The sequence below is a fragment of the Desmodus rotundus genome, chromosome 1 (assembly GCF_022682495.2).
Source record: "Desmodus rotundus isolate HL8 chromosome 1, HLdesRot8A.1, whole genome shotgun sequence".
Lineage (NCBI taxonomy): Eukaryota > Metazoa > Chordata > Mammalia > Chiroptera > Phyllostomidae > Desmodus > Desmodus rotundus.
Window position 1 is genome coordinate 7,200,204 of NC_071387.1, and position 288,358 is coordinate 7,488,561.

General features: G+C 50.0%; 1 protein-coding gene and 1 pseudogene across 3 annotated transcripts; one reads left to right on the forward strand and one right to left on the reverse strand.

The window, feature by feature from the left end:
* Positions 1-303: 303 nt before the first annotated feature.
* On the reverse strand, positions 304-152,750 carry MVB12B (multivesicular body subunit 12B). Of its 3 annotated transcripts, none has more exons than XM_053920626.2 (10): positions 152,313-152,730; positions 139,472-139,594; positions 111,555-111,662; positions 106,181-106,277; positions 99,087-99,216; positions 95,684-95,806; positions 71,165-71,259; positions 23,464-23,519; positions 20,856-20,915; positions 304-4,169 (listed from the first exon to the last, which is right to left on the reverse strand). In XM_053920626.2, exons 1-10 carry the CDS (start codon positions 152,385-152,387, stop codon positions 4,083-4,085), a joined length of 954 nt encoding a protein of 317 aa, XP_053776601.1. In that variant the 5' UTR covers positions 152,388-152,730; the 3' UTR covers positions 304-4,082. The 3 variants fall into 3 exon arrangements, with proteins under 3 accessions (XP_053776601.1, XP_053776609.1, XP_053776606.1); XM_053920634.2 differs by lacking the exon at positions 152,313-152,730 and adding an exon at positions 145,055-145,445; XM_053920631.2 differs by lacking the exons at positions 304-4,169; positions 20,856-20,915; positions 23,464-23,519 and adding an exon at positions 63,897-64,830 and having other exon boundaries at positions 152,313-152,750.
* A 135,023-nt stretch (positions 152,751-287,773) lies between these two features.
* On the forward strand, positions 287,774-288,250 carry LOC112306605 (large ribosomal subunit protein uL23 pseudogene; annotated as a pseudogene).
* The last annotated feature ends 108 nt before the right edge of the window (positions 288,251-288,358 follow it).

The following is a 288,358-nucleotide window of genomic DNA, read 5'->3' on the forward strand; positions in this document are numbered from 1 at the left end:
GCGTGCGCTTCACAGGCTTTTACCGCAACTGGGGCTTTTCTCTTTCAGGAGCATTCCTGAGGGCTGGTGCCGGAGAAGGGCAGGGCTTTGCGGGCCCCTCCCGACCCCTGCTGGCTTGTGACCAGGCCGTCTACCCTCAGTGGGGCGCAGCAGCCCACCGGCGCTCTCAAGAAGGCTGGCAGGTCAGGGGGTGGCAGCCATCTGCTCCTTAAGCCCACGGCTGGCCTGGCCAGTGTCTGGGACAAGCTGGAGGCCTTGAGGGACACTATCCTGGTTGGCTTCAGAGACAGCAGCAAGCCAGGGAAAGGTTAAAACAAACATTTATTTAACAAATTATATTAAGAAGACAGACAATCACACAGTGAAACTTCCCTTTGCCAAGTACAAGAGTCACCTCAAATAAATACCCGCAGGAAGGACGTCGTTCCCGCGGCCAGTGCACAGTGGCTGTCAGAGGCCCCAGGCGGCCGCACGGCAGCGTGCGCCCTTTGCTGGGGGAACAGACCCCCGTCTCGCAGTGGTGACAGTGGCAGCTGCCGCAGGGCCACGTCTACAACACGTGAAGAAAGCTGGGCTGACCCAGGGGCGCCAGGTGGCGCAGGGGGTGGGAGCGCGGGCGCTGGCCACCTCCTCCAGGCCCCTGGGGGACAGCAGACAGTGAACTGAGTCAGGGGGGCTCAGCTTTTGTGCACCCTGCATGCACGTGGCTTCTTTGTCAAGGGCTCTCTCTGCCCTCATCCGCAGACTCCCCGGTTCTCAGAGGAGCTACAGGCTGGGATGCCCCACAAACAGCCAGTGGCAGGGCAGCTGGCAGCCCCGGGAGCCCTGGTTGGGTGGAGCAAGCGGGTAAGTGGGCAGGCAGGCTCCTGCCCCATGCTCAGCGCCCATGTCACGGTGCTCCGGTGACACCAGCGTGACTGGGGGCAGCTGGGATGCCCATTCCTGGACCAGAAACTAAAAGGTCGTCACGAGGCATGTGCTTATGTTGGGATGGCTGGCACCATGGGCTCTGGGGCCACACAAGACTCGGGTCCAAAACCTGCCTCTCCACTCACCAGCCTTGTGCCCTTGGACAAGCCTCAGCTTCTCCATCCGTAACGAGGAGCAAATCACATCCACTTCTGGGCGTGTTTGGTTTGGGGGGAATGACAGGAGAAAGATGTGCTTAAGGTGCCGGCCTCATGCCCGGCACGGAGTGTGGGCATAGGGTGCGCTGGTTCTTCTTGTCCCGCCCCCCGCCTTTCTGAAGGACATGGGGCGGTTGGAAAACAGTCCCCAACCAACCTCAGCGGCTTCTCACCACCAACTGCCTGTCACCAGCGAGGTGGGCAGACAGGCGGCAACCCTCCTGATAGGTGGGGCTCGGGCAGCCTGGGGGGCTAACCTGCTATTTCTTCCCACCAGCAGGGTGCTCCCCTCTCCAAGTGGAGGAGGTTACAGCTGAGATCAGTTCGTGGACTGGGGGTGGGGAAAAGCCTTGTCATAAACTTGCAGGTGAGCCTGGAGCAGAGTACTTACTCCTGGTCACTGCTGTGCCACTTCCAAGGCCTTTGGAGGGAGCTTTTGACTTCAGAGGGAAGAGAAGGCAAGGGGGCACTGTGCTCTGCTTAGAGTATTTTGGGGGGACAGAGGGCACCGGGGGGCTGAGGGCAAGCCGCTGCCCTTCACTTTTCCACAAAAACCCTTTCTTCCCTCCCCTCCTGGCCAGACGGTTTGCAAAGTACCCTCCCAGAAAGGAACAGGTCACGCAGTTTGTAGGTGTGAGCCAGAGCCCTGCACCCTAATCTGCTGCCACCCACACACTGGCTCAACCTCACCCGCCTCTCACAAGGCAAAGAGATGGGGTCAGGAGCAGCCTAACCTCCACCACACAGCCAACTTGCGACACCGCGCTGCTGGCTTGTCTTAGGCTGCGGTGCGGTGCGGAGCTCACAGCCAGCGCTGTTACCTAGACTAAGTCTGTGAGGTTGTGGAGGCCTCCCGGCTCACCCAAGATCCCCGGGGGCGTGAATGGGGAGCTGTGGACACCCTCCTCCTCTCACCGACGTCTGCCCTCACCGCGGGGCCCACATCGTCCTATTTGAAGCTTTTCTGGCCCAGCAGAGCTGCCGAAGGGCCTGGTTGTTAGTCGAGGGAGAAGGGCTGCTGGGCGTTACTGGTCAGAGATAATCTCACAGCCAGGGTGTGAACACGAGCTACTGACGTGGACAGAGTGCACGGTCCGAAGAGCTAGACAGGAATCAGGGCCCCGCCCCGCGCTGGACGGCCCCTCTGGCTGTTGGGCTTCTAGTCACACAGGTCACTTGGCTTTGAACCAGCCACGCGTCCAAAAAGCAGCAGCAGACACGTGTTCTGGGCCCCAGGGGGTTCCCCCAGCTCCCCAGAAACAACTAGCTTATTTCAGTGGGTACGTCTGAGACCAGTCGGCCCTCTGCTGGTTAAGCACCAATCCCAAAGGCCCCAGGAGACTGCCATCTCCACCCCGACGTCTCCCGGGCCCTGGTGGGTTCCACAAGCTGTCTTTTCCTGCCACCTTGCTGCGTGGGAGGCACGGGGAGGCCAGTCTCACCAGGGATGTCCTCAGGTTTTGGGGAAGGGGAGGCGAGGCAACCACTTCCCTATTGCGCGGGAAATCAGGAGGTATCAACATGAACACCAAGGGGGTGACCAGGGGTGAGAGCTGAGGGGCCTGCAGGGGGCAGGGCTGACAGGTACATGAGGTATTTTTTGCCCTGCCCTGCTTCTTAGCCAGCGGCCACTCCACTGACTGTTGGCTGTTCCTACTGCACCCCAGTCACCCAGCTGACCACATGCCATCCCGGGGGCTGCAGGCGGGAGGGGCCTGTCCCTGGCTGTGGCTCTACTGCACCACCTTCCTGGTGGGGGGAACCTCACTACTCTCCACAGTGCCCCCCCTGCCAAACCTCCTGTGCATAGCTCCAACCATCTGGTGACCCCCCGAGTTGGGAGACACCAACAGCCAGACACAGCAGGCCACTGGGGTGAGGGCCCAAGCCTCCAGACATGGCGGCAACCCCTGTTCTCATGGCAAACGTGTGGAGTTGAACTTGGCAGCTGGCACTGTGTCTACTGGCCGTTAGTAGCAGAAATGTCGGTGCTGGCCCCGGTCAGTGACCTGGATTGGACGGGCTTGTCAGAACCACCATCTCTAAGAGCAGAGGCCGTCAGGACATGGCCTGGCTCTGAGAAACCAGGTGAGCATGTGCCCCGGTCCTTCCGGCCGGGCACTGGCTCACAGCACCGGGCAGAGCCGTGGGCACTGCTGATGGCACCTGGGTGCTGCGGAGACGAGCCCTTTGGGGGAAGTGGGTGCGAAGTGGGTGGGCCCAGAGTCCTGGGCAGCAGGCGCCAGGCACTCGGCCGTCCTGCCCAGAAAGCAAGTCCTGTCTGCCGGCAGCTGGGGCCCGCTGCTCCCTGACCCCAGGACGTCCAGTGTGTGAGTCTGCTCACAAGTCCGAGCACAGGACATCCACAGTGGGGCAGGGGCCGGGCACAGGTCCACTCAGGCTGCCGGCTTCCTCTTCCTGTGTTCATTCCCCAGGGCTGTTGTGAAATGCTGGGGGCACTTGACGCCGTCGGTGTGAGGGGCTTGTTCCATGGCAGCCCGGGTCTGGGTGATCAGGGGTTCCTGGAGGGTCTTGTGCAAAGCTGCCCACCATCAGGATCTTCCAGGAGGACAGCGATGGCTTAGTGGCAGGTGACGGGAGTGAAGGGAGCTGGTGGTGTCACTGGGCATCCCAAGCAACTGTCCAGGCCCTCGGGTGACTCCCGTGGCGGGTGGGGTTGTTCGGAGCATGGCCGCTCATCAACAAACATGTTAGGAGCTGCTGGTCACTACAGCACACGGATTAGTCGAGGTTATGAACCACAGCCCCGGGAAGGTGGGGGTCACTTCAGGCAAGCCGATGACTGCAGTTGGAGGTGCTCAGCTGCCCACAGTCTCCCAGACGAGCCCCACGGGGCAGTGTGAAGGGCGGGCAGGAGGGAGCAGGAGAGGGCGGGGCGCTCAGTAGTCTGGGCCGAGGTGTCTTCTCCCCGCAGGTGCAGGCAGCGGCTGGCCCTCAGGACTGGGGCGCCTGCTGGCAGCGCGTGGGGCTGGGCGGGAGCCGGGCGGCGGCGCTCTGCTCGGTGCGGAAGCTGTACTCGTACTGCGGGGGGCGGGGCAGAGAAGCACAGTCAGCGGGCGGGTCACCGAGTGGGGGTTGGGGCGCACAGAGGCCCTGACCTCACCTCGCTGAGCCCTCGCTGTGCCCGCAGATGGGGCGTGTGAATTGTACAAGTGCACGAGCGCGCATGTGCACACACCCCTGGTGCTGCAGGTGCCTGGCTGGTTTGTGATGACTGGGACCTTTCGCGGTCCCCACCCCACTCTCCACAGGGTGAGACCTCAGCACCGGCAGCGCCCAAAGCCAGGATGCCAGCGGCAAACACGTGCAGGCTGCACACCCAGCACCCTCCTGCCTCCCACAACCCCGCAGACGGTCCTCGTCCTACTGGGGAAGGAGTCACACACTGCTGAGGGGCAGATCTGGGACCTCCTCCCAAACCTGACCGAAGGCTGGCCACAGCCACCAGGCCCAGGGGACCCCTGGCCTGCTGCTCCGTTCAAGTGCCTCCTGAGCATGCAGATGCCACTTGCTCTGGGTGACACTCCTGCCCACGCTTCCCTCGCGGAGGCCCACAGCCACCTCCTGCAGGGTGTGCAGATGTCGTCACTAACCGGTGGGGACCCGAGGCTCCTTGAGGGCAGCACCCCACGGGCCACCCCGCCTGAGCTACCCTCACGCTTCATAGCCTGGCTTACCTGAACGACCCTGGGTCACGGAAACACACAGAGGCAGGTTCTGAGTGTGATGGGAGCTCAGAGAAGGAGCAGTACCTCTAAGGTGGGGGCAGGGGACCTGAGGTTCACCTTGAAGGCCAGGTGGGATCTCAACATCTCCATGCCGGGCAGAAAGGGGGACAGGTAAGCAGTGCCCGCCGGGCAGAGATGGGGCGGCAGGGGCTGGGCTGGGGGAACAGCCTGGAACACGACGCTGAGGCCGCCATGTGGTCCCACGGGTTTTGGGAATGAGGATCTTAGATCACTGGTTGTCAAACATTTAAAATATTTGAAACCTTTTTAGCAGTTAGAATTGTCATAAAAAGGGCCCCCCTACTTAAATCAGCCAAGTGGAGCTGCCTAGTTGGACTTGGCCACCTCCTGAAGCCACCTCCTCCAGGACACGGCAGGGGGGCTGGCAGGAAGACTCAGGGAGCCACAGCAGCAGGGGGGCATCTGCCGCAGAGAGGGCTGCAGACCCCCATTGCGGTAGCCAAATGCTCCGCCTCCCCACCTCCACCACCCCTGGCATGCCCAGCACCCCCCCCCCCCAACATGTGCTGCCTGTGGCCAGGAGGCACTTCTGGGGGGCCACGCTGAGCAAGGAGAATGGCTAAAAGTTGAGGGTTTCAGGTTTAATTGTGTCCCTAACTCCCCTGCCTGACAGTCCCACAGGGGCAATACAGGATAGACAGACAGACACAGATCTGAGCTGGGGATTTGTGAGGCCAGGGCGGACCCTGTCCCTGTGTGAACAGCGGAGGTGAGCAGCCTTGAGTGGCCCCTGGAGCCACAGGCCCCAGTGATGCTGAAGACAGGACTGTGGTCCCTGCAAACGGCCTCTGTCTCCAGAAGGGGTGGGAAGAGGAGGAGTTGCTGCTGCAGGGTGAACCTCAGTGAACCCACCTTAGAAGAAGCAGGGTCACGTCAACAAGCGACAGGTGTTGGCAAGGATGTGAGAGAAGGGGACCCACGCACACTGCTGGTGGGGCTGTAAATGGGCGCCGCCGCTGAGAGAGGCAGCACCGACCCCTTAAACCACCCACACTGGAACTGCCACGTGATGCAGCAACTCCACTTCTGAGTTTTTCCCCAAGGGAAAGGCAAACAGGGGCTGGAAGAGACATGTGCACCCCTGTGCTCACGGCAGCATCATTCACAATGGCCCAGAGAGAAACCACTGACCGCCCCCCAGCAGGTAAACAGATAAAGAAAGAGTGGGACCATACATGGTGGAATATTACTCAGCCATAAGACGAACAAAATCCTGCCGTTTGTGGCAGCATTATGCTGAGGAAAATAAGTCAGAGAAAGAAAAGAACCATATGATCTCACTTATATGTGGGATCTAAAAAAAAAAAAAAAAAGACACAGAAAGCCCCCAACCAAGCTCACAGAAACAGAGAACAGGTTGGTGGTCAATAGAGGCAGGGGTGGGGGCTGGGTGGGTCAGTGGGTGATGAGGGGCAAAAGGCTAAAACTCCAGTTAAAGTAAGTCGTGGGGAAGCAATGCAGAACTCACTACGGGTAATAAGACCGTACTGCATATTTGAAAGTTGCTAACAGTAAATCTTAAAACTTCTCATTGCAAGAAAAAAAAAATTGTAAACTGTAGTGACATATGTTAACTAGACTGATAACTTTGTAATGTATACAAATGCTGAATATATTGTATCTCTGAAGTGAAAATGTTAATTACACCTCAATTAAAAAAGGGGGTCACAACAAGCTTTGGTGGGTCAAGGGCCCGCCCAGCCCTGACCCCAGGCAAACACTCACTGCACATCTGCTGGCCGCTTGGGAGAATCAAAGCAGCACCCAGCCAATCCCTCTTCTGCTCTCTGGCAAGCAGGGCCCAGGCCAGTGCCTGGGGATTTCTGCTCCCAGGCGGCTGGCAGACCAGTGTGGCTTGGAGGTGGCAGACTTGGGGCAAAGCCTGGGACAATACCGCCACCTCGTGGCTGCTTGGGTGCATCACAGCAGGAAGCAGTCCCTCATTGGCTCCCTCAGCACCCACTATAGCCACCCTGCGCTGGGTGCTGGGACCAGATGAGAGCTGCACGAGGGTGGCAAGGGAGAGACATGGGCCCGACCCATTAACCCAATGAACAACACAGGAGGCAGAGAAGGTTGGGTGGGAGAACATGAAAGTGTTTCTGCCAGTGGCTGAGGGTGGTCCCCAAGGAGCACTTTGGGTGGGGGGAGCCACTCAGCTGGGAGACACGGAACCAGAGATAAAGGGATGGTAATTGGAAGCACTTGGGGTCAGGGTGTCTGGCCTTACAGACATGGCGATGTTTCAAGAAATGCACACAAGGCGTGTCAGGCCTGGCCCTTGCAATGAGTACCCAGAGACTGGGGGTATGGGGGCGGGAGGAGGCTGGCGGCTTCCCTCCAGCTGCTCTGAGACCAGCCTGGGAGACCCTGCCTGGGGCAGTGGAGAGGCAAGGCTCCTTTCAAACGAGGGAGCAACTTGTGCCAGGCACCCAGACCCCCCACCCCTGCCCTGGGCTGTGGCCCCTGCTCTGGAAGGCTTTGGGGGACCCGCCATGCAGGCTCTGTGCCAGGCTCTGGGGCGGTGGGGCAAACATGGGTAGTCGGGCCACCCTGAGTTGCTAGGGGCTGGTCTGCAGGGAGAGTCCATGAAAGGAGCTGGAGGCAGCAGCTCCCAGCTGTCCTCAGCCAGGGGCCTGGGCTCTCTGCGGCCCCAGCAAAGGGTGCAACAGCTTTCTGGATGACAGGGTGGGTGGTGGTGGTGGGGAGGGACAGGACATTTCCCAGCCTGGGCACACAAGTGCTGACCAGGGCTTAGTGGGGTGTCCTGAGGCCAGTCTTTGTGGCAGAGCAGAGACAGGGTCACTAGGAAGGGGGTCACAGACGAGCCTTCTAGGACAAATGGCTGAATTCCTGTTTCTCGCTGTCTGGGGCCGGGGGTGGGGTGGGGGGAGGCAGGGAGAAGAGCACACACTGCCTTTTCCTGACTCACAGCCCAAGTACTTGGCTGCCCCCCCCCCCTCCCCCCGCAGAGCTCCAGGGATCTGGGCACAGAGCACAGACTGCTGTCCCTGCCCCCACCCCTGCCCTTGAGATTTCCCCCTTTTTAGGTTGCACTGGCTGGAGAAAAGGGTGGCCCCCCCTCTTGTTTTCACTAACTCCCCAAATGAAATTTCAACATATGTCCCCTGACATAATCCCCCTTAGGCTGCGGATAACCTTCCCACAGACGCTGTCCTCTGCCAGGGATTGCTGGCCCCCAAGTGTTTGCCCAAGAGACTAGGGCCGCTTCTGGAAGCCCTTTCACTCCCTTGGGCAAACAGTGAGTACCTTTGAAGGCGGATTTGGGCCCAGATCTGTTTACGCAAGACATTAGTCTCCCGCATAAGGAAAACCTGCACTCGCGTACAAACAGCAAATCCTTTTTGAATTAAAAAAATTTTCAATTAAAAAGAATTTGGGTTCGCAGAGCCGAGCCCAGCTGAGCGGTGCCAGGCCTTGGCGCCCTCTGGTGGGCACAGGCCGTCATCACAGCAGCATCAGAAGCCGGCCTGGGAGGCCTCACCGGGAAAGAGACATCACTGTCAGGGGCTCCGTCTGGGCTTTCCCCGGGGCCTGGAGGCTGGTGCTCTGGCTTGGAGAGCCTGCAGCCGACACCCTGAAACTGATCCCCGAACTCTCGAGCCACGGTGCACAGGTCCCAACTTCCAAAAGCCTTTTGTCACAGCAAGGCCAGAGTCCTGGCCATGGGAGGTGCTGACCACAGCTTCCACCTGCACCTTGGGGGCCGAGTGGCTTTATTGCCCAGCCTCACTGGCTAAATGGTGGCAATCAATCCCCCCACAACCTGCCACCGGGCCCACGCACAAAGGTGTCGTGAGGCTCACCTAAGACAACTCACGTGAAAGCACCTGAGAGTGAAAACACCAGTCCTCCTGAGCATCGGACCCGGGGGTTTTAACCGAAGCCAGGGGTGCCCAGGCCCTGCCCGAGGTGGGACAGGCGTCAGCACTCGCCTGCAAGTGTTTACCGGACACAACGGAAAGAGGCAAGCACTGATGCCCCCCCCGCCCCCCCACCGGGCCCAGTGGTGATCAAAGCAATCAGCTCCCTGTGACAAAGTAAGGGTTGTTTCCAGCACCCGTTTTCAGACGTGGAGGCTGAGGTCTGGGGAGGCCTCACGTGTCACAAGGTCACAGGCTGAGGCAGGCCTGGGTCCCCAGGGGCAGCGGGGGATGGGGCAGCTCTAGCCCAGCAACTGGCGTTGGTACGCGCCTGCGTCCACTTCTCCATATGGGCGTGCGTGGGGTAGAAGAGATGCGCGCCAACACAGATGGGCGTTTCGGTGAGTGACAGAGGGCCCTGGGAGGCCGCAGCCAGGTGAGGACCGGTGAGGGGAAGCGAAGGGGCAAGACTCAGGTCAAAGAGAGGAGTCTGATTCAGAGGTCGGCCCCGCTGAAGGGTGGGCTCTGGCAGGCTGGGAGGGTCCCAGCACAGAGGGAGGTGGGTGAGGCCCTGCACAGCGGTCTGCCTCACCCACAGCCCGCCCTGCCCTGCACCTGCCTTGGCCCCACAGCCCGGACCATGACTCCTGCCAGTCTGGGCCCCCCGCCCCCCCATGGGTCAGCCCCTCTGGGCGTTTCAGATATGGGCAGCTCCCTCGCCTCACTCCTGGCCGCATCCTGCCACCTGTCTTCAGAAGCCTGGCTGCTGGGACTCAGCCCCCAGGCAGGGAAGAGGCAGGTGGCATCGGGAGGAGCCGGCTCAGCAGGGCCCTGGGCCCCACAGTGCAGCGCCCTCTGGTCTGCCTGCTCGTTTTCCCGTGGGAGTCCTGTGCATACTGGATTGTGGCTCCAGAGAGACACCTGAAAAACTGGGAAAGGGGGACGCATCAGGGCCTGGACACCCGCAGAGGAGGACCTAGAATTCCCCAGAGCTGGGGAGAACACCTTCTTCAACTTCCTCACTTGGTGAGAATGGGCCTGGAGCTCAGGGCTCATGGATTATTACATTCCATGACCCAGGGGTCACTAATAAGGTGACGGGGTGGCAGGAGCTGCCAGGTCCCGAGTGAGAGGGTCAGGGCCAATTCCTAACGCCCCTGAGGCTGGTACTATTCTTCCCATGCAGGTGAGCAAACTGGGGCTCAGAGAGGCTGAGAGACCTGACCAAGGCCACCAGCGCTCCAGACACAGCTGGGAGGCACCTCTAACCACCACAGTCAGCAAGGATGCTCTGGACAGCCCCACAACCACCCCACATGGGGACCCACTTCTGTTTCTGAGCTGGCTCTCCCCTTTGGGTTCACGAGCTCTAATGTCAGAGCAGCAAACCCGGAGTCAGGAGCCCAGGGCTCCACTGTGTCCCACTGGGCTGCCCTAAGTGAGGGGGGACAAGGGCACCTCCAAGGCCCACCTGCTCAAGGACCAGGATCCATGTCTTTTGGGGCCCAGCACCGACCCCGGGAGGGGCTGCTGCTCCAATGCCCCGCCACCTGCTGGTGCAGCCCTGCCTCCTCCTACTCCATCCAGGGCATCCAGGTCACCTCCTGCATCCTCCCCAGTCACCCCCTTCCTTACCCCAAGCCTGGGACTCCCCAGAGGGACAGTGACACATGCTGCCCTGCTCTCAGGGTACCCTCAGCTCACAAAGCACTTCCACCTGGCATTCAGACGGAGCGTGGGGGAGCGGGGAAGTGACTCCTCTGTCTCCACCCTGTGTCCAAGCCCCAGCCTCTCCTTATCCCAGAGTGAGGTGGGAATGACTCTGGCAGAAACCTTGTCCCATGCGTGGTTTCTAAGATCTCCCTGCCAAGCACTCTTTCCTCAACGTGCTGGGGCCAGGCCCACCTTTGTGCCTCCCCTCATGTTGTCCCCTAGAGGACACTCTTCCTCCCTCAAGCGGCTCAGCTCTGCTTGTCCTCTGAGGCCCACCTAAAGGGGCATTTGTTCTGGGAAGTGGTCTCCTCTCCCCCACAGCACCTTCCACATGCACCTTAGGTAGAGTGTGGAGAAAGGGTCGGCCATTTCTGCCGTTCCACAGCCTGGTAGAGGTTGTGGCCCAGAAGAGATGGATGGATGAACCAACGAGTAAGTAGATGAACGGATGGATGGACGGACGGACGGATGGGTGAGTGAAGGGAAAGGTCAAACTCAATGCGAAGGGCAGCAGGCAGCTAAGGCAGGGAGTCTGCACGTGGGCAGGCAGGCGGCCAGTCTCGATTCCAGTCTCTGTGGGGGCGGCAGTGAGTCGGTGCGGCCCTGGGTGCCCTAAACTCCACAGCCCTGGGAGTGTGACGGTGTGCCGCCCCCATCCTGTGCCACTTAAGTCATGCAGGCAGCGCTGGGCCCAGGGCTCGTCCACATCACGCCTGTGAACGGTGAGCTTGTGAGTCCAGGTGTGCTTTGTGTTTGTAACTCTACACACAGACCACATGCAAGCGGGAGGTTCGCACTTTGTTGGCATGTGTGGTGTTGAAAAACCACCACACAGTTACAAATACTGAAAAGTTTAGGGACTTTGTATGGAAACATAGGAGCCGCTGCCTTTGCAGACGCATGTGCTCTCTGCTTTGCCACAGTCCCCACCGCTCCCTATAACCTGCCCGATGGCGGGGTGTCAGCTGCCACTTTACCACTGTGACTATATTTGTTATCACTGGGAGCATGTGGGGTGGTGGAGACAAAGTAAATGAGAAAGTGAAAGATGTTGTGTGCCCATGACCCCGGGAAGTAGGAAAATGAGACTGACAAGACCAGCTCTTTAAGGAAAACCGGGAAGGCACATTTTGTGGGGGAATTGAAGACTGTTGCGTGATTAACTAGGGCCTGAAAGGCGTCTTGCTGCTCCTGGTCCCTCCCTCGGGGCGGGGCTGGCAGGCCCGGCAGGCACCTGGGCGCGTAGCCTGTCTGCTCTGTGTGAGGATCTGGGGGGGCTGGGGACCCGCAGTACCGTTTCTGTGTCCCCCAACAGCTGCGCGGCTCACCCCTCACTGAGTCAGCACTTCAGAATTCACCTGCCTATCACCTAAAAATAGAATTGTATTTTTCCTCTCCTAGGTTATTTGCGGAAAAAATTTAATACAATACTGCTTCCTGGCACTGATTTCCGGGTGGAAGAGGAGGCGCTGAGGGGCCTCGCAGGGAAGGCCCCATCTTCCTCTCATGTGCAGCCACATTTTTTACCTACGAGCCAGGTCTCCTTCTAAGAGTTCAATTTGGGGGGTGGGGTATGACTTTAAGACTTGGGAGATGAAAGGCCCCCAAATGATAAGAATGCGAATATCCTCTTGGGAAAGACTTGTATAAGACCAGATATTCACCTTGACTTCAGTTTTGCACGAGCAGACACACAACTCGGGACGGTGTCCAGGCAGGCAGTCCTGTCTGCCCAACCTCAGCTCTGCCTCAGCCCCACCCCCAGCAGCCCAGCCCGGTTCCCGCATTTCTGTGATGAGTGGCCTGGGCTGCAGGGGTAGGGGCTGCCACACTGCTGACCACAGGACCAAAAAGGCAGGTCGGGCGGGGGCAAGTCTGAGACTCCCCAAATTAGGAAGACTATTAATATAATCTACCATATTAATATACCCACATAGAAAAAAATATCATCTCAATAGGTGGATAAAATACGCTTATCAAAAGCCACCATTCATTTCTGATAAAAACATTTACAAAAATGAAAATAGATGCTAATTCCTTAACGTGATAAAAAAAAAAAAGACACATCCAGATACTTGGCAAACCACAACGTGCCAGTATGGATTAATACTGAAATTAGAAACTTCCACGAAACCGGACCCGGAGGCCCAGTGACCTGAACTGAGGGCAGGGAAGCCACCAGAACGAGGGACAGACACTCGGAAGGGGCGGCTGGGGCCAGGGTTTGCAGGTGATGGAACTGTCTGCCTGCGGCACCGAGGAAAAGCAACTGAAAAACCATCAGAAACAGTCAGTGAGAGAGCCGACTCCAGAAACACAGCGCAAAAGCCAACAGCTTCTTGCTCTAAATGACAGAAAATATAACGGAAGAAAAGATCCCACTTCCAAGAGCCACAAAAACACAAAACACCGAGGAGCAACCTAAAAGAAATGTGCAGGACCTCTGCAGAGAACCCCATGCTGCTCTGCGGAGGGGTGCGAGCAAAGCCCCGAACAGACTTCATCGAAACTGCCAGCCCGTCCCCCGCTGTCTCTGTGCTGCTCCAGACAGTTACAATAAACACCGAAAGTGGGGCTTTGGGAACCCCTTCACCCTCAAACGATCCTGAAGTTAGCCGGAAGAATAGTCATGTGAATATAACTAGGAAAAATTGGGGGAGGGGGGGAGAATGAGCCCTATCATGTGTTAAGGCTTATTATAAAGCTGTAAGGTTCAAAACAGTGTGGCAACAGATAAAAAGACGTGTCAGGAAAAATGCGCATCAATCTACTTACACGTGGAACTACACAGTCGTGCACCACCGAACAACCGCCACCGCTCCGAGAGCCCCGCGCGCGCGCGGTGACCCTGCTGAGCGAACGCAGTGCCCTGAGACAAACCTGGAGGGTGCGGTCGGTGCAGCCTACTGTGCTCCCACCGCACAGCACGGCGCTGTGCACTCCACGGGAGAGCAAATCCAGCACAAGAGGAAACGACTCGGTAGACAGGAGAGGCTGCTGCCACGAGAACACGGCACACTGTTTTACAGAAAACGGTCTTTTTTGAGTAGGAAGAATGCACTTTAAAATAATAAAAAACTGTATGTAAATACATAAACTAGCAACACAGGTATTTATTATTAAGTCCTATGTATTCTACGTAGTTATATCTGCTATATGTGTGTACCACTGGCAGCGCAGTAGGTGTGTTTGCACCAGCATCATTGTAAACACATGGGTAGCGCGCTGCTCAATGATGTCAGGACAGCTATGACGTCACTACGTGACGGGGGTTTTCAGCCCCACTACAATCTATGGGAGCCCTGTGGTACGCATGGTCCAACGTTGCCTCAAACGTTGTTACGTGGCGCGTGACTGTATTTGATAAAGGTAGTACGTAAAATTTACTGAAGAAAGTAATGTTAAGAAAACATTTTAGAATAAAATATGGTTCTACTTCTCACCTTCTAATAAACTTCACATGGATTAAGTAGTTGAAAAGCATTTAATACTTTAATATGTTAAAATACAAAAGGGCAGGAGAAAATAAAAGTATTTTTATAATCTTCTAAGTATGATCCGAAGCCAAACATAAAGAAAACTGCCGATGAAAAAGCCAAGAAAAAAAAGAGAGAAGAAGAAGAAGCCAAGAGAAAAAATTAGGCAAAGGGTACAAATAGAAGACACTCATGAAAGAAATACAAACAGCCAATAAACACATGGAAACATGTTCACCTTTAAATCCCAGGGAAGCTTAGCCAACGGGAGGGTGCAGGAAACAGGCGCTCTCCCATGCTGAAGGTGCGGTGTTATGGGGGCGCACCTTTTTTAAAAAAAAAAAAAGGCAAAATGGTAACATGTATTTTTCTAAAGAAAGGCCCAGGGGAGCAAAGACACATGTAACAAGGAAATATATTGCAGCCGCGTAATAGCGAATAATTGGAACAACTGAAAAGCCAATCAATAGTGGATTGCTTGAATAAATCACGGCAGGATCATCAAAGGAAACACCGTGTAGTCACCGACAGGAAGGAGGCAGATCTGTGCGAAGTGACGAGGAAGGGCGCGTGCGACATGCTCTAAGTATGAACGCAAGGCATGCACGGTATGTATACTGTGAGCCTGTGCGATGTTCAAATGTGTGTGTGTGTGTGTGTGTGTGTGTCCCCCAGGAGGGGACTGTGGGGAATGTCGAGTGTCTGCAATGTCTTCATTTTCATCACCGTGCACACCTTTGAACTCGGGGAAAACACTAAATACTAAAAATTGATTTTGATTGGCAGGGTAGCTGCTTAAGATGATAAACTGCCCGAGAGATCTACCAGAATTTATGGGCAGAGAGCTAATCCTGCCTGGGCATTAAAGCAGTGGCTCCTAAGCTGTGGGCAGGCTCCTGGAGCGGTGGTCCCCAGGCTACTGCCGCTTTTCAAAGGAAGGCTAACACTTCTGTTGTGCTTTCAGAAAGGCTACCCATTAAACAAATCCATTAGGTTTCTTTGTTGTGGGCTGGAATGGTCTCCACTCAGTGTGATAGCTCTGCAGAATCTGCTGGCAGCTCTGGGTCTTTGAGCAAAAACATAAAAATGGGGAGCAGAATAGGTTAACTCTATTTATTTAACTAATTTTCACTGAGTAAATAAAGTAGCTAGATTCTCCCCCACCCCCACGCAAAATACTAGCTTTCTTACTGAAATATAAATAGAGAAAAAAAGATTCTGGGTGGTGAAAATGTTCCATCTCACAGGTAGAGAGAAGGCGGCTTATTTTTTTGTTGCAGTTTAAGACCTGACCACTAGGTGGTGCAAAGGGACCACACATTTTGCAACATCTCCTTGCACAAAATTCTTTCCCCTTAACGAGCACAATGAAAGCTTTCCAAAAGTCGAGAGAATGAACAATTGTGCTGGGATATGAACATTTTGCTTTTATAAAATTGGGACTCTGCCATTTCATTACTGATACGAAAATCTTCTGTCTCCCTTTCTTCCCACCATATGCAGGTCCCCAATTCACTCTTAAATCTCATGGGGCCAGCAGAAAGCCAGGGCAAGTGGACGTCCAAAAGTTGAATTCGAAAATTCCTTTTACCTCGAGCTGCCAAATGTATTTCCATTAATTTCACCTCAGTGTCGTGACGTAAATGCGAGTGGAATCGGCCCCAAGCTAAATAAGCAATAAGCCCCATTTTTCAACATGCAAACACATAAAGACGTCAGCTCAAACTGTTTACTAATTAACACTTAAAAAGACACAAATTAGATATGCGTGGCTAAGAGCAATTATAATCAAGACGAATTTCTCTAGTCATTTGGGAACTGAAAAAAATGCCTAATTGCTGGAACCAATGTTTTAAAAACTGAAATCATGCCAGTTAGCAAATATGTTCATTTAAAGAACATTCCACGTGACTACACTCTGGAGGATTGACTACAAACATGAGAACAAGGAAAATATTTAGGTATAAAATTAAAATTTTAAGCTCCCTTAGATTTATAACTTCTTCATTAAATACATCTGCAAACAGCAGCCCATAAAAACCTGTAGCAATTAAGTGGTTAAATGAACTGCCTCCCTTGTCAATTTTAAAGGAGTGATTAATATTAGATCGTCCCTTTACTAATTAGACTCTCCCTTGTCTTTCGGCTTCAGAATCGAGTGAAAATGGAGGCTGTCTGCTCCAGCAGGAAGCATGGCAGGCTAAGGACACTTCCCTCACCCCGTCTGAGCGTGGCACCCCCTGAAGGGAGGTGAGCTCCGTGGTGTTCCGTGGCGGTGGGCGGCAGGTGGGGAAGTGGCTGTGCGTGGAGCTGGAGGGCATGCGGGGGTGCCCGTCCATCACAGGAATTGCTGGCTCCTATTTTTAAAAGGCTTGCAGGTCGTTATGCACGCAGCGTGAAATCTACTACCATCAAGGCCACTGTCTCCTGGCCATCAGTCCTGGAGACGCGGGACAGATTGGTCTGTGAGAGAGGCAGGGTGGGGCAGTGGGCGGGGAGGAGCACAAACCGGTCCGGGAAAGGTACCTGGGACTCAGAAATTGTTGCAGAAGCTGCTGCCTGCTCTGCAGGGCCGGCCGGGCGCTCCTGCCACACCGGCGACGATGGGGAATCCATCAGATGGAGAAATGGGGCGACTGCTTACAAGGGAAATAAAGAGCGGCAGAGACAGAGAATATTTATACGCCCATCTCCGCACTCCGAGAGAAGATGCTTCATCACAGGGGTCAGCTGCAAAATCACACTTTCCCGACTCTGGACTAGAGAGAATCTTTTGTTCGGGCAGCAGGGAGGACAATAGGGCCCTCACCAGGTCCCGGCCCCCAGGGTCGCCCAGCTGCCACCCAGCCCCGCGGGGAGGGGCCAGGAGACCTCCCTTGTGCTGCCATAGCTGCCCCGCTGGTCGCCTCCCGGGGCTGAGGGGAAATGAACAAAATCTCACTTTCTCGAGCCTGGGACTAATTTACTCTCCGGCAAAGCCCCTGCTCTGAGCCGCGGATGGACACCGGCGGCCAGTCCAGGAGGAACCAAGGCTGCTACCACCGTCAAGGGCCAGGGGTAGTCAGATTTTAATTTTTTTATTAATCATGGCTTTGTTCATTTTCAACAAGCCACGCACACTGCCTGTGCGTATTTCTGTGTTGTGAGCAGTTTCGCCTTTATGATTTTTTTCCTTCGAAATCTGCTCGATAGCATGTACACGATTTTAATCATGACCTTAAAACATAACCTTTTGGGGTGTCTTTCATGAAACCTACCCGAGTGCTGCCTCGGCCACAACCACTGGGGAAACCCTAAAACCATGAACCAGGGCTGGGCCCTGGGGGCGGGGTCGCCAGGCCTGTAGGCCAACCTGAGGTGGAAACCAGGGGACCTGCCCTAGAGTCAAACCCCGGGGGGCAGATTTGGCATGCCGCCCCAGGCATCCAAACACTGGCCTCCCCACTGCCCCACGCTGCCCCCCACGGTCCACCAGCACCTCTGCAAACACCTGGTGTCTGAGTGCCCTCCGGGCAGGTGGCTCTGGGCCTCATCCCAGCTTCACCCTCTCCCTGGGGCTCCTCAGGACTCTGTGGGGCTGAGGTACCCTGCCCACCCACAATCGAGGTGACACCGCACCTCTTTCCACCTGGTACTCAACGACAGGAAATTCTTGGGCTGGCAGGCTGGGGTCCACAGTGGGTCCACGCTATGGTGGGGGACACCCAGGGACAGCTCTCCTGGGCAGGCTGCTGCAAGGTTCCCTTCGGTCCCTAACCACCAAGCTCAAGGGCTGACAGGCTAATGGGGCTCGTCCACGGAGTGACCTGCCCCAGGGCCAAATGGTGGTGACAGGCACAGGCTTGAATTCAGAAAACTCCCAGGCAGTGCAGGTAAGTAAAGTTCAAGTGGGCAGGAAAGCACACCTACCAGGGTCTGAATGTGAGCACCATGCTGCCCTTAGGGACAGGCCCTTCCATGTCCTCCCCTGCTGGGACCAGTGGCCCAGGTTTCCCTGTGAACAGAGCATGGGAGGCTTGGCAAAACAGTGTAAAATATGGTGAAATGATAGTTTACACTCAGGCAGGGGTGTCCGACCTGCAGCCCGCAGGCCACAGGCAGCCCAGGAGGGCTGTGAAAGTGGCCCAACACAAAATCGCAAATTTACTTAAAACATTGAGATTTATTTTTGTGATTATGTGTCACAATGTATTTAATGTGTGGCCCAAGACAACTCTTCTTCCTCCAGTGTGGCCCAGAGATGCCAAAAGGCTGGACACCCTGGTTTACAGAGCAAAGAAAACTGCCCAGCAGAGTTCTTCCTGCCCCAGGCCCATCCGTGCCCCACTAAGAGCAGCCAGACCTGCTGGGAATAAAAAGGAGCAAAACCCCCCTAGGTCTCCAGCTCCCCCAGCAAGGCTGAGTTCAGAGGCTAAAGGAGCAAGTTCAGGTTTATTTATGGAGAAAATCCTCTGACTTTGCAGAAGACGGAGCTGTTCGCCAACGTGTGTGGGTATCAACATACTAATCACCATTAAATGCACGCGGATGGCCGGTGTCAGTGACGTGTAAATCCTCGGATTAAATGCTAGACTCCACAGCATTCTGGACTGAGGGGCATTCACACCCTATTTAACATTTCTGGCCTTTCCCCATTTCCCCGCATTTTAAACGCCACTTTAACTTCCTTCAACAGAGAACACAGATTTGTGCTTTCAGCCCATCGCCAGAAACAAGAAATAAAGCTAGACTCAGCCAGCCAAGGTGCCACTGCTCAGCCACCAGCTCGGAGCAGCGTGCCATGCTGAAATGGGCTAGACTCACACAGGTTAACCGCCCCCATCTCTGCCCCCCCACCCCCCATGGACAGGGAGAACAGTGATGGCCATGACCGCGACCGTGACCACAGCAGCAGCGAACTGAATGGTAGCCAGGCAGGCGCTGTCCTAAGCCATTCACAAGACTCTCTCAGTCAAACCCCGTACATGCCACAGGGTAAGCATTCTTATTACTGTTCCGATTTTACAGAAGAGGCAACTGAGGCTCAGAAAGCTGAAATGGGAGAGCTGGGACTCATGCCCAGGGCGGCTGACTGCAGAGTGCATCTGCCCCACAGGCTCTGCGCAGAGCATCCGACCTCAACACAGGACAGTCTGACCGCACCGGCTTTGGGCTGGACTTCCGTCCTCAGAGCAGGGAGAGGGCTGAGGGTGGCAGTGGTTTCTGCCACATGCACAGGCCCTGCCCTGGGCCCCGCCTACCTCACTCCATCCTGAGACTCAAAGTCGCCCCATCCTGTGACTCGAAGGTCAGGGTCAGGACACAGGTCCACCAGCCCCCCGCCCCCCACTGTCCCCACCAGCCCATCAGAGCCACAGACGTTAATTCCTAACGGAGAGGATTTGGAGTTTGACACGCTGGGTCTCAAACTTGGCCTGGGCAACTCATTTCACCTCTCAGAGTCTCCATTTCTGCCCCATGAAATGGGGTGACCGTTGTGGCCCCGTGAGCGCTCAGAGGACCCAGGGCAGAGAAGGCAACACTCGGATGGGGGCCCCATCTCCAGCACGTGCCGCCTCACGACACCCCACCCACGGCGAGGGGCACGTGTGTGCCAGAGCTTTCGACATACATCCATGTGACATTCGTGAAGCCCCGGGAGATGGGTTCCACCAAGATCCGGGCCTCACACAGAGAGGAGGCGTGACTTGCCCCCGTCAGTGTGGAGCTGGGTTAGACCTCTATCCATATGAACCTGACCACGCTAAACAGGTCATAGGCTGTGCCCCCGCTTCACCGCCTGCAGCCAGAGCAGGCCGCCCTCGGAGGCCTTCTGACACGTTCACCGAGTGCCGCGGGCAGGCCATGCGCAGGGTCTCTTGATTTTGGGAAGGGCTAACAAGGAATTCTGTGTGTATGCGTATCTCTGACATGCTAGCCAGCCATCCTTTTTCCTAAGTTTACCCCGCACCCCAACCCCCCCCCAAATCTATAGATGACGATCAAGTTGGTTTTTATGATTTACTGAAAGTCAGAGACAAAGGGGACTTTTTTGTCTTGTTTTTGTTGTGACAGGTTTGGAAATTTGTTGTACCACATTGATGCAATTTTCCTTGATTTCAGCCGTCTTTCAATAATGCAGCCTGCTTCTGCTGGCGGGGTACACAGGAGAAAACCCAAAGGGGCCGGGGATATGGAAATGGCTTTACTGCTTCCATCTCTGAGACAAATGCCCGTCTCCGAGGAGAGCTGGCTGCAAGCATGTGACTGCTGAGCAGCCGTCCATACGTACAAGACTCATGCATGCCAGCGCTGTCTTAGGAAAGCGGGGGGCACGTGGGCGCGTGTGACCTCCAGCCTGACTCCTCTCTCTCGGCTCTCTTCCTTCCGGGTTGTCACACACGCCCTGTCTGGGGTTTCTTTTTTAGGAAAACATCCAGACTGTTTCAAACTGAGCTGCCAAATGGGGTGTGGCTTATCACACACCGTGGGGTGTATCCTGACCCTGTGAGCCACACAGGGGCTGGGACATGTCCCCAAACACCTACTGGTGGCGCGTCCTACAACCGGAGATGGTGGAAAAGTTGACTCCACGCCCATCCCCCAACTCCACCTTCTTTAAGCCGAGACATTTTTAAAAATAAAGCACAAGGGATTGTCCTGTCTGTCCCTTAAAACCTTCTGGCTTAGGACAAGGAGATGCTGGTCATCTTTGACTTGAAGTAATAACCACATTAAATAGGAGTTTCTTTTTCCAAGCAATAAATTTGAGTGGAACAGAAGTGCTTTTCTCAAAGTGGCGCCCCGCACCCAGGTCCTTCCTGTTCCTGGGACGGACCCCTAACGAGAGGAGAGACCCAGGAGTGATGGCTGGGCCCCCTCCCCCACCGTGGGCAGCTCGCTTACCTCTTTCTCAATTTCTGCCAGAGATTTGATGGTGATTCCCAGCAGGTCGAAGGGCTGCATCTGCGAAAGGAAAACACAGACGGAGTCCTCCTTTCAAAGGGCTGGAAAACGCTCCCTCACACGGACTCTGGCTGCACAACAGTGAAACCCACGCCACCCCGTGTGATCTCGTGTTTTCTCCACCCCTCCCCACGGAAACCCGTCAGTGTGGCCCTGTGGCGCTCAGTGAGGGTAAACGGCCCAGGAACGTATGTCCAGAAAACCTGTCAGTGGGGTCCGCCCCTTCCAGGAGAGACCCCTGCTTAGTCATCTGTCTGTCTTTAGCACCAAGGAGGGTCCCGGCCATCCTGGAAGACAGTGACTGTCACCAGTCCCTTCCACCTCTCTGCTCCCTGCCCATGTGAAAAGCCGGTTTGCTTTCTTTCGGCAGCTGTGGGGCTGGAGCTGCCCAAAGCTTCACCAGAGGCCGCCCTGACTGCTGAGTCCACGCTGTGGAATGTGCCTAAGGAATTCCAGGAGGCCGGTAGCAAATCTCTTGTCCGGGGCTCCAGGTGTCCAGGGAAGGAGCTGAGGGAATGCCAGGCCTTTGAAAAATGCAAGGTGAATGAAATAACTGCCCATCAGTTATCATTTGCAAAATCAATGGCGGTGAAAAACAGTATCGCATTTCCATGGGTGTTTCTCTAATTTCATGAATATGGGAGACCTTTTTTTTTTTTTTTTGTAGATGCTGGCTTTTCAAAACAGCATGAAAAATCAAAGACACATGGAAGCGAGAGTCAGCTGGAGGCCCAGAGAAGCCTGGGCTGAAATGCATGGTGGGGGCACAGGGGCCTGTCTCTGAGGCTCCCCCTGGTCCCCTTGGGGCACCTGGTGGCGTTCTGTAGTCCCAGGAGAGCACCGGCCCCACCTCCAGTAGCCCAGAGGGCAGCTGGCAGCAGGGGGTGGACAAGTGAAACCTGAGAGCCTCCTACAAACCCCAGGGCCTTCGTGGTTCTAAGCTGCAGCCCAGAGGAGGGGACAGAGCCTGAGCCGGGCCGGTGGGGTGGCCTGTGGGTCGAGGTTAGAGAAAGGCCAACTTCGGCTTTGGGACCAGGACCCAAAACCAGGCCCCACACCTCCTGGCGATGCAGCCTCAGGTTAAATCACTTCATCATTTCCTCTCCTATTAAAAAGCGGCGTGGGCGGCCCTCCTGGCCTGGCTGCTGGGAGGATTGAACGAGAGAAGCGCAGGGAAGCGCTTGGCACTGGGCTTGGCGCGAGTCCGTGCGCCTTGAGCACTTGCTGAGTCGGCAGTGCCCTGGCAGCAGCACATTAGTGAGGGCGATCTTGGGACAGGGCCACCGAATTAGGCACTCAGCTCCCGGGGCTGCGCTGCCAGTAGCCAGAAAGCAGTTTGGCTCTCACCTGCTGCCAGCCCAAGCGGTGTGAGTGCGGGGCCGCCTGCCCGCGCTGCCCGGGATCCAGCAGAGGTCCAGCTGTTGTATCATTAGGCTCTAACTGCCCCGCTAAACTTTCCCGACTGGAGCTGGTGCGCAGGACAGAACAGCCTCTCTGAGGGAGCAGGCAGGAGAGGCGCCAGCGTCTCCATGGCAACGCGGCCAAGTGGAGTCGGCTGAAGTTACTCATGCTCCGCATGTCACGTCAGGAGCATTTTTCAAGATTAAGCTGCTTACCAGAAGGGTTCAGAGGAGGCCTATTATATTTCATGAAAATGGAAACTACAGAGCAGGTCAAATCGCAAGCCGGGTGGTTTTAAGCTGGATCCAAGGAAAACACTGAAGGATTCTTTAGCTGGTGCCCAGACCAGGGCCTTCACGTCTATTAGCTGCTCAAAGCAAACTTCTTCAGAAGGGATAAAAAAACCAAACCACCACCCAGAAACAAGTCTATCGAGCCAGTGTGGGCCAGGCTGCAGGGCTGCGGGAGGGCCACTGCCATCCCTGGGGGCAGGCGCCCTTGGAGCGAGGGCTCCGGGGGTGCCCGGCGGGGCCTGCCGCCCAATGCCTGTGTGGTGACGCCTCTCAGCATCTGTGTTACAGCCCTCGGGCCCAGCCAGCTTCCTCTGTGCCTCGGTTGCCGAAGACAGCCTGGGGGCTGGCTGGGGCCTCTGCTTGCTCACGTGTGCCGTGGTGCCAGTGCTGGCCGGCAGTGGGGGGAAATCCACCGCTGCGAGTCCCTGCGTGGCAGGGCCAGCCCTCCAATTAAAGTGGAAAAAATGAGGCAGCCTCCCTTCTGTAGGACACCGTCGTTGTTAAATAAAAAGAGAACGAAAATTAAGCCGAACTTGGAACCAAGTGAAGTTCAGTTCAATTGACCATCACATTTAAAACAAAAGGCTCGGCTGCGCCCGAGTTTGCTGGTCTGTCTCGCTCCATCTTTCGTTCCTTCCCAAGTCCCTGCAATGGGCAGCCTTAGCTGAAGGGGCTCAGAGGGGCCTCAACCTGCCCCCAGCTCTCAGGCAGCCTGCGCAGGGCTGAACTGGGCCGGGAAGGACATGCCTGCAGAAGTGATTTTCACGGAGCGAGGGGCGTGGGGGCCACCAGGAGCCCTGCATGCCACTGGGCAGGGGCGGCGGGAGGGAAGGGGAATCATGCATAAAACTTACACTTTCTGGAACACAAGAGAACTTCTCTGAGATCATAAAAGGCACACCATCCATTGCTGCAAAAGAAGAATAAAAGAGAAAATGGCATTGTAGATACCATGTTCAGCAACTGAGACACCGACATCGACAGCACAAGCCAGTAGGTGGCTGGAGCAACGGACCTGCACTCAGGTGAGTGGGGCTTAGGGGGACCTGCACACAGGCACCATCCCTGCTCCTGGGACGCACCGTTGGTGTGGGAGGCAGACGCTCCGCACCTCCCCTGATGACCACAGAGCTGTGTGGACAGAGCCGTGGGAGCGGAGAAGGGCCCAGCGCCCACCCTAGGAGCCGGACCTCCAGTCTGCAATCAGCAGGCGCCACTGAGGGCTGCACAAGGGGCATGCCCAGGGCGAGGCTGGCAGCCCTGGCACGTCCGCGGGCCAGGCTTCTCTGTCAGAGCTGGGAACAGGCCAAAGCCAGTGCCCACCCCCCATGCTAGTTCCAGCCACTGGGCTGGGATCTGCGGCCCAGCAGTTGGCGTGGGGGCCTCGCCCCGAGGGCAGATTGGTTTCTGGTAAATCGTGGTTTTAGGAAGAAATGAAGTGACAGAACAAAAGCCACAGTGAGCCAGTTTCCCAGGAGATATGTTCTCTGTTTCCCCCAGAGAACATATCTGAAGTGGGGGCTCCTCTGGTACATGAGTAGTGGACAATTTTTCTCAGTCCTGAGAAAGAATCCCAGACGCAGAATGAAGAAAAGCAACAGAAGAGGAAATAAAAGAAAGGAAAATAAATTTGGGACAAATCCTCTCTGAGCAGCCAAAAGAACCAAATGGCTCACTTTAAACTACATTCATAATTTATTTCAGGGAAGGAAAAAAAAATGAAACTTTCTGTGGTAAGTCTGAGGAAGAAGAACAAGCTCAGCTAGTCCCAGCGGCTGCCTGGATGCCCCCGGCCCCCCGCGCCCCCATTTTCTGCAGAAGGCTGCTGTCCAAAACGTGGCTGCCGGCCGGGACAGAGACACCTGTGGTCTCCCGTCACAGCAGGCCTGCGACCTGCTCTGACAGCCAGAAGCAGACCGGCTGAGGGCTGTGAACAGAGCCACACTTCCCCCGAGGAGGGGAGAAGCCCCCAATAACCTTACACCGCAGGTCTCACTGAAACACGCAGCGAGAGCTGAGTGCCCAAGCGTGCGTGCTCATTCACAGCTGGGAAATCGGTGACCAGGCCACCACGCCTTCTAGGGAGGGGCAAGGCCAGGTCCCACCTGAGGTCCAAGAGGGGGGCATGCTCCCTCCTCAGCTCCCGCCACTGTCTGCCTAATGTGGACTTACCCCACGTGGCACCGATTGCCTGCCTCTTCCCTGTGCACAGAGAAAGGCGGGCACGTGGCATTTGCCTTTCCGGTCCTTCCACAGACCGGGGATCAGAAGCTCAGAGAGGTCGAGATCTGCCGAGGTCGCCCAGGTAGCAAGCAGGGACTCCCAAATCCATCAGGTAGAAATGGAATTTCTGAACACAAATCTCCTGCTTCGTCCACACCAGGCCCTTCAAGGTTTTGACGACCATTATCACACCCTCCCCAAGCCTCCTGGGGGCCCTTCTCTAAGTTCTTCTGATCAGGCCTGTGGGCCAGGAAGAGCCCATGTGCTCGAACGGTCCACATGCAGACCCACAATTGCTTTCTCCCCAAGCTCCTTTTCTTTGGCCTTCCCTCCCGCTGGTACTGCGCCACCCTCCTCCTAGCCATTCCAGGTCAAGCGCTAGAAGCCACAGCCTTCTTTACCGCCCCTTTAAAGTCCCAAAGCCCACTGCTGTCCCCTGCCACGGCCATGCCACTCTCTGCTCTCTGTACACCTCTCTGCACACACACAGCTCCCTCCCCACTGCGGGGCCAGGGCCAGCCCCTCACTCGCCCCAGGGCACCGTGCTCATGGGGCATGGCCACTGCCCGCCTGGCGGGCGGTTTTCTGACAGCACCTCTCAGCACCCATCACCACGCTGAGAACCCCCACCATTCCTTCACTAGGCATTCTGCCTCCGGTGTTTTAAAGACCTTATTAGTGTTTGGGGGTTTCTGTTAAGATACAGTGACAAACGCCCTCTCCCTGGTGACAGTTCTTTCTATCTAAATGTCAACACGTGTTTAGAGAACCTGTGTTCTGAAAAGGTGGTAAGGTGACCTGCAAAGGCCTGATTGCTCCCGGGGGAAATGAGCTGGGAGGCACTGGGGTGGGAGATGGGTGGGGGCGGGGGCGGGCTCCTCCCAGCCCCAGGCTCAGTCACACCTGCCCTCCAAAGGGAAGAGAATGGGGGAGTTTCCCAGGTGGGGGGTCCTCACTGGCATATGAGGCCCTGTACCCCACATTGTCCCTCTTCACAGAATGCCTCCTCCCTTCACCCCTTATGTTTTCACTGACCATCCTTCTGGGGTCTGGTCAGAGAGCCCCTCCTGCAGGAAGCCAACCCCCAACGGCCTCCCCCCATCCCATACATGTCCAGCAGCACACCTCCTCTCTCCTGGTGGCCCACATGCGAGTCTCCTCTGCACTCCTGTGTCCCTGGCACAGGACACAACCCAGAGGGGCTCATGCAGGGACAGTGATGGAAGCTGCTCCCTGTGGCTCCAGCCTGGGGCACGTACCAACCCCCCCCCCCCCCCCCCCCCCCCCGAAAGCCTGAGAGTTGCTGCCTGCCGCATACCCTGCTGGCGGGTAGGCACAAAGTCCTGGGTTTCACAAGTCTGGGAGTCGCCTCCAGGGGTGGGAAAGATCTAAGCAGGAAGGAGTGCTTTGTTTTGTCTTTGAATTTGGAAAATCGAGGTTGTGTTTGCCTAATATAAAGTTAACTATTTTAGCGTGAACAGTGCTGGTGCGTGGTACCCTCGCAATATCCAAGGAACCCCCCACCCAGGTCCTTAGCAGGCCCCCCAGGAGCGGGTTTTTACCGCTTTTCCGACCAACACGTGTGCCTTTGAAAAGAAAGGTCAAGGAGCCTAGCACTGGCTTTCTGGGTGGGCCGTGCTGGCCCCTGGCTGTTTGCCACTTGCCTGCCTCAGTAGTTACAAGGAGATGGGAAGAGTGGTCAGCTGATTGGCCTGGGAAGGCTGCAGGTCAAAATTGAGGAGAAAGATAGAAGGACCCAGAATAAAGGAACCTGTAAAACTTGGATATTAGCAATAATTTAGCATTTTATGTACGTATATCATACTGTACGTGAATGAACTTAGGTAGATAAATGTATAACGTATCACATGTCTGTTTAGTATGTCTATGGAATATGCAGTGCAGTTTTACACTCTACATCTACACCCGCACAGGTACAGCCACACGCACACGCCGCATTCTACCAGAGACCGAAGGGGGCGGGAACCCGTGCACAGCCATAGGGCCCAGCTGGCCTTCCGCTCCCGCCCTCCCAGGGCAATGTCCCGCTCCCCCACTGGGGACCCTGCCGGACGGTGGGGAGTGGCTGGGGCGGAGCAGGACTAATCCCCCCAGGGGGCAATCAAGGGGTTTGGGGAAGGCACAGCTTCCGGTCCTCAGGTGGGCTCCAAGGTGGTTTCTTCACAGACGCACCCTGAGGAGGCTGGAGCCCGGAGGCCAGGTGTGCTGTCATTGTGGCCCCCTCCCCCCAAAGGGAGCCGTGTGAAGAGAAGGGAGGGAATTTGGGACAAGACGCCACTGCATCTTGGAGTTTATGATAGAAATGCAGGCTCAGTTTGATGCTCTTCATATTCTTCTACAAAACAGAAGAAAAGGCGGCGAGGGGACAGCATCCCGTGGGCGGGGAAGCGGAATGGGGGCTCGCTCCGGAGGAACAAGACTCTTTCATCCCCGTGCGGAGTTCCTTACAAGGGGGCCAGGGTCCCCAGGAGCTGGTGCAAGTCTGCTAAACAGATAATCCGCCAGCCAAATTTCATTTATTTAAAAAATCAAATAAGTCAAAGATTATGGTAGGCTGAGAGGATGTGGACTTTGGCAAGGCATTTGACAAAATACCTCATGTTACCCAGGTGGATAAGACAGACACAGAGGGCTGGACAACGCTAAGGGCAGGCGAGTCCTAACCGGGTGGACTTGATGTACAAGTAGCTGATGAACAGACTGAGGCTGACCTTGAGCGACCCCTCTGGAGGTTGCCCTGGACGGTGTCAGTCCCTTCACTGAAGACGTGCACTGCACGCTCATCCAGCGTGCGGCCGGTGGGGAGTCAGGGAGGACAGCCTATCAACTGGTAGCACAGAAATCCAATGAAGATCTCAGAAAGTCGGGACCATGGGCTGAATTCAACAGGAGAAAGGTCAACGTTAAGTCCTGTACTTTAGGTCCAAGCGCCAACTGTGTTAGATGGAATGAAAGGGATGCGGAGGACACGAACACAGATTTGTTTGTGGTTGAACGATGTGAGTCCCCATTTAAAAAGTGGCGTGGGGGCGACGCCATCGTGAGGCACGGTGCTACTGTCCCGGTGCCAGGGAGCCAGGGAGTTGCTGCCTCAGCCTAGAGTTTGGTGCTGGGATCGAATTCTCAGAGGGTCGTCCGGCAGCTTCCCCGGAGGCCGAGGATGGGGAGGGGCCTGGAGCCAGCCCACAGGAGGAAAGGAGAGGAGGCCGTCAGGCCTGATGCTCCAGGAAGGCCCGACACTGTCCATTTCTGTTCATTGCTGCCCCACTGGGACCCCGGAGTCCAGTGCTGTGTCTGGCACAGGCGAAGCTCAGCCAGATGGGGACTCTAGTCCAGAAAGAGGAGACTCGAAGATGGCCGTAACCAGAGGTCTGCATGTACCCTCCGAGCTGCCACAGGAAGGGGCGCTAGAGAGGTGGGGTACGGTTCAGAGGGGACAGCTGCCCTCCTCTGGGGAAGACGTGGGGAAGGACCAGTGGAAGTGGATGACAAGGGCCCAGAAGGCAGCCAGTGTCGCGGAGCTGGGGAGGGACTTGTGTGCTGGGTACAAAGCTGATCTGGGGGACCGCTAAATCCCCTTCTAATCCCGCAACATGCATTTCTGCTCTCCTTATCTGGGCAGCCTCTCCGTACTTTAAAATATCTAGAGGTTTGCCAAACATAATTCTTAAAGTCAACGGCACACGTTTTTCATGTGTTCCAAAAGCACGTTCATAAATCACCTCCACCCTGGTGTCTCGGGGGGAGGCATGTTCCCTCCCTCCCTTCCCTAGCTGGAGCCAGTGTTTCATCTTCACTACTCAACCCCGAGACTGATCCTTGTTCCAGCATCATCAATGGCCGAGTCCTACTCCAAGTGACACACAGCAGGGGGGCTGGGGACAGGGCCAGGAGTGAGAGGTCCCTGCTCTCACGGAGCCGCCACTGGGCCATGGGGGCTCCGTTTTCATCCCCAACCTGCCCTCCCAGTCAGCCTGGGGCTTTTATTGGGTTCTCACACAGACGTGGCCTGACCAATCTGTGGTCGTGACCCAGAAGCAGGGACAGAGCCTGTCCTTCCCTCGTAGGTGCCTAAAGTGGCATTCCTGGGCACGCAGCAGTGACGTACAGTGCCCAGGAAACTCCCTGAGTGACATAACAAAGACTCCCCCAGGCTCAGGGGTAACACATCTCCTCCCCCCGCCCTGTTCTACCAAAGGGAAAAAAGGAACAGAAACCCACACATATGACCACAGACTAGGTAGTGAGCATGCCCCAAATAACCCTCAACATGATTGTTTGCAAGTTACACTTCGGGAAACTGAGGCTCAGAGCAGTTATGTAGCGTGAGGGAGCCAGGGTTCGAGCCCGGGGCCCAGCCTGAGGCGGCATGCCGTGTGTGTGGCGGGGCCCACTGACCTGGGCCTTTCCTCCAACTGAGCAGGTGGCAGAGGTGTGGCCGGCAGGCTGCCTCACCTCCCTGAACTTTAGTGACCCGGTCTGTCAAGTGGGGATAACAGATGCTCTCTCGGGGGGGCTGTTGTGGGGCGAAAGGGCAATGGGACAGGAGAGGCAAAGTGAGGGGCACGTGCCAGGCAGGCTTCCTTTCAGTACCAGGACAGTATTTCCTTCTTTTTCTTTTCCAGTTTTCTCTTCTGTGGCAGCTTTAACAGAATGCTGATCTGCGCACCCAGCGAGCAACCTACAGCCGCGGGAAGCGAGGCAGTGCCGCAGGCTCGGTAGCACAATTAGCATTCTCCTAAACAAACGAGCTTCAACAGAGCTGTAATTAAGCAGGCCTGTAATTAAGTATATGCCCTTTATCATAACGATCATGCTTAAAAATGGCATGATGCACGGGACTCCGTTATTAATGCTGTAATCCCGGACTGAAGTGCGGCTACATGGAAATCAGCGTGTCAGGGCTGTCACCGGAGTGTTTGTAAAATACAGGAGAGAAAAAAACCAGGAAACAATGAGCTCATTCAACTGTTCTCTTTACAGCCAGGCACCGCGAGTCAAGAGGATTGGGAGTGCTTACAGAATCTGCAAGGTTCAAACAAACAAGGCCCTAATCTGCCACTGTGTTAATCGCATCCCTCTTAAAAAAGGGAAAGGTGGGGGGGGCGGCGATCTTGTTTTTTCCAACTGACCCGGATACCTGCCTTTGCTGTTCTTGGGGAAGCAGTCCAGTTTGCACGCTGTATTGGTCGGACATAAACTTGGACTCTTGCTTGCACAGGCAACTCTGCCGTGCATCTGTGGGAACTTTGCTTGGCAACAGACAGGGTTACGGCTCCTGCGTCTTCCTCCGTATGAGAACTCTCATTTTATTTGCCAAAGCAGTCCCTCAGAAACACCCCTGGACTTTCTCCTATACACACACACACACACACACACACACACACACACACACACACACACCTTTGGACTTCTGTAGGCTCAACCCAAACCCAATGCTGACCAACTCCCAAGGGCTCCAGACCTAGGGCCACCCCATCGCCGTGGGCACCCACAGTGGCTCAGGGCTACCAATCCCTTCGAAAAAATGCTCCAATCAACACACGCATTAATTTCAACGTGCATGCCAGAGTCGCAAAATCATGTGGTAGAAAATGTAAAATTAAAAAAAGACTCTATTACCAGCATCTCAATTGTTATCTGCTTACGGTTGTCAAGCAGTATTAAGTGAACATGAGTCATGGCACCTCGGAAGTACTTGCAGAGATGGTGGCGAACAACGTGCTTCCTGGCAGGTAGTCATTCTCAGAATAAAATTAAACGCCACTGGAGTGGTGGGAGGCCTTTAATTCTGTGCCGGCTTGGCGCTCGGAGCCATAAATAATCAGCAACCCGGCCCTTTCCTCTCCCCTTTCCCGCGGTGGTTCAAAAGTCCTCCACAATTTGTATGGGACAAATGCCAACAACTCAAGATCTCAAGGCCATTTCTCAAAACTCATTTGCAAACCAAAACGCCGAGCCTCGTCTGTGCTCTCGGTGATCTCACTTTGGGGACATTCCTTGGGGGTAGACGCCTCCGGAGCTGTCTACTTGGTGACATTCCAACTGAACGTCCACAAGGCCAACAACTTCCGTCTGGATCCCCAAGGCAATTTGTTTTGCCACGTTATTCATAAGCCAAAAGGGGTGATTTGTCAGCCATGTCAAGACCCTTCTGAGTCCCACACAAGGGAGGTGGCCCCACAGGGAGGAAGGAGAGGGCGCTGGCGTCAGACAGGGTGAGCTCAGCCACTGGCTGGCCGTGGGGCTCCAGGCAAGTCACTCAGCCTCTGAGTTTCAGACTTCTGCCTGCGAAAGAAGGGCAATCATGCCCACTCCGCAGCACTGCTCAGGGGGTGAACCGGCACTCGAGGAGGGGCCAGCCCAGCCTGACCTGCAGCTGTTTCAGCCGAGTCTCCTAGAGCACGCAGCCAATGCTTCTTCCCAGGAATGAGTTTGGATCAGGTCCTCCGCCCCACCTCTGACTTAGGACTGACATTTCATCTTGGTGCCTCTCTTTGCTCCACAGTAGAAGGAAGGGGATAATAATACCTGCATTGCTGTGGCATTTCGATGAGATAAAAACCTAAAGCCCCAGGTACAAACAAGTGCTCAATAACTGTCATCATCATCGTCATCATCGCACTAGAGGACAACGCCTTTCTAAGGTAGGAGACCTTTTTCTACCCTCTTTTACGTACAAACATTAAATTATGGAGCTGGTGGGCTGTGAGCCCCAATCCAAAGGCTTCTGAAGGGGCGGAAGCAAGGCCTATCCTGGAGGACCTCATTGGGGGCCCTGGACCACGGCTCTCCCTGGCACCTGCCCTCTCTGGTGGTCCATGTCAAGCTCAATGGTAGGAGTCAGGCCCCAAGTGGGCCCAAGCTGCTTAATTTCCCCTGGAAAAGAGCCCCCAAAGAAAGGGAAGGAAACTGCCCCTGTCAGGAATTAACTCGCCACATCAGTAGGCAATGCCATACTCTTTACAATAGAGGTACCTGCACACCATGAATATTCTCTGAGCTTCTACTTGGCGTGGGTGATCAGGAAGCCCCCCTCTATACTTCTCAGTCCCCTCACCTCTACACAAAACGCCTGCCAGGAACTGCACTTTCATCATCGTGTGGGGCCACTCCACCATTCCACAGTCCCAGAGTCCTCCAGCCCTTCTTCAGAGTGGCCGGGGGTGGAGGGTGGGCTTTGAACAGGACCCCCACCTCCCTTAGGCTCCGGGGGTGGGGGGTCTCTGAGCTGTCCAGCCGGGGGTGGTGGGAGTCCAGAGTGCAGGGCTCCGAGTGGCTGCCCCACACTCTGCACCCACGAGAAACTCCGGGTACGGGAATAAGGACATTCTCACTCTGCTACAGAAACACTCTTTAAAACTTCCTAAGTACTTAACGGCTTGGGGCAGAGACCAACCGCATTTTGCTCCAAGTGAAGATAAAACCCATTGTGTTCCCACCATAAGAAGTGTGTGGTGGGAACACCTTCCCACAGGACACGAAGACATCAGCTGAAGGTGGGAGCAGAAAAGTATAAACAGGAAGGCGACTGGAAGCTGCATGGACCTGGAAGACGTTAAGGGGCCATCACTTGGCCACACCACTTGTGGCCGAGACCACGTGCCCACCGCAGAGACCTAGAGAGTCAGCTTTCAAAGGCAGGTCTCGCCCCTTCGTTCCTTTCCTTAAACACTTCAACTGTTTCCTGAAGTTCACAGGGTGACGTCCAAATGCCACCATCCAGGCCCTCACAGGTCCTAACCCACACGCCGCACTACGCACCCTTTTCTGACCGAGTCGCACATTCTATATGTGTTACGCCCCCCTCTGTGCTGTGGCGAGCCCATTCCTGCTCAGGGACCCCTGAAACTGGCTGAAAGGTTACCTCTCTGAGGTGCATCGAACTGGTGGTCTGTTTGCCTAATCACACGTCCCAACGTCCTTGCCTGACGACATGCTCTGTGCTGGCCTAGGGCCTGCAAGGAAGAGGTGAACGAAGGCCACTGCCTAGAAGAAAGCTGTGCTTTGTGATGAGAAGTCTTTAGGACCCTGTGAAGAAGGGACATCCCAATTCCACTTCTCTGATTCCAGGATCAACGAGTCAACTTCTCACGCCGTGGTTACTTGCCCAAGTACCTTAGTCACAGGGCAATAGGCTGAAGTGCCACACACACTGGAGAGGGACAAACTTGTCATAAGTTTCATTTAAAATTCAAAGAGAGACTGTCCACAGGTTAAAAATGACACCAAATGTGACGTTTCGTCACCACAGCACAGAGGTCCCCGACCTAGTTCACAGGATCACGCTCCCCAGGGCCTGGGCACCCCCAAGTGAGCACGAGGACTCAGGATGAGGGCTGGCGCTGAGGCCCAAGCCTGGGGTGGGGTGTGAGCCCTGGAGGGGCAGCCACTGCGGGAAGGGCTGCCTGAGCAGACCCCAAGCTTCATCCCGCCTGTAGCTGCCGGGGGATTCCCGAAGACCAGTCACAGCCACAGCCCGAAGGGCAAAGGGAGAGGGACCTGCAGGTAAAGACGGGAGGTCGGGCACTCTCAACCCGGCTTGTGTTAACGTGAGACTGTGTGCATTTGAACCAGGTCATAACTGAATAATAAAACTAATCATTCGAAGAGCCATTTCAATGCCTTACGTTTTCCTTGCTTCACAGAAAGCTCAAACACTGGACTTCCCAGTTCAAGATCAAAGGCCTGGCTGTTCTTCCCTGCGGGCAGCTAGACCAGGTGGAGCTTCCCCGCAGCGGGTGTGGGATGGCAGGCTTCCCGCTCGTAGTTGGGATGGGGCCCAAGAGGATGCACCCTGGACATACACAGGTGTGCTTCCAATGAGCAGAATTGTCATGAAACTTTTCCCTGTGCAAATGGCTTCTCTTGAAAGCAGTACACCACTTTCCGAAACTCGGCTCCAATGGACACACTCGATAAGAGCAAACGGGGGCAGCTCGAGACAGAGCTGGTGTCTGACCCGACGCCCACCCTGACCGGGAAACACCAGGGAGTGTGCGTCCTTCTATCCAGTGGCCGTGCGTATGAAGTACAATGCCATAAATTACCCAGATTTCAGATTTAATATTAACCTTTAAAGGGCATGTCACAAAAACATAGTCTCCAAATACTGGTTTTGAGTTCGCTCTGTGAGTCTATTATGGAAAATAGGTGCGAGGCTGCCACCATCTCTGGCTGCGCCTGTCACGGGCGTCTCCTGCCGCATGACAGCAACTCCAGCCGAACTCAGCAGTCCCACCAACGAGCAATTCAACTGTCCGCTCTTACCGCACTCTAGGCTCAACCTTAACACTTAATAACAGAGCCTGCTAATATCACTCTAATTTCTAGAGCCGATGAACTTTCAGAGGCAACATGAGCTTAAATAGCGAGCACAGAGATGACAAAGGATTTTAATCCCAGGCTCTTTGAACTATCCAGTATAATAAGCACTTGTTCCTTTCCACAATGGGCACATAAAGGAGAAATCTAAGTAATAATTGCTGTAATTATCTTGAAAAATATGCAAAGATTAATGGTGATTATGAAAATCTGTATAATCGTTCCCTGAAATCATCGCTGATCAAGTGTATCTGGAAGTGGCCGCTGCCGGGGAACTTTTAACCCCACCCTCCACGTGGGCACGGAAACGTGACACTTTGGCTTTCTCCCGGTAAAACACCACCCCGTGTCCGCGAAATTGTTTTTCCTCATTCCCAGTCCCCCGGCCTGCATTTTAACTCTTCGTCCCGGCGCCCTGGAAAGGTTCCGAGCCGCCCTTAATGGGATGCGTGTGTCATTGTGGTTCAAAGCCTCAAGTTCAACTTGTTATTTATTCAAATAATTAATTACTCTTGTATCCATCGAACAGTTTGTCATGACACATTAATGACTTGATAGACTTCCATGAACTGGTGAACACAGAACAGCAGAGCGTTTTTATCGTCATTTAATTTTAAAACGATCCTGTGTGAAATTATCTAGTCGTGAGTGATGGGAGCATAAAGAACAGACTCAGCAAAGCCCCTTTTGGATCATTGCTTTATTAATGGTAACGTCAGGGAAATGAAAAATGCTAACATTGTCATATTCCGCCGCTGGGTGCAGATGAATGGCTGGGGGCGTGGGCGGGTGCCCCTCGGGGCGGGCTCAGGCCGAGCGCCCCCCACGGGCTCCACAAAACCACACCTCTGCACCCGGCTCCCTTTTGAGTTTATGGCTCTCGACGCCTATTACTCTGTGTGTGTGGTCTTTTTTTTTTTTTTTTTAACTTGAATTTTCCACTAGTGATATAAAGCACCCTCACGAAAACATTTCGCTTTATTGCTTTGAACATTAAACGTTATTAATCCAATAGAAAAACGTTAAAGATATTGCTGTCACCTTTAAATGTGAAATGATATTAGGTGCTAAAAAACGCTGGGTTAGTAGAAAAGATGTCCCCTTAGTTTCTTTCAAGTCTTGAGATAACTGCACGGCTGATGACAAAATAGTATTTCTCCACGGCTCACAGCACAACATCTGCTTAAAAGAGACTTCCTGTTCAGCTATTCTTCTTTATACTTATATGGTGAAAATCGTTTCTCGATTGTTTTAATTACAAACTTGGGAATCTGTGTGAACTACTCCCCAGCAGTGTCATTCGCAGACAAAAGACGGCACTCCCTGAAGAGCCACAGCACCAGCCTGCGGGGGGGGGGGGGGGGGGGGGGGGGGGGAGTGACGGGCCGGTCAAGGGGGGCTCTGCTGCCAGAGCACCAGCCCATTTGGGACAATGGAAGAGGCAGCAAGGCCCTGTTCCCGCACTCTTCGGAGAGAGAAGGGAGGATTTCTCTTCCCTTACACACTTCCTGTTTGTTTTCCTGCCCCCAGAACACAGCTCTACCACACACTTAGCCGTTCTGTCCAGGGACCTGGAGCGACAGGGACTTGTCCCCACACCTCACTGGTCACCAGGCCTTTAAATCCCAAAGCGGGTGGTGGTGGTGGCCGGTCACACTTATCTGAACCCCTACTCAGTGCAGACGCTGCTGTAGGTACAGTCTGTATGTTGACTGGTTTCTCACGGTCACCCTGCGAGGGGAGGCATGCCTGTCTGCACTGTCGTCATCGTCACCCGTTTCACAGAGGACGCTCAGGCAAATCTCTCGGGCGCCTGGTCCTGCCCCCGCCGCACTGCCCTGGACACGATGGGGGATGTCCACCCCTCTGGCCCAGACATCAGCTGCCGGGCTGCTCCTGGCTCCACATCCCTCCGATCCCTCCATCCTACAGAAGTGGATTTGGAAAGAAATGGGGCACCAGCAGCTGCCTGCACGGGAAAGTGCAACAAAGTAGAACATTTGGGGCCTATGCTGGCACAACTGGAAACACATCTGCTGTGAATTAACACAGGGGTGTTAGAATTCCGAGGATAAACAAATCCAAGGACATGGGCAGGTCCCTGCCAGAAGTTTGGTGGCCTATTTTGTGGACTGCCTTCCTTTCTCAGGTGGAGACGGTTGGGCATGACTGCCCATGACCCTCACAGGGACATCTCCAGCAAGTGACAGCCAAATCAGAGCTCATTATGCAGTGAGGCCTGGCCCCTGCAGGGTGAGCAGAGCCTCAGCAAGCCTGCATGGCCAGGTGGGACTGTGCCAAGTTTAGAGGCTGTGGGGTGTGTGGCAGATTCATGTGGGAGAGGGCTAGGAGGCCCGTGGGGGAGACAGGAGGGCCCCCTCCAGAGCAGCTGGGGCTGAAGCACAGGAGTCTGCAGATGCCACAGGCTGGGAGAAGACAGTGGTTTTGTTACGTGGGCTGGGGAGCAAACTCAGGCAGGGAGTTGGTGGGAGACTCGTCTCCCCCGCTGACTCAGCAGTCCTGAGCCCGGTCTGATGAGACTGCTGGCCGTTCCAACCACCACAAGCAGGGACCGCGTGGGAGGAGGGGAGTCCTGCGACTCTGTGCTGGGAAAGGGGGCCTTTGCAGCAATTTCACTAAGATGAAGAGCCTTTACTAGCTGAGAAAGAAAGCCTTTGTCACTGGGCATTATTCCCAAGGTTTAGAAGGGGGAGAAGGAGGGGTACCTGGAAGCTGAGTGAAGTATTAACCCCAGAACCCCAGTAGTTGGTGCACTCAGACTAGCTGAGCGCCCACCTGCAGCCTTGGCTCAAGCGTATAGAACGAACTTACTAACAAACGTACCGACAACTTTATTTCCTCTGCACGTGGGGCATCAGACTAGCTGGGTGCCCGCGTGCAGCTTCATGCTCCTGTGTGTTTCATAAATAAACCTGCTATCTCATTGCCACTACAGGTGTTGTTTCCTACTTGAATTCATCTCTTGCGAGCGAGGCAAGAACCGAGGCACAAGCTTGGGGCGGCGGCCCTGACTCGAGTCTCTCCCTGGGAATGGTTTCAAGTGGGAGCCCCACGTGGAAAGCCCAGGCAGACCACTCAAATCACAGGGGACACCACTTCTCAGCCAGGGCAACCCCTCCCATGAAGCCAGCCCACGGAAAATCAACTCTGACCTCACAGCCCTCTCTCTGGAGGACAACGGCCACCCCTGTGGACAAGGTCAGCCCAGATGAGGAAGGGGGAAGGGCGGGCACTAGTAAACATGACCTTGGCTAGTGCTTTAAAGACGGATACTAGAAGCTGGCCCCCACACCCCTGGAGATGCACCCTTTCTCTCCAAACCACAGGTTCCCAAACCTCCAGCTGTGTCCAAAGGGCCTGGGATGCTCATTAAAAATGCAAACTCCTAGCCCCAAACCTCGGTGACTCGTGCTGAGGGATTCCAGGACAACAGCACCATGAGAACCTCCACTCTGTGCCTGGAGCCCAGGGCCTCACAGGTTTAGTTCTGTGATGCTCTTCTGCACCGACGGGACCCTCCATCACCCCCAGCACTGGCCACCACAGGGGCAGGCAGCACTGCAGCGCCCGTGACAGGTGCCACTGAGCCAAAGCCTTGGACTCTGTGCCAGGCACTGAGCTGGACCCTTCCCTGTGTCACAGCCCGGCGGGCCCATGGGACCAGCCTATCTCATGGCCGTGAGAGGCGAGGAGCAGGCGGCCAGGCCACGAGAGCGCCTACACTCTCTCAGACAAGATGTCAAGCGACACCGGGGCCAAGGCACAACTGGGCACTCGGCTCCCTGATTATTGACCATTTACTGTGGGACCTGACCCTGGGCGTCCCTTCGGCCCACACCGCCCGTGGACTGAGCCCCTGGACCTCACGAGAATAAAGGACCCCAGAAGGCTCTTGGTCTGTCTGTCTCTGTCTGCAGTGAGTCTCCTGGGTACTCAGGGCTTCTATGGCTTTTACCTTCAATGGCAGGAAAAAAGGTAATAAATCCAGATAGCTAGTGACTGTCTTTTCTGGAATCCAGACAGAGGCTTTCTCTTCAACAGCCTAACTCGAATCAAGCTCTTCATGCTTTGAAGCTGAGGAACGAACATATTTCTAAGTTGTACCGGATTCTTGACTTCCCTCCTTGAACCTTCCAGTGCTTCTCTGGGTAATGACTTCCAGCCACTTGAAAGTCCGCCCTGAATTTTTTAAAAGACGCTTTAGTCTGAACAAAGAGTGAAAGGACACATTCAGTGGAACCTAACGGCTTAAAAAGACACCATAAGTGGGTTCTCCACGGCGAGGCTTGCAGGGAGCAGCAAACCGTGGAATTAGGATGGAGGGACCATCGTGAAAGGCAAGGCCCAATAGGAAACCAGGTGCCTCTTCTTAAAACTACTTTCTTTAACGCTCCAGGGAGTATCCCATACATTTTTTAAAAACTAACCCCCCCCCCAAAACCCAGACCTCTCAGAGGAAACAAAGGTGTGTGTGTGTGGGAGTGGGGCAGGGGGCGGGGGCCAGGCAGGGAGCAGCTCAGAAGAGAGAGGAGACAGAGCTCAGGGCCCAAAGCTGTAAGAACCATGCGGCGGACACCTGGGTGCCTCGCAACTTTCCGATGTGGCTGAACACGCATTATCTCCTTTATCCCCGTTCCTACCCCGTGCCCGTGGGGCTGACCCTGTTCCAGTTTCAAAATGAAGACACCAGACTCAGAGGTTTACTGGCCTGCTCAAGGGGACCCGGCGGGCCACTAACAGACCCGGGTGTTGAATATGCGTCTCCCGGCTGCCATGTAATCATTTATTGGGTCAGTGGAAAAACTGTCTGCGTGGAGGCCTGGAAGGGACCCCAAAACCCGAAGTCGAAGGCGGCCCCTCGGTGGGGGGTGATCTGGGCCGCTGGTCTGGGTGCTCAGAGGACCTGGGTCATTACCAGGCAGCTCAGTCTCTACTGTGACAGACTCTCCAAACCGTCCTTTGACAGGCGCACTCCGAGAGCACACCTTTCTCGGCTTGTTTCCATTGTTGAGCTCTGGCGGGGAGTGGGCCCACCTGATGTTTGGGCTCTCAGCTCGATTCCACCCAGGTTGGACAAGAGCCAAATCGTGATTTCATTTTCGCCCAAGGCTGTGAAAACACAACGGGGCTTTAAACATTCTGCCTGGGAAACCCCAAATGGCCAGAAGGAGCTGAGGTGCTACTCCACCACCCCGCTTTTCTTCGCTCTGTTGCACGAGATGAGACACCTTCCCATTTCCATTAATTCTGCCCTGGGGGTGTCGGAGGGCAGATGAAAGGCAGAGAAGGCAGAAGTGGAGGGAGCTGTGTCCTTATGCCCAGAAGTGTCCATTACTGGTGGAAACCTGAAGGTCAGGACATGAAATAACTTGTCATCTATCAAACTGGGCTGCCATGAGTGGTCGTCTAGCCAGCCGGCAACCCCAACAGACACACAGCACCTGAATTTCAGCCCAAATGGGCTGCTCCCCACTTTCCTCCTACAAAAGCCATAACTTTCTCGAAGTGGTTGCTTCTTTAAGTAAACTGACCCCACCAAAGAGCCAACCACCTATGCTAGAAGGGAAGAGGGAGTCGCAAAGTTCTGAGAAAATGAAGGTGTAGCTGGGGAGGGGGTGCAGACAGAGTCTGGGATCGATTACAGAGTGGAATGTGGCGGGGCGCAGCTGGACGCTGCTCTGCGTGGGATGAGCCCCCTGCGCCGCCGGGTGGGATGGAGAGCGGGAGGGAGTGGACAGCGGGGACTCGCCAGCAAGGAGCAGCAGGGCTCTGACCTGGCTGAGCCCGTTAACTTGCAGCGCGAGGACGGAAGCAGGAAGCACAGGGTGCTGGACGATTCGGGAGAAGCAGGGGCCCCAGGAACACTTCCAGGGGTACAGGTGGTTTGAGAATTTTAAGAGGCCTTGTCCTCCCTAGCTCTGCCACCGTCTGTATGACTCAGCCGGGCTCCTGCCAATGTCTGGGGCACCCTAACGTGGAGAGTCAGAGGGGCCGCCATGAGGACCTCAGGCAAGCACACCGACAGCCTGGTTAGAGGAACCCTGGGTCTCGGCCCAATTCTTTTTCACATAAACAAACTCACTGTTAAAATTATTAATGGTGATGTAATACAGGGAGGAATTTATTTTAGTGACCAAATTTATTTAAATAACTTATAAATGATGTCGATTTTTATTTATAGAGCCGTTGGTTCCACGGGTTCATCAAAATGTTTCACTTTTAGTTACTACATTTTGTGGGAGAAATTATGGGTCTTTGGGGCTATCTTGGGAAATTATCCCACGAAAACATTTATGGCCTAATTACTGTATTGGGGAGAGATTTTTCAAGATGGCTTATCAAAGTTTATTGTTCTAAAATCACGCACAACAGCAAAGCCGTACCAGGGCGCGTTAGAGGGCTCCGCGGTGTGTGTGTGGGGGCAGGGAGTCAACCACGCCCACGCTGCCAGCCACTGCAAATGCGCCCCTACTCTTAAATCCCTTTGGTACACCTGAAATTAACACCAAAAAGCCCTGAATGCAAACTGTAATTGAGAAATAAAATAAATCCTTTGGACTATAACTGGGGCTACCAGTCCATTCACCAGCCCCAGGCCACTGTGGCTTTTGCAGTTACAGAGCCTGGGGTTCAGGGGAGCAGCTGCAGAGTTGTGAACAGTGCCAAACAGGGAAATTTTCTCCCAGCAATAAAAAATCCACTTCGCCCCACCAGGCTTTCGCTGAAGGAAAATCAGACGTGGGGGTGGAGGCAGAGGCCGCGGCACCGCGCTGCGCTGTGGTGAGCGAGCTGGTGTAACGTTTAAGAGAACAAAGCACAGGCGGGCGCAGAACCTTTGTAGTCAAGGGGACTGAGGGGCAGAGCAAACACGTTTTAACAGCCAAACTCCTCCTCTCACACATGTGTAAAACCTTTGGAATTTCATTGGAAAAACTCTATTTCAAAAGTAATCTTTGAAGTTTGAACATTAAAGCAGGAAGGCTATTTCTCGGTGCAGAGGGATGGTTTCAAACCGCCGCAGGGACCGACGGGAGGAGCGAGCGGGTGCTGAGTGGCGCCCACGCGGAGGCATGGACTCTGCACGCTTGTCTCTTTCGCTCTCGGATTTTCCTGATGAGACATGAGACACTCGCTTTCTCTCTCCGGGCTCTTTGGGCAGGGCCTGATAAACCTGAGCCCCAGGCCTGGACGGCAACTGGTTGGTAATGATGATTCACAGGGAAGGAAGCCATGTGTGTATATATGTGTGTGCGAGAGAGATGTGCATGCACGTGTGGGGTGTACACATGTGCACGTGATGTGCGCATAGTGCGTGATATGCACACATGTGGGGTGTGAACATGCATGCACGAGATGTGTGCACGTGTGGCACATGCACACGTGTGATGTGTGTATGCATGTGTGGGAGGTGCTGCGCGTGGCACACACGAGGCACACATGACAGGTGCGTACAGTGTGTGCACGTGTGGGTGACATGCATGTGTGGCTGCGTGCACATGTGACGTGTGCGCACACACACACAGGGGGTGTGATGTGTGCACATGTGCAACATGTGCACATGTGTGGGCAGCATGCATGTGGGGAGGTGCATGCACGTGTGTGTAGCACATCTATACGTGGTGTGTGAATAGGTGGCACAGCAACAAGAAAACAACTGTAAACAACTGTGTGAGCCTTGTAGGTGAGCAGAGGCCCAGCCTGTGTGACCAACCACCCCTTCCATGAAGTGCCAGGGGACATGAGGGCCAACATGGTTGGGAATGGGGTTCTTTCAAAGTCCCAGAGGGCAGAGAGAAAACAGTCACTGAAATTTGCAACCTCTAAGTTGAAAATAAAACTCCGAGCTTGAGACCATGGCAGGGGCAAGTGGTGACCCCACCGCCACACCTCTGAGCGCTCGAGTCCCTCTCCAGCCCTCACCAGGCCCAGCCCAGCACCTCTCCTGGCTTCCTGGCCCCATCATTTACTGGGCCTGTGGTCCTGGCCACCCTTGAGTGGCCAGGGACTGGGGAGGGCTTGTGGGGAGGCGGGGCCTTCTTGGGGTTTGTGTGTAGGACCCCAGCACAGGCAGAAAGAGATGCTCAATAAAAACCCGCGGAGCTGAAGAAATGGGACTTGGCCATCCTCGCGTGTCTCACAGCTGACAAGGCACGTTCAGTGTGTCTTTTCTTTAATGAGCCTTTCCCACAATCCCCACCTGATAGGAGGCGGACCTCGAAGCTCTTAGTGACACACCTGGGACTTGACTCCCGGGCATTTAAAATGAATCCACATTGTCCTACAGCTACCGCCACCCACCAGTATTAGCAGGTCACTTGGCCCAGATAGACGACTGTCCTGCAACTTGCAGAAATGGATGGAAAAGAAAGGTCTGTGAAGTTGCTAAGCATTTCACAGTTCTTTTATTTTTGGCATCAGTTAGCAATTACCCTTGAACTTCCCTCCCCCGCCACAACAAGATATTTCAATTACTATTCCAACTACTTCAGCCAAAAAGCTCACTCAAATCCAATTCACCCCCCGCCCTGCACCCCACACCCAAACACACTGTTGGGGAGCAGAGGCACGGGGAAAGAGGCTCTGACAACTCCTTCTTTCCTCTGCTGGTTGAAACACTTTCCACTTATTAACCCAGCACAGGGTGGCTGAACAGCGAGTGGCCTTGTTATTTCCAGCAATATTCGGAACGTAACCAATTTCCAGTTCAGCCAAACAACCTGGAGGCCCTACAGAGGCTTGCTGCCCCCAAATCGCCAGACGCGCTCCAATGGGGAACACGCTTCCCTGGCTCCCATGCCAACTCCCAGGGCCTGGTGGGCCCGCAGGCACGCAGCGGAGTGCTGGCTGGAGGAGATGCCCTGGAGGGACAGCCTGTCCCCGGCCACAGGCAGGGCCTGTCTTCTTTGCTGCTCCTGGTTCCGAACCAAGCAAAGTGACCAGCCAGGAGCAGGGCTCAGGGTTTAACAAATGACTGGCGGAAAGGCCCATGCCGAAAACCAGGGACTGTGCTGGCTTTATTTGCTACAATGCATATTCTACATGGGAGCCCATTGTGTGCGGCCACATGGGTGTGCATGCATCTACATGCGTGCGCACACCTAAATGTGCACACACATGAAATGAAGATCTTCCAGGGCACTTGGTAACATCCTTCCCTTTTTCAACTAACAAAGGAGGAACCTCTGCTGGTCAAACCTGAAGAGGCTTTGACAGGTTGAGCCCCCTGCCTCCCACTTGTATGGGGGGAGCTGCTGGGAATGGGGTCTTTTCCATATGAGTTCCGCATAACCCGTAAGAGGGGCTGAGGAATGAAACCGTGTGACTTTCGTAACCACCAAACCCACGACATTCCAGGTGTCCTCAATCAACCAACCTGCATGGAATTTACACACAGATTCAGCAAACAGCCCGGGATCAATCACACGACGCACCTAATCTGCTCTTTATACGCCACCTGGCTTTTCATTGCTTACCTGTGACCACAAGCTGTGAGTTCCTGCACATCTTTAAAGCTAAATCAGAAAGATAAATAAATCCTTTCAAAAGACATGTGTCTCGGGCTCCTGGCCCAGGAGCTCCAGTGCTCTCTCTTCCCACTTCTGGAAGGCCAGGGATGAGGCCAGTCCCACCCCGAGCTCCCTGGGGCCCTCGCTCCTTCCTCTGCCACCAGCCCCCAGAATGTCTGAGCTCCTACTGCCTGTGGGGCAGGGGGTACAGGCCTGATTGAATCGGCCTCTCAGGATCACCCCTCAGCAGCACCCTCCAGCGTCCACCCCTGCTCCCTTTAAGCGAGCCCCTCGGCACTGCTTCCCCAGCCCACGACTCTCGGCAGTGGAGCACCCTCTGGGGCCCAGGCCATTCTGCAAGTGTCGCCACATTGAATCCTCACCGTACTCTCAGCGGGGGCTTCCCCTGCCTCCGTTTCTGTTTCCACAATTGAGGAAACCAACGCCCAGATGTTAAAGGACCCAGCTCCTGATCAGTTCTGGGGTGAAAGGCTCAGCCTCCTAATCCTCTTGCTCCACTTTGAGCCCCAGTCCTTCCAAAGATGCCACCACTGAGGACCTGGGCTGCAGCCCAGGGTAGACTCAGGTGTTTCTGCCAGCAGTGCCCCAACCTGTTGCCATGGGGCCTTGTCACTGGCGGGAACGGGCCAGGCAGTTGAGACACCCCCGCCTCAGTGCTCCCCATTTCAGGCTGAGGGAAGCAGCTGGTCTTCACCCATAAGATGAGGGAAGATGTGGTCTTCACCCACACGGATGCCCCTGGGACTCCACAGCTGCACTAGTGGCCTTGATCCCAGGTGCCATTTCTCCTGCTCGGGTGCCAGCCCTGAGCACGGGACAAGTGCCCTTTCAGCCTTGACCACACACTGCACAACAGAGTGGAGGTTAGGAGTGTATGCTGGACCAGCCTGGCTGAGCTGTGTGACTGTGGGGAAAGCAACCGAGCTCTCTGTGCATTCATTTCTGCACCTGGAAGCTGGGCTTAGTGATACCTACACCTCCTGGGGATGTTATGAGAGTAGAAGAGATGGTTTGGGGAAAGGGCCCAGAGAGGGCTGGCACTCTATACATGCTAAGTGTTGGTTACTGTTGTTAGTGTTCACTTCTGACACATAATAGAGAATGACCGGTATGTGTTCTGGAAACCCTCTGTCTCTGTGCCCTCCCCCCAACCCTATACTCAGCAGTTTCCTGTAAATAATCCCCACCCAGGGGAGGGAGCAGGACTGGGAGGGAGGGTGTCCCTGATCCAGAAGACTGCTGTGACATGACAAATAAGCTGCAGGCTGACAATGTCTCCAAGACATATTGGAGTTTACTTTGTCATTTGGGTTTGCCATCTGTGCCACCATGAGGGGGGCTGGCTTCCCAGGCTGCTTGGGGACCAGGGGGCAGGCCACCAGTCCCCGGACAGATCTGCAAGCTCAGCCGGCCATAGGTTTGGCTGCCTAATGAGAGGAAGTGGAATTCATCCACCACCTCCTTGGGAGCCAGACCTCCCTTCTCAGGGAGGCTGAGGGTCTTTGCTCTGCACAGTGGGGGTGGTGAGTGGTGCTCACCACCCCACGAGCCCCTTGCCCGAGCTGCTCTGCAGCCGCCACAGGGGCCCTGGCTGTCCCAGAGGGGGGGGCAGACAGTGATATGAACTCTCTATGCCGAGGCCTTACAGCCACCTGTATCAGGAAGCTGGGTGTACAGACCGATGGGGCCAAGTGTGTCCCTCTGGGGTGCACAGTCTAGGAAGCGGGAAGGCACTTAAAAACGAGGGGCAGAAGAGTGTGAAAGGCCACGACAAGTTCTGTGGAAGGCGCAGTGGAGGCCCCGCGGGGGCACTGCCATCATTTACCTGTATGACCTGGGGAAACTCCCCGAACCTCTCTGAGCCTCACTTCCTCATTGATTATTATACCACATGCTTCCCAGGGTGGTTATGAGGATGACATCAGTTCATATGTGGAAGTGGTCTTGCTCAATAAGTATCTGCCATTATTCCTAAGACCAGACAGATGCAGGCGTCACTTGCTTCTTCAAGGCAAGGCTGGTCAAGATGGCAGAAACCAGTTTTTCCCTTTGCAGGGAATGACACACTGGTCACCCCCCGCCTGAGCGCAGCTGCGCAGGGGACTCAGGGCGTGCTGGGCCTGGGCCAGCCTTCCAGCCTCAGAATTACCCGTAGGTCTCTGAGCAGGAAGGGTAGGAAGTGGCTAAATTTGCCCAAATTGTAGGCTGTCCTTACTTCTAACCATGAAGAATGACTCTCTGCCTTCCTCTGGAAATGAGCCTTAGCAAGGAGGTGCTGTGGGCACATTCACTCGCACCCGGAACCACGCGAATGACAGGAAGCTGGGGAGGCTGGGCCTGTCTGTCAGACCGACAGCCCGAGCAGGAGTGGGCCGGCGGGTCTCGGTGGCCAGCCCCATCTGCCACGATCACACTGTGGACATCTGTGCCGTGTGTCTCGGCCACCGAGCCTTCTCCAATCACCCACCTCAGCAAACAGAAGAGCACGCCTGACTTCCACAGTTTGTATTTGAATTTTTATGGGGGCGGGTCACATCCAGCTGGGGGGGGGGGGCGGGCGCCCCTGGCTCTCCGCTCAAGCACCCACTGCCCCCAGGCTCTCTGCCCTGAAAAGCGGGTGTTACCAGCCAGACTTGTTCCCAGGGCTGGGCCCACAGTTAGTTCTGAGTCACTGTTTGCTGAATGTCCCTGTTGAATTCTCATAGTCCCCCCCTTGCCCCCTCCCCGCCCCATGAGAGGTACAAGGGGCCCTGCCACAGACAGGACGACAATGAGCCTGAATAAGGGCGCCTGCAAGTTACCGGACTGCACCCAGCCCGGCGCTGGAAGGCGGGGCTCTCCAAAGCCCCCGCCCCTTCTCCAGGCCTTGCTGCCTGTCCCTGCAGTGTCACCAGGGAATGTGGGAAAGCTTTCAAATAGCACTTCCAATGATCAAAGTCTTGGAATAAGGCTCTTGAGGTAATTTTTAAAAAATAAATGAACTAGCTGGTGCTTGATGATGAACTCTAAGAACAGGACAGTGGAGTAGCGGCAATGAGCCCCTCTGATCACCAGATAACTGTGTGGCAAAGAAAGACCGCACAGGGCTGGACTCAGGGGCACTGCGAACACCGAGCTCCTGTCCACTCGGAGAGGGCGGAGCTGAGGCAGGCAGCTCCCCTGCACGGGAGGGAGTGCCAGAGGTGTGTGCTTGTGCTCGGGTGCACGGGCAGGCTGCAGGCGCTCAGAGAAGGGCCCCCAGGAGAAGAGGAGTCAGCGGGGATGGCCGGGAGGCTGGTGAGGACGTGGGCGGGAACGAGGCGGGCTGGCTGGGCAGGGAGGAGAACCGAAGCACAGGCCTGAGGAGGAGCCCAACTTGGCCAGAGCTCACGGCCACGTGGCCCTGCAACATGCCTGACAGCCAGCGCAGACAAGGACGTTATGGAACGTAGGGCCAAAAACACAAACCGGAACAAAGAGGGGGGATTTTACTTCGATGAAGAGTAAAAAGTAAAACACACAGTCACAAACCTTCATGGCCTAACACTCCACTGAAACCAACACACCTCATGCTCAAAAAAGGCAACGACATAAGAAATTCACAAAGCAGTAAAAGCTGCCATTTTTCAGCCAGTGGGATGGAAGAATGTACACAGGATGTGGTACGCCCATCAGTCCTCCCGCCTGGCCCCTGACAGAAGGAAGACCCGTTTTCAGGGGTCGGCGGAACACTACTGATCCTGTAGTAGGTGACAGAGAAAGTCAAATACATTAAAAAAAAAAAAAAATCACCCAGAGAATACCCAATCTCTGACCGCCATGGAGTAAAATCAGAAATTAATAAGAAAAGGTTGAACAAAATCTCAACCACTCAGAAAAAGTATTTTCTAACATTTGAGTCAGTGAGGTAATCAAAACTAAACTTACTACATATTTATAAATGTGAGTACTACATATCAGAATACCAACGAAAATACAAAAACATATTACTTAGCTTTAAATAGTTGTATTAAAAATCAAAAGGAACTGAAAACAAATGAGGTGACCATTAAATCCAAGAAGATATAAAGAACAAAATAAGCAAAACCAAATTAGAAAAAGAAACTAAAGATACAATTAAATAATGAAATATAAAGCAAAAGCATAATGCCTTTATACATTAAAAAAAAAAACCCAGTTCCTTGAAAAGATAAATAAAACAAATAATAAATTCTTAGCAAAGATAGTCAAGGAAAAAGGAGAAAAAAATAACATTAGGTATATATTTGACCACAGGAATATTAATTTTAAAATTAAAAAACCGAGGCACAATTTTATGCCGCTGAAGTTTAAACATTTAAATGTAGGGGCTGACTTTTCTTTCAGAAAAAATATAAGTGACAAAATTGACTCAAGAAAAAACAGAAAGCCTGAAAAAAAATCAATCATTGCAAAAGAAAGGAAAGTACTGTTTCTCTCCACAAGCCCCCCAGGCCTCCCAGGGCTTCCAGGTCCACTTAGCTTTTACAGGGAAACTTTTTTCATTTTCTTTTCTTTCCCAAGGAATAGAAATGGCAATGCTTAAAAATATTCTTATTTGAAAGAAAAACTCTGATTCTCAGATCACTCAAAAATAATATCTTGCTAATAAGCATCAAGCTCAATTTCATGCATATAAAATACCAAAACCCTAAGTTAAAGAGCAGCAGCTCACATCTAGTATATATTTAAAGAATAATACACCGTAGTAAAGTAAGATTTATTTAATAAATACAAGAATAAGTTTCTAAATGCTAAATTATCGGAATAAATTGATTCGTATTAAACAAATAAAATGAGAAAGAATATATCGATAGGTTTTAAAGCTGTTTTTGTATGAAATTAAAATTAGTGCCTAAATTTAATTTCTAAAAAACTCCCAGGAAATAGCAATAGGAGAATCATTTCTTTGGCGTGATCAAACTCTCTATTCTAGATTACCAGCCAATCTCAGACTCAACTGCAGAACAGTAGAAACATCTCCTTTGAAGCCAGGAACCAGCTAAGAAAGAAGGCAGGCTACTGTTATTCCCATCTGCTGCTTTAGATGTTCTGGCCCATAACATAAAGCAAGAAAAAAAATGTCGTCAAAGAGCTAAAACTGCACTTGCCGATGATATTGTTGTCTGAGAAAACAAAAGTAAATTGATGGGAAGTTACTGGAAATAACAAGCATACAGAGAGGTGGCCACTTACAAAATGAATATTCAACAGTATTTTAAAATATATATAAACAATTCCCAGTTGTAACCAAAGGGGCTGAGAAAGAGGGAAACAAATGTAAACCTAGGATGAAGTGAACTGTAACACTGTACCGAGTGATATAGAAGGGTATTTGAATAAATGGAGTCATGTTGGATTTCTGGAAGGAAAGGTCAAGTACTTCAGAGATGATCTTTCTCCCCAAATTAAGTTATAATTCAATAATTTCTCAATCAGAATCTTGAAAGTATTTTCTGTGGGACTTAAAGTGATTCTAAATTTCAGCTGGGTAAAAAACTGAACTAGAATTACCAGAAACATCTTGAAAAACTACAAAGAATAATAAGGCAGGATATCAAAACACACACATTTATAATAATTAAAAATGATCCTCCCCTTAGAATATTCATTCAGGTCAAAGGAACAGGACACAGCCACAAAATATATCATAGTAGATAAGAGGCAGGTAATAAGATGGTTTTCAAATGTAAGATCATTCAGTAAGTGGTTCCAGGACAATGATCAATAATTTGGAAAAACATAGAGCCTTATGCCACACATCAAAACAACTTACAGATGAATTTTACATTTAAATGCTTAAAAAAAGGGAAAATAAGTTTCCAGAGTGTACCATGAAATAGAGAAGGCCTTTCTAAAATGTGATTGCAAAGGCACAAAACATGAAAAAAAGCAAAATTAAAGGTAAAACTACAAACTGGAAAAAAAAAGCGGCAGTAACATGAGAACAAAAAGAGGCCCTTTCCCTCAGCAGCTGCTGCAACTCCATAAAAAAGCCAGACCTCAGCAGGGAAGCAGCGAGGGAGCGAGCAGGACAGGAGACGGTCCAAGCGGCCAACAACACCGCCAGCAACTCCGGGACGTGGCCCCTCACTGGTCCTCAAGGAGATGTAAACTAACAGTAAGCTGCCATCTCATCTTCCCAGTGGATACAGCTTTTACAAAATGACAGTGAGTTGGAGAGGCTTCAGGGGAAAAACCCCTTTTGCATATGTGGAGGTTAAATGCATTCAACCATTTCGGTGGTCAGTTTGTTATTATATCAAAATGCTTAAAAATGCCCACTTACCCCAAGGAACAAGATTCATCTAAAGGAACGTTCACCGATGTGTCACTTTTAGAAGTGAAGGCAATGCAAGCATCCAGTCGTAGAGGACTGGTCAGATGAAGTACACTGCATCCACGAGGAAGGTTCCTACGACCACTACCCCCCTCTGCCCCCGGAAGACTTGAATGTCAAGGAGAAAGCAGTGTGACCGGGTCTCAAACAGAACGGACACTCTCAGGGACAAAAAGGAGCAAGCCACCCACGTGCACGACAACACGGACGAATCTCAAAACCATTGTGCCCAGTGGCGCCCAAAGCTGCGTGTCGTGGGAATGCATGCGTGAAGCAGGAACCACCACCGGCTGCCGGGGCTGGGGGAGGGTGGGGACCAACGGGGACCGGGAGAACTCTGGGGGGGCGGTGGGAAAATTCTACATCTTACTTCTGGTGGTGGGTACAGGGCATTTGTCATGTGATTAGGCTTGAGTCAAAATTCACTGGACTGTACACACTGAAAGGGTGCATCTGATTGTATGTAAGTTACACCTCAATAAGCCTGACAAAAAAAACCCAGAATGGACGATCAGGTAGAAATATACTTTTATATATAAATATATATATATGGTATACCTTAAAATATTGTTTCTCTAGGGTAATGAGATTATGAATATTCATGTTCTCCCTTATACTTTGATGCATTTTCCAACTTTTCTACAATGAACATGTTACTTTTATAATTCAGAAAAGTTTGTGTCTGTTTTTGATAATGAAAAATGTATCACTGTACTGTTCGGTCTAGCAAAAAATTTTTTTAAAGGTTCGTATAGGAACTGCTGAGCCCCACCAGCCCTGGGGCAGAACTTTCTAGAGCACCTGTGTTCCGGCCCCAGGGAGGTACCAGGCTCTCAGCAGGTGCTCAGAAGGGGTGGCCGGAGGGCAGAGCAGCAAGGAGGACTGCCTGGGCCAACGGCTTCATTCCGCAGCTGGGAAAACTAAATCCCAGAGAAAAGCAGTGACTTTCTCGGGGCTGGAGGTGGTCAGAATGAGCCGTAAGCCGCAGAACGCAGCGCTGCCTTCAGCACACCCCAACGCCTGCGAAAATCTCGGGGCGAACCCCTGACTGGCCCAGGGGAATTCAGCTTCCTGATGCCTGGAAGACCACCCTGCAGACGCTGTGACCAACGTTTCCCAAACTTTAGGGCACAGAGTCTTGTTCCAGATTCACCTTTTTATTTTGTCAGTATAATTGTTGACTTCATACTTTCCTTTACAGCTGAAGTCTCACTTAAAAAAATTTTTTTTATTCTTTAAATTTCAATTTTTTTTTAATTAAAAAAATTAAATGTTATTATTCTTAAGTTTTTTCTGAAACTCACTCTTTAAAACTCAAAATTGCCCTTCCTGGGTATGTGCTCCCCCTTCCCGTGAGCCTCTGACCACCCCATGCACGGCTGGGGACTGTGGGCTGCCTGGGGAACAGGCGACCCCCCACCCCCCACACTGGGCTGGGGCCTCGCGCTGTCTGACCAGAGGCTTCCAGGCCTCTTGTGCTTTCCCTCCGCTCTAAGAACAGCATGTTGCAGGTACGGGGCTGCTTCTTCAGCCTGCGTCCCAGACAAGAAGACACCCCAGACACCCCAGATGGAGCAAGAGCCCGCCAGTCTGTAGTCACCAACTTGGAACTTGAATGACACGCAAGATGGTGGTGGTGTCGCCACTGCAATCTAAGGGCTCGTGTGTCACGGCAGCAGAACCGGCCAAGACCGATGAACGGAACTACTTTGATCTTATTGGAATAAGGCTATCTGCTGGCATTCTACTATGCGGGAACTAAAAACATTAAACAGCCACCGCCACGTCACACTCCCTCCTGGGTACGTGCCCTGTGTTTGGGAAACGCTGCTCGGGCCGAAGCGGGGAGTCGGTGGGTAGCAGACCAGCTGTAGATAAAGCCGCGGCTCTGAAGGGTGCAGGCTCTGGCGCCGCATGATACAGTTCAGAAAGCTCTGGGTTTTCCCTCAAGAGCTGTAAGCTGCACCATCAATTTCGTAATTTGCTGTACTCACGTGTGTATATTACTGCTCTAAAAGTACACTTCAATTCGAAGACCCATTCACTACTCAGAAATGTTAGAGTGTGTAGGGAAACTGCATCTAAGACCCAGGGGATATTGGGAAACACGGGGAAATCAAGGTCAAGGAGATGACTGTGTGGCCAGCTGCTTCATTACTTAACCTACAGCTATTAGTTCTTAAAACAAATCCACTCTGACCACCTAAATATGAGAGATCTTACCTACTCCACTGCTTAATAATTCTGGTGCTTGGCATAAAATGGGTACCATTCAGCTCTCTAGAACTTTCAGCGAGTTCTACTGTGCTCTAATCATTAGTGGTCCACTTGTTTGGCTCAGGTAAATTACATTTGCATATGCAAATTATGCCTAAATACCCTGTACTATTAATGTTATCACTAATTACATAATAATAGTTACCAATTTCCACACGGATCAAACTTACAGTTTTGTAGCTATTAGGGAAATTGTGCTTTGTAATTAAGATAATCCTCATTTCCAGATGCTAATTAACTATATAATAATTAGTCTTGTTCACTAATGCAAATTAAGGATTTTCATCTTTATTGATAAAGGAGTCGCTTCTTATCAGTTAAGGAAAGATAGGCCCAGAAATCTTGCAGAGAAATACTTTTCCCCCTTTAAAGGTTAGAAGGTAAATCCATTTTTATCAGTCTCATTTGAGAATGCAAATTAGGTCTGATTAATCAAGTCAAAGACAAATGTCCTAGTCTCACTTCGGGACCGAATGTGCAGCTTACCCAGTCCATCCCTGTGCCCCTCGCAGACACTCAAATAGTTCACAGGGCAGGTGTCTTCCTAACGGGAGCGGCCCGACTGCGGGCAGAGCAGAGCCCTGCGACACTTGGGTCTCTCTCTCATCTCCCCTTTGTTTCCCCCTCACCCATCACGGGAGCGTTCTCAAACGGCTGTGGCTTCACGGCTCAGCCACGATGGGAATGAGCAGGAAGAGATTTTTGTGAGTAAACACAGAGGAAAAAGGGAAAGCCGCGTTCGCTCGGAGGATTATTAAGTTTTCTGTGCTCCAAACAGAATACGAACTGGCACCTCCCATCGTGACTAATGAGGGCTGCCTCGGCGAGCACAGAAGGGCTGACAGCCAGTGAGGCCTAGTTGGCAGGCCGCAGCCCGGGCCGGCCGCATTCATCATCCGCTAAACCAATCCACCAATTCCACACCACCATTTGTCATTAATTATGCTAATCAGCACACCATTACTCTCTGATGACACTGTAGCTGTTATTAGCCAGTTCTGGCTTTTCAAAAGCACAACTTATTGTGCATGCACGGGCCGTGCCTGCATTAGCCTACAGGGAAGAAATGTCCAATTATGAAAAGAAGAAATTTGCTATTATCTTTTTATAACAAACCAATTTAGTAATTAGAAAAGTCTCTGAACTCATAGATTCCACCCCCTCCTTCAAACAATTGAAACAGGAAAAAAAAAAAGCCTGCTTTTCAATATTTCTCTGAAAGCACAGGAAACACCAACACAGAGGTTTTTCGTTTTTTGCCACAGGTTTACAAGTGGGGCCCAGGGGCGTGCCTGAGTTCCAGCGAGGGGCTCACACACAGAGGTTCCTGCGGGGCTGGTTTTCCCCCTTCCAATTCTGATTAGCAGGGCCACGTTATTACCTGTGTTTCAGTCACTAGGAATGCCTGCAGGATAAAAGCACACCGTGTGACCTTTTGCCGCTCACTTGTGGCAGATCGAAGCTGTTCACCCAACGGTGCCAGCCTGCGCACACCTTCCTCCACAGATGCTTCCCCGGGTCGCGCGGCAACAGCCTGCTCTAACCTCCCGCGCCCCGTGCCCCCGCCAGGAGCGGCCACACCACTGAAATGACCTTGGAGATGTACAATTTGACCAAATTAACACATGTCCTGTGCACGGTTTCAGGCGAGAAAAAGGACCAGACTCAGTCTTGCAGAAAAATGGAATCCTCTGGGGTGAGCAGGCTGACCATGTCGGGGGAGCCCTCTTCCAAAAGTCGGGGCTCAGGGCCCAGCAGAGGGGGCCCGCGCTGACCCTGGGGTGTCAGCGGGGCTAACCTGCGAGCTCTTGTCCAAACCGGCCCTGATTCCAAGTTGTGGTGTTCAGGCTGGAGTCTTTACCACTAGTTTTAGCAGCTTAGTCTGTATTAAGAGCTCATTAATATCATCAGAGTAAATGGGCCTATTAAAACATCTTTAAGCAATATCTGAACATAAATCTCCCTAAACTATATTTAATGACTGTACTTAAGATACATTATATGCAAGTCTTAATGAGACATTAGATAGCATTTTGAAGATTAAAATGAGAGAATCCATATAAAGTCTGTCCACTTAATGCAGCCTTAAGCTATACTGATGAAAGTATTACTACCAAATTATTACTGCATTAGAACAAATATTTTTAATCATGTCTGATTTACACATTCTGCTTTTCACAGGATGTCTCTTTCCACAAAAATATATTTTGAGTTTACAAGAAAGAGTATGTGAAAGGTTTCAGGCTTCTGAAGTATTGGGAAGGTGAAGACAATACAGAATTTACTTGGTCCTGCTTCTAGAAAGTGCTCTGGCCTCCAAAGCACACATCGTCAGCTTTGGCGTGATCAGTCATTCTCGTGCTATAGGCAGCCAAACACGCTGAGCTCACTGTTAAACTTCCTTCAAGACAGGACTAGATGCAAAACAGAACGTAACCAAAACTACGCTGGGGAGCAGAATACGGCACAGTACAACCTGCGAGGCACCGGAGGCAGCCTCATCTGGGGACCTCACCGAACCGGTCCTTCTGGGTCCTGTGGAAGTCCCACCTCCCAGAAAGCAGCCGCCACCCTGCACCCCGACCCCCCCCCCCCCCCCCCCCCCCCCCCCCCCCCCCCCGTCCGCAGCAGACGGCGTCCTCTGAGCTCCCAGGCCTGCGACCTGTTTGTTTGCCTGTTTCCACGGAGGCCTCCGTGAGGTCATGCTTCCACCCCAGGGACCCTCTGTGAAGAGCAATCAGTGCTGCTGCTGGAAGGATATTAAAAAAAAAGTTTGCTTCCCCCAAGGGCTCAGGGAATTGAACCCTTTACACAGAACCAAATCCGCCTCCAGTCTGTTCAAACACGGGAGGCCCGAGGGACGGCGGGCGTGGGCGGGAAGCCGCCCTGCGCCACTTGAAGCCAGCAGGCTGGCCACAGAAAGAGCTGAGTCCTTCTGCACATAGGAACCTACTCTATTTAAAATGGAAATATATATCCCAGGTCTATAAAAATCCTGGTAAGACTTAGTACACAGCAGTCTTTTTTGAAAACAGGTCAAACCTCAGAATCTATACACAGACATATTTTTCTTTATATTTATTTTTGATGCAACAACAGCAACAACAAAAACACCCCCCTCCCCCTGGACCCCTGGAGACTGCATCTGCCCCACATCAACGTAACAGCCCCACAATGCCACTTCGGGGTGAATCTGCTGAGTCCTGCACGACCCCGGCCAGCTGACCGCAGAGAGAAGGTTATCTGAGAACCGGCGCAAGAGTGAGCCTGGGGAATCGGCACCTGGTGGCACACACAACCTGGACTCGCTCTGATGTCAGCGCGACATGCTTTGCACAAATCGACACTTTGGAAAATGTTAGAGACGAATCATCATGGAAGCTTTTTAGGCTTCTTTTGATACTTCACACCAAAGTGTAACCACCTTTTATAAACGCTATTCAATTATGAAAGACTTCGGGGATTATGTAAATCAAGATGACTCAACCGGTGACACCTCTCTTAATAGAATGAGATTAGCTAGCTCCCCACCTCTCCTTCAAAGGAGAAGAATATAGCACCATTTCAACACTGGCCATTAAAAGAAGACCCCTCCTTTAGCATGTAGAATTGGTAGCAACAAGCCCATTTCCATTTGCTTCTCCCAGACAGTCTCTCTCCAAAAGGAACTAGTTCAGAGTACAATTTCGCATTTTTAACTGCATGAATTAGGCATTCTTCATAAATAACAGCTATGTTCTATACACAGGAGCTCCTTTTTATTAGGGACACAGTAATGAACAATGAGCAATGTGTTCTATTATTCTTTGTCAAATCACAAAATGCTACATTAGAATAACTGTGCTGGTCAATGTAATATAGTAGATTAAATTCAACTTCTGTGGAAAAACCACTGTAAAACAGCATGATAAGAAGGCTATAAAAAATTTAATTTTACTCCAAACTCCATCACAAAAAAAATGGTGTGAAAAGTAATTTTGCATAATCAGTACACGCCATCTGGAACAATTAACCGATTTCTATAGAACTATGAGGATCAGTCATATCTGCTTATTAAAGATCAGAAATTATACAAGTAATAAATCCTTGAAAAAACTAAGCGTACTCCCGCCTGTCAACGCTATTTTAACTTCAAATACTGAAGAACGCCTGATAAGGCTGAAAAGAAGAGATTAATATATGCAAATTACATCCAGCATTTAAAATCCCCACAACTGTCTCCGGGTTTCTGTCCCTTATTGCTGCCTTTATGTTTTATTCATACACCAACTCACCTGTCACTTCATAAGCTATAATATTATGGGGGTATTATTAAACAGCATAAAGCCGTGCTTTAATTGGAAAGCTTCATTGCATTTTCCAATTATTTGGAGTAAATTAAAAGCAGATGCACATAGTTTAATAAGGAGTCTAATATCAGTTCCGGGAAATCAAAATTCATTGTCATTACTATGCCGTGATAGTTTTGCAAACTGTACTCAATTTCAGAGGTTTTCAAAAGAAAGTCTGTCTATGCAATCTGTTAATTGTCATTCGGTTAATAACTGTTTAAATATCCAAACTACACAGCAGCTTCCTATTAAAAAAAATAAACCAAGGGGTTCACGCAAGCAAACAAATACAGCGTGCCACTCCTGGGCTGGGCTGGGCTGCGCTGGGCTGGGCGTCAGACTTGCCCGCTCACCTTGAAACAATGGAGGCTGGGAGAAACCTCCCCATTCGGCTGCCGAGCCCAGAGGGGAGGACAAAGAACAGCAGTTCTTGACTTCTGCGAGCACCAGGGGTTGCCGCACGATCAGACAGCTCTCGGTGGAAAAGGGCAGAAGCCATGTTATAAATCGTGTTTTCAGAGGTCTGCGCCGCTCAGCAAAAAATTAGCTTCCAAAGTTTTAATTGGTCCACCTAAAATAAATCCTTTTAATGAGTAAATTAACTGGTTCAGGACACAAACGAGGAAAAATCAAAGAAAGCAAATGTCGTGAGCAATTTGTTTTTAAAAAATTGACCCCTGAAGGGCCATTTCTTTACTGGTTCATGACCTGGGAGTGGAGTGGCCCCCAGGCTCTGCGGGGGGCTGGCCACAGTGCCTACAAGTGGACTGATCTGCCAACGAAGGGCTTGACTCTAAGCCATTATGGAGTTAAAGAACGAAATCTTAAAGGTTATTCTTCATGAGGGATCTTGCTCACAGATGGAGTTGTATTATAGCGCTGCAGCTACAAGTTGCATACATACAAATACATGTAACTAAAGCATTTACAAATGGAAAGTCATAGGTATCCTCCAACTGGTACATGTAACCTTTTCATTTTTATACTCAGTGACAGACTTTTTCAAATCCTAGGTGTGTAAATTATAATAGGACAAGCAGTAATTGAATTTTAAACTCCACCCACTGTGAGGGCTACAATTAATCTGTTTTTAGCATAAGAACTGCAGCTCTGCAAAGTTCATAACTTGACTCTTCCCCAATCCAATTAAAACCGGAGAGTCTCTCTGAAAGGTAACAACAGCACAGAGTCGAGTCTTCACCTCCCCTTTCGGAGGGCGCAGCGGCGAACACCCCAATCATCCGAGGGCGAACCCCAGCGAGTGAAGAAGACACCGAAAGTTGAACACGAGAAAGCATTCTGGCAAAACAACCAGCAACTATGCTCAAAGATGCAAGATGAAAGCAATTCTTGTGCAGTGATCCAAAAGTCAGCATCTCTTTTTTTCAAAATTACCTGTTTTAATAAGTAGACACACTGTGCCAACTGAACCATTTAATTATCTGCAAAAATGATGAATCAAAACAATAGTTTGCAAAAATAAATGACTAACCTCTGATTAAAATGTCTGTCCTCATTAAATCCACATAAAATGTACAATATCTTTTTTAAAATCGTAGCCTGAAGAAAGGAGCAATCCCTCGGGATGGATACATAGCCTCACGTCCTCCCGTGAGACAGGGGCATCTAAGAAAGTTGTTTAATTTACTCTCTTAGACCCCGAGGAAGCACGCCTTCAATGCGTGGTGTGTCCTGGGGCTGCTGCGCCGGCCTCAGCACAGGCCTGAGAGCTGAGGACCTGTGGGCTGGCAGCAGCTCGGGAGCAGGGACCTCGTGATGTGCTCAGGGGGTGGTGTGACTTTCACGTACCCGTAAACCAAGCCCTGGCTCACAGCTATGCAAGGATTCTGGGGCAAGGAAAGGAGGTTTTTTTTTTTTTTTTTTTTTCCTCTTTTTTTCCCCTAAAAGTCCTGGGATGGGAGGGAAAGGAAAGAAAGAGCCACAAACCAAAAGGCAAAGGGGAAAGAAGTCAAATCATTGAAATCGTTGAGCACAGATAGACCCTTTCCCAACCAGAGCTGATTTGATGACAAGGGGGAAATTGGAGGCTGACTCGCACGTGGGGAAGTTCTCTTTAAACTTGAGCTGCCCAGGAGCACACTGGCATCTCAAGCAATCACTGACTTCTGAACTAGCATGGAGGGTTTGCTTTATATTATGTCAAAAGGTCCCCTGAGCTGGGCAGGGTCCCTCCAGGTGAGCTCCTCCTGGCTCTGCCTTAGAGGACCAGCCAGCTGCGCCCTCACCTGCCTGCATGTTTAGATGAGGCGGGTGGGCGGGGGCGGGGGGGGGTGCCCAACTGGACAGTGAGTAAGATCGGTGCCTCCTGGAATAACATACTATGACAGCCACACCAGTTACCACTTCTGGGGCGCCCACTCAGCACTTCACGTTCACTATCTCTAACCCTCAAAATTACAGAAGACACAATGGGCAGAAATGGTATCCTAAGTCACACAGCTGAAAAGGGCGGATCTCAAAAGTCAATGGCAAGCAAATATCACTGAGCGCCTCCTGTGGGCCAGATCCTGGGCTGGGCGTGAGGCACACACCTGCATCGCCGTCCTACCCTCCCCGAACTCCAGCAGAGAACTGGGCCCTGAGCAGGATGTTACAACCAGAGACAACTGACTTTCTTAGAAACGAAACACCAGTCAGACGGCCATTTCACGAACAGCAGCAATAGCCAAGAGGCTTATGGCCAAAGACACTGCCCACCCTGGGCCTGAAAAGCCACAGCCACCTTTGGCAGAAGAAGGATGAGTGACAACTGTGTAAGTCATGTGTGAGAGGACCTTCTGACAGGAGTGACACTGGCGTTTTGTCAGCGCGGGCGTAGTCGAGGTAAGCACCCCAGGCAACGGGACAGAAAGATGGGTGCATTTGCTGCTGCCAGGTAACAAGTGAGCCCCCAGAAGTGCGGCGTAGGGCCAGCAAGGCAAGCTTTCCTCGCTCACTCAAAATTATGCTTGTTGCCCGGCCAGTGGATCATGAGATCGCTCGTGCTGCAAAACACGCCGGGCAGGAGAAGCCGCTCTGAACAAAGGATCTCAACCTTGGGCGAGAGCTCCACATCACTCACTGTCTTACAGGCAATCGAAAGAGAAATCTGAGGAATGAGGAGCCTGGTTCTCTGGGGTGTGTGATACATATATTCCACCCAAAGTCTAGGCTGGAGCACTGAATTTTTTTTGAAACACAAACCGGTTAACACCATCACTGGCCATTAGTAAAAAGAGTGGGGGAAAGCACTGGGTGTTCGGGACACGAGCACCCAATGTACGACAACGGGTGGATTCAGGTGCTTTGTCCGCAGGAAGGGGGGCTGCACTGCTCTAGACCAGACCGGACTTCCTTCTGTCCCGATGGCGGCAGTTCGGTGCATTCATTCTGGCGCAAAAGGGAGGAGCTCATCTTGTGCGACGGACAAAGGACAACTTTTCATCTCATCTCTGGATCTTGGGTGGCCATCCCACCCACCTGCTGCCGGAGAGGAGGTTCCCTGAGGTTTCTGAAGGGGGTGGGAGGGAGGACCTGCGGAGCAGTTTCGGTCACAGTCACACATCTACAGCACCTCCCACGACCGGGCACAAGTCTAACCCTCACCACAAACCACTGCCGCCCATTTAGCAGACAAGGAAACTAAGGCACAGAAAGGTCAGGCTCCTTGCCTAAGGTCACTCTGCACTAAGTGAGGGGCTGTCTGCTTGCCCTTCGGTGTTCTGCCCAGCAGCAGCCTGGGAGCCACAGCCACTATTGGAGACACCCTACGGACTAGGGAGCTATCATCGGTGAAGCACCCAAGCCCTCACTCTGATGGGGTCCCAGAGATGATAGGCCAGGAATCAACAGAGATTTAAATAATGCTGAGACCTCACAGGCCAAGTGAGTCCCAGCAGAATTCACTCCAGGTGCGGGTACCATTTTCCACTTCCATTTGGCAAGTGCAGGGAAATGGTCATACACACCCTGAGGCGGCATCCTCAGTACAGTGACCTGGAGCTTAGGTCTGGAGACAGAGACCTGGGTTCAAATCCCAACCCTCCCACTTATTAGCAGTGTAACTTTGGGGGCAGATCACAATCCCTCAAAACCTCAGTTTTTTATTACCTGTCAAAGAAAAATACTTATAAAGATAAAATATATTTACAAGAGAATGTTTATTTTACAAGGCTTGAGCACAGAAGCTCAGCAACACTGCAGCTTGCTGTGTCTGTACAATACAGGTGATGAGAGTACTAGTGCAAAGCCTAAAGGCTTTTTGTCCGGGTGCCTTGCTAAGGGTTTATGGGGACTGGACAGATGATATAATGCACGGCAAGGGCTCACTACACAGTCTTGCACATGGTAAGTGCTAAAGGAAGGCTAGGTGTTATTAAAATAAATTAACATAATCCATTTTCATACAGGCAGAAACAACTTCAGCTCCCTAAATGTATTTAAATTAAAGAACTTGCCTTAATTATATCATTTTTTCCCTCTCAGCTGATAGTGTATTATTACGAGAGAGACAGAGATAGAAAAAGAAACAAAAGGCTAATTTGATACAAGCTGCCCGCCCCCCCCCCCCCCCCACAGGCGTGTTTGGTAAACCAGACTTCAGCCCCCGCCCCCAGCAAACCTCTGCAGGAGTGGGAAGAGCTGAGGAAGACCTGTGTGCTCGCTTTGTTTTTGGCGTTTCTCTGAAAGGACCCTGCTGCTCATCCCCGATCGTGTGGCCTGCCAGGATGGGGACGACGATGGGGACACGGGGGCGTGTTTCTGATGTAAAAGCTAGACACAGGGAGAATGGTGTCAGAAAGCTGGTTTTCTCTCCATGTTCTGTGCTCTTTACCATCAAGGTGATGTCTGTAGGGGACATCTGTGACGTCTGCAACATGCACAAGGCTCCTTCCCATGTATCCTCAGCCCTGGAGGGAGGTGTCATCCCTGCTACCTGAGATGCTGGCCAATGACTGATGCAAAGGAAGCTTCCAATGAACATCCGCTGAACTGTGTTTAAATGACTGATGTTGAGAGATGCGGGGATTCACATCCAGGAAGGCCTGGTGTTGTGCCCAACTTGAACCTGGCTCTTCGCGCTCCTGCCACAGGTCTTCCCTGCCTCCACCTGGGACCACTGCACTCTCGGATTGAAGAGCGGGGTGTGGCCCATTAAACCAGTGCAGCCTAAACTCCGCCGTGCTTAAACACCAGGAGAGGGGGAAAGCACAGCGGGAGGGTGCCCACCCTTTTAAAATCACTGAAGTATTTGTCACCTAATAATGTTCTTACTTTTCATGATGACGAAACTGGAAAAAGTCTTAATTTCTCCGACTGCGCAGCACCGAATGCAGAAACAAAGCCTGGGGCGGAAAGCAGCCCCTAACTAAGCACTCCCTCTACAAACGCAAAGCGAGGCACGCAGGGAGAGCTTATAGAACACTTGGCCCGTTCTGCCAGGCGCCCTCTTCTGCCTGCCGCCAAGCCACCATTCTGTCACCTTCCTGAGGAAGGGCTGCTTGCCATGGAAAACAGCCCACTTCTAAGTGACCACGCGTGACAGAACGTCTTGGTTTCCAGGGGCGCCGGGCTGGGCCAGCCGGAGAGCCCACTGCAAATTTCTCCGGTCCAAGGACGAAATTCCCTCTCAGTGCCCAAGGCATCTGCTTCCTGAGATGGAGCCTCACACTTGAAATTACAAAGGGGGTCCAGTCCCAAGAAGACAGAGGCCACGCTGGGCATGAGCCAGTGGCTCCCGAAGGACAGCTCCCGACAGAGCTTTGGGCCCCTGCTCTGGCCGCAGCCCAGCAGGGGAGGTGACTGTGGAGAGAAGTGACCTTCCTGCACTGCTCCCCATCATAAAATGTCCTTATGTGCCAGGTCTTCACAGCCATCCTGGGAAAGTGGTGGGACATCACTGCCTTAGTCTGCAGGTGCCAGTGACTAGCGTTGAGTGAGTTGCCTGACAAGGTGACACAGTGCAGGACCCTGGCAGGGTTCTAGCGGGTGCTGTTCACCTATGTGGCCCGTGTGGCCACGCACACAGTGGCTCCGTGGGATGGCCTCCCATGCTTCGAACCCTAAACACCCCATCAGTCACATGCCGAGTCTTCTACCGCAGGCTTCGGGCTGCCCTCGGGAGGAAACACGGGCCGGCCCCACCGCAGCTCTGTGTCTGCTGAGTGAGCGGAGGAGTAAACCACCTTCGTCTTCTCTCGCCTTCGCTTAGTTACACTGTCCCTGTTTCACAGGGGATGCAAGGCAGCCCCCTTCCTCTCTAAACATGGTCTCTGCCTTTCTCAAGCTGCTCACACTTGAAGTCTCTGCATCACAAAGTAGCAGGAGGGGAATGTCCCCAGCTACAGGGTGATCAGAGAAGCTTGGTGGGGAGGCAGTTTGGGAGCAGGCCTTCAGAGACGGGCCAACAGAGGAGAGGAGACAGTGGGGCAACCTCAGCCATCAGACTGGCGGGGGCAAGTGCACGGCAGCGCAAAGGCGAGACATAGGGGAGAACCCAGATGGCGGCAGGGGCACAGGTGAAGAGACGTAGTTGGAAGACATCAGACAGGTGGAGACGGTGCGGTCTGCATTAATGCAGCAGGCGGTGGGCTGGGACAGGACACGAAGGTTTGACCCGAGGGGCTGTGCTGCAGGGAGATAAGTCTGCCACCTGGGCAACTGGACTGAGGACAGGGAAGCCTGGCTAAGGAAGACAGCCAAGTAAGTGCGAGAGGCACCGACACCTGGTATCTGCCAGGCCTGAGCCCGGCCAGCCCGGTGGGCCCAGCCCTGAAAGTGGGAATGCAGCAGCGCAAAGACAGGATCGCTCGTGATGCGCAGCTCCAGAAGACTCGCTGGGGGAACTGGATGCAGCTACGGACTTAATCCGAAGTAATATGATCCAGAGCCCGGCTCAGGGGTTTCGGGGACCCTCTCTCTCTCTGAGAAATCCTAGAGGAGGTACCTGCAGGGAGGAACACCTCCAGAGAGGCGAGAGCTCGCCCAGCGCCCTGTGTGCCTGCCCGCACACGCTGTTCATTAACTTCAGTGACACAGCTACCACCGCGGATGTACAAAAGCACATCCAATTAGCCAGGCCTGCATGAATATTTGCACTCTTAAATCTTCTGCATTCCGAAAGGGTTAAAGCTTATTATTAGCATATAATTTACAGCCCTTTCTCCCAGGAAAGGAATAATGCACAGTAAATGCCACATTCATTTTAATAATACATGTTACAGTCTGTGCCCAACATCTGCACAAAGGTAACGGAGACAGATTTTTTTGACATGTCCCACTCTGCCATCTAAACACAGGCTTTTTGTTTCTTAAGTGACGGAAGGTTTAATCAAGAAAGCAGGCAATTCATCAATCGAAACAAGGCAGCGTGCGCGCGCCTGACAGCCCACACATGGCTGTGTGCGGAGCGGCCCGGCCACCTGTCAAGCCCACCTTTACATCGGGATATACAAACACTCTGTGCGATCAATTCCCCACGCGCTCCGACTCATTTCTTCTTTTCCTTATTATATTTTTCTTGGCGCTCGATTTTGTTGTCAGTCAGGGCAAGGATAGATGGATAGACAAGGGGCGCGATGGCTGCTGGAGGGGAAGATAAAAATTTATATGCCTTTCCAATGACTTATTTCCTCCTTGATTCGAGCTCCATTATTATAAATATTTCTTGCGCTTCATTCAGGAATTTCCCCCTTGTTGCTCTTACTATCTGTGGCTGCGTCAAATTGATGTCCCTCTCTCGGGTCCTTGCCACCCTCCCCCACGTTCACCCACCGCCTTTCCACCAGCCTTGGGCGATGCTGGAAATCCTCAGCGGGGAAGGGGAGGTTGGGGGGGGAAGGAAACAGGGGTCCGAAAGACAAGGCCACCTACGCCACGTGAATGTGTCTCTTACAGACGAAGGCCAGAGGGACCCCTGCGAATGCAGAGGTTGACCAAGACGCCTCGGGGGCTTCCACCGGAAGGAGCGGCTTCCCCTCATGCGAGGTTCTCAGTGACACAGCCACCTAACCCACAGGCACGCGCACACGGAACACGGGTGCAAACTCCGCAGCGACACGGTGCACAGGACACGCAGAGCAGCTGTTGGCGAGCACGCCTTCCAGAGAGAAGAGGAGCATTTCCCAGGCACTCGCCTGTGTTCGTCTGGTGGCCTGTGCTCTGTGAACGTTAACGTCTTAGGTTTATTTTCTTTTTTTAAAATTTATTTTTAATATTTCATTGTTGTTCAATTACAGTTGTCTGCATTTACTCCCCCACTGCTTCTCCCCCACCCCAGCCATCCCCATTAAATTTTTGATTTTCCAGGTGAGCTTTATTTTCCTTAATTAAAAGGTAGAAATAATGTAATCACCACAAGTGAAAGGAAAATATGTTTATAGTTGCTTGGCATGCTGCGGATGAGTTTTTAAAGGATCCTGTCTTAAAATATACCGATTTTTTTCATAATAAGATGAAGAGCTGGTGGCAGAAATTTTATCCAATTGGATGAAATATATAAATCATGAATTTCATAATACTGATAATTAAATGTCCATCTTCCAATCTAAATGAGGACTAGATTAAAACTGCATGGAGAAGGCTGATATTCAGAAATCATTAATTATTTTTAATTGCTTTGCGCTTTCCTGGCCTGATGTCAGTTACATGGCTCGTACATGGTTCTGTTTCAGATAAAACCCTCCTCTGCTCTGTAGAGGGTCTTGGGCCAAACCGCTGAGCTGGTGGACTCAGCCTTGTCCACACTCACAAGCTTCCTGGTATCAAACATCTTAAAAGGGGATTGGTTTTTAAGAGGGAATAGCTGTAGAAGGCAATAAGCTGGCTTTTCCAGCAGTCAAAAAGAAAACTGGGAAAACAAAATAAAACAAAAAAGCTAACGCCACAGTGACCGTCCCCCACCCCATCCACCAGCTCGGTTCCAGGTTTCGGCTTTTGTCCTGGTGCAACCGTGTGTCCCTTTCACTCTCAGATGTGAGGACGTAGCTTACAGAGGATGCAGTCAGCCCGACGCGGATGGGCAAATGAAGGTGTCAGCACGGCAGTCTGCCCGTGTCCCGGAGGGGAGGGAACCAAGACCCACTGCTCCCTCCTCTGTGAGGCCGCAGGGCACTTCTGCGTGGGGCTCGTCTGGAGTTCTGGCGCATTTGCTTTGGTTACATGCCTGTTTTAATATGCATTTTTATACAACCATGTCAGTTTTTTCAAAAGGGAGACGTTTGCTTTGGTAAAAATTCTTCACTCGGGGATATAAATCAGTTTATTACAACCATCACAAAAACAAAAGACTAGCACAGATTGCCTTCTCACACCACGGTCACCTGTTCACTAGGTAAAACCTGTCACAAGCTGACAAGAGACACTCCATGGTTAGAAGGAGCGATCCTGGGCGCCTCTTGGCTGAGGGCTCCTTACAGGGAGCTTCCGGTACGGTGTGTCCCTCAGGCTGGACAGGAGGTGGGGCGCTCCTCCTTCCTGACACCCCCACCGTCTCCAGTCCCGGAGGCACGTGACGTTCAGCACACGAACATCTCTTAACAAACGTCTCGCTCAACTCCCATACATTGTTGGGGTTCAAACATGAGCTGATTCCCCTGCATATGCAGTCATATAACTGGACCTTTTAAAACTCGCTAAAAAGTGGTTGTTTCATTGTTCACAGCACCCTCTTTAGGCGGAAGAATTCAGTAAAAGGAACAGTTAGGTTTCTTCCCGGGCGACTAGCTAGTTTTCACGTCGACCACACGGAAGCTGTCCTGGTCAGAGCCCAATCCGGGGTCCCCTTCACCCCCAGCAGCACCCTACTTTCCTGTCCCATTTTTTGTTCACTCTTACTTTTTCATCCCCATTTTTATTATGCTACACGTATTTTTGGAGCTACCTTAAATCTTTCTGGAACAGGTGAAATAGGAATGAATACATGGTCAGACATCTAAACATCTAAAAAAAAATCATACGGAAAAAAGGCAGAATGTCATCATTTGGGACTAAAATAGAAGGCTTTTCAGGAGGGTGAAGATTCTTAAAAAGGAAACCAACAGCCACTACGAGTCCCGACAAGGAAACTCAGGGGGCGGGCTTGGGGTAGAAACTAGAGAAGTCTCCACGGAGGGATGAGCTTAAAGGCACAGAGTGACGGGCCACAGAAGTCAGAGTACCACCAGGACAGCCGAGCCACCATGTACAAAAGGATGGACAATCGACAAAGGGGTTTGAAATCATGCGCAGGGAACGAAGAGTAAGAATGGGGGCGACCCTGGCATAGGACGAATGACAAAGACCAGGGGTCGGCAAGTGTTTTCTGTAAAGGGGCAGACGGTAAATATCCCAGCTGTCGTGGGCCTTACATGGCCTGTCACAGACGCCCGTCTCTGCCACCGCTGTGTGACAGGAGCTACAGACGGTTTGTAAAGGAACAAGCACGGTGTGTTCTAATAAAACTTTACTTATGAACACTGAAACCCAACTTTCATATAATCGTTGCATCACCAGATACTATTTTTACGTTTTTCCAACTATTTAAAAATATGAAACCATCCTTAGCTCACAGGACACACAGAGATGGGTGGTGGGGGACATCTGGCCACGGGCCACAGTTTGCCGGCCCTAAAACAGACGAAGTGAACCAAACCAGGCACCCACCATCTTACTTCTATCTCCTCTTTCAGGGAAAACCATCCTCACACCCCAAGCAGCAGGACCACATGGAGGCCCGGGGCATCAAGAGCAAGGTGAGGGGTGGCTGGAGTGCCAGGTGCTTCCCCACTCGGCCCGTGTCTACAAGGCCCGAGGCTGGAAGAGGCGCTGGTGGAATGGCCGCCCGTGGCCTTTGAGGAATGCCAGTGGACCGGAGATTCCAGGGGAGTGGACACCAGGAAGAACCATACTCTCAGGAAGGAGCAGCAAGAAGATCACTGATCTGGGGCGGAGAGCGATTTCCAGTCGAGTCTGAAAGTGCACTGTGAGTCGGGGGTGAGCAGGCAGAGAGGGGACAGTGACCGCTGGGGGCCGGCAAGCTGTACAAGATTGAGCCAAATTAACGTCAGGTGTATAGTTTTTCTTCCTACAAAAGCGGCACATGCCATCATAGAAAAACAAGGCACCGCAAAGAAGCAAGAAGAAGAGCAGGAAGGTCCGGGGACACCCCTGTGAACACCTTGGGAGGTGCCTTTGCAGACCTACAGATACGCATTTTTAAATGAGGTCACATGCTGCTTATATGACTTGTTAGGTACATTTATGCACACCTTTTCTTCAAAATCATCATTTTAAAAAACCCTTACCCGAGTGTATGTTTATTGACTTTTAGAGAGAGAGAGGAGAGGGTGGAGAGGAAAAAGTGGAACATCAGCTGCCTCCCGTATATACCCCGACCAGGGACCGAACCTGCGACCCAGGTGTGTGCCCTGACCCAGAGTCGAATCCACAACCTTCTGGGGTGCAGGACAACGCTCCAACAACTAAGCCACCTGGCTAGGGCATCTACATCATTTTCTGAGGCCCAAAAAGTTAAGGACATTGTATAGATGTTTCAGAACTTAACCGTTTGCCTCTGTTTTAGGCATTTAGGAAGCCCATCCCCCAACCCCTTTTTGGAAGATTATATTTGAAAAGCATCAGTGCTCATCTTTGTGGATAAATCTTTTTGCACATTGGTAATGTTTTCTAGAATAAATTCCCAGGAGAGGAAGCGTGAGGATCAATGGCATGCTCCATGCCATTTTGATTAGGGTGCCTAGTGGCAGAGCAAGGGGCATAGCTTCTCAGGATTTGGACACTGAGTCAGCAGAAGTTCCTCACCCAGTTCTGGGACAAGAGAAAACCACTGGCTGGACCATATAAAATTGCTGACACGTTTGGGCAAACAGTGCGTAGGACCCCAAAAGGCTGGATGGACGCGAACATATGGGAAGACAGAGCCCAGCCGAACAAGGGAGGACCGTGAAGACAGGGAATGGGCTCACGGGAAGTGGCTGAGCAGCCAGTCGGGATGATCGTCTTCCCCAAGGGTGACAGAGGACATTCCTGGGCGAGGTAGACTCTGGGCTAAACGCTCCCCTCCCTCCCTTCCTTCCCTAAACATTTCCTGGGCACCCCCGGTGCTGGGGACAGAGCTCCCTTCTCTGCTGGTTTCGCCAGCAGCTCTGAGCCACGTCTCCCCTTGCAGGTGTGGCATAGATGTCTCAGTGAAAGACGCAGGAGACGGGATATATTAACAGGTGTGCCCTTGGGAAAACATATGAAAGTAAACATTACTTTAATAACCATACAAATCAAATGTGAGCTGCTTTACCGAGTTCTGATTACACTGTTCGGAAATCTACTTATCTCAGGAAGGACTGCAAACTCAGTAATCAAACATTTCCAGGAATGAACCAGGGCACACCAGGAGTCTGCACCAAGGGCTTAGCCCCTGAAGTCTGCAGTGGGCATGTGCCGGCGCCGTTCGGAAGGAGAGCAGTTGGATGGTTCATTTCATTACCAGCAGAGCTCCAGCTACCATGGCATCGGGCACCGGGCAAGGGCTAGGGCCAGGGGCACGCTTTGCCCAGACTGTTTTTGGAGTAAACCATTGAAACTTTAACTTCACAAGACCAAACTGAGCTGTGCCACTCAGTGCCAAATACTGTTCGTACGGGGGAGGGGAGGTCTCTGCTCCCTTCCAGCCAGAACGACTCACAGGCAGGCTGCCGGTGGGTAGGCGGGCAGGCTTCCCAGCTGCACCATGGTTGCCCAATGCTGAGCTTGCAGGCCTTATGGAGCCAGCGGGTCCTGCGGGGTATTTCTGGCAGCATCACAATCAAGCAGTCCTGGGCCCTGGCAGAGCAATTTGGTGCCTGCAGCCGCCAAGGAGGCCCGAGCTGCCTGCTGCCGTGGGCTGCCGCCTCAACTACCACTGTTTGGAAGATAAAATCCAACCGACTGCCATTTACATAAATGTAACAGGAAGTTTCTGAATGGCTTCCCCTGTGTCTTGAGGCTGTTACCTCGGTATTGCTAAACTAACAGCTGAAATGAACCCAGACAACACCTCATCAAAGCCAGGGGGCGAGGAAGCAGTGGTCCAGAGGCAGACAGGCACATTCCTGCCAAACTCGAGGAGATTTCACTCTGTGGGCCCTTTTCTGCAGAAACGTCAACAGCTGGGAAAGCCATCAGAGAACCCAGGCAAGGGGGGGCAGCCGAACACTCCGGCTGGAGAAAGATTTGCAAGCTGGAGGAAAAAAAGTCATCTGCTTTGACTGAGCCTTCCTTATGTGCATTTGGAATGGGGTCGCCCTGCTCGATTTCACAGACTTGGTCTGCATCGCTCTGCCACTAAGCATCTGGGGAAATGGTCAGCTTTTCTACAAAATAGGTCATCTTTCCACACTTGTTATGTTCCTTGTCGACTCTGCTGAAAGAGCCACAGCACAAAAGCAGCTCTCACCGGGGCGCTTTTCTGAGACAGCATGTTCCCTCCGCCCTGTGGGAGTCTGGCTCCTGCAGGAAGGCCAGGGGCGTGGGCTCAGGGGACATCCCTGTCCTTCCCTTTCCCCAGCAGGTGTGCCATCCAGAAATGGAACAACTGGCTCTTGCTTTTACTTCCAAACCTATTAGGGAGTGATCATAACAAGAAAAACTAATACTGACACGAATTATACCACCGTTCTATTTCATCTATTTAGTAACCTGAAGTTGCAGTTTTTAGAACAAAGATTACCTTTTAAATAACTGATTCATTATGGTACATGAACGAATGCCATGTTTCCGTGTTCAAAATGTCACTCACCATTAAGGGCGTGCACTGGTAAGTGGCATCGATTTGCCACTTCCCCCTTAGATACAGACACCCCTGCTTGGAGGCCCAGTATAATCGGAGGCGAGTTTGTGGGTTTCCTCGGCTCTTAGCAAGTCACCTGCCCTGCCAGGCACCTAATGAATCTCAATTCTGTAATAAGGCTTGTAAGTTTCCCCTCCCTGGATGAAGGTGAAAAGGAAAACGAGGACTGATGAAGTTCCTGCCAAGGTAACACTATCAATTTCAAGGCCGAGTTCAGAAATCACAGACTCATAGGACGGGAGTGTGAGGGGGAGACCGCCAGTGCGACCTCCGGCCACAAACCTGGCTTTGAGAAATGAGAGGTGAGGACAGACCTGGGTCCGGGAGGGCGAGTGTTCCAGGCCCCGGCTCTGCTGCTCCCGGCCCCCCTGGGAAACCTGCCCTGGACCTGGCAGGTGAACAATGTGGGGACTATTCTCTGGAAACCTCCCTTCAAGCTCGTGAAATCCACACGTTGTTTTTCATCATTAGTTTCAAACCATGCTGAGTATTCGGCCCTCCTCTAGTGCCGCGGTGACACAAAGGGAAGGGGAGGCCTGGCCCCTGCTGGGAACAGGCCCCTGGCAGGGAGAAAAGAGGTAAGACAGATGCCAGCGGAGCCAGGGAGCACGTCGAGGGAGGTGACGCAGGGCAGTCGTGGTCGCCGGCCGCTATGGCAGGGGCCCCACGTACCTGATATGGCGTACAGGTTGGAGTGCTGGTACTCGTAGTCCGCCCGAGTGCTGTTCCTGCCCCGGAAGGTGGCGGGGAGAGTGAGAGAGATGTGCCTGAGAAAGAGACAGAGGAGAAAAATGAGGCTACAGGGTGCACGAAGCAACACCCCAAGGCCCCGAAAGCCCCAGTGTCCTGGCAGCCCACTGCAGTGTGAGCAGGAGTGGGCGCCCCGGCGAGCAGCACTTCTCCGCCAGCCCGAGTCCCTCCAAGGGGTTCAGAAGTGTCCAGACCTCGGCAGCCACCTTTGTCCACACTGGGAAGGGCTTCCCCAGCCTGTAGCACACCCAAGGTGCTTCAAAGAGGTGGACAACTTAGTCCAGATCTCTGCCCATCAGGCAAAATATACCAGAGGCGCCAGCACACTCGGGCTTTGCACATGAGCCTTGACTGGTTCTGCCGTACTGGTTCCATTATCCGTCCATCGGCTTCCATACCTTCCCTGCAGGGCCGCTGGGGATAACAGCACAGGAAGCACTTTGTGAGCGGAGTGGGTATGACTACCACGTGAGTCCAGAAACCGAACGACCGCTGAGAATGGGAAGGGCACACTCCTCTAAAATGCTTGTCTGCGTACTCCCCCTCTGGTGGGAGCACACAGTAGGTGCTCTGGAAAGCACCTCTGATTGACCAGCGTGTCTTCTCTGGCACAGGTGTTGGCATTAAAGCCAAGGCGCACACGGAACGTAAGGCAGCACTCGGTCAAACCAAATGATCTATCTGGTGTGGCTGTCAGCTGCCGTTAGCAAATGCGGAAAAGCAAGATCAGAATAATAGGAGAAATACTTAAAACCACAGGTCTGGGCGGGGGGCGGGAAACAACAACAAAAATACCTCTTCCTGGCATGACTGGGGGTTGGTTTGAAATAGCTCTGCACCCCGAGCTCTGGCCACACTCCGTTGTTTCCAAAAGGGAGGAAGCACTCACTACATGAAGAAAGCTTTACGTCTCACATGTTGCCTTCTCTGCGGACATGTGGGTGACAGCTGGAATGACTCTTGTGCATGGGGACCCCTGGGAGGAAAGGCTCTCCAGTCAGGGCCTGTTCCTGCAGAGCTGGGAGCCAGCAAGAGCCTCCCGGGACTTCGAGGGTGCTGAGGGCATTTGGTCTGCGGAGTGAGCACCGATGGCTGTGCCCCCAGCCAGCCCAGCTCACCAGGCTGGGAGCCTTCACAGAGCACCGACTGTGTGGCCCCCAGGCTGTAAGGAAGCAGCAGACAGAACCATGTGGATGCGGGCCGCACGTGAAGTGAATGCGCATGATGCTAACTAAGGGCACGGGGTGAGCTCCCTGAAGGGGCTCTCAGGCCACAGGGGATAGAGGTGCAGGGACAATCACCCTGCAGCACGACATGCTCAGAGGAGAATAAAGACTGGGTGCTGAGTGAGCGTGAAAGGAAGGAACAACACATTTGGACAAAGGGGACAAAGCTTTGTCCTGTTCTCAGAGGGGGACAAGGTGTTACAAGAGTAAAAGGGGCTCGCTGGGAGGTCAGGGGAAGCCGACACGCAGGGGCAGGGGCAGGGCACACTTGGGACATGAAACTGGAAAGACAGGCCAGGACCAGAGGGGAAAGAGGTCTTGGTTCTGACACCAAGCTGAAGGTTCCCAAGTCCACCCCGCCCCCATCAGGGCCGGGATGAAGAAGGCATTAGAGTTGCCTGGGAACTTGCTAACAATACAGATTCACAGCCCTGACCCGGGGGAGTCCGGTTCAGAGGGCCTGGGGTGCAGTCCAGAAATCTATTTTTAACAAGCTCCAGCAGCGACTCTGAAGACGGGCCAGGTTCGGGAAACCTGAGAGGGCGAGGAGCAGCTGCGGAAGGGCTGTAAGCAGTTGATCGATGCCTCTGACCACAGCACTTAGTCAATGAAGCTGAGCAAACATGAGAATGAATTATTGACTGTGGCTGTGGTTGAGCAGAGCTAAAATGATGACAGGTGACCCTGCAGAGAGTGCCTGCCATGTGCCAGGCCCTGGGGTACGCGGGTCTCACGAGTTCTCCTACGGCTCCTCACACTGCCTCCAAGGCAGATACAGGGCCAGCTACCCGGCGTACAGGGCTCAATGCAAAATAAAAATGTGGGGCTCGCGTTCAAATACTGTTAAGAATTTCAAGATGGTGACAGCAGAGCATTAAGCCAGCGTGGGGCCCTTGTGAGCATGGGGCGCCGTGGGACTGGCTGGCCGCACCGCTGTGCCGCTGGCCGGGGTAGGCGCTGTAACTGCACCCACTGTACCAACGAGGGGATTTCCAGCATTTCGGGGATGAACTGTGCTTCAGGGCTGCCACGCCCCAAGATTTCCAATCTTTGAAAGCTCTGAAAAGGTGCATTCAGGGAGGCTCATGGAGGAGGTGGGGCCAAGTAGGACTCACAGGAGAGAAGGGCAGCCCGGCCACGTGGTGGCCTAGCAAGTGCCTGGACACTCATCAACAGAGATGGGGGGAGGGGGAGCTCAGCAGTGGCCGGACAGGCAGAGCCCTGCTTTTGCAGAGCTCACCCTGCAGCAGGGGGCATGAAAACGCCCACAAGGTCACAGGACAGCTGCTCACAGATGCAATCACATGTGGAAAGCAGAAACACGAACTACTGCGCTGTGCAGGGCTTCCCCGGACCCAGGACAGGACCATGGTGGGCAGTGAGGATGGGCAGGGGGAGGGGTGCGGCAGGCAGGGAGGGGCAGAGTGCCTTCCAGGCCCCCTGAGTGGCTGCTGGGTGGTGGAGGGAAGCCCTGGAAGGAGGCTGGGATGGCTAGAGCCTGAAGGCTGGGGAGAGGCTATGGGACCAGGCAGGAGAGGGCTACAGGGCCACAGCACGCAGGACCCTGCACAACTTCTGACTTTATCCAGAAGGATTTGTACGCAGGGATGTGACAAGATCCGATTCGCAATTTAAAAAGCTTGCGGGCCTGTGGGACAGTGAGAAAAAAGATTGAGATCCCCTGAGTGATGGGAATGGAGCGGCAAGTTATGACGGAGATTACCATGACCCTGAAAACAGTTATTCAGCACCTACTGTGTCCGGACCATGACAATTCCTGCCAAAACGACCTGCTGCAACCCTCTAAGACGAGTGAAAACTGGGGGTAATCTGATGGCACGTGGGACTTAAAGAAGTATGCACAGAGCAGTCCAGGTGCCTGGCTGCTTCGCTGCCCCAGGCCCAGTGTGGTCTGAGCTTCCTGGCCATCAGATTTTGCCGGGTGGACCACACCCTGCAGCCTGCCTCCCTTGGCCCAGTTCTCTTTCTTCCGTGCGATGGTCCTTTCTGGCTCCTCCTCCAACCTTTTAGAGGTTGCTCTTTTCAAGGGTTCTGGTTTAGTTCCCGTTTCACTCCATCCACACGCTTGCCTTGGGCAATCGAATCCACACCCACACCCTGGTCTCTGCCGTTTCACACACCAGCCGGACTCTCCAGACTCTGCTTCCTGTCACTGCCCAGCTCTCCCCGTTTGGCTCATGCGCGCACACCCTCCAACCTTACTGGCTGTGTTTTGGTCTTCCTCACTCTCATCCCTGCCCCAGGGCCTTTGCACTTGCCGTTCCTGCTGCCTGAAACGCTCTTCCCCCAGCTCCCAGAAGCTGGCTCCCCGTCTTCAGCCAGGCCCCCCCCCACCCAGGAAGTGCCCAGCCTGGTCACTGTCTCACAGCTCTCTCTCCTTCCTGCAGAGCCTTTACAGTCTAGAGGCCTGTCTCATTTGTCTACGAGTCTCCAGGGCATGGTCTGCCATCTTCTTTCTCTTTCCACATCCCCAGGGCCTGGAACAGTGCCCTCCACCCTACGGGCACCTCCAAGAATATTAGGGAGACCCTATAATGTCACCTAACGCTTGTTAAGTGAATGAACAAATATGATTCTTCTAATCAGAGATATTCTCGGGGAACTTCAGGAAGGCTTCACACTTATCTCCTTCTCGCCACTGGAACTGGGCTGGTTAACGGTTTGGAAAATGCAATTATTTTTGATTCATGGATATTTTTACATAAACAGTAAATATATTCATCATGGCATTGCTTATAAAACCAAAAACTGGAATAAAATGAAGTATCAAATAATTGGGGACTGGTTAAAGATCACAGTACAACTGTCTGGGAAGATATTTTACACTCATTTAGAATATTGTAGCAGACGATAATGGCAGAACCCAGGCCTCTCACCAGAGCGTCTAATGAGAGAAGATACATTGTAAAACCCTTATTTTTACACCGGGAATTGCGACTGTTAACCCAATACTCCTTAGCCCCTTTCCCGGAACGTGACCGTCTGCTCAGATGAAAGGACACCCCGTTCATGACGCTGGGTGGTACAACAGGAGAGAGAAAGGGAAGCCGCCAGCAGGCTGGCTTCATCCAGCATGTCACCTAGAGATGCAGACCTCCTGGCACCACCCCCAGCAGGTCCTGGACCAATGGAATAAGGGACAGGCCACCAGGGGCCAACCATTTCTGCCACTTGACTCAAATGATGAATTGTTATTCCGAAATCTGTTGGGTAACTGGAGAATTCTAACCACAGCAGCCCCTAGATGCTTGGGGCACTTGACTGAGCTGTCCCCTCTGTCCCCCACCCACAGAGCTGCCCAGAGGAGACAGGGCGCACCCCGCTGAACGATCACCTCTCTCCGCAGGAGGGACGGGCGGTCCTGTAGCAAATCCCACAAGCTGCCAACAATGGCTCCGGCTAAACAGATGCTGAGGGGAATTTCATTTTTTCCTCCAAGTCAGTCTGGGCACCTGATTCAATTAACATGGCCACTACACCGCAGACAGCTCCATATAAAAGCCCTTCAGTTACGGAATCCATTTTATTATGTGACAATAGTTGCCAGCACGATTTATTTCCTTTGATGGGATTCTGCTTTTTCCTTGTTAATTTAAATCTGTATTTTCTCGTGCTGATTCCAGGTCTGTGTGAATTTTCAAAACGTGACCATTAATCTTCCGGACCCAGTGGCCACATGTAACGAAGACAGCACTGCCAGGGCGCCGGCGAAGCCTGCCGCCTCTCCAGCTGTCAGGGGGGGCGTCGAGGCACAGTCGCAGTTAGAGACCGGTGTCACTTTGATCTGCCACCTCCTACACACACACACACACACACACACACACACACACACCCCAAACAAACTATGTGACCTGAGATTACAACTCCCACTCAGTCTCTCGGGGCTGGCGGCTCCACTAAACCACCTCCCGGGGCAGGGGGTTGTGTGTGTGTCCCAGGGACCCCTGAGGGCTCCGAAGTCTCTTGCAGGGAGACCATAAGGCCACAACTATTTTCATAATAACACAAAGACGTCACTTGCCCTTTTCATTTTCATCCTCTTACAGGCAGATGGAAGAATTTTCCAGAATCTAGGGGGACACATTTCTCTGATGTCTGCTTGTGTATTCTGGTGTTTTCCATTTTTTTAAGATTTCTAATAAGGTAAATGTAGATAAACATAACCCACACAAACAAAAACTCCTTGGAATCCTTGAGTTCTGAGAATACAATGTCCTAGCCCGAAGAGTTTGAAGGCCATCGTTCTCGGACAGTGTGTTAAATGTAACTCTGCGAAAGACTGAGTTGGAAGTTCTAAGACATTTGAGGGTTTTGCTTTGACCTTCCGTCCATTTGCCTGAACCCATGCAAGGACGAACGGCAGAGCTATAAAATGTTTGTCCCCATACAGAAAGGAAAAAGGACCAGAGAGGGAATAAAAATATCAAATGACCCAAGAGATTCGTGGGGCCACTCTAGAGAAGAGGAAAGGGAAGGGGCGAAACCATTAAGTTCGGAGGCCCAGGGTTTGATACTTTTCGTTTAAATTCATCCCGGCTGAAAAAGCACAGGGCAGCAGGAGACTAGTCAGACACGCCCTCTAGCACAGACGTGGCCCTGACTCTGGTCATGATGTTCCTGGGACCCAGCCACCTCGGTTCCCTGAGCAGCCGGGGGCTCCCTTTTCTTACTGGCAGCGATGGGTCCCCTTAGAGGGCACACCCGTGTTTACGAGACAAAGTGAGCATGAATGGCGGACTCGCTGTTTAAACAGCGAGTAATGAAGAATTACATTGGTTTACTTACCCTCACAGGTATAAAAAAAAAAAAAAATCAATAGTTGAAAATATTTAAAAGATTGAAAAAATTCAAATGAGGAGGAGGAAGTGACACATGCCCTCACAAGAAACCAGGTCCCTATGGTTTGTATGGCCAGTGACGGCTCCAGCAGCCTCTTGTCACCGAGGTTCTGCAAAAACTAACGAGATCAGAGGAAGGTAACAAAGATTCCGAAGATCACCTACCCAGGGAGGTGAGGGGAGTGGAAGGGTAACTCACACGGCCCACCTTTTGGCCAATACCCCGTCTAGAAATTCATATCCTCATGAAGGCGTGTAAAAAATGTCACGTGGCGAGATGAAAAGAACACTGCCTCTGGGGCAAATAAATATTTACTGCAGGATGCAGAACAAGCTGTCTGCATTAGAGAGAACATAGAAATAAAATTCTAAAAAACTGACTCAGTGACATAGTAGATAAGCCCCCAAAGATTTTCCAGAATGCAAAGAACACAGAAATGATAACAATGACCAAGAGTATGGAGAAAAAAGACCAACCTAAATATTCTAGGTATTAGAAAGATGTCAGAACAATGAAGATAAGTAACAATAAAGAAAGTTTAAAACTTCCCTAATTAAAAATAAAACTAAATACAGAAGCTGATAGGGCTTTCAGCATTCCAAGCAAAATCAAAAAGTGACTCACAGGGAAACCAATCTTGACCTCAGGACTTAGTGTAAAGTTACAGTAATCAACACGGCGTGGCACTGGCAGGAGGGGAGACGCATGGGATCGACGGAACAGGACGGAGACTCCAGATACACAGCCTCACAGAAACGATCAATGGAATTTCAACAAAGGTGCCAAGACAACTCACTCATCTTTTTGATGCTCACCTCCCACCATATACACACACACATACAGAAAAAAGAACCCGGGAGACTCATGGGGCTATTTTAGAAAAAGGAAGAGGAGAGGAGTAAATTATGAAGTCCAGAAGGCTTAGGGTCTGATACTCTTTATTTAAATGCTTTTTGATTTAACAGGTATAGCATGACGTTTTCCAGAAGGAAACACAGGAGATAATCTTTGTGACCTTAGGCTTGGCAAAGATTTCTTAACTAGGACACGGAAAAGCACAAACTCTACGAGCTTATCGAACTGTACTTTAAACATGTGCAGTCTATCGTACTTTAGTAAATACTTTCCTGATCTAAAAAATTGTTCTAAAAACCCTAAGGAGAGAAGGCAGCAGGGTGCACGGTACTGCAGAGAGGCGAGGAGGAGAGCCCCACAGTGAGACGGGTCCGGAAGCACAGAACGGGAGGGGACGGGAAAGGAAGTCGTGAGTCAGAAAGGTTTTATTCCTCCCCGTTGTCTTTCATATGTGCAGACGACAACAAAAAAGATCACGTGTGTCCTTTTCTCTGAAGGAAATACGTTTAACAGGCTCCAGATGATTCAGAACTAAGACTTCAGAATGAGGAGGGGACGGGACCAAAGGACCGGCACTTACTCTTTCCCTCTGGAATCTAGCCTGAGGAAGTAACGACAAAATATCCTTAGCTGACGTTTTGGCAAGGTTTACCCTTCACACACAGCATGCACTCCCCACCTGGATCCTGCCGGGGGGCGCTGAGACCACCTCCTCTGACAGGTGGTCTCAGAGAGGGTCAGCAGCTTGCCTGAGGGGCACAGCTTGGATCTGTACCCCGATGGGGAAAATTACAAACCTCAGCTCTGGAGCATGATGCTCTCCTCAGAACCTGGCAATAACGGTATGTCTGACTCAGAATATCTGGCAAACATGTAATGATGTTTGTAGGTTTTCTGGGTGGGACTGAAGGACGGGGCTTGTGACGTGATTCTGGGTGAGGAACTCGGGACGCAGGCCGTGCGGGGAGAGTGACGTGGGCAGAAGAGGCAGGAACTGGATCCTTGGCCGGTGTTTATTCAGAGCAATGGATGGGCGAAATGTCCGTATAATACTAAGCTAGGGCAGAGCAGGGAGAAAGAATGAGCCAGACGTTTTTATATCAACACGGCCAAGTCTCAAGGAACAGCTGTCAGGTCAAGAAAGAAAAAAAAAACCCCAACCCCCAACCAGGTTGCAGAATGACATACGGGATTTAAATACCACACAAACAATACGTGTCCGTGGTTACACATAAACATACAGGCCACAGCACGAAAAAGGACCGAAGGCTCAGGCACCCCGCAGTGGTGCCCCGTGCTGAAGGTGGGGTGGGACTAGGAGTGGGGCTCACAGTGTGACCAGCAGACGTGTCTGAGACGACCGTGTGAATTTCCCACCCCTGCTTTTTCACGTTGCTGTATGTGTTCATCTTCTTTCAATGAGAACTTATTTTTCTGTTTATCAGGAAAAAGAGAACACGGCAACACCAGGATGAGAAGTCTCCAAGTTGCGGGGGGCGTCAGAGAGCTGGTACAGGAAAGCGTCCAGCTCTTGGTGCGAAAGGGACGTCTTGTTTTCCAGATAAACGTGTCTGCTGGTGGACAAGGGCCAGTGGTGATGTGCAAAGGAAAGTCACAGAACGGGGCTGGGGGCAGCAAGATGCAAAAGCCACGATGACTGAGTTAGGTGGTCAGGGGGAGAAAGAGCACAGCAAATGGCTAAATGAAATTCCACTTCATTCCTGCAAAACACCACTGGGAAGAAGTCATCTGTGACACACAGCTTCTGTGCCAGGTGTAAGGACGTGCTTAATGAGTGCTATTTAATGAAGAAAAAGGCTCTTATAAAACACCTGGCACAAGCAAGGTGAGGGAGTCACGGGCCAGGGGCCTCTGCTACACCTGCTGGCATTTTAATAAGCACCTTCTCCAGCCTCAGCTCTCCGAGGCTGGTCAGCGGTGTCAGGACGAGGTCCCTGACCATCGCCCGCACTCGCTGACAGTTTAGGGAAGCTTATTTCTCAAGGACCATATGCTCAGGTATTGGAGCACCCTGGAAGGTAATTACAATGAATCATTTTCCGCTGGAAGGGCCTGACTAGCACCCTCCACTAAGACTTCACAGCCAGGATTCCCGCTCCTGGCGCCTGCACTTCCCCACCGAGGCTCTGAGTTAGGACTCAGATCTCTGAAGACCTGGAGATGGGAGAAAATTTTGCCATTTTCGTCTCATAACTCGGTTCTACTAAAACAGAAACTCAGTGATTGTAATGACTCCGGGCCCTCAGATATTTTTAGGTGTGGCAATTTTTCTTTTCTCTTTGATTTTGGAGCCGACCTCAGACAGAAATCTCCATGTGCAAAGTTTGCCATCATTTCTCAGGGTGTGATGAGCTTTTTGTTTGTTTGTTTTGTAATCCAGACCAGCAAAATCAAGTGAGATTTTGTAAGACTTAAAACATACCTATTTCCTCTACAATGACATTCATTAGCTCACACACTTTCTAAGCCCAGTCCCGAAACTTAATTTACCCCATGGAACGAGGCCCTTCAAGGGGAGGCAGACCGTGGCACCTGCCAACAGGCATGCAAGGCTGCTGTAATGGGAGCCTGTGACTGGCTCAGTCCACCAGTTTCTCATGGAGCCCCGACTGTATGCCCAGCACTGTGGCTGGCACTGAGGTGGTTTTAAAAAGCCGAATGATGAATGTATTCGTAGTAGGGGGAAGGCGCCAACTGAAAGGCTACAGACTATGATTTCAACTACATGACATTCTGGAAAAGGCAAAACTACAGAGACAGTAAAAAGTTCAGTGGCTGCCCGAGGGCGGTGAGGAAGAGGGTGCACAGGCAGAACACAGAAAGTTGGGGGGCCGGGAGAATACTCTTCGTGATACTGTAACGACGGACGCACACCGTTGGACATCTGTCTAAACCCACAGGACGTACGACAGCGGGCATGGACCCAGAGGTGAGCTGCGGACTTCGGGTGATGATGATGTGTCAGTGCAGATTTAAAAACAAACCCGAAAAAAGTACCATTCTCGTGATTAAGGTTGATTAACGGGGCCCGGGGTACACGCGAAATCTCTGTACCTTCTTCCTCTCAATTTTGATGTGCTCCTAAAACTTCTCTAAGAATAAAACATGTAAACAAAAACCCCAGAAGAACATAAAAATCAAAACCAAAACCAAATGACACGCCTATCTTTCCCCCTTTAGAAAGGTTAAGTTGAAACATAAACATTATAAAGTAAAAAGCTCAAACTGTAGGGAGATGTGCCACAAAGGACTGTACGGCCACATGCTTTACTCTTAGCGCAGCGGCGATAAACCAAAGGAGACAACACGCGTCTGTGGAGAACGGACCGCACACACCGGACGCTCCACTGGCCCTGTGACGTGTCCAGAGACAAGGGGGCCGCGGTCCCACCTGCCCGGAGGAAAGAGTGCAGTGGGGGAGCAAAGCCCTGAGCAACGAAACAGTAACTCACAAGTCAAGACAGACGTAAGAGCCTCCACAACGTACGATACGGGCAACAGGGGCTCCCGGAGTCAGAAAGGAGAGGTGACTTCTGCCCTCCGACGGTGGCCGGGGGGTGCTTTCTGGGAGGAGGGGCGCTGAGGGCTCTGCTCCCACAGCCACCCATGACCACAACAGTTCCCACTTCCTGGGCACTCACACTATTCCTCATGCCTCACGCTCACCTCCCACCTTCACCAGCCAGCAAAATAAGCTTTATTCTACAGACCGGGGGGGGGGGGGGGGGGGGGGGGGCGGGGGGGGGCGGTAGGAAGGGGTCTCAGAGAGGTTAAGAAATGTGCGTGCCCAAGGCCGCAAAGCTAAGGAAACGAGCTGAGCTAGGATTTGGGTGTGGGCTTTTTCCGAGATGCCATGGTGCTCTGCCCAGACGAGGCAGGCTCGAAGTAAGTATAAATGCAGACTCGCTCATTTTCCATTCAGGCAACTCATTTGCCACGATCAATATAAGTTCAACCTGCCAACCTGACTGTATAATGAGTTTTCCTCATGGGCAACACAGACACACGCACCCCCCAAACGAACCACTCTGCGCTGGACGACTGAGGAAATCACAGTTCCAAACTCCCCAAGTTCCTAAACGCAGAGCTTTAAAGTGTGTGCAGCGCAGCGGCATATGGCAAATCAATTACTAGTTTAAATCTTAAAACGAAAACATGGCAAGTGCGGTGCAGAAATAATCAAGAACAACGGTTTGGGTTAGATTACAGTGAGCCGCCAGAGTTCTGAATACAATAAATCATCATTCCAGGAAATGGGAAGCCATATTGACACTTATTCCTAATTTGAATATTTAATTAGGGTGTAGTTCTTCATCAAATTATTGCAGAACTGGGAGAAAGCCTGGAAGACGTACACAATTACTACCTTAACCCCTTGCCAGCTGCTCACCTGTGAGTGCAGCGATTCTTGTCCCCACTCTGCAGGGAGAAGCGCCGGCGCCCACAGGCCCTCCGAGCGGTGCGTGGGGGACTGAAGCTACCGCTGGGGCGGAAAGGAGCCCACGGAGGGGGGGGCGGTAACAGAAAGGTCTGGGGCATGCGCTGCTCTGACATGAGCTCTGGACAGACAGCATGTACACGGGCGCCCGCTGAGTGCCTGGCGTGGCACTTCCACACGCCCCCCCACTCGGCTCTCACAACAATCCTGCAAAGGAGGGCTTCTCACCCGCGCTTTACAGAAGGGGAACCGGGGCTCAGCAGAGGGATACATGTTGCTCGAGGTAACAGTGACGGTGAGGTATACAGCTGGCCAGGTTACTCATCACTCACACACACGCACCCTTGTGCTCACCAAAAATAATGACAAGGAGAACACTTCAAGATCAGCAAAAACACAGCCAAAGCTGTATTTTGGATCTTCGGCCTTGTGCAGACAAATGGCAGGGACAGGCAACCAAACCCAGGCCTGCTCAACCAGCACCCTAAAATGTAACTCTCCGGCTCAAAATGCACCACTGAGCCCCCCGGGGCAGGGTGGGGGTAAGTCATGATGACGCTGTGGGCAGGTGGGAGGCAGCAGGCTCAGGGACACACGCAGCCACCCTGAGACAAGGCGCGGACGGGAGGGAGCTCAGCTGGTGTCCAAGGGGAGAGAAATGCCAGTAACAGGACGAGAAAATGTGAATTTATTTTTCTTCTTTCCAAATGGTAACAGCTCAACAGTAGCATTTATAACTACGTAACAGTTTGGACAAGAGATAAGATTTCCTTACAGCCCTCTTTCTCACTGTACGAAGAGTTTTACTGGCATCTCACTCACGCCATGCGATTCTGAGCGACCAAAAGGAACATGTTTTCCCTCGCAATCTCCCCCAAGGACCGGGGGCTGACTGTGCACGCTGCGCTTGGCCGTGGTGGGCCTAAAGACCTTTCTGCTCCCCGACGTCACTGAGGTGCTAAGAATGAGGGACATCCCGATAGCTTCAGATTAGCAATTTTCTCTCAAAAGCTTGAGATGGGTTCAATTACCCTGTTGTGAAAATTGTCGACGCTCCATTTGCAACGGCTACTTTCAGCAGGAGGCTGATCCCTGGACAGAAGGACAGAGTGGCCCACGCAGCCCCCGGCTCGGCCCCCTGCCTGCGCCGGGCTGGCAGAGCGAGACCCAGCATCCGTCAGCCGCGCTCCACGCCCGGCTCCTTGCAGGAGCAAATGGCGTCAGGAACTTCAGAACTTTTCCTTTGTATATTACATTAATCCATATAAGAAAATCTCTTTTAATGAGGAGTGATGTAGTTACAAACTCTCCAGAGCCATAATTAGAGCAAACTAATTGAAGTTGTGTTTTGACACACTTTCCAAATTCACGGGTGCCGGATGACATATTCACAACACCGCCGCCGCACAGCCGTGGCGACGACAAAATCATTAGGCTAATAACGCTTATTTGCATTCTTATCATGCCGGCAGCTCTCCCTTAAACACTGTTCCTACTATTGCTCCTTTGCTGTAAGTTTCCACAGAAAGATATTAACAGTAATTATTAGTGCTTTGGTGGAATTTTAATGTTAAAGAGTAACAACCTACATGAGCATATACACTGAATGCCGACTCTTTTTCTTAGCCACCGTCAGAAGGTTCGGGGGTTCTTCCTCTGTGCCCACCGCCAGCCCGGGGGTGGGGACAGGACTCCAGCTTCCTTTAGGACAGTGGCTCAGAGCCTGCTCCCAGCGGACACTGGACTCAGGGTTTCGGAACTATTCTGTCTCAAATGTTTGACAAGAAAAAAAAATCTTTTTCTTTTCTTTTTTTTTTAACGTACATTAAAATGAAACAGTTAAGGAGAAATTTTTTCCAAGCAGTTAAAAAAATCAACAGTTTACAACACGGTCTTTGGTAATAATGCTAACGAGCTCCAGGAGGACGGGCTGCAGCCAGCCCATGGCTCCTCGCGGTGATTGAAGACAGACTTGGAGTAACGAGTAAGGAAGGCCGGTGGGGGGAGAGGGGAGCGGTCCTGATCTGTCCCTACAGAGGTCCTGTTTGCCACCAAGAAGGTCAATTTTTTGGATGCTTAACTCCGACACTCACACCCAGAGAGGAAGCCTCGACAGTTCTAAATAATGGTTATTAATGACTCCCTCCTCCAAAGTGACAAATTACGCCTGAAACTCAGACTCGAAGAGGTATGAAGAGTGAACAGAACGTGACAGAAAATGCCAGTGGGCACACAGTTCCCACTTACTCTATGTGAGAGAAGGGCAGGGCCCAGGAGAATAGTCAGGGTCAAGGGCGGTGACCACAGCCACTCCTCCCCCGGGAGCCCAGGGCAGCAGCTTGCTCACCTTGGTGACCAAGGGCAGCAAAAATGCCCTGGTCTCGCCTCACAGCTGCAAGTGCAAATGCCAGGTGCACGGTGTCACGAGGCCAGACCGGGCCCAGCTCTGCCCTGTCCCACGCGCTGGGCATCAAGTCACTTCCCAGGGTCCCCCACTGGAGTCGTGAGACTGGGCTTCTACAAATATTTTGGGACCAAACAAAACCAAACCAAAAAACAACCACATCATTTCCCATTCACAATTCAGGAGAAAGTGGGGGCAAATGGTTGCTGTGTCTTAACTAAAAATGCACACTCGTGTTGAATTCCGACTATTCAAATTTCAGGGTGGATGTTTACTACCAACCCGGAGAGATCTGCCTGAGTAAAGGAAAACGCTTCCTCAGAAAAATGCCGAGGACTGTGCTCCATTAAAGCTTGGGAGTTTTTGGTTGCTTAAATTACCACCCTTGTACCAATATGCTATTTCTTAAGACGCTGATTACTTAAAAGAAAAAGAAAGGGAAACTAACTTTCACAGCTGCAGCAACACTCCAAATCATGGTATTTACTCACCACAGTTAGGTTTTATTACACTTGAACTCAGCAACGGCAACACGCCTACCTTCCATATAAAAGGAATGAAGGAAAAGCCGAGGCTGGGGCCGCGGGCACCGCACTTCCATTCCAGATGAGCCGGCCTAACCTTATAAACTGAAATATTTAAAGAGACTCTAAACCCCACTGACCCTACTTTTAAAAACAAGGAACATATGGGCACAGCCGGCTTTTCATCTTCTTCCAGCCTACTAAAATATCCTTTTCCTAAATCCGAGAGGAGGGAGGCTGCTAAACTCAGATTCACAAAAGGCCGCGTGCGTGAGCACTCGGGGCAGGCGGTGAGCGTCCAGACCCAAAGCGACAGACCCTGACAAGGAACCCGAGGCAACATTCTCCTCCTTGCCCACCCCCGAAGTCTGGGGAAGACGACTTGTTCCACGAAGTAAAGCGATGACTGACAGGTGAAATGCGGGCCACAGTCTGCAGTAGTTCGCGCCCACGTTTGGTGCGCCCCCTGGGAGCGGCACGCACTGAGGCAGAGTCCCCACATTCAGGAAGCCTTGAGGCTCCCTGACGGCGGGGAAGATGCGGAGGTGGGACGTGGGCTCCGATCCGGCCCCTCTACCTCCCAGCGCTCTGCCCTTGGGTGAGGCAGCCACCATCTCTCCGAGCCTCCGTCTCCCCATCTGTTAAGATGAGAACGCGGTGGGGCACCTCACCGCCGGGTCGGGAAGAGGAAAACAAGCACATGAAATGTCTACATGATGCCTGGCACACGATGCTCAAACAATTGTAGCTGAAATAATGATGATGGTGGTGATAACTGTATTTATTCTCATAATAGTACGTATTAATATTATTGCTCAACTGGAAATAAAACATCTGCTGCTCAAGTTCAACGCTGCCCTCCCCACAGGCAGAGGCCCGACCCAAATAAATCCAGAGGGCCTTTGGAAAGTTACTGCAAGCAGAGAATTTTGTTAAATATCCAAATTAATAATTGAAACCCTGCCTTGAAATAGAACAGCATGTGGGGAGGGGTTGGTGGTGGGTGGCCGAGTCTCGGGAAATATCACTTGTTTAACCCCCATTTCTACTCTGTTTGGCGGCTGGATTTACACTGAGAGACCCGGGTGAAATATTCCACAGAGCTGCCTGCAAATAGACTGTCAGCTTCCACTCTGATAAAAGGTAAAGTATCCTCCTCTAAATGGTCTGGCTCACAAAACCGACCCTGAAGTGAACTGATAAATCTGTTCTGACACCCAGAGAACTACTTTCATAATCCTGAAAAAGATCCTTCTCCAGACCCCGGAGCTAAGCCACTGCACACAGAACTCCCGGGCCCCGGGCCCCGGGCCTCAGGCCCCCGAGCAAGAGGGGATCCCCCCTCGTTTACCACCCTGCTCTCATGACAGCAGAAGGAGCCCACGCAACCCCCAGAGCCACCCCCAAGTCAGACACTCACAAAACCCCACACATTGCGAAGATGCCACATTTACAAGCAGCCAACGCCGTGTCGGCATCCGAGGTGTGCGGGTGAGAGCCCAGAAGGCCGCGCAGAGGTGGGAGCTGTATTGACGAATAGTCCATTCTTCATTAAACAGACGCTCTGACTTCCCAAGAAGCCACATTAAAAATTAATATCAAAAAGGGTATTGCTCAGCCTAAACTCATCATTCATATCTAACAATACCAAACTGCATTCTAATGAAATTTCGCCTTCAAAATTACCCTGACGCCAAAACGAAGTCTGATCCTGTTGCAGAGGCAGTCGCCGCTCTGTGACACGGGCATCTGAGAGACTCAAGTAACTGCACTTTGTCGGTCTCTTTCCACCACTCACTAATCACCGGAATAAATCAAACCGCTTGTAACCTTGCTTAATCGTGGGCTTGGAAGCCCTCTGAGGGCCCGTGGCGCTGGGACCCCGCCGTGCACGCCTGCACGTTCTCCTCGGTCATCCTCTGCAGCTCAGGTGGACTGGACCCCCGCCAACATTCGCAGGTCTCCCTAGAAGAGTGGGAACGCAGACAGCTCCAGCGGCTCCCGACCAGGGGAACCCAGCGAAGATGATGAGCTCCCCCACCCGCCCGTGGGACTCGGGAAAGCCCTCATCTCCTGGCTGCTGGGTGCGAGCCTGGAGACGCTGCCTGTGAGCGACTGCCCTGGCCACCAGCCCCATGCTCAGCAACCTGGCAAAGTGATTCATACCCAGTGACCACCCTGTGACGGTCTGTCATCCAAAGGTAGCTCACCTGCTTGGGTTCAAATCCTAGCCCTGACACTTAGCCATGTGCCCCTGGGAAAGGAATTTAACCTCCCTGATCTCCGCTTCCTCCTCTTAAAATGGAGGTGATAATAGTCCTTGACCCAAAGAGCTGTTACTAGAATTAAATGAGTTATTATTTCTAAAGCACTTGGAACAGTGTCTGACAGCTAGGAAATGCAATATAAGGATGGACAGATGGACAGATAGAATAGGCGAAAGGAGTGATGGACAGATACATAAGACCAGGTATAATGTATCTAAATCAGACCACTTTATACATCCAATAAATACTTCCCAGTGCCTAACATGTGCCAGGCACCTGGGACTCAAAGGTCCCAGCCATTCTGGTGCCACGCTTTTTGCTGGCTGCGTACTGTGCGTGTCAAGTGAGATGACACAGTTCAAAGTACTTGCTAAATTCTGACGCGCTATGACGCAGTAACACCGTTGCCGTTCTTTCTGTGTGACTGGCCTTCTCTCAGTCTTCACGGGAGAAAAAGGAACATGAGAACCCCTGTCCTCAGCAAACAGCCAATCCAGTCGTAAGACCACACACAGACACGCAGCACAGGGCACCTGGGACGCTGCACCGTCTGAGTAAGCGGCTGCTGGGGAGGGAGGGGCGAGCAGCGGGGCCAGGCTTTCTGAGAGAAGTGAGGGCTGCGCCAGGTGTGCAGGTGGCCAGGGCCACACCCTTCTGGAATGAGGATGACGTGCGCAGGGGACGAGAGGGGACTCGCCTGGCTGAGGAGGCCAGATGATGTGGGAGATGTGTCAGAAGGACGTGTGTGTATCTGAAACCCCAACAGGATGGCAGGACACCTGGGGCTTTAGACTTACAGGCAAAGGACTCAGATGTGGGTTGAGTGACACCCCAGCCCTCGGAGCCCAACGTGGAACTGACTTTAATCCCGCATTCAGGCCCCACCCCCTGGAGGGCTCTTCTCTGAGACGCCAGGCTGTGGGTGCCTCAGCTGGAGTCGCGGGAGGGAGCACCCCGGAGTGAGGAGCACTCAAACGCACAATGCCTGCTGGTGCCCCCTGTGGGGGGAACGCCCGCATCATGGTCTTGGTCTTACAGCAGGTGTCACATTGAGGAAGGACATGAAAATGTGTGTCCATATTCAGAGCGAGACCAAGAAGTAACAGTGTGTGTGGTTTTAGTGTGAAGAAAAGGCAGACGAATTATTCCGAGTGAAGCCAGGCCCAGCTGTGCCTGGACACGCCCTGCAGTCGCCCGAGGTTCCCAGGCTCTCCATTAATGGGACTGGGGTGGGGGGGTGCAGAGTGCCTCCTCCCCCTGGCTCCTCCACCCCCAAACCATTGCTTGCTACCGTGAAAGCGGAGCTCACAGGTTCACGTCATTATTTGTTTACTGTTAGGAAAAAAAATCATTGGCATCGGCCCTGGGCCTCGCCTTCCGATCTAACCTCGATGCAGGACACAGACGGCCTCCCTCGGACATGATGAACCTTATAGATAGCAGAGGACAGCTCTCAGCCTAAAATACGCTTTTCTCCAGCCCTCTGGGCTGGGCCTTCTCCTGTGAAACATACCAGGGGGGAAAGCCGGGGCTTCTCGTAGGCAAATGACACCTGTGCGAAACCTCCTGCCACTCAGGATGGGCAGCGTCACCTCGACGGGAAAGGGGGACTCGGCCTCCCTGATCTGTGCCACTCCGGGCCTCTCGTTCAAGCCCTGCAACAACAGCAGGTGACAGATGTCACCTGCGGTACAAAGACCATCTTATATCTGAACAGTGACAGAGGGCGGCCTGAGGGTTTCAGGGTGTCAGCTTGGACAACAGGACTCCAGCTGGTGAGTGAGGGCTCCATCCCGTCACTGGCTCATCATGCAGGTTGATCCAGTGGCAGAGTCGGCCCCACGTCACAGGAAGGTGGGGTCAGTGAGGCCAGGACAGAGCACAGTGGCTCACGGGCTTCTGACAATGGGCGTGACGGGGACGAGCCCAGGCGTGCGTGGCCTGAATTCTAGAGCGCAGCCTGGCTTTCTCCTCTCCGTTAGGAAGTGCCATTAACCTTTCAGATGACAGCCTGGGACCGGGATGACGGAACAATTTCTGAGGTCAGCAAGGATCTGTGCTCTCAAAACCTGACATCGACATGCAAAAGTTGTGACTGAATCCCGGTGTCCCTGAAAGGAAGACTAAATGCATGTGACAGATCTTCTGCAATCAAAATGCCCCATTTCCCAGAGTATCTGTCACAGATTGATAACATCCACGCAAAAAGTTAAGTACAATTATGTCTGTCACTGAGAAGCATACTTCGGAACCTGTGACTGACATCTTGCTGGAAGCTGACAAATCGCTGGAAGATTATGGAACAACTCGGAGCGGCGCTGCGCACCCTACGTGGGAAGCTCCCTGACCGACTCCTGGGAGAGGCTCCCGGGGGGCCGCACCGCGCAGGTGCAGGCTGCTGCGCAGGGCTCGACAGCTGGGGAAGGAGCTGCGTGCTCTGTGGCTCTGGGAGGGAAGGTGACACTTTCTCCCGGGGGAGGGACAGTGCCGGTGGAGGGTCACAGGATGTGTCCACAGCCTGAGGTGGGACCTGAGGCGGGACATGAGTGCTAGGACCGAGGAAGGCCATGGCTTCCAGATGGGGGAGAACTTGGGGACAGGTGCCCACCGCTCCGCACGCTCCTGCAACCTGGAGTTCCCCGGGGTCACCCTTGGCAAGGTGTCTGCAGCTCTAACCCGCAGGCCTCCTGACTCCGAACTTCTGAGGGTGGGGACAGGGACTACGACACATTTCTTCAAGTCTGAAGGATCCAAATGCTGTGTGACGTGCCGGCAGCTGGGAATGCGTGACCTCTGAAGTTGGTTTCTTCAAGGCCACAACTTTTTACTTTTGGGAAGTTTTCTTATTCATTTTTTAAAATGTTAAGCCCATATCTACCTCCTCATAACTTCAGCCCAGCTGATCTAATTTTGCCTCGGGGGCTTTCACTGACCCATCCCCACCTGGAAACGCTATTTAAGTCTCCTACTCACATGCAATGCTGGAGTCTGGCAACTTTTACAAGGTGGTGCGTGGCAGTGGACATGACCCTCTCAATAGAGCTCATGGGCTTGGGACGCCGCCTGAGGGGGGATGTGGCCTGCTGTGCACACCAAGCTGCATTCCACACAACCCAGGCCCACGTCTGGTCGTTTAGCACAAACCAGTGCTAAGTCAAGTCTTCTCACTCTGGTTTTTTGTGCAACTGATGTTCTGAACCTCAGGAGGCCCTGTCCCTTGCTGCCCAGCACCTTGCATCTCCTGGCTCCCGCAGGGCATGCCAGCTGTGGAGGAGCCAGGGAGGATCGATTCCGTCGCTCAGAACTCCAGCTCTCCCTAATGACTGTGTGTCATCTGCAAATTTGATAAGCATGCTTCTGATGTCTTTATCAAGCCACTGGTTCTACAGTGGAGCAGGCCAGTGGGGCATCTACTTCACATACGTCCCACCAGGGGACCCCGCCGGGACAACATGGGCCACCCGTTCATCCACAGGGCTACCGGCACACTGTCACTTGTGACTCCACCTGCCTCCCAGGACTCTTCCAAACCTTGCTGCTGGCAGCAGCGGAACCTTTTCTTCCCAGCAGACTCATCTGTGAGAGCCAGTGTGTGAGAGAGGAGTGAAGGGCTGATCTGGTTGGAGCTGGAAGGTGCTTCTGGTACCTGCACCCTGACCCAAGGCAGAGGCACAGAAGAGAATTGGAAAAGGCTGCACCAGCCCTGGCCGGTGTGGCTCAACCGAAAGGCTGTGGGTTTGATCCCCGATGTGGGAGCAACCAATCGGTGCTTCTTCCTCGCATCGATGTTTCTGTCCCTTCCCCTCTCTCTAAAAGCAATGAAAAAAATGCCCTCAGGTAAGGATTTAAAAATCGTTTTTTAAAAGAAAGAAAAGCTGAGGCCAGCCCAGAAGAGAAGGTGAGGGGACCGTGCCACAGCCCCGAGGCCAGCGCCATTCGCCGACCAAGCTGCATGCAGTGGATGGGCAGAGGGCAGAGCAGCGCTGACACCCAGAGAGAAGACAGAGGCTCCACACTCCTGGCAGAAGCGGCACGACCTTCTTCACTTGGAAACTCAGACGTGTGTGCGGAGCTGTCTGTGTGTGAGATAAAGATTCGCTGAGTGAGGAAGAGGAGCTCTGATCTAAATCTAATTCGATGTCTAAAGAGATATCTAATCCAGTCTTTTGCCACAAACGTCACCAAACACTGCATCCAATTCAATAGATACAGCCAGGGGGCAGCCTCAGCCTCTGGGGGCCTGCCAGCTTGTGAAGGCACACCACGGTCTCTGGCCCACAGCAAGCACTCTCTGCAGAGATAGGAGGGACACGGACAGGAAGCACTTGTCCGGAAAGAGAAGGCAGTTCTGCTGAGACCAGGAGGTCCTCAGGCGATGACCCATAATCTCTGAAAAGGCCTGCCAACTGCCCCTTTTGTCTGAGTGGAGCTGGGGGTCAGAGCTCTCCAAACACTGGCAGGGAATTTTTTGCAATGAGTGACAACACAGGAAATGGAGGCAGAGTGCACACTTTTAGGATTTGAGACGAAGGCTCATGTCCAAGAAAGCAATAAGGTCTGCTCCTGGCCCTGCACCCTCATTCCCTTGCAGTCCCCACAAGGGGTTTGCTGGGAGAAGGGCCTGCCGCCCCTTGCTCTGGAACCAGCCTGCCTATCCTCCCCATTGCTGCCCCCAGTTCGGTCAGTAGAGGGCGCTACATCACCACTCTCTCATTCTAGCCTTCACCCAGCAGCTTGATCCTTGAGTCCACACAAAGACCACGCTCGAAGAAGTATTTCTTATGCTTGTGGTTCAATACTACATGAGAAAGCAGCAGCAAAACACAAACTTGCTCTTACATGATATCACCTACGTAGAAAGTACACAGAAAAATGACTTGAAGGAAATAACATCCAAGGTTATGCACCTTAGCTCACTGGAAATGGGATTTCTGTGGGTCCATTGTTTTCTATTCCCTGTCGATTTTCTACAAGTTTGTATTACTCCCATAATCACAAAAATCCCCAGGATTGCTCAGGCGCTTGGGAGTCATGGGTGGGGGGAGCAACACGAGGTCCTAGGCTGTTGGAGAAGCATTTTTGCAAAACTGAATACATGCCTGGATCTGAGCTGAGTGCTGGGAAACAACAGGACCTGGTCCCCTCCCCCCGGCCCTCCCCACCCGTCCTCAGGAAGGTCACAACATGACCACAGCACAAAGTGAAGGCGTTAACAGCGGAGAGGTGCAGAAAAGAGAGCCCAGGCACAGGCTCAGCACTGTCGTGTTCAGGGAAGGCTTCCTGCAAGAGGAGGCATTTGAGCTGCTATCTAAGGCAGGTACGTGAGACAGCTGCCTGGGATGCACAGGTGTCCACCTGAGCAAAGACACAGAAGCATGAAACAGGAAGGGAAGAAGAGGCTACCAGTTCAGCTTGAAATAAGAGGCTCGGGGACGGGAGAGAAGTGCAGACGACATGGGAGCCTTCACCCTGCAGGGCTTGTCCAGCCACACTGGAAATGCAAGGACCGCCCGACCCACCGCCAGAGAAAGCTGGCAGATTCCCTGGCTGGAGAGATTACAAAGACCTGAAGCATCAAGGAATAAAGTAACATACTTATCATTTCATAAATCTTCGATGGAAAATTTGAATAAGTCAGCATTTCATTTTTTAAAAAATCAAAGATACCGCATAAGAAAACAATATAAAAACCAAAGGCACAAAACCCCCTGATAAATTAGGAGGCTCCGGTAGGTGCGCATGCCCCTGCAAATCACTGCACACAGAGAGGAGAGCTTGGGGCAGACAAGTGGTTTTTACTGGGAAACATTAATGTAACATTCAATTATCCTACTGCATACTGGCTGACTTAACTCAACCAAATTAGAATACATTTTATATTGACTATTTTGACATTTGTTTTATTTGGCAAGTAAAACAAAACTGATCCAATTTCCTTGCAACCATTGTAAACCATAAACTGTACAACAAGAAGTTATAAAATATATAAGCCTTATAAACGCTACCTCCAGTTCCGCCCAGAGCCCCACGGCCTGGGTTCTTGGGCCTTTCACTTCAGTGGCTCGTGACTGTGTGCACCACCGACCTGCCCGCTTCTGGGGGACCAGGCTCCTGCTTTAACTGGGGGAATCAGAGCTCTTTCTTCATCCAACAGAGAGGTAAAGCCTGCCCCGAGGTTGTGCCCATTTCTAGGCCCTTCCAAGCCATATAATGTCAACAGGGAGCAGCTGTTAACTACTCCAGGGAGGACCCTGACCACAGGTGATGGGCCTGAGCTGAACCCAAGTGCAGGTGATGGGCTTGAACTGACCCCGAGGCGCAGGTGAAGAGCCTGAGCAGACCCTGAGCACAGGTGACAGTGATTGCAGCTGCGACAGAGCTCTGGGTAGTGAGAAAGGACCAGACAAGCCTAAACCAGACACTCAGCTGCTCCACCTGCAACTCTGGGTAGCTCATTAGCTTTTCATGTCCTTCCCTATCACAGTGAACCGTGAAACGGCTTCTCAAGTTTTGGGCGATTCCAGGGGTAGCTAAGTTTAAGGATCTCTCTTGGTTTGTGAGGCCGTCAGGAGAAAGCCCAGGTTGTCTTTGTGGGGGTGTCCCTAACAGAGAGCCCTCTGAGCTGCTGGCTCACAACAGCGCCTTCTTCCGACAGAGGTGGGTGCTCAGAGAACAGTGCGGAGAGCTGGCAGCCACGCCACCCTCTGCACCTCCCGGAGGGCAAGGCGTGGGTCGTGGAAGTCAGCAGGGGGAACTCGCCAGTGACTGTTTTGTCCTGCTCCTGACAGACTGTGTTCCTCTCTAGTCACCCACGTGGAAGCTTCTAGATCCATTCTCATGTATGTGACATCAACCCCCAAATGATGCTGCCTCACCGATTCTTCCTTGTTTTATTTACTTTTGTAATCCCTTTCTCAAACTTAATCCATCACTGCTGTGTGTTCCTTGTCCTCAAGTAATTTACTGCTAGTGGTGTCAAAGTGTCTTCAGTTGACAGGATTCTTTTTCTCACCTGCCTCTTGCAGAAAGTATGGAGGCCACTTCTACCTCTGTGACGACTGAAATCAGTTGCAGAGAGCCCGTTTGCTGTCCCAAGTTTCTTTGTGGAAGCAATGGTTAAAATTAACATCCCCTGAGCCCTGGGCGGTGCGGCTCAGCTGCTTGAGTGTTATTCCATAGAGTGAACGGTCGCTGATTCGATCCCACTCAGGACTCCTGCCTGGGTTGCGGGCCAGGTCCCCATTTGGGGGCACGTGACAGGCAACTGATCGATGTTTCTCTCCCTCACCTTCTCCTTCCCTTCTCCTCTAAGAATAAATAAATAAAACCTTAAAAAAAAAAACCCAGAAACTAACATCCCCTGAAAAATTTCTCACTATTGTATCGCACCCAAACTACTCATTTCTTGGTTGAAGCTCACTGGGAAAAGAAACAATATAACAATGAACGTAATTACTTACCAACCCTCCTGGGTTTCACATGAGTTGCTGGCCAAGGAAGGGAAGGAATGCCACCCTCTTCCCGCCAGCGTCCCCAACCACGTGGCTGCAGGGCCTGTGTGTGTGCGGCGGGAGCTCCTTAGAGCAGTGAGCCAGTTTAAAGCTGCATATTCTGCTATTTTCAGAGCCTTCCGAATACACGCAGAATAGAACACAGAATGGCCTTTACGTTCAAGTAACGCAAAGACTTCTAATTGGATTTTTAAAACCCCCCTCCAGAGGTGCGTTGCCTCTGCACTACTTTAGCAGAAGCTCCGTGGAGTGCTCTGAAATGCTGTGTCACGGGACCCCGAACCACGTGACTGCAGCACGCACGGCAGCACAAGATGCCGCGGACAAGGCCTCACCTGGGAAGGCTGGGGGCCGGGGTGGAAGCAGCTGATGACTGGGATGGCGTTGTGGGTTGAGAGGAGTCGTGATTCCTTGGCACTCTGCCCATTCGGTACCAGATCCCCATGCTGTTCAGTTCCCTTTGGGAGAAGAGAGAAATCTTCACAGTGCTGTTCAGCACACTGCACTTACCCGAGCGACACAGCAAAGCAACTCCTTCAAAAGAATCGCAGCCTCGAACCCCAGGGAATCGGTTCTTGCCCGCAGATCGGTGACATCGCCTCCCTTTGTGCTCTGGGGGTCGCAGGTCAGAGCCGAGTGTGTGGGCAGCCGTGCCAGCGAGGCGGGCCTTTATGGCACCGCCCTCTCCTTCACCACCTGGGGCGGCCTTCCTCCTGTACTACTGCATTTCCCTGGGCTCTCAGTCTTGAACATTCTCTCTTATTTTGTCACTTAATTGGAGGGTTTACCAGACAAGCCACTTCAAGTCCCTTGTATGGTTTGGGTGAGACAGAGGGCAACGGTTCTTAGCTATGAGCAGAATGAGCGCCCCTGCCTCCTGGACCGGCCCCGGCTTCAGGGTGGAGCTCCCTACAGCCCGCGTGTTGCCTGCCGCCGGCCTCATTCTCAGGGCCAGCTTGGGAGACATCTCCCAACCTCGAGGTATGTGCCCCCTAAGCCTGGGCACAGAAGGGCCTGGGACTTGACGTGCCTGCCCAGCGCAGCCAGTTGCACACCACGGCCACAAGCATTTATGAGATGGGTTTGTTCTGAGGAATTATAAAGAGATTATTTCAGCCACATCCAACTCACAACTTCTCAACGGCCCCACGGAACTGCACCTGGGGATATACAAGAGTATCAGCTCTTAAAAAAACGAGAGCAGATGTATTCCAGGGGATAGTTCTAGCAGCTTCTCAGTACACTACAGAACGACTCGAAACCACAGTCACGTCTCATTAGACGGGTGGCTGGCTCCAGCCCGCTGCACCGACTCCGCCGCCGCTCGGTCGGGCTCCAGGGTCAGGCCGTGGCGGAGCCATTCTCGCTCTGAGGTTTCCGTCTCCCCCAACCGACCCCCCAACCCTTGCAGAGTAACGTGTGGAATTGTGCCTGTTTTTAAGAAAATGTGTCTTGAGAGTTCTGCACTGGATTCTCTTTCCTTACTTAAAAGTAACATTGAAATTGTCTGCCTCTAAAAAAGAATTTTTGCCCCAGGATGAAACAAAAAATACATGTTATTTTAGCAACCTTTTCAAAATGATATAAAAGAAGATTCTAGTTTCAATTATTAAGACATACATATATGGTAAGGGTCTATTCTTTAGAATTTTAAAAATTAGTTAATAATTGAATCTTTTAAAGTAGTATAGTAATTAAAAATACACATCGTTAACTGAAATTAAACTTTAAAAGTCCATCATTAAATTGTTGGCTTCTACGATTTGTATGTAAATGGTTGCTTCTAAGGTGACCGAATGTGGTTATTCTCGACCGTTTGCTATTCCTGTTTACACAATCGACTTCCATCATGTGGCAAAGAGGGTCTGGAGCGTGCAGGAAGGGCACGGCCACAGAGTCCTTCTTAAGGACACAAGACCTGAGACAGAGCTGAAGAGCCTGCACACACTCTGCACCAAGACGGAAACAGTCTGTCTGTGACGCTGGCTCCCCTCGCACTCGCGGCAAACGCCACAGCTCACCGGTCACCGAGCCCGTGTCAGGCCTGTGGGGACAGGCCCTGGCTTTCCGAGTGCAGAGGAGGGTTTGGATTAACATGAACAAGGAGCAAAACAGAACACAAACCAGATCTAGAAGGCCGACCTCAAAAGCCAAGCAGGAGAACTCATTCGTGGGACCCACAGGGTGGAGTGAGGTGCCTGCAAAACCAGCTGGGGAGAGAGGCCGGAAACCACCTCCCGCACGGATTCCCTGGGAAAACCTGAACTTCGGCTGACTGAGTAGAATGGACATACACTGTCTTCAGGACACCCATTCATTCCCCATTCTGACTTTTTACCTCCCCTCTGTATCTCGGGCACAGCTACCCTCTCATTCTTGGTCCCTGAGTGACAATGGCTCAGGCCTGGAAGAGAGAAGGGCACTTTCCACATAGCAGTGACGGGTTCAGGGTGCACAGCACCCCAGTGAGGTCAGTCAGGACCAATGAGACTGAATTCTAGAACTCCTGTTTGAGTTACCGAGAACACAGACTTGCTCTTTGCCTCGGGACTTGAACCTGGAGGAAAAGAGGGTAAATGGACCAGGCCACCATTCCTCCACTGGGGCGAATGTGTGCAGGAATGGGGCCACCCACCCCGGAATCAGAGCAAGGAGGAGCGAGGGGAAACCAGAGCCTAGTGACATCCTCTCAGCGCCTCCTTCCAGCCACATGTGAAGCCAACCTGTTCCCCAGACTCTGCTGTGATGTCAGCCAACAAATTCTTCCTTCTGCTTAAGCCAGCCTGGATTGGGTTTCCTGTCACTGACACTCAAAAGAGCCCAAAGTGGAGGCCCGAGATTCCTTGTACTTCGCATCTGTGATGCGGCTTCAGAGCCAGGCCTGTGCCCAGGCCCGAGGCCACCAGGAGAACGTGGCACAGTGGGCCCAGCCCTCTGCTCATCAGGGAGGAGGAACATCAGACCAAAACTCTGCACAAGGGACTGTCAGGTGGTCGTGTGCTAATACCACATCTTCCCCGACTCAGAGCCCTCCAACAGCACCTGGTGCGCCGGAGTAAGCCCACACTGCCACCGCATCCCACGGGGCCCTGCCAGCGCTCTCCTCGCCCACCCCAGCCTCGCTACTCCCCGGGCGTGCCACGCCCGTTCCCAGGGTACCCCTCTCCCTCTCCTCTGCCCACAAGGCCCTGTCTTCAACTCTCTGCGGGGCGGGTTTCTCCTTGAGCTGGAGGGCTCTGCTCAAACCTCACCTTCCTGACCCCCTAGGGAAGAGCCCCTGTCCGTTGCTGTTTCATTTTTGTCGCTCGCTAAAATGATCTGATTATTAATTCCATTTGTTGCCCCTCTTCCTGTTTGAACATAGACTCCGTGAGAGCAGACTCTTCGTTTGCCTCAGTCACCACCTGTCCAGGGTCTTTGGCCCGTGGAACCAACGTGGGGGTGAGTGAACAGTGTGGAGAGCTGAGGCCGATCGGTCGCCAAGGAGAGAACTCCTGGGCTTCTGCACATCTGGAAAGACCCACGGAGCCTCAAGGACAAACACACAGGGCAAGGGGACGGAGGGACCGTGGCCATAGCAGGCAGCACGAACAAACGCTCGGAGGGTCGCCAGCATGGTGACTGGGACTGGCTGAGGCCGAGCCTCGCGGGTCACGGATCCTCAGTGCTCTGTCCCCGGGGGCGGCCTGAGCACGCTCGGCAGAGAGAGGAGATGAGCTCTGGGGTATGGAGACTCACCCAATAAACGTGTACTGAGGAGGGGCCTGCTTGGTCCGGCCCATGATCCGAATGTCACAGATGGCAGCTTCCGTGGAATCTCGTGGGATAAATTTAATGCACAGCCTCTTCTTCCTAAAAGCCACTTCCTCTGAAGGAAAGGACAAGACAAGGCGTGAGTGAGTCTCTATTCAGAACACCATGCTTCCCATCACATTCCCTGCGTGGCTGTGGAAGTGAGCGGTCGTCCAAATGCCTGACAGAGGGGGTGGGCTGCACCCTTCCTGCCCTCCACAGGCCCACAGTGGACAGGCAGAGACTGCAGGACCTGACCACAGACCGTCCCTGCTGAGAAGGGAGGGGCTCCCAGGGGCCACCCACCTCTGCAAGGACGAGCCACCTGGAATGAACCCACCGGGCCGGCTTCCAAAAGCCACAACAACTTGCTCCCTGCTCCAGATCCATGTGCCTGCACACCCTGAGTATTAACACATTTTACCACACGGAGTCTTTTCCTTCTGACTTTTCACTGTAGAAAGTCTGAAACACTCCCCAAAGTGCAAGAACCCACACATTCCCATCACCTTGTTTCAACACTGCCAAAACCAGACGGGCTGCTTCCCCCTCCCCCGCCCGCCTCAGTCTGGCTGGAGCATGTGAAAGCGATCTCTAACCCTGTGTCTTGTCACCCATCCATGGCTCAGTGAGTATCCACGGCAGACAATTTTTTTTTTAACACAACCACCATGCCATTAGCATTCCAGCAAAATGAACAATGATTCCTTAATATCATCCGATAAATAGCCTACATTCGAGTTTCCTCCCGTATCTCAAAGACGTCATTTCATTGTTGGTCTGTCTGAATTTGGTTGTTAGGTCTCTTAAGTCCCTTTTATTCTGTAAGACCCTCTCCCCCATCCCTTTGTTTTCAGGGCAGTGGTGAGTTAGAGAAACTGAGTCATTCCCTGTTCCTCCTCGAAACTGGCAGTTTCAGCTAGAGGCTCAATGAGATTCAGGCTAGAATTTTTTAGGCAAAACGCCTCACAGGCAGTCCGGTGATGTCACATCATGAGGCATGGCGCCCAGCCCTGCCCCCTTGGCTTCCGGGGGTGTTGGCCCGCTGCCCCTGCGATAAAGTCCCCACACCCGTTCTCCGAGCAGAGTTCCCTTCCCCTGATGACTGTCTCCTAGACCCACCATTTCAGTACAGGTCCTAAAATGGTGATTCGGTAAATCTGTCCTTCCTTCTGCATTTATCAGCTGGAATTCTTGTAGATAAACAAACAACTTTTCTTCAACTACTTGGTGTCCCTGAAATATGCTTCGTATAGGAAAAAACAAATAAATACGTGATTCTGTTATTATCAAGTGTTAGAGTGATGGGTCGGTGCCTTCGCAACCGCCAGTGCCTACCGACCAGGGGTCCGTCTGCTCCTCTGTAGTTTTTAAACACAAGCTGCAGTCACCTGCAGTCACCCACTGCATGAATCAGAGGGATCGGCTGGAATCCCGGCTCGGCCGCTTTCCCGCGCCAGGGCCATTGGAGCTTCAGTTCTGTTATCTGTGAAGGGAGTTAACAGAACCCCGCCTCACAGGGGCTGGGACATAGGTTAGGCAAAATGGGGTGACGTTTGCCAGCCCAGTGCCCGGCACACGTAAGTGCTCAGTAAAGAGTGGCCATGAGTGACCATCACTGTTACGAGTGCATACAACGTAAGTCAGGGTCTGGCATTGATCTCCAAGACCTTCCAGTTCCAGGGCAGGAGATGAGCCCGTTCAAATCAGGGGGCAGAATGCGGGGGGAACCGGCAGGCCCGTGCTGGTCGTGACTTTCCTGGGGGGGAGACCAGAAACCGTGGTGCTGCTTTCCTGTTCTTGGGGGGCTGTTTTCACAAGAGCCAGGTGGGCATTTGGAAACTTTGTGGTTTCTCTTCCCGGGTGAGGAAACTGAGGGCTACATCAGACCTACAAGCTAGAGTGACAATGGCCTAAATCCAGACCCCGCACGTTGTCCTCAACGAGGCAGGGTGGTTTCCTGGGGGAAAACCATTCAGAGCGACCCTGCACCCTGGAAGACCATCAGCTGGTAAGATCAGACCTTTGACAGTGTGAGAAGGCCGGACCTGTCCAGGCTGCTCTGCTCCATTGCTCCCTCTACAGCAAACTCGGGGTAGGAGGCGGAGCCACTAACTGCACTAGTTGCCTAATCAGGCCTAAGGGCAAGCAAAGGCATCACACAGAGCCCACGGAAATGTGTTCAGTCACGCCAGTGAACGCAGAGAGAGACGACACGGCACTTGCCGAAAGCAACCAGTCTTCCAGTCTTCAAGTACTGTATGGATTGCCACAAGCTGTATTTTAAACTAATTACAGGAGTGTCATCTTTTTGGCTGACTTTGTAAAATCAGGGCCTTATGGGCGCTCACCTGCACAGAGCGGACCAGAGGTGTATGTAGTCAGCTTGGGCTCACCTGTGCCCTGGGTAAAGGCTCCAGGAAATGACCGTATGACCCAAAATGAAGAGGCTACCCTGAGCCCACCCTCCTTGTATGACAAGACACCTGTTGGAGATGCCACAACCACCCCTGGAAGTCCACGGCACAGCAACCTACATGCCGCAGTCAATCCCTGCCCAGGATCACCCCATAGCAGCTAGCCTGGACGGCCGTCTACTCCGGCCTTCCTTGCTTAACTGGTTCAACGAGAGGAAAATACAGAATGGGAAGCCCCTTGTGGCTCTACCATGTATCAAGATGTTATAAGTTGATTAGTTGTCAAAAACAAACACCAATGCAAATTTTAAAACTAAGAAAAACATGGGAGGGAAGTGGGAAATTAACACAAGCCTACAATTTCAGTTCTCCAGCAGACAAGCCACTTAAGAATAAGCAGTGGTATTTCTGGAAGCAGCGAGCCAACACTGTGAAACGTCCGGTCTTGCTAATAAATAACGAAGTGAAAGTTAAATAAAATTAGGAGAGCAAAAGTAAATTAAAAACTTAAAACCTACGCTGGTAGGTCTGTGGAAAACAGGCACAAGCCTGCATCATTAGTGGCACTGTGAACTGGCATTTCTGGAAGTTAATTTGGCAACAGAGTAATAAAGCTTATCTTTATGGAGCCCATCCCTTAGGTGGGCCAAGGATGAATTAGACGTGGACCTTGCCCTCAAAGGAAGAGATAAGTAGCAAAGACAGGAAGAAAACATGTACATGGCTGAAATGCAAGCTGCAAACATTATTATGAGGTAGGCAATATTCTCCCCATTTTACAGATGAGGAAACTGAGGCCCAGGAGGGTGAAGTCCTACAGCTGTAAGTGCAGAGCCTGACTCCAGAGCCCAAGTTCTCCACCTCACCAAGCCACACCCCGTCCTCACGGAGGTAAAGCCAGGACTTCAGAGGCAGAATCGATCACTCTCTTTGGCTTCCCACCACTGTCACCTGCACGGGCTTCCTTCCCTCCCTCCCTGCCACAAACGTGTGCTGTGCCAGGTGCGATGACTGTGCTGTAATGTGGTTCCCTGTGTTCAGGTCCAGGCCACTCACTAGACTAAGGTCCTGAGGGAAAGGACCAGTATCTCAGCCACCTTTGAATCGCAAAGCCCGCAGGCCCACTAGGCGCTCATCAGTCTTAGCTCGTCGTGGAGGGGAGAGAGGGCCTGCTTCACACCAGAGACTGTCTGACGCAGGTGGGAGAACGCAGGCTCACCCTCGACAGAGACGGGCGTGGACATTCAGAGTTGAGGGAAGGGGCACTGCAGGCAGGGAAAAGAGCAAGCAAGTACGTAGTCAGAAAAGAAAGGAGCCTGGAGAGCGCAAGTCGGTGGCTCCGTCCGGGTCCAGTACAGGTGTTGGCAGATAAGGGACACAGTTGCAGAGGACGGCTGGTGGCAGACCACAGGGGACCCAGGGCCCAGTGGCCTCAAGTGCTTGGGAACCTATCACAAGGAAGTTGTTCAAAATCTACACATACCCAACGTGACCTACTGATTCAACACCATTCCTGTCAAAATCCCAGTTGGCCTCTTTGCAGAAATGGACAAGTCCTAAAATTTATATGAAAAGTCAAGGGACCCAAAATGGCCAAATTATCTTGAAAAATTGGAGGACTAGTTTCAAACCCTGCTACAAAGCTACAGTAGTCAAGACTGGCACAAGTAAGACAGACAGATCAACGGAGGAGAACCCAGAGTCTAGAAACAAACTCTCACGTTTATGGTCACCTGGTTTTCAACAAGGATGCTGAGACCAGTCAGCTGGGGGAAGGAGCGGTTATGCAACTGGCTATTCACATGCAAAAGAATAAAGGTGGACTCGTATCTCACACCATTCACAAAAATTAACTCGAAATGGATTAAAGACACATATGCAAGAGCTGAAACTATAAACCTCTTAGAAGAAAACACAGACGTAAATCTTGACCGTGGATTAGGCAGTGGTTTCTTACGTGTATCACCAAAAAACATAAGCAAAAAAAGGAAAAAATAGATAAATGGACTCCATCAAAATTAAAAAAAACTTTTCAAAGGACACCAAGGAAGTGAAATGAAAACCCCTAAATGGGAGAAAATACTGCAGATCATACAATTGACAAAGTACTTATAGCTAGAACACAGTTAGCCCCTGAAAAATGCAGAAGTTAGGGGCACTGACCTTCCACACAGCCAAAAATCCAGGTAAAACTTTTGACTCCCCCAAAACTTAACTACTATTAGCCTACCGTTGACAGAAGCTTTGCCAATAGTGTAAGCTGTCAATTAACACAGTTTGTATGTTACATGTATTATGTACCGTATTCTTACAATAAAGTAAGACAGAGAAAAGAAAATGTTAAGAAAATCATCAAGGAGAGAAAATATAGTTACAGTATTTATTGGAAAAAATGTGGATATAACTGGACCCACACAGTCCAAACCCGTGTTCAAGGGCCACTGTATATTAAAATAGTCTTGTAACTCAATAATACAAAGACAACCCACTTTAAAATGGCAAAGGATCAGAAGAGACATTTCTCCAGGGAAGACACACAAATGGCCAACAAGCACCTGAAAAGGTGTTCGAAGTCATTGGCTAACAGGAAACACAAATCCAAACCACAACGAGGGGCCAATCATAGCCACCGAGACGACTGGGCTAAAAAGAACGTGAATAACGTGTGTTGGTGAGGATGTGAAGACAATGGACCCTCACACACTGCTGGTGAAAATGGGAGATGGCGCTGCTCCCTCGGTAAACAGTGTGGCAGTTCCTCAAAAAGTTACAGAGAGAGATGATGACCCAGCAATTCCGCGCCTAGGCATGTGCCGAGGAGCAATGAAAACACGTGTCCACACAAAACCTTGCACATGAATGCTCACAGCAGCCGGAAGCAGGAACAGCCCAAATGCCCACCACCTGGGTACAGAGAGTGCAGCACACGCCTAGAAATGGCACGTTGTTTGGCAATAAAAAGGAATGAAGTGCTGACACACGCCGCGACACGGACGAACCTTGAAAACATACGCCAAGTAAAAGCAGCCAGTCATGAAAGACCCCACACTGCATACTTCTGCTCAGTGAAATGTCGGAGTAGGCAAAGCTACATACAAAGCAGGCTGCTGCCTGCCTGCCTAGGGTTGGCAGGGGCAGGAGAGAAACGAAGAGTGATTGATAATGGGCATGGGGGTTTTTTTGGGGGGGGGATGAAATGTTCTGAAATTGATTGTGGTAATGGTTGCGAAACTCTGTGCATATACTAAAACCCTCTAATTTGCATACTTTAAATGGGTAAATTGTATGGTATGTGAATTATATCCAATAAAGCTGTTATCAAAGATCCCTGATTCAGAAGTATATAAAACCTTTCTGTAAAAGGGGCGTAAACACATGCTTTTACACAGTGACCCGGGTTAAAGGTGGGGCTGGTATCAGGCGTGTGTGTGTGTTCTAGTTACTCCCCCCTTCCCCAAGTGCATGCCCTTGGATAAATTCTTTAATCCCTAAGTAGGTACTGTGCCTCATTCACTGCATATATGAAATGGGTTTAATACTATCCATTTCCAAGGAGGGGGTCTTCTGAAGATTCAATGGTATCGGTTATGTAAAGCATTTATCACAAGGGGTAGCATATGGTAAATACATACTAAATATAAGCTATTGCAATTATTAGCTAATGCATATAATAACAAGTAAAAGCAAAATACCCAAAAGTAAGGAGATTGTTTTAAAGAATGAAAATACGCTGGGCAATGGAGTCCATTTGCTTCACTAAAATAAGAGGTATGTGGGGTCTTATACAGATGTGAAAAGTCTGGTCTACATGAAATGCTAGCAAAAAAAAACAAACCCAGCAAAAACAGTGGGTCCACAATGGGGCTAACTATGGAAAAATCAGGTAAGTGTGACACAGAATGAGACCGAACTTCACAAGGAAGTCATGAGTCACAAAGAAAGGAGACGCTGGGTTTGTTTTATTTACTCCTCCTGTGTGTACGCCCTAAGGTTAGCTGGTGAGAGTAGAAAAACAAAGCAAGTGCTTTTCCCTCAGAAGGAGGAGGCTCCAAAGCTCAGAGGTCCGCCAGCACTAGTTAGTACGTGACGTGCATGAGAGGACCCGGACGAAGTTCTGATTCATCAGCGCCTCTCAGTCTGCTCGGCTCTGTTCGGGGCTCAGGTTGAACCCTGTGCACTCTCACTGCAGTCTCTCTGGTTCCAGCCTTTCTCACGAGCTCTAGGAGCCCAAAACAGGGACATTATTGCACTTGTATCCCCTGGGCATCTTCTGATTTTTTCCCTTTTGCTTCTCAGTCGTGTGCCAAGCTTGGCTTCAGCAACACAGAGGATGTACTTAAGGGCAGACTACCGCCAGTTTCGCCACTCCCGAGTGACCGACTCAGCAGGGAGCCCCACTCTGGGAGAGAAGGACTTTGCTCACTGGCTTGGCGCTAGCCAGACCACCACAAACTCCTTGGAGAACCAAGTCAGACACGTGCCAAAAGCTGCAGGGTTTACTCATGGGCACGCAGTGAGGACTCCTAAAATGTTTCCAAAGAAAAATGCACATTAAAACGTCTAAAAATACGCCTGGAGGAAGGAAACTCTCACTGTGATGAGCGGCACTAAAGGGTGACTCACGCGTGTCCACCGTCTCCTGAATCGGGATGAAGCCCACAGGCAGAGTGTCCTTGATGTCAATGAGCTTCATGTCCACCAACACGTTCCCTAAATGGCTCTTGGGAAGAGAAAAAAAAGAGACACAGAGAATTAATCTGAACACGCCTGTGGTGGGCTTGCCATCTTGGCTTCAAGATACATATTTAACACAATGACTCTTGTAGCTTTACGACAGCAAATTAATTAGAGTAGGTGGCACTTAGTGCTCCCCAGCAGTTACACGGGGACTCGGTGGCCCCCGGGAAGTGGTTTTTCATCTGCAGAACTTCAAAGCCACTCGCTCAGACATGGCCTTAGTGGATGAGCAAGCCAGGAGACACTTGCAACATAACCCAGCAGAGGGCAGCTGAACGCATGTCCCGGGACCAGGCTGACCCTCTGCCTGGGGCAGCAGGGTGGGGAGAGAGCTGCATCTAAACCAAACAGAGAACCAATCACACTCCTAAATGATCGCCAGTCTGCATATCGACACACATCTTGGTTGCTAGATGCATTCCGTAAAGTCCCAAGAATCATAAAATACGGAGCGAAAGGCCCTGCTGCCTCCGTATTGCACATCTTCTAAAATGACACGCACCAGGGCCTCTTAAAGCTCCTATTTAGTGGTGGTGTACGGGGTCCACAGCGCGCAGTTCCCATAACCGGTGCAAAAATATCTTCCGAAGACGGCACGCAGCCTTCTGTAACTGCGAGAGAGAATTCTCTGCGAACACGTCGGCACTTGCAGCCCTCATTTCAGGCTGCAAATGAGCTCTAAAGATTTGTATTCTACAACTTAAATATGTGGGGCCACCCCAGAGAGTTCATTAAAATCTTCGGAGTCATTTGCAGCTTACTTCCCCCCCTTCTCCAGTTAGATCCAGTTAAGCAAAGACTTATGGCTCCTGATCCCAAACCTCTCCTGCTAGGGTACTAGCGGTGCCCTCTGCTCGCCCATTCCCCGGAAGCTCCGCATCCCCCGAAGCCCTGCATGAGCACACTCCTAGCTTCCTTGTTCTGTGCCCAGAGAAGCCTCCGGACGGCCAACCCATCACTGTGGCCTCCGCAGCCACGCCGCAGGCCTGGCTTCCGTCTAGCTCCGAGAAGGGATCTCGCCTCCGTCTCTGCGCACAGGCGGCCAGCCCCCCCTGCCCCCTGCCCAGTGCCAACCAGCACTCTCTCTGAAGGCCAACCAGGGAGTTCTTACCATCTGAACGCTCCATTCTATTCTCTCTTGGCACTGTCCATTTTCTTTCATATCGATTTATGATGGCACATTTGTGAGGTTATTTAACATCTGTCTCCCCACTAGAGTTTAAGAACCATGAGGACTTTAGGGGACTAAGTGGCAATGGGAAAAAAATACAATAAAGATTAAATTAAAAAAAAAAAAAAGAACCACGAGGACCAAAACTATCTGTCAGTACTGTAAATGCAAGCCTAGCACAGTTCTTGGCACACAGCTGGTGCTCGGTCATTATTTGCTGAATAAATTAATGTTTTCTGGTACATTTTCAACTGGGTGGTTCACTCAAAGTCAGAAATCAGATTGGATTTGCTGTGATGACAAACCTAAACCATGAGAATAAAAACACTAAACGTATATTTAATAACTACATCATAAATGAATACATACATTATACAAAAGCACACAAATGAAATGAATTCTTTCAAATGTAACCAAAGGTCGACGTGCCCAGTGTAAACTATGGCTGGTGCTTTGGTGGCCCCGCTGTCACAAAACCGTTTCTCTCCCTGCTTGCCATCCACTCCCCGTTAGTCCACCTCAGGCGCCGGGCCCCGGGAAAACATCGCACAGAGCGGCCCAGCGAGTGGAAGGTGGCCCCTTGCGGGCGCGGAATCCATCTGACCGTGTGGGCAGGGTTTGAACCGTGAACTGACTGCAGACGTCAGCCGCTTCCAGAGTCGCCTCATCCAATCTATCATAATTTTTTTTCACGGCACTTGCGTCTCCATGCCATCGCTGCTTTCTGCATTGAGAAATTAACAGCTGGGTATGTTTCCCTGCCCCGGAGATGGATGGGCATTCATCAATACCCTTCTCAAGTGTCTTCTGCTTGACAAGTTGGGTTTTACAGAAGTCAACTGCACACCACTTAGCACGGCCTCGCCGTCCGCACTCTACGATGTCCCTGGTCATTAAGCCAGAACGTTGGTGGTACGGCCATTTTTTAAAAAAGCATCAAAAAACCCTCCCATGCATACAAAATGGGAGGCTGCCCTGCCAGAGCCTCCCGCAGCCCGAGAGGGGCCCCTCTGCGCAGGGGGCTGCGCTGCACCGGGTGTAATACAGTAGGTCTGCGACACCATTAATTCTGCGTGTTCCTCTCCCCTCCCCCACCCCGTGCTCCCTTTCATTTCCTCCTCATAAATATGAAGAACGTATCCCCAATCCTTGTTGAGCAAATGATTCATGCCAAAAGCCCAATATGCACTGACTCAGGGTATTTATATTGCCTCTGGTAGCCAGTATTTGCTAGTATACTGTAATTATTTTTGACAACCTTGCATTTAAGGTAGCCACAGATAACCAACTTAATATTCAAATGTTCATAAATCCTTCTGTTTAATATCCTCCCTACCTAATCTATGTACATTATTATTACAGGTAATGCAGAAAGTACAGGGCATGAAAAGTGCAATTAATCTCGATCCTTCCCCAGGAAGCAACGTCACTCCACAGCCAGGTTTCTGTATTAACAGCATTATTGGGAGAAAGAAATTTAGGTGCCGAAGGAGTCTCCCAAAACTCCTACACTGGGAGTCTCAAGTCACCTAATTAAGAACCTGTCCAGTCTTGAGGCCCCACATCCCTCCTTTACGGCTGTAAAAAATCGCGCTCCGCCAAGTCTTGGCCCTGACAGCAGGCGGGCACAGGCTGGCTGCAGCCGATTAAAATACGCCTCACTCCCACCTACTCCTGGCCCGGCAAGTGGGCTCCGCCTTCCTCTTGAAATGGATCCCTTTGGATCTCGCTACAGGACCCATTCAATCTTTTTCTGAAAACAAAATGCACCTATGTCCTATACTGCTTCCAAAGACAGGCAGAGGTCTCTCCTGCTGCCCAGGTCCGCATCTGACAGCCCTTGTCACAGCCCACTGCCACCCTGGTCCCCGTGGAGGAAGAGAGGCAAAGGGGGCACGCAACCAACACGTCTCTAATGTCCAACAAATGTTGACTGAATCAGTGCATTTTCTATAATACGTTTACCTATGACACCCAAAATTAACAAGCTCCGGTGACTCCTCTGTCATTTTTAGACTCGTCACTGTCCCCACACCAAGGGATGGGGGACTCTTCTGGCCTAGAGTACCAACAACCCACAGCCTTCAGGGGAAATGCAACAAAAACAGAAATCAAAAACAATCAAAGAACCTTGGCTGGTGTGGCTCAGTGGACTGAGTGCTGGCCTGCGACCCAAACAGTCACTGGTTCGATTCCCAGTCAGGGCACAGGCCTGGGTTGCGGGCCAGGTCCCCAGTTAGGGGCACTTGGGAGGCAGCCACATATTGGTATTTCTCTCCCTCTCTTTCTCCCTCCCTCTCTCCAAAAATAAATAAATAAAATCTTAAAACAAGAACAAAAAAAGATCAGAGATTGTGGCTGGCCTGGGAGGCCAGGGCTTTAACCTGGAGCCTCTTCAGTCAGGACAGGTGATGCCTGAGCAGAGGTCAGTAACGACACCACGCAACCGCCGAGCAGAGTGAGCACGTGAACACGGGCTGTCAATCCCCGGGAGCGCGTCCTCACGGCCCTGAGCAGCAGTGAGCGCGCCGACATGCACGAGGGGGACAGGACAGAGGGGACAAAAGCTAAACGCATAAACGGTTTCTAAACAGGGCTCAGGTGAACTCCAGGGACAAAGGGGCGGGGAGTGGGCTGTGCGAACGCGGATGTGGGAGGGAAGCTGGGGCGATGGGGGACTACCCCTAACTTCATGAGCCCACGTCTGTGAAGGCAGCCCGACCTCCAGGCCTGCCCCTGAGTGGCCGCTCAGGCTGCACAGCGAGCCCCAGGGACCTGCTCAGCAGACTCATCAGAGGCGCAGCTGCCGCCGCCCGGCCTGCCTGGAGGACGGAGGAGATCCCCAGTGTCCACACCAGGACTCCCCCCACTCCCTGAGAAGCTGTACTTTACAACCAGCATGCGTCATGACTGGGGGAAGTTAAAGCATGGACTTCTCCCCAGCCCTGAATATGGTAGAAATAATTTTCCCACCTCAGGCTTAGCAATAAACACAGGAATGGCAAGTGGAAGAGAATGAGATGCAGAGAAGCGTGCGACGGTCCACATCCAGAAAACAAAGGCAGAAGGGACAGGCAAGGACCCTGTGACAGGACCATGGGGCCGTGGGGATGCATGACAGGGGGAGAAAGACCACTTCTTTTCCTTGTCACGCTTCTGAATGAAGATGTTCAAAGTTGTTGGTTTTAAAAATAATTTTAAACCATGAACATAAATTAATGAAAATATTTCCAAAAAACTTTGCGTTAGAAAGAGACAGTAACATTTAGGCCCAAAATGAAATGACATCCCTGAAAATCAAAATCTGCTCCCTATGTGGGGCCAGGAAAGACAGCCGACCTCGGAGAAGCCCCCACCCGTGATGTCAGGAAGGAGCTAATACTCAGGATGGGGTCCTGGGACGGGAGAGGCGCATCTGCAGGGCGGCTCAGGCAGGTCCCACGCAACGCAGGGGTTCAGGAAAGCTATTTCCCCCTGTTTTCAAGCGGCCCAGTAAAACACTATTGGAAAAGCTTTAGATATCTTTTGAAGTAGATATCTTCAAAAATGTCCTTCTTTATGGGCCTGACATGAAAAACAGCATAATAAAAAGAAATCTGCACTCGGTGGGTACCCACCTGCAGAAACAATGAAGCGTCCTCTGTCACACGGAGACTGGGAGGGAAAGAGTCACTTTGGTAACAGGGCTGTGTCTGCGCAGAGGGGTGACCAGGCAGTACCTTTCCAGCTATGCCTCCATTTGTGGGTCGGCTTTCAGTCCAGCTTCACTGGAAAGTTCTCACGTCCACACTACCTGCGATGTGCTACTTGGAAGCAAGGTGGGCAAACAAGAGCTGCGAGGGAAATTTCCTGGTTTCCTTGCGAGGACCCAGGCTGACGGAATTCACGGCGCACTTGGGTGCAGGGTTAATAATACTGCTAATAAATGAAGCGCAGCGCTAGCTGCCGATTCCACCCAGTTCGCTAAAAGCGCAGATGAATTAACATGGCGATGAAAATAAACCACAACAAAAAACACGAGGACATTTCAGACAGGAATGTAAGTGGCTTGTGCTCACTCAGCAAAAGGAAAAGCACTGCTGGACTTACATTTTCTTTGGAAAATGATCTTGTGAAACACAGGTATCTGGTAACCTTGGATTTAAATAAGCCGTCTTTCCAGAGGTCAGCATCCACACCATCTGCCGTCTGTGCAACCTACACCAGAGAGACAGAGAAGGACCGCAGGTAAGGCGGGATGGCACCGAAGGCGCGCGAGTGCGCGCTGCGTCGTACCTGTGCCAATTAACACCGGCCCGAACCCTCCTGGCATCTCATTAGTTCATCTCACTAGGCCCCGGGAAGAGATTTTCCAAAAGGGGAAAAGGGAGAGTGTGAAAAATACAACTTCTAAAAATATGGTCCCCGGGGAAGCCCTTGATTAAAGACACCCTGACAAAAATGGTTCTAATGAGAAAAGAGCAACTTTTGTTGTAACGGACCAAGGAGGGATCGGGGAAGTCAGCACATTAAGTCGCTCATTACCACTTACTTGGGGGGATGGGAGGGGAGCAGGAAAAAGTCCAATGGGGTGTGAAATACCACCTGAGGGGGGCGCTGCCGGTGGGGACCCTGACTGGCCCCCTGCTCCAGGACCCCGGGGCCAGCCACAGTGCTTCCGTCCATGGGAGTCTACTAGGGACAGGGGGATGGGGGCAGGAGGCAGGAAAATTTCCTCCTCACTGTGTCTTCTTGGTACAAGCTCTGCGAGGGGTATTCAAGGTCAGAAACTGAATCATCATAGAAAAATAAGGACGATCCAGGGCCTGGTGTATAGGCTCACCAGGAAGCCATTTCCTCGTGTGTTTTCCTCGAAGAAGAGTTCAAAGAGGCAGCTAGCCTTGATTTGGGCCTACAGGACCTGTGAACTGGACTACACTGCAGGGTGGGGGACTGGCGTGAAGGCCCCCGGTTGTGGGGGAGAGTTTACTCCAAGACTAGAGGAGGGCAGAAAAGGCCGGACGCGAAAGTGTTCCTGCTGGTTCTTCCAGACTGTGCTCAGTGGGGACTGTCAGGGCTGGGCCTGCTCTCGCACCGGCAGCCCCCCACATCAGCACTCCCAGCATCCTACCAGAGGATCCATCAGCCTCCAGCACCGTGGCCGGCACCCCGAGGGGCACTCCCGGAAGGCTCAGGCAGCAGCGTCTGTTCAGGGTGCACCCAGAGCCTCCCTGCCTGTCCCTGTGAGGTGCAGTTGGGATGCAGCCCTTGACCTGACAAGCCCCCCACCGTGCTGACAAACTGCTGAAAGCATCTCCATTCTCCACCCTCCAACACTGCCCGAGTCAGCCCCATCCCACGAACACGCTCACAGGCACAACAGCGGCCTCTGTCACATACACAGGCTGGGGGCGCGCGGGCGGGGTGGCTCCACAAGGCCATTCCCGGAGCCCCCACGGCCACATTCTCTGAGGCTGCCTGAGAACAGCCCACAGGCCACGAGGCAAAAGAAAAATGCTTTTCTTTTCCCAAACCCAGCGGTCGTAAATGAGCAAATGCTACAAAGGGAGAAGAAAGGCCCTTCTGCGAAATGTGCACGTACGCCTCACCTGAAATCTGCAGGAGGAGGGCATGGGGGCAATCTGAGGGCACTGGTCGCTCCAAGTCCATCACCCCCACAGAAGCAACTTGGGGGCACAGGGTGGGGCCGCATCAGCATTTTCCCCATGATGGTTGTACGTAAAGTTTCTTGGAAAACACGGCATTTTAGGCAGTGGCCCCAGCCCCCCACCGCCAAGGACCCCTGTCATTTGTCTTCTCCCTCGGGTCCCCTGTCTTAGAAGATTCTTTTGTTTCCGAAACTCTACTTTTACTGTCCTTCCTCAGTTCTAGGATGTAGTCACTTGGGAATCACCCGTGTATTTAATAAACACCCCTTTAAGAAAAAAAGAAATAGTATCATATCAAAATATACAAATCTCTTTTAAGGGGCATTGCAATTTCAGAACCACTAAAACAGGAAAATAAAAAATGCGTAGGGACAAAGAAATAAGGACACCTACTTGACTTCTCTATAATAAATGCATTATTTAAAAAATATTTTTAAAAATAAGTCTGCAGAACACTGGAAGTGTGTGGAACCGCAGGCTGGGACCTCGGGAGGAGGAAAGCTGTGTCCAACCTCCCACCGGAAAGGGAGGGAGGCCAGCGGGCTCTCCTGCGCATGTGGCGAGTCCACGGAGGGTGGGGTACGCCCTGCATCAAGGCGATTGTTTCCAAGGTTTGAAAAGCATGATTCCCGCCTCGCACCATTGCTAGAGTTTTTCTTTTTCTGAGTGAGAAGACACCTCGGCGTGATAAAGAGGAGAGTGCAGGCCTGTCGTGGGCGGCAGGCCCCCTTCTCCCTCCTGGGAGTTAGCATCTCCGACCCGAGCTGAGGAGCATTATACACGGACAACCAAACCGAAGGTCCAGTCTGAGCCCACAACTCACCTGCAGGGGAGTAAAAATGTGTGATGCCCTCCAACCCCCGTCAAGGGAAAGCAAGGAAGGGGGAGGAGAGAAGGAGGGAGGGAGAGAGAATATGTGTGTGGGGGGAGGAGGGGTCTGGGCAGAATGCAGAGACACTGGAATCCTGGGCCACTGAGCTGGACCCATGCAGGGGCCACGGCTCCACGAGCAGGAGCCGCAGTGAGAAGGTCCCAGGCCTGTCTCACCGGGAGCTCTAGCGAAGAAGCCTTGGGGTCAGGGGGCTGGACATTCCCAGCCTAGCCTTCTCTGCAGCAATCCAACGTACCGAGAAACTTCTGTCTAATCCAGTCATGTAAGGTGCTTCCTAGCCTAAATTCTTCCCACCCCTAGGTGGATGAGCTATGATGAGCTAACAACCTACGAGATAAATTACGGGGAAGGCAGGCATCGGCATGGGGTGCCCCTGTAGAAGTTCATGTCTAAAGTCTGACCCTGTGAACTGGGCAGCCAGTCTCTGGCTCCTGAGATGCGGACTGCGTGCGTTCGTGGGGAAGAGGGCTCCTCCTGAGCACGGAGGGGTTAGAGGAGCCCATGAGCGTGCAAAGTGCCTGCCTCGGTGCTCACCAGAGAGCGCCCACAAAGCCTGTGCTAACATGTCCAAACTAAAACTGAGGACAAACACCAAGCCAAATAATGAAAGCGATGTCGTGCTACACGGGGATTCGAAAAGTCCGGAACTGTCGCATCAGAGCTCAGCTCCAACCTCCGGTCGTCTGGGGGTCCTGCCCCACCTCTCGGAGATCAGTGTTCCGATACTAAGACGTACTTGTGCGGTAGCGCCCGCCCGCCCCACTGTGTGCAAGGACGCCGCCTGCTCGGGCCGCCACTCACCCTGTGCACTAGGCGGAGTGCCTGGTGCGTACTTGGGCGCAATCTGAATTTGCTGAAGGAATCTAAGTTTGGCTGAACAAGGCAGCCATTCAATCAGGGGCCAAGTGTGAAAAGCCCCAGGCCCTATCAGCCACCCAAGTAGGGGAAGAATCTGAAAACACGGAATATTCAGGGTTTACTCTCTGGCACTCACACATTTTAACAATCAGGCCGTGTATCTTCGTGGTTGCCTTGTCTGTGCCCTGCCTTGTCCCCCAAATGACTAGAGTGTGGTCAGTGATGCCGCTGACTGCAGTGCCTCCCCAGTGTCTGTTATAGGGTTTCACACACACGGACACACTCACACACACAGACACACACGGACATACTCACACACAGACACACACAGAGAGACACACATGCACGCACACACTCACATACAGAGACACACTCACACAGAGACACAGGCACTCACATGCACTCACACTCTCTTACACACACACACTCACACTCATACCCTCTCTCTCTCTCTCTCTCTCTCTCGTTCTAGCAACTGCCTGGGTACAGGAGCTGCCTCTGAGGAGGAGTAGGTTGAACACGTGGGTTTCTCTCTCTTCTCTGCTAAAGTGACAAGCAGGTGGAGAAAGTATGAACCTGCTGAAATAAGGAGCAAGAGAGGAGCACACACCAGAGAGATGCCAGTCAGCGCCTGCAGGGGTGGGAAGTGGAAGGCACGGACTGAGCAGAGTGGAGGGGTTAGCACCCAAGGGTCTGACGGGACCTCGCAGAGCTCCAGGGCTCGGAGCCACCAGACACCAGTGGGGATGACGGTGGAGGGCGTGGAGGTGGCGGGTGTGAGTTTAGGGCTGAAACAGGTCTTTAAACAAAGTAGTAATTAAGCTCCCAAAACCCTCATTTTGGATGTATTTTCTGCAGAAAAGAATCCAGTAAGACTCAGGACTCCAAAACACAGCTTGCTGGGTGAGGAAGGAGGTGAGGAGGAAGTAAGACTCCAGAGTGAAAACAGGGGGCCTAACAATGCACCCTGAACAGTGGGTCCCCCTCCCCTGCCGCCACCAGGCTCGCCTCGCCAGGCGTTGTACCCCCTACACGCTGGATAATGAGGGATTCGTCCCCGGAGAAACTAAGGAGTGCCAGCGAGTAGACCGTCACACGCAGACTCTGGGGGTCTCCTGTCACAGAAGCTCGTCCCTGCAGCATCCCCTGTGTCCCCCCACCCCACCCTCACCCGCACAGCTCCAACACCAGGAGGTAGCACCTCGCTCTTAAATATAAACTGACAAGGAAGGACCGGCAGGCGCTGAGGGGAAGTCAGGTGGCACAGGTGATGGGAGGAAACAATGAAAGCTACCAAACAAACAACGAAATCTATAATTAACATCCTCTGAGGGATGAGGGAGCATATGGCAGCCATGAAACCAGAGGGGAACGTTGTGGAAATGTCCTTAAAAGGAACAGTTTGAGAATATGAAGAGCCTAGAAATCAAAAAAGTTACAGGTAAAATGTAAACATTCAAAAATAAAATGCTGGAAGAGAAAATGGAGGAAATCTTCCAGAAAGTAAACTACAAAGATGAGAGAAACTGTAGGACCAATACAGCGTCCAACCAGCGACCTTTCCGGAAAGAGCAATAAAAAAAATGGAAGAGAACCGAGCCTCCACATTAAAGGGGGGCCTGAACGTTCTACTCCCTCAACCAAAAAGTCCTCCCCTGAAGCAAGACAACAGAGAATCCCACCAAACCGGGGCTTTAAAAAACCACCATTAACACTCCCAGAGAGAAATAACAGGTCACACACAAAGGAAATAACAGGTCACAGACAATGCTGTACATTACATGCCCTTGACCTAATTATTTTATAACTGGGAGTTTGTACCTTCCGACTCTATATAACTTTTATATTAAGGAAAACAGCCATTTAAAAGACTCCACTTGATGGGGTGAGAAGTAAGGATGTGCCCGAGAGACACTTTGTAAATCAGCTGTCCAATCGAGCTGCCCGGGCAGGCGCTGTGCAGTTAACCCTTCGAACTGCCGGAGGTTCCCCAACGTCAGACTCCAGCGCTCTTTGCCCAAAGGGAAGCTCTTGAACGTACCACCCCACTAACCACCAGATTCGTCAACCTGTTCACACCCTGGTGTTTTAAGAGAGCCCGCCCACAGTTCAAAGATGTATTTGGCAGACAGAAAGCAATCAAAGGGGCCAGGAAACTCTGCAGACATTCCAAAGGAAATATCTGGCTGACACTATGAATACGAATGAAGTTCAAAGGGCCCTGGCTGTGTTAGATCATGCACCGTGGAAGCATACACTTGGCCCGGGTCAGACAGTGGCCAACCGTGCAGCCACTTAAACTCTTCATCACAGCAGTGTGGACACAGCCAGGAGGCAGGGAGCCGAAGTTACCAGCTTCTAGGACCCTACCAGGAGGTATGCCCGAAATGCTTTCCAAAAACTATAAAGTGAAAAGAGCCATTCCACTCATCTGGTGCCAAGTCGAAGAACTCTGGGCTGTTTTCTTTTTGTTCTCATTTCATTTGCATTCCATCATTTTGTATCCTGAATGCAGAGCTCAAGTCGGCCACAGAGCTTCAGCTGAAAATCTCTAATAGTTTTTAAGCAAAAAAAACCCACACAGGTGTCTCTGTCCCTGAGACTGCTGCCTGTCCCTTGGCCCTGGGCTGCTCCCTCTGCCCCATCACAGAGCACAAGACATGACCGGCCACTCCTCTCCCGCCTCCGTGACACTGCACCATCCCGGTTGGCCCTCTACCTCTCCCTCTTCAAGCCTATCTTTCCTACATCTGCCAGTGATTTCCTGCCTCCCAGGCTTTGCTCCAGTTCCCTCTCAGACCCCATCACAAGGAAGCTTCTCATCACTCAGGACCTGTGAAAGAACACTGACCCTGCATAGCCTCCCCGATGACATCGGCCAGAAGCATACTCTGTCCTCCCAGGACCTACCCTTCCCTTCGGCTTCTTGCATCAAACCTTGTCTAATTTGGAAGAAAGCATGTCACTCTTTTGTAATACAAGTTTTAATTAAAAAATATCAGATAGTAGAGACCTAGGAAAAAAAGGGGGGTGGGGTTTCAAATGCTTGCGCATGTGTACAAGGAGGGGCGCTGCCAGAGAAAGCACGGGGCCTCCCAGTCAACTCAGAATCTCAGATGAACAATGAATGACTTTTCAAACTGAAGGAACTTCAAAACTTTCAGATGTAAGTGGGCATCCTGTATTTTTAGGTGCTAAATCTGGCCCGGACACAAAGGATACACCTAGCTAAGTGAAAAACCAGAACCAAACAGGGAGTGGGGTGGCACCTCCAGCCCGCCGCACAGCCCCACGTCTGGACGGGACACACTCACCTGGAAAGGTCTAAGGAACACGTGCATCATCCGGGAAAGATCAGCAAGAGCTACTGCACAGTCTAACTGATAGTAAAAGCACAGTTATGATTTGTTTCTATGACATTTACACATGCAAATGCAGCGGGAAAGGCAGGCCAAAGAGCAAACCAATGACAGGGGCTACTGGAAACTAGGGGTGTGGTCAAAAGGAATTTGAGCTTTGGTTGTATTATTTGTTAAAATAAGAAGACTTTTGTATTCCTTACTTAATCAAAAGTAAATACAATTTTTTGCAAAACGAAAAGAACAAGTCTAGAAGGATAGCACCAAACTGTGTAGGGTCAGAGAGAAGGAAAGGTAATGTTTCACTCTTTAGTTTATATAATTCTACAGGATTTGAAAATGAGCTTTCATAACTTAAAAATGTCATGAGGCTATTTTAAATGAAGTTTTACAAGGCAGGGCTCACTGACCCTCTCTCCATAGATCCTGGGAGTAAGAGAAAGTTCCGTCATGGGAAATGCGTCTGGTGAGCCCAGAAGGGAAAGAGAGGCTGGTGCGTGAGGCTGGTTCCTGCAGACCTCCCTCGGTCTGCTGACCACGCCCACTGATCCAAAGTCCTTCTCTGGCTGGACTCTGATAACAATTTGTGCCTTGTAGCACCCAATACCTACTCTCCTGGGCCAGGGAAGGAGGGAACACAGCACATTAAAACATGGGCTTTTCCTGGCTGGTGTGGCTCAGTGGATTGAGTACCAGCCTGCAAACCAAAGGGTTGCCAGTTCGATTCCCAGTCAGGGCACATGCCTGGGATGCGGGCTGGGTCCCCAGTAGGGGATGTGCGAGGCAACCGCACACTAATGTTTCTCTCCCTCTTTCTCTTTTCCTTCTCCTCTCTCTAAAAATAAATACATAAAATCTTAAAAAACAAACAAAGAAACAAGGGCTTTGGTATCAGAAATATGTGAATCCAAATCCTGGCTTCACCACTCAGTAGCTGTGGACCTTGCTGAGCTCCTCGACCTCTCTGAGCCTCAGCCTTGGACCTCTGTACATGGAGACGACAGGTTCTACCTGCTGCAGCTGCAGCAGTTACAGAGCGAGATGATGCAAATGAAGTGCGCTGCCCAGCAGCACCCGGCCCCAGTAACCTCTTGATAGGCGGTAAATATTGGTGTTGGCATTCCATGGAAAGTAGTGCCCCCCTCCCACACCCGGCGGGCGGGCTGACCTGGCTGTGAACAGAGACCTCTCCCTGCATGGGCTGTCATCACTAGGGTGCAGTTCATCTCCTCAAGCCACAGGTCCTTACTTTCTTTCAGCAAATATTTACTAAGCACTCCCGACGTGGGAGGCACTGGCACCATGCCCTTCTGCACGTACAAATACGAGTGGCGCGGCCCCTCCCTCAGAGGGAAGCCGGCAGGCACAGCGAGTTGCACAGAGGGCACAGAGCCGAGGAGGGACACTAGGTTTGACCTTAGCTCATCCACACCTGTTGTGTGACCTAAGAAGTGCGCTCCAGCTCCCTGAGGCTTCATTTTCTTATTTGCAAAATGAAATTATAAATGGTAATTCCGCAGGGTCATTGTGTGAAGTACAGAGCACAGAGCAGCTGGCACGGGGACAGATGGACGCAGCACAGACATCCAGTGTGACTGGAAGTGCAAGGCAGAATAGCAGGAGCGCTAAAAGGAACGAACGAGAGGAATAACAAAGCACATCGGGGTGCGGGAAGGGGTTAGGGCGGGGCAGAGAGAGGAGACTCGAGGCGGTGAGCGGAGGAAGGGGGCAGGCGTGCCCCCTGACCTGCTGGATCAGAGTAGCACTTGTGGGAAGAGCAGGCTGGCTGGACTGTGGCCAGCGCAGCATGGGAGAAGAGCCAGGGGCAGAGGTGGACAGAGCGGGGCAGGTGTGGGAGGCGGGGCTGCCCTTGTACAAGGGGCGTGTCTCTGCAGGACAGGCAGCAGGAGGAGGAATTCCAAGTGATGCTTCAGGAGACACCTGGAGCTGAGAGGCGAGGACTGGAGTCTCTTGGAAGAGGCTATGTGGGACAAGGATGGTGTGGACTGAGCTGCGGCGGGAGGAGAGGCAGGAAAGGCTGAGGCAAAAATGAAGCAGAGATAGACATAAAACTGCCTGCTGGGGGTGGGGGGTGGGGTTGCGGAATAGGCGGAGGAGCCCCAGGATGATTCTGGCCTCGGTCTCGCAGGAACAGTTCAGGGGCAGTTGTGGGTTGGGGTACTGGGTCGGGGGTGGGAAGGAAACAGAAGACAGCTGAGTTCCAGAACATTCAGGTTTAGGGTAAGACAGCTATGCTATGTGGGCTTGTCTACCAGGCAGGTGGAAACATGGGCTGGTGAAGACCTGAGGCCTGAGCACAGGTCATCTGGGGGAGGGTGGAAGCCACCCCCCCCCCATGTGGCTGGGACCCCAGCTGGAGGAGACCAACTTCCTCGCAGGACATGATTAAGAAAATAGTAAAAACTCGTGATCCCGGGATGAGCAGAACATCCAGTGACCCTTCCTGGCTTCCCCAGCTTTGAGTAAGGACTCCGTCTGTGCACTGGCCCAGGCTCCCCGCCACACTGCCGGCTCCACCTGTGTCCTGGCTCTCGGCAAAGACCGCCTGCCTGGAGTGGTGGCACAGGTTCCTGCTGGAGCAGAGCCAAGCTACTCAGACCCCACGGCCAGGCTCTGGGCTCTGGGCTGGCTTTAACAAAGGGGCCCTGAAAGAGACCCAGCGAGACAGGGAGGACAGGAAGAGTTAAAGTGATGGGATTTAAGAGGAGACAAGCTGAACTTGTGAGCTCATGAGTCACACTCAATGACAGGAGCAAGAAAGCAAAGGAGATGAACTGGCACTTGTGGCTAAGTCACCCCTCCTATTTACTCTATTACTCAGCTCTCAAACCACACTGCCAGCTCTAATTGCATTTCAATTCATGTTTAACACAAACATAACTTAGTTGGATGTTAGCATCCAATACTCCGAACACAGAAAGGCAAAACAGAAAGGAGCCTGCTAATTCAATTCAATAAACGCCCTTTGCTTGCTCGGTGGTGCATGCGTGCACCCAGGCACGGGGCTGAGGACTGGGGGTGCAGCTCTGGGAAAGGAACCATTCCACAGCCTCCAGGGGGCCTACGATGCAGACAGAGACACACACAGGCTGACAACTGCAGTTAAAGAGTGGTAAGAGCTGCAAGAGAGGAAAGTGAACACAGCATCAAAAGGCAAAGAGTTAGAACATCATGCCATGTGGAGAGGCACAGAGGCAGGAATGGGGACAGCACATTTGAGGCACCACATAGAGTTCAAGGGGATAGGATGAGGGCTGCAAGGTAGGGACAAGCAAATTTAAGTCTTAGGTTCCAGGGAAGTCCATCTGTTTGATAAACACCTTCTGAGTGCTAACTGCTGAACATCCAGTAGTAAATACAACAATGAACTCGCCTTTGAATCTAAAAACAAGGTGAATAAACTGATCTTTTAGACAGTTTCGAGGCTGGGATGGGGTTGGAGAGATGTACTGGAGACAGTTCCACTGGCTGTAACGAAGGAGAGTGGAGAGTGATTACTGGATATTTGCTTAGTCAACAGATCAATCCCTTCTTAAGCTCCTGCCCTCTCCTCTGGCCCTCTCTACAAACACAGTGGAATCTGCAATCACGCAATTCCCTGTAACATCAACCTCACACACCAGTCAGCCTAAACCATGACCAAAAGGGTCATGGAACAGCTAAGAAACTCGGCGTGGGCGGGGGTGAGGACAGAGTCGGAATTAGGAACAGTAACAGAATTTGATGAGATTGTTTGACACAAGAAAAGTCCGTATTAAAAAAATTAGCTTTTCTCTCTAAAAAATAAGAAACTTCCCATATCTTTTTCAAAGCTTTAAGATAGTTTGCAGAATGTGGGAATTACCGGTTCCTTGACAATTTTAGAGAATGCTACATTAAAACAATTTGGGCTTAGTACTTTTGTCAGAAATAATTCTCTGATGACTTCTCCAGTTTCTTCCTGTGATACAGGTTTGTTATTGGAGTTCTTCTTAAGCAGCTGTGCACTGATCTAGCTCGTCAAGATTTTCAATCTTAGTCACATCAAGCTGCACACAGGAGCGATTCATCATATTCTCTTACAAATTTCCAGTCTCCTTAGGTTCCTACTTCCCTCTCCTTAATCTAAATTCTGCTTATATTTCTTTTTACTATCATACCGGGCAAAAAAGTTTATCTATTATGCTTCTTACAAAGAATCAATTCTCAATTAACAACTCTCCCTCCTCTCTTACTTCTGATTTCTCATTCAATCTCTATTATTTCCTTCCATGTGTTTTTCTAGCTACCTCAGCTGGGGGAAAATACTGATCAGTCTAATATACATGTAATTGGAGCCCCCGAAAAAGGAGGGGTTAGGAGAACCATTTTAATAATGCCCAACATTTTCCGACTGCAACAGCAGCAGCATATCCGTTCTTTTCGGGCGTCTGCAGAACATTCACCAAGACAGATCCAGGCTGGGTCGAAACTGCAGCCCACAGGCCAAGTCCAGCCGGTGGCCTCTTTGTGTACCGCCTATGAATTACAAATGGTTTTTATGTTTTTATGGGTCAAAAAAATAAATATGCAGCAGGGAACACATGTGGCCCACAAAGCTTAAAATATTAACTATCTGGACCTTTCCAGAAAAAGTTTGCTCACTCCTATTCTAAGCCATAAAACTGAGTTTGTTCTCTGATGACATGGAATTAAATAAGATGTTAATAACAGAAATATACCTAGAAAGCCCCCAAGTACATGGAATTGAGACAACACACATCTAAATAACACATGAGTCAAAGAACTCAAAGGGGAAATTACATAGTATTGTAAATGGCACTGAAATTAAATACAAAATAACAAAATTCAGGGATGCAGTTAAGGCAGAGTTTAAAGGGAAATTCATAGCATTAAAATGCTTATATTAGAAATGAAGAGAGTTCTGAAATCAATAACTAAAATTTCTGCCCTGGCTGGTGTGGCTCAGTGGATTGAGTGCTGGCCTGTGAACCAAAGGGTTGCTGGTTGGATTCCCAGTCTAGGGCACATGCCTGGGTTGCGGGCCAGCCCCAGCAGGGGCACGCGAGAGGCAACTACATATTGATGTTTCTCTCCCTCTCTTTCTCCCTCCCTTCCCCTCTCTAAAAAATAAATAAATCAAATATTTTTTAAAATTACCAAAACTTCTATCTTAAAAAAACTAGAACATTAAACCCAAAGTAAACAGAAGAAAGGAAATAATAAACAGAAAACAATACAACAGAAAACATAAAATTAATAAAGAAAATAAGTAAAATCAATTGCTGGTTCTTTGACAAGATCAATGAAATTGATCAAAGTCTAGGCAGCCTGAGGAGGAAAAACGAGAGGCAACACCTGTGAGCATTATTAGGCATGGATAAGAGCACGCCCGGCAGGTCCTTGATACATTCAAAGGATAAGAAAATACTGTGAACAACTGTATGCCCAGGCGCTGGGAAACTTAAATTGAAAAATTCCTTGACAGACAGAAATTACCAAAGCTCATTCAAAAATATCTCATTTGAATAGCACTGTATCTATGTAAAAACTTGAACTGTGGTTAAAAACCTACCTAGATCCAGGCCCAGACAGCTTCACTAGCAAACTTTACAAACATTTAAAGAAATATAATTCCAATTCTACATGAAGTAGTCCAGAAAACAAATGAGGAAGGAACCCTTCCCAACTCCTTATATGAGACCAACACTAACCTAATTCCAAAACCAGACAAAGATGTTGTAAGAAAACCACAAGTCAATCAATATTTGTCATGAACATAAAATGTCTTAGCAAACCTTAGCAAATCGAATGTAACAATAAATGAAAAGGCAATGTAGTGTGTGCATGCGGGGTTTGTCCCAGAAACCCAAGTTCGGTTCAACATCGAAGGTCAATCGGTGTATTTCATCATATTAAAAGACGACAAGGGGAAAGTGATATGATTATCACAGAAGATATACAGGTAAGGCATTTGACAAAATTCAGTACCCATGTATGATGAAAACTCTGTGGAAGCATACTTCCTAAGCTTGTTAAGTACTATCCACAAAGAAACAAAAAAAGCTACAGCCAACACTACGTTTAAGTGGTGAGACACTGAGGGTGTCTCCCCTGGGATCTGGAAGAAGGCAAAGCTGTCTGCTCTCCCCAGTTCACCCGTGTTCTGGGGGTTCTGGTCAGTGCCGCAGGGCGAGAGAAATGAATCAAAAGGCATACAGAGTGCGCAGCTGAAAGGAAAACTGAATACAACTTACAAATAGCACCAAAAATATGAAATGCTTAAGAATAAATTTGGCCAAATATCTGCATGACTTACACGCTGAAAACTGAAAAAGACTGATGAGAAAAACTGAGGAGGACTTAAATAAATGAAAGGCTATAACGTGTTATTTGGGAATAATGTAAGATTTAGGGGTAAGCTACAAAAATAACATAAAAAATTCCTGTGCTCTACTCTTTACCCAGAGTCTCTAAAATGTTAACATTTTACCACATTTCCTTTCTCTCTCTTCCTTTCTCCCTCTATGGAATATATATATATATTCGCACATTTATTTATATGCTATATTCTCCACACAGATCAAGAGGCACATGATGTCCATTTGTCTCATTACTGGTAATGTTAACCAGTAACTTGCTTAAGGTGGTATGTGTTTGATTCCCCACTTTTACTCTTTGCAACTGACAGGTATTTTGTGAGAGAGACTGTGAGACTATGTAAATATACTACTTCTCATACAATTTTCAGCTGGTGGTTCTGACATCTCCATGTATCTTTTAAGACCAAGATGAAATTGACAGATGTGACTAAATCAAAACTTCATAAGATGAACAATAATCAACAAACTTTGATACTATAAACAAAGTGGAAAGACAATGACAGACTGAGAGAAAAATACCTATAATGTATACGACAGTCAAAGAATGAACAGAACAAAGGGAACCCTACAAATCAGTAAGAAAAAGCCAACCAAGTGAGTCAACTTTGAAAACAGAAAATTAATAGAAAAAATACAAATGGCCAATAAACATGAAAACATTACCGATAACAGAACTGCAAATTCACACAATGTGCTCCTACTTTGGAAAAATAAAAATAAGAAGACAGATGTACAGAGTGGCGGTAAGAATGAGGGTAAATAGAAACTTCTGTATACCATCTACTGGGGGGCATATATAAACTGGTAAAGCATTTTTGAAAAGCTAGTGGTGGTAACTACTAAAATGTACCAGGAGCACACACCCAGAGATGTATGTGCGGGAATACTTATCACAGCACCGCTTTTCAAAAACCAAAGAAAAAATTAAATTTCCAATAGTGGGGCAGTGGCTAACAAGTTACAGAGGAAAAAGAGCCATTAAAAAGAAGGAGGTCGATACGGAAAGATTTCCTACATACACTGTTCAGGAAAAGAGGAAAGACGGAACATCATGTAGAGCACATGCATTAATAATAACAGAAGTGATACAATAATAGCTACATAGCTCAAGGTATTGCCAGTTAAACTGTTTGAAGCACTTTGTGAACATGAGTTCATTTAACCCTCTCCACCATTCTAGGAGGACAGTTCTGTGAATAATCCCCACTTCAGAGACAAGGAAACTGACACTCTACTAAGGGGTAAAGTACCTCAACCAAGGTCACACAGCTCGTAAGTGGCAGAGCCAAGATATGAACTGAGGTAAGAGGGTTCTGCTTTTGATCACTAAACCATACAGCCTCTCTCTATGCATATATATAAAGGTATTTGCAAAATTACAGAAAAGGGACTGGAGGGGTATAGACCAAACTTTTAACAATAGCTATGTTACTAAAACAAAACACTACTTCACAATAACCAACTAATTAATGAATGGAACTGATTACCAGATCCTCTGGAGGTCTGACTACTTTAGGAACCAGAACAGATTCTTCCTTCTAGTCTCTTGTCCCTTACCTGGAGGTCTCTCGCAGGCTCTTTGTCCCCTGCAGTGACCCTGATCTCTCGATAATACAGCTCACCCCCCCACAATTCTCAGCTCTAGCCACACCCCTCTTCCCCATACACACCATCTCTCATGCAAACAATCTCTGAATACTTACTTAAACGTGGACCACAAAAATTGAAAAAGGTGGCCTGAAGCATGAGCCGTGTAGAAATTAAGGAGTAACTGGCAAGTATTTTACAAGCATGCAGTAGCATATTTCTTCCCTATATAGATAAGGCTGAAACACAAATATTTAGGAAAGATTTCTGACAGGCTTAAAGATAAACGGATTCTCTTGTTAACCCTGAGTTAACATAAAATTAAAGCAAGCCAGGGCTTCCCCTTCTAGGAATATGGAATAAGATACACTTTTTCCTAGTCTTTCCACTGAAAACAACAAAAAGTCCTGGACAGTATATGAAAGAAACGTAAGTGGACTCTGAAAGGTAAGAGAAGAAGGCAGGCAGCTGGAGACCTCAGGACCCAAAGAACAACAATGTGGTGAGCTCTCTGGTTTCCTCTCTCACCACATATCCCAGACCTGGAGCTAAAGAAGTCAGCAACCCAGAAACAGCAGCAGACACAGACCCCCCCAAAAAGCCCTAACAAAAGGTTGCTTTCTCTAGACAATAGCAGATCATTTAGCCAATAACAGTTCATGCCAACCAAACACCATAAAAACATTGTGGCCCCACCCCCACTATGCCAGTATAACCAGAGTAGGGGGGCTAGGTGTCCATCCTCACAAGGCTGTAACAAGGCATCCCAACACTTCTGAAAAGATGGTGTCAGGGAAGGCCAACGGCATAGCCAGGCCACTCACCCCCACCAGGCAGTTATGAGGCTTCCCTGCCTCTGCCCCTCCCTCTCTCCGGGGGAGTGATAATGGAGAGACCTTGGGAGAGTCGGGACTTTCATCACGCTCTCCAACAAGGCCACCTCCCCTACCCGGTAACGTCAGTAGGGTCCACGAGGGGAGCTGGAAAGAGGCATTCTCGCTACGGAGCTGGGAGTCAGAACTCCCATCACCACCCAGCAGGAACACAGAGCCCCATCTCCTTGGGTGTCAACAGAAGCTAAGTGGGAAACTGAATTCCTACTCCTGCCTGGCAGTAAAGAGATGGCGCCCTCCTTTTCCTGCCAGAGCAATGTCATAAGAGCCGACTAAAATAAAAGGTTTAAATAAGACCCAGAGTCTCGTAATACAATATGTACCCACAATTTCCAGGTTTCAATCAAAACCCACTCATCAAGGAAAAGCACCAAGAAACAGAACAGTCTCAGACTGAATAATAAGGCGGCAATCTACAGAGGCAAAATCAGGATGACAGAAAGGTTAGAATTATCGGGGGGCAGGGGGGGACTTTAAAGCAGCCATCATGAAAATGCTTCACTGAGCAACTACGAACATGCTTGAAACAAAAGAAAGTCTCAGCAAAGAAACAGAAAATATAAAGAAGAACCAAACTGAAATTTTAGAAATGAAAACTACAGTAACTGAAATAAACTTAATGGATGGACTCGGCAGCAGAATGGAAAAGAGAGAAGAAAGAATCAGTGAACTGGGAGATGGAATAGAAATGACCTAATGTGAACCACAGAGAGAAAATAGACTGAACAAAAAATGAATAGAGCCTCGGGGAACTGTGGGCTGTAACAAAAGACCTGAGACGCCTTTCATCAGACTTCCAGGAGAGGAGGAACAGGGTGAGGCTGAAAGGTACCTGAAGAAATAATGGCTAAAAAGTTCCTAAATTTAACAACAGACATAAATCTACAAAGTGAGGAAGGTAAGCAAACCTCAAACTTGATAAATCCAAATAAACCCTCACCAGGACACATCATAATCAAACTCCTGGAAAAAACGGGACAAAGAAAAATTTGTGAAGAATTGAGAGTGGAACAACACTTTACTTATAGGGAACAACAATTCGAACGATGGCAGATTTCTCGTTAGAAATCACAGCGGCCAGAAGGAAATAACACAACATTTTTCAAGTGCTAAAAGAACTGTCAACCCAGAGTCCTATATTCAGTGAAATATCCTTCAGAAATGAACAGGAAATAAAGACATTCTCAGACAGAGGAAAACTAGGAGAATTTGTCACCAGCAGACATACTCTAAAAGAACTGTTAAGAAGTTCTCTAAATAGAAAAGAAATGATTAAAAAAAAAAAAGGAACTGTGAAACATCAGGAAGGAAGAAAAAAACATGTTATATAAAAATATGAGTAAACCGACTTCTCCTTTTGAATTTTTCTAAATTATGTTTTATGGTAGAAGCAGACATTGTAACACCGATATGGAAATATTTAAGAAAATTATATTATGAGTGAGGGAGGGGAAAGGGGCCCAAGGGTGAGGGTTCCACACTTCAGTCTAACTGGTGAAGTGAGGTCACCAGATACACACGTGCGTGCTCGCTCACACACGATGTAATACCTGAAACAACCACTGAACATGCTACACCAAGAATTACACTCCAAGAACGCTTCGACAAGCCACAGTGAAATTCTAACAAATGTTTAGGTGACCCACAGGAGGGCCAGGAAAAGGATACTGAAAAATAAAACAATGAAGACAGCACAGAATAAACAGAAAATAAATAAAATGGCAGGTTTAAGTCCCAACATATCAATAATTACATTAAATATAAGAGATCTAAATATATCAGTCAGAAGAGAGAGAGTTGCAGGTTTAACCATGTGATCTAACTACATGCTGTCTACAAGAAACTTATTTCCAGGAGAATGGTATAAGCAGGTCGAAAGGAAAAGCATGGCAAAAGGTATACCATGAAAACATTAATCTAAAAAGGAAGCAGGAGTAGCTACACTGACTTCAGAGCCAAGACAATCACAAGACAGAAAGGGACAGTAAATAGTGATAAAATGGTCAATAGGCCAAAAAGACACAGCCATCCTAAGTCTGCATGGTCCAGACAACGGTGCTGAAATCCATGGGAAGCAAAAATGGGTAAAACGAAAGGAACGAAAGATAATACCAAAATTACTGTTGGAAACGTCACTGCTCTATAAAACTGATAGAATAACGATACAGAAAATCAGCAAGGACACAAAAGAGCACAGTGACTCTATCTACCAAGGGGATCTAGTCTGTATTTTTACAAAATCTCACTCAATAACAGCTGAGGGCACAGTCTTTTCAAGTGACCGTGGAAAATACGCCAAAATAGACCGTTTCATGGACCATAAGACAAACCTCAACACATTTTTAAAGACTGAAACCGTACAGAGTGTGTTCTGCAATCACAATCAAACTAGAAAACAATGACAAAGAGATTGCTGGAAAATGTCTAAATGCTCAGAACCTAAACAACACAATTCTAAACAACCCACAGGTCAGAGAAGTGTAAAGAAAAATTAAAAATCCACGGAACAGAGCAAAAATGAAAATAAAGCATATGGAAACTTGTTGGGAATAGCTAAGGCAGTGCCGACAGAGAAATTTACAGCACTACAAGTATACATTAGAAATCAGGGAAAATCTGAAATAAATAATCTAAACTCCTACCTCAATAACCCAGAAATGGAGCAAAATGAACCCAAAACCAGTAGAAGGAAGTAAATAACAAAGATAAAAGCAGAAATCAATGAAATTGAAAACAGAAAAATACAAAAGAATCAACAAAACAAAGAGCTGGTTGTTTTGAAATGGTTAATAAAACTGACAAACTTCTAGAAAGATTGACCAAGAAAGAGAGAGAGAAGACACCAATGACCAGTATCAGAAACAGAGAATATTGGAGACTACGCAGACGTCAAAAGAATAAGGAGGGAATGCTACAAATAATTCTGCACAGAAATTTGGAACTTTTAGTCCAACCCTTTCCTTGAGTTCCAGGGAGGGAAGAGGACTGGTATTTAAACCAATCACCAGTGACTGATACTTTAATCAACCATGCCTATGTAATGGAGCCACGCAAAAGCCCCAAAGTGGTAAGAGTTCGGAGAGCGTCCAGGGTGGGGAACGCGTGGAGATTTAGGGGACAGTGGCATGCTGGGACAGATGGCCTGGCAGCTCTGGTGCTTTCCACACACCTTGCCCTATGCATCTCTTCCAGCTGGCTGTCTCAGAGTTATATTCTTGTATAATAAATCGGTGACCGAGTAAGTAAAAGGTTTCAGTGAGTCCTATGGGCCACTCAAATTAATCGAACCTCAGAAGGGGGTCATTGGAATTCCTGATCTACGGCCAATCAGAAGCACAGGTGACAAGCTGGTCTTGCAACTGTCGTCTGAAGTGAGGTGTTGGGAGTTTTATGGGGCTGAGCCCTTGGTCTGTGGACTCTGATGCTGTCCCCAGGGAGACAGTGTCAGAATTGCTGACCTGTCAGACACCTGCAACGTGTTCGTGGGGGCGCCACCCCTATGTCAGAATTGGGTCTAGAACCCTTTTAAATATGAATTATCATCTAAATTCCAGCAACAACTTTTATAGATATAGATGAGATTACTCTAAAGTTTATATGGAAAGATAAATGAGCCTGAATAGCTAAAATAATTTTTAAAAAGTGGGAGGTATCATCCTACCCAATTTCAAGACTTACTGTGAAGCCCCAGTAATCAATACTGTGTGGTATTGGCAAAAGGCTAGACACACAGAATGGAGCTGAGGAGAGATCCACCCAAATATGCCCAATTAATTTCTTATAAGGGTTCGGAAGCAAGTCAGAAGGAAAGACTATGTTTTCAATGAATGGTACCAAGCAGCTGTTCATCCAAGGGGTGAAAAAAGAACTCTGACCTAAATCCACACCTCATGTAAAATTAAATCAAAATGTACCAGCCTTAAATGTTAAATGCAAGACCATCAAACTTGTAGAAAAAAAAAAACAGGAGAGTCTTCAGGATCTAGGACTAGGCTTGGATTCGACCCCAAAAACATGATTGATAAATGGAAACATTGATACTTGGACTTCATGAAAACTTTAAACATTGGCTCTGAAAAGGGCCCTGTTAAGATAAAAAGTACAGACTAGAGAAAAAAAATATTTGCAAATCACAAAATCAACAAAACACTCATACCAAAATATATTAAAAAAAACTCTTAAAGCTCGATAGTACAAAACCAAACAATTCAATTAGAAAATGAGTATGACATGAAGTGACATTTTATCGAAGATACAGAGATGGCAAATAAGCACATGAAGAGATGCTCAACATCATCACCCACTTGAGGAACACAAATTAAAACCAAATGAGTTCTCACTGCATACCCATTGGCGTGGCTAACAGAAAACACTGACAGTAACAAATGCTGGAAAGGATGCGGAGAAGCTGGATCGTTCATACATTACTGGTGGAAACATAAAAGTTTAGAGCCGCACAGGAAAGCAGTTGAGCATTCTCATTAAAGAGCCAAATATGCGGCTGCCACATGACCAGCAATTACTCCTGGACATTCATCCCAGAGGAATGAAGACTCAGGTCAATGCAAACCTGTCCGCGAGCACTTATAGAGCCTTATTCACGGTAGCACCAAATAAAACCACCGAGATGCCCGTCAGCGGGTAAATGGTTAAGCAAATCATGGTACAGGCTAATTGATGAACACTGCACGGCAATGAAAAGGGGAAAACTATTGATGCGCACAACAGATTCTCCAGATGACTCTCCAGAGAATAATGCTGAGTTTTTGGAAAAAAAAAAACCAATCCCAAAAGGCTACATGCTGTATGTATGATTCCATGTCTATAACATTTCTGAAATGACAAAATTATAGAAATGGAGAACAAATTACTCGTTGTTAGTGGTTAAAAAAGAGTTAGCTAATCCCTACAGACAATAAAAAATTTACCTGTGAGCACTTTTGAATATAAACCAATCAATCCTGAGTGCCTATCTCCACCCGCCTCCTTGCATCGGGCTCCTTCCGTCCAGGACACTCTCCCGCTTTCCGAAATCAGCCCAGGGCCGGGTATCTGACCACTAGAGACCATCTGCGTAGCCCAGAGCCCACTGAAATGATTTCAACCAGACAGTTGGCTTCACCTGCCTTGCCCTTCCTTTCCTGCAGAGGCCACAGTGCGGGCTGCTGCCTCTGCCTTCCCCTCGCCCCCGTGGCCCTGAGTGGAGAGCTGTGCCCCTCCTCCAGGGATCCATGACAACAAACTCTCTTCCCAAAGAACTTGTGTCCTGATCTGCCGGCCTCACCATACCTGAGTAAAAACAAAATCCCGGGGACATTTAAAAACAGAAATGTTCTGTATCTTCGCCATGTGCACGTCCATGTCCAGGCTGCAATCTTGTACTAGAGTTTGCAAGTTGTTACATCGGGGGGGGGGGGGGGGGGGGAATGGGTAAAAAAGTAAACAAGATCTCTCCACATTACTTCCTAAAACTCCATGTGAATTCTACAATGATCTCCAAATAGAAAATTTATCTGAAAAGAAATGAAAGTAAAATGAAAGCAGGCCCCTCTTTTCCATTAATCCAACTAATCGAGGTTTCATTGCAAGCAGCTTTTCCCAATAATGAACAGGAAGTTGCAGGGAACAGGAGGAAATACTGGAACACGGCATTGTTCCCCAAGGGTCCTCTCCACTTTCCAAATAAACCAACTGTGGATTAAGTCCTTACTGCTGTCTATGGGGCAAAACCAGGATTCCTGGCTGGTAGAGGAGAAAAGCCAAGAAGGAGGCAACTTTTGCCACCATTTCTGATGGAACAGCCCTAACGACAGCCAGTGTTTGCTCCTCGCCTGCCTCCTGGATGCCAGGCACTGTGCTAAGCACAGGCAGTCACGTGCATCCGCCCTGGCACGCTCCACTCCCCGAGCCGGGGCTCTGCAGGGCACAGCGGAATGGGCCGGGAGGGGAAGACACAAGACTTACACAAAGGCTGGTCCTAAAACCGCTTTCTGTGTTTTCAGTAAATCTCAGCTTAATGTGTTTCCTCACAAAACTAAAGGGAAGAGCACCTGGTACCTTTTATCAAAACAAGCTCTGGTTCTGAAAATAAACCACTGTGTGAGGCCGGATTTAGTCCGCAGTTATTTCTGAACTGGGAGTCGGCCCTGGACGGCAGAGCTTCAGGAGGGGCAGCTGCCTGTGTCCTCTCTGGCCGTGAGGAAGAAGGGTGGTCTTCCTGCCCTGCTCACCCCCTTCCCCAGCATCAGCTTTCTGGACATCCAAGTGGCAGCTGTGATCAGATTGGACATATGAATATGTCCCCCATTTCCCACTTGCTATCTACCCTATTTTTTGAAAATAAGATGTCGTTTCCATCTTTATATGCTTTTCATGTGATCTTTAAAATACCTTGATCACTACTGAAAAATACCAGCTTGCTTGAATCTGCATTTAGAAGATTTGTTTCTTTTACTGTCTCGGTGAGTAAAATACAGGGCCTCACTTCCAGGTTTGGGATTTTAAAGGTATCTGTCTCTATGTCCTCTGGACCCAGCCCACGGGTCCAGAGGGGGCCGATCTCCTCTAGCACCCCCAAAGCCCTCCCATGTAACAGTTCAAGCACTGGAAACTTCCAATTATTTAGAAACTCCCAAATATATTTAGGGCCTATATAACGTATACAGCTCCAGCAGTCTTTAAGAAATGTCTTCTTGCCTAACCAGTTTCAGAAATAAACAAGTATTGAGAGAAAGAGAGATGGAGGGTGAAAGAGAGAAGAAAGGAAGAAATGCCAGTGGAGACTTCCGGGATGACTGGCCCATGTGCTGCCCGGGGGGCTTGGTCAGGGGTCCGAGGCGGTGAGCAGAGCTGGCTTCCCAGCGGCGCATCGAGCGGAAGGATGGGAACTAAACAAACACGACTCCCTGGCTTCTCTCTGCAGGCTCGGATGCTGAGTCGTCTGCCCCCCTCAGGGGCTGTGCTTCATCAGACAGCCGCTCTCTCCTATATTGCCAGGCCCCCCTCACCCTGCCCCTGGTTCCTTCCCATGAGCAACTAAATGTGCTCATCACTTTCCACCTTTAAACAAAGGAACAGGGGTCTGTGACCCCATGTCATCCTCTAGGTGCCACTTGCCTCGCGCCTCCATCCTTCAAAGGCCGCCCGCACTGCCTCCCATTTCTACTGGACTCTTCAAGTCCACTCCAATCTTGCTTCTGAGCCTGCCAGGTTCACAGCCACCTCCACCTTTTGGTCTCATTTCACTTGCCCTTTAGGCAACTTTGAATACAAAGGACCATCTCTTCTTCCAGAAATAATATTTTCCCTTCAGTTTCTTAGTAATTTTCCACCTGCCCCTCTGGATACTTGGCCCTGGTCACTTCTGAGCGCCTTCTTCACGCCCACCCCTCATCAGTGACACTCAAGGGCACTCGGACCTGGAGTCAGACGTGGCACCTCGTCTCTGCCGGTTCCACACCCTCTCCCTGGACCAAGTCAGTGTTGCCTGGTCTCTGCTATGCAAGGACGATGCCCACACCTCTCCCCAGACCACTGAGCTAGGGCTCCTCAACATCTCCACCTAGACGTCTCATAAACGCCTCGACCTCGGCGAGTCCAAACCTGGCCCAACTGCCCTCTTCCACCCCCAACACCCTGGTGGCCTCTGTTCCTGTCTTGACTGACAGCACCCATACCCACCCAGCTTCCCAGCAAGACACACTGGTGTCATGCTGGTCCTTCCCTTCCCTCACCTCTGCACCCATCCCCCAACACTGAATCTATTTTTCTCTGTGAAAGAGTGAGTTCGGCCCCTCAGATCCGGCCACTCCTCTCCACGTCCCCTGCTAAGGGGCTAGGCCACTGCCCTCTCGCCCTACTCTGGCAGAGCCCCCAAACTCACGCACTTGCCGCGGTGCCTGCACCCTCTGATTACTGCCCGTGCTGCACGCGACGAGCAAACTCTGGAAAGCAGGAGCCGCAGAACCGCTTCCCCTTCATGTCCTTTGGTGACTCCCACCGCCCTCCTAGTAACGAACAGACTCCTTCGGGTGGCTCGCAGGGCTCGACTGTGGCCTGGCCCCGTCCTCCTGTCCATCTGCATCTCTCACCTTTCACCTCATGGGGCCCGACCTTCCAGAACACTGGGACTCTCAGTGCCTTGCACAAAAGTAGGTAGTCAATAAATATTTGTGTCACAAATGCACGAATGAATGAATGAGTAATGTCAGGAAAAGTGGGCTATGAAGCTATCTGAACTGGGTTTTGAAGGGTGAGTAGAACTTTACCAAAACAAGAGGAGTATAGGAACCTTGGGAGTATGGAAAAATATGGAAAGCTCGAGAATCCCCCACCTGGATGTCTGGGAACAGTCACTGACCTAGGGATGATCTGTCAGAAAGACTCTGATGTGTGGGGTGGGGTGTCTCAGCAAGGGAACGGAGGACTCTTACACTGGCATGAGGAAGGAGAAAAAGTCTCCTAGTCCACTGGAGGCCAGGACTCTCTGGGCTGCAGTTCTGAACTCGGCTCTGGGGTAGAGGGATGAGGGCAGCCAATAGCGTGGCAGAGGCTGGGCAAGGCGGGGATCAGGGGCCAGCCTGGGCCTCAGCAGCAGGCATCAAAGCTCTCCGGTTTTACTCCCTCATGCCCATCATCCTCAAAGCTCCAGCAAAGCCTCATTAAAAGTAACTCTGGTCTCAGCTATTGTAGGGAAACCACGAAAGGTCACGGAAGAAGGGAAAGCAGTGTCTGTCCCCTCTCAGGCCAGGTGAGCAGGGGTGCTGTGCCCGGCCAAGGGTGACCTTATAGATGTCACCAGTGAAAACAGTGCAGCTGGAAAAGCCTGAGCCCACGTGAGGCGGTGCCCAGGAAAGGCTCAGGGAAGCTGGAGGACAGACACCTGGGCGGTCTCCAGGTACAGAAGGGAGCCGTGTCTGGAAGTAAGCTGGAGGGGGCTCAGGCTGTCGTAATCTGGGGTTCAGCAAGGGAAAAGGACAGATCTGCAAAGCCAGGTGTGAAAGAAAAAATGGTCTGTTAGGACCTCCCTTCGAGGGACGCATCACAGGTTTATGTTACATTTATTTGGGACCCATTCCATTGCCCTTGTCCCCTTCTAGACTGCGAGCGTCTCACGGGCAGGGCTGGTGCGCCTTCACTCGCCACTGCCGCCCCGGCGTCCAGCTGGGGTGTGATAGGTGCTCGAACGTAGGTTGGATATGTTAAAAATTTTAAATTACACCACTCTGCAGTGCGTGATCATTCTTTCTCTGTATTGTTGACTTTTTGTTTTGTTCTTCCCCCCCAAAAGTATATTAGGATGCATGGGTATATTCCCAAAAAGCGCATTATCAAAGAAGAAAACTCCCTGTCTGGAAAGAGAGTCACCTCACAAATACAGAATTGTGGCGCTGGTCTCAGAGCTGTGAAGGGACAGAAGAAATTTTAGAAAGGCAAAGGAACTGTTAAAGGTAGGACGTACTTCACTGGAAAGACAAAGGAGTGCACCCACAATGGTCCTCGGTGAAGTCCACCGTGATGCCCTTGGACGCTGCAGCTTCCCGGCGTGACACCGGAATCACAGGTTCATTCTGTGCGGAGGAGTTTTAGAGCGAACTGCTGCTGTGGCATTACGAGTCACCGGAAACTGACCCTCCACACGTGGCGGAAGAACACGTATGACCTTGGGCAACCACCAGGCATCTGCGACAGTCATTGTACCAGGTACTGTGGCGTTACCAGGACACTCGAGACCCACCCACCCTGGCGGCAGGGAGCTTCGCCGCCAGCCACTCCGAGGCCTGACAGCCTGGCCACGGAGCAGAAGGGGAGGCCATTTCAGAGAGGACTGCAGACGTCGGGACAATAAATGGAGGAGTTGTTTCGCCAATAACCCTCAGCCTCGAGCCTAAGACGCTGTCCCTGACCTACAGAGAAGCTGCAAAATTACATTTTTGCAAACAAACGTTTGGCATCTTTTACTTTCAGCAGCAATGGGGCCTTTGCTCATTTGGAAACTGCCGCGCTGGCTAGGGTTGGCCGGCCACCTGGTGCCTGCCTCACAGGGCTCACAGTGCTTACTGTGGCTGCACACAGGGACAGGTCCCTCCCACAGCAGATGTGACAGAGAGGGGTCTCACCGCAATCCGCAGCAGGGCGTCCTTGGCCACAGCAGCTCTGCCTGAGCACCTCCCGCCCAGCCACCGTAAGACACCTTACATTTCAGTGTGAAGATGACTTCACACGAAACTCCAGATAAAGGGAACGGGGAGCTCTTCTCCCCCCGCTCCCCGCCCCAACTCAGGGTCAGACCTCTGGGGAACCAGACGCTTATCTAGAAGAGTCCAGCGGTCAATACGACGAGATGTCCCCAGCGCTCTCCCTGGAAGGGCTTCCGAAGGGAGCTCGGCCACGCTCCAGCCCGGCACAAAGGCTGGGTAATTGCCAGGCTGACCCCTGCAGCCTCTTGCCCTGCTCACCTTTCGCTATAATGCACGGCCCAGCGCAATCATGAGATGTGCTTATTAATTTTACGCGTTTGACACTGTGCTCTTCTGCCCTGAGCGAGATGTGAGGAGAAAATGATAGGGATAGATTCTGCTCCTGTCAGGCCTGCCGAGACTTCCGGAAAACCAGACTGTCGAAGGCCGTCTGCCGCCCACTGGCCAAGCGTTCGAGATGACCCCAAAGGTACAGGCAGAAGTGAGAGACACAGATCGACCGAGGAGCAGCACAGCACGAAGGCGTGAGACCCAGGCCCTGGTACGGGCCCCCACAGGGCACCCCCTCCAGGCTCACCCCCCCCCACCCCCCGGCCTAGGGGCCGGTCCTCAAAGCGAGCGCCTGGCCGCCCCATGCACAGGCAGTGCCGTTTCCTGTCCAATTCATCAAAAGACACTTTGGCCTCTCCAATCGCAACACTTTTATTAGCTTCCCCAAGAGTTTTATGGCACAAAGCCATACCTAACGATTCTATTTTACAGCAAGTTATACATTCAAGCAGTACTTTGAAGTCAGGCAGCAGGTAAGACTCAAACCTTTGTCAAAAAAGATTCCCGCATTCTTTCACTCTTAAAATGTTTATAAGCTTTCAAACAGTTAGGAAAGTGATGGGGAGCATTTGAACAGGCCTCCCCCTCCTCACGCAGGACCCAGTGCTGGGCGGGCCTGAGACATGTGGCACTTTTCCCAATGGGGCTGATTTTGCCCACTCACACCCGTCCTCGGCCTGGGGACAGTTGGCAATTTCTGGACAGTTTTTGGTGGTCTGTCTTGGGGGCTTGGTGCCATTGGCATCTAGGAGGTAGACGCCAGGGATGCTGCTAGGCAGCCTGCGAGCACAGAGCAACCCCACAGCACAGAAGTATCTGATCATCCGCCCCCAAACGTGCCCAGGCTGAGAAGCACTGCCTCGGGGGTCCCCCTGGACCAGGCCTTGTCCCCCCGCCCCCGCCATGCCTGGGACATCAAACACTAATCTAATCACTGCAGCGGGTCCTCAGTGCTGGCCACGAAGGCTCTCATTCTTTTACTCTCAACGTGTTCTCGGTACACACACACTTGCAAGGAACAAGAACAAACTGCGGCCGTAAACAAAACGAGGAAAGTGAAAATAGGACCACTTCAGAATCTCTGAACGCTGTACTAGACCCTCCGAATGTTCCTCTGCATTTTTTTAAAGCTCCAGCCAAATGGGAATTTATCTACTGAAACAACAAAACCAGTCCCAGCCACGGGTACCACCTAACACCACAGGCGTCTGCTGAAAAGCAAGGCGAGGTCTCTGCTAAGCAGTGGTGGTGTGGTCAGTCCCAGCAGGGACTTGGGAGGGGGTGTGGTCCTGACTCACCACCCCCAAGGAGAGGCAGGGGCTCTGCCACTTCACTTCCCAGAGCGTGGGTTCTCCACGTCAGCAAAGTGGAAACAAAGCCGCTTGCCCACCCCCCACGCTGGCCGTGAGAGCTCTGTGAGCTCCTGGGTGGGAGTCGGCTTTGCGAGCCACGGGGAGCTGTGCGATTGCAGGGCAACACATTCGGACACTTGTACACGGGGGGCAACCGATGACAAACGCCAGGGTCTTCCAGCCTCTTGAATCCTTTTCACGAAATGTCACAACTAGAAGTGACTGGAAACCAACTAGCCCAACCCCTGAATTCTGCAAAAGGTGACAATGAGCATCACAGAGGTCAAGCGACTGGGATCTGGGCACAGCCTGGATAGGCTCAGGTCTCCTGACTCCCAGCCCAGGACACTCCCAGGGCCTGCCCAACTGGGGCTTCTCCCTCCCTGCTTCCATTCCCAGAGGGAAGGAACACATCTTACACGCGAGGTTCGGAGGGCCTGGGGCACAGGAGGTAAATTTCTGGGGAACCCGGGAACAAAAGGTACAAAGCAGCACCCTGACTTACTACGTCATAGCCTGTCGGGGCTCGGTTCCGAGAAGCCACCACCCCCACTCCCGTGATGGGGTCCATTGACGTCTCTGGCAAGGCTTCCGAAAGGTCTTTGACTTCAGGCATGGTGGATGGGTCCTGGTTCCGAAAAGGAAAAAGAAAGCACAAAATTCAAACTGAGCGTTTAACATGAACAATGCAAAGTCTCAAACAGATAGGACCAGACTCTCGGCGAATGCCCTGAGCTCGGCTCCACCTGCCTGAACTGGCGAAAGGAGCCCTGACCTCACCCGGCTCGTTCCTCAGACCAAGAATTCAAAGCATGCCTGGCCCCTACTCGTCTGGAGTCAGCTTTGAAGCTGAGCTAACACAGCTACTGAGGGCTTGTCCCTTCCCTGAGTAGGTCATTTTAACTCAAAACCAAAAGCAAACCATTCTCGGATCTCCCATCCAGCTGCCCAACTTCTGAACAGATACCAGAGGATTCTCTGAGGATAAATCAGACCCACCTCGCCTTTCTGTCCCTTACACTATCTCCTTATGGAGGGGCAGACTTCCAAACCCTTGGTCTCCACCACAACCCAGGGTGGACTGCTCAGTAGGCAGAGCTTTGTGAACAAATGCAGGGGAGAGTGTCTTCTGGGCGTGGAGGCGAGGGAACGGAGCTCAGCCCAGGCTCCAGGGCTTTGAGCAAACAGGGACCACGGCACTGACAGTCGCAGAGTTGCTGTGAGAACTAAGAGTCACGTGAAGGAAGGGCCTGGAGGCACACAGTAGGCCCCCTACAAAAAGCACATGAGGCTGGCGGGGTCTGGGGCACACAGGTCTGGTATAACTGACCAGAAACGTGGCAGGTGCCCCTCCAGAGAGGACGGGCAGGCGCCTACGTGTGTTTAATCCCACAGGCCGTGGGCATTTACTCAAAGCTGAACACTAACAATGACCATAATTCTTGCTGGGCACTTTGGGAAAATGGGAGGGAAATGGAATTATTATTCTGCAGCTCACTGCCTCCTGATGTGACCAGAGGAGACAAGCAGTATATAGAGAGCACCGGGTCTGGGCAGTGCGAGTGGCAGTGCACCAGAAAGCAAATAAAGGTAACACCTTATGTAAATGACTTTTAGTACTCGTAAAAGGACAAGCCTTGGAAAAGAGCAAGTTAAATTCCACCTCCTTCTGCAGCAATTAAATTCCACTGGCGGTAGGTCTGCCAGAACTCTCAAGGCTGGTTACTGCTTCTACAGCAAACCGAACACCCTGCCTAACCAGGCAGGCAGGAGGAATATTCTCGGTTCTCAGCCCAGAATCAGAAAAGGCAGAGGCTATTAAAAATGACTGTGCCTCCTAAATAGGAACAAGCAAAATGCTCTATGCAAGTCACCCCACAGAAGGTGTAATCGGCCTTCCCCGGACCCCACAGAAGGCTCCGGAGCAGACTTAATGCAATGGAGCCAAGCCTCCAACCCAGGTGCTCCTTAGCCTGACAGCGGCCGCACTCTCAGCACCTGCTTATGACAAAAGCCAAACTAAGTATTGCTTTACTTAGTTCTACTGAAAATAAGCTTCTGGAAGCCCAGGGTAGAGCCCAGGAAACCACGCTGCATCACTGCATCGTCTTCTGTTTTCAAATTTCATTTACCAGCTGGGGTTTATCTGCATTAAAGCACAGGGGTTAGGGCTTCTTGCACACAGTAGGCATAAAGAAAACATTTAATGAGTGGACACCCACGCACGCCCCCAATAAAGGAGGTTTAGAATTAAATAGCAGCACCCGCCCAATCCAAAGCACACACTGATCTAAAAAGTATCTTCGCATGGAAAACCCTATTGGTAACAAAACAATAACAATGCTGCAGTTTGCAAAATATTGGTACCTGCTGTTGGTTACCAAAATGCTTTGCAATTAACAACTCATTAACAGAATGTATGAATTCTGCCTGTGCTGAAATATCATGCTGTGAATTTAATAAAGAACATGCGAGGTAAGTTTTTTTTTTATTATTTTTATTAAGATAGCACTGCCTCTACTATCTAAGAGAGAGGGAGGGGGAGGTAAGCATGGAAATAAATAAGACATATTTTATTTGCTGATAGATTCACGTCCTTGGGTTACAATATCCTCCACGAGGCACCGATGACAAAGGCTCTCTTTCGCTCCGAAGCATGCTCTCAAGTGCAGTAGGAGAAATTTGCTCCGAAAGCAAGGATGCTGCTCCCAGAATGCACCAGAGAGGCAGCCCAGCTGCAGGTTCCAAGATGGCTGCAGGCTGCCTCCAGCCCAGGCAGACAAAGGACCGGCGGCCTGTGCCCGCTCTCAGTCGCGTCGCAGCCTAGCCTGCAGGATGGAGGACGCTCTGAGCAGAGCGGTACACAGAGCATCTCGCATGCCTTCTTCTTTCCTTTCCCCCCCAGTTGCCGTACCCTGGGGATCAAGGCAGCCTTTGTGAAATACAGACAAATGACTCCTCGCTGCTGCACGGGGCTGAGGCCAGCGCAGCAGTGGAGGGAGCACCACCACCACCAGCAAAGGAAGCTTTTAATGAGAAACGCCCAAGATATCCATGGCAGAGGCAATCACTCAAAGCAGCTTGCCCTGAATTACATATTTTCTGACTGCAAATTACTTTTAACAGCGTCTCTACCGTCAGTTCAATTGACCTTCCTAACAAAAGGCCATTTATTAACTAGCACTCCACGTTTCCTGGGCTGTGTGGAGCCTCGAGCCAGGCGGGATGGCACTGCCTCCGAGTACTCAGCTGCCCAGGGTCACAGGCCAGGCCTCTGTGAGGGGGAGAAGAGGCCATTAACGCTGGCCTGCAGAGCAAATCTGCCGGGGAGGGGAGGAGAGCAGGGGCAGGGTGTTTAAAACCGACATTAACCTGTCTGGCAAGAGGCGATGCTGGTCGGAAACATGAAATTCCAGGGCCTACTTGCACAACTCCTGGCTTCACCCTCAGCAGCTCCTCACCAGCATCCACCTCTCTCAAAACCCTAACTGTGCACAGATACACTAACACACCTCTGCTGCACGGGTGCGGAGCTTTACAAGTCTCAGAAAGCTTTCGCAGGCCCTGGCTGGTATGGCCCAGTTGTTGGGAGCGTCGTCCTGTAGACAGAAAGGTCACGGGTTCGATTCTCGGTCAGGGCGCATACCCAGGTGGCAGGTTTGATCCCTGGTCAATGTACATAAGAGAAGGCAACTAATTGGTGTTTCTTTCTAACATCGATGTTGCTCTCTCTCTCTCTTTCTCTCTCTTCCTTCCTCTTTCTCTAAAAAGCAATGGAAAAAAATGTCCTCTAAGATTAAAAAAAAAAAAGCTTCCTTAAGCTCTATCTCAATCAACACTCACTCTAAACCTGGGAGGTGGCGGGGTTGTATTATCTCTGTGTTAGAGGGGAAAAAAACACAAAAAACCTGAGGCCTGGAGTTCTCAGACACCGTGCAGCTGGCAGACAAAGAGGACCTCTGGCCCCCCTTTCCCAGTCTGGTCTGCTTTCCGCGACACTGTGCAGAGAGAGGCCAACACCCGATCCGATATCGGATTGAGAAAGCAGTTTCAACACTAATTCTATTCAAAATGTCACGGCGCTTCTTTCTGTCGTCGTAGCCCAGTAAGTTCAGCAAGGGGAAGAAAAGTACAGAAAGATAAAAGTAACATGGGATTAATTTCCCTCACACCTCAGTTTCAAGATTCAACATTTCCCTCATAAATAATTTACAACAATAAAAATGAGCTAAGGCCATGTTTGTGTAGGACGGAGGTAAATTTAGGCCTAATGAGGGAGATCGGAGCACTGCGCAGGAGGGAATAGGTTGATGCATGGTGCGAGCGAGCCCATCGACAGCACACAGGGGCTCCATTACCGACTGCAAGTCGCAGGGCCAGCTAGGGGAGGGAGCAATTTGCAAAACTTCCACCGTGCTCACTGTCGCTGCGCGTCTATAGTGAAAACCAAAAGTTGACCCAGTATTTTAGATGACAAGATAACGGATGCTGAAATTACTCAGAACTATAGGATGGAGCCAACTCAAACTAAGTGGGCTCTCAGCAAGTGCCAGGTAAGGAACGAAGGTGGTGGCAGCACCGGGAGTCCGTCTGCTCTTGGGTGTGGGGAGAGCACAGTGACCTTGAGCTGGTTCTCTTAATGGAACCTCGGAGGTCATCTGGTCCCAATCCCCATCCTAATCTCTAACCCTGGTGCTGGGCAACCTCTGCTAGATCATTTGCAGGTCTGGGGGCTGCAGAGCCTGGCTCTGTTTCTGTGCCCTCCCCAGGAGGGTTTCTCTGCAAGGTGGGAGGGCGTGGGTGCACGCATGTGAGTGCAGTGTGGGGTAAGGTGTGTTCTCCAAGCCAGGAGGATTTTTCCTATGTCATGCTGGATGGATACTATGCAACAACACTGGGTGGAAGAAAACCACTTCCTGCCTCTGCCTGCAATGCCGCAAACAGTGCCTGGGGTGGGGCGGGGGGGCCGGGGGGGGGGGGCGGTGGCGGGCGGCTCAGGCACTGCAGCAAGGCACCAACACTGTCAGAGCCGGTTCACAGAGAAATGAACTTTAACTATAAAGCCCCTTCATACAGACAGCACACTGCTCCCTTGTAGCTGATCAAAGAATTACTACAACAGTTTGCTTAATCCCTAAAAGTCAGCAGTGCCGGGCTTAACTGATGCTGAGCATTGTTTCAGAATCAAAGGCGTGCCTCCTGGCCCCAGTCTGGGAGAAAACTAAGCTACTGTATCAGAGTTGAAAACTCAGGGGAACTTTGATATCATCTCTGTTTAATTTCCCCAGCCCTGTGAGCCTGGGGTTTATCTCATTTTATCAACTCCTTTACTGAAATCAAAACCCAACTAACACAGCTCAGACCTCTCCTCACCGAGGCCCCTTCAGCGGGGGTGAGGTGCGGGCTGAGGAGTTTAAAGATGGAGTGGGGGGGCAACAACTGCAGGGGGCAGGGGGTGCTGCCTTCAAAGGAGGCACAGCAGGAACCCCAGCTCAACTCGGCCTCCCTGCCGGCTCAGAAGCCACAGCAGCCAGCACTGCTCACCAGGGCCGAAGGCATGACTCTCGCACAACTTTTCAGCAGAGTAATTTCAAAGTATTGCGGGAGGGGCCTGTTAAATTGGGCTACTGTAATTGAAACAGCAAAAACAGTGGGTTAATTAAATCCCCACAGAAGAGCAACATTGCGATCAGCTCGTTTGAAATCCAAAGTCAAAGGCACAGAAGACATAAAGTGTCTGCCCACAGCTCCCAGTGTGCAGGACTGGGAAGAAGCAGTGGATGATATTTCACTCTGTGGGAAACGGCCCAAGAGCAGGGTCTCGGCTTAAAATGGCTGTGCCCCAGGAAATGCTGCTGCTGTGGCTGACAGCCCTGCCTGTTTCCCAGGGGTGGCGGTGGTCTGCAGGAGTCCACACCCCTCTCTGTTGCCCCATGACTATTGGCAACAGGACTTAAGCCGGGGACAGAAGGACACTGCCCCATCCCCAAGGGAGGGAGCCCGCAGCCAGGCTTCGCCAGTGCACGCCGCAACACACACAAACCCACAAACCGGGCCCCCTCCGTGCAGCGGAGGTGCAGAGACCTACCTCCTCGGGAGACTGCGAGCTGAGCCCAGGGTCCATGCAGCACCCTGGCGAATGGCTAGCTGGCTCTCAGAGGACAGTGCGCAGGCTGCGGCGTCACTGTGGACCGCAGGATAGCATCGGAGAGCATCCTGGCGCCTCCTGCACTTCGGCCCAGGCCACTTATCTAGCGAGCAGTCGGAAGCCAAACCTCTCTGACAAATGCTGTGGAGTGCGCCCGGTGGCAACGGGCCACAGGCTACTGGGGCGGCTGCTAAGATGCTGGGAAATGCAGGCAAGCATCTCTCCAAGCACACCTAGATCACCAGGGATTTTCCAGCCCGGGGACTAACAATGGCGAGCATTTCCTTTTCCCCAGTAAAGGTTTGTGGCTTCTAATAGAAGAAACTGGTGTACAAATGCATCCACTCCATCTGACCTAAGATTACATTTATAGTAACCATTTGATTACCAAATTTCCCAAAAAGCACGTGAGGCAGGCCTGGGGTTCAGGTGGCTGCAGTCCAGTACGGTGCAAAGCTAGATCCGGGAATTCACTCTCCAAAAATAAATCCAGGGTCAAGTTCTACAGCGCCGCAATGGCCAAAGTCCTGTCCCTTGCAAGCCTGACTCTGCAAAACCAGGGCTCCTGGTGCTGGTGGGGTCGGGAGGAGGGGTGGCAGTGTTCTCCAGTGCACTGTGGGCCCTGTACCCACTTGCCCACAATTACTGTAAATGAGGTCGTCCCTACCCACCCCCTTCAGGTCTTGGTGCCATATTGGCCCCTGGAGAGAAGGAAGAAGGACGACCCCAACAAAATGCAGATGCCCTACAAATGAAACCATCCCAGGAGGCCCCAAGAGCAATGCTTTCTGGATATTAAGTGACACAGATGAGTCACACCCTTGCCCTGATGGCCCCAGTGTCTGCAGAGAAAAAAAAAGCCAATGTCATCTCAACACTGGACAAACGGGCTCCCGGGCCAGAATCATCAGAACACACAGCTTCAGGTGAGCCAGGCGCGCCCCATCACCACCCCCCTCTGACTTTCACATGGGTGTTAAGAGCTTCTTTTCAGACATTTGGGCATCTATTCCTTCTACCTGTATGCTGATGACTTCCAAAACACCTCCACAGCCCGGAGTTTCCTCCTGAGGCTCAGGTGTGTATCTCGTGTCTCTCATCACCTGCACGTCCCATTCACACCTCAAGCACGCTGACCTTGCCATCCTCCCCCTGAAGCACCTCCCACATTCCCAGAGCCTAACAGGACCTGGCACAAAGCGGTCAGTCCACAGGCATTTACGGGGAGCCTCTGAGCTGGGCACTGAGGGAGGGTGTGCACCGATGAGGACGGAAAACCCGCCGCGCTGGAGCAGGAGTTCCCGGGTTCTGGCAGGAATAAGAGCCATCTGGAGAGCTAGTTAAAACAGAGATTCTTGAACCCACCCCCAGGGAACAATTCAGTGGGTCTAGGATGGAGCCTGAGAAGCTGCGTTTCTCACAAGCTCCAGCGATGCTCAGACAGCTGGGCCACTGCGCAAACTTGGAATACGAGGCAGCCGTGACTCATTAGATGTTTGATGCCTGACCGAATGAATGAACGAAGGAATGGAAAGAACCTGAAGGCGATCACCCAGGAGGGACAGCCTCAGGGTAAGTCCCCCAGTCTCCTCTCCCTCCGCAGCACAGCTCACCTAGTTCCTTCCCTATGACTCTCACCACCCCTGCTTCCAAATCTGGGTCCTGTCTTCCATTCTCCCCAAAACTTCCCCAACTGCCCAGCCAGGCAGGTAGGTGCTTTTCCCTGAGAATCCTGATGTTGTCTAAGGACACGGTCTTAGCACACACGTGTACACACACAGCCTTATCTTTCGGGTCAGAACACGCCTCCCCTAGAAGAACATAAGTTGCCCGAAGGGGTTATGCCCACCAGTGCCTTGCTCACAGGGGTACTCGACAAGTAGCCGTCGATAGATGGATGGAAGGACGAATGCATGAAGTTCCTATCATCCTCTCAAAATGGCCCATGTTTCATTGGATTCAGGAGGGCGCATAACTCAGCCCCACGCAGGACAAGCAGCACCGCTCCGGGGATGGCCCTCTGCAGGGGGGGGAAGGTGGCCGCAGCGCTCCAGGCTGGCTGCACAGAAGCACGCCTAAGGAGTGTGTAAGAACCACACTGCCCACTCCAGCCCTGGGTTCTGATTTAACTGGTCTGAGGCCGACACTGGGTAATGCCACCATGCAGGGTGACACGGCCACCAAAAGGACATGGCTGCCACTCGTGGAGCTCAGCAGCTGGAGGACATATCCCAAAAGAAAGGGACTACAGATGAGGGCATTCTTCCTTCTGCTTGGTGAGTCACTGAGACTAAGAGAGCCTGAGAGAGGAGCCGCGCCTGGAGCTGGCCTCCAGGAAAGACGGAGGGTGCAGAGCGGTGAGGGGGTCGCAGGCAGAAGACACAGCATCCATGGCAGCGCGGACGACACAGACGGTGGGGAGAGGCGTGAGTGGTAGATGGGCTCTGAAACAAGCTTATGAAATGTTTCAACGAACAAGCAAATAAACAAGAGTGCACTTCTCTGCTCTTTCTAAGGTCTGAGCAACAACGCAGGTCTACAGGGAGGGGTGCCCCACTGGTCAGAAGGGAGAGATTCCCAAGTCATCTGTTCACAGTTCCTCTCCTGTAACTGAATGCTTCTCAATCCAATGCCACTCGCTGCAGACCCCGATGGGGCCTCCTTATGCCATCAGCTCAGCGGGGTGGGTGGGGGGAAGTAAAGCAGAGGGACTGAAATGCTGCAAGCTTTGGAGTCAGAGGGACCCAAGCTTGAATGCCAGCCCTGACACTTACTAGCTGTGTGACCTCAGGCAAGTTGCCTAAACTGGCCCTAAGTCTCCACCCCTAAAACACTGGAATGAGAGATACTACTACTTTTTCTACAGGGTTATCATGTGTGTAAAGAACTTGTAGAACCTGCCTCAAAAGATACAATCCACAGAGTGGAAAAGACAACCTACGGAATGGGGGAAAACATTTGCAAATGACAGACAGCATCTGGACAGTATAGGGGATTAAAATCCAGATCTGCTAAGAACTCCTATTACTCAACCCCAAAAGGCACTGAAATGATTAAATGACAAACGGGCAAAGGGCTTGACTAAACGTTTCTCCAGAGATGGCACACGAATGGCCAACCAGCACAGGAAAGAAAGGACGTCATTAGGGAAATGCAGACCAAGACCACGATGCGGTACCAACTCATACCCGTGAGGATGGCTACGATCCAAAAACGAAAAACAGGTGTTGGCAAGGATGTGGAGAAGGCGGCACCCTGGTGCACTGTTGGTGGAAATGAAAACGCAGCCATCATGGAAAACAGTACGGCAATTCCTCAAAAAATTTAAAATAAAGTTTCTGTATGATCTGGCAGATTACACTGGGTACATATCCGAAAGAACTGAAAACAGGGTCTCGAGGAGACACTTGTACATCCACATTCACAGTGGCATTATTCACAATGGCCAGAAGGGGGAAGCAACCCAGGTACCCACAAATGAGTGAATGGGTCAGCAAAATGTGGCACGTCCATACAATGGAGTATTATTCAGCCGTAAAAAGCCAGGAAACTCGAGCGCATACTTCAATATGAGTGACCCTGACGACATCATGCTAAGTGAAATAAACCAGTCACGACAGGTCAACTACTGCATGATTCCACTTATATGAGGTACCTAGAGGACCAGCCAAACTCACAGAAACAGAAAGGAGAATGGTAGTTGCCAGGGACTGGGGGAGGAGGAAACGAGAGTTATTTAAAGGGTACAGAGTTTCAGTTTCTCAGGATGAAGAAGTTCTGGAGATCACTCGTTCAACAAGAACGCACTTAGTGCCACCGCTCCGCACAGTTAAAAATGGATAAAATGGTAAATGTTATGTTTGGTGTATTATACAACTGTTTGGCTTTTTTTCTAAAGCATCTACCATTGCGGTTCTCCTGTGTCAATAAGCACAGGGACAACCCGAGATTGGTCTTAAACACGCAGATGTGGGGCCCCTTCCTCAGATATTCTGAATCTCGGCCTGGGTTTGAGGTCCTGGCATCTGCATTTTCATAAATATCGTAGGGAAGTGTGTATTCATTTACATATCTCTCCTAAAGGATCGGGGGATACTCTTTTGAATGGTCTGCTTTGCTGATAAGTATCCGTTTTTTAAAAAATACGTGTGTGGAACAACCTCACACTGTTGACTCTGGCCGCGGGCTCGACAAGATGGTCATCGGGTCCGCAGGGACGTGCGAGCTACGAAGCTCCAATACGGGGCCCCTGGGCTCCAGGCCCATGGGCCTCTCGCGTTTCAGCCTGGACAAGCTCTGCCTCTCGCCAGCAGTGTGTCAAGTAAACCACACACATGCCCACAGGATGTCCCCAGCAAGGAGGTAATGTCAAACACACCCTGCAGTGTCTCTGCCTCCCAAGCAGCCAGGGAGAGGAGATCCGACACGGGCAACCCCACTGCAAACAGAGCAGACAAGGCAGGGAAACCGCAATCCTCCAGGGCAGCCCAGCAGCAGGAGACCAAGGAGAGCCAGGGAGGGCCTCCGAGCGAGGCAAGAACAGCCTGGGGGAGAGGCGGCTCGCTCAAGGAACCCAGGCCTCCCCTCCCACAGCCTAACAAGCAAAGGAGACTCTGCTCACTCAACCGCAGCCCACTAAGTACAGAGTTCTCAGCCCACCACATCCAGCCATGTAGTCATTTGTTATCTTCATCATCATAATAGCACCTTTGACATCTCCCCTGTTGACTCCAACGCCATCATTACTTTCCAGTGTGGCGAGGGTGTCGCTCTTTGACCATGAGGCATGGAGCACTTCCAACCTGCTAGGGCAGAGGGGCCCAGGACACCTGCATTCGGATGCTCCCAGAAGCAGATCTCCTGCGAAACTGACAGAGACCAACTTTCAGCCCCCACCCCCACCCCTTCCAAGGCCCTGAGAAGGGATCCAGGAATGTATTCAGACATTCAGTTTTGGCAAATGTACTAAAGCGAGATATTCTTATATTTCTTTTTCTTATAGCTGCTCCCCACTCCCCACCCCCACCACATATTGTCTAAATGGCAGACCCACAAAATTGGGGTTTGTCCCTGAATCCCATTGAAGCTTAGTGAGGACCCCCATCCTCCACAATGTCACATGCATTCCCATACATCGGCTCATTCAGACTCACAGGGTAGGATTTATTCTTAAGCCACTTTAGCAGATAAGGAAATAGGGATTCAGAAAGGTTCCCTGAGGTTCCATGTCTTGCCTAGAGAGACCTGAGTTCCAGGAGGTAGAATGGGATTCAAATCCAAGCCCCTAAGCTCGAACCCAGTGTTCTTCCTGCTCCAGCATCCCTTCCTGTTTGCCCCGAAGAAGAGCTAAATAATAACCACAGAAAGGCTTTCTAAAAAAAAAAAAAAAGATGGAGCTATTCTCCTGATTACTCAGTTAACAAGCCTTAATAACCACTAACTTTTATTGAACACTCCTGGCCCCCCCACCCCCCCCACCCCGTGGCAGGAACAGAACTAAGCGCTTCTCCTGCAATAATAGTTCATCGAATTCCCACCACAATTCCATTCGAGCGAGTTCATCATTGGCCTCTCTCTACAGGTGAGGCAACTGAGGCTCAGAAAAGTTAATTAATTTGCCTAAGAACACACAATGGGTAGGTAATCCACGGCTTAAGATGAAGTCTAATTCCAGAGCCCTTGCATTCCATTAACCACAGTGCACTACTCCAACTACAATGGGGAAAGCCCACCAGCAGGACGGCGGCAGGGCAGGGAAAACGCCTTCCGCATAAATCAGGAGTGCGGCCAGAAATGCTAGAAGGAAGGGATGAAAACAGTGCATGAGTGAAGATGATTCTAGGCTCAGATGAACCCGTAACTGCCATGTCAACTGCTTCACGTCAGTCTGGGTGCCCCAGCCCGGGCCCCAGCAGAGGCCCTCTCTCTCAGAGGCCCCATTTAAATAGTCTACATAAGGCACAATATCCCAAAGTACCCTGCACATTTTCTGGAGAGCAAGAACGGTGTCACCCACCTCCTGTAACTACCCTTCCGAGGACACTGAGTTTTCCAGTTAGCCTAGGCTTCCACAGAGCTTATCTCCTAACTTTTCTAAGGCTTTTCTGGTGCCACTGATAAGATTTTCTAGCCCTGTTAAAATGAGATGAGACCCAGCCAGCTGTCGAGAAATGTACAATGAGATTATGTTGAGGAGGAACCACCAGAGACAAAGGCCGAGGAAGAGGCACGGCCTGCTGTCTGCTTTTGTGGCAGAAATCTGAGGGGCGCTGCTTGTTGGGTGGGGGCAGGGAGCAGAGAAGGGGCAACAGTCACTTGCTTTTTGCCCTGGTGTGGCCTTCCTCTGCACCTTGCTGAAAAGGCTGCTGAGAAGCCGGGAACGGAAGAGGCACATTTTTTATGGTGAGAAAGGCTGATAATTTAGGAAGAGTTATGCGTTGGTAACAAAGAGGACAAAGATGCTCACGAGCCTGTCTTCTTCACCTGGGCCTGGCTCTCGGGATTTCATGTCCCCTGGCACTAGGCCATAGCTCTTGTCCCAACCACTGCCCTTGAGCCCCACTTGAGCTGGAGTCCCTGTGGGGTGCTCATCAACACAGCCACCATCCTTCCAGGATGAGTATCCTGAGTCTCAGGTGCCCAGGTCAGGCGCCTCATCTTGCAGACAGGCGCCCTGGCTACTGGGTTTCCTCTCGGCTGCACCCAGGTCACAGATGAGGCCACACCCCAGATGATGCCGGAGGCTCAGGTGCACGCTGGTCTGCACCCACGTGATTACAGAGAGCTGGACCCCAGGCCAGGCCAGTCAAATGTCTGTCCTAAGTCTGTTCCCCGGGCGGCCTGGGCACTGGTGAGCTGCCTCGCCTCTCAGGCAGGCAGAGGGGGCTCTCGGGAGGCCATCACCTGTCCCAGCCCTGGGGGCGCTGCTTGCACTCGAGTCCCCAAACTCCCTACCTCCTGCCCGCCGCAAGGCCAAGCCGGGACGGGAAGCCGCGGCGCGCAGGGCCGGGCAGAGGCCGCCGGGCCTGTCCCCGCGGCGGGCCGGGCACGGAGCCCGCAGGCCTCGGCGCGCTCGGCTCCGCCCGCCCGCCCGCCCCTCGGCCCCGGGCCCGCGCCCGCCCGCCCGCCCGCCCGCCGGGGCAGCAGGGCCGGCTCGGCCAAGCCTCCACGGCGCCCGGCCCGCGCGGCCTCACTTAACTGTTCCCCGCTGGGGCGGCGGCGGCTGCGGCGGCGGCGGGTCCCGGCTCCGTCTCACGCAGAAGCAGCTTCTCATCGCCCGGGCGGCGCGGGAGGGGCCGGGCCCGGGGCCCAGGCGGCGGGGCCGGCGCCGCAGCTCGAGCGCGAGCCTCACCGGGAGCGGCGGCGGCGGGGGCGGGGCGCGGCCTGGCGGCGGCGACAACAGCGGCGGCGCTCCCGACGCGGGCCGGGCTCCGGGCCTCCTGGCTCTGGCGTGGGCTCGGGCGGCGGCAGCCGGCGCCCCAGGCTGGCTCGGGCGAGAGGATGGAGCGGGAACCCTGAGACCCCGGCGTCCGGAGCCCGTGCTGCCACCTAACCCTAACCTGCCTGCCCCCAACCCCGGCCTCACCCACGGCTGCGCCGCCGACCCGGGCCTCGCTCCGGAGCCTGCAGGCGGCCTCAGTGCGAGCCTCAGACCCCCGGGATCCCCGGGCCTCTTGGAGCCTGGGACACCAGTATCCCCTCCCCTAAGTTGGTCTCTTCCAGGGACCAGCAGCCCACTCTGCTTGCCTAGGCCTCACTGCATCCTTGACCAGTCATAACGCACTGCCTCCGATCCCTGGAAGCCCCCAGGCCGCTTGGAGCCTCGGCTAACCGTTACACGTGTACACACACGCCTCCAACACGCCTCTTGCAGGGACACTGGCCCACACAGCCCTTCTAGGCTTTACTGAAGCCCAGGCCAATTCCTCTGCTCGTCTCCAGTTCAGGGGACCCCACTGCCCCACCTGACTCAACACAAGTTTAGTCAGACCCTAGAACACACGATTAGTTGCAGGCCTCTGAAACTGACCCCAATCTCCTAGCAAATTTCCACTTCCCCATATGCTGCGCCCACAGAGGCCTAGAGCCAAGGTTACAGGCCGGCCTCAGGGAAGCATCTAGAGGAAAAGGTTTAAGCAGAGGTGCTACCCTACAATGTTTAGGGAAAGGAACAAGCCACATATGCCCTACACCGCCCCAGCAAGGCACCCCCAAGCAGACGCCAGCATGCTATTTGAAAGGATTCTTTTCACAAGGCTGGAGCATTTGGAGCTGAGAACCACGTAGGAGTGGATATGCATCAATTTGCTAATGCATCAAGTCTCATTTTCACACATTCCAGGCTTTTCCAAAATAGCTGTCTGTTCCTAAAGAAAAAAGGCGGCCAAGCAGAGCTGGCTGTTGAAGAAAAGGTCTTGTGGGGAAGCCGGGCCAGTGTGTCCATTCCAAGTACATGTGTCACTCAAATGCCACTGTTTTGAAAGGTCTCACAGGCAAGTTCTAGCAAACCATTAAGGGACAGACAACCCCTGTGTTATTTAAACTGTTACACAGGAAAAAAAAAAAAAAGACAAAAAGTTTTTAATTTCACTTCCCAAGTTTAGCCTAACCAGATACCAAAATCCAACAGAGATAACACCAAAAAGAGAAGTGCAGACTTCTGCAGAACACTAGATCAGATATTATCTGCAGCCAGATAATTTGAGGAGATGCTGCACGCCATTTATAACCTAACTTTTAGAGAATCACAATAAGTGTTAGTATATTAAGACCCGCGTGAAGCCCAGGAGTAAAGAAACCTGTTTAACTTGGCATTCCTCAAACTCATCTGAGCCAGGACCAGAAGTTCACTAATTAATCTCCAATATGTAAATCACTGCTATAGACCAACCTACTTAAGTATATAGTAGTTGTAAAACTACTACATAAAATTTTAGCAATTTAAACCCGGATTGCTGTAAAGCAAATCAAAACCCACCATGAACAAGCAAGATTCATTCCTAAAGTACAAGGATAATTCAACATTAGGGAATCTGTAAATTCACCACACTGTTAAAGGAAAATAAATCACAGGATCTTATCAACAGGTGCTTTAAACAGATGCTTTAAAAGCATTTAATAAACTTCAGCCAGTTATAAAATCTTAAAAAACTCTTAGTAAACTAGGAAGAAAATTTAAACTTCTTAACGTGACAAAGCTTACCAAAAGCCATCAACAAACTTTCTAATGGTGAAACACTAAAGTTTTTCTCATTTAAGTAAAAAACAAAACAAGGATGCCTGCTATAATTGCTAAAAACTGAAGCCAATGCAATATAATAAGAAAAGTAAATAAGAAATGCAAATATTGGAAAAGAAGAGACAAATGTGTCATTATTTATTCATGTGCATACCTAAAAATAAAAATTGAAGAGAATTAACTGAGAATTTTAGAGGTTCTGGTAAAGGCCAGTTTGAGGTAAACATTAAACTCAATGGCTTTCCTAAATGCTAAGGGGAAAAACGTCTCCATACAGAAGGACTTCCATTAGAATAAGACTCTTGGCTTCTCTCGGGCTGGATACATGGAACAGACTGACAGCTATCGCGGTGCAGGGGGACTGGATGAGAGAAGGTGAAGGGATTAGTCAAAGAACACATATGAGTGACCCACAGACACAGACAACAGTGTGGTGATGGCCTGAGGGAAGGGGGAGTGAGGGCTGGGTGGAGATGGGCAAAGGGGGAGAAATGGGGACTACTGTAATAGTGTAAACAATAAAAATAAAGTTCAAAGAAAGGCTCTTGGTCTCTCTCCACTCTTGGTGGGGGAGGAGGGATGAGTGACTTCGCTGACTAGTGAGTTTGGGAGAAGGAGGTAGAGATGAATAGATGCTTCGGAGTTCTCTTTTTGGCTTTGGGGTGATGGCAGGGAGCACATATTTTCACGTACTCTCCACCGTGTGGTAAGTGGACCTAGTTCTGGGCAGAAAGATAGTACTGTCCAGTGCTGCCTGATACTATAGCGGAAAATCTATCCAATTCAAGGGGAAATATAGGAAGCCCACTTGGCTACAGAACTAAAGCTACATTTTCCAGTCAACTTTATTAGTAGTAAAAGAAGTATGTTTATTTCTTATGTCTCTTTCCTATATCTATGCCTCAGTTTCTTCCAAACGGAGAATAGGGAGCAAGGTACTACTTACAGGGGTCCCTAAATAAACCACTAAATACCAGTAATTTCCATTTTAAAAGTATATATATATATATATATATATATATATATATATATTTAATTTGTATTCACATTAGCAAAGTACACACTAAAATACCTAGGCATAAACTTAACGAGAAATGGCAAGGCACACAGAAAGAAACTGAAAAACCTTACATAAGGACATGCAAGAGGTCCTCAGTCAATGGAAAGGCACACAAATCCCTGGGCAGGAAGTCTCAGGGTGGCAAAGATGTCGTATCTCCCCAACTCAATTTATAAACTGAGTATAATCCCAATCAAAGAACCGACACGATCGGGGGTGGGATACTATGGAATGTGACAAAGTTATCTTACAATTTATCTTGATAAATAAATATAGGGAAAAATCCAGGAAATTTTTGAAATTGAATAATTATATTAATATTATAATAAGATTACAATAATAATGAATACAAAACATAATGTAAGCTTCACATTATATTTAAATATCTGTTACAGCAGTATTGCGTGTAGGAATACACACTTTGATCATATATTAAATTCCCTGTTTATAAATGCTTTGTTTCTATCCACTGATCTATTTGTGTGTTCTTTGTTTTAAAGATGCTATTTATTTATTTATTTATTTAGACGGGGGGAAGGGAGGAAGAAAGAGAGGGGGAGAAAGATCAATGTGCCAGAGAGACATTAATGTGTAGTTTTCTCTCATGCGCCCCCTACTGGGGGCCTGGCCCACAACCCAGGCATGTGCACTGACCAGGAGTTGAACTGGTGACCCTTTGGTTCTCAGGCTGGCACTCAACCCACTGAGCCACACTGGCCAGAGCATATTTGTATATTTTTAATACCCCACTCCAAACTATATTCTCTTGCCTCAACCACTTCAATTTCTTTACTAGTCTCCTGGCTTTGCCTTCATCCAAACAATGGAAAGCAACAACCAGAATGATCATTAAAAAATAATGAAATGCAGCAAGTCACTCACGTGCTTAAAGCCCTCCAATGACCTTCCATAAAATTAAGTAAAATTCAAATGCTCCCGCATGACCTACAAGATCTCGCGTTACCTGGACCTTGCCTGCCACTCCACCCTCATCTCAGCTACGCTAGCCCCACCGGTTTCCCTTTAGATCCTTAAGTATCAACGCGCTTTCTTCACTGGGGATTTTATCCAGAGGGGTAAAATTTTACCTCCTCTCTATCCTTACAGGCTGGGTCCTCTCACCCTTAAACTCTCCGCTTCAATGTCACCTCCTTGGAAGCCATCACTGGTCATCCACCTAAGTAGGTCCCTGATGTTTTCATACCACAACAGTTCGTTTCCCGCTTATCACTCATCACAATTTGTAACTGCCTACTATTTGTTCACCTGTTCGACTGTCAGTCTCCCCACCAGACTAAAAGCTCTGCCAAGGTATCTGCTCATCAAGCGTAAATGGGCAACACATACTAGCCCCTCAGTAAACATTTGCTTAACAGACAGATATGTCAACACTTAATATGTGCATACCTTTTGCCCATGTCTAATAATTATCCAGAGTAAACAATCAGGCAAGTGCACACAGATGTATGTTCAAGGATAATTATTTCAGCATTGCTGATAATGAGAAAATATTGGATATATCCTAAATGTCTAGCAATAGAAGATCAAGTCATTAAAAAAAAAAGGCTGTATTAGCATAGAGCTATACCACATATTTTGTTAAGTGAAAAAGCAGGCTATAGAACAGAATGTATTTATTATACCAGCCTGTTAATTTTATATTTAATTGTGATTATTTATATGTATTAATATATGCTTATTGATTTCAGAGGGAGAGGAAAGGAGGGAGGGAGAGAGAGAGAGAGAAACATCAATAAGTTGCCTCTCACTGGAGCCCAGAACAAGGACTGACCCCACAACCCAGGCATGTGCCCTGACTGGGAATCAAACCTGTGGCCCTTCAGTTAATGGGCCAAAGCTGCAACCAACTGAGCCACACCAGCCAGGGTGAGGGTAGAGACTTTTATCTTCTGTTTCAACATATCTATATCTACATTTTAATGTATCTTAGAAATTTCGATGCAAGTAACAGAACACCCAACAGCAGTGGCTTGTCCCACAGACACTGGTTGGACAGGCCAGCATCCATCTGCCTCAGTCTCTTCTTACAGGAGAATGAAGACATTAAGAACACACATCCTCCCATCCTTTGCTGACATCCTCAGACGGTTCCGTCTTTCCTGCTTCTGTTTGTTGCCTCATGGGACAGGTGACTCCTCCAGCTTCAGAGTCATGGGAGGGGGTGGGAGCAAAATCTTTCCCAGAAACTCCCCGCAGACCTGCTAACATCCCATGGGCCAGAAATGGGTAACATGGAGCTCCTAACTGCAGGGGAGGCTGGAAAATTGGCTTTGTCAATTATGGTCACCTCCTAAGTCTGGCCATATTGCCAATCCAAAAAAAAAAACCCCACCATTCCCTTGGAAAACAATGTGGAGGATCCTCAAAAAAAAATTAAAAATAAAACTACCATTTGATCCAGCAACTCTTCTTCTGGGTATCTCTCTGAAGGAAAGGAAAGCAGGATAGCGAAGAGATGTCCGCACTCCCGTGTTCACCGAAGCATTACTTACAGGAGCCGAGACATGGAGACAACCTGGTGTCGGTGATGGGTGAATGGATAGAGAAAACGTAGGGGGGAGACACAACGGAACATCACTCGGCCATAAAAGTAAAAGAAATCCTGCCATTTGTAACAACATGCACGAACCTTGAGGACATTATGTTAAGTGGAACAAGCCAGACAAGGAAAGGCAACCACTATATGAGCTCACTTACACGTGGAATCTGAAAACCCACACTCATAGAAGCGGAGAGTAGGCTGCTGGTCGCCAGGGGTGGAGGTGGCGGGAGTGCGGGGAGAAGCATGAAGGCAGTCAAAGGTCTGTACTTCTTGGTACAAGGTGTGTGGGATCCAGGGACCTAATGTACAGAATGGCGACTACAGTTAATAATCCTGCACTGTATGTGTGGACATTGCCCAGACAATAGGTCTTAAAAGTTGTTGCCACAAAAAAATTTAAAAATGTACCTAAGTAAGGTGACAGTTGTGTTAGCTGACCTTATTGTGGCCATCACTTTACAGTGGTTAATATTAAATCATCACGTTGTACACCTTCAACTTACACAATGCCATGTGTCAATTATATTTCAGGAAGCTGAAAAAAACAAAATAAAGTAAGTCACTGTTTTGTTATCAGGAAGGAAGGCAGTTAAGACTTAAAAATTTTTTTACAGTGCTTGTTCCGAAAAAAGTGGATGAGGGTGGCCAACAGTTTGGAGAGCAGGTCCTTGCTGCTTACCAGGCCTCGCCCACGCGGGTCAAGGACCACCTCGGGCAGCTTCCTGAACCGGAGATCTCCATGGCTCACTTCTGTCCTCTCTGGCCCTCCATTCAGGGTCCTCTCAGTTAATAAATACATCCTTACTTCTAGGGCTGCATTCTGGTATTGATCCGTGGGAACCGAAATGGATTGATTCTGCCTCGAGAGAGCGAGGGTAAAATTCCATCAGTTGTCAGCCTTGCTGGCAAAATAGAACTTTTCCCTGGTCTGAAGCCTTGCCGATCCGATCTGTGCTCTCAGATTGAACCCAGATGCCTGTGGGAGCAGGAGGGAAGGAGGTGGGATTAGCATGTTTGTGGGGCAGGTGTGCAAATGTAGCTGGCTCTTTTTCACAAGAGTGTGACTGGAAGGATGTGAAAAATAAACACAGAATAACCACAAACAGTGCTGTTGAAACTAAGAAACCATAACCACGTGCAGAATTGCTTTTCTGACAAGGAGACGCCACATAATGACAGACCCAGAATGTAATTCTTTCCATACCCTCCCTAATCAAGAGGAGCTTGACCTGGAGAGCTGGCAGAAAGAAGGCAATGGAGATATACACATCCACATACCCACTGCACCCTTACTTACAGTAGCCAAGATATGGCAGCAACCTAAGTGTCCACCAATAGATGAGCGGATAAAGAAGAAGTGGTGTGTATATACAACAGACTATGACTTGGACATAAAGAGAAACAAAACTTGCCATCAGCATCGACGTGGATGGACCTAGAAGGTATTGTGCTGAGTGAAGTTAAGTCAGACAGAGGAAGACAAATGCCAAATGATTTCACTTATATGTGGAATCTAAAAACCCAAATAAATGAACAGGCAGAAACAGAAACAGACTCGTAGATACAGAGAATAGTTTGATGGTTGCCAGATGAGAGGGCGTTGGGCGATGGGTGTAAAAGGCAAAGGGATTAAGAAGTACAAATTGGCAGTCACAGAACAGTCACAGGGATGTAAAATACAGCACAGGGAATATAGCCGTAACATTGTAATAACTATGTGTGGTGTCAGATATGTACTAGATTCATAGGGGCGATCACTTAATAAGTTATATAATGTCGCATCCCTGGGCTGTACACCTGAAACTAATGTAATACTGTGTCAGCTGTAATTAAAATATGAAAAATTAATTTTAAAAAAAGAGGGCATTGAAGAAAAGCTGCTTCTTTTTCTTTTCCTTTTCCTTTTCCTTGTATTGTTGACACTATTACAGATGTCCCCCTCCACCCAGCCGCCACTGCACCCCTGGCCTTCACCACATTGTTGTCTGTGTCCATGGACTCTGCACGAGCCACTTCCTCTCCTTCCGACTGTAAGCTTCATGAGGGCAGGCACCGTAAGAGTCTTTCTCCAGGACACGGTGGGCATGCGACAAACGTGTCTTGAATGATTAATGTCAGTTCTCAATGGCAGTTGTTAAAAATCATGGTAACTTCCTTGCACAAGGCATTTCCTCCATGCCAGGCACCAGGCTAGACCTGCCTGCAGAAATTAGCTCACTCACTGCTGACATGGGTCCTGTGAGGCAGGATGGGGACCTCCACATTATTACGATGATGGATAATCCGGGCTTCCTGAGTCACCCTGGTGATGTCAAACTCCAAAGTGAGGGCTTGTAACTTTGCTATGCAAAACTCTCGGGTGGGATCCCCAGAGTCCGGGAGAACCTTCTGATGGGCGGAGCCACGACGGTCTGGCTAACAATGCTCCTTCAACCCCTCACTGGGGTCCTGGCCAGCCTCCTGGGTGTGAGAGAGACGAACAGAGCCAGTTTTTCCCTCAGGGTGCTCCCAGTCTGGAGGGGATTCAGATGTTGCTGGTCCACACTCACCTGGTCGTCAGGAACAGAAATGCACTCAAACGAGGGCGAGCGCAAAGGAATTCACAGAAGAAACAGGGCTTCTCACTGGAGCAGTCACGAGGCAGGAAAATTCCAGGGCTTTTCCGGGGCCACATGCCCTCCTGTTACTCCTGCTCACCGTGTGTCTGCCTGTGTTCGCTGGCCTTTCTAACAGACCATCCTCCTCCTCCCCATCCACAATCTAACCTGGCAGCCCCCAGGTGCCCCCAGCCCCTGTTAACATCCTGTCAGTTCCAGGGACCTGCAGACACTGACAAGCATCTCTAAGCCCCAATTTCAGGGGAAGAGAATCTCGTAGGCCAAGTAACGGTCAGGTCTACACCGGACCCAATGAACTGAGACACGGGAAGACCGCATCTATTCACCCCCTCCATGTGCCAGGCACTGTCGTTGGCCAGAATTTCCTCCTAATCCACGTCTTGTCTTCTTAGTCTCTCGATGCCGTGGATTTTTAACAGTGAAACCTAAAAACGGGAAGCCAAACAGTTCACCCTTTGTTTTTACTGTTTGTTTGTTTTTCGGTTCTGCTCCATATCATTTCTACCCTGAGGTGCTAAGCCTCGGGAAAGAAGCCTTAAAGAGGGAAGCAGCTCAGGTTGAGGTGCTAGAAGGAACTGCCAGGGAAAAAACACATTGGGTAATCTTTCAAAATATTTATGAATGGCACAGGTATTACAATATGGTGTGAAGTAATCCACTCAGGGGTATTCATACACAGAGGCCAGCTGCTGTCGTACCGGTGAGAAGAGAAACAGTCACTCTTCCAGGAAGAAGTTATAGAGTAAAAGGACGCATATGCTGGGCCGCGAACAGTGAGGAGCAGTCAACAGCAGGCACAGGAGGGACGCTGCGCAAATGTGGAGGGCGAGAGGCCTGCTGGAGCCGCTGTGAAGGGTAGACGGCCGGCAGGGAAGCAAGTGCAGTGAAGTGGTGGGCAAGGCCAGCTGGGCGCTTCTGGTGACCCAGAGTGAAGGTCTTTGGGAGCCACATCCCACAAAATCTCATCCAAGAAAAACTGGTTTTAAATACCAGACACGTACTGAGGACTCCCAGATTTATATCTCTAGCCCAGATTGTCCCTAAACTCCGAACGTGTACATTCAACAGCCTCCCTGATGTGCCCTTGACTGTCTAGTGGGAGTCTCCAATGCAACACTTCCGGCACTCAGCTCCCGAGCATCTCTCCCAAACCCCCGCCCTCCCTCAGTCTCCATCTCAGCCACTGGAAACGCGTTCTTTTCCGGTTGCTCAGCCAAACACCTGGACCCCACCCCTGCCTCCTCTTTTTCTCCTGCACATTGTATCTACTATGTCAGCCTAGGCTCAGGACAGTAAAGGAGGTGCTTCTACTTAGCACCTCATTTATTCTGATCTGTGAGAGAAGACAGAGCATGTCCCATTGGAAGAATGCATGCCAGTTGGCCAGGCAGGAAATGGTGGGGTCAGGGCACAGGAAGGAGGTGCTCCAGGCAGAAAGGACAAGCGCAAAGGGCACAAAAGTAGAAGGAGGTCTTGTGCGGAGATGACAGGGAGGTCAGTGTGACGGCAGGGGACAGGTGAAGTAAGATGGAGAAGCAGGTGGAGTCCGGCCAGGTCCTGCAGGTCCTGACCAGGGTTCTCTAGGTGCCCCCAGCTCACCCTACCGGCCCCTCCCGAGCCTGTCACCAATCACCCAGGTATGCGCCTGCCCCTCCTGCATTCACCCAGACGTCTGCCCTGTGCCAGTTCGGCCGCTCGGCTTGCAGGCTCCTAAACCTCCGTGTTGGGCTCTGGACCTTGGCTGCTGTGGTTCATCCAGTCCTGTATCCTCCAAGTACCAGTCCGTGGACCCGTGCTTGTCAGCAAAACAAAAAATGCAAATAGGCAAATGAGAAAAGTAAGGACAATGTGGAATTACCCAAGCAGAACTGCATTTCCATCTGCCTGATAGATACCACATCACAGGAGAACGGCTGGACATACCGAATGTGTGTGGCATGCCTGGAATGCACCGGCTTAAAATCGAAGCTACACGGAGAGCACAAAATCCACTTTAGGGGTGCTGAGGGGGAAAGACACTTCAAACAGGTAAGCAGTTATTACAACAAGAGGCCTGTATGGCTACCCATGGAGAGGGACATGGTGTGAGCATTAACATATCACCGTAAAAGAAGACAAGCAGTGATTTCGAATGTGCCTCCCAAATCGAAAGTTTGGGGGTTGTTCTTCGAATGAAAGTGGTCATTTGACTCAAGCAGCTTCTCACACAGGCAACTCCCAGTAGGTCTACAGTGGGTCATGGCACAGACTCAGTTATTTAATGATGATCAGAGATGCTCATGGGCGAGTCCAGGAAGCCAACCAACATACAGCATCTGTGTATGCCTGGCTAATGTGTTCATGCATGTGCTTGGTGCGTGCATGTGTGTGTGTCTCTGTGAAGCTGACAACCGTCTTTTCTATGACAGGAATGTTCTTTATTATCCTCTTCCTTCCAGCTTATAAATACTAAGGTTTCCTTTATTTTATGAAAAGATGACAACAGTGTGGACTTCTAAGACAAAACAGCTCTTTGTTAGTTTCCCAACTATTTCTGGAATTTACCAATCCATGACCCCAAAGTCTGGGAATCAGGGCCTCCCTGATAAAACATTCGGTTCTAAACTCTGGACTCCAGCTTTGACCTGAGCATGCCTTAAGGATACAACACTCTGGTGTATTTTTTTTTCCCAAGAGGTAAAATTTGCATGGCATTTAAAGCCACAAGGGACAAGTTCAAAAGGCAAGGAGTTGGGTTACAATTTCAGAGCCTAGTCAAAGCCGGGACTCCCGCTACTGTCATGCATGATTCATATTTTCACACAGTCATCAAAGTGCCAGTTTGAAACAGAAATCAGATCCTATTCCTATCGATGGCAGAGACTGCTGGGGCTCACCAATGTATTGGCATGCTCATTTACATTTCCCAGCTGCCCCTGTGGTTAGCTTGACCATGTGACTAGTTCTGGCCAATGGGATGTGAGTAGAGTGATTTGTATTACTTCTAGGCTAAGGTGGATAAGTATCTTGTGTGCCTTCTCCATTCTCTCCTCTCCTTCTACCTGTCCCTAGGGAGATGACATCAGGGTGACCTTGAAGCTGCAAGATGATGGAGCAACAAGATGGAGGCAGGCTGACTTCCTGAGCTGTCATTTAGATGAAGTCCTCCAGACACTCAGTAGACTGTGACATAGAGAGAAATAAACTCGTATTGTGGAAAGCCACCGAGATTCAAGTGCTTGTTTGTTACTGCGGCACAGCCTATCCTATTCTGACTGACAAACACCCTTGCTAAAACACACACCAGCGCCTTCCCATGGCCTTCAGAGAAAGATCCAAAAGGTTTTCCTTGGCCTACAAAGCCCTACCGGTTGTGCCCCTGCCTACCCCTTGGTGTTCCCCGCCTGACCCTGGCTCCCACATTCACTCTGCTCCAGGCGCACCAGCCATAGAAGGATGCCCAACACACCACGCTCATCCCCACTGTAGGGCGTTTCCTCCAGCAATTCTCTCTGCCTGCAGTGCTCTGCTGCCACATCTTACTCGCTCTTGACATTCATCTCAACTTAACTGCCTCAGAGAAGTCTTCCTCCATCACCTGGGCTGGAAGGCTCCATTCGTCACTCTGTCTCATCATGTTTCATCTTCATCCCGGCATTTATCACCACCTGGTATTTCCTTCTTTTATTTAATTGTTTGTTTCCCATCTTGCCCATCTGGTTTACCACTGAATCTCCAGTGCCCAGCGAAGAGCCTGCGGCACAAGCGGGGCTCCAAAGACACATGTTTGGTGACCGAGTGGGTGAATGAACAGATGACTTGGCACAGTCTCCTCCGTCTGCCCAGAGGGTTAACTGTGCCTGGGAAGCAATGGGAGGGGTGTTCCTGTTACCTACTGCGTCCCCAACGGTGGCTTCCAATGGAACAGTTGTTCACTTTGCTCATGAATCTGGGGGTCGAGTGGGTTCTGCTAGACAGTTCTCACTCGGGGTGTCACATAAGGGCACTCAGATGGTGACTGAGCCTGGGTCACTCTACAGACCTCTTCACTCACATGTCTGGCTCCTGGACTAAGAAGACTCAACTGTATGGGGTTCATTCCACTGATCAGCCATGTGACTTTAGGCAAGTTCCTTAATCTCCCTGTGCCCCAGATCTTTATATGCCAAATAGGACCAGAAAGACAACACCTACCATTTATTGGTCACCTACTGTGTTCTAGGCACCATATGCGCTAAACTCCTTGTGCACCTGTCTCAATCACCGTTATATAACAACTTATTCTGTAGATGTTCCTATTAAAGAACCTGCTTATTTTACAGGTGAAAAAACCGAGGTTCAGAGAAGTTTAAGTGTCTTGCTCAAAGGTCTATAATAGCTAATCACGCCAGAAATTTCTAGTTAATGTGGTACATTAAGCCAATATGGGAAATCCCCTCTCCTACTCTCAACTCATTAAAATACTAGATAAAATATGACCCCAAAATGTAAATGCACAGCAGCATTCAAAGAGGATGTCCCAGGAACCAGACACAGAGGGAACTCGATGCTGGTAAGATGACCAGGATCTGAGGTTGAGGGGCTCCCTGGGCCGGGGGAGCAGTGGCGCCTCGGATGCAATGGGTTGGAACTGACCTACAAGTACAAAGCCAGGAGCCCCAGGGAGGGAAGGGCCTTCTAAGAGGAAGAGCACTCGGCCCAGGGCTGTCGTGCCGCCAGTTCCCCGTGGGCAGCCAGGGGCTTCAAAACCTTTAGCGGAGCTGGAACATCCAAGTGACACGGCTAAGTCAGGGTCAGGCCGGGGTCCCACCTGCTCACATGACTGCCTGCCCCTGTGCTGACCACCAGGCAGTTTAACTAAACCATCTCCAGACACCTCTGGTTGTCCTTTCTCTTTGCTATCTACTCTAAAAGTCTGTCAGAACTGACAGAAGATAAAGAAGAAAAAGGAAACCTCGGAAAGTAAACAAGGCACTTCTAAATCAATGAAGGGTCGTTAGGGCTGGAAAACACTCCTTATCAAAATTTGTAGATTGTGAGCCAAAGCCACCGTTACCAGGGGGCTTTTACCTTGAAAGACATCAAGGGGGAAGAAGCAGGCTGCCAATAAGGCTGCACAGCAGGACTTAGGTAAGAAAACAGAGTACAAACAAGGGGAATGGAAAGGGAAGAAGGAGCCAGTCGCAAAGACATTTCCAGTTACTTGGGTCCGAGAAGACACATCGTGGCAGTTAGAAAGCGTCGTACTTACAAATAAGCAAAGACAGAAATTCTACTGGTTAAAACTCATGGGGGGGAAATTCTGCCCACTTGTCTGCGAAAGAGGCCAGAAGACTTGCCATCCGCCTGGGCCGTGGGTGGCAAAGAAAACAGGAGTCCAGGGCTGCACCACGCTCCAGGGAAAACCTGGAGTCCTGGGGACTGATCCTGGGAAATTAACAAACAGCCTCATCTGGGATCCGAGACTGACGATGGGATCCCCAGCGGAGGTGAGCTTCAAACTGCTCTGTAGATACAACCCAGGGCACGTGGCCCCCCCAGGGGAACCAAGCGCTGCTTAGTGTGAGTTTGGGCACAGCAATTACAAAGCACTCAAGGAAACAACCCACCAAGACAAAGACCCTGTGAATACATCCAAGGGGCCATTTGCACCCCAAGACCTGGAGATAAAAGAATAGCCTGAAAGAGCTGTGCATTTCAATCTGTTCAATGAAATAAAAGGAGGAATGAAGCAGAAAGCAAAGAGTGTGAGAAGAATGGACAGGACAAGCTCGTGTGGGGCAGAGCTGATATTCAAACCCAGGTCCACAGCAGAGCCAAACCAATAATGGCGTTTAGTGTCTGTGTGACGGTGGGGGAAGGGCAGGAGACAAAGGAATCTGTTTCCCGACCTCCCTTTCCTGTTTGTTTCCCAAGGACAAGTCTGCTCCCTGGATTAGAAGCCACCAGTCTTGCGAATGACATTGATTTTCCAAAAAGATCAGATCCAAGTGATCAACCCCATTTATTACAGGACCAGTAGGTGTGGTGGGGAGACTCAGGGTTAGCTGCTGCCCTTCAGGGTTTGCAGTAGGGCCTGAACTACCTCCAAGCAAAAGGAATACTCTATCGTTTCATTTGTTCAATTATTCATTCATTCATTCATTCTGGTTTGTTTTTTTTAACCAAACACCATCCCAAGAATCCTGAGAGCAGTTAGGTGGACCTCAGTTCAAATCCCAGCTGCTAGAGCTTTGACCTTTGACCAACGCCCTGTGTCAGTCTGGGCCTCAATTTTCTCAACTCTTAGCCGGAGATGATAATGACCTTCTTGCAGGCTTGTAGGGAAGAATAAAGGAAATGCGTGTAAAGCACAGTGTGTGAGCTGAGTGTGTGAGGGTCACGCCCACCCCAGCGCTCCAGGGTTCAGGGTGCAGATTTGTTTCAGCTGGAAGGAAGTGGGTGGACAGCAAGGAGAGGTTCAGTGTCAGAGTGGCCCCTCAGATGCTCGGATGGGGCTGAGACACAGCAACCTGGCCTTCAGGATGAGGCCACTTCCCAGACCCACCTCTCCCTGGCCCCACCGTGGGTTCCACTCAGCCCCATTGTTTTGCTTCTGTATCTGGTTTTGTGACAGTTTTAAAGACACCAACATGCCACAGAATTCAGACTGCAGCCAGCCCGGCCTCAGCTGCTGTCCTCACCGGCATCGCCAACCTATGTTTAACCCGCTGTTCTCCCGCTTTTGTAAACACGCTGTCTTCATTCAAATCTCTAATCAACATGACCCTTCCCCTCTCCTTTCAAATCCTGCCTTCCAGCCGCACGCCTGGTCAGATTTCGGATTTACACACACACACACACACACACACACACACACACACACACACGTGTGTGCGCCCACATGAGGACCCACGTGCACAGAGACCAGAGGTGAGCAGATCCCCCCGGTCTTCCAGGCCTGCGATGTCCTGGGTGACAGATCGACTCAGACACCCTCCCGGCCCAGTCGGGTGGACACAGAACACTGCCAAGGTCTCATGAACACAGGCACGCCGAGACCCAGGAGCCCCGGCGTCACTCACAAGGACCAAGTCCCCAAAGGTCAGACCTCAGAAGAACAGAGACACAGACACAGAAACACAGATGTACAGTCACGTGGTCACAGGGACCCACAGAACCTCCATGCACTCACAGTGCCCCCCAAAACCCACATGTTGACGTCCTAAGCCCCCGGTGCTTCGGAATGAGATTGTATTTGGACACAGGGCCTTTGAAGGGGAAATTATGGGTGGGCCCTGATCCAATACGATTGGAGTCCTTATAAGGAGAGACAAGGACACAGACACACGCAGCGGCATGGCCCTGCGAGGACACAGAGAAGACGGTCATCTACATGCTGGGGGCAGAGGCCTCAGAAGAAACCAACCCTGCCAACGCCCTGAGCTCCGACTTTTAGCCTCCAGAACTGTGGGATGATGCACTTCTGCCGTTTCAGCCACTGGCCTGTGGCAGTGTGTGTGGCAGCCCTAGCAGACTCATAGAGACCTGGGGACCGAGGGACACAACCCACCGCCTCCTTCACAGCCTCACACAGAGCCCCCAGGCAGCATCCCCGTGCGCAGACCCGAAGCCTGGGGCCTGCCGGTGTACCCCACCCCCCAACGACCCCTTCCTCCACACAGACACTGAGTTGTGTTCACTTTTCCAGCAAGAGGAGAAGGCGCCCAGGGATTTCCTTGACTGGACAGTGAAACTGTGGAAAATGCTATCCTGATAACGGCTCAAACATATGGAGTCTCAATTCTAGGTTACGAGGGCTGCCCCAAACACTTGGGAGGCATTGATTCATCCAACCTTCTCAACAGCCCTCTGAGGTCGGTACTTTTATCAAAATCCCCATTCAAGAGATGGCAAAACCATGGCCCAGGGAGGTCAAGTAATTTGCCTGAGATCACACAGCCAGCAAAAGCAGAGCTGATACTTGAATCAAGGCAGCCTGGCTCCGGAATCAAGGCAGCCTGGCTCCGGCTTAGCTCTGAACCTCGGAGCAATCTGCCAACAGGATCAGAGACAGGGCCAAATTACAGAAGAGGTCAAATGCTTGGTCAAGAAGGAAATGAGCCAAGATGCTTTCCCCAGGGCACAGAACTGCCTTGGGCGAAACCCTGCACTGTGCGCCAGCAACATAATTTGCAGGACCCAGTGCGAAATGAAAACACAGGTCTCTTGTTCAAAAAGCAGGGAAAACGTGCAATAAAAAAAAATATTATAATATAAAGTTTTTCCTTTCTTCAGTGGTTTCCTTCTCAACTTATCATAATACTTTTTATTTGCTATTTAATGCCACACTAAGTAAAGAAATAATACAATTTTAAATTACTGGCATGAATTTGACTTTACATTTTGCAATGCCAGTTTTAAATGCAAATATAAGAGCATTTAACTCATACGCCGACTCACCAAAAACACACATATTTTGTAGCTCATAGACAGGTATTTCAGAAGAGTGGGAATGCTGCATAAAACGAAGTCAGCTGTGTTTATTTCACTCCCTGATATATGCACATTCTCCGACCACCACTACCTGTAGCTTACTGATTAGCGAGGAAGGGTCGGGAGGGAAAGGAACTATGGCTGTTCTGGTGTTTTCTTTCCTCCTATGTCATGGTTTTCAACTCTGAGTGGTTGGCTGACACCGGGAGGTAACAAGAACAAGAAAAGATGGGATAGGGTTTGCTTGGTAGCTTGGGTGTCTTAGAACACCATTATCTTCTATGTTCCAAGCAAATTCTTATCTGAAGGGGAAGTGTGGCCTCTTGGGGCTGTGGGCGCCCCACTGAGCTGTAGAAATAACACACTTACCATCCAATTGCCTTGCGTCTCACTGGGTTCCCAGGCATCGGGGTCCCCCGGAATTCTGTGCTCAGGGGGCACCACGAACACAGCCTGCCAGCAGGGAGGCAAGGGGCAGGCAGGGGCTGGCACGCTGTGCATGTCTCTTCTGCTCATGTGAGAGCTTCATCAACCCATTGAACTTAACCTGCAAAACACAAGTTCAAAGACATAATTACTTACACAAATATGGAATCATGCTGTATACCTGGAACTAACATAATGGTATATGTCAATTATACCTCAACTTAAGAAAAAATAAAATTATTAAGAATTTTTAAACGACAACAGCAAAGCACTCAGGCAAGCTCACGGCCCCCCAGAGTGTGAGTGTGACGGCAGGGTCACCTGCCTGTGACACCAGCCCCGCCTGCCCTGGCTGTGTTCTTGCACCCACAACAGCCTGGGCTCATGGCATCTTCTCCCTGAGACCCGGCTTCTCTGTCTCAGAAAGACTAGGGCCCTCCCAGGCCTCCCTCTGCTGCCAGGTGCTTCCCGGACGCGGTCTAGCTCTGTGCCCTGTGACAGAGGTTGCTCTGTGTCTGGAAGCCCATCCCTTCAGCTGACCTAGTTCCAGAATGCTGGAATCACCGACACCGTCTTTGCCTGTTTTGAGGAGAGCTGAGTGACTCAGTCTTCTTTCGACGCAGACTGGCCTGGGATCCAATCGCTCCAAGTGCCATCTCTAACCCCCAAATCTTTTGCTGCAGCCCAGACCTTGCTTCTGAGTTGCAGAGGGTGCTCGTTCACCCAGCGCTCTGTGGGAAGCTTATGTCTGAAACGTCCACAGACTTTTCGGGCCTGGAGTTACTCACCCACCTCCTGTCTCAAACCTGTTCCTCATCTCCGTGCTTGGGGTTGATATCCTTCTGAAACCCAGGAGCTGCACCCCGCACATCCTACAGCCTACCTGCGTTACGACCTGTCACACCTACTCCGGGGCACTCCCTCCCACACCACGTCCCTGCCGCCGCCTGGACACAGATCTCCTTACCCATCACAAGGACCTAGGCAGGAGCTCCCCTCACGGTCTCCTCACCCAGTCCACCCTCCTTACCTTCTTGAAACGTGGAATCCACCACGGATTTCATCAGGTACCCTACTCAAAATCTCAGAACCAGAGCTTCCCATAGCGTCTGGGTGAAATCTGGACTCCTTGGCCCTGAGTAACCAAGCACATTTTCCTCCTGGGAAAAATAATGTCCTGGGGACTAAAACTAGGGTGGGCATTCGGACATGGGGTATGGGGAGGGATTTCTCCGCTCTCCAGGCCCAGGACACAGGAAGGGGGGAATAGAGGGTGGGTGCAAATTCAGGACTCAGAGAAACAAGCTCCTGTGTGAAGGCACTGAGATGCTGGTGGTGGAAGTGAGAGCCGGTGGTTTGTCCTAACGCCCCGTCTGCCCTCCTTGCATCTGAGGAATGATTGCCCCTCCAAGGTGCTGACGTGTGTGCTCCCGGGTCCCCAAGGTTTGTTAGTGGGGAGGGGACTCGTAAGCCAGACAACCTGCTTTTCTCTTTATAAATAATTCATTTCTGATTGTGCAAGCAGTCCCTAAGTACCTTCTCCTTTCTTCTGTAAAAAAAAAAAAAAAAATACAGAAACAATAATCAAGCTACGTCCTCTTGACCCCTTGCCACTCTCCCTCGTCTGCCACCTCCCACACCACCGCAGTCTCACAGGCGGCTACTCTTACTCCCCCGAGCCATCCTCGTATTTCCTATACGTCTGCATCTATACAATTTTTAAAGTGATTGTGCATGTTTCTCTTTCTCTGTGTCTATTCATAGAAGTGTCCTGCTATATGTATTTTTGCCACTTGTTCTATTCACACCACAGTATTTCTTCATGCTACGTCATGGGTGTACCTTCCTCCCTTAGACAGCTCCACGGTACTACTCAGTGTGGCTACGTTACGGTTTGTGCAGCTGATCCCCTACTCGAGGGCGTTTCGGTTTTCTCCATTTTACACAAGTCTCCTTAGGCGCACGCGCCAACACTTTCTCAGGGGAGATGTAGAAAGTGGATTTGTTGTCCTTCAAAGCTGCTGTGCCAACTTGCACTGTGACCAGCAGTGTGCAAGAGTCCCTATTTCCACACACCAACACTAACGTTTAATATCAAGCTTTAATTTGGTGTGCGTCCCAGTCTGATGAGTGACATGTAGTTCTTGGTAGTTTAATGTTTTATTTCTTTGATTACTAGTGAAACTGAACATTCTTCAAGTTTATTGGCCATTTGAATTTCCTTTTCCATAAATCGACAGATTTTATTATTTGCTGAGTGTTCTATTGGGCCATTTGTCTTTTTCTTATTGATTTGTTAGAATTCTTTATATATTCTGGATGCTAATCCCTTATCTGTTATATAAATTGCAAATATTTTCTCCCCGGCTATTGCTTGTTTTTAGCTTGTTTATGGTGTCTGCTGTCATTAGAAGTTTTACATTTTAGTGTGGCGAGATCTGTCAGTCGTTTCTCTCATGCTGCTTGCATTTGGCCGGTCTGTTTTCGGCTGTGAAGCGGCGACGCAGGGAAACCGGCAGCTGGGAACCCAGGTCCTTTCTCTGGCGGACAGATGAGACTTCCTGCCCCTCTCCCTGAGACAACGGTGATGTCAACAGACACCTGCTGGGACCTCAGACTTAACTTGGGGTGAGGGGGCAAGACTTAGGGAGCAGGTGCTGTGAAGACACTCTTTCTTTGATGGGATAATGGGGTCTTAGAGCCACTGGATGTTAAAAGGTGACTTGATTTTATACCCTCTATGCTGGTTAAGCCAGGCGTATAACTTATAGTCCAAGTTCTTTATGGTCTGGCTCTCCCTTTTCACTTTCATGCTCAACTCCTCGCCTTCATGTAACCTTCACTCCAGTTATATTGAATTCTTTACCAAACCAAAATCATACTTTCTGCCTCCAAGCCGTTTGAGTCTGACTCTTTGGCTTTCAAGGGACAGGAAAAAAATGATAATGGCACTTATTCTGAGCCAGGCTCTGTGCAAAGCTATTTGCATAGCATCTTGTCAGTTAGGATAAGTCAAGCTACATTGCAGTAACAAATGACTCCGAAATTCCAGGGTCTTACAACGGCCAGAGTCTATTTCTCACTCATGCTACCTGTCAAGGGCACAATGGCGGTGGCTGGGCAACATTTTTTTTCTTTCTTCCAGGACACAGGCTTCTGGAGCACCTTATGTCTGGAACACTGCTGGTTGTATCATCTTTTCAGCAAGAAAGAGTGTGGCAAAGTGTATACTAGCTCTTAAGAGTTTCTGTCTAGAGCGATATGGCTCATGTCCTCACATTTCATTGGCCAAAGTAAGTTGTGAGGCCAAGACTGACCTCAAAGGGCTGGGGGTGTTAGTGACCAACAAAATCATCTACCAGTCTACCTTTACGGTCACCACATGTCCAATCCCCTCTGTCGCCTACATGTAGAACCTGTTCGCTTCTCTTTTTCTTTTAAAGATTTTATGTATTTACCTTTAAAGAGAGGGGAAGGGAAAGAGAAAGAGAGGGAGAGAGACATCAATGTGGGTTGCCTCTCACATGCCCCCTACTGGGGACCTGGCCCACAACCCAGGCATGTGCCCTGACTGGGAATCAAACCGATGACCCTTCGGTTCTCTATCTGGCACTGAATCCACTAAGCCATACCAGCCAGGGCAGAACCTGTTCACTTGTAAGCAAGCAACCCAAAGTCCTATCCAGTCACTATATACCAGCAGGTCTGATGGCACCTCTACCTGGAAGCCTCTCCTGATTTCCCCTTGTTGAAGTGGCTTCTCTTTACCGAAACTTTCTCTGGCTCTTGGGATCTGAGCACATTTTGCCTCGTGCTAGGTCTGAGGGTTATATGGGATTCATCTCTGCATCTTCATTTGTACATTCGTTCATTCGTGCCTTCCTTCCTTCCTTGAATAGTTACTGAGCGCCAGGCCCTGTGCAAGGCACTAGGGATACATTCAAACAGAGTCTCTGCTTTCACAGAGTTTATTGTCCAGTGGGGAAGATAGACATTAAACAGATAACGACACCACTAATTATTTAATTACAATGGTTAGAAACGTTATGAAGAGGTCCGGGGGGGATCCGAGCATTTATAACAGGGGACCTGACTCTGGAGGACGGGAGGATGCCTCTGAGAAAGTGGTATTTCAGCTGAGTCCTGGAAGGGTAGATAGAAACTGGCCAGGGCAAGACAAGGGTGGGAGTAGGGGGTGTGGGGGAGGGGGGAAGGGAGAGCTTTCAAGGCAGAGGAAACAGCTGGAGCCAGGCCCTGAGGCTGGAAGAAGGTGGTAAGCTGAGCCGGGCCAGGAGGGTAGGGGAAGGAGGCCAGCCCGTGCCTGGCGCTGCTGTTTGGACGAATCTCCCTGCTGCCTCCCTGCTGCCAGCCCAGCCAGAGGCTCCTGGCCTTGGTTGCAGGGGCTGAAGCAAGGGGTTGTGGGCATTTTGTCCCTGGCAAGCCGGTGTCTGGAAGTGGCTGCTCTTCTCTGGCCATAGCCCATGCTCCTGGGTCAGGAGGAGGGAGGGAGCAGAGGACGTGCACAGCACACTTTTTATATATATGTGGGGCCATAACATTTAAGTGTCTTGGCTGTAAGCCTGCAACTAGGTCCCCCGACAGCCCAGCCTTGCTCCACACGCTCTAACAGCTGTCTGTAAAACCCGTTTATGGTGCCTCCATAAATTTCCCAGCTGCTGCAAACACAGGGCTGGGGACAAAGCGTCTCGGGGAGGGAGATGTGGGAGAGCTGAAGCTTCAGCGTCTCTGCTGGCTCGTCCTGTGGGCCCCAGCTTGCCCCCTGCCCACCGGGGCTGCCTTACCCTAAATTCTTTTATTGAAGCTGATCTTAACATCGACCCCGAGGGGGCCCGGCTGGGCAATCCAGCTCGGCACAGACGCAGGCACTTTCAAGATTGCAGCAAAAGGTACAGTAAATCAGAATTAAGTGTCATGATAGTGATTTGAACTGACACTGTTTTCACCTTGTCCATTTACTGGGAAATATATAACAGGAATAGATTGAGCCTGTCATATTGGGCCTGAAAAATACAGCTGTTAGGGTAAGAGAGGCAGCTGGCACCAAGGCAGTCCCCGTGGACAGTGGGGTCTACGGGGGGGGGCTTGTTGGCAGCGTCCCCTTGGGGTGAAAGCTTGTCAGGGAACACTGAGAACCAGATGACACAGGGACCCTGCGGCCAGCCCCATTGCCGTGACAACCTGAAGCACCTGGACTGCAGGGCCTTAAAAAACTTTCCATGAAGTATAACATACATACAGAGACGGACACAAATCCCAAGTGTATCACATGACTTATCGTAACCAACTGAATAGACCAGTGTACACCACACCCAGGTCAAGAAATGGAGAACCGCCAGATGCCCCCACCCCGAGGCAGCCCTCCACCCCCGCCCTCCCCACCGTGCCCTCCCTCCAGCCTCTTCTCTCCCCCCCCCCCCCCCCCCCCGCCCCAAGGCGACCACTATTCTGATATCTCAGGCTGTGGGTTGATTTTGTGAGTGGCATTTTAATGAGAGCATTTTTGAAGTTCCCACCTTATATTTTTGGCCCCCAAAGAAAACAGGAAGCTCTCATTTTAAAAATAATATATAAAGAATATGAGCAACAGATCCCCGCCCCCGTCTCATCTTCCCGAACATCTCACAGGATTTGGGCCCCAATTCTGAAGCAGGGTGGGGGAGGAGGGGGAAAGAATCTGGGATGGGTGTGAGGTGGCAGGGTGGGGCAGGAGTCAGAGATGGTGTAACTGAACAGGGGAGGGGTGAAGCTAGGGACTGAAGTGGGATGAGGAGGGGGTAGAGGGTCAGGGAGGAGCTAAGGCTCAGAGATGGAAGAAATTTCAGGATGGGAGTGGGGCTCAGGAATGGGGCCCACGGCCAGGATAAGGGTCAAGGATGAATTGAGGGTCAGGTTCAGGGCACATTCAGGAGCAGGTGGAGCCATGTGGGAGGGGTTCAGCGAGGGAGAGGGTGAGAGGCTCTGATGGGCCCAAACCTTAGGATACAAGAAGCTGAAGTCCTCGGGCCAAACCACTAGCAAAATGCAGAGAAAGGACAAGCTCTCTGCAGCCAGGACTGAGGCTGCTTCCCTCCCCATCCTCCCAGCTCCTGGCAGCCCTGGGCATGGAGGGGCTCTGCCTCCCTACCCACCCAATCCTAACTGGCTGGAGAGAAGGTTGGTGGCTACAGCGCTACCAGCAGGTGGCCTCCAGTATTACTCTTATCACCCAAGCTCAGACTCTGGATGTGCTCCAATTTGGCCACCACCCTCAGCCTCATCTTCCCTGCTGGACCATGAACCGTGCCCTAAACCTACCCTACTTGGTTGGGTGCTTGAACTCCCAGCACAACTCATGCCTGCTCCCATCCCCCAAAGTCACCACTGCTCCCCGAGCCTCTGGCTGCTGGCTGGCAGCCTCCCCCACACCTATCATCCTGTCTCTGTGACCTGACCCTAAATGTCTCCTATTCATGAAGGACATGCTCCGGAGGAAGTACCCCTCTTGGGTGTGGATAGCTGTCCTTACTGACCCCCACGTTTAAGCCGGCCCATCCTGCCGCCCAGCCAGGTGCTGTACAGCACAGATTCTTCACACAGGACACCCCTGCTTCCTCCCACACCCATGCCCTGAACCCCGTCTTCTGCCACAGCTGCGCAGGAGGGGCACTCTCTTCGCTGTGGCTTTGGCTTTCAGTGCTTTGACCTTTAGCCCTGGATTCTGTCTACCTTTGGCCACTTCAAGGGGACTTGTCCTCAAGACCCACTACTTGGGAGTGACTGGTTTCTCCCTGTGTAAGGCACGATACTTGCCCTCCTGGCAAGAAATTCCTTGAATGTCCTGTTCACACCCACATTCTCAATGAGGCAACAGTCACCTCGTTTGCTGTCAGTTCCGCAGGGGACTGCAGACTCCGTGAGGGCAGGGGCGGGGCCTGGCTCGGGTATCCCCCGAAGGCTTGCGTGCCTGGCACAAAGACACCACTCCACCGAGATCCGTGGGATGACTGGACGACCTCGGCTGCAGGCACAGGTCTGAAGGTAGGGGGACCTAGCGCTGAATCCTGACACCTCTGGAGTATCATTTAACTGCCGCAGGCCTCACTGTTCTCATCTGTAAAACAGGCCAGTACCACCGCCCCGCACGGGGCTCTGTGAGGACTGACTGCAGTAACAAATGTCAGCGCCAGCGCCACGCCTGGCACGTGGTAAGGGCTCAGCGAACGGCATGGTTATTGCCTCTGTTTTTGTCTTACTGCAGCAACAACCAGTGTTTCGGTTTCTAGAGTCACTTGGTTCCAGCGTCCTCCACAGCCCTCGACGTCCTGTTTTCTTAAACAGGCATTTGCCCATAGCCTTGGACTACATGCTACAGCCTTCCTTGGGCTCACTGGGGCTTCAAAGTCAAGGCAAAATGTTAGTAGATCCTGCCCCTTCGCTCTGATCCCCAAGGGCCCTGACCTCGGTGGCAGGGCTGGAGAAGGCCTGTCCCTCCCTTCCCAGAGCTCTCTGTCCCTTTGTCCGATAGGCAGTCCAGGGCCAGCCCCAGGGACCAGCACAGCTAGGGGAACCAGGGCCTGCGACCCGCCTGGAGAGGCCGAGGCCGCAGTTCCGCTGACGAAGGGCCTTTATCGACCTCCCTGTGCGAACTCCTGCCGCATCACTCACGGACCTGGGACGGGAGCCCATTCATCTGGGTCCCGGAACGCCAAGCGGCTGGGATTTCTCATTCTGGGGCGACACAGAGTTCACATCAGGAAATATTAGTCTGATGAGTTCCCTGCAAGTGGAAGGACTGTCAGGCATTAATCACGGGCCGAGGGGGAGGCAGCGCCGGTCCTCGGTCCAACTCCCCAGGGTCTCATCCTTTCTGGGAACTTCAGAACCTCGCTGGGCCTGGAGACAAGGATGAAAATTACCCTTGAAGCACCTCAGGCTGCTCTTTCTCACTCTGAGGCCTTTCTGCCTGGGGCTAGAACCCTTTGTGAGGAGTTGGACAGGTGGCTTCCCTCCCTGGGCCTCAGTCTTCTTGTCTGTGAAATGGGATGGGAATTCCCTCCCAAGAACAGATCAGGTAGTTCAGCTGCCCAAGTCGGTGTCCTGACTACAACAGTCCTCGCCCACCTCGGCCCTCCACCGTGCTGACTCACAGCTGTGTTACAGGGTCCCTGAACAAACTGTGCCCTCTCCAGCCTCTAGGCTGGAACATAGGATTGGGGCCCTTATGGGACCTGGCCCTCCACTTCCTGAGTCCAGCAGAGGGTGTCCCCCAGAGGCTCCTATAAATAGGAGGCTGCCAAAGGGCTGGCCACGCATTTCCTTAGGGTCTGCCACCTGGGTGACAGAGGCGCCCAGCCCTCTGAAGACCTCACGAGCTCAGGTTGGAGTCCTATGCAGACTGGGCAGGCAGCCATCGGCGGGCTGCACCAGCCACTGGGTTCTGGGGCTGGTCTGCTCCTCAGTGTCTGGCCCTGAGCGTGCCTCGGGCATTCCAGGCCCCAGCCGAGCCCACGTCGGGGGCAGGTGCCCTCGCAGACCCTCCCCTGGGAGCCAGAGCCCTCTCCAGACCCGGCTGGTTGTGGACAGAATATAAACCATTTTGCCTCAAATTGCTGAGGACCGTTATCCTCTGACCTCTACCCCACAGGGTCATCCTCTCCCAGCTGAGTGGCTAGACACCTCAGGAGCCCCGGGACTCTCCCTGCTGCCTTTGTCTCCTTAGTGTGTGGCTGAGAGGCCCCTGTCTTGGTACTCAGGTGCTACCCTGGGCAGGCAGGGTGACTGCAGAGGTGAGTGCGGCCGGAGGACAGCGTGCCAGCCAGGCATGTTTTACAGCTCTGCCCAGACAGCTAATGGCCTCTGTGACATTGCTGCTCCAAACGGTGGCCCTGGAGCAGTCATATATCAGGGGGTGCTTGCCCAGCAGGCCCTGCCCCTCCCAGATCACCTGTGCTGGGGAGGGGAGCACTGTGAGGGGGGCGGGGGCTCTCCCGGCCAAGGGGTACAGAGTGGCCCAGCAGTGCCCACCCAAGCCAGGCTTACCAAGGATGGGAAAGCAAAGGGGAGATGTGTGCATGCACACACACGTGCAAGAGTGTGGCAGGTGGTCATTTATGCCCCATGCTTGAATGTCTGTATCTCTGTGTATGTGTTGTGTGTGTGAGAGAGACAGGCTGTGTGAAAATGTTTGTCTGTGTACATCAATGTGTCAATGTATATGGACTAGTGGACATACGTCTAAGGTAAGTGTGGATTGTTGTGTGAGCGTATCTGTGTCTGCATGTCCCGTATGAGTGTATGCGTACCAATTACAGGAACCATAATTGTATGTGTGTTCATGGATGTTCCTATGTGATTTTGTCTCTCTGCATGTACCTCACGAGCATCCGTGTGCACTGCTCTGTGTGAGTGTGCAATTGTGTGTGCAAACACATCTATGCATTTGTGTGTGTATCAGTGAACGTCCACACCATTTTATTCAGGAGGTATTTACGGTACAGCTACTCTGTGTTAGGCTGTGTTCTCGGTGCTGAGGATACAGGGTCGCACAGACAAAGTCTCTGCTTCGAGCGAGCCACACCCCAGCAGGGGAGGCAGGAACCAAACTAGCACCGAGAAGGGAACGAAGGGAAGGAAGTCGGGTGGGGGCAGAGTGTGACTAGGTGAGAGTGGGAAGCGACTGAAGTGAGAGGGGCAGAGAGGGCTTCGCAGGGGTGAGTGGTAAGACAAAGGAAGCCATGTGCAAATGTGAGGTAAGAGCGTTCCATGGCAGGGTGGCCCGTGTAAAAGCTGAAGCTGGGGTGGAGCAGGGGTGGGGGGAGGGCAAGAGGCAGGGACAGAAGGCAGGGAGGGTAAGACCTTGGTGAGGAACTGGGGTGTTTTTTTCAAGTCCTCACCTGAGGACTTATTTATTGATTTTGAGAGAAAGAGGAAGGGGGAGAGAGAGAAACATCAATATGAGAGAGAAACACTGATCAGTTGCCTCCTGTATGTGCTCCGATCGGGGATTGAACCCTCAACCTAGATACGTGCCCTGACTGGGGCTCCAACCCACAACCTGAATAGGACGACACTCCCACCAGCTGAGCCACCGGCCGGGGCATAGGACGTATGTGAACGCAGCCCTGACAGGGGTGGCCTTTGGGTTGAATGTGGGATGGAAGAGAGCGAGAAGAATCGGGACGGACATCCAGATGCGGGGCCTGGCCGGCTAGTTGAATAGTGGTGCCATTTGCCAAGACTGAAAGACTGAAGCAAGAGCCCGCTGAGGAGGAGACCAAGCCGCACAGGCTGGTGGATCGGGCCGGCGTGAGATGCCCACGCAGGCGGAGCTGATGGACAGGCGTCTTAGTCCGTGAACCTGTAGCGCTTGACCGCGGTTCGAAGTGGAGATGGACATTCGGGTCATGGGCGTGCGGGTGGCCCTGGGCTGGATGACATCATCCAGGGAGGAAGTCAGCTTCAGTAGTTTTAAGTCTTTCTTCATTTAAAAAATGGCTTAAATCTTTCCATTGTGGGATTTATACATACTTTAAAGGATTTTTAAAAAGTAGAAGTATATAAAGGATGAATCGACAATCCCCCAAACCTAACGATTCCCATTTTGAAGATCACTCCTCACACACTTTGTTATTCTGCTTCCACATGCCTGTTTATACATAAATGGAGCAAATCGTACGTGTTTTTTACAGACACTTTTAAAAGAGTTTTCAAACACTATTTTATTGTACCCCCTTTTCCATCTCCCTGGCCCTTCCCTGATATTCCGGCAGCCAATGTTAAAATCTGGTTGGAATCCCTCCGTACCCTTTCGTATATATGAGGGCTGTACAGAAAGTACCCAACCACACAGAAGGAAAAATAGAGACATTTATCAAAGAACATACAAGATATAAGAAAGGTTGTACACGGGACAATGACACCACAGTCCCCTTCAAAGTTATGACCCTCTGGAGGAAATCTGGCTCATTGGTAGCGGTTTGAATCAAGTCATCAGCAACTGCAGCACGATGTTCCCTCTGCTCTGGTAGCAGAAGCCGCGGAATGAATTTTGCCACGACATGTTTCATGCTAAGATCCTGCGTCAAAATCTCGGACACAGCGGTTTTTGGAATCCCCGGATCAGCTTCTAGTTCTCACCTGTCAGTCGCCGATCTCTGATTGCAGCCCGAACACGTTCAACATTCTCAGGTGCTCTGCTTGTTGCAGGCCTTTCAGAACCTGGATCACTTCCAACAGATTCTTGACCACCTTTGAAGCATTTGTGCCACATTTTTATTTGCCCTGCACTTATTGCATCATCCGCAAAAGCCTTCTGAATCATCCAAATAGTTTCTGTGGAGCCATGTTCAAGCTTAACGCAAAATGTGATGCGGACTTGTTGCTCTATTTGCTCAGTTATTTTTTAATGCGACGGCCACACAGTGCACAGGCTCACTCAACAGTGTCTACCGCCCCCACTGACTAGTACAGTGAAGTCATCGTTGTTCACGCACCTGCACTCCAGTCCACTCTCCTTGGCTGCTGGTTACCTCAATGTTGTGCAAGCTGTTCGCGTTATATTAACAATGGCTGGACTTTTTCCGGACGGACCATTTTATATACATGACTCTTGCAAGCCACTGTCAAGTGACTCTCTTCTTTTTAGTGGCTACATCTTGTTCCACGACATAAACGTGCCGTGACTGAAACACTGTCCTGTTCGCGGACTCTTTCTAGCTCTTCGGACGCTGCAAATACTTCTGCACTGAACACCTTTGTATGTCCCACATTTGCGTGCTCCTGTTCACGCCTCTGGGGCAAATTCTTACTAGAGAGGTTGCTGGGTTGAGAAGAATGTACATTTGAATTTTTTAAATAGATTTTTTTCCACGTTGCTTTCCAAAAAGGCAGGATCAGTTCTCTTTTTCACCAGTTACACATGAAAATGTACTTTTCCTTTCACCCCTCAGTAGTGGATGTTAACATTCTTTTGGATTTCTGCCCATCTGATGGGCAAGGAGCTACTCCAATTTGCATTTCCCTGAGTACTAGGAGGGTGAGCCGTATGTTTACTGGCCATGTGGGTTTACTCTTCTTTGAGCCTATTCTTGTCCTGGGGACACTTTTCTATTAGATCCTTGGTCTCTTTCTTAACGATTTGTAAGAGCTGGGAATTAACCCTTTATCTATCGCACTGCATGGCAAATGTATTGTTCCCAACTTAGAGTTGGTCTTTTAACTTTGTTTATGGGAATCTCTAGCCATGGAAAAAGTTTCAATTTTATGTCATCAGAAAGTTCCACCTAAAGTGCTCTCCCTGAAAGGTAGCAAGGATACAAACTCTGGCCCAGACATTTAAAAGGCTATGAAGGCACTGAAAGTAATCCAAAGCAGGCCAAAACTGGAGAGACTGACACTGGGAAGAAGGGAACAACGTTGAGTGAGTTTCTCATCTTTGTGCCTCAAGGCAGACCCAAGGCAGTGCCACATGAGTCAGCTAAAAATCTGGACAGCAACCCGAATTCTTACTTGTCAAGGAACCAGAGGGAAATTTCGGGGCTTCCATAGTCGTTGGAAAGTGAAGGAGGAAGTCCCAGGGAGGAGAAATCTATGGGGATGGGGGGAGGGTTCCAAATCCTGCTGATAAACTACACTGAAACCTCAGGGTTTTTTTTTTCTGAACTAGGAATTCGGTGGGAAAACTCCGGGAAGCCTAACTGTGCCTTCTGAACAGAGACTTCAGCTGTGCCTACCACAGGAAGGCCAAATCCGGAGTCCGAGTTCAGCCAAGTGAACGGCCTGGTAAAATTAAAAAAATCAACCATCTTCCAGAGGAGCATAACAGAATCCAGAAGTCTCTATAACTTATCATCAACAGTATCCAGGATACAATCCAAGATTACTAGACATATGAAGAAATAGAACAATGTGACCCATATTCAAGAAAAAAAAAAAAGGAAAAAATAAACCATTTTCAAAAAGAAAAACGACAGCCATTGAGACCAACCTCAAAGGGACCCAGGTCTTGGAACTAAGAAGCGAGCCTTTTAAGGCGGCTAGTGTAACTATAACTTGCGAGGCCATGAAGGAAAATATGCTAGTAATGAATGATTAAATAGAAAAACTCGGCAAAGAAATGGACTATAAAAATAAGCAAACGGGAGCTCTAGAACCAAGATGTATAATATCCAATAAAATATTAACTGGGTGAGATTAAATTTTATGTATTAAAAAATGATTCTTTTTTTGACAGACTCTGGGTTTCCTGCCATAGGTAAAAATGTCCCCTCTAGTCCCCATATTCTACATATATTCACCTAAAATTTCTTCTAAGGTTTTTATATTTCAGTTTTACATTTAAGTCCTATCAATCCCCTGGGATCTATTTTTTATATGAAGTGAGGCTCCCACTTCACTGTCTCACAAATGGATAAGGTGCTTTTTTCTAGCATTATTTATTAATTCACCTTTTTTTTCCTTACTGAGGTGAAATATTTACTACGTATCGAATTGTCATATATACTGGGATACATTTTGGGGATCTTTATTCTGTTCCAAAATTTTCTGTCAATTCAACAATCCTATTCCAACACTACATTGTTGGACTCTAGTAGCTTTATAGTTTATTTTAATATCTTTCAGGCAAGACCTCGTCCTTTGAATACTTTGGGCCATTCTCAGTCACTTATTTTCCCACATAAACTTTATGATCATTTCATCTAATTAAAATGGTACTAAAATTGGGATTACATAAAATTTATACATGAATGTTAGAAGAATGGACATTTTTATATTAAGATTTTCCATCCACCTGCATCCTTAGTTAACTGTTGACCTCTGTTTCAATTAAGGGCAAATTTTTATTCAAAGATAAAGATTAATGACTTAAAATACTGTTTAAAAAAAAAAGATAGTCAAGCTCAGGATTGTAAGCCAGCAGGTGCACTTCCCGTGCCTGCTCTCCATCCTTCCACTTCCTCTCCTGACAGGTACATCAGCCTTGGTCCCACCGCACTCACCCCCCCACCTTTTGGTGGGTCTGTTACGGTCTTTTTTATGTTTTGAATTTGGCTCCGTTCAGGGCAAGGCTTCCTTTACCCCATTTCTGTCCACCCCCAATAAAACCACTTTCACATTCCTAAAAACAAGATTCCATCCAACAATACTGTACATATTTCCCATTTTTTCATAATTTTTAAAATGAATTTTCATAATTTAGTGGTTAAGGAGATTGACAAGAGACTTTATTTTATATATTTCTCTGTTATTTGAATAATAATGAACACATTTTTTTGGAAATAACTTAAAATCATTTTTCTTTCAATCAAAGGAAGATACGGGTGAAGCTAATTAGTGGTTTCATGATATTTCATTACCTTATCAATAGTGTTTGTATGTCTAAAAGCTTTATTTTTAAAACCTAGGCCTGGGGCTTCTGTCCGTTGCTGCCTCTGCACATGCTCGCTGACACCAGGTGGATAGCTGGCCCAGCCACGGGGTCCAGAGGCAGACCCGCCCCTGAGGAGCACCCCGGCAGCTCATAAACACTAGCTGGAACCCACTGGTCTGTCGGAGGCCAGCGACGTGGCATCAACCAGCCAAAGAGCCCAGAGTCCCTGCGGAAGCCCTGCCGGACGGCAGCATGTGCTGCTTTCACAGCCACAGGCCCACAGAGCCGCATGGCTGCCATTCCCAGAAGGAGGTCCAGCATCTCCAGGCTCACCTCCAGCAGAGAGGGTCCTGGAGGAGGGGCTGCTCCATGGTGGGACCCAACCCCTTAGTCTCGGCTGAACTCCTCAGACAGTCACAGTGAGGTGAGGAAGGCCTGGCCTTGATTCCTCCTAGAGGGACCACCCCCAGGACCCCACCCTGACTTCCCCTCTCCACCACCCACGTTTCCTGACCTCGGGCCTCCAAGGGCTGGCAACACCACGGGCCCTGTGTGAGTTTCCTAGTGCTGCCATGGAAAATGACCACGAACTTACTGACTTGATCAATATAGATTTGTTAACTTACAGTTCTGGGGGTCAGAGGTCTGAAATAGGTCTCCCTGGGCTGTAGTCAAGGTGTGGGTGGTTCCTTCCAGAGGCTTCCGGGGAGAAGGCTTTCCTTGCCTTGCTCAGCATTGACTAGCTGTGGGCATTCCGTGGCTCTGGGTCCTGTCCGCCTTCAAAGCCAGCGTCACGGCCCTCTGCCCTCTGCTTCAGCTGTCACACCTCCCCTGACTCTCCCGTTTCCTTCTTTCTGTTTTTAAAAATATACTATTTATTTATTTTTAGAGAGAGGGAAAGGAAGGAGAGAGGGAGAGAAACATTGAAATGATGAACCTGCAATCCAGGGATGGACCCTGACCAGGATTTGAACCGGTGACCTTTCTCTTTGCAGGTCGACGCCCAACCATCTGAGACACACCCATCGTGGACTATTTCCCTCTTTCCCTTCTGACTGCTGTGGTTACATGGGGCCCAGCCCCCATCTCAGATTGCTAGCCTGACCACATCTGCAGCCTCCCTTTGCCACATGAGGTGAGACTATCCAAAGGTTCTGGGAATTAAAATGTGGACATCTTTGGGGGACCCTCATTTTGCTGGCTTGTGTCTCAGGGTGGGGCTGCTGTTGTGATGCTGTGAGTGTGTGATGTTTCAGAGCCCACTGCCACTGTTTTCAGGCTCGCTAGCTCAGTTCTTATCTCTGGGCTGAGAAAACACCTCTTCCCCAGGGGCCAGGCACCAGCCCAAGAACAGAAGACTCCCTTAAGGCAGCTCAAGGCCCAGAGCAGCCAAGAAGAGGTGCACACGTAGGCACACCACTCACAGACACACGCAGGTGCAACAGGGTGGGTGGGGTTGACCTCAGGCAATGGATCAGGATCGACCCCTGGGTGCTATTATTAAAAGCCTGGAAGTCTGCATGTCCAAGGGTTTGCAAACGTGTGTATACAGCGTGAACATGCAGTTATGGGTGTGCACACCCAGGTAGCAGTTGTAGTTGTGAAAGCACAAGCAGGTGTGTACACGAATGAATGGCCAGGTGCGTGTGCACAGCTGCATGTGAGTGTATGTGTGTGAGTGCTTTTTAAGGAATGAACAGAAGCCAGTTTACCATTCAAGGGGATGAATGTGATTCTTCTCAGGGGAAATGGCTCTTTGTTTTGACGAGTACATTATTGGCCCTCTTGTGTGTTGTTAGTGGCCTGGCAAGGCCTGGACTGCACGGGATGGGAGAGAGAGCTGAATCTCTCAGCAGAAGTTCTGAGAACAGCCTGGGAGGCTTCAGGGAGGCAGTGGTGACAGTGAGGGACACAGAGATGAGATAAAAGGAGGGGGGGAAGGCCAGCAGCAGGAAGAGGACCCCAACAGGAAGTGGGGCAGGAATTCCATGCAAGGCCATGGCCAGAGCGACATCCCCTGTGGTGGTTACAGCAAGTGCACTCCTAGGAATGGTGGTGTCTGCTGCTGAGCTGTAATTTGCCTCCTGTCGTGTATAACTGTCCCCACTGCCCCCAGATCTTCTTCGGGGAGAGTAACAGGGCATGGGTGGGTGAGAACAGCAGAAATTGGAGTTCATGGCCACTGTTAGGGCCCGGGAATAGTGGCAAGGGCAGCTACAGTGGGAATGGACCCTGGAGAGACTGCCCGGAAACCCATGGAGACACTGGGGGATCTTCCATGGCGCATGGGATGGGAGCTTGAACTATCTGGTTTTAATGTAAAGTGAGGGGCAGTCCTTGGGTGTCTGGGTCACAAAGTGCCTGTAAAGGACCTCGTGACTGTGAATGTGCTATCTGGAACTGCGTGCTGGGTGTATCTAACGTGAGACTCTGTGTCAGCTGCACACCATTCAGTGTCATCGCTGGATCCCCACCTTTGTCACCGTCCCTTTATCCAGCTTCCATCTCCTTTAGCGGCTATTTACAGTATCTCTGATCCCTCCCAGCCATATGCCTCCATTTCTGGGGCTTGATTTATGCATCTTAGACATCAGTTGAATTCCTGCTGCAATAGGTGGGGGTTTAGCCCGTAGAAAACACTATTTAAATACTGTTCATTACAGAGCAAAGTCGTGTATTATGTTTACATCCTCCTTTTTGAATGCCGTCTCCTCCCTGGAATTGTCACCTGTCCTCTTCCTCTTCTGCTTTGCTATTGTCCTATTTTCACTCATTTCCAGCCCATCCAGTTGTGTCTTGTCACGCTCTCCCTTCCCAGGACACCCCATCTCCCATGTGGCCTGGCTGCTCCTGATTGCAGTCGCATTGCTTCTTTTCGGGGGGTTCTCTCTGCTGTTTTTCCGGGCTACCCCCAGTCTCCTTGGCCATGATGTTTTCCTTTTCTTTGGTTTATTATTTTGCTGGAGCACATTCTCAGGTAATTTCCTTTAAAAGGGTTGCAGTGGAGGTAAATTTTCTGAGACGATCTTTCTTCTAACCTCACCTGGATCAATAGTTTGGCTGGGCATATAAATTGTAGTCGAAAAGTATTTCTTTCAAAATTTTGATGCTATTGAAAAGATTGCGTCCAGGGTTGCTAGGAGAAATTTGATGGCATTTTGGTACTCAGTCCTTTCTGGGTAACGTATTTTTTTTTCTTTTTTGAGGCTTTTAATAGCTTCTCTCTGTGTGTGGCATCCTGACATTTCATGACACCAAGCGCGGATCTTTACATCTCCACTCTGTCGAGCCCTCAGTGGGTCTGTCTGTTCTCAAGACTTGCATCCTTCAGCTGTATTTCTCTGTTAATTCTTTCTTTCACCACCACCTCTTCTAAATGCACTGTTTTCTGTTAACTACCATTAGTCAGCTACTGAAACCCCTAAACAGATCCTTTATTTTTCTTCTCCTATTTTCTGCCTCTTTACCTTGATCTTACGTTCTGGGAGATTACCTGGAATTTATTTTTCAGTTCTAGTGAATTTTTCATTTGAGCAATTCATTGTTTAATTTCTGAGTCCTTTCTTACTCTTCTTTTTCTGTTCATTCTCTGAGTAGGAATGGGGTGGAGAGGTAGAGGAGTCGATGGCTTTATCTGCCAGCTTTCAAGTAATCCCTTTGCTTTAAGCCCTGCGTGTCCCTCCCTCCCTCCTTTCCACACTGCATCTTTGAGACCGAGCCTATTCCAGCTTCTGTGGGAGCAAATCCTTTTGTAACAGGAACCCCTCGGACTGCATAGGAGCTGCAGCACCCTCTGAGCAGCTGCTTGGCGCCCCTCTACCATCCACTGTCTGGCTCCCAGAAGCTCGGTGAAAGGTTGTGGCCCACAACAGCCCCTCTCCTGGCTGTTCTCATCCCTGCAAGTGTAGACCCTGTTTCTTTCTTTCCATGCATTTTGGTGGCATTTCAGGAGGAAAAGGAGGTAAGTATACCTTGAACTGAGTCAAACTTAAACAAAGGTCCAGGGTGACATTGAAAAGTCCTTTCCCACCAGACTATCAGGAGGCCTTTGTCATAAATACAGTAATCATACGTGGGTGGGTCTGCTTCCAGACCCTGTCCTCTGTTCCACTGCTCAATTTGTTTATCCTTGCACCAGTACCACACTGTCTTAATCACTATAGCTTAAAAAAAAAGAATCTGGCATCTAAGGTCATTTCTCTTCTTCATGGTTGCCTTAGCTGTTCTTGGTCATGGGCCTCCTGTTAGATGCATGTCTTTGCCATGCCCCCGTGCCCCGTGCCATGCCCCCGTGCCCCGTGCCATGCCCCCGTGCAGTCCCAGGGCCTTTGCACATGCCCTCCTGCTGAACCGCCCTCCATGCTCTCATCGCCAGATCAGCTCTTCCTCTTCAGGTCACACCTCCGCTGTCACTTCCCCTGAGCAGGTCAAATGCCCTGCAGAAGCCCCCATAATGCCACCTAATTCAACTGGGTAACACTGCTCACAATATAATTCTACATTTATTCTTGTGATTGTTTAATCAATGTTTAATCCTTTTCTAGCCTGTTGAGCCCCACAAGGAAGGGGACCACATCTGCTTTATTTATCAATATATTCCCAGAGCTTAGAACAACTAGTCACTTAATCAGAATTGTTGAATTAAGGAGGGAAGGAGTCCCTGGTTTATGGCAGTCTGGGTGTTTGTGTTTGTGGGTGTCTGTGTGTGTACGGGTACGGCAAAACTTTTCAGGGGGTTGAAAAGGAGGCCCACTTAGGAGCAGCAGATCGGGGTGATGGGCCCCTCGCCTCCTCTCCAGTGCTGCTCATCCCGCCCTCTTCCCTTCCCACCCTGCAGGGCCCAGCTCTCCCAGCCGCCTCCCCTCCTTTCTCGGTGGCTGGAGGAAGACGCTGGTCTCCAGCTGCCTCTGCTCGGCTGCCCTTGTGCAGTTGTCTGCCAGTTGTGCACGCCGATTACTATGAATGCCACCATCTGGTACGCCACGTGGACATCATAATCTTTTCTTAATTACATTAGCAGCGCAATCAGTTACTGCATTACAAGGCCGGCGATGAGCTTTTAAATCTTGGTGGAAATCATAAATAATTGCACTAAGTACCAGGCGCCAGATGTGTGTGCCAACTCTGGTTGCACTAGATAAATAGTAACCTTACAAGAATGTTAGACAGCAGGCGGTCCGGCCGGCCACCAGGCCACACCGCACCTGGGGCCCTGCTGCGAGAAAGCCCCCACCGAGCACGCACCTGAAGAGAGGCAGGGGAAGGACTCTGAGGAGCCCTCTGAGTGTGTGGGTGCCAGGGAGAGAGAGGAGTTCTCAGGACCAGAGCCAGAGGGGGCAGGAGGAATGTGGAGAAAGACAAAGGGAAGAATGGGTGGGAGGACTGAGGGGGAGACGAAGAATGAGAGAGGAGAAGGCGGGAGGGGAGGAGCACAGAACAGCGGAGACAGAACAGGGGTGCAGAGGAAGGGAGGGAGGCAGACACTGAGACAGAGGCAGAGAAACACAGAGAAAGGCTGAGACCAGAGAGAGAGCGCCAGGACAGAGAAAGACAGGGTGTGAGGGAAACGTCCCACGTGTGCGCTGAGGCTGCTGGAACAAAGGGAAGGCCTTGTTACTTCTGACCTTTTGCTCTTAGCCGGCAGCTGGGAGGGATCCCAGGGACCAGCTCAGCACACATACAGTCACAGGGTGGATGAGGCCGTGGCCAGGCCTGAATGGCTTTCTAGCGGGATGCTCAGGGCTCTGGGAAGGAAGCTCTCCTCCTTGCTGCCTCTTTCTGAACAGCTCCTGAGTCTGAGAGGGAGCAGGCAGGACACAGAAGATCCAGAGGAAGCAGCTCTGGTTGGAGCAGAGGGGGCCCCTGAAGGTACTTTAAGTAGTTAGAAGGCCCAGGATTGGGGAAGTCTCTCTGAGGGCATGACTTCTAATTGAGACGTAGATGATAAGTCACAGTGAGCCAGGGGAAGAGCAGGGGAAGGAAAGGAAGAGTGTTCCAGGAGATGGGGAACAGGATGTGCAAAGGCCCAGAGGCAGGAAGAAACGCAGCGTACTTAAGAATCGCAGTAAGAGCAGACGTGGCTCAAGCGAATAGTGGAGAAAGGTACAGAACCTTACGTGTTTGTTTCTACTCACTCTTGAGATCTCACCCAAATGAATTTTAATGGAATGTAGGGATGTATAAATCCACAGGATAAAGCGAACAGGAGAGGAGACAAAGCAGACAAGTGTTATTAACTAAATCTGGGAAGCCAGAAAGATGGCGGTCACTGACTTGCAGAGCTGGGAAGCTGCAACCTGAGCCTGGGGGAAGAGAAGCCCAGGGGAGCAAACCAGTTCACCGCACGGAGCAGAAAAAGGCCCGGGGCTGGCAGGCTGAGTACCTCCGAAGGGGCTGGAGGGAGGATAAGGGAGAACAGGTTAGAGCCTCATTCAGCCAGGGGACCAGCCACCTTCCATCACAGCTGAAGACGAGAAGTTTGCCCTCTGAGAGGCTGACTGGGGAGGCTCTGGACTTGGGGCATTAGCCAAGGAAAGAGTGAGGCACAGACTAGAACTGAGAGGAAAATAAATGAAAGAACTCATGGGCAGGATGTCCTCCTATGCAGCTCACAGGATACTGGCCGTTGGGGCTACCTCTGTCCTCCTCTCCCTCCAGGTCAGGTGATTACAGAATTCTTTTCTAGGGAAACCAGCTGGCACCGGCAAAGAGCTCAACGGACACCATCTAAGGCCCTCCAGGGAAACAGCCAGAACCTGCCTGATCACCCTTGGGTGAGCCCCGCCCAGGTGCACCGTTTCCGGTCAGCTCGTTACATCATTTTAAATATGAGTGACAGCCCATCGTCACCAGACATGGGTGGAAAAGTCTAAGATGAAAGACGAGACCAAAGATGCAGGAAAAGAGGAGAAGACAACTAGGAGGAAAGAGAGACAGTACAGGGAGCAAGGAAACATTTATATAAACACCTATAAATAATATCCTTTGAAAGATAAGAAAAGGCCTTACAGCCATAAAATAAGATTAAAACACTCTCTATGTGTTTTTAAAGAGAATGTTGAGAGAATGTGAAAGGACTGGAAGGTAAAATCAGGATAACCCACAATTTAGACTAAAATGAAAGAGAAAAAATTTTTAAATAGGGAGTAAAATAAAGAGGAAATAAGAGCATCGATCCAGAAGGTCTAACATCCAAATACCCAGAAATCAAGAAAGAGGAGAAATGAAATCAATTTGGGAAGTCGAGAATGAGGCGGAAGCTGTTCTGAAAAAAAGAAAAGAAAACATTACCGAAGAAATAGTGCAAGAAAATCCCCGTAGTTAAAGGGCATGAATTTGCAGATTGAAATCAAACAGTTCAGCCGGATGAAAAAGGACCCACAATCAGTCATATTATTGGGTATTTTAGAACACCAAGAATAAAGAGAGATCCTAGAAACTTCCAGAAAGGAAGAAAGTTGTATGCAACGAACTGGGAACCAGGATAGTACCAAACTTTCCAATAGCAACCCTGGAAGCTGGAAAACATGAATCAAAGACTTACAAAGTAATAGGGAAAAAAATTTCCAACCAAGAATTCCGAATCTCACCCAGTCATCAATGAACTGTGAAAGAAGAATAAATACATTTTCAGACATTCAAGATTGAAAACAATGTATATTAGCTCCTCTGCATTTCTGCTCAGGATGCTACCAGAAGACGTGCTACAGCTAAGTCAGGGAGAAAACCAAGAAAGAGAAAAGCTTGGGATACAGGAAATGAGACCCAACAGAAAGGCCAAAGGAAAAGCTGAGATGATGGGAAGGAAGTTGTGCAGCAGGCCTTGAGAAAAATCACCCTGGATTATGGCGGGAATACGGAAGGCCACAGGAGAGCTGCCTCCGGTGCAGAAAAAAACAACGACAGATTAACTGAGGAGTTTGGCCATATTGGAAGGAGTTTTAGAGTTCCTGGAAAGTTGAGGCTGAAGTGGTGAAAGAGTCACAGAACCTGGGCGAGTGAAAAAAGGCAAAGCAACTATTAACTCTGGGAAAAACAAATGTTGTACAAAAAAAGAATGTATTAATAGTACACTACATGGCTCAGCTATGGCCAATATTTACACAGTCCTAATTATATACATATCAAATATTCGATTAACAGAAATTGTGATGTAACTATGTTGGAAGGACATAAAGAGGGTATGTTTAATGTGACATAAGGAACTAAATCCTCATCTCTCTTACTAGAAAGTCAATACATAGTTCTTCCAAAAGGTAGAACTAGCAGCATAAAAAGTTGTTTAGAAATACAGCACAAAGCTAAAGAGCAGAAGAGAAGAAAGTTTTTTCATGGGAGCTGAAAACGGAGGATGAAGCAGGGGCCACTGGTTTTTTTATTATAAGCCTTATGCTGCCCTTTGACTCTCTTAAAACATGTACACACACTTTGATATAAATTTTACAATTTGGTTAAAAAGAAGAAATAGGGAGGTGGTTTGAAATGAGGCTAGCAAGATGAGCTGTCCCCAGACCCGGCAGGGCCACATGGGCCACCTTTGACAGGTGGCACTTTTCCCAAGGGCCATGTGGAGCCACAGAAGGGTTTTCTCAGCAAGGGAGTGGCAATGTCAGACCGATTTTTCTAACATAAGACTTCGCTCCCAGTGGTAATGCTCAGGGCTGACCTTCTTCCCGAATTACCCAGGGCTCAAATATAGAGAGATGGTTTGCTATCAGGTTAGTCCCCCAATCCGGGGGCCTCCTGCCTTGCAAGTTCCACAAGGACACACGAGGCTGCAGGCCAGGTGCAGATCAATGGGGGGGTTCCACAGCAAATGGAAAAGAGGGGATGCAAAGCCAACCCCCCCCTTAGCCCCATTGCTCACTGGAGCTCGACCACAAAGCTGCCCTTGTTGCTGGAGGAGACGTCACGTGGAGCCAAGTCAAGAACACGGCAGAACGCATTTCCTGCTGAACGAGTTGGCTGGAAGCACAGAATTATTTTCATAGCTGTTGTCATGCTGGTATACGAACCTCATCTTTCATCAGACAACAGCGCTAAGTACAGAGGTATTTCACATTTATCTTTTCATGAAGTTTTGAAAGTTAGGGGCCAATTCACAACAGAGCATTACAAATATTTCGGTCACTGTCCCTCTTTGGTGACTAGATGTCTGATTTGTTTCCCCTTGTGCAACAGGTCATTTTGTTTCCTCTTGGAGGGGAATTATTTTAAGTCCTGGAAAGTGTCAGATGCTGACTCTGCTTCCCTGGAGCCAGGACACCTCGGTGACTGGGCCTGGCGTGGGACCCACTGCATTGGCAGTGCCTGGGCAGTCGCTGCTCCCACGGAGTCCACGTCTAAGGGTGGGACGTGGCAAGAAGATTCCATGTGGTTTTTAAATGTTTGATAAGTGCCTAAAACCCCTAAATCTTGGCAAAAAGTCATATCCCATGTAATACCAACCTCCACAGTGCTCATTAACCCATAATGCTATTTGTCAGAGAACTAGTTTTCTTTAAAAATACGCATGTCACAGATAAAAGACAACCACCTACAATATACTATATAGGGTTTTTTTCCATGTCCAAGTGCTACTTTCTAATTCAGCCAACCAGAGCCTAAGAGGCAGGCTGCCTGTACCCTTCCAGGTTTGCACACAGAATTAAAGGTGCTTTTAGCCAGTCAGTGTTCTCCTGCCCTACATGGAAGCAATGCTTTCTGCAAAGAGGGTGGACTGCTCCGTTCTAGCCCTCCTTTCTGCCATTTATTTTAGTGGCAGTGGGACTATGGACAGGACACATGGACTCCTCGTCTGCCACCTTTCAGCTATGTGACCACGGGCAGGTTGTGACAGTCTTTCTGAGCCTCAGTTTCCTCATCCGAAAAAATGAGGACAACAATAGAATGTAATTCACGTGCTTGCCATGGGATTTTAAAATGGGCATAGGATAAACTGCCGGGTAAATCGGAAGGAGAAAAAAAAAAAACAAACCCTGAAACAATCTATCGTTTCCATGTGCTCCTGTCCAGGCTGATCTCACCTATTTCAAACAAACAAAAAAACTTTAAATTTCATTCAGTGACCTGGGTTTGAATCCCGTCTGTGCCACTTACTCATGCAGGAGAGCCGCTTCACTTTTCTGAGCCCCCTCTTCTGGACAACAACAGGAAGAGACTCCATCATCTCCCTCCCGCTGCCGCGGGGGTTCAGTAGGTGGATCACACAGCGCCTTGGGCTTCATGCTTGGTGCACAGTTAGTGCCCAAGAACTGTGCTGAGGGAGCTGTCACCCCCACCCCTGGTGCATCCTTCTGCGAGGAAGGGGCTCCATGGGCGTAACACCCCGGCATCTCTGCGTGCTCCCCCAGTTCTCCCTGGAGAAGAAGAATGACGTTTTGGGTAGATGAGTTCAGGATGAGGAACTGAGCATGTGCAGCTCCGTCCCTTCCTCCCTCCCTTCTCTGAGCCTTCTCCATAGGGAGCACCCATTCTGGCTGTCCTCCCCACGCCTTAAATGTGCAGGGATGGGCTTGATTCTCAGGGGGGAAAGGCTGCACCTGGGTGGGTGGTAGGTCAGCTCATTCAGGGGAGGGTGACTGTCTGCTACATTGGGCCCAGCACCTAGTGGACCAGGAGTAAAATTTGAGGAGCAAATGAATACTCAAGGACCTGAGGCTTTGGTGGCGTCAGCCATCGGGTTGTTTCCACTGGCAAGCTGCTGCCTTCACACAGGCACGGGCGTCCGTAAAAGTGGGGTGTGCCGGTACTTCCAGGCCCGAGGGCAGGGGTGCTGCAGCTGGACCTGGGGTATACAGTGCCCGCTTCAGTTTGGGCCACAAGGCTCTCCCAGGTGCCAGCAGGCTGTGGGGCCTCAGTGCGCACAAGGACGGCAAAGGGGATGCTTTGATTAGAAGGGAAAGAATGTGCATTTATCATTTACCCATATACAGACTGCATTTGTTTCTCAGGCTGTTGTAACAAATTACCACCAACTTAGTGGCTGAAAACAACATAAATGTACTGGGGTCAGAAGTCCAAAATGGGGGTCACTGGGCCAAAGTCAAGGTGCTGGGAGGGCTATGCCTACCTAGAGTCTCTAGGAAGAATCTGTGTCCTTCCCTTTTCCAGCTTCTAAAAGCGCTCTGCACTCCTTGGCTGGTGAGCGCTTCCTCCGTCTTCAAGTCCAATCACAGAGCATCCTCCAATCTCCCTGTCTCCCTCTGCTCCTGTTATTACCTCAGCTTTTCTCCCCTCTGCCCCTCCTGCCTCCTTCTTACAGGGACCCTTGTGATGATTCCACTGAGGGCCCACTGGGATAATCTAGTCTAATCTCTCCACCTGCACTTAAATACATCTCTTCACTTTAATATATCTGTCACATCCCTTTTACCGTGGAAGGTAACACAGTCACAGGTTCCAGAGACTAAGACGTGAACATCTCAGGAGGCTGTCATCTAGCCTCCTGCATGACCCCGTTAGACATTACAGGGGAGGAACAACTACTTTTTATTTATTCTTTTTCAATAACATTTATACTGCACCCAAGTTCCACGCATGCTACAGAGGGTGCACGTGTAAGCCTTCACCTTCACCTGGTTAGTATGAGGCTCAGGTGAGCTGCCAAAATTCCACGCCCATGTATGTTATCTTATGGTATATGCAGAGCCATGGGAAGCTGTGTGTCTACCTGGCTTCCCCACAGGTGCTTATGGGTCACCCACCCCACCCTGTGGTCTAAAGTTGGCTCTGGCATAATCATGGCCTTGTATTTTAGAGCCAGCTTGCGGCTTCGCTCTCAGAAGAACAGCATAGTTCATCAATGCACAGATCAAAAGGAAAAGGCATCTGCTATAAAGAGATGTGCTATTTCCTTAGATTCACAAGGAAACGATTCAGTACAATTATTGCAAACCCAAACCCCACAGAGGCAGTTAAGGAAGCCTGTCCTTGGAGGGCTCTTGTCTCTCAGAACTAGGTTGTTCAGCAAATCAAGGTACACCGAGAAAAGTATGCCACAGACTATAGATCAGGAGCAGTGGAAGAAGAGAGAATCAAAACAGGCCCCCCTAACGGGAAGAACAGAAAGATGGAGACAGTGGGAGCAGACTGGATGGATACGATGTGATCTTGAGGGCAGAACAGGCTGGTATGAAAGGGAGAAGTAGATTAGACACAGCATTAGGGGAGGGGCCACCTTTTAGCCATTACTACACCAGAAATAGTGATTGAGGGACTGTACCAGAGGAGGAGAAACGAGACCTCAGAGACAAGATTCTCCCCAAGGGAACCATATCCAGGAAAGCACCAGGAGATGGCCCCTCACACACACACACACACACACACAGGATGTCATCGGAGCAACTGGGAACTCTCCCCTTCCATACTGGGCATCTACGGAAGGAGTTGCAGAGAATCCAGACAAATTTGAGAGGGAAGAGGGAGAAGATCAGCTTTACATTTAAATAGTCTTAGTCTGCTCAGGCTGCCCTAACAAAACACCATAGACTGGGTGTCTGAAACAACAGAAATTCCTTTTCTCACAGTTCTGGAGGCCAGACATCCAGGATCAGGGTGTGCACAGCGTTGGTTTCCCTGGCTTGCAGATGGCCTTCTCTCTGCATCCTCACCTGGTGCTCTGGTGTCTCTTAGGCTTCTTACAAAGACACCAGTACTATTGGATTAGAGTCCGAGCCTTATAACCTAATTTAACATTACTTACTCTCCTAACAGCCAAATACAATTACATTATGGGTCAGGGCCTCAACATATGAATTTGGGGGGACAAACCCGAGCCCATAACAACAACCAAATATAAGGGGAATAACAAAGATGGCTTCTAGGATTCTGCCTTCGCAGAGACTGGGGAAGCCAAGAACTTGGTGTGTTCACTTGTGTTCAGGAAAGGAAAGAGAAAAGTAAATGGATGAATTCTACATGGATACATGAAAGTTTAGAGACGCATCAACAGAGAGCAAGCTGATGGCTCTGGGAGGGGGGTTGGGGTAGAGGAAACGAGCAAAACAGAGGGGCACATGGACAACAGTGTGGTTATTGTGGGGGAGAGGGTGGTGAGTGGAGGTGCAAGGAGATGAGTCATTGGAGATAAGATCAGCTTCACAAGGTGAGTGTCAAGGTGACAGAACGACTGTACCTGGAGATCAGGTTACTACCTGGCTCCCAAGAAAGTGGCCAGAGAAATCAAAGGAATTGGGACCCTCTAAGGCAGTGGTTCATAGTCCTGGCTGCACCTTAGAATCAGCTGGGGAAACTTTTCAACATAGTGATGTTTGAGCACCACCCCAGATCAAACAAAGGAGTCCTCACCTGACTGCTGCTCCTGGACCCTCAGACTTGAGTGGGCACAGAATCCCCGGGGGGCCTGCAAAAACACTGCTTCCAGGGCCCTACTCTCAAAGTTTCTGATCACTAGGGCTGGGGTGGTGCTTGAGGTTTTTGAATTTCTAAGCAATTCCTGGGTGATGCTGACGCTGCCACCCAGGAACCCCGCTTTGAGAACTTTTTCTAAGGGAAGACACTGCAAAGATAGGACAGATGAAATGGGGGCCAGACAGGACAATGACAGGTTGAGGCAAGCCTAGGATAGATGCAGGTGGATGGACAACCTCTCCTGACCAGGACTGTCCACTTTAGGAGGTGACGACGGGGCAAGATGTGTTTGCTCAACAGATGCGTTTAGCACAACCATAACTTTCTGATTTCATTCTCTCTCTCTCAGGGACCTACCCCAAGATAAAAACAGTGCCACCTGAAAGGACAAAGGGAACACACGGATATGAAATGGCAGGGACATAGCCCACAGCTGCAGAAGAAGACAAAGTAAAAAGTCTCCTTTGAGGTCCTAGTGAAGTCTGCCCTGGAAAGCACCCGGTCAAGGGCCTGGTCCTCACCTGGGACCCTGTGGAACAGGTCACAGGAGCACCAATCACAGCTTTGGTTCAAGCATCTGCTGAGAGCAAGTCTGCAGCAAAAGCAAGGTGTGGCGATGGAGAAGCAGGCTTCCTTAGACCGCGGGCTCTCGTGCGCGGCCGCATAGTAGAATTACCTGGGTCCACAAGCCACACCGATGGTATCAGAATTTCCGGGGGTGGTTCCCAGGCATCCATGTTTTAGAAAACTCCCCCAGTGGATCCCAAAGTGCAGTCAAGTTTAAGGATAGGACCTTACTACTCAGAGTGTGGCCCATGAACCAGCAGCATGGGTGTTAGCTGGGATCTTATGAGAAATGCAGAATCTCAGGTCTTACCCCAGGCCCACTGAATTAAAATCTGCTTTTTATCGGTATCTCTAGGCATTTGGGCACACATAAATGTCTGAGAGGCACCACTCTAGAAGGTGGGTTGCTGAGGCCTATGCAGTTCCAAGGCAAGAGGCACTGGCCACAGGAGCTGGGGTGCATCCCCGAGAACACCCACCCCCAGATGCTGGGGCCCGTGCAGTGAGAGACCACATGTTCTGTCCATCACAGGTGTCCCGGAAACACAGGGCTCCCCGGAACAATGCTACAGGAAGGAAGGCGACTTCAGACAAAGTTCTCGAAAATGTTAGTAGTGGCAACCTTTGGGAAGAGGGATAGCGAAGCAGGAAACCTGAGTTTTTTGTTCTCCGATTTTCGATACCATTTGAATTTTGTAAGTGAGTGTGTGTGTGTGTGTGTGTGTGCGCTTTAGTGTGTTTGGGAACTGGTAAAGATTATGCTGATGGTGGGATCATGGGATATTCTTTAACATTTTCTTTATTAAAAAATCTAATAAATGGTATTTTAAAAAAGCAATATACAAGGCAAAAGCTATTAGAAATACCAAGATGAATTTGGCAAAATCATAATCTTAATAGGATACCTTAATATTATTGCACTGCTTTGTCTTTGTCAAATCAAGTATGCAAAAAGAAATAAAAATATGGGCGATATGAATAACTTCATTAATAAGGTTATTTACTAGATCTATTTCAAAATCTGTAACCTACCTACATAGAATACATAATCTTAACACACCCCACATATCATTTTTTTTAAACAAAACATTTTTCTAGCCCACGAAGGAAATGCTAATACCTCGCAAAAGGCAGGAAGTTTAAGCCACGTGAGGGCAGAGGGCAAGTCCGTCTCATCACCATCAACCCCAAGTGCCCAGCATGGCCGCTGCCACAAAGTAGATGCCCAATACACAGTTCTTGTTGGAAGAAGTCTATCTTTTCCCATTTAAATGCAATAACATAAAAAATTTATAATGAAAGTTTGAACAAATAAAAGGCTCTAGGCATCTGGAAATTTGCCTTCTAATAACCTTCAAAGTCAATATAATATCAATTGCAACTCGATAGGATTTTTCATGGAATTTGACAAGCTGATTCTGAAATTAATATGGAAGAACGGATATATGTGAATCAACCAGATAAATACTAAACATAATCTATTTTTCATTCTACAAGATTCCTGACTTTATACAATTATAGAAATTAAAATGGTGTGATTTTAGTGTAGGAAAACTATTTGATGGATATACAGTTCAACTGAGTAGAAAGTTCAGATGTATCCTGTCCACTGATTTATTCACGCAAACAAGATACAGTGTCGACAGCATGAGGAAAGTATGTACCATTCAGTAAATGACACCGGGACAACTGTCTCCCATTCAGGAAATATAAAACCGGATCCTTACCTCACACTCTCCGTAAGGAAGAAGTCCCAATGGATTAAAGTCCTAAAAGCAAAACAAAACAACCGTGTTAGAAGAAGCACAGGAGACTGTATTTTCAACTTGAGGAATGAACAGTTTCTTAAAGCACAAAAATCAAAAGCCATAAACGCAAAGTTTACCAAAATCGACTACATTATAAGCCGTAATTGTGGTGTGACAAATAACCCCACAGAAGTTTCTGAAAAATGACAAACATGTTAAGAACATTGACCATCTATTTAAGAGACAAAGGATTAGGATCAAGAATGAATAAAGAATTCATAAAAGTCACCCTGGCTGGTGTGGCTCATGGATTGAGTACCGGCCTGTGAACCAAAGAGTCACGGGTTCGATTCCCAGTCAGGGCATATGCCTGGGTTGCAGCCCAGTTCCCCAATAGGGGGCGCATGAGAGGCAACCACACACTGATATTTCCTTCTCTTTCTCCCTTCCTTCCCCTTTCTCTAAAAATAAATAAATAAAATCTTTAAAATAAGAATTCATAAAAGTCAATAAGAAAAAGATGAACAATCTAATAGAAAATGAACAAAGGATATCAATAGGCAAGTCACAAAAAATAAAATACAAATGGTCAGTAATCATATTTAAAAAGATGTTTATTTCACTGGTAATCAGGAAACTAACTGCAAAGTAAAATAGAGATCCTATTTCTCATTCGTTAGTTTAACATCTTTTTCAAGTTTGACTAATAACAAGTGTGGGCAGGAAGGGGTAACAGATTCATGCATTATGAGAGGAAACGTAAAATGTATATGACGTGTACAAATGCCCTCCAAAGCAGAAATGTCACTTTAAGAATAACACGGACATTGTGGAGGAGAGTGCCTATCAGATCTCTGAACAGTCTGAGATAAGGGTATGGATTTTGATTACCTCACACTTTTGTAATTCACGCATGCATTGTAATTTAAGCACACCTTCTGAAAGCAGAGGAATAGATGTTAAACCACCAAGTAGATTCAAAACCCCTGGGAGAGAAAAAAGGAGGGAAGGGAATAAAGAAATCTGATTGATCAAATAGAGGCAGAAAATGAGGTGAAAAAAAGAAAGAAAGAAAAAGCACAGCAAACGGTACAAAGTAAGATAGCAGACATATGAGATCGGTCCAGAAGGAATCCAGCCATGTAATATGAAAAATAGAGACATTTATTGAAGAAGATACAAGAAACATTGTACATAGGACAGTGACACCTCAGTCCCCTTCAAAGTAGGCACCTTAGGACCTTACACAGTTCTCCCAATCGCCACCAGCTGCCCCTTCATATTTTCCTGAATCTCATCAACGGTCTGAAATCTCTTCCCTTTCAAAGGTCATTTTAGTTTTGGGAAAAGCCAGAAGTTGCAGGGTGCCAAATTTGGGCTGTAGCGGGACTGAGTGATGTTTCACCAAAAAGCTCTGCACAAGACGTGATGCATGAGTGGGCATGTTGTTGTGATGAAGCTGCCAATCACCAGCTGCCCATAGCTGCAGTCTTCTGAATCATCCAAATAGTTTCTGCAGAGGAATGTTCAAGTTTAACGCAAAATTTGATACAGATTTGTTGCTCTATTCGCACAGTCATTTTGAATGCAGTGGCCACACCATACACATGCTCACTCAACAGCGCCTACCACCCTCAGTGACTAGTACAGTGAAGTCGTCATTGTTCACACATGCTTGTTCCAGTCCACTCTCCTTGGCTGCCAGGTTACATCGATGTTGCACAAACCATTCTCATATTAATAATGGCTGGACTTTTTCTGGACAGACCTTGTATTCAAAATAAGTATAAGTGGACCTACCCTGCCAGTTAAAAGACAAAGATGCTTAGATTGGAGATGAGGAGGGGGAAGCAAACAGCTATATACAGAGTAAGATTGTCTCAGAAGGACTGAAAAAAACCCCAGAAATTGTTATGTCAGAGAAATTTCATCAAAAAATAACTTAAAAGCTGGTGTAGCTGTATTAAGATCTGGTAAAATAGGTTTTGAGGCAAAGGGATTAATAGAGATAAAGAGTGATGTTGCATAATAAGAAGAAATAAATAACCAGGAAGATGCAAGAATCCTACACTTGTATGCACCGAAAAAAAGCACCAGATTTTAAAAACATATGAGGAGCAACACGGAAAGAAGAAAGTACTCTAAAACAATGGAAAAATCAATGCACATCCAATTCCAGGAGTTAAAAAAATAGAAACTAAACCAAAGGATGATAATAAAAATGATAACAAAGGAGATAACAAATCAATTAAATATGAAACAAATTAACAGTAGAGGAGATTTTTAGAAACCTTAAGATGGTTTTTCACAAACTCCAGCATGGTTTATCAAGAAAAAGAAAAAAGCACAAACCAACAATGCTAAAACTGGGAAGGGAGCAGGAAGAAAACTTCAAATACAATCAATCATAGGAGGATACTACAAAGAATTTAAAACAGATTAAAAATTTGAACAATTTCATAGATAAATATAATTTATAAGCCTGATCCAAGAGAGGATAAACTTGAACAGATCTTTAACCATTAATAAAATTACATCAGTAGTTTAGACCCTACCCACAAAAATAAAACCAAACAAAATTCTTAGGTACAAATGATTTTGTAAGTGGGAGGTATCACAACTTAAAGGAACAGCCAATCTTTATTATTTACAACATGTTCTCATGAATTACAAAAGAGGGAACACTCCTTAACGCATCTGACGAAGCCGGTGCGGCCTTAAAACAGACTAGAAGGCTACAAGGACTTCGTGTTATGAGGCACCCTTCCTTATGGGAACAGGTGCACAAATCCCAAGTACAACATTGAGTCATGAGTGAAAAAGAGGAAAATACCTTATAACAAACAGTAATTATTGAAGGGATGCACAGATAATGTAGCCTCTAGAAATATCAGTGTCATTACCCTAGGAATACATTAGAGGAGAAAAGCCACGTTATCATCTCCGTAAGTGTGGGGAAAAGCATGTGGTAGACCTGCATGCTCCTCTATGAAAAGTTATCTACTAGGGAACACAGTGGCGTTTCCCTGGTCTCAGAGGGGTATTTATGGGTCAAAGGCACAAACTTCCAGCTGTAACATGAGTATGTTCTGGGGTCTAGCGTACAGCATGGGGACTATACACTCACTGTGTCTTTGAAAGTTGCTAAGAGAGTAGATCAGGGAAAATCAGGTTTTAGAAAGAGGTGAACCGTGCGCTACTATTCACGTAAACTCAGAGTACACCAAAGAATTCTGTGTATCGTTTGTGGATATAAACTTACGTTGTCAGCACATGGGAAGGATGCCCAACAACTTGGGACAGTGGTGTCCACAGGGGAAGGAGGGTAAGAATAGGATTGGGGGTCAGGGAAGGGACCCCAAAACTCTGATGATGGTAAAACAGATGTCTGTTATATCATTTTCTGTCCTTTTTTGTATGTTTTAAGTATGTCATAATTATGATTCTTTTTTAAAGAAAATGCATTGGTTTAATATCCTCAAAACATTAGCCTTGTCATAGATTCACGAAAGATGATATGATTTTTCTGTCTGGGAAACTCCAGAAAATTAACTGAAAAATACTCAAAACTAATAAGAAACAGTGGATATCCCTAGAGGTAAAATTATTGAGGTACTTTCACTTTCTAATCTACACTGTTTGAATTTTAAAATGATGAACATGTATTACTTTTATATTCAGAAAATACTAATGATATTTTCATTTTGAAAATTAAATAAAATGGAGGGGTAAAAAGTCAAAAAAACTAATAAAGTTCAGTAAGGTAGCAGCTTATAAAATAAATGTGGCAGCGATAAAAATTTATAAAGCAATATTGGAATAAAAATACAATGCAAGAAAGCAACCCAAATTATTAAACAACCAAAAAAATGTGCAGACATATGAAGAGAACCATAAAACTCCACATAAAAGGAGATTTGAATAAATGAGAAATGTACAGGAATGGGAGGAGTTGATATTTTGCAGATGTTTGTTCTCCCCAACGCCTGCATGCATACCCACCCTAGAAGCAAACTCGTTCTAATCATTCTACCTTTATAAACCAGCACTTTGTACTTCATAACAATTAATGAATGTACTTTCATATCACTAAGTATTTCACAGCAGTTCTTAATCTGAGCCACATGGACTTCTAGGGACTCTAGGGGGTCCTTAAACTCACTGAAATTAATGCAAACTTTTCTGGCCCTGGCCAGTGTTGTCCGGTAACTGAAAGGTTGTGGGTTCAATTCCCAGTCTGGGCACATGTCTAGGATGTGGGTTCCATCCCTGGTCCAAGCTCAGGTGAGGATAAAAAAAAAAACTTTTCTGCATATGTGCATTTTTCTGAAACGGTATCCATAGCTTTTAAGAGATCACCAAGTGGCTCATTGTGAAGAAAGACTGAGAACCCCTATTATTGACCTTTTCTTTCTCTCTCTCTCTCTCTCTCTCTTTTGGTAACAGCTTTACTAGATATAATTCACATACCACACAATCCACCCATTTAAAATGCACAATTAGTGCCTCCTGGTACATTTTCAAAGTTGGGCAACCATCACCACAATCAATTGTAGAACACTTCCTCACCCCCAAAAGAAGTCCAGACTGGTTATAATTTCCCAAACACCCATTGCTCCCAGCCCTCATCAACAACTCATGTACTTCGCCTCTACAGATTTGCCTTTTCTGGACATTGCATATAAATAAAATCGTACAATATGTAGTCCACTGTGAATGGCTTCTTTCCCTTAGCGTAGTGTGGCCAAGGTTCCTCCATATTGTACGTGTACTGCTGCTTCCTTTTTGAGGCTGAATAATATTCTGTTTTTCATTATTCATTCAACAGTTGGTGGACACTTGGGCCGTTTCCATTACGTGGCTGTTATGAACATTTTGATCATTTATGTGCATTTTTGTGTGAGCCTATTACACATCAACAACTATTAGCCATTTGTTTAGATTCGAATTTCTAAACCCTCTTTCATTCTCCACCCCACAAGGAGAAAACTTTAATTAATTTAAATAGTAAAATGAATTCACTTGGAATTATTTTAATTATTAAATTATTATGTCAATTCATGTTATAATGAATCAATTTGTTTAAATAACCAATTAAGTGATTAAGTGTAATTTTTTTCTTAACAAAAGAAATTAAGCACTAAGGAATAAAACTTATTTCTTAAGAGTTGAGCATTGGCGGGCCCCAGGGCATTGTAATATCTATTTTCCTCCCAAGAAACAATTTTGCCCCCCTGGGGCTGTTACAGCCACTGAGGGAAATGTACGCTTTGGAGCAGGGGTGTCAAACTCATTCTCACCAGAGGCCACATCAGTCTCGTGGTTGCCCTCAAAGGGCCAAATGTAATTTCAACTCCTTAACAGTTAAGAAGTGGTTACATTTATACAGTCCTAAAATTATTTCGGCCCGCTTTCCGCCACGGGGCTGTCATCCTTACTCCATTTTTTAGGAATGCTTCATATGTAAGAGAGCCTGGCTCTCTCTAATGTAAGTTGCAAATAACTTCCCCAGTTTGTAGTTTCTTGGGATTTAGCTTCTGATGGGTTTGGCCTTATAGATTTTTTTTAAAGTACTTGAATTTATCAATCTTTTTATGGCTTCTGGGTTTCAGTCATACTTAGAAAGGCCTTTGCCATTCCAAAATTATAGAAACATTGTTCTGTGGCTGTTTCATTTTTCGCGTTTAAACCTCTGACCCACCTAAAATTGATGTTGCTGTAAGGTACAAACTGGTGTGGACGAGAAAGGGGCTAAGCCTGGTAGGGGCAGGTGTGGCAGGCCTCACAAGCTCACACAGGCCACTGAACATAAAAATTCCTGACTAAAGGCAAGTTGTGGCAGGTGGTCACATCCTAGACCTCCAGCCTCCCTGACAAAAGTCCATCTTTACCTGAAGTAAGCCTGTCTATCGTCTTTTTGCATCTACGATAACACAGCTTTGGAACGTCACAGTAACCCCGTTTCCAGACCCCTCAGGGCCTAGCCTCCCACCAGAGCATGGACCAGAGCCCCTCATTGTTATTTGGTCCCCGAGTACCATCTCCATGTGCTATAAAGGTTCATCATTAACTACCCTGTACCCACCGACAACTGTTTCTCTATTTGCTTTTTTATCCAATCCCAGAGATTTCCCCACTTCGCCTTCTCCCACCCCCTCGATCTCCCACCTGTGGGTCTCACGTGACCCTCCCCAGGTCTCCTCCTTTGATTCTGCATAAAACAAGCTGCGAAACTGCCCTTCTCTGGAGCGTTTGCTCAGTCCACTGGGATTTTGCTCCCCTGCAATTGTCGTTAGTCCGACTCTAATAAACTCCCCAAAATTCTAAGTCTGGATGTTTCTTATGTCCACGTTAGGGAGTGAACTTTTTTCCCCACCAGATGACTTTCCAACGATCGATCTCAAGACGTACTGTCGGACGATCAACCGTTCCTTCCTGCAGGGACACAAGATGCCCTTTCTATCACACACTAAATTGCTGAGCATGTTTGGGTCCAATGCCGAACTTTCAGTCTGCGCCACCGCTCGACCTACTGGAGGCCTACACCGTGCGCTGCTGTTTTGCATCCTGTTCCCCCCCAGTTTCTTGACATTTAAAAACCTGGTTTCCTAGTTTGATGGCTCATTTCTATCTGAACTTTAGAATCACCATCGCCTGGTTTCATTAAGTAATACTGTTGGCATTTGGGTAAGACCCCATTACACTGTAAATTAATTTAAAAAGAACTGCCATCTTTATTTTGAGTCTTCCACCCTGGAACACGAAATAACTTTCCACTTCTAAAGTCATCATTTGTGATGCTCGGTATTTCGACATTTCATTCATACAGATATCACACATTTCTTATTTTGATAAAACACTATGGTAAGCGTCAAGAATGTGTATATACAGGTTATATGTACACAGGCATTCTCGATACTTCTTTCACTTTTGTACCCAACCACGTCACGGAGCTATCTTTTTTTTTTTTAATTTTTCAGAGCTATCTTATTTTAATAATGGCTTTTCAGTGGAATCTCCTGGGTCTTACAGCTGTACAATTATATCATCTCATCTATACCCACTGCAAATAAAGATAATTTAATGTCCCACTTTCTTATTTTCATACCTCTAATATCTTTCTTTAATTACACTGGTTATTTCTTTTAGAACAATGCTAAATAATAGTCCAATAATGATATTGGATGTTTTTGTTTTATCCTGACTTTAATGGGAATGCTTTTAGTGTTTTTCCCATTAAGCATAATGCTGGCTTATGGGTTAAGATGAATCTACTTTATATGTTAAAGAAATAACTATCTCTTCCTATTTTATTAAATGTTTTAAAAATTAAGACTAGATATTGAATTTTGTCAAATGCCTTTTCAGTGTTCATGAAGATGATCTTATGATCTCTCTCCTTAGACCTCTTACCATGATAAATTACGTTAATAGATATTTTCCCAACATTATGAAATTCTTCAAACACACCAAAGTTGAAATAATGTTACACTGAACAAGCACGTACATACCACCTACATTCTACCACGAGTTGCTACCCTTGCTTTGCCACATGACAGATCGTAGGTTTTAAAAGATCTTAACTGATTCTATTTGAAAATATCAAACCATTATTGCATGACTGTCCACTGGTCACAGTGTATTAGTTTTGTTTTTAAGCAAATTTGGACTTATTGTCTCATTATTTATAAATGTATGTACATGTGATGTGGATGTATATCTGTATGTCTTTGTGTCACAAAAACAATGTAAACAGTTAAAAAAATTTAGGCACTAAAAATTCTAGTAGCATTGGAATTATTTGTCCCTCAAAAGCTGGTAGAATTCCCCTGTGAAACTGTTTGGGATGGGTTATTTTTTCAAGAAAGTGGGTACATCTCTAAGAGCATTTTCTATTATTTCCTCTCTGGTAATTTGGCTATTTATTATTTCTTTCTCTTCTTGAGTCAGTTTTGTTAAATTATTTTTTCCTAATAGAAGTATCAATTTCTTCTAGTGGTCAAATGTATTTCCATAAAGTTGAACAAAGTGTCCTTTACCGTGCTTGTAATTGCCTCTGCATTTAGTTTCCGGTTGTCATGGCTATATTGTGTATTTTTACCTTCTCATTTTTGATTCCTTTACCAAACTACTGACACACTCTACTTGCCCTGCCAAGAACCAGCGTCTGGAGTTAGTAGTGCTCTTTTTTCCTCTTTTCTAATTCATGGGTGTCTGCTTTCCCCTTTATGACTCCTTCCTTTGGATTTTTGAAGTTTTATTCTTTCTAACCTCTTGGGTTAAACATGATACATTTTGTTCATTTGTACTTAATTATTAATATGCTTCGCAAAGGCTATGGATTTTCCTCGGATCACTATTCTATCTCATAGGTCTAATATTTAGGATTCTTGTCATCACTCTTTTTAAAATATTTTGAAGTGTGGGGTTTGATTTCTTCTTGACCTAAGAATTGTTTGAAAGTTCTAAATTTTATAGTCAGATTTTTTTTTTTTTTGCATTGGGGTATAGTTATCAATGTTTAGCTTTACTACATTGTGATCAGAGAACACGGTCTCACTGTTCCCACCTTTGTTTTCCTTTTGAATCAATATATGGTCAATTCTGTGAACCAGCAGGAGCGCTTAGAAGGCCTGCGGAGGCACCATGTTGAACAGTTAGTCAGTGTTGTTATAGATTAGACTTAACTCATTCATTGTATTTTTAGGTGTTTTATATTATTACTTTTTAATATGTCATAAACTTAGGTGAGTCTGAGCTTCCTGCTACTCATCTGTCTCTATGTGCTTCTTCTTGTAGCTCCTGTTGCTAAGTGCCCAGATATGCGTAACTGTGTTTTCATTATGTATTGGAGTATTTGACATAAACTGTTTACCTTTGTCTTTTTTATGGCTGAGAACACCATTGAATCACAACTATTTAGTTACATTATATTGCAAGGTATTCAGGTTTTCCTAATTTTTCTCTAATGTGAAGGAATCCTATTAGCTGGAAAAGTGAAATGGTATTTCATTGCCATTTTGATTCTCAGTGCTGAGATTTTTTGATCGTTTGCATTCATCTATTAATGAATTCTTAATGTTTCCGATAGGCAAAAACTGGAGATAACCGAGATGTTCAACAACAGGTGAGATTTATAAATGCTGGTATATTAATAGAATGAAATAATACTTATCATTTATTGTACTTTACATACATTATATCATTTTATTCCAATACAGTCCCATAAGGTCATTATTACCACTTTGAATTGACTCTAAGATTAAATTTTTATATATCAACATACCTAAAATTGATTGCTTATGTGTCCATTTTTTTAATTTAATTTTTTTCACAATTTTTATTGTTGTTTAAGTACAGTTGTCTCCATTTTATGTGTCATAGTTTAATCGGCAGGGTTTTTTTTTTTAATTTCTCAGTGGCAAAAAAAAGGTAATTCTTACAATTAATGGCACGTTAGGCTTAATGGAGTATGTTATTTCCTCTGTTTCATAGGTGACAGTACTGAAGTTCAAAGATGTTAAGTGATTTGTCCAAGGTCAGCCAACTTAAAAACCCCTGGAAGCACGTAGATCAAAATGTTGAAATGATTCTCACTCGGTGGAAGAATTATAATTCATTTTTTCCTTTCGTTCATCCATGAGTACTTCAATATATACAATGTAACTCTTACAAAAATTTAAAAAATTACTTTAAAAGATGGAATAAAGCTATCCAGTACACAATGTTCATCAAAATAAACCCTACATAGGTTAAAGAATTCAATATAGAAAACGAGAGGATTCTAGCCAGAGTGAGACTGTGGCAGCAGTTTTTTTAAATTAACACAAAACATTTTCTGAAAATCAAAAGAGCAGCAAAAGAAAAAAACAAAACAGATAATCTCTTCAACAAAACTTGGTGATGAAGATTCTCCATCACTCCAGGGTGCGGGCAGATGGGGCTGAAGTACTGAGTACCAGGAAGTACAGGACAGATGGCAGCTGTGAATCTGGTGCACCAGGCATTGGAGGTGGACTCCTGATGGTTTTAGAGCCCCCAGCCCTCTACAACAGTTGCACACCCAAACGAGAATACTCTGTCCTGGGTGGGCTCCGGGCAGGCAGGTATGAGAATCAGTGACAAAACCGGGTTGTGTGCCCTCCCCAGACTGCAGAAAGCTGGTGCCCAGGGCAGAGTGGATGCCACTGGGCTCTGATCCTCAGGGGTTTCATAGACACCCAGAGGAAACGCACTGCCTGAGAGAAAACTGCTAGAAGCAGAAAACAAACTGCACAAGGAAGGACCACTGGCGGGGGTGGGAAGTGAGAGAAAATGTTCAGATAATAGGGACGGGGTGGTTGAGAGGAGGCAGATTTTGCTGTCTTATAACAGCAAATACGAAGTCTAAAGCAGAGCAGTCTAATGGAGTGTATTTCCACAAACGTAAGCCACGCACGTTACATTTTCTAGTAGCCACGTTAAAGAAGTCATTGAAGACATGTAAAATTAATTTTAGTAATGTATTTTATTTACTCCACTCAAAACATTATTCCAACATGTAATCAGTATGAATTATTAATGAGCTATCATACTTTTTTCATACTAAGTCTTTGAACTCTGGTGTGTATTTAACATCTCAACTCAGATTCCACGTATTTCGAGTGTGCCATCACTGCAGGGGGCTAGTGGCTACCCTACTGGACAGTGAAAATCTAAAGATTAAGAGCACTGCCTTAAAGGGTAAGACCCACAGAGCAATAGGAACCCAGGGATGGAGGCAGTAAGACTTGATTCAGGCTTAGTTCTGAGAAGCGAGAAAACAGTTACACAGAGAAAGCACCACATGAGTATTTCATAGCAATAACAGAAAATGTAGGGAAAGCCACCTGGCCCATTTCTGCCCCTTCCACAGCAACCTTCTCCCAAGAATTGAGGGAAAAAAATCCTTTTTTTATTCAAGAAATGAAGAGAATACGATATAAATTCAAGCAAAGGTTTTTTTTACAAGGGGAAAAAAAGATGCAACCTGATAGAATTGGAAAACATAGAAAAAACAATTCAGAAATAAGGGTTAAATTAGAAGGAACACAAGGGTGAGTAAACACCTCGATGGGAACAGTAAGGAAAACAGGCTGTATAGACCAGAGAAGTGAAGAAAATCAAGAAGAAATGAAGAAAGAGATAAAAAGGACTTGAGAGAAAGTGACAGATATAGAAGTTAGGAAAAGGAAATCCAACATATGTACAATTGAAGGGCCTAAAGAATAAAGCCTAAACACTAAAACAGGATAAATATTTAAAAACTGAATTAAAAATATTTCCTGACCTATAAGATCTTAATCTAAACATTGAAAGGGCATACTCCCATGAGAAGTAACCTAAATGGCCAACACTGACACTTAGCTTAGTGATATTATTACTTAAAGGTAAAATAAAAGTCCTTTTGGCATTTAAGTTATGTCTAATTTACTTCTAAGAAAAACAAAATCAGGAAGACATCAAAAGTCTAGAGAGTATCATTTTATGTTTTAAAAATGAAGCAACATTTTAAAGATAGCTAATGGGTGGGAAATGGGCTAAAGATTTTGCACCCAGGCAAACTCAAACCTAAAGGCTACCAACCAACCAGTTATGAACACGTAAGACCCATGGACCGCGGGTCCACCCGCATTCTGTGCTCCTCGGCCGTCTCAAACAGCAGGGCACCGTGGCAGACAAACACACTGCGCACATCTCCTCTGCTCAGGCACGTGCTCTCTGGTTCCACCAGACTTGACTTACAAAACCCAAGTTCAAAGACAAAATTATTAAGAATCTCAAGACTGCAAAAGCAGAGCAATAAGCCAAGTGTGGACTCCTTTGGATTGCAGGGTCCCGGAGGTGCCTGATGTCTGGTAAGGCCGAATCTCTTCCAACTTGTCCCCCCACGCTGCTCTCTCTTCCTACAACCCGTTCTCCATACTCCAGTCAGCGGCATTCCTAAAACGATGACTAAGCATGCCCGGCTCCTGCTCACACTGCTTCCCACCATTCCCTCCATCCTCACGAGAATATTCATGATTGCTAAGACGGGTTACCTGGAACAGCCACCTTTCTCCTCTACCATCCCATCCTCCTCGCCCTGGCCAAACCAAACCCCAAGCATCACATGCCCCAGACTGAATCCCAGTTCTGCATCTCACCTCCCAAATTGCTCCTTTTCCGCTTTTCCTGTCTCAGGAACCAGCACTTCTGTCTCATCCTTGTCCCCTCTTCTCTCTCAACACCCCACCCCCATTCAGTCTGCTCTGTCTTCAGGAAGCATCGCTGGACCCTTCTCTTGTCAGCGTCCGTGACACTCTTGCCCATTTGTCCTTCCTTTTCCTCTGCCTTGCAGTCTTCCACTCTAGAAGCAACCTTACTCCTTCTTGCTCAAACCCAGCAAGGAATCCTTCAAGGGAGATTGCCACAGCCACCAAAACAGGTGCCTCTGAGAAATCAAGGTCTCCAACCTCACAGGGGCACACAGTTCCTCCCTTGTGTCTTCTAGGAGGACCCAGGCTAGCTTCCCTGTCTACAATTACCATCTCACTAGAAATTCACAATTAAAAGATCGCTACAGTGTCCCACATGCTTGCAAACTTTAATAGCTATCATTTACATAGCATTTGCCATAAGCAGGCATGTGCCGAGGTGGTCTTTCCATGAGCTAATACTGTTATAGAAATTTTACAAACTGAGGCACCGAGAGGTAAAGTAACTTGCCCAAGGCCTAACAGCTAGTGAGGAGTACAGCAGGGATTCAAACCCAGGTAGACAGGCTCCAGGGCCCCTAAACTTTACCACCTATAACATGGTGCTTTGAAATTGAGAAAGTGTTTTGAGCAAATGATAATAGGCCATGTCAAGACTATGGCCAGGGCTGAGAACAATAGTTGGTGAGAAATTTATGGCATCAAATAAATGTATTTATTTATCAAGAAATAAGAAAATGAAAAATAACAAAACAATACAAATCAGATCAGGAAAGCAATCATAAAGACATTAATCAATGAAACAGTGAAGAAGAAGAATAGAGAAAATTAACAAAACCAAAAGTTTGTTCTAGAAAAAAAATCTAAAATGAGAAGTTAATACTAAAAGACTATTGTAAAGAGCTAGATGCTAACAAATTTAAGAACCTACGTGAACTGCTTAAACAGAAAAATATAAAAATGTCAAAATTTGTGCAAGAGGAAGTATAACTTGACCAGACATATCAATAACCTTGAATGGACAAATAAATATTAAAGACTTTTTTTTTCTTTCCCTCCATCCCCCCAAACACTTAGACCCAGCTGGTTTTAGATGATGCCACATGTATATTCTACTAAACTTCTAAGGAACAGTTATTCTCTGATTTATTCAAGTTGTGCTAGAAAATAAAATTTAAAAAAGCTAATTTTGTGAGGCTAAAATAATCCTGCCTCCACAACCAGATAGGAACTACGCAAAAAAAAGGAAAAATGAAATATGTCACAAAAGCAACAGAAATTAAATGGTATCTGAGAATTAAACCAAGAACATGTAAGACCTCTATGAACTGAATTTTTAAAGTTCAATAATTGACAACCCCTGGATAGGGTGACTTCATATTGTAACCAAGTCACCTCTCCCCGGATTAATTCACAAATTCACTGCAACCCCAGCCATGAGTTCAGTTATATGTGTACATATGTGTGTATTTTCTTTAGAGAAAGAAACTTGGTAAATCTGTTCTACAAACTACATGGAGTAACGGAAGTAAACTTTAAACTTAAAAAAAAAGGAATGAAGTGAGGAGACTTTTCCTACTCACTACAAAGCCATAGTAATAAAAAAAAAAACAAAAACTGTAGCAATGGAACAAAATGGAAAAGTCAAGACCCCCCTCTGTATCTGTGGGAACTTGCTAGGATAAAGGAAGTGCGCTAGAAATCGACGGGAAAACAATGAGCTGTTTTGAACAACAGTGAAAACGGCTCAGTCTACTAAGAAAACTATTACTGGATCCCTGTTTGGCCTCATGTGAAGGGGCACTGTAGGTGAATTACAGATCTCGGTGTGAATGTTAAGAGTCAGAGGGTTAATAGAAACAAACGTTGGTAAGATTATCTTTGGGCTTAGGAAAAGGCAAGGAGGCTTGCTTATTTAACAAAACTTTAAAAGCACAAATCATAATGCACAAATTTACTGAATTCGATTACATCAGAAATAAGAAGTCGTGTTTAATTTTTTTAAAAATGGGCCAATTAAGAGCCAGATGATAGGATTGAGATTTTTTTCAAAGTCTGAAAGTGACAAGGGGTTAACATCTAGAATATACAAGGAACTCTGTAAAGCAACAAGAAGAGAACATCAACTCCAATAGACAAATGGGCAAATGATATGACAGGCAATTTACAGAAAAGGAAACCCCAAAAGCTAATAAGCACATGAAGTGATGCTCAAACTCATTAGTCGTCAAAGAAATGCAAATTAAAATGGAATCGCACTTTACGCCTTTAGACAGGCAAAGACTAGAACCCTGGGTGATACCAATTAATGGCAGAAATGAGGAAGATAGGCTCCCTCACACATGGCCGATGGGGAGTGTAAATCGGTAAAGCCTGTTTGGAGAGTGATCCCAGAGTACTTATACAAATTAAGCACACACACACACACACACACACACACACACACACGGACCCAGAGAAATTCTAACACGTGCACAACGTGAAATCTACAAGGATATATGTGCATGCACAACGTGAAATCTACAAGGATGTGCGTGTGCACAATGTGAAATCTACAAGGATGTATGTGCATGCACAACGTGAAATCTACAAGGATATATGCGAGTGCACAACGTGAAATCTACAAGGATGTGTGCGGCAGGTTCGTTGGAGGAGGAGAGAGATAGCAATCTGGTTGGCCCTCACTATTATTATGAAGCAAAGAATCATCATATGTACAGATAACACAAATAGATCTTTAAAACATAGTGACAATTAAAAAAATATGAGAATGGTAATGTTATACAATGCTATTTACATTAATTTTAAGTACACACACACCCTCTGGTGTGCATGGGGCTTCCCCAAACCTCCAGCAAACTGGCCACATTCTGCTCGTTCGTATCAGCGTGATGCCATTAATGTACTAGATTAACATGATTTTTTTCCTGCGATCTGGAAGTCGTCCAGATCTCCTTGGACTATTTTACGACAGAGGCTGGGAGAGTTAATATAGCCCTGGGGCAAAACCACAGATAACTATGGTTATTCTGTTTCAGATCCTCTTTTCTGATCACAAGAGAAAAGAATGAGTCCACACCAAATCAATAGCCACACACCGCATAGCTGAGGCTTTGTTAACCGGCCCCAGTGATGACACCACACGTACCTGAGGCTTTATCAATGCACTCTAGCAATGATACCACACCCCACGTGGCAGCTGCAACCAGGACCGCAGTGACTGATGGGCAGAACGGGGTTCTTCTGGGGCAGGGGGTTGCCTCCGGAGGGGCAGCTCCTCTTATCAGCCTGGTGGGAGGTAAGAAAGCACCCGCAGGCACAGGTCCTACAGCCAAGCTGTTTGGTGGCTGTGAGTTGAGGGAACAGGCATCTGATGGCTTCTCTCTCTCCTTTTTTTTTTTTCATTTTATTTTTTTTTTATGAAGAGCCACCTTTTACTTTTATCAGGACCTGGGGGGAATTTTCCCAAGTAATTAACTCGTACTTGAAGCTGCCATTTTTGAAGGCAACCCCACATTCCAGCCCATGGAGATGCCCAATCCATTTGGCCAATCCCCCGTCATTGGCATGTGGGTGCCGCTTGCTCAGCCCCCACCCATAGAGGCCCACCCCTTTCAGCACCTCCTTCTCCATAAGATTCTGGATGGATGGGTCCTCCCTGCCCTGGGGTCCTGCTTCTATGAACTTCTTGGGCACAGCCCTGCCTGTGTGAACCCCACCGGGACCCCACACAAGCTCTTTGGCAGAGGGCTGGCCTCCCTAGCACGGTCCCTCCACAGATGTGCACGTACAGACAGATAGGCACTTGTGCTCTTCTTAAAGACAAAAACGTTATCCACAAACAAATACGAAAGCATACAGACCCATCTGAGCTCACAGTGCATCCAAAATACATGCAGGTGTGTGCACACACTTATACACACCAACGTATGTGCATGTTCACATATACCACCTATACATACACATGTGCCAACATGTACACACACATTCGCATGCCCAGCCCTAGGAACCTCTATTCTGAGACACACTGGGGCATACACACCTACTCAGTACTCACATGCGTACATACACACCCGCACATGCATGTCACACGCACATGCTCTTCCAGCTATCTACTGCCACAAGCAAGCCGCCCAAACCTCGTGGCTTGAGGCCACAGACATTTTACGATGCTCGTGGATTCTGTGGGGACAGCTTGTCTCTGCTCCACCATAGCCAGGGCCTCAGCTGGGAAGACTCGAAGGGCTGGAGGCATCTTCGCTCACATGTCCGACACCAGGGCTGGGATGACTTGAATGGCTGGGTGCTCGTCAGGCATCTCTCTCTCTCTCCTTGAGCTCTCAGGGCCTCTCTAGCACTGTGGCCTGGGAGTAGGTGAGCCTCTCAAATGGCAGCTCGGGCCTCCAAGAGTGAGTGTCCAGTGAACAAGGTGACAGAGCATCACATCCATCATAGTCACTTAGTCGAAGCAGTTCCAAGTCACCCAGACTCCGGGGGTGGAGGACATGGACCCAGCTCTCAATGGGAGGAATGTGAAGGAATCAATGGCCATATTTACAATGGCCACACATGTGTACACACAGATACATTACGTACATACACAATAAACACCCATAAACGCACACACACATGCACACACTCAGGCCTTGTCCTTGGGACCTCTTTTCAAGAGCGGATTAGGCCAACACATATATGCATATGCACACACATATAATACAGACACATTCATACAAGTACACTCTCGTCATACCTAGGCACACCTGTGCATACACACACACACACGTGCTCAGAGCCACTGGCCCTGCCCTGGAGATGCTTTCTCCAATACCTGCAGCCACACCTGCACGTGCCTTGCCCCATGCCTGGCTGAGCCGGGGGCCAGGGTGAGGCAGGCCTTTTCTCCTCGCCACCCTTTCCTTGTGGCAGGGGCCTGGCAAGAAGAAAAACAAATAACCTTGCAGTGTTTAAATAAGCAAAGTTTTGTGCAAAGCAGAGGTTAATGTACTTTATTGTTCAATGTCATGTTTATAGTGGATTGGTGGAGGGAAAAATGTGATTAATTGCCCCGAAGCCCACGGATCTACAATTATTTGGTTGTTGTGAACAAATAAAGGACTACAGTATTCATCATATTCAAATGAGGCAGCAGAATAAATGATGGGGGGCCGGGCAGGAACAAAACCGAGGCGTGTTCCCGCACAATTGGAAGGCGACTGGCGCCTTGTCAACCAGACGCAGGGTGGTGGCGGGAGCGGAACCCGTTTGTCTCTGTACCGCCGGCAAGGGCTGGGCTGACCCTGCAGGTGCCAGCGTTAATTCATGTCACACCTCGTGCTCCATCCTGCGTGGGATGGAAACCAGGCGCCAATTTCATAATAAAGACTTGTTTCCGAGGAGGCCCCGTTTGGGGCGGGGGCACAGATCTTCATTAGAGCCCCTTCCTGGGCCGCGCTCGTTACAGAGCACAGGTACTGGCTAACTGTGTCCGATCATTCATCATGATTTTGCCCTGCACTTTGTCACAGCGTGGGGATTTAAGGAAGATAGATGGTACAAGATGTTGTCTCCTCCACAGACGCTTTCTGCTCTGGTAAGTGTGTCCGATGCAGAATTATTTTGCCACTTTATTATTTCCTAGTGAGTGTTTGTCAGAGCTTCGCCTCTTGGAAGGAGCGAGTTGTTCCCTGTCACTCAGGGATGTCGCGGGAGCTGTGACGCTTGGCTGGGCTCGCCAGCCAGCTGGAACCCGGGCAGGGTCCCCAGGCAGGGCTGTGGGGGGTCCTGGGAGTCCAGGCCACAGGGCGAATGTCAAATCCAACAGAGATGGGGCGGGGGGGGGGGGGAAGGGTTTGGGAGAAGGCGGGGCATAGAGGCTTTGCACAGGCTGGGTTGGGGGAGATAAGGAGGTATATTTCAGGACCTGGCCTGGCTGTAGGCCAGCCCACTGGATGGGGAGCTGATTGAACCAGTGTGCAAAGGGCTGTAAGAGCTTGGCCTTGAGCTGAGCCAGCTGGAAAGGGTATGGGCAAGGATGGGGCCCCCTGGGGCTGCTGATGGCCTTTGGGCAGCATGGCCAATGCTGGTGCCTGGTACCAGCATCAGATGAGCTTCCTGCCCTGATCAGGTCAGCCCAGGGACCGTGGGGCGACCAGCAGGGATGCCAGGTGGGAGAAGATCACACAAGGCTAAAGATGGGGAGGAGTTCAGCCTGAAGCCCACAGTCCAGCCCAGAGCCCCAGGAACTTGGGAATGTGAGAACTTCATTTGGGCAGTGCAGAACCACACAGGAGTGGGCTCTGGGACCTGAAGGTGAATCTGGTCCCAGGGAAATGTGGGGTGTCCAGGAGCACCAGCCTGGCCTGCGGGCCTTCTGCACTGGGGTTTGCTCTGCAAGGCTCTCTCCACTGGCTCTATCCTCCAAGGTATCGGCTTCCCACGGCCACCACTGGCCGGGCCAGTGACACTCAGCTGCCCCAGGCTCTCGGGCACACAGGAGGGAAGTTTACTTTTTCTTTGCTCCCCTCCCTCCCGCCCCCAGTCTAGGCTGATTTGAACCCAGAAGGAACCCTTCTTGGAAGTTTAGGGGAAACTTATAGGGACCAACTCAGGAGGAACCCAAGCAGAGGTGCCTGAGGGACAGGGACCTAGGTGAGGATGCCCTGTCTTTCTCTGATTCCAAGATGCCCCTGCTGGAGTCCACCTTGCCAACACGCCCATGTCCCCCTAAGTCTCTCCAGAGGCAAAGTGATGTCAGAAAACAAGCACAGTTTTGGAACCACACAGATAGGCCTAGGTTTGAGGCACTGACCGGTCATAATGCTTCTCAATCTGTAAACAAGGATGAGGAGGTAACATCCTCCTGGGAAGGCCCGTGGCTCCTGGAACTCAGACCCTCCCTGCCTCCTCTGTTTGGTTTCTGGCTGCTGGGGGTCCCTGAGGCGTTTCCCACCGAGCTGGCCAGCTGTGCTGGGTGGTCTCCGGGGCCCCCGGCTTCCTGGCTGGCACCCAGAGGGTCTGCAGAGGAGGCAGCCTGCCTAAGACGGTGGCTGCCTTTCCGCCTCATCCACTCCCCTCCTCCCTTTGTGGACAGCCCCTTAGGGAACTACCAGTTCACGGCTAACTCCCCAGCCACCCCCCAGCCGGCCCCGCTGGACCCTGGGACAGAGTCCCTGCCCTTAAGCAGTTGGGAGACTGGCGGGAGGGGGGGGACGCTAAGAAATGTGAGTAGATTTTTACTCCAACACAAGTCACCACCACGGGCCTCGTGGGTGCAGGTTCCAGGCCCAAAGTCCCAGGTGGGACTTGCCCGGGTTGGGCAATCACTTACCGAGCCCCCACTTCATCTGGATTCGGTGCTGGTACTTTCCCAACAGTTCCTCACTGCGTCTGCCGCCACACTAGGCGGGAGACGCCGCTCTCACCCCCACTTTCCCACTGAGAAGACTGAGTCTGCCAAGTGCTCGAGATCATGCGACAATCAGTAGAGGGGCAGGGAGAGATTTGAACCCAGGGGCTTCTGAAGCCCTAAGTGGGCCTTTGCAGACCAGATGATTGACTAATCCTCGGAGCCGCCATGACTGACACCCGATGCAGCCAATCAGAATTCAGCCCTGCCCTGCACAGGTTTTCCACTTTGTTCATTTCTGGAAGCGGTTTACACTCTCGTTCTTTATTCCTGCTGGGGTTTCCATTTAGAAACCCCAAATCTGCTATTCCGTGCAGTTTTATATTAAAAATATATTTTCCTTTTCTTCTCTGTTAGCTCATTAGAATTTTTTTGTGGCTTGTCTCCCATTCATTCGTTTCTCCCTCCACTCATTCATTTGTTCACTCAGCAAATACTAAGGACCGATTATGCGCAGTGAGATCAAACCAGCAGGTGATGAGAGCCAGCGAAACGGACTGGCAGCGCCCCAGCCAGGCGTCCTGAAGGTGGTGGCAGAGCCTCCTGAAAGATATCCTGTGAGGCAGTAGATCCTGGAAGGACAGAGGGAGTGCGGAGCTCTGCCGGTCCGCCGAGGGGCGGGAAGGGCACTATTCCCCACTCCGAGGCCTCGGAGGAGCAGCAGCTGGACCCCGCCCTCCATTCCCCAGCGCTGCCCAGGGTTGGGCCGTGTTCGCTCTCTGTGGGACTGTGGTCGCAGCCTCCAGACCCTCCTCGTCCCTTTCTTTCTATTGAGGCCAGAGTGATTTTGCTTAAAGGCAGATCTAATAATGTCACCTTCCGTTCAAAAACCTCAGTGGCTCCCCATGGCCCACCTACTTTAAACCTAAACCTTGAACTCGGCATTTGAGGCCTTAAATGATCCAGCACCAACCTACCCAATGCCACCACCTACAAGCTTGACCTTAGCTGTCCTTCAAGCTTTTTCTCTGTGTTTCCTCAACTGTAAAATAGGGATTATAGTCATGCCTACTATGGCAGACTGCGTTTGTCAAAGATTTAAGCCGTCATATAAATCCCAGCCCACACGTTCTTCTTACAAGAACCATTGACTTTTCCCAGGGAATGGTGGGAACAACGTTCCCTCCCCGTGAACTTGGGTGGACCTTTGTCACTACCTTAACAGGTAGGGCAAAGGTGATGCCACATGACTCCCAAGTCTAGGTCATGAAAATGCCACACACTTCCATCCTGCTCTCTTGGGTTACTGACTCTCGGAATCCTGCGGCCATGCTGTGAGGAAGCCAAGCAGCCACGTGGACGTTCTGATGATTGACAGGGCACCCAGCCAATGTCATGTGGAGCCTGGATGAGCTGACCCTGACAAGCTCTAGGATGGCTGTACATGTGGCCCAACACAAAATCGTAAATTTACTTAAAACATTATGTGATTTTTGTGTGTGATTACGTGTTGTGATGCATTTACTGTGTGACCCAAGAAAATTCTTCTTCCCAGGGGGGCCCCAAGACACCAAAAGGGTGGACACCCCTGCCCTAGAGCAAAAGAAGTAATTGTTGTTATAAGTCACTACATTTTAGGGCAGCTTGTTATGCTGCAAAAGGTAACTGAAACAGCTACTATCATAGGGTTGCTGGGGGACAAGTAAGTGTACTAGCTTGCTGGGGCTGCTATAGCAAAATGCCACAGACCGGGAGGCTTGAACAACAGAAATCTATTCTCTCAGTTCCGGACGCTGGCAATCTGAGATTGAGGTGCCAGTGGGGCTGGTTCCCTCTGAGACCCCTCTCCTTGTGTCTAGAGGGCCAGGCCTCTCCTCCCCTGATCTTCGCTCTGTACCTCTGTGTGCTAACCTCCTCCCCTCCTAAGGATAGCCGTCCTCCGGGTTGGCCCACCCCAGTGACCTCATTTTAGCTTATTGCCTCTTTAAAGACCCTATATCAGCCCTGGCTGGGGTGGCTCAGTGGATTGAGTGCCAGCCTGTGAACCAAAGAGTTGCTGGTTCAATTCCCAGTCAGGGCACATGTCTGGGTTGCAGGCCAGGTTCCCAGTTGGGGGCGTGCAGAAGGCAACCACACATGGATGTTTCTCTCCCTCTCTTCCCTTCTGTCTAAAAATAAATGAATACAATCTTTTTTAAAAAGACCCTACATCATATGACAGTTATATCTCAATAAAACTGGGGGGAATAGACCCGTCTCCAAATACAGTTGCGCTCTGAGGTACGCTGGGTTAGGGCTTCAGCATATGAACATGGGGGAGTACGGTTCAGCCTGTGACAACAAGCAAATATACATGAAACACTTAGAGCAGTACCTTGCCCAGAGTAAACACTCAATAAATGGCAGCTGTGCTACTATTCTGCCTGCTGTACCAATGCCACCACTGTCATCTGTGTGGTCACACGACCTGCCTCCATCCACGGCGACAGTGCTGGATGCCCAGGCCTTGTCTCAGTCTGTCTCCTCATCTGTTCTCCATGGATACCCAAACTCTCGCTGTCTCAGGAAGCCCAGCCCCTTCTGCACCCCTGCCCAGGAGCCTCCCTGATTCCCCCTCTTCTGCCTTTGTGTTCCTACAGCTCGAGTTGGGGACTGATTAGCAAGTATTCTGGCTCGCTGGGTGTGAGAAGCTTTGGCTTTTTGATCTGTGCTTTGTTTTCCAACATAGAAATAGGTGTTTTAAACATTAAAATAACTGGTTATAAAAATAAGTTGTGCTCGATATATAAAATTCAGATAGTACAGAAAGGTTTAAAGAGGGAAGTAGAATTAATGACTTTGAACATTTTGGTTTATGCCTTTCTGGAATTGTGTGTGTGTGTGTGTGTATTTTTTTCTTGATTCCAGGACATCACTGATTGTGGGACGCACCATTGACTTAATGCCATAGTTTACAGGGAGAAAAGAACTACTGCATTAAACATACACAAGTAGATTAATTGCAATGCATTTCCTGATTTCAGAAATTTAAGATGTAAAAAACATGTACATCTTAGAATCAAGAAAACATAAGCATACATCTATGTTTTTCAAATGGGACTCTCTATGAACAGCATTTTATGGCTTACTTTTTAAACATCGGAGCATCAAATCTCGGCCATCTTTCTGCATCAATAAATTAATACCCACACCATCTATTTTAATGGCTGCATAGTATTCCATTAAACCGATATATGATAGAACATTTATTTCTCACTAAAGGGCATGCATTTTTGATTGCCATTCTGACACAAACACATTTATAAACCCTCATCCTTATTTTCCTTAAGATAAATTCCTCCCATCAGCACAGCTTGGTGGGAGTTGAAGCTCTTTGCCCACAAGGACAGGAACCATAGCCAAATGGCCTGTGGGTCCTCCAGCATGGGGTCTTATCACTGAGCCTGGAGCACAGTGCGGCTTTGGGAATAGCTGACGCTTCTCAATCAGTAATAACCAGGCCCTCCTGAGTGGACAGCTCTGGTCCACAGGAGCTGGCTCCAGCTGACACACAATATGACCCCAATTTTCCAAGGCTACGTCTGGTTACACTGGGAAGTGGCCAAAATGGTGGCCACTTCCAGACAAAAAAGCCCAAGTTTGGGGTGGGGGGCAAGACCTGGGTGATGTCCCTCCCCGTCTGGTCCCTGCTGGCCAGGCCTTCCAGCCTTGCAGCCTGTGCACCGTGCCCCTGCAGCCACATGGTGGCACTGTTGGCACCTACTGGGCTCCAGAGAAGCAGAAGCCACAGCCAGGCTCCTGCAAGATGCCCTTATAGGCCACATCCTCACGTGTGCCCACTGTGTGCACAAAGGGTGTCTATGCAGGGTGGGCTGTGAGTGTGCGTTTGTGTCAACACGCACGGGTACTTGTGTGTGGGGGGGAATGTCGGGGGAGGGGGTTCTGCATGGACGGGAACAAACGTGTATTAGTATTTCTGTGTGTGCTGTGTTTGTCTGTCTGTTTAACGATGCACCTTTGTGTCTCTGGCTCTGTCTGGGTGTCTGTGTATCTTTGTACCTAACAGGGTATAAGAGCGTCTGTGATCTCTTCAGTGCCTGTCTTTGCTTTGTGACTGCGTTGATCTACGGGAGTGTTTCCTCCTGGGCTTCTGGGTGCAATCAGGAGAGAGCCAGCATGGGGGGGGGGGGGGTCATCTACCAGGGTATGTCTGGATGTCAGAATACACCAAAGTTAGAAACCTCTGAGACTCAGTCTCTCCCTCCTCTGGCCCCTGCCCCCACCCATCACCTGCTCTAATTCCAACCCCTCAGCCCCCAGCCTCAGGTTCCACCAGTCGGGCACCCCTGGCAAGTGCCCTGTCCCTCCCCCTGACCTTACAGCTTTCTCTCTGATGCTTTCTCCACCAAACACCAGATATACCTACGGGGCTCAAGTCACCCCTGACCCAATTACCCTGATGGAACCAGATCCGGTCCCCGGCACCCGGCTTCTAGCAGCCTCAGGTTGGCCTACAGCCAGGCCGGATGAGGTCCTGCCACGCCTCCCCTCCCTGGGGACGCTGCACCTCCTCTTGGGCCCTGGGTGGGTCCTGAAGGAGCAGACGTCAGGGCATGGCATGTCTCCACCTCAGACTGGAGGTGCCTGTAGATGGGGCTCTGCCTATCCCCTCTGACCTCACATGTCTTAGATTCTATTGCCCTGCCCTGGAGAGAATGTGGGCATCCTGGTTCCTTCTCCAGGCCCCACCTCTTGCCCTGTGCAAGGATTTCACAACATGGGTGCCAGCTTCCTCCCAGCCCTCCCCTCCCCCTGCCAGGCAAAGGCCCAGAGTACCACGTCTGGCCACGTCTGGCCACCCTTCCCCGTGGTTATTAATAATTGGGTATTAGGCGAGAGGCAACTATTGATTCCGGCGCAGGCGGCTCCGGGTTGGGGTAATTTATGGAAACACTGGCGTCCCTGGTGATAAATAATGAGGTGATCGCAGAGACAGGTCACTAGTGAGTGGCCTCCAGCCCGCTGCCCTGTCCACTAACACAGAGGCTCATAAATGGAGGGAGGGTGGGAGAGAGGGAGAGAGACCGAGCTGGCCCTGAAGACAAAGGACGAGTTGGTGGTGAGAGGCGTCGGCAAGACAGGGGAAGCAAGACCGGGCGGCAGTGGGGGTCATGCAGCGGGTCTGCTGGGAAAGGGGCAGGGATTTACAGAGAGGACAGAGTGACAGACAAGGACAGGGTTGCAGCGAGAGAAAGGGCAGAAGGAAAGGGCAGGTGTGAGGACAGAGAGCTGGGCAGTGAGAGGGGGCAAAGGCACAAAGCCAGAGAGCAGGGGCAGCGATGGGAGACGCAGGGGCAGAGGCAGAGAGGTGCGGCTGTGGAATTAAGGCTACTGTGCTGAGCCCCTACTATGTGCTGGTTCGGCTCTGCTCTGGGTTCTCATCTCAGTGTCCTAGCAGCTCCGAGCCATGATTCAGAGCACAGACTCCCGAATCAGCCTGCGTAGGTTCAAATCCCAGCTCTACCCTGACCCAGCTGCATGGCCTCGGGAAGCTCACGCCTCTCCTGGCCCCCCATCTGGACGTGGAGCCATCAGGACACCTATGCCAACGGTATTTGGGAGGATTGCCCAGGTGCACGGACAGGCGCCTGCACTAGTGTGTGTGACGTAGGTGCGTGCTGCCATTGGTCCCAGCTCTAGTCGACGTCACACAGTTCCATCTGATTGGATGCTGTCCCTTTTGATAAGGTGTCTAGTTCATCTCCCTGCAAGATGTAGGGTTGGATTTGGATCTTGAGGTGGACTTGGAAGGAAGGTATTCCCAGGGGCAGGCATGGTTAATGGGAAAGCTTCAGAAATTTGCAGGTTGGAGGAACCCTTGAAGGCATAGTGCATCCAGTAATACCTGGATTCCTCTACCTCTAGCCCCACTGTCACCCAGCTTTAACTTGGCCACCTCCAGGGATGGGGAACTCATTACTATCCTTGGGGAGCTCAGACTTGAGAATATCCTGCCTAAAAATCGACCTCACATGCTGCCCCCATTCTCCCCACCCCTTCACCCACCCCAGTTCAGGCCTGCAGAGCTCTGCAGTCAGCAACTGGGAACTATTCATAGCACCCCACTCCCTCCCACATTCTGATAATCAGGCACAAGCACTCTAAGCTGCTCCAAATATTCCTCCTAGGACGGCCAGTCAGTCCCGTTCCAGCACTGGCTTTTCTCCTGGGCAGCTCTAGCCAGGCAGGAAGGCCTCCCAGGGCAGAGCCAGGGGCCTGCTATGTGCTGAGAAGGGCAGATGGGGCTGGGCTGTTTCCTTTACCCCAGGTGTGCATGTTTGGAGGGCTCCCCAGAGCCCTGAGGTTTCTCAGTGAGGTGCCCCAGAGTCCTCTCCCCATCCAGCTCTTCTGTGATTTGTTTCACGTAGCCCAAGACATGAAACCCCTAGTCTACAGGCTACTGAGGCTGCCGCCCCAAGGGGAGGAGCTTAGAGCAGCAGGCACTAACGCAGTGTGCTCTGGGTTTGGGTCCTGGCCTGCCACCCATCGCCCAGGTGGCCTGGCACAGTCCTTGACCCCCTGGAGGCCCGTTTCCTCCAGTATGATAGAGCCTGTGTGTATCTGGGGCTGAACAACAGAGGAAAAGCTCAGGGGTAGTCATGACCGTTACTATCACCCTCCCCACCCCCACGCACACTGGGTAGCTTGGGACTCTCTCCTTTAAGTCATTTCCAGGTAGAACAGCTCCCATGGGTCCCTGGTACATGTCTGGATGTGACTGAGCTTGTCTCCCTTTGCCCTGGTTCGAGAGTCAGCCCTATGGGACCAGCAAAGCTACCTGCACTTCATGTGCGAGGAACTGAGAAGAGAGCTGAACGGAACTGACCCTGGGCATTCCCCTGGGGACCCCCTGGGGACAGGGCTCTTCGTCCTCCCCTCCCATGTTTCCCATTGTGCCCCCCTTCTAGGCATCTGGATGCCTCCTCTCAGCCCCCCTGCTCTGGCCTCCTGGACCAGCCATCCTGTGGACAGGAACAGGGGACACTCAGATGAGGCCTTTCCCGAACAAACGCGCCCACCTCCCGGCTGCCGAAGACCGTCGCCCTCCATTCCATCCTAGAATCGTAACTGGGACACCAAAACTCATACAACAATGGTACCAGTGCTGATAACGGCAGTTATTTTGTTTGTTTTCCCATTTTATAGATGAGGAGGCTCGGAAGGGCTAAACAGCGTGCCCCAAGAAATGCAGGCGGTTGGTCTGGACTTTTCTAATTCCTCCTTCTTCTGCCTTAAAAAGATTATATCCAAGGGACATGGCTGAGGATGGTGACTGGACCAGTGCGCGCGCGTGTGTGTGTGTGTGTGTGTGTGTGTCGGGGCCTGGGTGTGGAGGGAACTACCGGGTGGGCAAACGTAGGTTCACAGTTGTTCGCACGGAAAACAATACAATAAGGAATAATGACACAAGAAGAAACTGTGTTTCGCATACTCACAACTGTAAACCTACGTTTGCCCCACCTGCATGTTTAGAATATCGGGTGGGGACCAGCTGGTGGGTGGGGAGGATGTCAATGTCAGGCTCCCGAGCCCGAGTTGTCTCTTGTGGGCAGTGCAGAGCCCTGGAGCCTTCCGAGGGTGCGCCCGAGTGGCTGGCGGTCACCTGGCAGTGGAGGTAGAGTGAATGGGGGTGGGGGAGAGTAGACCTAGGGAGGGTCTGGGTGCCAGGGCAGTGGGAACAGGTGGAAGGGACAGGAAAGGTTTGAGAGCCCGCTCAGAGGCAGGACTGGGTGAATTTCAGTGAACTGGGGGGGCCTGGGCATGGGAGAGCCCCAACAGTGGAGGCACGGTGCCGCCATTCATAAAGAGGAAGCGGTTTACCCCAGCGCGAAGGCTGAGGGGCAGGTGGACCATTCAGGGTGGCCCTGTAGGGTCAGAAGGGCCTGGGAGATGTCATGTCCACCAATGGTGTGATGGCGGTGGGACATCCTGGATTAGGTACCCCAAGACCATCCATTGGAGTCTCCGGGGGAGTCGAGGGGGTGGACCAGAAGAAGACCATGGTTTCAGGGGGAAGTGATGGGAACAGACCTATTAGGCAGCCACTATGTGCTCTTAATGCCAAATTGTTCCCTGAAGGTTGTTGGAGACCACGCGAATGCAGCCTGGGATTCTGCCTCTGCAGATGAGTGATTCAGTCCAGATCTTTCAGACAGACAAATCCTGGCTGAGAGAAAAGGAGGGACACACTTGGACCCCTACCCTGGGCCTCAGGCTCCTCTGGGTCCCTACCCCTTCTGCTCCTGGAGGAGCCCTGTCTATCTCCAGGGCCCCTCCTGGCTTTCTGCTCAGCAAACTCTCCAGCCTTGTTTGTTCCTTGTCCTCTCTAGACCCTGGGACAGAAAGGAGACAGTCCCAAGGCCACATGGCTGGTGGCAGAAGCAGGGCTGACACCAGGTGGGTCTGACTCTGGGCTGCTCTGCTCAGCAGTGTGGGGAAGGGCTTCCCCTTGTCCTGAGGGACACGGCCAGGACTCGGTGACCATCATTCCCATCGGTGAAGCCCTTCTCTCCTGCCTGGAGATGCTTGTCCCCTCCTCCCCACAGCTCAGCCCTCTGTGCCTCGCACTGCTCACTCCCAAAGACAGTGGTTTGTGTAGGGGTCTGTCATCACCTTCCCCTGTCCAGGAGCCCCTCACAGCGGGAACGGGGTCCCAGCCATCTCCATGTCCCCCTGCGCAGGGCCTGGCCCAGAGAAGGATCCCGGGCACCTTGTGCTGATGGAACAAAATAATGGTGAAGACAGATGGGTCCCCTCCAGCCCTCTGGGAGGGGGCGGCCCCCAGCCCCTGCTGCAGGCCCGAGGTGGAGCGGGGAGAGCTTTGTTCCCGACCTCCAACCACAGGGAGAATAAAAGTTTGTGAAATATTAGTTTAATAAGACATGCGACTACTATCAAGGATCCGAGCGGTCCTTATTTATTATTCATGCGGCCGTGTGATTTAGGGGCCAGCGGGTCCGCGGAGGCTCCAGCTCTGGCCGCCTCTTCCCTTCCCTGCCTACCCCTCCCCTGTGCTCCTCCTGGCTCACCTCGCCCCCCTCCCCAGACTGCACAGGCGCATCCTCCTACCTCTTGCAAGGTTGGGGGAGGGCTGTGACTACCACTCCTTGGTAACCTGGTAACCCTTTCATTATGTTGGATTCCCCTAAAAAGCAGGATGGTTCCAGGCTGCCCAAGCCTGGCGTGCAAAAAACCTTTCCCGGGCTTTGCAGGAGCAGTGTGGGGGTGGGGGCCCTTACTCCATCTTTCTTTCCTTCTTCCTCCCCTCATCTCTTGTCTGGGTGGGAGACCTCCTAGGGTCAGACATGTAGGAGGTGGCCCAAGCAGTGGACACACTGGGAGAGTTGGGAGGGAACGAGGGTCCAGCACTTACTTCTGCCCCAGCTTGCTGAGTGACCTTAGGCTGGTCCTTTGCCTTCTCTGGGTCTCAGGGATCCCTCTGAAACTAGAGGTCGGAGTGAATCGCCTGAAAGTCTCCCAGCTTTAGGGGAGAGGAAAGGATCGCATGCCATGAAATGCACAGACCTTACGCGTACAATCCATGGAAGTCACCACCCCAAACAAGACACACAACACTTGCATTATTCTGTGACATTCTTCTCTTGCTCCTTTGCTGTCGACTTCCTCCCCCTAGTCCCAAAGACAACCACTGTTTTCATTTCTCTCGCGACAAATTAGTTGGCATTGTTTTTTGAACTTCATATCCATGCAGTCATATAGTGTGTGCTCTTGTGATTTACATCAGTGGTTTGTGCACTTTTTATTCCTGAATAACACTGCATTGTGCGGCCGTGCCCTGGTTTGCTGATTCCTTTACCTGTCCACGACCACTCGTCTCGGATGTATGGCTAGGAGGAAAAACAGCTTCCACGAACATTTGTATACAATTTTTGTGTGTGTGGGAATGCTTTTTCTTTCTCTTGGGTAAATACTTAGAAGGGAGATTGGTAGGTAGACTAACTGTGTATTAACCTTTCCAAGTAACTCTTAAACTGCTTTCCAAAAGGCTATTTTACACTCTCACCAGCAAAGTTAGTTTTCTGGTTGCCCCATGTCCCCGCCAACATTTGATATTGTCGATTTAAGAAATTTTCTGCATTCTGTTAGGTGCAGTGGTATTTCACTGTGGCTTTAACTCACATTTTCTTACGACTAATGCTATTGATCAGCTTTTCACCTGACTATTGGCCATTTATATATTTCCTTTTGTGAAGTGCTAAGTATTTTGCTCGGTTTTATTTAGATTGTCTTTTTATTACTGATTTGTAGGACATATTTGTATATATTAATACAAGCCCTCTGCTAGGTAATGTTAATGTTTTCCCCTAATCTGCTTTGCCCACTTATTTTCAAACAATGTCCCTTGATAAGAAGTTTTTAACTTTGACAATGTCCAATTTACCAACTTTTTCTTTTATAGTCGATGCTCTTGTGTCCTCTCTAATAAATTTTTGACTACTCCAGAGTTGTGAATGTATTTCTCCTACATTTCCTTTTTACTTGTTGCTTTTATGGCCTGTCTCTAAGTAAGCTTTGTGTGTGCGTGAGGTGGGGTCAAGGGATTGTCTCCCCCATAAACTGATCTGGTTGTTTCATGATTATTTGTTGAAAAGACTTTCTGTTCACCTTGAATATCCTTGTTGCCTTTGTCAAAAATAAAATCACCTGACTCACCTGTGTGGGAGTCTGTTCTAGACTCTGCTTGGTTCTGTGGGTCCATGTGATTGGCCCTTATGCCACATCTCACCATCTTAATTCCTGTACCTTTACAGTAAGTTTGAAAATCAGGTAAAGTAACTTTTCCAGCTTTATTTCCCTTTTACAAGATTGTTTTGACTATGTTGGGTCCTTTGCGGTTCTATAAATATTTTAGAATCCATTTGTCAACTTCTACTGGCAAGCCTGTTGGGATTTTGATAAGGATCTGAGTTTTTCTGTGAGTCCCTTTGGAGAGGATCTCAGAAGGCTGCCTGGCTCCTCACCCCCTGTTTTGTGCCCCACCCAGCCAGGTTGGCCCGAGCTCCAGGTGTGGCCCTCTGAAAGTCCCTGGCCCCGAGCAGCCACTCTCAACTGCCCTCTTCGGCAACATAATTTCCTGAAAGATCAGAATTCTACCTGGGACACTGTCCTTTACTACATACCCAGCCCAGAGCGTGAATGCTGGGGTGTCCAAGAAACTGCAAACCCAGACCATAGCCTGGACTCAGAGCCCAGTCTGATCCTGGGAGTAAAGAAGCGAGAGATTGCCTGGCCCATGGGGGCGGCCCTGGGTGAAATCTAAACCCCATGCATCACTAAGATACTGAAGGTTAAAATGTTACCATGACTGGGATCTGCTTCAAAATAATCGAGGGGGGTGTGAATGACAATATGGATGAAACAAAATTGGCCATGAGTTAATAATTGTTGAAACTGGTGGATGGCTACAGAACGTTCATTATGCCTGGCAATTTTGAATGCTTGAATTTTTTATGATAAAAAAATTTTTAATATACCCTCTCCAGTGATACAACCCCCTCCCCCATCATTTTCCCCAAGCCAGGCACCTGGACCCTGCTGCTCTCTGGCTAATGACAACCCCTTTGCCATCTGCAGCGTCCCCAGCGGCTGCTCCACGCCCCCATGGCCTGTGCTTCACGGAGCAGATGCTGACCCGGTGGGAGCATGACCCGGCTGTGCAGTTGGCCGTGTCCGGGCATCTCCTGATGTGGTGTTGGCAGGTGGGTTTCCACATCACCTCAAATGAGTTCTAAGATGATTGAACCACAGCAGCTGCCACCCACAACCCAAAGCATGGCCCCAGGCTGGCCCCAGGCAGTGACAGCCAGGGTGGCAGGAATGGCGAGAGCAGGCAGAACGTGGTCGGAGATGATGGCAGAAAAGTGAGCAGGGAGAGGCATGGAGAGCTGATCTCCTAGGGCTTTAGAGGTCATGGCAAACTTTGGCTTTTACTGCAAGTGAGTGAGACCCCTGGAGGAGGCGAGAAGTGACCTTATCTGACCCATGCTTGGAAAGGGTGCCTCTGGCTGCTATGTGGGGAAGTGTTGGGAAGAACTGGGTGGAGCAGAGGTGGGTGAGGAGGCGGCTGCGGGATCCAGGTTAGAGAGGACGTGGGCTTACACCAGGGTGGTGGCAGCGAAGGCCCTCGAAGGTGGTCTGGTTGGGGATGTATTTTGAAAGTATGGATCCCGGTTTCCATATGGATTGGATGCGGGTTGAGAGAGAAAGGGAAGCGTCAGGAATGACTGCAAGGGTTCTGGCCCGAGCCATTGGTGAAAAGGAGTTGCCACGTGTCATTTGGGGGCGACGAGGAGGAGTGGGTTTAGGGAGGCTGCTCAAGACTGTGGGTGTGGACGCATTAGGTTTGCCGTGTCTGGTACGCAGTTGTGTGGCTGCTGAGCAGACAGTTGGATAGCTGAGCCTGGAGTGGGGGCACCTGGGCTGGAGAGGGCACCCCACGTGACAGGGTTTAAGCCATGAAGGCGTCACCTGAGAGTGAGTGTCCCCAGATGTCTGAAGCCTGAGCACCCAAGTGTTTTAGGATGAGTAGAGGGGAATCAGCAAAGGAGAGCAAGGAGCAGCAGCTGGGGGGTGGGAGGACCGAGGGTGTCTTATAAATCACTCCAAGACCAGGTTAGAGGGAGGGAAGGAGGGAATGCCCACGTCCTGTGCTGGTGGGCGCGTCTGAGTGGATTGAGAACTGACCTTGAACTGGGCAACTCGTGGAGGCCACAGGTGAGCCACACTCACAGAGCGGCTTTGGGGACGTGGCGGAGTGAAAGCCTGGCCAGAGCAGGTACAGAGAGGATGTTGGACCCCTCTCCTACTCCCTCAGAAGTTCCTTTAATTTTTCACCATGCTTCCCAGCCCCCTCCCACTGCACCCCTTCATACACTCTCAGGAGCCCACCTTGTCCACAGTGAGTGGAAAGGACAGAGCCTTGGGCCAGAGCTCCCCCCAACCCCCCGAACTCCCCAATCCCCCCCCCAGCTTGCATCTAACAAACCTGCCCAACCTCCTGCACGCCCGTGCTCCACCCTGGTGCCTCCTGCCTCAGAACACGTGGCTCCCCACCTGCCAGGGGGCGCAGCTCCCCTGCCCTCTTCCATCTCACCTCCCCGGAGACCTCACTCCACCAATAACCCTCACCTCCACCCGCCCCACCCACTCGCCAGCATGTCCCATCATGAAACACCGTGCTCAGGTCTGCACCATCTTAAATGATTTTTCCTGAAAATATTTTTCTTTCCACCAAGCTCTCGATCCTTTCTCTGCCAGTTTTTTTAAAGTTATCTACATATGATCCCTCGTGGGCTCACCCACCCACTCCTGCCCGGTCAGGACACGTCGGGGAGGGCAGCAGGGCCGGCAGGTGCTGCCTCTGAACCCGTTCGGCCAAAGTGGCACCTTTTCAGACGTGAGAGACACAGAGAAGGTAATACAGGGCAGCACCTGGCTATGGGGATGGCCCTCCGCTGTGGATCCCGGCGCCCTCCTGTGTCCTTCACCCCCTGCAGCCTGGCTTGGTTGCCCATCTCTTCATCACTGAAGCCCTCTAGAAAGATGACTCACTGGTCCCTTCTGCATCCCCTTGGCACACAGCCAGGGATAAGGGGCTGGAGAAGAGGAGCAGGTCTTTACCCAGCATGCTCCACAGAGACCAGAAGCCCTCCATAGTCACAGCCGACACCCACCTGAGTCTGGCTGGACTAGGCTGGAAAAAGGCACAGATCAAGGTCAGAGGTGCAGGAAGAAGGCTGTTGCTGGGACAAGGAAGGGGGAGCCTTGTGCATGGTGCTGGCTGCGTGGACAGGGCTGATGTCCAGGTATAACTAAGACGTGTGCAGGGCTGACAGTTTGCCCCAAAGAAAGAAGCCACGTGTCATCCCAGGGGGCCAAGTCCAGGGATTCAGAGCCAAGCCCTGTACCTCACCCCAGAATCCCCTTCCCAAATGTGCCACACAGGAGTCAGCTGGAGTGAGAAGTCCAGCGCCATGGCCCCCATTGCCCCCACACACCAATCGGGGGCTCCTTCCCCAGCTCGTCCCCCTCCCCTTCCCTGGAGGAGGTCGGGCTGCAAACATCATCACTGCACCCCCCCATACTCCAAGGCAGGAGAGGGGAGCTGAATATTCAGTGTCTGGGGAGACAATAAAAGTCCCAGGAAGAACCTGGCTAAGGCAATTACCTCTGCATAAATGCATATATTATTCATCCGTGGCTTTGAATATATAAATAATACTGATACAATTTGCATGTGTTAAAAGGAGATGTAATTACCCACTGATGCCTGTGAGCGCCTGGTACCCACTGGCCACATCCTGGGCCTGCTGCCCCGCCCCCGGTAGCCCACCTTTGCCCTTTCTGGAGGCAGAATATATCACGCGTGGGTTTTCTGCCATTGTGAGGAAACCAATCTTTGATGTCCTTGGGGCTTTGTTGGGAGTCTGCTCCTTTATGAGCCTATGGGCTGTGCGGTTACCTGAGTTTATTCCTAAAACTTTGGGCGATTTTAATATGCTCACTATATTGTTACTTCTAAAATCACATTTTTGGTTGCAAAAATAATGCCCGCTCATTGTACAAAATTAGGAAAATACACAAAAGTTTGAAAAATAAAACTCACTCCTTATCCCACTGCCCCCACATCCATATTTATGTTTTCTTTCCCGCCAGTCTTATTTCTCTACGCACACATAACCTTTTTTTTACAAACTTAGGATCCTATTGTACATAACGTTTTATAACCTGTTTTTATCTTTTACAATATGTCGTGAACAGATGAAGAAATATAAAAGGTGAGTAAATGTGAAAAGATGCTCAACCTCACTAGTAATTAAGGAAAATACCAACCACAGTAAGAGTGAGATCGGTTTCCCCTGCCACATTGTTAAAGATTTAAAATAATGATAACGCCCGCTCCTGGAGTCTGCGCGCAGACGCAGACTCTCCCAAACAGCTGTTGCTGGGAGGAGTGTAAACTGGAATACTTTTCTTGAAGGGTAATTTAGTAACATGTATCAGAAGGCTTAGAAGTATACATGCCTTTTGGCCTCTGAAAATCCACTTCTTAGAATTTAAATAATCACAAAGACAGAAGATACATTGTAACAATGGGAATTATAGTATTTTATCATAACAAAAAAATTAGAAACAACTTTAATAGGTCAGTGCTGGGAACTGGTGTGATCAGTGACGGTCTGTCTACACAGGCCAGTCCCAGGCAGCCAATTCCAGTGGAAACACACACATACGGACCGGCACCCTATCCAGTCAGGGGTAAAAGGGTGTTCCTCGAAACATTATGCTGGGACTCAACAACTAAATGTGGTAGGTTGAAAGAAGTTTTGTTTTTTTTTTAAATTTCTGCTTCCTTCTGAAACCTCTCTAAAAGAAAAGGCATGAAAATTACATAAGCCCATGAACACAAAGTGAATGTGAAAGCAGATGAGAGACGTCAGTGCGTTTTGGGAAAGGACATAAGGATGAGGGGTTAGAAAAGCCAGAAGAGACGAACATCAAGAGCCAGCGGAGGGCACCGCAAAGCACAGCACCCCAGAAAGATGCCGAGCCTGGGGGCACCGGTTTCCCAGGACACAAGGAAGATGGGGCTGGAGCAGCAGGACTTGCTCGGTCACTCATGGGACATCAGCGATGCTGGGTTTGGGCTTTCACAGAGCCTCCATTCCCGCTGGGGAGTAGACTAGTGAAACAGAGGATAGCAGATGGAGCTCAGGAGAAAAGGGAAGGAGGAAAAGGATGCAGAGTCCTGCGTGGGGAGGGGTGTGGCTTTAAAGAGAGTGGGGAGGGAGGCCTCCCTGACAAGGTCACAGGTGAGTAGAGACTTGCAGGGGGAAAGGGAAAGAGTGGTTCAGAAAGCTGAGGAAAGAATATTCCATCAGAGGCAACAAACAGTGAATGCAAAGCCTGGGCTGTGTTAGCAGTTGGGGAAGGAAGCCAGCCTGGGGGAGGCTGGTGGGAGGCGAGGTCAGTGGCCCCAGTCACGTACAGATAGAATCTAAAGGTGAGAGTGGATGAGATCACCAAGGGAACAAGTGTGGACAGAGAAGAAACCTGAGCTCTGGAGCGTGGCAGCACGTAGACGTAGGGCAAAGGGGAGGAATCAGCAAGGGGCCTGGGCAGGGGGCCTCAAAGAGACAGGAGGGAGACCAGGGGTGTGTGCTGTCCCGGGGTTCAAGTGATCACAAGTGATAACAAGTGGCTCGAGTCAGAGAGAGTGACCAGGTGTGGCTCGTGCAGCTGAGATGCCAAATAACCCGGGGCATGAGCTTTGGGGGTTAGCAACACGGCAGTTGTCAGCGAACCTTAACAGAGCCGTTTCAGGGGAAGGGCCGGGGTGGGGACCTCAAGAGGGCGCAACAAGGGAGAAACCGGAGCATGAATTCAGACCAACCCTGCCCAATACAAACAGAACACAAGTTATGTATCACATTTAAACATTTTTAGTAGCCACATTTTAAAAAAGGGAAAAGAAACAGTGAGATTAATTTTAGTGACAGGTTTTGCTCTAACCCAATCCATACAAAATATTATCACTTCCACATGTAACCAACATGAAGAATTATTCATGAGACAGTTTGTGTTTTTGTCATACCAACTCTTTGAAATCTGGTGTGTGTTTTCCCTTTATAGCTCTGGCTGGCTGGCCACATTCCAAGGGCTCAAAAGCCACATGTAAGGAGTGGCCGCCATATTGGACAGAAGACAATTCTTTCAATGAGATTTGGTATAAATGGGAAAGAGATGAGACCAGAAGCTGAGAGAGGGAGAGGAAGTGAGGCTTTTTGTTGTTGCTGCTGTTGTTTTAAATGACACAAATAGAAGGTGGTTCATATGTTGATGGGTTTGGTTGAGTCTGCGTAAGGAGCTACCAGATCTCCCATCCCCTCTCTGGTCTATTTTTCTAACCCCCACACCAGCTGTCCCTCCCCCGCGCAGCAGGAGACAAGGTATGTGTTCTATGGACAAGCCAGACAGGCTCAGACCCGGGATCCTGGTTCAGAAGAGGGATCCCATGGGAACAGGGGACCCCTGCTGAGAACAGGATGAAACCAAAGACCACACTCGAGATGGTGAGCCTCTCATCGCCAACTTCAGCCCGTACCCCTCCTACCACCTACCCCCCCAAGCTCCAACAGCCAGGAGTCTGCCCCCAAGAACAGGGGTCCCCCAGCCCTGGGCCATAGGCAGGTATGGGTTGGTGGCCTGTTAGGAACTGGGCTGCACAGTAGGTGGTGAATGGCAGGCAAGTGAGCAAACGAGTCCCTGGGCCACAGAGGTTGAGGACCACCACCCAAGAAGAAATGGGAGGATTTTCGAGTGTGCTTTGTTTTGGTTTAGTGTGGTTTTTTATTTTTGAGGGATGTGAGTTCCTAGAGAAGACTGACAGGAACAAACGTTTGGGGGTCCCCAGGGAAATGACCACAGCCCCACCTGGTCACTCCTGGGGAAGCCCGCCAGTTTACAGGCACCCCCGCGCACGGGGCCTCTGAACTGCTTTTTGAAGCCCATCGTCTCAAGCATAAAAGAAAGTAGAAAAGGCTCATCAAACATCACCTTCTGGTATGCAATATGGCGGACAGTCCTCAACTGCTGGAATTTAAAGCATGGTGACAGAAATTTAAAAATTAAGAGAAAGATTCAAAGATAAAATTGAAGAAATCTCCCACTCATCCCAAAGGAGCAGAAATGAAAAAAAAAAAAAAAAAAGATGGGAAAAAAGATTTAAAACTCGGAGGGCCAGTTGAGGAAATTCCACATCTCACAAAGAGCACCTCCAAACAGGGAGGACAGAGCCCACAGCAGGGAGGAAACTGGAAGGAGCGATGGAAGGCAGGCTCCAGCACTCAAGGACACGTGCCTCCCAACTGAAGGAAGGGCTCGCAGAATGTCCAGAGCAGCGACTGAAAACGTCCTCCCATAAAGCCCATCCCTGTGGGACTCCAGAGCGTTAGCCCCGCCCCCAATCAATCCTAGAAGCTTCCATAGACGGAAAGAAACAGGCCACCTGCCAAGAATGGCATCCAAGTTCTCAACAGTTACAGTGAAACCAGCAGGCAACAGAGCAAATGTCCTCGCAGTTCTGACGGGAAATGATTTTTTAATCTGAAGGTCTATACACACCCCAAATAGTAATCAGTTGTGAGAAAGGAATAAAACATAGGAAAGTCTTGAAAAATGTTCTTCCCGTACACCGTTTTCAGGGAGTAATTGAAGGATGGGCCCTGTAACGTGGAGTAAAGGAGGAAGGAGGAAGCCTCGGAGTCTAGGACACAAGGGAGAGGAGAAGGGACCACGGCCAGCCTTGCAACCGGTCCGAGAGCAGGCGAACCAGCACCACACGTGGCCGAACGCCTGATGTGTTCAGTCATGTGCAAAGGGCTATGCGGGCCTTACAGTTCTTTTGAATAGTCATAGTGCCATAAAAATCTAACCAAATAAAAGAAAGCCAGCAGCTGTCAACTCCAAGCTGCATAAGAAAGGACTATAAATACAGTACATGACCCAATTGAGCAGTGAAGAAGATACGGACTGTGAGACCCTAAGCAGTGAACCCAACTGGACCCACCCTGACTTTGAACCTAGAGAACTGTGAGCTAATAAATGGGTGATGCTTTAGGCTACTAAGTTCAAGGTGACTTGTTCCACAGTAAGAGGAACAAATCACAGCAAGACAGCTTACAACCAAAAGCATGTGTTCGGTTCATGAGTTTCCGGGTCTGCTGGGTGGTTCTAGTGTTAGCTGGGCTCACCCGATTGGCTCTGGCCAGCGGGGCCTCGCACAGGCGGCCCTGCAGATCCGCAGGCTGAGGTTGGATGGCCTCGGCTGGGATGACCCGGTTCTGCCTCATGGACCAGCCTCTGGAGAGCCAGCCCATGTTCCCTCATACGACAGCTGGACAGGGCTCCAAGAAAGAGTGGGAGGTACTGGCACACCATTGCTTCTGCTGCGTTCTATTGGCCAAGGCAACCGAAAAGGCCAGCCCAGATGCAAGGTGTAGGGAACGGACTTGCCCTCTTGGCAGAAGTTTCTTCAAAGTCACATCGCAATGGGCATAGACGCGGGAGGGTGGGAAAAACTGGGGCCACCATCAATGTTCCTCACCCTCTCATCCCCGAACAACCCCCGCTGTGAATCTCAAGTTGTCACACGAATCTGCTCTCCGCTCCGATCACTGCTGCCACGTCACTCCACGCCTCTCGCTGAGTTCAGCTCCTGGAGTGCTGGTACGTACTCTTTATGGTTTCAGTGGGCCCTGAGATGATCCTTCTAACACCTGGGCTTCCAGCGTCGGCGTTTTTTCCCTCCAATCACCCCCTTCACCCTACCTCAGCCACTCTACCCCGTGGCCATATCCTAGACGTCCTCATTACCGGCAGCATCTCCATAATTCCCATTTTATGCACCTCACTCTCTGAACATCCTCTGTCTCTCCGGCCGGTTCCTTCTACCGTGTCACCCCATAGACTTGTGGTCCTTGATGCCACCTTTTCATGGTCTCTACCTGCTTTCCTTCTGACTCAGCTGCAAATTCACAGCCAATTACTAAAGCCTCTACTTGTCTCCATCCTATTCCTCTCTCACACTAGGATACATATGCGGCAAAAACCTTGATTCCAGTTAAAGCCAGTTCCTTCCCTGCTTCCCATCAGCTCAGTGGGATGTGAGAAAAACATACCACCCTGATCACGGCCCTCTCTTCCGCATTGTGACCCGGAGTCTCGATGGGCCTGGGCGGGGCCCAGCAACTGTGCCGTATTGCCCCAGTCCATTCCTCCTCCCATCTCTGAGATGCTTTCAAACCTTCTCCTCTTTCCTCACCCTTCAGACACCTCCTCTGCCATTCCCCCTCTCTCAGAACCCAGCACATCCACCACCCACCAGCATATACAACGTCTACCTCTGGCTTCTTTCCCATCACACTACACCAGCTCCCCAACCCTCCACTACAGCATTAGATTCTACCCTTCCTCCCACTCAAGGGCGGGCATGGCCCTCCTCTCTCCCGCATCGCCAAATTTCCCTCCCAATGACTCATCCCCCCCCCCCCCCCGTCCTACTCCTGACATTTCTTCCATCCTGTGAAAAAAAACTTTGCATTCTTTTTTCCCCTCCAGCTGCCCCCCAGGACTCAACTCCCTTTTGCAGCAAAATCCTCAGAAGCATTATCTGCCATTATCTCTCCACTTGTCTTCCATTCTCTGATAAACCCACTAGTCCTCGGAAATCACCCACATCCAAGCCACCAGTGACATCCATGATGCTGATTCTGGGGGCTGGTTCTTGGTCCTCACTTCCCCTGGCCTCTCAGCAGCATTCAGCTCGTGGACCCACGTCTTTCCCGTGGACTTCTGGTTGTCCTCCAGCTCACAGCTGCCCACCTTACTGAGACACCTTCCTGACTGCTCTGTGCTCCCCGTCTTGTTGCCCTAATCTGTTCTACTCGCACGACCAGAATGATCTGCCCAGGCCCAGCTCTCTTTCTACCGACCCCAGTGGCAGCAGACTTCCTCCAACCAGTGACTGCCACAGATGTCATCACCTTGTTCTCCCACCATCGCAAGGACAAGGTTAGGAAGAACTGAGCTACGACATTTCTTAAAGTATGTTTTCGGCATGAGCCCGGGGTGTAGACTTTCCGGGTCTCTTCTTGTCTGTAGAAGCACGCCAGCTGCTTTCGCACCAGACAACACAGGCATAAAATTCTTACGCCAAAAAGCTCTTTTGCTTCCTTGCTGTGTTTAGTGTTTTGGATAAGTCTGAATACTCTGAACCCTCTGTAGTTCTTTCCTTACAGGAAATTATTAATGAACAACTACAACCCCCAGAATGCACCTCTCCTGTCCTCTCCTGCTGTTCATTCTGGCTCAGTTTCCTTAAGTGCCTCTCAAGCCCTCATGGGTGGCACCCAGCAGCACTTCTCCACTGGGATCTCTACTTCAGGGAGGCCTTGCTGGGAGAATGATGTGCATATGGGGGGGGGGGGGGGGCGGGGGAGGGCGCCCTTGCATTGGCTACTGGAAGTCTTGCCCATGGGCTGGCAGATGTTTGAACCAAGCTCTGGTCCCAAGCACTGTTGAAATTTGCCTGTGTGTGTGTTGGGGGGTGGGGGGTGTGTCTTGGGATGGAGGAGACTGTAAGGCACATCTATTCATAGAAAGTCCTTTTGCTTATTTTACAAACTGGCTGAGTTCCTATTATGGTCTAGGTACTCTCAAATGCATCTCATCATTTTCTCCAGAACAATACGACAGGTGAGGGCTAAGCTTATCCCATTTTACAGAGGAGGACAGTGAAGCTCAGGGTGTAACAGAAATGTTTCCAATGTTACCCAGCTAAAGGGCAGGTGCATAGAGCTAGATGACCAATCTCTCTCTCTCTCTCTCTCTCTCTCTCTCTCTCTCTGTCTCTCAAACATAAAATTAACCTTTTAAAAGTGTACAATCAGTGGCATTTAGTCCTTTCTTGGTGTTGCCCAAACATTACCTCTATCTGGTTCCCAAACATTTTCCTGACCCCAAAATAAAACCCCAAGCCCATTAAGCAGTCACTCCGCATCCCCTCTCAGCCACGCTGGAAACTCCATTCTTGCTGGTGGCCCTGCGGCCACTGCAGTGGGGGTACAGTGAGCCCTGTCCCCCCACGCCTGCCTCAGGCCCTTCCTGACACCCCCCAGCAGCCTCGTCCCAGGCGGTCACCTCACCAGCAGGGAGAAAGAAGCCCCGCCCCAGGTCAGTCCTGCTTCCTGCATGATGGCTGCAGCCTGGGGCCCTTCCCCGATGCTCTGTCCTCACTGCTAGTTGCCTGCCTCAGTTTCCTGCCCAGGCCCAGGTTCTTTCGTGCAAGGTCTGGAGTGCCACTCAGGTGGAGCCCGGGCTCCCTGCCCTCGCTACCACGTCCACAAGGCCATGCAGCTTGGGGCACAGAGGACACTTTTCCCAGCCCTGGTCCTGCCAACTCCCACCCCCAGATTCTCCCTCCCTTCCTGTCCTGTGACCCACATCCTGCACAGCTCCCTTGGGGCTTCTGCTCTTGTGGGGACAGTTCTTAGCCCCACCATGGCCTCCCGTTACCCAGACTGCCTCAGGGTCAGCGGCTCTGAGTGGTCATTGAGCCTTGTGCTCGACTCAGCACAAGGGGCGGAGGAAATCTGGTTGAAGTCCATCTTCCTTGAACACACACACTTGGCAGGAATCCACTTGTCCCTTTGGAACCCTTGTCTCCACAGAGAGAGGCTTCTGGAGCCAAAACATCTTCGGTCTGACCTTGCTGCAGCCAGAGAGAAGCCCTGCCTGACCAGCCCCCAGACGGGTCACCTGCTCCTGTCTGCATTTGGTCCACATTAATGGCCACATAGCGGCCTGAAATTAATGATGAGGAGACCCGAAGACCTCTCCCATTAGCTGGCCTTGACGGCAGCCTGGCTGACGGGCATCTCTTCGCCCTTCCCTTCCCAGCTGACTCAGCCAGGTCGGGAGCCCTGCCTGTGTGGGGCCAGGCATAATCCCATCAACAAGACTGTGGGGGAATGGAGAGGACTGTCTGCCCAGGGTTTCCGACGCTCCGATCCCTGGTCCCTGGCATGTGGTGAGCCCTCAAGAAATGCTGGCGGTTATCAGCAATACTGCGTGTGCCACGGGCAGAGGCTAAGGGTAGGTCCTGGGCTCGAGGGGTGAATCAGCTCAGCCTGTCTTCAGCTGTGACATCTCTTCTGACATCTCTCGGTTCTCTCTGCAGTGTCCATGCTTCTCAGAGTTGAAAAGTCGAAAATGAGGCGACACTGGGGAGATGCCTGGCTCAAAGTGAACTCTATAAATGCCAACTGCATTTATTTAGAGTAAGCCGGTCTTGCAGGAGTTATTTTTATTAATTATAGAACTTGTGCATGTGGGGGTAGGAGTGTCTGTATGCACATATCTACAGGTTTACGTTCCTACAGCACACGCTCCTGTCTGCATCCCCTTGCCCTCCCTGACCCCCAGGTCACCAGCCCATCACCGAGCAGCTCCTTAGGGCTTGGGGTCGACCAGGGGAGATGCTGCCTTGGTCTAGCCAGGTCGGCGTATGTCCCTGTGTGCCTGTGTCTCAGTTTAGCCAACTGGTGCACGGCTGTGGGTGCGTGTCTGCGGTGACGTCTGCACAGGTCTGTGCTCCTGTGCATGGGTGTGTCCCTGTGTGTGTTAGTCTACTCGAGCTGACATGAAATTCCACAGACGGAGGGGCCTGAACAGTCCATTTGTTTTCTCATCATCCTGGAGGCTGAGAGTCCATGGTTTCGGAGCTGGAAAATTCAGTTTCTGGTGGGAACTCTCTTCCTGACTTGTAGGTGGCCACCTTCCCACTGAGGCCTCATGAGGCCTCCTCTCTGCACAGACACACACACACACACAGAGAGAGAGAGAGAGAGAGAGAGAGAGAGAGAGAGAGAGAGAGAGAGAGAGAGAGATATCTTTGGTGTCTCCTCCTTTTCTTACAAAGGCACCAGTCCTATGAGGGCTCCACCCTATGACCTCATTTAACCTTGTTATCTCCCTAGAGGTCTTGTCTCCAAATACAGTTGACCTTGGCCAACGTGGTTTGAACTGCACGAATCCGCTTAACCTGGATTTTTTTCAACAAATGCCCGCACTGTTGCTGATCCACATGCGGGCGTCTGCAGATGTGGAGGGGCAACCACACGCACTGACCTGCACCGTGTCATGCAGGTAAGTTGAGCATCTGTGGGTTTCGGTATTTGCAGGGGGTCCTGGAACCAACCCCTGTGGATTCCACGTGTTTGGGGGGAGCAAAAAGTTATATGCAGACTTTTTACTGTGTGGGGGCTTGGCACCCCGGCCTCCTCATTGTTCGAAGGTCCGCTGTATAGTTGCACTGGGGGGTTAGGAGTTTACACATGAATTTGGAAGGAATAGGGCACAAGTCAGTGCGTAGGAATGTGGGACTTGGGGTGTGTGTGTGTGTGTGTGTGTGTGTGTGTTTGCTCGTGCTCCTGTGAATGCATCTGTGCCTGTCCTGCATTACTGCCCACGTGTCTGTCTGCACATGTGTTTGTGTCTCTTCGTGCAGCTGGGCTGGGGGGTGGGGGGTGAGGAGCCACACCTGCCAATCACCCCCTCCCACCTGAGGCCGGGGCACCGAGGGAATCAAGCGTGGGCTCCTCTCTGCCGATCAAGATCTATAAATAAAGTTGTCTCCCTGGCATGTTCCACACCACATGCGGCTCTTTAATAAAATTGGCTGAGATTTGTGGATAAGCCTGAAGCAAAGTCAATGCTCGGTGTCAATCCCACGCTAAGAGGGGCCTTCAGGGGTCAAGCTGCTTCCTGTGTATGATTCCATATCAAAGATATGTCAGCCGGGTGCTAACCAGCTCCTGGCGTGCAGGGAGCCTCCCAGCTCTGACCAGGCTCGCACGTGGCCCCTGGGCTGGGTGCCAGTGTGGTCAGTGGGGAGGAGGGGAGGGGACACAGCCAGAGCTACTTCTTGATGGGACTCAGCTCCTCCTCAGAGGTGTTGGGGCTAACTCCATCTTCCCTGAGTAGCAGGAAGGAAGGCAAGCAGCGGCTTCTTCCCAGATCTCTTCTAAGCCTCCATATTTCAGGTCTCGAAGAGGCATGCTCTAAGGGGTGCGGCCAGTGTCTTCCTAGGTGTCTGCTACTCCCTGGAAGCTGCTAAGAGCTGCTCCCAAAGCCACATTGCAACCGGTCTTCCGAGGGCGTATAGGGATCACCTGGCTCCCCCAGGCTCCCAGCTGCGGACTGGAGTCCGTGGGGGTTTCTGTCCTCTCCTGGTCCCTCAGGGAGGAAGAACATCTAATAGGCATGCTGGCCACACTCGGTGAGGCAGAAAGAGGGGAAATCAAAAGAAGTTTGGTTTAATTAAGTATCAGGGAAGATTTATGCAACTTCCTCTCCTTGTCATGAATATTAATGAGGGCACCGGGAGCCGCTCTGGCAGCAACCACTGGCCCCCTAGCCGGCTGGGGAGCGCTGAGGAGGACAGGGCTGGAGGTGAGGAGGGAGCAGCTGCCCCTCCCTCACAGGCTCCTCCCTGGGGCAGATGGTGGGTTGAGTCCCCTGCCAAGCCCTTGGCCGCTTGGCCAGGAGGTCCAGGAAAGGGAGCCGGCCCCCTTCTGGCCCCCTGGTCAGGCTGGGGGTTGGAGCAGGGCTCCCCCCAGCCAGCCTTGCCCTTCCGCCTCTTGTGGCTGATCAGCTCCTGCCAGAGGGAAGGCATGAGTGTGACAGCGAGTGACAGGGTAGCAGTGTTGGGGGGGACCAAGGGGCAGCACTCCAGAGTCAGGGGGTCTGGGCGTGGAGTGGGGGGTAGAGTGTGTGACTGTGAAAGCGGCTGAGAGTGAGAAGGTGAAATGAGGACCCCCGTGAATGAGCTGCATTAGGATGGAAGGGTGGGGGTGGGCACGGGGAGCCGGAAGGGAGGGGGACCAAGCAGGCTGTGATACAAGCAAAGTCCCATAGAGGGCAACTGTTAGTCAGAGACCCAGAACCAACAGCGGCCGGTTATATGGAGGGGCTCACACAGTCACAGGGGTTGACAAGTCCAAGACCTGCAGGGACACGCTGGAGACCGAGGGGAGCCACTGGGGTGGCTCCAGCCTGAAGGGCGGCAGGCTGAAGAGCCGAGGTTTCAGTTCAAGTCTGACGTCCTAACTCAAGTCAGGCAGGATTCCCCCTTACTTGTGAGAGTTGGCCTTTTTTATTTTCTAGTCAGACCTTCAACTGATTGGATGAGGCCCACCCGTGCTGGGGAGGGCAATCTGCTTTACTCATTCTACTCATTCAAATGTTACTCTCATCCAAAACATCCTCGCAGACATGCCCAGAATGTTTGCCCAGCTATCAGGGTGCCCCACGGCCCAGTCAAGTTGACACATAAAATGACCATCACAACAACCTTGGCTCAGTCCATCAGGGGAGCTCTGGGGATAGCTGGGCCACACCCGGTGTCCTGATTGGAGCAAAGCCCCTAGAGAGTTCACCCCAACCCCCAGCAGCCTTGGCCATTGGTTAAGGTGCTTTGGGCTCTGCGCACAAAGTCGGGGTGGGGGGGAGCAGCTGTCGGGAATGGATCTCTGGGAGCCAGTCCCCTGGGGAGTAGTAAACGGACCCACGCTAGTCTGCTCAGTGTGACCGTGCCCCTGGGCGGGGATCAGGGTGGCTCAGAGGAACCAAGAATGAGGCTGAGAGGAACGAGAACTCAGCTCCCTTTTACTCATCCGACAGGTGCTGACTCAGCACTGCTTCGAGCCCGCCGTGAATCCTGAGCCCACTTCGGGGCCAGGCTGTGCATGCACTCCGGGGATGCGGCCTGGGGAACCCCCGGCAACCCACAGACAGAACTACGATTGTTATCACTGCTACAGAGGAGAGAGGGGTTTCCAAGAATGGGCGGAGGGCTGGGACCAGAACCCAGGTCTGCCTGGCTCTGCAGCTTGCTGTCCTGGGCTTGGGTTGCACCTCAGCCCCCTTGGCTGAGGACCCTATTTCCAGGGACCTCTGTGTCTGGCCTGCTTCTCTCTAGCTAGGTTGGCAGAAGCAGGGAAAACCTAGCTTCCAGCCCCCTTCTCCTGGCTGCAGGAAGCTGGGGTGTTAGGTGGAGTTTAGGACACAGCCACCAACTCACTGATTCTACCCACCCATCCCGGGCCAGACCAATACCGCCCCTTCTGTCACCCCGAAGGCCAGTCAAGCCCAGATGGAAGTTTCTCCTGTGATGCCAAAGTCACTGGAAACTAAAAATAATTACTCTCAAATATTCGAGGGCTCCCTAAACACCAAACACACTAAATGCATCCTTTCATTTCATTTTCAGAACAAGCCTTGAAAGGGAGAAGATAATCATCCCCACTAGTGATGAGGAAGTCAAGGCTCAGAGACTGTATGTGACTTGCCCAAGGTCACACGGACATGACTTGTGGATCAAATGAGAACTCGGGTCTGTGCAGCCACATTTTTGCACTGAAGCCCCAGAACAAAGGATGGCCCTGGACCAGTGTCAGCAGCGAACTCGTTAGAAATGCAACTTCGCAGGTCCCTCCCCAAGCCTCCTGCATCTGAACTCAAGGGACCTGGGTGGGAAGTGGGGGAGGGGTGTGCGTGTGGTGAGTCTGGAGCCCACTTGAGTTTGAGAACCACTGACCCAGGTCGAGCTAAGCCACCTGCTGGGCAAGGCCACGCAGGTTCATCCCACAACACGCAGGGCCCCAGCCTGGGGGAGGGCTGCTGTCTCGGGGTCCTGCCCCTCTCTGAGCTGAAGGGGATGGCAGGAAGGGAGCAGACCCACACCCTCCACCAGATGGTGTCTTCTCCTAAGGTTTATTTTCCAGCTGCCCACCGGCCCCCGTCCCCACTCAGCTTCTCTGCTGTCTACTCTCCTTCCCACGTCCACATTCATGGGTTCTTTCCCAAGGAGGAAATAGCCTCACCTCCCATTTTCCTTTCTTCTCAACAGCCAGAGACCGTGGTGGCCTCATTTCTGGGTCTCCGGACCCAGAGTCACCCTCACAGATCCCCCTGATTCCCCTGGTCAGCTGGGTCCCAGCCCAGGGGACTCTGATGGGCGGCCTTCCTCAGGCCAGTCCTAGAGCGAGTGGGGGTCCGGGCTCTGAGCTCCCACAGCCTGCCCCCCAGCCTCTTCCCAGCATCAAACATCAGCCAACCTCCAGCAGTTCACGGAAGCCTGAGGCATCCCTGGGCATCGCCCTGTGTCTCTAAGCTTTGCTATGTGACAAATAATCCCACATCTTAGTGACTAAAACCACCACCCTTTGCCGCTGGACACTCATCTACAAGTGGGCCAGGCTCGGCTAGGTGGGCTCCCTCCTGCATCCCAGTCAGCACTGCAGGTGCGCTGGGGGCCAACCCAGAGGGGGCCTCGGCCACGTGGCTGGTACAGCTGGCTGTCAGGGGCTGCCCGTGGTGACTGGATGTCCAGAAGGCTAGCCTGGGCTTTCCTCACATTATGGCATGGTTCCGAGAGGGGACAAAGGAGAGGGCGAAGCCTCTTAAGGCCCAGGCTAGGAACTGGCCTGGCTTGGTTTCCCCTGTGTTCCCCAGGCCAAAGCAAGTCACAGGCCATCCCGGATTCCAAGCACCAGCAAACTGAGCCACCTTCTGATGGGAGGGGCTGCACAGACACATGGCAAAGGGCGTGGACATAGTGCAGGGTGAAGAATAGAATTGGGGGCATTTTTGCAAACTTGTTACACCTCACCCTCTAAAGCTTTAAACTTTCCAGTCCCCAATCTGGCCTGAGAACTTCACCCCCCAGGTATCATTCCAACAGAGTGTTGCTGAATTAGAAGCTGCGCTGCTGCCTCCAGCCTCACCCCATGCGGACTCCCCCTCAGCTGCCATGTGAACCACGAGGGTTAGTAAATACATGTCCCGGTCCAGTGTTGGGCTTGCCTGGGGCAGGGAAGCCAACCTCTCCTCCCTGCAGCCCCAACCTATAATGTTTAGGCGACTTCCTGAGCGCCAGACCCACTTGGTATTTGGACCTGGGGTGGGCAAGAGACCCCTGCCAAGTCACCTGCTGAATGTGCCCCTGTCTCACCCCACTAGAGACACCGTGGGGCATGCACCTGACCCCAACCCTTCCCGGTGTGCTGGGGGTCAGAGAGGAGGCTGCCCAGAACCTGTCCCTGGGAAGCAAGGAGGCCAGGGTGTGCAGGAGCCAGGCGCGCAGCCCCAGACCTCACTGACACAAACACAAAGATAAAATGATGAAGAATTTCAAGGCAGCAACTGCAGAGCAGGGTCTTCTTAGCTGTAGCTTCAAGAAGTAGCTTGCTTTGACTGGGTGTCTCTCCCTTTTGGAATGTTTTTGGGGTGGGGAGAGGGGAGAGAAGCCACAGATAAACAGGGACCTTTTTCCTGATGTATCTATTATATACGTAAAGATTTCTAGGGGAAAAGTTGTAATTTAGTTGGTAAGTAATGAAACAATTCTACGACATTGCATTGTCTTAAACATGTGTGTGTTTAAATAGATAACTGAGATAGAATGCCAAATGTGCATAATCTGTTAGAAACAGATAATAAATATTCCCTTGCTTGCAACAGACCGCTTTAGGCTGTGCCCCTGCATCTTCTGGGAATATTTTCCATCGCTTGTGCTTGAGGGCCCCTTGGATGGAAATGTTTAACCCACACACCTGGTGTTTCATTAGTCAGGCAGACCTGGTCCAGGGTCCCGCTCGCCTCTTGGAACCTCTGTTTTCACCCATTAAATGAAGTACTTTAGTTTGCATTCAAATCATAAGATTATCAAGGGAGTTTACGATGGGGCTGTGTTCCAGTCCTCTGTCTCCGTTGTGCCTTTTACAGTGCCCGGCACATAGTAGATGCTCAATAAATAACTGTGGAATAAAATTAAGTTGACTTTTGGCTATTTCTTTTTTTTTTAAAGATTTTATTTATTTATTTTTAGAGAGAGGGGAAGGGAAGGAGAAAGAGAGGGAGAGAAACTTAATGTGTGGTTGCCTCTTGTGTGCCCCCTACTGGGGCCCAGGCCCACAACCCAGGCATGTGCCCTGACTGGGAATCGAACCAGTGACCCTTTGGTTCGCAGGCCCACTCTCAATCCACTGAGCTACACCAGCCAGGGACTTTTGGCTATTTCTGTAGAATAAATTCCTAAAAGTGAAATTTCTAGGTCAAAGGGTATGAGCTTTCTTTTGAAAAGAAAAAGAACTTTTTGGAGCAGTTTTAGGTTCACAGCAAAATGGAGAGGAAGGGACAGAATTTCCCACATACCCCTGCGCCCATGCATTAGTGACTTCCCCACCAGAGTGGTGCATTTGTTATCGCTGATGAACACACACTGATACATCACAATCACCCAAAGTCCTCGGTTCCCATTAGGGCACCAGGGGTAACCCTCAGGGCGATGCATTGTATAGGTCGGCACAATGTGTGATGGCAGGCACCCACCACTGTAGTTCTACACAGAGTGTCTTCTCTGCCTGAAAAATCCTCTGTGCTCCGCCTGCTCATCCGTCCCAACTCCAACCCCTGGCAGCCACTGGTGTTTTTACTGTCTCCACAGCCTGCGTCTTTTCCAGAATGCCCACAGTTGGAATCGTACAGCATGTAGCCTTTTCATATTGGCTTCTCTCACTTCGGAATACGTATTTAACTTCCTCCCACGTCTTTTCATGGCTTGCTATCTCACTTCTTTTGAGTGTTGAATAACATTCCGTTATCTGGATGCCTCACATTTCCTTACCCTCTCACCTACAGAAAGGCATCCTGGTTGTGTCCAGGGTTTAGCAGTGATGAATGAAGTGGCTGTAAACATCTGGGTGCAAGTTTTCGCGTGGACATAAGTGTTCAGCCTCTTCGGATAAATGCCCAGGGGTGTGACTGCTGGATCGTACGGTCAGCGGGTGTTTAGTTTTGTAAGAAACTTCCAAATTGCCATCCACGCCGGCTGTCTGTTCTGCATTCCCACGGTCAGTTAATGAGAGTTCCGGTGGCTCCCATCCTCGTCAGCACTTGGTGCTGTCGGTGTTCCGGATTTTGGCCCTTCTAGTGGGTGTGTAAGGGCACCTCGCTGTTGCTTTAGTTTGCAGCTCGCTGATGATGTACGAAGCGGAGCAGCTGTGTACCTTTTTAAGTTTGAAGGATTTTGCCAAATTACGCCCCGTAGACATTGTGCAGTATCTGTTCTTTCACAAAGAGTTTGATGTTTGACAGTCACTGGATGAAAAAGAATATCTTGCCATAGATTTTGTCTTTGTTACTGTGAGTTGGATTGAGCAGCTTTTCCTTTGAATTTGTCTTTTCAGAAAACTGCCTCTTAGAGTCCTTTGCCCTCTGCCCTTTTAGTGAGTCACCGAGTTTTTAACACTCCTCTGTAGGCATTCTTGGTTAAAGAAACTACTCATGTATTGACGATATGTTACAGATACTTCTTCTAGTGTGCTGTCTTCTCACACTGTATTTTTTGTACATAAATTTTTTCTACAGCAAACTTTTATATGGTTTCTGGATTTTGTGTCTTATTTAGGAACCTCTCTCATGGTAACATTATTATTTTTAACCTCTACTTTATAATATCTTTTATGTTTTTCAACTATTTATATTTAAATGCTTACGTTATACGGGCTATATTTTGATGTAAGAAGGTAGGGATCAAGTTAACAATTTTCCAGACATTTGCCCTGTTGTCCCAATACCATCTATTAAACAGCCCATTCTTCCCCGTCGATAAGAAATGTTGCCTGTGTCATGTGTTAAACCCCCATTTCTTACTGGGTGAATGTCTAGATTCTCGGTTTGATCTCTTAGCCAGTTTTTCCATTCTTGCACTACAACCAGTTGTCACCATGTCCTAAGAGCAAGTAGAAAGCCAAACACACCAGCAAATCAACAGCTTTCTTGGATCTGTAAGAGTTGAGGATACAGTAGGAGGGAGAGGGGGAGGAGAGAGGGAGATGCGAATACAGGGAGTCACAGCCACCAGCACATTCATGGGAGTAAAACCGCCACGGGGACCAGTGCCAGGCAGGAAAACCTGAACTGTAATTGACAAAGTGCCAGACTTTGGGTCTCAGTGGACAAGACTGAGACCCAAAAACTCCAGGGGGACCCAGTCCTGGGGGTCCCTCCTACTTTTGTCAACTCTAGGAGGAGAAAAAACCTTCCTGCTTCCAGCACAGGAAAGGGAAAAGGAATCATTTAAAAATATATATATACAGGAGGACTCTGATCTTCTAAACGAGACTTGCCCTTGGGGGAAACTGAGTTAACAGAGCCTGCCTGGTCTGGGGGAGGGGAATACCCCACTGAAGGCCACTTTCACCATCCCGTCCAATCTAAACAGGGGGCAAAAACTGAGAAACCTTGTGGAGTTCACAGCCTGGGGCAAAGAAAGGCTCAGTAAAAGACTGAGCCCTAGTCACAGGACTATGGACTACCTCCCCTCCCCCACGCCTCCCCCCCCCCCCCCCCCCCCGGCACACTACATAAGGCCTGTTTATAGCAGTTTCTTTTACTCAGCACCTCCTGTCTGGCTATCAAGAAAAAAAAAAGTAAAAGACAGAAAACACAATTGAAAGAGACACAACAAGCCTCAGAACCAGACAAGACAAGGAATGTTGGGACTACCAGACCAGGAATTTAAAACAAATATCATTCTTATACTGAGAGCTTTAATGGATAGAATCAACAGTCACGCAACAACAGCGGACAATGTGAGCTGAGGACTGAAAAGCCCCAGAATCAAAGAAAATGCTGGAGATCAAACACACTGTAGCAGGAAGGGAGAACGCTTTGATAGGGTTACCTGGAGACTTGACAAAGCTGAGGAAAGGCCCTCTGAGCTCAAGGATGTATCAGGAGAAATCTTAAAAACTGAAAAGCAAAGAGAACAAAGATTGAGGAGAAAAAAAAACAAAAGAGAATATCCGCGGAATGTGAGCCAACTACGAAAGGTACAACACACACAAAATGGGAGCACCACAGGGAGGAGAGAGAGAAGAAAAACTACTTGAAACAATGACGACTGAGACGTCCCCCAGATTAATGTCAGGCACCAAAATACAGGTCCAGGAGGCTCAGAGAACACCAAGCATGAGAAATGCCAAAAAAAAAAAAAAATTATATCTTGGCATATCATTTTCGAACTACAGAAAATAAAAAAACAAAAGGATATCCTGAAAGAAGCCAGAGGAATAAAATGGCCTACCCAGAGGGAAACAAAGATAAGAGTGACCTCTGACTCCTCAGAAGCCAGGCCAGCAAAAAGATAACGCAGTGAAAGATCTTACGTACAAAGAAGGAAAAAATCGCCAGCATAGAATTACATATCCTATGAAATTATCCTTTAAAAGCGAAGGAGAAATATTTTCTCAAGACAACCAAAAATGGAGAGAATTTGTTGCCAGTGACTTGTCTTGCAAGAAATTTTAGAAGAAGTTCTCTAGAGAAAAGGAAAATAACATCTCCCAGAAAAGGCGGGACGTTGCCTAGTACGTCAGTCAGCGATGCCACAATAACGCCTGCTGACATACTACCCCCAAACCACAGTCGTTCACTCTTGCTTATGCGTCTGTAGGTCTCCTGGGCATCGGGAAATCTCACCTTGACTCGGCTGGACTTGGGTCCAAGCTGCCGGGTCCAGGGGTGCTCTATGGGTCTCTCATCTTTTGGACCAGCAGACTAACCCGGGCGTGTTTTCCTCACGGTGACGGCAGAATGGCAAGCATATTTCCACCTTCTGCTATTAAAACGTCCACTTGCATTCCACGGGCCAAAGTAAATCACGTGAATGAACCCAATGCCAAGAGGCAGGACGTACACTCTGCGTGCTACGAAGACAAGATGAAGGTGCGGGTGTCTGATCGTCCTACGGAGGAGCGAAGATTTGGGCCCATAATTCAATCTAATTCAGTTTACCTGCCCTACTTCATTCCATGGACCTGGTGGAAGCTACAGCCAACATTGAAGAGAGTTACCAAAAAAAAAAAAAGATATTACAGACGAACCTATTTTATGAGTTGAGATGTAAAAATCCTTTAAAGTTAGTACATTGAAATCAACAATGACATCCCTAAAATCATCTTTCACAACCAAGTAGGATTCATCCCAAAATTTTAAGGATTAAGAAACCCAATGAAATGATACATACTATTAGAGGGACGAATAAAAAAAGAATCTTAATCAATGCAGAAAAGACAGAGAATAAAACACGACAGTCATTACTAATTTTTACAAACTCTTCCAAAACCAGGAACAGGAGGCTATGCATTCGCATAATAAAGAACACTCAGGGGAGAACAACAGGGTTGTACCTCTGTGGACACACGATTTAGACACACCCCCTGTCAGATCAACAGCGCGTGCACACGACTACTCCCATTTCTACTCACCATTTTCCTGCTCACTGCGATAAAGTATATAAGCAGAGATAATAGTTTAACTACGAGAAAGGAAAACATGGGATCATCATTATTTACAGATGATATAATTATATACCTAGGAGATATAAACATATCAACTGAAAAACTCTTAGGATAAATAGTCAAATATAAAATAAATATTTGAAAATCAATAATTTTTCTATATACTAGCAATAACCAGTTAGAAGGTATAATAGAAAATAGATTCTATTTACAATAGCAATAAAAACATAAAATTTTAGCAGTAACCATAAAAGAGCTCGTGCAGAAATTTGTACGTGAAAGATGCTACCACCCTTCACTCAGAGATGGAGAGGATTAGAGCGGATGGAAAGGGGGGTACCACGCTCAAGAATGGGAAGATAAAATGTTGCCAACCCCATTACTTTACAGGTTTAATACAGTTCCATTCAAAAGACGAAATGGGCCGGACCAAGTCGATACAGTAATTCTAGAGTTTATTGGGAAGAAAAAAAATATCTTTGAATATAGATAAGATATTTTTTGGGGGGAAAAAAGAGGTAACGAGGGGGCACTAGCCCACCCAAACACAAAACTTATTGCACAGGAATACAATGACTTAAAAAGAGTGTCGTTGTTACGGTATTTGACAGACGCCTCAGCCGAACGTGATAAACCACTTGGAAACAGACTTTAGCGATAAGAACCTACATACAAGATGTTGCATTAGCATGTAAGTTCCATTGACACGTAAGATAAGTGGCATTTGGTTGCCTATAACAGACACCTGACTCTTGGTGTTTAACCACCGCCTGAGAGCAGAGCTTCCTTCCCTCTGAAAGAGCTGGCCAGAGGTGCACAGTTCAAGGGCGATGCAGCTGTTTCAGGAGCAGAGCTTGGCCCTTCCTCCGCCGCCGCACGTGGCGCGTGTCTTCCATCCTGAGGCTGCAAAGTGGCTGCTCTGTCTTGGGATATCGCACCCACATTATAGACATAATGAGGAAGGAACAAAGGAGGGAGGAAAGGAAGGAGGAGCAGAATCTATATTGAGAAGCCGCGTTCCCCCTAAAAGTTCCTGGCAGACATCCGTTCATATCTCAGTGACCAGAACTGAGTCACACTGCCACCCCCTACTGTAAGGGAAACTGCGAGAAATACTTTTTAAAATTATTTCATTTTTCAATTACCGTTTGCATTAAATACTATTTTGCACGAATTTCAGGTATACAGCACAGCAGACAGACATTCATATGGGTGGCAAAGTGTCCACCTGTCACCACGGACAGTCACCACGACATTGGTGACCATGTTCCCTGTGCTTTACCTTGCATCCCCGTGCCTGCTTTGTAACTGCCAGTTAGTGCTTCCTAACCCCATCATCGCCTTCTGTTACCCTGACCCCCACCACCCGCCCCTCCAGCCTCCATCCGTCTGTTCTCTGTGTCTGTGAAACTATTTTGTCTGTTTGTTCATTTTGCTCTTTAGATTTCACATTCATGTATAAGTGGTATCATATGGGGAGAAATGATTCTTAAAAAAAAAACAAACAAGTAGGCACAATACTTTCCCAAGCAAAATTAAGACTCTGTTGGTGAGAGAGATGAACCCTTACAGGTAAGCAGCAAGGTATGCCACAGAAAACATCCCAGTCACCGAGAGGTGAATGGGTAGAAGGAGCAACTATTTGACTAAGGAGGTTGGAGGAATTGTCTAATATGTTTTCGTAAATATTTTTTAAAAACCCAACAACTCAAGTTAAATTTTATCTTATACCAATGACCAACATAATCTCCATAGCATTTATAGAATTAAAAATAAAATAGGAAAAACCTAGAAGAAGATACATGCAAAAGACAGTATGTTTTACTTGATGGAAAGGAAAAGGACTTTTCAGTCTTATAAAAGCTAAGAAACCACAATCAAAGGAACATGTTGGTAAATTTCACTAGAGCCAAATAATTCAACTACATACGTGAGAATCCCCTGGGCAGAATTAAAAGGCAAACAGCAAACTAAGGAAAGAATTAGGAAGGGTTACTTTTCCCATTGTATATTATGATATGTATTCAATATCGATAAGGAAAAAATTAAGACCCCCAGAAAAAAATGTTGGCCAAGGACCTGAACCCGTAATTCATGAAAGACAGGAGCCTTCCTGAAATCACGTGAAACACTGTGCTATTGTGAATCATTTTTGTAGAATATGTTTTTTAGAAACAAACCTAAATCAGACTTGTGGGAAACCTGGAAAACGCCCAACAGTACGGAAAGGAAAACAAAAGCCTCAGCTGAGAGACGACGGCTTCTTGGTCCGTCTTTGCACCCTGGGTTTTGCCCCTCGCCGGTGTCTTCTGAGGAGTTCGTTTTTCTCTATTTCTTTTTGCTTGTCTTTCTTTTTCTGACTGCCTCACACTTTATTATGGTTTTGTCGGTTTTCCCCTAGTGGAGCACTGCTCCTCAGAACTAGCCTTCCACTGGGAACAGCAAGGGGAAGGTTGGGCACTGGGTCAGCAGCCAGCAGGGCCCCTACGGGAAGCTCGATTTGGTTCTTGCCTCCCTGCAAAGGAGGCTATAAAGGTAGAGGAGCAGGTGGCACCTACTGCCCTGACCACACAACACTGTGAAAGCTGGCACTTGTTGGTTTCACTTTCACAGTTTTCATTCATATAAATGGAAAATAGTAAAAGCAAACCCCTAGAGAGTTTCATGCCCACTGCACTTTTCCATACACAGAGATAATTACAAATTTTGTGCTGAATACAGAAACCAACCACCCAGCAGCACTCAGAAGTGAATGGCTTCAGCTTTTTTTCTCCAAATGGCCATCTAGTCATCCCAACACCACTTGCTGAATAATTTTTGAACTGTTTGGGTCCATTTTAGACTCTGATCTGTTGTGTTATTTTGTGTGTCTATTTATGCATCAGTACCAAACTGCTTTAATACCATAGATGTATCCATTTTTAATATCTGGTAGGATAAATATATATCAGTTACACATTGCTGTGTAATAAATGAGCCAAAACCTAATGGCTTCAAATGCCAACTTATCTGCTTTTGACATTGAAATGAACAGGTGTATTTTGCTGAACAGATTCTGAAATTAATCAATATCTTTACCCTACTCCCAAACAACACAAGGACCTTGAAACATTGTAACACAGAAACCCCTCCTGACTTACACACTATTTGTATTCAGTATTTCTTCCATCCCTTTGTAACCCTCCCACCCTGGATATTATTCTTTTACTGTTTTATATAATAAATGTTTACTTAGATATATATCCACGTGTTCACCATTTTCTCTACTCATCATTTCTATCTACATCTCAAACTTCTCTTAGAGTTATTTGTCTTCTTTTTCAAGAGCATCTTTAAGTCTTTACATAAGAGACTTAATATAAAGTCTCTGGGCTTTTGTTTGCTTTAAAATGTCTTTATTTGATAATATGTCTGCAAATAGTCTCTCTCTTTCCATTCTCTCTATTAGGTCCTCCTGGTATTCAGAAGCAATGTGTTTTTAGATTTAATTTGTGATGTTAATTAACGTCGATAAGCATTCAGGCGTCGTCAGCCTGGTCACCCATGAGCAAGTGCCCATCCTCAGGGATTGGACCCATCGGCTGGCTTTGTTTCAGGGGTCAGAGGTCCATCTCAGGGTTTCACGTTCTGCCTGTGAATCTCACGTCCAATCCTCAGGCCTTTGCTGCAGCTCTGGTGTGAATCAGCATAGGGGATGGGAACCAAAGTGGAGAGGCCACAGTTCCCCACCTCCCGCGTCAGCAGGACTCCTGCTGGGTGAGCCCCACAGGGAGGCGCTGGCAGGGGCTTGGAGGGCTGCAAGGGCGCGTGGCTCCCCTCCCTCTTGGATGACTCTCCATTATTAGCTTCCTGTATCCCCAACTCTAGCTGGACCACAATGCCCCCCTGGTCCCAGCTGCGTCCAGGTGACCTCTGCCTTTGATCTCTGGCATCACGCCTCTTCCCTTTGGCCCTCCCATGGTGGCATCTTCTTGCTATTGCCAATGTCTGGGTGGCCTCATTGTCCTCCATGTGGCTTCTCAGCAGTTCTATCCCAGCAACCAATTCCTGCATTAAATTCCCTCTGGTTGACACACCCAGAGTGATTTCTTTTTCATTCCTGGGCCTCAAAAAACATTATACTGAGGTTTTTGCTTTTTTAAAAGTTTATTCTCTGTGCCCCAGAAGAACTTTAAAGCACTGATATGATCTGGTTTTAGGTTTGAATGAACGCACCTTCGAAACTGTCTGGACCTCAGACTTTTTGAAGTGGGTCACTGGAAGATTTTCAGTTTCTTCCATGGTTGTTGATCTCTATAGATTTTAGGTTGTTCTTGGAGCAGAAAAATAGATTAAATATCAGATCCTCCTTTAAAAGCTATACTACACAGATACTGCCTTTTTAAGGTAGAGAATAAAAATAGAGTGCTTTTTGTTTGGTTTGGTTTTTAACAGTAGATTTGCCCACCTCCAGGTTTGGCTCGAACCCAAAGGACTTTCTGAGTGACCAGAGGGATTGTCTGAAGGGTACAGCCTGGCACTAAGGACTCACGTGGACAACCAGGAGCTGACTAAGCTAAGTGACAGTAGCCTGTGGACTTCCAGAGGGGAACGGTGTTGGCATTGAGACAAAGCTAGTAGGAGAAAGTCCTCTTAACTTTCAAGATTCTTGACCTCTTCCTTCTCAAACATTTCCTCACGCCCCCAACTGCTAAACGTCTTTCTCCAGTTCCAGGAGCCACTTCTTGCTTCACGTTTTTACACACATGCACCACCGCGATCACTCTGACCAGTACACAACCCCCTTTACGGCGTGAATTTATTCATGACTTCATTAAACATTTACTGGGCTTGGGGAGCTGGTCAAGGAAGGCTTTCTTGAGAAAGTGACATTTATGTAACTTAAGGGTGAGCAGGCGCTGACCGGCCTGCACTATGTGTACGAAGGTTATTTCAAGGAGAAAAAAGAATAGGGTGAGGGGAGTGGGGGTTAATGGGAACCCTGGTTTTCTCTCTGCATGCCCCCTTTATTAAAAACATTTTTTAAATGAAAACCATCTTCTTCAGTGAAAAGACCAGGAAGGAAAGGAGGGAGGGAAGAGGGCTAAAGAAAGAAAGAAAGAAAGAAAGAGGAAGGAAGGGAGGGGAGGATGGAGGAGGGTGAGAGAGAGAAACAGGGAAGAGCATGGACCACCACTATCCTCCCCTCTGTAGCTGGCACAGCCCTTGCCATCAGCTTTAACTGTCTGCCTTTTGCCAAGTGACTGGACTTCTCAGAACCTCGACTTCCTCCTCCATGTAAGAGGTTTGTGTCTGTACCCCACAGGGCTATCATGAGCAAGGAGCAAGTTCAAGTTTGGGCGCTTGCCTGAACGCTGAGAATGGATCACCTCCACGCACAGGCAAGTGTTTCTTTACAGCTATTTACATTTGTTAATCCGATTTCCATGACGAAGTACTTGGGAACTGCAGTCAGAGAGTCAGTGACCTGAGGCTCCCCGAGGCCAGAAACCTGGGGACCTGGGCCCAAGTTGGGGAGACCCCAGCCCTGGGCTCCCCGTTTGCCCCACCCCACGCCACCCCCAGCATTCACAAGCTCTCCCCACTCCTGTATACGAATGAGGTGATCTTTCAGCTGCCCTTTGTCTTGGAAAAAAATTAATTCTCATTTGCATTACCTCGTCTAAATGTCACCCACCGATATTTTGTTAGACATTAGCGGCGCTGGCAGGGAGGGCCGCGGGGTAATTGTGTTCTGCCTGGTGCTGGGATTTACATAATTTCAGACAGCAATTAAAGAATCCTGGGGAATTTTTTTTTTCTCTCTTCCAACCTCTCCTACAAAGAAAGTGTTCGTTTACATTAAGCGCTCAGCTCCTCGCTGTTCATTTGCATAAAATTAAAGGTTTTTGTGTTCCTGAACAGCAGGGTAACATTTAAAATTCCGTTTTAAAAAGCTCACCTTACAATAATAAAATGTTAATATCATTTCATAGGCAATGCAAGGTTGCCAGATGCCTCTCACTGCCAACTTGTATCCACTGCTAACTGGTTTTCCCCTTCCTCCCGCTCCGCCGTCTCCTTTCCCTCCAAGCTTAGTCTTTGTCCAGCTCGATCCTTCCCCAAGTCTCCTCTCCTTCACCCTGCCGTCCCCTCCATCACTCCTTCTTCTCTTTTCCCCCTTTTTCTTTTTCTAAATGGAATTCAAATGTTCTCAACACTCACCACAAGCCTGAGGCCATGAAGCAAAGACAAGTTTTCCATTATTCAAGGGATCATCCCATGAATCATGAGTCCAAGTTCGCTGCCAGGTTCCAGGAGCTCCTGGGTCTGCTCTGATCTCCAAGTCACCACCCACCTGGTCCTGCATCCCAAATGTCCTGGACTCCCCGTAGCCAGATTCAGCCCTGGTGACTCTCCCCTCCCTGTGAGGCCAGGCACTGCCGTAGTCACTGTGGGTGTCTGTGACCCCAGGAGGGTCACACCTCAGCCATTGCTCTAGCACGCCAGCGTGGCCTGGGCCCCATGCGCTCCTTCAGTTCATTCATTTCTTCCTTCGTCCTCTCTCTGTGTCAAATGGCATTGAGATGGTCTGGTGAGAAGAGGCAATGACTGCTGCCCAGGCCCCCTATCGCCTCTCACTGGCCAGCCCTTGGCAGAGTCTAAACCACAAGACAGGTGCCCTGACCCTGCCCGCAGAACAAGCCGCTCTGTTGGATACAAGCTGGAAGTGAAAGGCATCTGGTAGCCTCACACTGCCTCTGGACTCCCTCAGTCCGTCAGACACAGCTTCAGAAACTCAAAACCCCAAGGGGAAAGACAAGGGGCGCATCCCTGATCCTTCTTTCCTCTGAGCACCCAGGAACACAGTACAATTTTGTTCACTTGGAGTGGCAATGGCTTCATCTCATCCACCCATTGCCTGATCGCAGCTGGCATTGGTTTCTGGATATAGACAGAAGGCACAGACAAAGGGCCTTGGCCAGAAATATGAAGGGGGAACCAACCTGCTCACACAGAGAAGAGACTACTAACTAGAGGAGAGAGAAGAGAGAGGGACAGAGATCTATGGGGCCATAGTGGAAGGGGATGGGCCTCACCAATGACGATGAGACAAAGGAAGCCAAAAGAGAGGTAGCTGTGTGGGGTGAGGTAAAGTTTCCCACACTCCACTCATTATCCCAAAGGAGGCGAGAGTGGGAGTAAAAACCACAGAAAAATGAAAGTTTTCCCTCCCCCACCTTAGCCCGTGGACTGAGAGCTCAGGATCAGAAATGATGCCAAGGTACAGAAAAATGGCCAGTTGCTTTTTGGTGTGTTTTTGTTTTCTTACTGCACACCACGGTTTTAGAACTGATATTCACACTCACAAAAAAATTGATACTTTTTAATGTGATAGAAGTTTTAAGGAATGAAGAGTCATTAATTAAGTAGGGGGTAGGTGCAGTCATTCCAGCAAAGAGTCAGTGTGTGTAAAGGTTTTGGGGAGGGGAGAAGTGTAGCTTGCTAAGACCTGAAAGATGGCATATGGAGCTCAGAAAACAAGGAAAGCGGCACACACAGAAACAGAAAGTATGGCCCATACACAGGGGAAAAGGCAAGTACTTGAAACTGTCTCTATGGAAACCCAGATAGTCAAACAAAGGCTTCCAATGAGCTATTTCAGGTGAGACCAAAGAGCTCAAGGGCACCATATATGAAGAGCTAAAAGGAAACTATGAGAATAACGTCTTACCAAATAGAGAATACTGATAAAGATGAAGAAGTTACAAAAAGGCACCAAGTAGAAAAGTACAATAACTGAAATTTTAAAATTCACCGGAGGGATCAATAGCAGATTTGATCAAAAGAATGAATCAGCAAATTTGAAAACAGGTCAATTGAGATTATTCAGTCTGAGAAACAGAAAGAAAAAAATATGACACTAAATGATCCGAGCAGGATATCATCAGGCCCATCAACACACACACGCTGGCAATTCAGAAGGGAAGGCGAGAGAGAAATCAGCAGAAAGAATATTTGAAGAGATTAATATCCCCAAACTTCCCAAATTTGATGAAAAACATGAATCTACACACTCTAGAAGCGCAAAGAACTCCCATTTGGATAAACTCAAAGATAGCCACACAGACACGCAGTATTGTCAGACTGTAGACATGCAAAGACAGAGAGAATCCTGAAAGCAGCCAGGGCGAAGTGACTAGTTACACACAAGGTCTGCTCGATAATCTGAACAGCCAATTTCTCAGCAGGAACCATGGGAGTCAGAAGGCAGTGGAATGAAATATTTAAAGTTCTGGGAGGAAAACACTATCAGCCAAGAATTCTATATTTAGCAAAACTATGTTTCAAAAATGAAGGAGAAATTAAGAACACCAAAGACATTCAATGGAGGAAAGAAGAATCCCTCCAACAAATGGTACTTGGACAACTACAAAGGAATGAAATTGGACCCTTATTTCACACTAGATATAAAAATCAATTCAAAATAGATTAAAGACCTAAATGTTAAAGCTAAAGCTCTTAGAAGGAAACATAAAAGTAAATATAAACCTCCCTGACTTCATGAATTATGCAATGATTTCTTAAATATGATATCAAAAGCACAAAAGAAAAAAAGACATAACTTGGATGTCATCAAAACTAAAAACTTTTGTGCATCAAAGGACATTATCAATAAAGTGAAAAAATCCCCACAGAACTGGAAAAAGTGTTTGCAAATAATACATCTGAAAAAGTTTAGTGTGCAGAATATATAAATAACTCTCACAACTCAACAACAAAAAGATAAATAATCCAGTTAAAAAATAGGCACAGGACTTGAATGTCTCTTCAGAGAAGGTAAACAAATGGCCAATAAGCCCAGGCAAAGATATTCAACATCAGTAGTCATTAGGGAAATGAAAACCATAGCCGCATGAGATACCACCACACAATCACCGGGATGGCTATAATAATAAGTTTATAGTGGAAAATAACGAGTGTAGGCAAGGATGGGGAGTATTTAGACCTCTAACGCATTGCCAGTGGGAACATATAACAGTACCGCTGCTGTGAAAAACATTTTGGAAGTTCCTCAAAAACCACAGTTACCATATGACCCAGCAGTTTTCACCTGTAGATACATCCTAAAGAGAATTAAAAACATGTTCATACACAAACTTATACAAAGGCTCATAGCAGCAATATTCATAATGGCCAAAAAGCGGAAGCTACCCCACTATCCATTAACTGATGAGTGGATGAACAAATTGAGGCACAACATCACACAACAGGACGTCACTCCGCCATACGAACAAGTGAAGTTCTGACACACGCTACAACACACAGGGACCTCAGAAACATCTGCCAGCTATGAGAACCCAGAGCCAAAGGCCACATTGTGCAGGATTCCATTTACGCAAAATGTCCACAATACGCAAATCTGCAGAGACAGAAAAGAGAACACTGGTTCTTAGGGTCTGGGGAGAAGGAGAATGGGGAGTAACCGCTTAATGGATGCACGCTTTCCTTTTAGGGTGACGGAAAGGGTCTGGAATCAGGTAGCGGGGATGGGTGTACATACACCCACTGCATTGTGAACATACTAAAATCCCCTTAATTGTGCACTTTAAGATTGTTTATACCATTCAGAGAGAGAGCATGTGCACAATGATATGATAAAGAGGCAAAACAAAAAAAATAAATCAGAGTAGAAGGTATAGAGGTATTTTTGTACTATGCTTGCAATTTTCTATAATTGTGAAATTATGTTTTAAAATAAAGGCTTAAAATGATAAATAAATGGATAACTCAATGTATAAATAAAGTGACCATCAGCAGGAGCCTGGGGCTTGGGAGAAACCCGTGGTTCTGTGGGTCTGGGCAGAGAGAAATCCGAGTGACAATGAGAAGAGAAAGTGGGGTTGGCGAGGTGGGAGGAGCTGGGGGAGCCCAGCCCGTGTGCACCCCTGGAGCTTGTGGAAGGACTCAGTGAGATATAGCGGTGCAATGCTAGGCCCAGCACCTGGCACGTGGTTAAGACCCCAATAAATCGTCATAGTTATGATGACAGGTGTGTAATGCTTAAGTCCTCACTTAACATCATCAATAGGTTCTGAAACTTTAAGCAAAACAACGCATAATAAACCACTTGCATCACAGGCTAATTGATATAAAGAGTTACATTCCCACAGCATCTCATCAACATACCAAAACGATGGTATTCGAGGATCTGCATATGGCCTGTAGACACACTCAGCATTAGAATGTAGTCACATTCTAAGCATTTTACAAGTTGTAGTTCATTGAATCCTCACCCCCAAAAAACCTAACAAGGAAGGAACTGCTGTTATCAACATCCCCATTTAATGATGAGGAAACTGAGGCACAGAGAGGTTAGCAGCTTGCCCAAGGTCACAGAGCGGGCAGATGCTGGAGCCAGGGTTGGAGCCTGGTGGTGTGGTTCAAGAGGCTCCGGTACGATGCCCTGGTGCTTCCCCAAATGACCACACATCCCTGGTGGTTCTCAGTTTTGTTACTGTGATATTACAGCTTCTCAGGGAGAAATGCGTTCAGCCAGCCTCCCACACTCCTCAGACCTTCTGTTCCAGAATCCTGCCCTACAAGCTCTGAGCTGTCCTGTGTCCATTCAGAGGGGACACAGGCACTGGGCAGGGAAAGTGAAATGTGGGGTCTTGGCAGAGATGGAGCCTGTGGTGGACAGAGGAGGCTGCGCCCCTGCTGGGGATGTGGAGACCAGTGCCGACCACAGATGCCCCAGCACCGGGCTGGGGCAGGCAGCCTGTCTGGGAGGCTGAAGGGCTGGGGTGAGGGGCACGGCAGAGCCATGGCTGGGCCAGGTGGGCGCCACAGTCAGAATGCTTGTGGGTCCCCCAAACCATAGGTTAAACCCTAACCCCAAAGCAAATGGCATTAGGAGGTGGGGCCTTTGGGGTGATTAGGTCATGAGGGCTGAGCTCTCAGGAACAGGATTAGCCCCTTATAAAAGCACCTTGAGAAAGTCCCCTCGTCCCTCCACCACGTGCAGACACAATGAGAAGTTGGCGTCTGCAACCTGGAACGGGGCTGTCACCACAATACAATCATGCTGCCACCCTGACCTTGAATTTCCAGCCTCCAGAACTGTGAACAGTGTATCTCTGCCTTTGGCGAGTCACGTGGTCTGTGGTGGTTTGTTACAGCAGCCTGAGCAGACGGGGGCAGCGGGCCAGCCCACGTTGGACTTGGCTGGCTGGGAGGTCAAGGGTGGAGACAACCTGAACACTGATGATGCTTTAGAAACAGCAGTTACCATTTTTTTGAGCATTTACTCAGTGCCCAGCTCCACATTAAGGGCTTTTCCTGAATCACCCCATTTACCTAATCTCTTAACCCTTAGGCCTGGGCATTATTATGCCCACTTTGCAACTGAGAAAAGAGGCTCAGGGAAGTTACCTGGCTGATGCAGGGTCACCAGGGGCACAAGATCCTGAGTGGGACCCCCAGGCTCCTACCTCCTCCCTGCTCCACTGCCCCGTTCAGCACGGAGCCAACACGGGCCTCCCTGGCTCACTAACCAGGGTTGACACACTGCTTGATGGGAGGTCACTCAGGGCAGCAGACCTCCTGGCCTCAGCCCAGGCTCTCTCCTTGAAGTGCCCAAGGGGGGCTGGCAAGGCCTGACAGCGACACTCAAGCCAGGGGATCCTGCAGAAACTGCGCCCCCCCTGGCATGGCTGGCAGGATGGCGGGGTGGGGCCTCTTCACCCCTGCACACAAGTGCCCGTCAAGTTCCCAGCCGTGGGGCTGGCCAGGCCCTGCCCCTCATCAGCTCCCTCCATGCAGGCTCTGGGTGGCCCATCATGCTCTCTGGCTTAGAACAAACGAGCCCCTTATTAGCCCCGTTAAGCGTTCGTTTTAGCTGCATGGTTCTGGGGGGCAAGAGTGCACTTGGAACACACGGGGTTTATTACATTTGCAGAAATGACACTTATGTAGACAAAAGAGGTGACAACCTAGGAGGGAACTTGAAGGCACAGGGAGAGTGGCAGCCAGCAGCCCCGCCTGCCTGGCCCCTCCCTGCCCTGGCCAGCCTGCCTCCTCCCCTTGTCTAAGCTGCTGCCTCTGCAGGAATGCCCTTCCCACTCTCTGTCCTAACTGCCCCTGCCTTTGCTGGCCTCTCCCCTGAAGTCCAGACCCTGAGGGACCAATCATGCCAGCCAAGGCCAAGGTCAAGGGCCACTATACCCTCAATGGTGGGTCAACTGCACTGTTCCAGGTGGTACATTCAGCCTGCAGAGTGCTGGGCACCCCCGGGCCCCACTTCCAGTCATGTTGGCCAGTTCTCAGTCTTAGTACCTACCTGCCTGTCAGACCTGCTGACACTGTGGGGACAGGCTAACATCTGACACCTCCAGGGAGGGTGGCTGCAGGTATGGCCCTTTCTCTTCCTTCAGACTCAGTCCCAGAAGCCCAGTGCTGAAATCTTGACTTCCAAGCAGTGAATGTTTTCACTGCTCCTCTTCCAAGTAGCCTCCATCTACCGCTCCATGGTCCTAACCCAGCAGCCACAGAATCCTCCCCGGCCCTCCCCAGCCAGACGCCAGAACTGGGACTAGACACCACACTCATTGGAGGTCGTGTTTCACAAGAGCCTGCCCAAAACTGGCTCCCGGGCTGACTGAAAGAGCTCCCAGTGGCCAAAGCTAGAAGAATCTGAGCAACACAGAAGTACTGGGTTATAACCCAAAGTATAAATAAACATCCATGAGCCCATTCTGATCCAAATAAATGATTGAGTTAATAAATAAATGATTGAGTTGATAATAAAAAGAGAAATCCACCATGCAGAAGAATTCCAAATAATTTATGTAGACACCCTGCCTTCTAGGAGATGGAGCAAAGCTCCCACTCTGTAGCTTTGGGCTGTGCAGAGCGACTTCCTCCTCAAGAGGACATTGTGCAAAGGGGGAAGAAGAGTCACCTTACAGTGGAGACACCTCAGCCCAGGGATCAAGGTCAACGTCAGCAGTGATCAGCCCCGTGGATGGCATGTGCCCCTGATAACATGTGATGCAAATCATCCTTTACCTTTGAGGTTTTCCTACTAAAACAATGGGCCCAGGCTAGTCCTGACAAGTCCCAATAGGTGGACATTCTCTACAAAATAAGTGACCGGCGCTCCTCAAACCTGCCAAGGTCATCAGAACCAAGTCAAGTCTGAGCAATTGTCTCAGCCAAGAAGAGCCTATGGAAACGTAACAACCAAGTGTAACACGGGGTCCTGGATGAGACCCTGGCACAGTAAAAGGACATTGTGTATAAACCAAGGAAAGTGGAGTATAGCGTGGAGTTTAGGTATTAATTGTGGGTCAATATTGGTTCATTAATTGTATCAAATGTACCATATTATACGTAAGATGCCACTAACAAGGGAAACTGGCCATGGGGTATACAGGAACTCTCCATACTCTCTCAGTTTTTTTGTGAGTCTGAGACTATTCTAAAATAAAGTACATATTAACAACATGATTGTTAAGGGGCTGCAGGGCCCCCTGTGAGCTGGCTCCTCTCTACTCTGCCGGGTACCCCTGCTCCCAGCTCCAGTGACAATGCTCACATGAACTCCTCCAACACCCGCTGTGCCAGTCTGCGGGGCCCTCTGCCCCTCTTCCGTGACCTTCTGGGTTGGACTCCCCTCCTCCCTAGACCCGGCCTTGTGAGCAGCGCTCCCGGCTCTCCTGCTGCCATTGCGGTCATCACTCCTATGCGTTCTCTACTGGCCTCCACACTACAGCCACTGCAAGTCCCTCAGGGCTCCCCCCAGCTCCTCTTCTCCCACACTCTCCCACATGGAGGCTGCATCTAGGTGTGCCGCTCCAGCACAGGTGGCTTCACGGTGCTTCAGAGCTGCATGTCCACCTCCTTGTTCTGGGGCAGCTCCGTATGGAGGTCGGCTGTGCATTTCATCAACTGTCCAAAACTGACAAGTTAATCTTCCTTTAAGCCTGTGCTTCCCCGTCTGTCCTCCACCTCCTGAGTGGAGATCGCCGTGCACCTGGGGGTCTGAGGCTGAGCCCTGCATGCGGCCCTGGGCTCTTTCCACCACTCACCTGGGACACCCCAGCTGCTCCCGTGAAAGCTAGCTCCTTAATGCTCAGAGGCTTTATCTAGCCCTGTGTCGCTATCCTGCCATTGCTACTTCCTTCCCTTGCCTGGATGTCCACTCCAGCCTCCTCCATTTAATTTATTCTCTGCACAGCAGCTAGGGTGGTGATTGCAGACTGCCCACCTGACCCCGTGACCATCTGCCTGCGATGCTCGAGGATCCCGCCACTCTCCTTTGTCTCCTCTCCACCTGCGGCCTCTACCTTGACACCATCTCAACTCCTGCACAACTGGCCACTTGTCACTTGCCCCTGCTGTTCCCTCAAGCTGGAATGTTCTCTCATACCTGATGGTCACTCAAGATTGAGAGGAGGGGGCAGCTCCTCCAGGAGCCTTCCCTTACCTGCTGGCCAGCGCAGCACCTCCTCTGTCCCCAGAACACCATGTGCTTCCCAACTGGAGAGCCTATCCCAGAGAGCAGATGTCACCTGCTCACAGCCAGGGCCACCTCTCCCTTGCCCCCTCACAGCCCACGAGCCCCTCCGAGGTGAAGACTGCATCCCATGCCTCCCCGTCCTCCCAAGAATCACTGGAGGTGCTCAGTGAAAGCCGTGACGATGCAAACATTTATTGAGTGCCTACTATATGCCGGCCACAGTGCCAAGCACTTCAGAGGTACTTGCTCATACTTATCTTTCACAATAACAAATGAAGGTGGGCACTTTTATGATTGCCATTTTACCAAAGAGAAAATGGAGACACAGACGACGTAAGCAGCTCGCTTGAGGTCACGAAGCAGAAGTCACGGAGCTGAAACAGGAACCAAAGTTCTGGCTCCATCAGTTGTCCTTTCAACCGCATTTTAATTTTGTTTCCTGTTCCCTTTTCAACTTTGCAACTTAGTGACCCATGCCCACAGATGCCATGCATAATATCGCTCGCTGGGTCCCTAGCATTCCATCATGTTGATGCAGCATAATTTGCTTACCCCATCCTGCCATTAGTATACGGCCAATGGTCTCACTGTATTTTTTCAAATGGTTAACCAGTTATCCCAGCACTATTTAATAAGTAACTCATGTTTTGCTTTCCCTACTGGTCTGAAACGCCACCTTTATCATACAGTGATTACACATATGTATTTTCTTATGTTGGCTCATTTGTTTAATTGTGCTAATTCATACTGTTTTGAGTCATCATACCTTCACAATGCACTTGATTCATCCATCCATCCATCCATCCATCCATTTACTCATCCACTCGCTCACTTATTCAACAGATGTGTATCGAGCATGTCTGTGGGCCAGGTGCTGTTCTACAAACGGCAAATCAACAGCGGACAACGGAGCAGTGAGCGAAGCCGCCCTCCCGGTACTCACATTTTAATGTCTGACCTTGGCAGTGGCTCCCACCTCGATCAATTTCATTTATTAAGATGTTCTTAGGTGCTCTTGCCTATTTATAACTCCCAGTGAACTGATGTTGGCACATAAGAAAATACATTTGGGATTTAATTGGCACTGAATTAAATGTATGGATTAATCTTAATGGAATTGACAATTTTTAATCTTCTTTTCCATGAACACAGCAGGCGTTTACACATAGTCAATTCTTATTTTTATGTTAAGTTTAGTCTCACACATTTATTGCTAAGATTGTTGCTAAGTATTTTATATTTTTGTTGCCATTGTGTATGTCATCTTTTTTCTATCATATATTCTAGATGATTAATGCTGGTACATAGGAAAAGTATTGATTTGTGAATATTTCTTTTAAGTCAGCATCTTACTGAATCCCCTGATTAATTGTAATAGTTTCTAGTGGAGCTTTTGGATTTCCTAGGCAAATAAGCATATAATATGTGAAAAACAATTTTTGCCCCGTTCTCTCTTGTAGTTTTCCCACATATTTGTTTTTCTTTTATTTTTTTGTTGCATTGACTGGTGGGAGATTTCCATGGGGTGCTGGTAAACATGTAACCAGCTCTCTAGAGAAAATAACCTTGAGTTGTAGCATTTGCCAATTTCCATGGTGTAAGTACTTTCACCACGGCCAATTTCAAGCCACAACATGATGTCACTGGACTCGCTGGAAAAAGATGCAAACCTTTGCTCTCATGAGCCAGTGCAAGCCAGCTCTAGCCAGTCACTGTGTAGAATCCTAGACCCATGAGATGGTCCGTGGGGGAGATAACACTGTGGTCAAAAATAAAAACTGAGAGTGTTTTATATAAACGTGTATCCACTTCCGCCAGGTTACAATGTAGATCAGCATACTAAGGGCTCTGAGAAATCCTGTAACATTTTCCACTTATTGGACCAATATAAATTTTGGGGAATACAGAATAGCTAAATACTACTTTGTAACATTTGTCAGTTTCCATGGTGTAAATACTTCTACAATAGCCAACGACACAGTGGCACTGGACACACTGGGGAGAGATGCACACCTCTCTCGATTCATGGTCCCCAACCTCAGGTGGTTTCCTATCGTTGCCTAGCAATCCTTCCTTTATTTCCCTGGTCAGCTCTCTCTCTTATTCTCTTCTCTTGCCAACTTTCTCTGCTCTCCTCAAACCACCTGCGTCCTGTGTCCTCCCTCCCCCAAGCTGGTGATGTCGCAGCTTGCTCCCACAGAACCTACTTGCTTATCCCCATCAGCATCCACAGTTGCCTCCTTCCCTCCTGGATGATGGAGGGGCCTGGGGCTTCCTCCCAGAAAAACTAATCCCAGGCCAGTGCCAGTGCTCTGGCCCCTGGCCCCTTCCACATCTGGGGGTCCACACCCACCAATTACTCGCCATTCCTTCCCTCTCTACTGGAGCACTCTCATCCGCATTTAAGCAAGCTCAGGTCCCTCCAACCCTAAGAACAAGCAGACAAGAACAATTCCTCACCTTCCACCCTTCCGTATCTCACTACCAGACCCCGTGAACACTATTCCCAAGAACTGTCTGCTTCGCTCCACCTTTTCTCCCCCTAATTTCTTGATCCCCTGCAACCTGGCTTCCTGTCCCAGCCCTTTACAGAAACAACTGCCACTGACGTCAACTTCAGTGACGCCGTTGCTAAATCTAGTAGATGTATCTCTGTCCTCGATCGTCCTGACTCTGCAGCCACTCTGCATCCTCTGCAACCACTCCCCCAGCTGCCAGGGCTCTGAGCTTCCGGACACCCTCCCACCTCCCACACCAATCCAGCACTGGTTCCTCTCCCAGCCCCCTGCTGTCCCTTGGGACTGCCCCCCACCCGCCCTGGCCTCCCTTTCCCATTGACCTGTGCTCTTTCCTCCTCAGTGTCGACACTCACCTCTACGCTCTGGACCCATGCGTCTCCCCAGGCCCAGGCCAGATGTTTAAAAATGGCACTCAGTGGACCTCTGGGGAGAAATGCTTGGGATAATAATGGTCACAGGGACACTGGGACAGTCAGCTAACACGTAGAGCAATGAGATTATGGTCAGGAACAAGGGCAGAGTCCCTTGGTTCCCGTATCCTGCGGCCTGGCCTGCAGCCAAAGATTGGGGATTGGTGGACAGAGGCTCTTTTGGGTGTGAACCAAGGACAAACATTCAACTGTTCTCTGTCTCATCACCCAGGGAACTGTCCTCAATGTCACTGCTGCACGTGGGCCACATCATAGGGCCCTGTGGGGATCGTCCCCTTTCCCTCCACATCAGTGACAGCAACCAAGAACAGGAGGAGGGGGAGCCATGGGGAGGCGTGGTGGTCAAAGCTGGCCACCAGCCCACCACACACGGCAGCTATGCTCTGGGCCTGCCCTCACACCCTGCCCCTGGCTCCCAAGGACACTGGTGTGGGTGCAGGTGGACACGGGGCTCCACCCCCCCCCCCCCGTGGCAGCTTTGATAAGGGGCCTGTTGGGGGCCTAGGGTTGCAGCACTTCCCCTGGGTAGTGACTCAGAAACCAAACGGAGTTTCATTTTCTGTTGCTGTGGACGTCCCCACATAACTAAGTGATGGTCTTAAATAAGTTAGCGGACCGCCCAGAAGCTCCCTTTTCTAACCTGTGAAGTGGGGATGCTCATCTTATGCCTGTCTGTCGTGGAGAGACAGGCTCCCCGCACAGTGCCTGACGGGTGGAGAGCGCTTGGGACACGGCATCGGGTTCCACCCCAAGAGACGCGGGACCAGGATGAGACAGACAGACAGATAAGCCTGCGAGTGCCTGCAGGCCTGTGGGCCCGATTCAGGCTGCCCCCTCTTCTGCGACTGGTGGGGGAGGAAGAGCCCCCTCCCGGGCAGTGTGGGAACTCTGCACCCCTTTCCTCTGTCACCGGGGCCTATATTAAGAGCCGTAAGTGTCAGTGCAGACGCGTTAACTACTGATGTGCGGGTGAAAGGCAGGTGGAGCGCAGGTGTGTTGAAGGGAAGAGAGAAGTCAGGAGGTAGAAAAGAGCAAGGAGGAGGCACAGAGAGAGTGGGGGGAGAGAAAAGCAAGATTAAATTAATTAGGGTTTGCAGCAGGAGGAAGCAGGAAGAGGGGGGAATGTGAGGACTCGTCACTGGGACGTCGTTGAGCAGCCCAGAAGGGCTGCAGACTCCAGGGTGGCCTGACTCCCCCGGGGTCAGGAAGAGGCAGCCTCACGCCTGGACTTCCACGCCCTGCAAAGAGCTGCACTCGGAGAGTGCACGGGGTTGGTGAAGGAGCCCCAGAGAGCAGACTGTCTGTGAAGGCGGCTGTCAAAGCAAGGCACTGTTGCTAAGGGAACCGCCTGGGAAGAGACTTATGAAGATGAAGTCACCCCACCTCCGCAGCCGCAGGGGGTGGCAGGGGGCCCAGTGCTTCATCCAGGTCTGCTCTGCTGTCTCCCCAACCAGGCTTCTGTCCCTGGAGAGCAGAGAACCTGCCTCCTCTAACTGTGCCCCGGTCGGGCTGCTCCTTAGCAAGACAGGGCCACGTGGGTGACGGTTACTAACAGCGATGGCCAAAGAAAACTTGGAGAAATTGTCCTGAAGCAAAGGAACTCAGAAGGGGATGGTGACACATGCCCATCCAAGGGCCCTCTGGTGCCAAAGGGGTTCCAGAACCCCAGGCCATAACTGTACGGGAAGATATTTGCGACTGGATGAGGGTCACAGTGGCTCATGAAGGGTTTTAAATTAAATTGGGATGAGCAGTGAAATGGGAAGGGTGGTGGTGGGGGACAGCACTGGTGTGCGCGGGCTCCGAAGCCTAGGCTTGGGACTAGCACACTGCCTTTTCCATCACTTTCTATTGCCCGAAGCAAGTCCCAGGCCAGCCCAGATTCGAGGGGAGGGAACGGGACGCTGCTCTGGGACACAGGGAGAGGTGGGCATGTCTGCAGCCAGCCTACCACAGTGGTGATTTAAGAATACGGGTTGGACTCAAATTCTCACTCACAGACCACTCACTGGGTAAGTTCCTTTCCTTCTCTGAGTCTCTGCTTCCTCACTTAAAAACTGGTCAAAGCAATCTGTCCTCCCCCGAGAGTTCTCTGACAATTCAGAGAAACCATGCATTGGAAGTGCCTGGCGTGGTGCCTGGCACCTAGTGGGTACCAGCCTACGGGGCTCCCTCCTTTTACCCCAGCAGAATGGGGTCCTGTGGATGGGGTCTCATTGCTTCCTGCTGGCGGGAAAAGGCTGCGGCCAGGCTGGGGGTCCATTCCACCCCCACCCCTCCCTGCCTTTCCTCTTGCCCCCTCAGGAGCCTTCCTGCTGTGACTCACAGCACCCCAGGTCTTAAGGGTAGTTAAGTAGCAAACTATGTGTTCATAATAAAATTTGCCTGCTTCTCACAGACATCCAATTTGCTTACCATCCAAAGAGAAGAATTGGGTGCCTGCTTCCGAAATTGCTTTAATCTCTGCCACAGAATGCTTCTGGCAGGGTTTTTCAACTGGAAAATGGGAAATGAGTTAGAAACAATGGAGGAATGTGAATAATCTCACTTAAGATGTTTGATCTTGAAATCAGATGAAGTTGAAAGCGATTTCCCGGTTCACAGACAGCAATGGGCAAGAAGGCTGGGGGTCTTGGGTCATCCAAGCCTGACTGGGCCCCGGAGCTGGCCAGGAAGAGGACCTTCCCCTCCACCTGACCCAGAGAACACCCCCTGGGCCCTGTAAAGCTCTGGCAAACTACATACTGAACGAGAGCCCATCCCCATCACCTCAAAGGTAGGCATGACTCAAGTCCTTTGGTTTTTCCATATGCCCACATTTTATGTTAATGGTTGACATCAGGAGCCCATGCCTTTATTTAATAGATGTTTGCGGTGGACCTACTGTGTGCCATGGCCTGTCCCAGTCAACGGACCTCCAGATTTACAGAAAACCCATTCCCTTTCCTCAAGGAATGCATGAGAATTGGCTGGGATCAGGACAGACAGTCAGGAGCTAGTATTCATGGAAAGACTACTCCACAAAGGCGTGGGCTGAAGATGCCGCATTCATCAACCTGCCGCATCCTTGCAGAACTCGTGAGCTGGGGATTCTTGTGCCCTCTTTTCACATGGAAAAGTGGGCTCAGACATGAGTATCTGACTCTTTCAAGAATGCGACCCAGAGGTAACTGCAGTCCGTGCCCTTTGCCTGGGGCAATATTCTGCCCAGGCAGGTGGCAGGGGCAGGGTAGAGCAGGAAGGTGCAAAAGGGGGAGCTAGGGGTGCCAGGAAAAGATGCAGGCAGCCCGGGCCCTGGTGGGGGGTAGATTCTGAGCAGCAGGGAGGATCTGTTGCCTCTGGCCGCACTCAGTGCGGAGAAGTGGCCTGGCCTTAGGTCTGGCAAGGGACACACTCTCAAAGCCGGGCAAGGCAGGGTGAGGTGACACAGTGACACAAACATCACCTTGTAGGCCTAGAGAGACACCCACACTTACAAGCACATATACACAACACGTACCACCCAAAGGTGCCTGGATGCACCGGCACCCGCCTGTGTTCACAGGTGGCCTAATGCTGTAAGCTCCTTGGGGGCAGGGGCCTCATGGCTCTTGCTCCCCACTCTGTCCCCAGCACAGTTCCTGGCTCATATACATAATGATGAAAGCCTCCCACCGGGGTGTGCCCACAGACACCTTCACACGAGATCTGTGTACAGGGCCGTGAGGCCAGGGGGAGGGGCAGTGTCAGGTCTCTGCAGCCCCCAGCAGGGCTGGGCCACTGCAGGTGCAGCCGGGATGGCGGGCTGGGCCCTGGGGGGCTCTTGCCTCTCTGTCACTGCTCCTCTAGCCCGGCAAGGCTTAGGGACCCAGCCCACCAGGAGGTCTCTTTGTCCAGCCTTCCTGCCCTCGGGGCTCCATGGAGTGACCCCAGCCCCTCTAACAACATCTTCCACCGGAGCCTGGCCTCTTGGGGGTTCGGGTGGGGGCTTAATGCATTATTGATTTCCCCAAGAAGGGAAAGTGCTGCAGCCATGGGTCCAGGTAGCTTATTTTGTGCGTCGATGACATTCAGGTACTAGTGAAAAATTATACCAATTATTAAATCAGCCATTATTACTTCAAAGTGCAATCAGTTGTCACAGCAGAGAGAGCTTGCACGGCGCGTTATTAGTCGGGCTGTGTGCACAGGGAAAGTGCTGAGAAGGGAGACTTTAACCAAAGGGCAAATGCATGAAATTTACTTAGAAATAGCGATTTATCACCCCTGGGTTTCCTACTGCTCCAATCCAGGCAGACACTTCACTGGCAGGAGACAGGCTCCACGCCGCCCCTGCCTCCTGCAGCTCCCACCCTGACAGGAAATGAAAAATTGAGAAGTCGTTGTAACAGCTTAAAGATGCATTATCCCTTTTGATGTGCAATTTGAGCTTCATATCCAAAGGCAGATGAAATCACAGGCACCCACGCCAGGCACAGCGGAGAGAACCACCTTCCTGAGTTTGGGGAGGGGGGAGGGCACCGGACCCTGCCTGGCCCGACCTCTCCACCGGGGGGGATGCAAGGGAGGCCAGGACTGGGTGTCAAGGAGAGAGAGATCTCAGGCTGGGGTGGGAGGGGTGGAAGGAAGAGAGAGACGTAGAGTGAAGAGAGAAAGACATAAGGAGACAGACACAGAGAGAAAGAGACACAACAGAGAGTAAAAGGGAAAGAGAGCGAGAAATAAAAAGAAACAAAACTGAGGCAAGGTGTCAGACTAATAAGGTGAAAGAAAAGAGATGGACAGACAGAAAACGACCAACAGAAACCAAGTGTGAGCAATGGCTGCTCACCCCAAGAGGTGTGACCCCCCAGACTGAGTCAGGACAGCTGTGGGTAGAGTGAAGCCCTCAGCTTGTCTCCCAGTGGAGGCTCTTGGCTCCACTGCTGTGTGACCCTGAGCAAGTGCTGGTGCCTCTGAGCCTCTGTCCTTGTTTGGCAGGGGAGCTCGCAGAGTAGTGAGGAGAGCTGGGATCCTGCGCGGGCAGAATGAGCCTGGCCTGGCATCCCGGGGCTCCGGCCAACCTCAGACAGCCTGGTCGCCAGTGGCCATGGCTCGTAGGGGCCCCAAGAGAAACCCCTGTGCTTCCATTTACCGGCCACCAGCCGCTGAAGACTTCAGACTCGACCACCTGCCAGGCTGCTACGGGGCCTTCCAGTCAAGCCTGCTGCTTGAGGGAATGGGACGGCAGGGCTCACCAGAGAGAGCCTGTGGATGACGCTCCCACCACCCCACTGAGCATCCCCCCCACCCCCACCCCGCAACAGAGCTGGAGCAGAACATCTCAGGGAGCTGGAGGGAGCACCGGGTCCTAGTCCGACTGACCTGGGCGGCTCCACGTCAACGCCAACTCCCTGAGGACAGAGATTTGTATTCGTCTTGCCTGTCACTCAAACATCTGTTGAATGTAACTCACTTGCCACCCTCAAGCTGAGTGACCTTGGGCAAGGTACTTCACCTTTCTACCCTTATCGTTAGCGAGAGTTCCTGCTTCATGGGCCACTGTGCAGCGTGGACAAGATAAGGCAGGGACAGTCATCCGACCCGCAAGAAAGACGTGAGAGCGGCTATTTTTTATTATCACCAGCAGGAAGGAAGAAGGAGACAAGGTTACAGGTTAAGGGTGTGATCTCTAGATGATGGGGTTAAATTTTTATTTTCTTTTCATTCTTTTCTGCATTTGTGAATCAAATCTAGCTTTATAGTCAGAAAAAAAAATACTAAACTGTAATAATTTTTTTCAAATAAGAAATTGCACCATAAACTTCCTTGGAGAGAGTATGTGTCCCGGGGACTCAGAGCTGTCCTGAAGTCCAGGGATACATGTGGGGCCCCCAAAGTCCCGGACCCCATTTCCTCCAGCAGGTAGGGGAGGGTCCCCTGGCACGTGTGCCAATTAGGCTCACCTGGGCCTGCCAAGCAGGCTCACAAAGCCAAGGTTGAGGCTCTTTCCACGTACGCTGACACCGTCACGTGGCAGACTGTCGAGGGTCCCTCTGCTGCCTTCCCAGCAGCCGGGAGGCTCATTGCCAAAAGACATGTCTCGCCCAAGGCCACCTTGCCTTTGCTGTGCCCACCTTCCTGGCTCTTCCAGTCCTCATGGACTCTTACGACCAACCCATGGGGCGGCAGCATTGCTCCCATTTCAGAGGTGAGAAAGCTGAGGCCCAGGAGGGGGTGTGATTGGCTCCAAGGGCATCAGGGGTGAGGCAGGATGCATCCAGCCGTCCAACTCCTGTCCTGTGCCCTTTCCATGACACTGCCGTGCAGCTAACAGATGGTGGAGAGGAGGCAGAACTAATCAGCTCCTCTATCGATTCCATCCCCTCCATCGAGGAGATTGATCTTCCCATTAGCAAGGGGCAGGTGAGAGGGGAGTGCAGGCCCAGCCCAGCAGCACAGCGAACACTGCCCTGTCTGCGTGCAGGTCAGCTGGCCCAGACGAGAGTGGCCAAGGCCCTCAACCAGCAGACTGTGTGGCACCTCGGAGGGACCCTGTGACTGGCCAGGCATAAAGGAGGGCTCTGCAGTTCGCCACGGTCATGTCGGGCCTCAGCTCTCAGTCCACCCCCCTGTCCATCCTCCCTCCCTCCCTTCCTCCCTCCCTCCATCTCTTCAGCCTTCTAAGCTTTTATGCATCCCTCCTCTGTGCCAAGCACCATGCAAGATGCCAGGGCTCCCGAGGGGACTTGAACCTATCCCCAGCCCCATCGAGGAGGGGGGAACAGGTTGCAATTTATCTTGTTTCACATCTTTATAAGTGAGCTGGACACCCTGCAAGGGACTGGCAGGTCACTGAGCTGATGAGCTAAGCCCTAGGCCACAAAATAATCCAGATTTTAAACCCTCCTAGCAGTTGGTCTTTCTCCTGTCAGAAGACTCATTAATCTTTTCTATTTTTCCTCCCTTAGAATGGAAGCTTGATGAGGGTAAGGACCATGGCCGTGTTTTCCCCACTGTCCCTCCAGCCCTTGACACAGTGCCTTGTATGTGGTGGGGCTCAATAGCTATTTACTGGATGGGTGGGTGGATGTGTGGGTGGATGGGTGGGTGGATGGATGGAGGATGGATGGAGGATGGATAGATGGATGATGTATAGATAGATAGATGGATGGATGGATGAAGTGTTTGTAGCTCAGAGAGGCCCCTAGTCTCACATCTGAAAGAGTTTAAGAGCTTATCCCTTCGTACACTTGTTTCTGCAGCACGGATATCCCCTTCTGATTTGCTCACCTCCGGTGAGGGGAGCTCACTCCTAGCCTGGCAGACCATGGCATGGCTGCACAGCTCTTGCTGGTGAGTCCCTGACTGCGCCAAGCAGAGGCTGGGAAGCTGCTTCCTACCGTGCAGTTTAATCCTTCATGAAATAAGTTAAATCACGTCTTTGAACGCAGTGAGTCTTCTCGCCACGGACAAAGCTTCCCTACAGCCTCCGCCTGTTCTTATCTCCAGTACTTTTATATCTGGATGGTCCTGAGCTCACTCAGAAGTATCAAGGTATTTCTTTGAAGTGAGACACCCTGAGGTGGGAACACTGGGTAACTTCCCACTAGATCAGAAATGATCAAGACTATCACCTCCTTTGTTTTAGACTCTATATCCCTATTAACATAGCCTGAGATCAGAGGTCAAAGGATCTAACACATGTGGAGGTGCTGTGTACTGTGTCTGGCACAGCACTATATAAGATCGTGCTGGAAGTTTCCAGAACTACTTGACGTTTCAGAGTCCAACAATATTCGAAGCCAAAACAAGCATGTAGTAAATGGGTGGCTGGAGGATGAATTTGTGTTGCAGAAACAAGCATTACTAAAGTAAAAGAAAACAAATGAGGTGATGATGTAGGGATGGCCGGCAGTGTTGCACAGAGTAGGGGTGGGACAGCTCTCTTGTCAGGGTCTGTCACACTTCAGGCGCACACTGGGCTTGCATTCCTCTTAATCACCCAGCTCTCCGTCCCATGACCCAAGTCACAGACTCACCCAGTGCTGTCCTCCTCAGGCTGTTGATGGGGGGCTTCAATCCAATGGCCCCCCCATTTTTAGAGCACCACTGAGTGCTCAGACTCTAGCTCAGCGCCTCACCGACATCATCCTTGCTAAATTTCATCTTAGTGTTTGGGAGCAATTCGTTTCCTTTATTCACCAGTGTCCCTGAGCGCCCACTGTGTGCCAGGCCATGTGCAAAAGACAGGGAGGTGACAGTGGGCAGGCAGCCGTGGTCCCTGTCCTCACCAAAAAAGCCCACAGCTGATGGTGGCAGGGAAGGGGAGGGACACCCTTGCTGGTCTGTGTCCAGGGAAGTTCAGGTCCCACAGGGCCTCTCTGGGGCAGGGTCTCGACTAGGGTGAGGAGGGTTAGGAGAGTGAGGTACTCATTCTCAGGGGCGTGCAAGTGGGCGATCAGCACTTAAGAGTGAGTTTCTCATTCTAGCCAGGCGGCTCAGCTGGTTAGAGCATTGTTCCATACACCAAAATGTTGCGGGTTCAATCCCCGGTCAGGGCACGTACAGGAGGCAACTGAAGGATGTTTCTCTCTGTTTCTCTGTTTGTTTCTCTCTCTCTCTCTCCCTCTCTTTCTCTATCTCTCAAATTAATAAATACATCCTTGGGTGAGGATTAAAAAAATAAGAGTGAGTATATCCTTCAATTAGGCACCTTTAGCACCTCACTGGCCTCGAGCTGGTCCCAGCCCTAGGCTGTGGAGTTCTGCCCAGGGAGGGAGGAACCAGCTCTTCTGGGGCAGCCCAGTAGGGGCTGGAGATGCGCACCTGGCTGCAAGGGCAAGTAGAGATGAGCAGGCTGGATTGGAGAGGCTGCTCGGGGAGGCAGGGAGGTGGGGAAGGGGGTGATCACTCATACATTAAACAGATGCAAGTCACTCAGTCATTCAGCAGCAAAAAACTACTATCACTCATTGTAACAAAGGACCCACTGTGCCTCGCCAGGAGGAGGTGGTTTCTCATGGGCACCCCAGTCCTGGGGCTTGAGATCCTCCCTCCCAGCCCAAGAACAGACAGCCCAAACCATCCCTGCATCCTCCCTGCGGCTGCAAAGGGAGGCCCAGGGTGGGCAAAGGCTGGCAGTGGGACAGAGAAGGGCGGCCTGGCTCCAGGCACAGAGGTGATGCCCCCGAAGGCGCCTGGGGCAGGGGGTGGGGGCTCCCAATTACAACCTCAATCAGGCCTGCGAAGGCCCCGCTGTTGAAATGAGAGCCAGAGCCAGCGATTGCCTCTGGCACGTGGAAAACTCCAGATCTATAACTTCCTGGAACTTAATTAGCTGCTAACTTCAAAGATGCATTGGGGTTTGTGTAATAGTCCCCGCGCCGCTCAAGGACTGCAAAACCTGGGAGAAAAATGGGGCCATCTGGCTTGGAAATGGAACGAGACAAAAGGCTTTCAACTCGGGGCTCCCTTCAGCCGAGACCTGAGAAAAAGAAGCATCATTATGACACCTCCCCTTTATGGAGTGTTTACGGGGTGCCGAGCGCTCCGCTCAGTGCCTCACATTCGGGCTTTTTAATGTTCGCCTGTTTCCGTGATGCGGGCCTTACCGTCAGAAATGACAAGCGGCAGTCCAGAAGGCACAGCCACACATCTGTCTCACTGCAGAGCCCCAGGGCCTCCCCACCATCCCCACTGCAGAGTCGCTGCTCCCGAACCTCCATGCGTGCCAGTCCCTCACCTTCCTGTGAGAGGGTGGGTCTGGGGGACCAAGGCCTGAGGACGACCTCCTGCGCCTTCCCCTGAACCCTCATGCAGCCTGTCCTGACGGAGGGTGGCAACCAGGCAAACACCTGGTCCCTCCTGGGGCCTCAGTCACAGGGGATATGTTAGCTAGGATAAGTTCTACTCGCTGCTGTAACAAATCATCTTCCAAACCTCGGTAGTTGCACACAATAGAGGTTTCTCTCCCCCTCTGGCCAAGTGGCAAGGTCCACAGGCATGGGGAGGGCTATGTTCTGCTCCATACCATCACTAGGCAACCCAGGTACCTTGCATCTGTGGCTCTGCTGTCCCCTAGGGCCTCGGAGTTCTCTGTGGGATCCTCACTTAAAGGTGTTCCTCACATCCAGATGTCCCTCCCTTCCAGGTGTACCTCATATCTGGATGTACCTTACACCCGGCCATATTCTATTGGCCAGACCCAGTCACATGGCCATGTCTTTGCAAGGCAGACTGGGAAGATAGGAGGACAGAAAAATGAAGTCTGTCCCATCCATCCATCTGTTCATTTAGTCATTAAAATGTGATGAGTTTTGCAGGTGGCTGGGCACCATGCAGTCTTTAAGAGAGAGCAGTGAGTAAAACGAACCACGGCCTTGGCCCTGTAGAGTTTTGAGCCCAAAGGGAAAGAGAAGCATAAAATCACAGCAATGACGTACATTTATTCTTACTAAAACTGTACTAAGCGCTACTAAACAGGGGATCAGGTAGCACACAGCACTGGAGCCTGAGAAACACTGAGGAATCCAGGGGGGCTTCCCTGAAGAAGTGGCTTTTATGCTGAGTCCCGAAGGATGAAGACTAGAGAGCTCTTGCCCTGAGAAACAGCCCTGAACCAACAAGGAAGGCAAAAACGCATAAATACCCACGCTCTCCTGCCCTTCAGGTGGGGCAGCTGTGAGGCGGTTCTACAATGTCTCCTGAAACTCCGCAGCAGTTTCCCACAACGGAAACCTGCTTGATGACTCACCCTTTATCAGCTCCTTTCCTTTCCCTTCCTTCCCTCTCTCTGGTGTTCCAATGGGCCACCTGCGCTGAGATCTTTCTCTCAGGCTCTGTGGTGGAGGAACCCAAACTGAGACAACAGGTTTACTCCTAGCAGGTTATTCGACTGGTGAGCTGTCTTCTCGGTGGTTCTCTGATGGGAGGATGAGGTGGGGCCAGCGGTTAATACCAGGCAAGGTGTGCCTTCCAGGTGCCCTGTAAATCAACTTGGTGGCACACAGCTGGTGTGAAAGGACAGACCTGCCCCATGTCGGTTCACCCCGTTTCCCTCTCTGGGCCCGGATTTGGGGATCCGGCCCTTTCTGCAAAGGCACATCTGCTGTGCAGAGCAGCCGCGACGCTCGCCTCCCTGCCGCCCAGCGAGCACCGGTTCTGAGTTAGCTGTCTCATAATTGGTGCTCAGATGGAAGAAAAGCAGCTGTCGCTGAAGCCACGTCAATCTGAGCAGTAAAAGGTTTGGGCAAAAACATATTTTATTGTTCTTGCTGTCAGAAACATAAAGATTTAAGGGGCATGTGACTCGGTAATTGCTGTGGGCTTTTTTTCCCCTTGACAATAAACATAAAACTTAAAACTGTATTAAAATCATTTGACAATTTTTATGCTCAAAGAGCCCAGAATGAATAATGGTGGGGTTTTTTTTTTTTTTTTTTGCATCTAAAATGCACTCTCTCATCAACCTATAAAACTGTCAGAAATAAATTCATCAAAAGCAGATTATATAATTAAAAGTCGCTATTTGTGTCTTTGCCCGGTTGGGATTGGAGTTGTTCCATTCTCTCTTCTCTTTCTCTCCTCTCTCTCTCTCTCTCCCCTTCCTTCTTAAATTTAAAAAATGTTTTCAAGTTGTAGATGACGGCGAACTCAAGCTCGGCTGCTTTGTCCAAGGGAGATGATAAAATAAGGCTCCACTGAACAAACGGAGATTTCCTGCTGCAGCCAGCACCCCCTGCCTCCGGTCCGGTCTTTCTCCCCGTAGGTGACATGAGCCCACCCACCCAGCAAAGCTTTGGAGTGAGCGTGACAGGGACACACCCCACACTAGGACACGCTCCTTTTCCTGACCCAGCAACACGGAAGGGAGGGTGTGGCAGAGACTTTCGTGTGCACCCACACACCCACCTCCCATTTCTTCTTCCGCACCTGCACACGGGAGAATCCGCAGCTAGGAGGATCGATGGCGCTTATTCTGCCCAATGGGCTGTGAGCGCCAGGGGTATGTGTCACATTCGGGCTCAAGTATTTAAGTGCTATTTTAAAACCCTCCAGCACTTTCTGACCCTCCACCATGACTGTGGAGGAACACATGTTCCCAAAGGTGCAGTTACGGGAGGGTGAACCTGCGGCAGCCTGGGTCCCTGAGTCCCCCTATGGAGGACACTGCCCAGGAGTGTCACTAGACCAACAACAAGCTTTTTGTGTGAAGCCACTGAGACCTGGAGGTCAGTTTGTTACCTCAGCATAAGGAAGCCTACCCTGACTGTGTTAAAATGCGGGCTTTTCTGTTATTCAGCTAAGGTGAGGCCAACAAGTCAGGGAACGGTTGCCGGTGAAAAGACAGTTTGTTTTATTCACACACCCCAAGAGGAGGGGTAAGCCATCCAGGAAGGGCCACATGGGGAAGCACCAGGGTGAGTCAGGAAGCAGAGGAAGTGAGGGGGAGGTACACAAGGGTCCTTACTGTGGTTTCATGAGAAGGAATAGGTGAGACAGGTAAACTGGCTTAGAAATGGCCAGCCTGAATAATTTCTGCAGGCTCTGTCCCTAGCTGTCTGGTGCCGGCCCTGGGGTGTGAGGGCAGGCGGATAGTAGCTCAGTGTATCAGAGCCCAATATGAGAGGTGTTTGGGGCTTTGGGCTCTCTATTGGTTGATATGTGTTTGAAAGATGTACTCTCAGGTGAGTCATCCACTCTCCCTAGGGATTAGCTAACCCTGGGAGGGGCAGAGGGGGTGGGGGTAGCAAGGTCCTAATAGGTCAAAGCATCAGGATGAAGAGAGAGTTAAAGGAGAGATGGGAGAGGAGGGAAGTTCAAGTGCACAGCATTCCTTGAGCCTTCACCGTGGAGAGGGAACTTTAGCCCCACTTCGCAAAGGAGATCACTGAGGCTCGGAGAAGCTCCGAAGCTTGTCCAGCATGACACAGTCATTCTGGTCATCTGGTCCAAAGCGCGTGTGTGGGAGGCAAAACGTCCTGGCTTCTTGGGGTGAGTGGAATATTCTGCTTCAACTAAGTCAGAGAAGGAAGGTACGAAGGGACGTAGGGACTTGCTCTTAGTTTAGGGCAGGGGAGCCAAGTGACTGGAGGGGACCGTCACTGACTTCAGGAGGTCCCAGGCTATGGCTCCTTCCCCTTCAAGGATGTAAGCATTTTTTGTCATGCTACAGAAGAATCCTTCTATTTTTACTTTGCCAAGAGAGGTTTTTCTATGAAATAGATGCTGAATGTTATCAAATGCCTTTTTATCACCCCTGTTTTTTCCCTTTTGGCCTATTAATATGATGAATTATATTAATAGAGTTCCTAAAATAGAACTGTCCTTGCTTCCCAATAATATGCCCTACCTGGTCATTGTGGAATATTCATTTAATATATTGCTGGATTCAATTTGCTAATATTTTATTTAAGATGTTTGCATCTATATTTGTAAATGAGATTAGCCTGCAGCCTTCTTCTTTGTGCTGCTATCTTTTGTCAGGTTTATTTAGCTTTGTAAATGAGTTGGAAGGGCTTCTGGTTCTAGAAAGGCTGTGGAGCAGACATCCCCAAAATCTTCCTTCCATAAACACCAGGAAATGCTCAATACCATGTAACACATACTTGGGCTCGCGGAAGTATAGAGGAAATTTCCAGGGGCAAGAAATAAAGCAGGAGCTGAACACCAGAGAGGGAAGCGCCCAAGCTGCCATGGCCGGTGGCCAAGGAGGAGGGCGAGAGAAACACGATGTCCTCACAAGGGCAAGAGTGGGTCTGAGCGGGGAGAGAAGCTGGACCTGACATCCCAGGGGCTGTGCTCTCAGTGGGTGTGGACTTGAAGAAAAATCTCCCCACTGGCACAGGCAGTGAAGAGCGGGAATAAAGAGAATGAGAGAAACAGCCCTGATGAAGAAAATGGTTGAGAATTATCCACAACGTGTTTTAAATATTCAAAACTCACCAGTGAGTGACTGAAAAGATAGTCAACATCCTTGATCATTAGGGAATGCAAATCCAAGTTACAAAGAGATGCCAACTCATACCCATAACATGGCTACTAGTACAAAAATAAAAACAACAAAATAACAACAAATGGCATAGATGTGAAGAAATTGGAACTTTGTGTCCTGTTGGTGGGGATGTAAAATAGTGCAGCTGTTATGAAAAACAGCATGCAGTTCCTCAAAAGATTAAAACTAGAATTACCATAGGATCCAGCGATTTCACTCTTCTATACAGTATATATCCAAAAGAACGGAAAACGGGACCTCAGAGATATTTGCACACCCGTGTCCAATGCAGCATTATCCACCATAATCAAGAGGTGGAAGCAACCTCTGAAAGATGAAACGGGTAAACAAAACGTGGCCTATACACACGGTGGAATATTATTCGGCCTTTAAAAGGAAGGGAGTTCTGACTCATGCTACTACATGGATGACCCGTGAGGACGTTATGCTCAGTGAAATCAGCCCGTCACAAAAAGACAAATACTGTATTATTCCCCTTACATGAGGAGCCTAGAGTAGTCAAACTCATAGAGACGGAATGCAGAGCGGTGGTTGCCAGGGGCTGGGAGAAAAGGGGATGAGGACGGAGTTTCCGTTCTGCAGGATGAAAACAGCTATGGGGCGATGGCTGCCCAGCAATGTGAATGTACTTCATGCCACTGAACTGAAAACACTTGAAAATGCTTAAGATGGTAAATTTTATGTTATGTGTAATTTATCACAATTTTTAAAAATAATTTTGAAAATTTTAAGTACTTACAACTCAAGAAGCCTCATATGTCACGAGAAGAATAATTCAACATGAATCCATAGCCTGACATACCATAATGAAATTGTAAGACACCAAAGCCAAAGAAAAGAACTTCAGAAATAATCGGAGAGAGAGAAAATGATCCTGACTTCCAGTTAAGAAGGCGGCATCAGTAAACACAGCTCGCCTCCTCGCACAACTACATCAAAATTACACCTAACATACAGAACAACCATCGCTCAGAACCGTCAGAAATCGAGTTGAGTGGAAGTCCGACAACTACAGAATTGAAAAACCACATCCAGGTCGACTTCCGGGCAAGATGGAGGCATAGATAGACACTTTGCCTCCTCGCACAACCAAAAGTAGGACAACAACAAATTTACAAACAAAAAATAACCAGAACTACCAGAAAATTGAACTGTACGGAAGTCCAACAACCAGGGAGTTAAAGAAGAAACACTCATCCAGACCGGTAGGAGGGGCGGAGGTGGGCAGCTGGGGTGGAGAGGAGTCATAGCAAGGCAGCGGCTAGAGGACTAGGGTGGGCAAGGCGGCGGCTGGCAGAGCAGGTGGTCCCACATTTGCATGTGGACAAACCGGGAGGAAAAACTGGGGAGTGAGACAGACCTCGAAACCCAAGTTTCCAGTGTGGGGAAATAAAGCCTCAAAACCTCTGCCTGACAATACCTGTGGGGGTTGAGGCAGTGGGAGAAAATCCCAGCCTCACAGGAGAGTTCGTTGGAGAGACCCACAGAGTCATAGAAGGTACACAAAACCACTGATCTGGGAATCAGCACCAGAAGGGCCCAATTTGCTTGTGGGTAGCTGAGGAAGTGACTGAAAGCCAGCCGGCAGCAAGTGGCACTGACCCTCTCTGACCCCTCCCCAACATACAGTACCACAGCACAGTGACGTGAGTTGTCCCGCCCTGGCGAATACCTACGGCTCCTCCCCTTACTGCGTAACAAGAGCACCAAGACCAAAAATATGGCCCAAATGAAATAACAGATCAAAGCTCCAGAAAAAATACAACTAAGTGATGAAGAGATAGCCAACCTATCAGATGCAGAATTCAAAACACTGGTAATCAGGATGCTCACAGAATTGGTTGAATATGGTTGCAAATTAGAGGAAAAAGTGAAAGCTATGAAAATTGAAATAAAGGAAAATGTACAGGGAACAAAAAGTGACAGGAAGGAAACTGGGACTCAAATCAATGGTTTGGAGAAGAAGGAAGAAATAAACATTCAACCAGAACAGAAGGAAGAAACAAGAATTCAAAACAATGAGGAGAGGATTAGAAACCTCCATGACAATTTTAAACGTTCCAACATCCAAATCATAAGGGTGCCAGGAGAAGAGGAAAAGCAAGAAATTGAAAACTTATTTGAAAAAACGATGAAGGAAAACTCCCCCAATCTGGCAAAGGAAATAGACTTCTAGGAAGTCCAAGAAGCTTAGTGAGTCCCAAAGAAGTTGGACCCAAAGAAGAACACACCAAGGCACATCATCATTACATTACCCAAGATTAAAGAGAAGGAGAGAATCTTAAAAGCAGCAAGAAATAAGGAGACAGTTACCTACAAAGGAGTTCCCATAAGACCATCAGCTGATTTCTCAAAAGAAAACTTGCAGGCAAGAAGGGGCTGGAAAGAAGTATTCAAAGTCAAGAAAGGCAAGGGCCTACAACCAAAATTATTCTATCCAGCAAAGGTATCATTTAGAATAGAAGGGCAGATAAAGTGCTTCCCAAATAAGGTCAAGTTAAAGGAGTTCATCATCACCAGCCCTTATTATATGAAGTGTTAAGGGTACTTATCTAAGAAAAAGAAGAAGATCAAAACTATGAGCAATAAAATGGCAATAAATACATATTTATCAACAATTCAACCTAAAAAACAAACTAAGCAAACAAGAAGAATAGAGACAGAATCATGGATAAGGAGAGCATTTTGATGACTGCCAGATGGGAGGGGGTGGAGGAATGGGTGAAGAGGTGAGGGGATCAAGAAGTACAAATAGGCAGTTACAGAATAGCCCTGGGGATGTAAAGTACAACATAGGAAATGGAGTTGCCAAAGATCTTATACGCATGACCCATGAACGTGTACAATGGTGTGAAGATTGCTGAGGGAGTAGGAGATGCTGGGTAGAAGGGGCAAAGAGGGAAAAGTGGGACAACTGTAATAGCATAATGAATAAAATATAATTTTTAAAAATAAAAAGTCATAGAGAAAGGAAAAGATCACCAATAGAAGATGAAAATTAGACTGAAAGCAGGTTCCTGGCAACAATAAAAGCCAAAGGCAATGCAATAATATTTTCAAAGTGATGAGAGGAGAATAACAGTCAATTTAGAATCCTGTACATAGCTGCTCCTTCTGACAAGTAAGGGAGAAGTAAATGTAATTCTCAGATGCTTCTCAAAGAGCTACTAGAGGATGGATTTCAAGTAGAGGGAAATTGAACTCAGAAGGAAAGGGTCAGATGCAAGAGCAATGGTGAGCTTTCCACGAAGATGGCGCCCAAAGTGAAGAAGGAAGCTCCTGCCCCTCCCAAAGCCAAAGCCAAGGCAAAGGCTTTGAAGGCAAAGCAAGCAGTGCTAAAAGGCATCCACAGCCACAAAAGAAAGAAGACCCGCAGGTCACCCACCTTCAGGAGGCCTAAGACACTGTGGCTCCAAAGGCAGCTTAAATATCCTCGGAAGAGCGCCCCCAGGAGAAACAAGCTTGACTACTATACCATCATCAAGTTCCCCCTGACTACTGAGTCAGCCATGAAGAAGATAGAAGACAACGATACACTTGTGTTCGTTGTGGATGTCAAGGCCAACAAGCACCAGATCAAACAGGCTGTGAAGAAGCTGTATGATATTGATGTGGCCAAGGTCAACACCCTGATCAGGCCTGATGGGGAGGAGAAGGCATATGTTCGACTGGCTCCAGACTATGATGCTTTGGATGCTGCCAGCAGAATTGGGATCATCTAAACTGAGTCCAGCTGGCTAATTCTAAATATAAAAATTTTATACTAAAAAAAAAAAAAAGAGCAATGGTGAGCAAGGAAATCTTTAAACATGGGTAAATCTGAACAGGCTTTGGGC

Coding starts and splice junctions, on each gene's coding strand:
- MVB12B (XM_053920626.2), bottom strand. CDS start 152,387: ATGAGAAGCTGCTTCTGCGTGAGACGGAGCCGGGACCCGCCGCCGCCG. Junction 95,807..99,086: donor CCTCAGTACACGTTTATTGG/GTGAGTCTCCAT, acceptor CTTCTCCCAAAG/GGAACTGAACAGCATGGGGA. Junction 23,520..71,164: donor CAACCTGTACGCCATATCAG/GTACGTGGGGCC, acceptor CTTCTTTTGCAG/CAATGGATGGTGTGCCTTTT.